At 42.6% G+C, this 217,819-nt stretch overlaps 3 protein-coding genes across 3 annotated transcripts; all 3 read right to left on the minus strand.

The window, feature by feature from the left end:
* Positions 1–29,915: 29,915 nt before the first annotated feature.
* On the minus strand, positions 29,916–115,274 carry LOC129323399 (cytosolic phospholipase A2 epsilon-like). The gene is made up of 18 exons (XM_054969932.1): positions 115,212–115,274; positions 100,390–100,462; positions 97,546–97,682; positions 93,475–93,606; positions 83,420–83,477; positions 81,963–82,132; positions 81,759–81,845; positions 78,100–78,137; positions 75,969–76,104; positions 71,839–71,975; positions 63,004–63,226; positions 55,772–55,886; positions 54,627–54,764; positions 43,631–43,738; positions 43,242–43,433; positions 34,360–34,529; positions 33,025–33,211; positions 29,916–31,208 (listed from the first exon to the last, which is right to left on the minus strand). Exons 1-18 carry the CDS (start codon positions 115,239–115,241, stop codon positions 30,988–30,990), a joined length of 2,352 nt encoding a protein of 783 aa, XP_054825907.1. The 5' UTR covers positions 115,242–115,274; the 3' UTR covers positions 29,916–30,987.
* Positions 115,275–121,817: 6,543 nt separating this feature from the next.
* On the minus strand, positions 121,818–136,509 carry LOC129323400 (cytosolic phospholipase A2 epsilon-like). Its single transcript, XM_054969933.1, has 7 exons — positions 136,428–136,509; positions 129,749–129,886; positions 127,341–127,448; positions 126,348–126,539; positions 125,490–125,656; positions 124,624–124,810; positions 121,818–122,023 (listed from the first exon to the last, which is right to left on the minus strand). The coding sequence occupies exons 1-7, from the start codon at positions 136,507–136,509 to the stop codon at positions 121,818–121,820; spliced, it is 1,080 nt and encodes a 359-aa protein (XP_054825908.1).
* A 1,724-nt stretch (positions 136,510–138,233) lies between these two features.
* On the minus strand, positions 138,234–187,498 carry LOC129323401 (cytosolic phospholipase A2 epsilon-like). Its single transcript, XM_054969934.1, has 20 exons — positions 187,433–187,498; positions 178,150–178,225; positions 166,455–166,591; positions 165,057–165,188; positions 163,695–163,735; positions 162,174–162,229; positions 159,281–159,484; positions 156,442–156,611; positions 156,256–156,342; positions 154,487–154,524; positions 152,646–152,793; positions 151,402–151,538; positions 150,281–150,503; positions 148,115–148,229; positions 146,174–146,311; positions 143,766–143,873; positions 142,763–142,954; positions 141,905–142,071; positions 141,039–141,225; positions 138,234–138,439 (listed from the first exon to the last, which is right to left on the minus strand). Exons 1-20 carry the CDS (start codon positions 187,469–187,471, stop codon positions 138,234–138,236), a joined length of 2,601 nt encoding a protein of 866 aa, XP_054825909.1. The 5' UTR covers positions 187,472–187,498.
* Positions 187,499–217,819: the final 30,321 nt, after the last annotated feature.

Here is a 217,819-nt window from a genome sequence, read left to right on the forward strand (position 1 = left end):
CATTGCCTTCTGCTCTGTGCCTGATTATGGCTAGGTGAAGGGGGGTGGGCATTGCCACCTGCTCCACTCCTAATACCAGCTGGGTTAATGCAGAGAGTGGGCAGAGCCACCTGCTCCACTCCTGATCCTAGCTGGGTGAAGGGGGAGTATGCCCCCCTGCTCCACTCCTGATCCCAGCTGGGTTAAGTTGGGAGTTGGACATTGCCACCTGCTCCGCTCCTAATACCCGCTACTTAGACAGAGGCATTTGAAATATTCTTGAAACTGTACATGAGTGGGGTATGAATTGATATGACAATTTGAAGCATATGAGCACTTTGAATTATATTTATTGGGTATTTGTGTAAATTGTGCATTGATTTCTCCTGTGAGTGTTTACTCTGTCTAAGTAGCAGCTTGTGGCGGGAGAAGCCATTGTTGTGTTGATATACTTGGTTTACCGCTCCTAATACTGGCTGGGTTAAGGTGGAGAGTGGGCATAATTACCTGCTCTGCTCCTGATCCCAGCTGTGTAAAAGGGGGCATTGCCACCTTCTCCGTTCCTAATATCAGCTGTTGGGGGGCAGCACTGCCACCTGCTCTGCTCCTAATAACAGCTGGGTTAAGGCAGGGAGTGGGCATTGCCACCTGCTCCGCTCCTAATACCAGCTGGGTTAATGTATGGGATGGGCATTGCTCCCTGCTCCGCTCCTAATACCAGCTGATATTAGGCGGGCATTGCCACCTGCTCCGCTCCTAATACCAGCTGGATTAAGGTGGGGTGGGCATTGCCACCTGCTCCACTCCTAGTAACAGCTGCCTGAATGGGGTGGGCATTGCCACCTGCTATAGTACTAATACCAAACAACAAGAAACCCACACCAGGGAAAGATTAAGTGAATAATATTTCTTAAATGCACTTAATGCAAATATTTCTCAATTGCTATACTTGATACAAAAATAATGATCAACTCTCATACAATATTTTCAAAAGACTTATCATAATACACCCTTCAAGGTGATATTCAATGTCCCATTGTCCAGAGGGGTGCACTTTGTAAGCCCCCCAGAGTCTTTAACGATGATTCTCCGTGTTGCAGACAGAAATCCGTCTGGTGTAGCAGACAGAAATCTGTCTGTGTCTCCAATGCAATTAGATTGATATCTTTTTTGTAGTTGTAGTTTCTTCTTTTTCAGGTTGGTGGAGCAGTGAAGCTGGAAGGGGCCCCAAAGGGGTCCCCCCACCCTACAAGCTGCCAGCAAAGTTAGCTTGTTTCGTGTGATGTTCACTTCCTCAGGGGCCAATCAAAAGACCACCACACAAGCAATATTCAAAGAATCACCGGAGAAACTCTCACGTGCATACAATTCAGCGCACTGACGAGTGCGCTGAATTGTTTGTTTGTTTTCTGTTCATGCCCATCTCTACTCAGAACAGACAGCAAAGGCTCTGTGTTGCTGTCTTAAAGAGTAACTATTAGACATGTGTACCAAAAAAAAATCAATATTATTCAGATCTAAGTATGCGGAGTACCATATATATTTGGTATTCCTGATATCTGGGTCCAAAAATACCAGTATAGTATTTGGATCTAGGTTTTATTTGGGAATCCAAATATATTCAGCTCCATTATTCCTATGGAAGAAATTATCTGGGGGCTTGGAGAGAGGTTCTGCAAATATCTCCAAAATTACAGGGAACCTAGTCCTTCTTGTTCACTACAGACACCACCACCCTCAATTTCAAGAAGATTAGGCTAATTCTATGGGCCCTGAACAAGGTGCCCCAAGCCACTCTCCATTGTTTCCTAAGGGGGGAAATTCCAAGGCTTTCCAGGGCAAAGCAGTCTTAACGAAACATACAGGGGCAATCCCTGCAAAAAGCCATTTGCCAATGCAAGCTGAATCAAACAAAGCCCAACATGTGTGGTCTGGGTTCGGTAAAAAGTTGGGTGAGTGTAGTAAAGAAATTGCCAGGAATGTAGCAAATGAGATGTTATTCAAGTCTAATTTGAGAAATCTATATTGACTAGCTGCAGAGTGCCTGTACTTTTGTTGTGCTGAAAATGGTGTACTTTTCCTCATATCTGTAGTTGCAGATGCCCCAATTTCTTTCTCTACACACAACTTCTATAAGTACAGGAAAGCTCACCTGTTGCCTCCTTTGCATTGTCATCTTTAATGCTGGGATTTTCAGAGCAAGTCAGAATAGATATGTGTAGCAAGCAGTTTAGGAACAAGATTTTGATATAATCTTTATTGCTGTCTTGTGATGCTGTAAAGACTAACAAAATTTTATTCCAGCATAAGATTGCATCTGAAGAAGTAGGCTCTAAGTCACAAAAATTTATACTGGAATAAATTTTTCAATGTCTTTAAGGTACTGCAAATTTACTATTCATATATTATTATTAAATACTTTTATTTGACTATTTTTTCCAAACGTATTAAGCTTTCAAAACAGAATTTCTTCAGTAAAGATAAGTTACTATAACATGACAATTTTGTTTTAAACAAATGTTAATTGATCACAACATAACAATACATTATTAATTAGTATTTGTAATGGAAACTGTGTGGAAGAATGTCCTGTTAAAATGAATGGAAGTTGTTTAGGACTAGGATATTAATTACCAAAATATGCTCTGAACCTAAGTATTTATTTAGCATTAGTATATACAACCAGCATACTAGTTTTGTAAATAAACAATAAATAAAACTAGGGATGGACTACCATGTGAGCAATGTTTCTCATGGCTAGAGATGGGCACGAACAGCAATACGAACAAAAAAAAGCCACGAACAGCCCAATCTGCTGTTCGCGAGCAAGCTGTTCGTGAGGCCCCATTCCGAATGAACATGTGTTCGTTCCAAGCCCTGTTTGTTGCATTTGTCAGCCCTTTGTTAAGCCAGACAGTCTGGCACCTTCAATCAATTCCCTTGGCAACATAGGCCTGCTGTTGCCCTGGAAACTCCAATCTAAGCCCAATTTAGCTTGATAGGCTGGTCTTCCTTCCAAGTGTGGAGCTCCAAATTTGTTACATAGGAACAAAGAGCAGGGGGAGGGGGTCTTCTGTAGCCATGGGAACACCAATCTCATCCCTCCAAACCCTGTTAGGCAGTTCTGACTACCAATCACAGACCTCCTCTTTTACTCTGTGGGAACTCTGGTTATAAAAGGTACCATACTCCCAGCTCTGGCTTTCATTTTCAGCAGACAGCGGAGTGGGAGAGAGCTGTTCCTAGCATTTTGAGAGAGAGAGACAGGGAGAGTGCATTGGAGCTTGAATTTTGTGTGTGTGTGTGTGTGTGGTGGGATAGGGATCTACCCCTCTCAGGTTCCAGGGTTGCTGCCAGGCTCTGGGGCCAAGCTCAGTGGGCACCTTGGCTGAGGGCTCACAGTGATTGTTAGTGCCTGTCCTGCCTGATCTGGTCAGGTTTCTAGGAGTGTTGGGCTGGGGCTCCACCCCCTCCCTCTGGTTCCAGGGCTGCTGTAGGCTTTGGGGCCAAGATATTATTTATTATTGGTACTGTGCATCCAAACCCCCTGCCCCCTAGAAAGGAAGGCAGCCCGCCACTGCCTCTCCGAGCCCACCAGGGGTCTGTGGTCCACCTCTTGAAACGGGGCCAAAGTCAACTGATGGCTCCTATTGTATCGCGCTCCGTACTGCAATCTTGACCAAACTTGGATGAGGGCTGGAGGAGAGCCTTCTGAATACTCCCTGCGAATATGGGCTCTCTATGTCCCAAGGGGGCTGTTCTGGCCCTAACGAACCTCCAACCACAAACATGTTCATGAACAGGGCCATTTTCACACTACCTCAATTTCCCGCTTTGTTCCCGCCTTTACCAATTCCGCATCTTCAAAATAATTCCACACTCCCATGGAAAACACGTTCGTATCCCGCCATCGATTGTCCCAATCAACCTCGATAAGAGCGGATTTTTTCCCAACGTCATGTCATGTGACTGTTCATGTGATCTTTCAAACGCGCAATAATTTTTTTTGCGCATTTATGGATAACAGCGTTATACCGTTTTATCTAGATTCAAAATCCACACTCCTCCCATCTTCGAAATGATTGGTTCCTGGCTTAGCCACAAAGTTTGGGTTTATTTAATTGGTGTTTTAAATAGGCGGGCAATTTCAAAACGGAGTGTGGTGTGGTTTGGCACTTGGAGTGTATGCGGCTGTGTAGGTTCGTTCTGTGTACGGAGTACCAGCAATGGCACCAAATACAGCTTTTTTTTCTTCAGTTGGCGAGATTTGTTTTGATCCTAATTCAGTCAACCATGCATCTGCATGCAGCATATCTAAGACGTGTACTGCGGAGGCGAAAGCACTATGTCATGTTCAGAGAGGAAATGTCTCACCGGCAGAAGCGGCGGCAAGCGCTCGCCAGTCGAAGACACAGATTTCAGAGAGAGCAGTGGCTAGCTTTGGCTGAGGAGCATGTGGCCAGGAAGTGTTGGGTCACCGCGAAAAGTCAGGACTGGTGGGATCACATTGTCCTCTGCACCTGGGACGATGAGGAATGGGTTGAGTGTTTCAGAATGACCAGAGCGACCTTTGAGTACCTCGTACGGATTCTCAGACCACGTCTTGAACGGCAGAGGACAAAATTCCGTGATCCTATCACTGTCAAGTAACGGGTTGCAGTGGCAATCTGGTGCCTGGCCACCGGCAGCTGCTACAGACAAGCCAAAGATCAATTTGGCATTGGTGTTTCCACTGCGGGGACTGCTTTTCTGGAGGTGTGCTATGCACTGGAGGCAGAGCTTCTCTGCAAGACCGTGTGCTTGGGAACAGTGGTTGGAAAAGTGAGTTTTTTAAAAAAAAAATATTTGCATCAGCGATATAACGTTATCTGACAGTGTACCAGTGTTCAGATGCTGAGTTCATGAGTCCCTTTCCTCGCTTGACAACAACTTCTTTTATTTTCTTGTGGTAGGTGATGGATGGATTTTCCGCCCTCGGATTCCCCCACTGCGTTGGAGCTATAGATGGTTCCCATATTCCCATTTGCGCTCCAGGTGGAAGTCCCGAACAATATGGAAACCGGAAAAATTTTTCATCTATACTTCTTCAGGGTACAGTAGACCACAGAGGGAGATTCATTGACACCGAAATTGGTTGGAGCGGCAAAAACCACGACGCGTTCGTGTTCAGGAATTCCGCTATATGTGCTGTGATGGATGCCGGGACATTTGTTCCTTGCCTGCATCTGGACGGTGTGACGGTGCCATTTCTGACGGTGCTTATCCAATTAGGAGGTGGCTTATGAAGCCTTATGGCACTCATGCTGAAACTGAGGCACATAGGAACTTTGATCGTGCGCTGTCTCGCGCTTGCAGTGTGGTGGAACGCAGTTTGGGGCATTTGAAATCAAGATTTCATTGTTTAGCTACACGGCTAAACTGTAGAGAGGAGAATGTGGTGACGGTGGTTTCTGCCTGTGTCATACTCCACAATATCTGTGAGGAATGTGGTCACCAATTGCTTGGTGATCGCGGAGATCCAAGGCCAGTTATGGTGCCTCCAGAGGAGGATGCTGTCCTGGAACAGGACTGGTCTCACCTTGAGGAGGGGAAAATTGTCCGAGATGCTTTGTCAAAATTCATGTATAATAATAATTCAAGTAACTAAATCTCTGTTTATATCAGTATGAGCTTATGTCCACGTTGCAAAAACTTACTGTTGACAATTCAAAGTGTTTCTAACTGGTTTTGCTGTTCTGCTGCTGTTGAATAAATTTTGTATTATTATGAAATGAGCCCACCCCCCTTTTCTCATAATGGTTTTTCCAATGGCGAGCATGGTTTGGTTACTCAGAGATTTGGGGCTGTCAAGGCTAGTTAACGGATCTTTAGGGGCCAACATGAAAACGTGCTATGATGAATTGTCACTGTTGGACTGATGGGACTGATAGACTAAAGGTGTGATCAGAGATGGGTTTGTTGCATGTGTGTTCAAATTAAAGAACTCTTCACATGATGCAAATTAGTCCTCTGAAAAGTGGAGGCAACCGTATTGTGCAGCCCCTCTTAACAGCCCCTTGGAATACATCCCTTAAATCAAAAAAAAAAAATTGCACCGCACACCACTTTTCCCTGTGGGAGACTGAAAACCACTGTCACATTATGGTTGTGGAACATCAGACACAATGACACAGTCCAAACATCAACACACCACAATGACCACACACGGCAAATCACAGAACATAGGGAAATAGGCTTCGACAATCCAGGATAGGATGGGCCAAGAAAGAGGGATCATAGCAGCCACATGAACATTGAATGGCGCATGCTCACTAACATTTTATCTGTTGATCGGTATACCATTATTTGGGCAGACAAAATGGCGGGCCATAGACGAGGTGCATTTTGGAAGGACGAGGAGGTAGAGACTCTCCTCTCCCTTCTTCTGCAGTCTGGAAGAGCAGAAAGACTGGTGAGCAGCACCTATCTGCCTACAAGGGCCACCTTTGCCGCTGTTGCTCGAAAATTGACCGAGCGCGGTTTTCAGCGAACAGGGGAGCAATGCCACTCCAAGTTCAAGAGGGTGAAGTCATCCTTTTTTGACGCCCTAGAAGCCTGGCAAGGCATTCCCAGGCAAAGCAGCAAGCCCCCTTATTTTGCATCGATGATGCGGCTGTGGGAGCGTTCGGGGCGCCCGAGTTGGCGGGACCGCAGACATGCTTGTAAGTTTGAATGACATTGATAACAAGGTTTAAATTTTACTCCTCTCAAAACAATGTTTATTGAAGACCTGGGGGGGGGGAAATTGGCAATGCTAATCTTTGTCTTCAATTCAACCACACAGAAAATAGATTCAGTTGACTGATAAATTTAACACTGGGCAAAATTTATGATCACCAAATTGGATGCATTGGGTTCAGACAGACCTTGCAAGTCTATGTCTTATGAGTGTTCCCACGTTAAGGCATTGTGCATGAACAATGCTTGAGTATTTGATAAAATTACACTATACCATGAGATAATAGATCATAAAAAATTATTTGTGCTTTTGCTATTTTGCAAAGACTTTCCTCTCAGTCTGACATGAACGATTTTTCCTTGCAGCTCTCCTGCGAGGAAGGAAGAGGAGCGGTGAGGCAAGGGAGGATGAACAGCTTCCCATGGTTGAGCAACAGCAGCAGGCGCAGGTCCGAGAGCATGTTACAGGGCAGGAGGAGCAGGATCCCTCAGCATCCGTCTCTGAAACTGGTAAGGGTTAATTGCACTCTGCCACTGAGTGTAGCATTAGTGTTTAGCTTGAATCACCAATACATTTAAAAAGATCAGCTGAGACTGAGAGAATCACAAATAAGGGTTGAGTAAAACTAGAAGACCTTATTGTCATCAGTTCTTGATGCATGTGCACAGCTGGTATCGCCAGCTGCTCTGTGATGATTTGTTCATCTGGAAAACAACAGTTATGTCATCAAGAATAAACACAGCTCTCACTATGACCCACACTCCAACACCTGTGTTATTAATGACTTTCCAGTGCCGGAAGAAAACATCTCCGGGGTAGGTGTATCCCAAGAATCAGCCCCTTCCACCTCAAGCGGAGAAAAGACAACTTTAAAGAAGCCCACCACCCTTGAGGACATTGGAGCAACCATTGCATCCTTGGAGACAAGGGTGATTCAAAGTAGTGAGTATTGAGACCTCAGTAACCAATGCATGATGCCTGTCTGGTCTTTTCCGAAGGATGCAATCATACTATTTAGGGATTAGTGATGTGTTTACCTCTGGTATCTGCTATACCAACGAGAACACAGTAACTGTGATGACCAAGCATCAATGCATGTTATTTTTTACAGATTTAAAAGCATGGTTGACAGCTGTGGATTTTTGGTGGCAGCATTAAATCAGCAAGTAACAATCATGTTCAAAGACGAGTAACTCACAGCTTAATTCTTTTATTAACAGTGGCAAAGTTTGAGAAACGGATGGGTCGAGTCGAGAAACGGTTGGCCGTACAAGGACATTATATCTGAAAATTACAGGCAGTAGATCGGGAGAGACACAGTCAGAGTGCAACTACAGCAATCAGTGCAGCCGAACAGTGATTTTTTTCCCCACATGCCAATCTAATTCTTCTTAGGTTTGAGGTTTGAGTTGAGGATACATGTTTGCATCTCTGATGTTCATTAACAAAAAATTATTCAGTTTTAAGGTGAATGTTACATGGTGTGTATTTGTTTGTTTGGTTAATAAAACTTTTTTCGCCCTCAAATCATCTTCTCATTGGAATAACAAAGGTTTTTTAAAAAGGGGACAATGATGGTGGAACAACAGGTAACAGATGTTGTCTGGTGAAAATGTTGAAAATGATTAAAGTGTGAGCCGTTCCCTCGCTCTCCCCACACAAGAACGTCTGGGATGGGCTGCCCTCTCAGGTTGACTGTTGCATGGAGACCGAGTGGCTGTCGGATCACCACTGGTGCATCCTTTTTCCTGCCCCAGAAGAGCGGTACCTATGTTGCTTAGTGCATTAACAGTATCTTTCAAAATGTCAAAGTTCTTGGTGAATGCATCCTGGAATAGAAGCCTCTCCTGTCTGTTCTCAGTCATGAAATCCTGGTGCCATTCTCTGGCCTCCCGATGTTCCCTACGCCTCTCCTCCATTTCGCTTTTGTGCTGCTCTTTGCTGTGGAACATCAATTTGTCCGCCACAGAGTAGAGTGCAGATTTTTTTTGTTTCTTTGTTCTCAAGTTTGACAAACGAGTGTCAGGTGAGAGCTCGGCGACAGGTCTAGATGTGGTTCCTGAAAGCCAACGTTAAAGAAAAAATTTTGTTTTTGGGTGTTGATACAGCAGGCATGACACACACTACACACACTTCAGCTCATGCTTCTGGACAGTTGCTGTTGATGGTTGCAAAAACTCAGAAGCAGGAGCGGAGAACGCACAGAACTGCAGTTTTCGCCACTGCCCCATTCTGGTTTAGAAAAATTTGCCACACACCTTTTGCACTGCCTGGGAATGGCAATGAGGTCCTGACAAAGAACCCCCAAATTGTTGCTGCAATGTCCAAAATTAGAGAGATTACCCTCTTGCTGAGAACGATATGGTGAATGCACGGGCGATTCATTCTCCTGGTCCAATCGTGGGATCTCCTGTTCTGCTATGTCATTGATGTTCAATGTATCTGAAAAGAAGTAGATGCTGCCAATGAAGTCATCTCACACAGTGAAAAAAAATCTCCTTTTTGTCTTCAAAGGAAGCCAATGTAAACCAATTCATTCACACAATGCACCAACAATATAACATGGACGGGACATCTCTGTCTCGTGTTTCAACATTCTTGCCTTGGAAATATCAATTTATGAATTGTCAAAGAATCATTCAATGGTGGATATCCCCCTTGTAACCAAATAATCGCATAATATTGATTTGAACTGTCCCAGAGAAAAATTTATTTCATTGTTCGACGAAAAGGTACAAAGAGTCTAGGTCTCTCTAACAGATGAACATTAAAAGGCACATTTGTTTTAATGGCAGAGATTACAGTCAGGGCCAGATGTGGTCGACAGGGATGCATGCATAAAGCCCCAAGCACCTGAATGACAAGGCACAGCCATAGTGACTTCTGCACATGATAGGGGAAGCTCATATCAAAATGTAGACACGTTTTGAGAACACCATGCAGAATAGAGAATACCCAATCATGGTGTTGATGCACGTTGGCAACACAAATGATCACAATCTAAAAAGAGGGTTGTTAAGTTCTCATCTCTGTAATCCTAACCCCACCCCCCTCTTTAAGGTTTTTCTATAACGATGAGCTGACTTACCAATATGGATTGAACGATCCTCCAAGCCATCAATTGTTGCATCCAGTTCCTGAGAGTCTTGGCTACTCTCTCTCTCTCATTCTCAATTTCTGCAAAAAGAAAAAACAATAATTGGTTATTCCCCCCCACACACACACACACACGCCACCAGAGATGGCATGGGTGGATTGTAGCCGGAAAGGCTTCATCCACAAAAGATCCCAACGCAAAAAAACCTACCATAAATGACAGGAGTTGATGTGGCGAATGCCTCAGGGAGCATTAATTCGAAGTCGTGGGAGAAGAGCTCCTCCGAACCTGGCTGTATCTCAGCAACATTCCTCCTTGGCTCCTCTATGACCTGCAAAACAGTACTGCGGGACAACCTCTTTGGCCTGACGCTTGCATCGCCTCGGAAAATGTTATCCAGCTCTCTATAATAAGGGCAAGTTGCGGGAGCGTTTCCAGAACGATTGTTGTGAGCGACTACCTACTTATATTCCAAACGCATAGTATTTGTCTTGGTATGGCACTCTAAGGCTGACCGTTTATGCCCCCTGAGTGCCATCTGTTCCGCCACCTTCACAAAGCAGTCGAGGTTCCTGTGAGAAGTTCTTAGTGCTGCCTGGATCTTCTCCTCTCCCCAGCAGCTTAGGAGGTCCAGTATTTCCTTTTCTTTCCATGTGGCACTCCTGACTCCCACTGCCTTACCGTGCTCTGTCATCTTGTAATTAATCTCCCACTCCTTTCGTCCGCAATGCACAACTTCCCTTTTTTATCACCCCCAAAATTAATTCTTTCAGATTTTCACGCCAAACGATTAGGAGCAGATGCACACCTTCCGCCGTTGGATTCCCACGCGCATGCTCAATCTGCATAATGGGCCATTAGTTTCCCGCTCCAACACCCCCCCCCCAAATTTTCATTCGTATAATGAAAGAAAAATTCCTGTCTCTTGTCCTTGATGTCAGGACGAGAAACAGGACAATCAACAGACATTATATTAGACCGAAGCAAGAAAATCACCCATTAAACAAATAAATCGAAATGATGCAATAATCGGTAAACTGTTCCATTGGTCAGTAAACATTTTTCTATTACTCAATCACGCTAAACCGAAATAACGCTATAAAGTATAAATTTTTATTTTTAAAAATGGGAATGTTGGACATGGCAATCGGGCCGCGCCACCAACGGCGTGGGAATGAAAGTGAAATCAAAATTGGATGACAGTTGAAATAAAACCTATTTTGTGGCGACACATGAAAAAAACGCTACAATTGTGTTCACATTTTCGGGGAAAAGAGCGGAAGAAAGCCGTCCTACACCGGAAGAAGCGATATAGTTTTAAAGCGGAATAAGAGGTGGGATTTTGCGGGGCGTTCACGAGATGATCGCGAAGAGGTGGGAAAAACCAGCAACTGATGAGACACAAACGGAAGCATAACGCGACAATGAGGTAGTGTGAAAATGGCCCAGGTCATGTTTGTCAATGTTCGTGAATCACTGTTCGTGGATGACAACGAACAATGAACATTGTGTTCAGTTTTTTTCCCTATTCGTGCCCATCTCTAATCATGGCTGATGGTTAGTATCACTAAACAGGAATTTCATATCCTCAACTTTGCCTGCCAATATTCTTTTAGTCTTTATTTGTTTACTCATATATATTCAGAAAACAGCTATGAAACTGACTGCAACAGAGACAGAGACACCAAAACCACTCATTTAGTGGCATGGTTACAATTTTCCTGAACAGTGCTAGTGGAACCATCATACTGGGTCACCACTAGGAGAAGAGATGGGAATGTTGTGGGACCTAGAAACCTCAATATGTTAGCCTCTATGGAAGCCAGGGAGGTAGTGATGACACTTGACACTGTTCAAGCAATGGTACAGAGCTAGACTGAATATTATTTGGTGAAGGTGGATGGGAACCCCGAATTAATTAATAGAGAACAGGAAAAAATGGGCTTAGAGGAAATGCATTTCCATAGTCCAATTCTTCTCTTCAGCCAGCCATAGTCTCAGCTTTGACTATTTGGGGGAGGACAGATTTCTCACCAGTTTGTTTAAAAATAGACACTCCTACTTTATATGAGAACAACTGGGGGACCTGTAAGGACTTGCAAGGGGCATTTTATTTCCCCTTCCCCCACTATTTGCTCTCTCCCTTCCTGAAAGTCCCCATAGCCTCTCCCATTTTCCTACTTCCTTCTCTCCTTCCCACCCACATTCCAACCTACATTTATCTGTCCTTTTCTTCAGCTTTCCCTCCTTTCCTCCCCCTGTATCATCTCCTCAGGAAAACACTGGCTCAGTTATGCAGTGCCAGCTGATCCAGGCTTAGTTGCTTGGCAGGGACCCTGCAAAGACTGGCAGGAGATTCCTCAATTTCCCCTCCTCACACTATTTCCTCTTTCCATCCTCCTGGCAACCTCCAAATCCTCACCTTTCCATGCTTCCTTGTGTCTTTTCCACACACAAGCTAATCTGTCATTTGTTCCCACCTTCACCTATATTTATTTACTTCATTTATATCCCACCTTTCTCTACAATTGGGATCTAAAGCAGCTTACAGCAATCTCCTCTCCTCCATCTTGTTTTCACAACAACCCTGTGAGGTAGGTTAAATAGAGAGTCTGTTACTGGCTTAAAGTCACACAGGAAGCTTCAAAAGCAGAGTGGAAATTCAAACCTGGGTCTCCCAGATCCTAATGTGATACTCTGAACACCACCTCACACTGGCATTTCTAAAGTGGTTGCTGTTGAACAGTAGCAAATAGCCAGGCCTGGGTGAGTCATGCTGCTCAGGTGGTAAGTCATCTGGCACCAATGAGACCTCCTCAATGCCCAATCAGCCTTGGAAAGGGCTATGGCCCTCCCCCTACCTTTTACTGACAGAAACCAAGATTTGACAATACTGTTGTAGTTGCCTAACAATGGCCACTGAGGTCCTCCATTTCTTAAAGCTACCAGACTCTCCTTTTATCATTGTGGCATGTGTGTGTGTGTGTGTGTGTGTGTGTGTTACCCCATGCATTTTTTAAGATACCAGATTTTTCTGCAAATCTGGGGCTTTTCTCAGGTTTGTAGAAAGATCTGCCTTGTTTGTTCATGGGTCCAATATCTGGATTTAAGTATACTCAGATTTGGCTGACATGAGAACTAGATATATTGATACATTGATGATAACTGGAATACCTTGAAGTATTCAATATTTGGTCCCCTGATTGCTGCAGTGCTTTTAAATAACAAAAAGATGCTTTAGACACCTCAAAGAGACACCTCGAAGAGACAATTTTATCCTTTGTCATTATTGATCTGGCTCAGTTTTCCAAAATGTATCATATGTTTTCTTTGTATTATTATGGAAGTCTCTATTTTAAATATATATTTATGCTCTGCTTTTATTCTCAATGGGGACTCAAAAAAGCTTACAATAGCATTCATTCCTAGCTCATTTTATCCTCACAGCAACAATCCTTTCAGCTAGGTTAGGCTGAGAGAGTGTGAACAGACCAGGGTCTCCCAGCAAGCATCCATGACAAAGTGAATTTTGAACATGAGTCTCTCAGATCCTATTCCTACCACTATACAAGTTCAACCCTAGGTCTATTGTTCATTAACCCTCATGAGCTGGAATTGGAAACTAATTGTTTAGATAATGGCCAGGACAAGCCAGGACCACAATGAGGGAAGACCAGAAAGCTTAAGGGACATCTAACACCATTCAACCTTCTCCAGACCCAAAGCATCGTCCAGACCTAGAGCTGTTGGATCCCAAGGCCTCTTTCAAAGGACCTGCCCTGAAAGCTTAGCTCCAAGAGATGCTGCCAACATTCCAGTCCCCTGCCTTGTCCTCCAAGTTCTCCCTCCACTCTGTGGGAGCAACAAAGATGGTGTGCCAATGAAGAGGTACCAGAACCACCAGACTGGCAGCTCACTTCCAGTTACTGAGCCAGATAACTGTCTAACTGCATATAGTTCTTTGCAGGATTGGGGCATAATTAAGCTCTGGCCAGATGAAGCCCAAGAACATTAGTAGCTTCTCCTGCTCTCCTGGATTTTTAAGTAGGGTTGCCAGGTGTCCAGGTTTGGCCTGAACAATATGGTATTTTGAGGGACTGTCTGGGTAAACAAATACCACATACCTGGCCTGGGCCCAGTCCCTCCCCCTCCTCCATCAGTTGCCTGGCCCAGCTGCCCAGCCTTCTGTGGTTGTGCAGCGTTGCTTCCAGGCCAGAAAAGTGGCCTGCCACCTTGGGCACTTGGGCAGCCTCCTGCAGTGGCATAGCACTGCAATAATCTTCCTGGTACAAACAGTTTTATGGCTAGCTTGCTTGTATGCTACCTGTGAGATTGGACCTAGCACCTAGCTACTGAGTCTCCTTCAAGCCCTTGCTATTGGAGCTAGATCACAGTCCCTAGGCAGAAGCCCAAGGCACTTTGGGGCACCCAACTTCCATGACCACCCAACTTCATCAACCAACCCAGGCCTGGCTGCTTGCTACCCCCATGAAAGCCAATGTGATGGTTGGAGATGCAGGTTAGGTTCGGAAAGACCCAGGTTTGAATCCCCACTCTGCCACAGGAATGTCCTGGGTGACCTTGGGCCAGTCACACACTCTCAGCCTAATATACCTCACAAGGTTGTTGTGAGGATAAAATGAAGGAGAGGGAAAGTTTCTGCTTTTATTCCTCCAATTTCTGCAACTCAGTTTGCTTACTAGTATGTGCAAGCAATGGCTTTGCCTCTGTAGGGCAGGCAAGCTGGCTAGTTGCATTGTTTGTGTGGGAGAGAGAGACAGAGAGACCTTAAGATACCATACCTCTGCCTTTCTTTCTGCATCTGACTGTGGGTACAAGCAAAGTTTTGTAATGTAGGCATTCATGGAGAGAGCAGCTAACCAATATTTAAAGTAAATAAATAAAATTGAATGTCTCTAGTAAGCACACCTCAGAGACTAAAGTGAAAACAATGTGCAAAGAAATGCCATTTAAGATGGTCCTGTTTGTTGGGAACATTGGCTAACTATTTTGGATGGACAACAGTCAACACGTACCTGCTCAACTACCCTCCCCTACCACTGTGCTGCCTTCTGTCCAAGAAAACAAAACCAGACATTGAGGCACCAGAGTAGCTATCAGATCAGACTACTCCCAGATGTTGGACACCAACATCCTTATTTACACATTTCCCTTGTAAAAGTGAATGAAATAGATTCACATGATAATATGTCCTCTATAGTGTAGATGAGGAGGGAACGTAGCATGGTAAAGCTTGATCTCGTCAGATCTCAGACGCTAAGCAAGGTAAATCCTTGGATGGGAGACCACCAAAGTAGACTCTGCAGAGGAAGGCAATGGCAAACCACTTCTGCTTCTCACTTGCTTTGAAAGCCCCAGCAGGGGTCACCATAAGTCAGTTGTAACTTGACGGCATTTTACATACATAAATGGCTGAAAGTGAACCAACTGAAACCAAACCCAGACAAGATGGAAGTGATGCTGGTTGGGAAAAGTGGAGATCTTGGAGGACATTGTTCTTTCCACTTTTGATGGGGTTCAATTGACTCTGGCAGACTCCGTTAAGAGCATTGGGGTTATAAGGGATCCAGCACAGCTGCTAGAGAAGCAAGTAAATGCAGGTGCAAAAAGGCTTTCTCTCAAATTAGAGTAGCCTGAATGAGTAGCCATGTGTAGCCATAGTAACATCAAGGCTAGACTACTGTAATGAACTCTATGTTGGTCTCCCTTTAAAGTCAACTCATAGTCTTCAGTTGATGCAGAATGCCCTTGTTCCATTATTGTGAGGAACTAGATGGAACATGCATAGTGTTCCTATTCTGCAATCACGCCATTGATTACACATCATTAACCAGGCTCAGTTCAAAGTTTTGGCCACCACATACAAAGCCCTTCATTGCCTTGGCCCCTTATATCTGCAGGTCCATCTCTCCCCTTACGCTCTGCCACAGCAGCTTCACTCAGTCATGAGTGGAAGAGGGAGAAGGAAGGAGCAGAAGTAACAAATATCCTCCGTGTGCAAGACCCAATTAGAAGGGAGAAATGTGGCTAGTTGCCCAGGAAATCAGAACAGAAAAACAAAGTGCCTGCCTGACCTCCATGTTACCAGCCTAGAGCTGTCATGATTGGCTTAGCACAACTCTATGCTCATTGATCTGATTTGAAGGGTCAAATGCAGTTGGATGCCTGTGAAATCAGAACAGGAAAACAAGGTGTGCCTTGCCTTCCATACCCACCCAAGGCTATGGTGATTGGCTGGCATAGTTCTGTGCTGATTTCTGTGACTGGAAAAAATGAATGTAGCCAGTTGCCTGGAAAAAATCATAGAAAAACAAGTTGCTTTCCATTTGCTCTCTAGAAGGTATTGGTATTTGGCTGGGACAGCTCTGTGCTCTGTTATCACATTGGAAGAAATAAATGTGGTTGGTTGCCTGGGGGAAAAGTTAGAACCCTCCCTTGCAATAACCAAAAAAATCTACCACACTGCTGTAATGAAACAGCAGTCGAAAGCACTCAAAAAAAACCATAATGTGTTTGGGGAGGAGTTTCCATAACTACCAAACAGTCAGGACCAGCATTTCTGTTCCAGAGAGTCTAGGTAGAGATGGGCACGAACAGCAATATGAACAAAAAAAAAAGCCATGAACAACCCAATCTGCTGTTTGCGAACAAGCTGTTCATGAGGCCCCATTCTAAATGAACAAGTGGTCGTTGCAAGCTTCGTTCATTGCATTTGTCAGCCGTTTGTCAAGCCAAACAGTCTGGTGCCTTTCAATCAATTTCCCTGGCAACATAGGCAAGGACACTCTGAACTCTGAACTCCTTCTGGCTTTCCTTCTGGCTTGTAAGTTAACCCCTCAAAGTCGCTTCCAGCGGACAGTCCAATTTTTTCCACTGTGAAAAGAAAATGACAGGAAAGGGAGATTCTCCCCATCGCTCTCGCACCTGGCTGCAGCAGCCCGGCTCTCCCAGTGCAAGAGGGATATAGAGAATCTCCCCACCCCTCTCACACTGGGCAGCAGCACTGTCTGTGGATGTAGATATGATCTTACTGGTTAGTTTCTGTGTTGTTTAATAGAGCATGTCAAATTATTTTTTTCAGCAATGTTTCATTGGTGTATTCCTGTATTTGAATTATATGCTTCTTAAATATCCAACGTGCATACCCTATTATATTGTTTATTGGTTGTACCAGGTGTTGATCTCACGGACTTACTCTCTGTAATCCTCCTTGGGTCTCAGTGAGAAAAGCAAACTATAAATATTAAACAAACAAATAAATAACTCCAAAATTGCTCCAAATGGGTGGGGCCATAACCAAAAAGGCTGTGACTGTACAGTGACATATTTAATTAGCTTTGAAGAGGGATCAATAGAATGAATGTTGAGGTGAATGCATAGGTTTGTACAGGAGAGAAAGAGAGATGGTAATTTACTGTATTATATGACCTACTATGCAATATGCAGAATTCTATGATAAGTGCGAGAATTTGCAGTGGCATGTGTAGGATGTTATTACTGCTGCCTTCATAGAATGGTAGATGTTGACAATTTCAAGATCACACAATGGTTGCTCAGCGTATTTATGTTCTGTCAGGAATCAAATAATACAGAATTACGGGGAAGCTTTTCTGCTTAACCAATGCTACAAACAAGGAAAAGGCAGCAGTGCAATAAATAAACAAGATATCCAATATATTTACAATTTCACAAAATATGTCAAACACTGTCATAAGAATCAGGAATCAAATAATGGCAGCAGTAGATTGTTCAGAATTAATCTGCATCAGCAAAAACAAACATCGTGCACACAACGTACTCCTATTGAAGCACACTATTAAAAAGAAATGAATCAGTAAACATCTGGTCTTCTCTACATGCCAGACTTTCACACATCTTGTATTAATGCCAGTTTGAGTGAATTGAAAACCTGTAGGAAGAGTAAGGATATTGAAAGTTAACAAGAGTAGCTTTCTTCCTTGGTAAGAACCTGAAGTTCTACATGAAGGGTGAAGTGTAGGAAATTGCATTAGGCCTTCAAATGGAATCCTACCTTCCTTCAGGTTCATGAAAGCTCCATGGAAAGTTGCAGAGGATGAAACATTTTCTCAAAACTGGGATAGGAAATACTCTGTTCCTGGAATGGGGGGTGGGGGTGGGACTCTTAAACCTTGTGTTTTTCTTAGAAATATTTAAGGCATTTGGAAATTATAGGACAAACTTAGGTTGGTACAATCAAATAATAGAACATTTATTCCTTTTTGTCTTTGGGGACCAAGTTCTTACTATGTCCTTCAGACGAAAAGAGTAACAGCTACCACTTGCAAGCAATGTTTGTATTGTAGAATGACCATGTCGTACAAGTGTTCTAAAGCTGCTTAGAGTCAGTAGTGCTAGTATAAAGGAGACTTCCATAAAGCACACTGTACAGAAGATACAATATCCTAACTGGAAAGTTTACATGGACCTGTTTACATGCTGTTTATTGCTAATCATTTTTATTGCTGATCATTTTTCAAAATAAAAAAACATGTACCAACCCTTATTTATCACATTTTTATTCCACCTTTCCTCTAAGGAGCTCAGGGAAGTGCACATAGTTATCCTTTCCGGTTTGATTCTACAGTAAACATGTGAGGTAGGTTACGCTGCAGGAAGGCGACCAGCCAAAGGATTCACAACAATACTCTTGATGGCTGAATAGGGATTTGAATATGGATTGCACAATTTCTAATCCAGCACTCAGACCAGTGCAACAAACTGACTCCATCAAACCCAAATTTAGAAGGCTAGATATTAGGGCAAATAAGAAAGACCTAGGAACTGTCTGCAATATGATGCTCTTGCATAATAGGTGGTATTATTCAAAGAAGCATTATAGCATTATCTAGTGCTTTTTTTCCTGAGAGAACGCAGGGGTACGCATACCCCTAAACATTTGTGAATCTAACAGGAGAAAGTAAAATTTTTAAAATGTTGGAATTCCCGCTAAACCAACTCCAAACGTATTATGGATATTTATGTGATTTGTTAAGTTTTATGTAGCATATGTTGGCAACAAAGATGTTTAGTTATATTTAAACTCTCTAGGAGCGCTGTTCGTCTTACAAAAAATGGAACGTCTTTGAGCATTGAACACGCCACCAAGATCGCTGGCTTAATCGGTGATCGTTAGGGTGCAGACAAATACAAACAAATCTTCTCTAAGCCACTTGGAGCTCTGGTAGTTGGAATCTAGCACGGTGATTGGTCAGTCTTGTTGCTACCCCCAATGGCGGTAACCAATTTGTGTATTTGTGTACGTTTTGCACAAAGAGTGCCAAAACTTGTCTATACTGAAACTCTTTGGTTGTGTGCAAGTGTCACTATAGAGGGGCTTGGTTGGCAATACCCATAATTCTCATCACCGACAGTCTTCTGACATCATTTCCTTTCAAGGTGTTTCCTGAGTCTCAGATGGAAGCGAGTGTTTAATCTGTGAAGTAGTGTAGTGTTTTACTGATGAAAGTTTGGCCTATAACCTCATTGAGTGACAGTATTTCAATATGAGTAGGAAAATTACTATTTTACATCATCACAGCCAGCAAAGAAGTGTAAAATGAATGATGACTCTGTAAAAACAAAAGATGCGACAATGGTGTTGTGTGATACAGTGTCTGCTGTAGACCACGTGGAGAGTGGGAACACAGCCCCATCTTCTGTTGACCACGTGAAGAGTGAGCATGTTCTTAGTAATTTTGTCCATTGACTGCATTTATTTTTTCCGATTTGAACTATAAAATGGTGATTTTCTTGAGTCAAATTGAGAGTACCCCTAAACATATTTTTTTTAGAAAAAAAGCACTGGCATTATCTATGCCATTTCATTTTGCTTGGCAATGATTAGACAATGCCCACAATAACTTTATTATTGCAAGTGATTCAGGAAGAAAACTAAAGTTGATGATTTAATTAAAAAGTGCTAGAGGACAGAAGGAACACTTTTTACACGTGGAAAGGATATAAAGAAAGGAATTTTCTGAGGGAACAAAAACATTGTTTGTGCTCCTGAAAGATACCTACACTAGTGCAGGTAATTGGAACAATGTCCTCCTGATTCCTAACTGTAAAAACTGTTAAGACATGAAAACCAAGTTTCAAAGTAATTTGTAGGCTAACTCTGTAGAGATGGGCAAACTGGATAGAAATGTGAGTATGTGTGGGGAATAAGGATTATGCCACTAGCCCTGTCTTCAGCCGCAATGCGGCTATCCCAGCAGCAGTGTAGCTGCTTGACCTGGGAGCTGTTCATTGCAGCCCCGCCCGAAGGAAAGGAGACAGGCTCCCTTCCCGGGCATCCAGGGCTTTGGCCCGGGGCGGAGCCACAAGCCTTTTGCGGGCGGCTCCATTCCCCCCCCCCCGGCCACAGTTGGTAAACGCACTCGGCCCACCGACCTCTCCCTGTTTTTAGTGCAGGATTAGCTGGCTGCTGGGGCAGAGCCAGGTAGGAATTTTTTACCTTTTTTCCCTGATTGGCTATGGGGAAATGTTTTTTTTTTGCCTACCTTGCACTAACGGCAGTGTTGAGGCGTTTGAGTGGTGGTGCTGTTTGGTTACGTCACTGGCAGGAGAGTTTTGGGAATAGGGTACAGGCCAGTGAGCACCCAGTGGCGCTTCCCCAGGGGTGGGGAACAGGATCTGCCATTAGTGCGGTATGCTGGTGGCGGCTACCATAGCACAGGCAGGTGCCTGCGGGGATCCCCAGGCACAAGGCCTTCCCTCATGCTGTACGGCTGGGGCGTTAGGTGCTTGATGGGGGAATCCCTTGCCTGGCTGGCTGGGTTGCAGCCATTCAAGGGATGGCCTACACCCGGGGCTTTGGGGCTCGCCCGGGCAGGTCAAGGCGGAGGTCCGGAGTTGACCCCGTGGCTTGACCTGTACTGCTTAGTTGGCCCTTGCCTTGTTTATGTTAATGGTCATTTTAAAAAAACGGCCCTTTAATTCCAAGCCTGTGTCTGTCTCTTCATTCCGGCTGGGGCTGCAATGTTTTTTGCACAGCATTCTATGCAATGGCATGGATCATGTGTCCAGTGCCTATATACAAAATTATGTATGAAGTTATGTAGAAGTTATAATTAGGCACGCTTGAGCAACTGAACAACTGAGCCCGCTGAAGCGGGGAGGGTGGAATATAAATGTAATAAATTAAATTAAATTAAATTAACTCCTAGTTTGATTGTATTATGATCACATGTGGTGAATAATGGAGGTCATTTATTGATGGGTAGTTCAGAATCCTTGCCAAGTGACTGAGCATGTTTGCCAGGTTACATATGCATGTGGCGTCCGTGGGATGTATTTGTGAAGTGAATCCCAACTGCCTCTGCTGCATACCATTACCAGTTGTTAAAAGGAATGATACAATCACATAGATAAAGAAAAAAAATAAGTTAAGGAAACAAATTGGAAATGCAAAGAGTTTAAAGTGATTGGTTCATTTCCTTTTGAATTGATTGGTTTGTTGTTATTCAGACTTCATAATTTATAACTTTGTAAGTTGTAAATTCATAAGTTCATAACTGTGTAGTTGCCAATAGCAGGCAGTAAGCACACCATTTAAATTATGCTTCTTACTGTGCAGGTGCAACAGGCTGCAAACTGAATGATCTATGCACTTTAATGACTTTTATAGCAAATATGATATGCAGGGCATTTGTCCTTTTGTACATTGTCCAGATTAAGTTTGTTTGGTAGGCAACATATTCTTGACTTGACATTAAAGTAGTCTATGCTTGATGGTTTTTTTTTGTTAAATGAGACATGTGGCAATACACTGCACTGATTAACATCAGCATTTTCAGATTTATAAACAGATAAAATTGGTTTATCTCATTAGTACTGTACTAGGTTAGACTTAACATCTCACTAATGTTGTTGTTATAGTTCTATAGGGGTCAGGAAGGATTTTTTTTCCAGGCCACATTGACCAGGGATCCTGGAGGCTTTATGCCTTCCTCTGAGCATAAAGCAGGGATTACTGAAGAGTGGGGTAGCTGTGAATTTCCTGCATTGTGCATGGGGTTGGACTACTTGACCCTTTAGGTCACCTCCAGCTCTATGTTTCTATGTACTTCAGAAATATTTGCATTCATAAAACACGTCTTTCTATTGCTTTCTCTGGGTATGTGAAATACAAAATTGGCTTGATTGTCAATCCAGGAACAGGGATGGGGAGGAAGAGAATGGAGAGAGTTGGGTTGCTAGATGAAAGAACACAAAAGGAGATAGAATGTCGATGAATGTCATTACTGTGGGGACAACTTACCGTCTTGGAGAGAAGTGCAAAAAGCAGTAAAATGTGGGAAACAAAGGGTCCAGCAAATATGGAATGGAAGAGTAGCAGAGAGCCATGGGAATAATGGGATTGAGATGCAAGGAAGATTGGGGTGGGTGAGAGATGACGGGCTGAAGAGGTAAGGTGTGCTGGTAACTGAAACTATTAACAGACCATGAGCCTAACAGTACAATCTCTCAGTGCTCAGGAAACTAACCATCCACTACACTACAGAGATATACCCATGTAGTGCTGTGCTGCCACCAGGAGTTGGTGAGGCAATGCCGTGGATCCTGCCAGAACACTACCAGTGCAATCCTTAGTGCCAGTAGGGAGAAAGGCAGGTCCAGGGGCATGGTAGGATTTAGCAGCTTCCCTAAGCCACCCTAGCCTGGGAATGCCCCTCCCCCTCCCTGAACTGGTGTAAAGTTACACCAGCAAAAACTAGAATGTAGCCCATAGGTGCCATGCAACTGAAAGTAAAAATGTCCAGCCCCAGGTGTGGGTCCCATCCACAAGGCCCAGCATAGCACAGAATGCTGACCATGGCTGCAGCCAATCGCACCCCTCCCTGGTGATAGCCAAACCTTCTCCCTTACAACCAATCACAACAGCCCCAACACAACGTTTGCTCAGATGATAGGGTGATTAGCACAGGACTCTGTCCTTGAGGCTTCTGCTGTGCACACTTGGAATGCACAGTGGTTCACTCTGGGGGTAGAAAATACATAGAGAAGGAACTTAGCATCAAGAGGCACTTAGCACTTACACCCTGATGGCAAGACTCTTGCATCTGTCTACTTGGCCCAGTGGTTAGATTGTTAGTCTTGGGTATATGGACTATAGGCTTGAACCTGGCTTCTGTCTTTTCTTTCTTTCAGGGAAGTGGCTTGAAGCAGGGATATTTGTGTGTGGGCATCACTTTGGCTGCCAGTCAGACCCTTATAAGTGGGATAAGTGGGCTTCCTGTCCAACGTGTGGGTCCCCTTCTTGGTGCATTATGAAGGGACACTCAGGCCACGTGCCTATTGTTGCTGACTCCTCCCTGTCCTCTGGCAATTTCATGGTGGGTGGCATCAACAGGCAATGGCCACATCCACAGGTGGTGCTTGGCTGTGCCTGTATATGCCATTTAGAGGAATGTCATTGGGCACTGTTGCCTGATTAGTGGGGTTGCTGGGGTTGCTGTGAACTCTGGTGTGCTCAGTATGTGGTCTGAGCTTTGCAGAGGGGCTTGGGTTGTCCCACCCCTGCAGAATGTCCATAGGGATCTGACAATTGGCACTGCTATTACATCAGTAGCTCATTGATGTCACCTTTATACGGATGAAAGCCAGCTCTACCTTTCTTTCAGAATACTGTAGCTAGAGTGCTGGTTGGGGCCAGCTATCGGGAGAATGTGACTCTGATATTGAAATTGACTGTACTAAAAGGAAGCTTGACAACTCACCGGCAGGCTGGGTTGGCACCGGGTGCAAGACGTAGTGGAGGCGGGACTAACCTGGAAGAGGTGGAGCATACATCCCTGCTCTGGGCCAGCCTCGTGGTCAGAGCCATTCCACCCGAGCATCTGCAGGAGCAAGTCACCCTCCCACCCTCTGCTATTCTGCACTGATTGGGGGGGGGCACTGTCACAACTTTATGGGTTTGGCGTGTTTTGTGGCATTGGGCTGGATCCCAAAAGGTTGAGTGGACCTTCGGGATGGTCACCCCAACGGATCTGGAAGCAAGGGTCACCAGGCAGGGCCGGCGATGGAACAATGTGTGCCAAGGTGTGCCAGCGGGAGGCTGGAGGAAGATGCATTGGTTGGCAGCCAGGCCCCCGATGGCAACGGGGATCTGTGCCCAGATGCCAGGCCAATGCTCCATCCAGCTGTAATCAATAAAAGTTGTGGCCATTTCTAACCCAAACAAGTGTCTGGTGTGATTCTTCAGCCGGAATGCAGTCTGACATAGCACATAAGTGACAACTTACACTGTATAATTCACTGTGAATCTCAATGAGAAAGGCTGACTATAAATGATGTAAATATATAAACAAATAAAACATATTACAGCAATTACATTGGCTACCAATCTGCTCCCCAGTAGAAGTCAGGATGTTGCTTTTGGCCTTTAAAGCCCTACATGGATTGGGACTAGGGGTATCTGAAGGATTGTCTTCTCCCATATGTTCCTACCCAGGAATCAAGATCACAGGGAGAGGCCATACTGACTGTCCCATAAGCTAAAGTAGCTTATCCGGTGGGTACACAAAAGATGGCCTTTTTGGTGAAAGACCCATGAACAACATTCCCAGCAGGGAGGAACCCCTCACTACTGATCTTAAGGCTGCCAGGTCCTTGGTGGGGGCATGGGATCCCCTGCTCCCACCCTGCCACCCCTGCCACCACTCACCTAGCCAGTGGGGGTGGGGGGAAGGTGCAGAACAGGCCTCCCGGGCACGCTCCTGGTTGGGCGTGACAACATCACTCCCAGAAGTGATGTCATTGCACTGCACCAGGAGCACATGCATACTTTGCACACGTGCACGGGGAAAAAAGTAAGTGCCAGGTCCCTTATCCCCCACCCCCCGCCCCCTGCTGGGAGGGTAAGGGGACCTGGCAACCTTAGCTGATCTTCAGGAGGCAGCTAAAGGCATTTTTATTTAGGACTGTTTTTAATTAACTTTGTTTTTGTGTTTTTTGGCAGTCCTAAACTGTGTTGTTTTAAAACTTTGTTTTATTCATTTTATGATTATGTTATTTATATTATATGCCACTTTGAGTTCCTGCAAGGTAGAAAAGCTGCTAATAATTTATTTTAATAACAATAACCACAACAATTGCTACCACTGCAGCAACCCTTAGGTTTGGGCTGCCCTAATTCTTATGGTGTCAGAGAATGCGTTGAAGTAAAAGCTTTAAACAGGTTCAAGGGATAGAAGGTAGGGCTCTGAGAAGAAAGGCTGCAAAAAGCTGAGGAGGGCTGACTTTCTGGTGTGCTTTATAAGATTGCTTTCATTGCCTCTGGGCAGGGCCGGCATGCCCATTGAGGCCAGGTAGGCGGTTGCCTCAGGGTGTGGGGTGCCGGAGGGGGTGCTGGAGGAGGCGCTGGGGGCAGGAGCGCGTGCCACGGAGCTGCAGCCTCCCAGCCCTCCTGCCCTGCGCTGCCACCACCACCAGCACATGCCCGCAGCCAGGTGCAGCAGCCACGGGCAGGCAACCGAGCGGGAGAGCTGGGAGGCCACCCACGCACCGTCCCAGCCACCCACCGCAGCAATTGGGCTGGCGGCGCATGCGCGCCCGTGTTGTAGTGGTTAGTGTTGCACTAGGATCTGAGAGAACTGGGTTTGAATCCCCATTCTGCCGTGAAAACTTGCTGGGTGACTTTGGGCCAGTCATACACACTCAGCTTAACCTACCTTACAGGGTTATTATGAGGATAAAATGGAGCAGAGGAGAATGATGTAAGCCACCTTGGGTCCCCATTGGGGAGTAAGGGGGTAGATAAATAAATAAACAAGGAAAAGTATTAGGATAAAAAGTTTAAAAAATCTTTTCACAAACATGAGCAGAACTATATGTTATGTCAGCCATTTGGCTGCTACCAAAATTTTTTCACCAGTAACAGCTAAAGCAATACTGGGAGAGCTTGACGCAGAGAGACCATTTTGGCTGACAGTTGAGACTCTTCTTTAACTAGGGCCACCATGCTGCAGCCAGAAAGCCCCAGGAGTCTTTTGGGGGCAGAAATTGTTTTGCTTTTGTTGCACTGGCATAATTCTGTCAAAAATGGAAGTGAAGTCATAACATTGGGGGGTGCTCTAGGATTTGTAACATGGCTTCACACACCCACATTTTTAATCAGTTTCCTCCAATGGATTGAGGTGGTGGAAGATCTCCCGCTATGAGCAAGAAGCTGGTGAGCCTATCCTTAACCTGTAGTTCTGCCCTAACTGTGCTCTTAATACACTGTAAAAGAGCATCCAACTATATTTTTCTCAACGTATTCCTTAATTCATGAATAAGACATTAATTTCAGAAAAAGAGACAGGGACTTAAAGAATGTTATTAAATTAAGAAAACACTTTTTATTTTACTTATACGAATAACATGAGCAGGCACTCATATTTACTTTTTACTGTAATAAAAATAATGTATAATCAGCAAATCTATACAGCAGCAGTCAAAGCAACACTAGCGCACAGGCTGCTGTTAATAATTTAGTATTTTTAAAAAATCTACTCATAGTGGTTTTGCACACACAGTTTTACTGCTTTAGAAGTCACAAGAAGAACCATTTCAGCAGTGTGAGTTTTAGAATGTTACCAGAATTCATTCACTGGGCTTTCTATGTACATTTGTATGTGTGGACCAACTCCCATGCTTCTCTTCAAATCCACTTCTTGTGGGGTGAATACAAACTATAAACTCCCTTTCATTAGCCTCTTATGAAGTGACTACAGTAAACAGTCATAGACTGCAAAGTTTTTTTCAGTTTGGCATCTGAATTAATTGTGTTGTACCGCTGTCTAGATTTTGTGGGGAAGGCCAGGGGTGTCATCTTTGACCTTCAAGGGGTGGTAGTGCTGAAGCAGCTAAGCAACCAAACCAATAATGTGACTGAGGAAGAAATAAAGTCACACTCGGAGGAGGTGGCAAGGTGAACTAGCATCCAACCTGTGTTTGTTTATGTCATTTATAGTCTACCTTTCTCACTGAGACTCAAGGCAGATTACACAGTGTGAGATTAGTACAGTCAATGTCAAGGATATTTCCATAAACAATGCCATAGGGCAAAGAAACCATAAAGTTTACAAAGACATAGTTTTAGCAAGAATCCAATACAGAGTTGATGAAATGCTGAAACAAAACATAAGCAATTCTAGGGCTGACATTAGACAACATGAAGCACAGGTAGCTCATAAAAGCACATAGGAGCACTTATGTAGTTTTCCTGCTATGGCAAATAACCATGGCGGCAAGGCAGGTCATCAGACTAATCATTTCAGCAACAGCATTTGAGCTGTAATGGTGTATATTTGTCCTTGTGTAGCAATGCAAACCTGGGTGGGGGTTAAAGTGCCCTGGAAGCCAACTAGGAATTATGCCAGTGTATCCTGAACTTATCCTGGTGCAACCCCCCACACCGACATCTGTAGCTGGATTCTTTGCATGATAGAAATTATTTTTGGACCTGTGCCTCTATGGTCTTGAGAAAGTTCATGATGAAATGCGTGGTTTAAATTGCTGATCCACCACTGAGCAGGGACCTGGGGTTCAGTGGTTGCGCCCCCCATTGAGAAGGTCCTCCTCAAGAGAACATATCCATATTTGACTGAGTTCTTCTTCATCGGAGACCTTGTGGAAATGCTTCCTTTGTACCTGAAATAGGATTCTGAAGGTTTTTATTTAAAGATAAGAAGATTAATACTTGTGATGTGAAGTAAGGACTTAATAACATGTATGATAAGACTTTACAGAATGGCTTTTGTATATTTATGGGAAAGTTTGTCATTTGTATAATTATTGTATATTTATTACTTTTGTATTGGCTTGGGTGATAAGTCTTGATTCATTGATATTATATACATACACTATGTCACTTTAAATGAGAAATATTGAATGAGACTTGCTTTGTATTTATGAGGAGTGAGATATTGATTTTTTCCTTAGCCCAGGCTGTGGTTTCCCTTTCAGGATGTGGCAGACCTGGCTGTGGCCTGTGCAAGGCCTGGCTCCTCACCATAAGTGTCTGTTTTCCTTTCAGGCAGGTCACAACCTGGCAGGGAGGCCAAGGAGCATGGCTGCTCCAGCCCCTGGTGATCCTTCCTTGCTGCCATCCAAGCACTGCCCACAGAGACATTCCCCGGACAGCTGCGACTCGACCCCGCTTCTAAGAAGGCAGCATGAATAATGGCTCTTGTAGCTTTGACTGCTGCCCGAACAGGTGCAACTCCTGTCTTTTCTGAGGGAAGATGGCAACATGTGGCCAGATAGCCTCTTGACTGTTAGGAGTTTAATAAAGTCTGTGTCAAACAACCAGTTCCTCCCTACCTCTTTGTTCACTGGCAGCTGATAGCAGCTCTCCCATTCCCCACTCCCTCCTGGGCAGCCCCACGCACATTGAGGATGGTCCCCGGCCCTGGGATTCCAAGGAAGTGGTGGCCCTGAGGATTCACCAGCTGCCTCTTCCCCTGTTGGGTGGCTTGGTCTCTGAATGGAGTGGAGGGCCATTGATCCCATGAGGGCTACTGGCAATCTGCCCCCATCCTGCCTGCTCCCCCCTCACATGGCTGTGAGGCAAATGGAATGCGGGGTCTTGCCCATGTACTGGGGGAGACCCATCAGCCCCCTTAGCACCACTGGAGTCTGAGATGCCAGAAATATGGCCATGGCAGCCTGGAGGGTGAGGATGATCCACAGGAGGGGGGAGGTGGGCCAGTCCTCACACCACATGCACACACCCTCAAGGAGGGAGCCTCTGCCCCTATGGGGGGGTCTTCTCTTCACCAGTAAAAGTGGGGGTCTGGACAGGTGGCTGCCCATCATTCCCCCGTTCTGACATAGACCATTAACCCAGGGAGTACCTAAGAAGAAAAAATGTCAGGAGGGCTGTGGCCTCCTCTGGGACAGTGCTTCCACATGGAATACCGGTCCGGGGAGGTGGGAGCATGCAAGTGGGGGTGCAGGCGTGTGCCAACTCTCTAGTGATTCTCACAGGGTTAACTGTCCCAAATTGATGGACACACATACCCTGAGGGCTGCTCAAATGGATGAGCCTCCCATCCCCCGTCTCCCTGTCTGCCTTCTCTGGAGGGTCATTTTGGATGTGGAGAGTGGCCCACATACCCCAGTGTAGTGAAGCCGGCAAGCAGTTGTGGGGGAACATGGGATAGCTGCAGCAACCACTGTAGCAGGACCCCAGTGGCACCTCCCTGGCAGCAACCGCTACCAAGAGTGGTTATTGCCAGGATGCCTCCCTCACCCACATATGGAGATCCTTTGTAGCAGCTGGGGCACAGTCCCTCCCTGTGGCACAGGTCCAGGTTACATGGGGGGGCCAGGCACCCTGGCAGCGCCAGGAGGCTGTGGATCTGTGATTGACCCCCCCCCCAGATGACTTTCCCCCAGCAAGGCACCCCAATGCAGGTGCTGTGACCATGTGGTCCCTGGCTGCCTGTTCTCTGGGGTGAGGGATGGAGGTGCCAACAGGCAGCAGAGATTGCAGCCCATGAATTGACTGTGCCTTTGCTTGCTGCTTATGCACCTGTCATAGGGGCGGAAGGGCCATTGGGGGCTGCTGGTGGGGTTGTCAGGGGAACGGCAGGGCATGAGCTCTTGGAATCGGCCTCACCACGCCTTGCAGGTTTGGCTGCCAGCATAACTCTCCTCTGAAAATACTTATGGAGCAGATGAGTGGCGCCATAGGTACATGGACATGCAGGTGCTGATGTCACGATTGGCCTCTGGATTGTACTGTAGGTTTGTCAGATTTTCTGATGTCTTCTAATAGTATGGCCTGCTTTTTTCCATGTTTGGTGTGTCTTGTATATTTGGTCATTCGTTCTCCCTTTACTGCTCTGTCCATAACTTATGATGTTATTATAATGATTAATGAAGTCTTGTGTTTGGATTATTTAAGAAAAATACTACACAAATACAAACAATATTTTTTATATTTATCTGAACAGACCAGGACTTTAAACATAACTGATCATTTTGTAAAATTTCATGAGGTAGCATTATGATGAAATCTACTGTCTCCCCACTCTGCAATTTTGAAATGCAAATCAAAGCAGAACATAAAATTATTTAGTGGTGAACAGTCTGGAACATCATAAAAAGCTTCAATGTAATTTTTCTCTCACTATAGTCCATCAACAGTCTTCATTCACCCATTGTATATATAACTATGTACTCTAATAACCTTGATCACTATTTGATATTTCCAAAATTATTTGCTCCAATTATAGAGTTAATTCATAGAGAGCACACAACAGAGTGCATGGTTTCTTTCCCTATAATAACAGCTGCAAACCTACAATAGATATAATAACAACAACAATATTTGATTTATATACCACCCTTCAGGACAACTTAACACACACACAGAGTGATTTACAATGTTATTATTATCCCCACAACAATCACTCTGTGAAGTGTGTGGAGCTGAGAGAGTTCTGGAAGAGCTGTGACTGACCCAAGGTCAGCCAGCTAGCTTCAAGTGGAGGAGTGGGGAAATCAAACTTGGTTCTCCAGATTAGAGTCCTGCCACTCTTAACCACCACATCAAACTGAATCTCTGTTATTCCAGGGGTATGAAGTTACATTCAGAGGCAGAGAGACACTGGGAATTTTCATGGCAGGCTGCTGCCCTGTAGGACTAGTTGTAGCCAGGAGCAAATGATGCCAAGCCTCAGCAACATTAGCAGTACTGCAGGGGACACTCAGCTAATCTCGGAGATGATAAAAGTATGCCTCTCCTCCTGTACACCAGTCAAATGTTCCTTAACCACTGCAGAGACTGCTTGGTTAAGCTTACTCCTGGATTCTTTTAACATTCGAATCTGCCTCACCTACATACTGGTTTTGAATTAGGATTACTGTTTTCCATGAATTAATTCTGCTAGTACAGGGAACAGCAATGAACAAAATGGGGAAATCATTACAGCTGATGCTTAGGTCTCAAGTGTCTGACATACTGACAGAAACCATTTGTTCACAAAAACACTACAAGTTTGGGAAGAAGCTGATCTGACAGTGTCTTAATATGGACTGCTTGGCTTAATCAGTTATACTTTGTTGTTTGGACTGAAGTGGAATTCAGTTAGCCTTATGAACAATCATAAGAGAAATCTGACCCAAATTCCAGCCTCTCATTCTATGCATCAAGATCTCAGCAAATGGCATTATTTCTTGTACATTTTTTCCGTCTTACTGCTGAGCGCAAGGCTTGAAGGATTAGATGTTGGTTATTCAAAATATTGTATTCGCTCAGTTGCACCAGTTGATCATACTCTTCATCACTAAATGTCAGTGAATATGTAGAATAGGGAGTTGAGTTACTAGAGACGTCAACTATGCCATCTTTCAGTTCTGAATCTGAGCGTTTTACACCTAGGAAAACATTATAAGATGTAAGAATGGGATTTGAAGAACTCAAGGTCATTTTTAAAGATTCTACAGCCCACCAAATACATACATACAAAATATTTGGGGAGGGGATCTTTTGTGAAAATATCTTGCTTAACTGAGGACATGCTTAATGCTGAAATTCTAAATGCTCTTAGGTCTAGTGACCATTGATAGTGGTACTGCTATGTTCAGTGACAGCCCATCCACCACGCAGCCCTAAGCAATTGCCTTAGGTGTACCAACCACTCCGATCACCCCCTGCACCTCCCTACAGTGTCTGAGGCACCCCCCAGCCTCAGTGGACGGCCATTGGGAGCCTGCTGTTTTCCTCCCTCCCTCTCTCCACATGGCCTGGTCCTCTTCCTCTTTCCCTGGCAGCTACACTTGAGGGTGAGGAGGGCAGGCAGTGGCTTCCTGGCCTTCCTTGGTGCAGGGAGAGTGGGCACTGCCTCGCCTCAATGCAGCTGTACATGGTGGCATGAGGAGTATGAGCACTGCTGTACCTCACCACCTTGCCTTGGTGTAGTCGGGGGGAGGAGAAGGGATGAGAGCAAGTGGGGGGAGAGGACAGCAAGCAGGTAGGCGACTGCTGCCTAGGGCCTCCAAAGTCCATGGGCCACCCCTGGCTATATTGCTTCTATGCATAAATGTTAGAAAATTAAGGTCCTTAAAATATTGTATTAGAGACATGTGGCTACTACTCCACTGTGGGTAGGGGAGAGGCTATCTTAGGTTCCCAGCATCAGAGTAAGGAAATGAGTTTTTCCTTTGAACCACTGCTACTCTGCAGAAAGTGGAGCTGCAGGAGTCCTGTTCTGCCCCTTGGCCTGTGGCATTCTACAAGGTTCAGTCTTCTCCTCCATGCTATTGAATATAAAGCCACTGAGAAAGATCATTAGGAGGTTTGGGCTGCAGTATCACCAATTTTCAGCTGATACCTAGCTCTACCTTTCCTGTCCACCTAATTTCAGGAATGCTTTTTATATTTTGAACCAGTGCTTGGAGTCAGTAATGGGCGAGATGAGGACAAACCAGCTGAAACTGAATCCCGACAAGACAGAGGTTCTCTGGGTTAGTAGAAAGGCAGACCAGGAACTTGAGATCTCTTCTGTCTTGGATGAGGTTATACGTCCCATGAAAAGTAAGGTTCAGCTTGGTGCTGCTTGATGCAGCAATCAGCTTAGAAAACCAGGTGGCTGCTGTGGTTCAGAGTGCTTTTGCCTACTTTTGGCTGGTGCACCAGCTGCACCTGTTCCTGGCTCAGATTTAGCCACAATGATTCATGCTTTAGTAGTAGTTGTGGCTATTCCAAAAAGATCAAATTTTATCATCTACCAATCACCTGACTGTGGAAGGGCTGTGCCAGCACCACACAAGGGCTTGTCAGATTCCACCTCCCCTTCACCATGCAAGTACTGAGCAAGCCATGCAAGGGATGGGTGGGTGATGCCTCTCCCTCACTGTACAAGGTGCAGGTGCAGCCCTTCTTCCACTGGGCTTGCCCAGACCAGGAGTGGGGGCATCAACCCACCAGGTGTCCTGGTAGGAATAATGGCCAGTCCAGCCTATGACAGCAGTGGCACTGACTCACTGTTCTTAAAATCCCAAAAGTACTCATAGGGTCAGCAAGATTGGGGACTCCTGGTTTAAAATGGAAGCTTCTCAAGCAGATACCTGTCTTTTTGTTAAGTCATTTTGTAAATTGCACCACTGCACCATCTACTGTGATGGTGCAATGACAATGTAGTAGTAGTAGTAGTAGTAGTAGTAGTAGTAGTAGTAGTAGTTGACCGCATACCAGGTGCTTTATAATGGCGAAAGGTATCATTCACTTGTGGAAAAAACAGTAATATGGGTGCTTCTGGATTGTCTGCATCTTCAAATAGATAGCATTCTTTAAGATTTTTTTTGTCATCTTCACTTAGAACAGCTTTGGGAAATGGGATTCCTTGCTCTGCATAATACTTGCATGATTGCTCCAGGGGCTAGATGAACAAATACAATGCAGATTAGAATATGAGGATGAGATTGCCAGATCCAATAGCAAAGGACTTCAGGTAGGACAGCATGACGTGAAAAGAAAATTGAACACTCACACTGATTAAAATTTAGGTTGCAAGTGAGAGAGTTGTAAGGGAATGCTAACTTAGAATGAAGCATTTTCAAACTAGTCTTTAAAACAAGAACAAATGGAAGTCTGCAAAACTTTGAAGAGAAGTTTATTTTAAATTAATTTTTCCTTCCTTCTCTGTACACTCTCCCACCAAGACAGCATGTGTTCATGTTTACACAGTGGCTCAGGTGGACATCACATGAAACCATGGCTTATTTAGTTTTTTAAATCAGAATTCTGCTCAAGGATAATCACTCATAGCCTAGTTCTGCCCCTTGGTGACAAATGCTGGTTTCATTGCCTTCTCTCTGTAGCTTGGGAGGTTATCACAGGAGGAAAAGGCAGGATCAGACCCGGATTAAGCTAGGCTGTCTGTACATCATGGAAAAACATAGTTAAGATTAACTGTGGTTAATAAATCATATCTTCAGATCCTAGCTTCAGATCCTGCTTTGATGTAACCAAAATAACCACAATTAGCGGAATGTATGGAGTCAGGCAATCATGCTAACCATAGTTAGTATAATAAAATCATGGTTTCATGTGACCTTTGAACTGTGTTTGGTTTTCCTCTATCAAAACTAACTATTCAGTGATGCAGAAGTCTTCTAGGACATTCCCTTTATCTTTGTGCAGTCCTTTGGTCTAAGCTCTTTGTAAGTTTTTCCCCACCAGAAGATTCTGTGACATCATGGCAATTCAGTCAATGTCAAAAGAAGATTCATAGCCAGAATATTTGTCTCCAATTCAGATTCTTTCTTCTCAGACCTGATTGTTCTCACACCATTTCCTCCATCCATTTAATCCTTGTCTATCAGTTTCCTCCTTAGACTCACAGTATTCTATTCCTTTTCTTTTCTTCCCTCAGGTTTAATACTTGCTATTGTTTCATATATGGGAATGGAAGGAAATGGATATAGAGACACATTCAAGGGGATAGAAGTATACATAATGGCTGCCATGTAAGTGTTAAATGACCATACAGAGGATGAACAGTGAAGAAAAAAGCAAATTTCTCACCAGTGTTTGTGATCCTGAACTGTAATTTAAATGTAGGATAATGTCCACCTTCCTTTCTGGTCTCAGCAGAGGTGCGGAACTACTATTGATGAAGAATCCTGTATCTTCTAGAGACAAGTAGTCTTCTGTTTGGGTCAGCTGGTTAGGTGAAGAAGAATCTAGTATAGTATCTAAAATGCAGACCAAAGTAAGTGGAACAAAGTATGTAAGAGTTGCTTGAAATAGCTGTGCTTTGGTTATGTGCATCTAACTTCATCCACTTGGTAAGTTTTTTGCTCTGCCACTTGAGAAAATCTATCTATCTATCTATCTATCTATCTATCTATCTATCTATCTATCTATCTATCTATCTATCTATCTATCTATCTATCTATCTAGACAAATATATATATATATATAAAGACAAGTGTCCTGGCTGACTCATTAACACCTAGGCAAAACCCCTGGACCTAGAAACATGAAATTTGGGGAGAATGTTCCTTTCAGGATGTAGAGGCTCACTAAGAAGGGATTTTAAGAAATTTGTCCCCTAAATGGGTAAAAAGGGGTAAAATGTGTTTTCCCATAGGGATACAGCTTCCCTGTGTGGCTGGCAGGCTGCAGCCTGCTCCCCTCCCCCATTCCCAACTGCCAGCTCGGCCACTCTTCCCTGATTGGGCTGGCCTTTCAAGGTCATTTGCATATGTGGCCTGATTGGGGCTCAGCTCAACTTTCTAAACAGTTGCTAAGGGAGTCATTGAATGTGTCCTGAGGTAAAATGCACCTCCCAGTCTTCCCCTAAAAGTTCACTAGGGTTGCCAATCTCCCTGCGGTGTAAGGTTGCCAGCCTCCAGGGGGGTAGCTGGAGGTCTCTCAGAATTACAACTGATCTCCAGGTGACCAAGATCAGTTCCCCTGGAGAAAATGGCTGCTTTGGAGAGTGGACTCTATGGTACCATTCTGAGTCCCCTCCCCAAACCTCACTCTATCCAGGCTCCAACCCCAAGATCTACAGTTATTTCCCAACCTGGACCTGGCAACCCTACTGTGTGGCCTGCCTGCTTGCACCCCCGTCTCTCTGACTGGTCAGCTGTGGAACTCTGTGTTCTGAGGTAAAAATCCAGTCAAGGAAACTGCAGACAGTTGAAGAAAGACAGTACAAGACTCCTGAATAGGGACTTTACATAAAAATTGGTATGGCAACTGAGTTTTTAAATGTTCATGGGGAAATGGTGCACAACCTTTCTAGGGGCCATTTCAATGCGAGTCTCTCACATGAACCTTCCAAAGTGCCCACCACATAGGGTTGCCAGCCTCCAGGTGGTAGTTTAAGATCTCCCAGAATTGCAACTGATCTCCAGGCAACCAAGACCAGTTCCCCTGCAGAAAATGGCTGCTCTGAAGTTTGAACTCTATGGCATCATACCCCACTGAGGCCCCTCCCCTTCCTCAAACCACACCCTTTCCAGGCTCCACCCACCAAATCTTCAGGAATTTCCCAATTTGGATCTGGCAACCCTACTACCACACCACCCATCCCTCAGTCTAACTCCACCTCACACCTCTCACAGCCATCATCTCTTACCACCCCCAAGAAGCCTCCTGGCAGATGTTGTACAAAATATACTGATACTAAAAGGAGGAAGAAACTTAGAGATGTGGCAAAGAGTAGTTCTGGAATTGCAGCAGTGTGCTTCAGCTGAGTCTGGGGAGAGCTGACCTGCCCTGTCTGGGGGGCTCCAGTTGTTACTGGGCTCTAAGGGGGCTCTTGGAGGGCGCCCCTGATGCTTGGGATTGCCTTTTGGAGGGGCTCCCCTTGGTATCAGCCAAAGGGAAACCCTTAAAAGAAGACCCTTTGCATGGACAGAGAGACAGGAGCCAGCAATGGCAAATAGCTGCCAGCCTCTGGGATTTCAGCATTTCTAACTAGAAGGACTTTCTGCTTATAACCTCTTCTGCTTTGAACCATGAGTGTAAATTAGCCATGAGTTGTTTGAAGGACAGACTTTATGGCTTAATTAGTAGATAACTTTATTACTCAGAGAGAGATAAAAGGGAGGGGGAAGATGTGGAGATCACTCCCCCCCCCAAGAGTGGAGCGGCTGTTAATTGAAGGCTAAGAGCTGAAACTTCTTCATTAAAGTGGAACTTATTGATTGGACTAACCGGCTTTTGGGGGAAATAGAATAGAACAGTGGATTGAAGACTCTTTCCCCCTGCTTTGCTATTTTTCTCTTTCCCTTTTTTTTTTATATGGAATATGAACGTTTTTGTTGCTAGAGGTTTATTGGTAGCAGTAGATTAAGTTTATTTGAGACATTTGTGCAATGATAGCAAATTTTAAAGATTATTTTTGGAAGGGAATACTGTGAAAAGAAAAGAAATCTTTCTGACGGCGTTCTGGGTTTTTCTACCACATTTTGATGTTGGATTACAACTTCTACTGGCAATTTTTGTTTTGTCTGTGACAGAATGGAGAATAGATAAAGAAGCTTTTTAACAGCTGGAAGTTTGCCCTGTAATAACCTTTGTATTCTTTTTATTTGTGAACATCTACTGCTATCTATTGGAGGTTGATATATAGACATTTAACACTGGTTTTCCTACACTGTATATATATATATATGAATTACTTAGAGGAAAAGAAGATAGGAGGGGGGAAGTGATTTATAAGATTATGATTTGAATGTGATAATTTGTCATTTTTAAATTTTTTATATAGTTTTTCTCATCTGGTGATTTACTTGTAAAGTTTGAGTGAATAGAATAACAGTATCTGGTGGTTTGTTTTGAATAATTATTGGTTTATGTAAATGGATAGAAATTGATAAAAATAAGAGAAGATGAGTAAATTAGACAAAAAGCCGATGCCCCCTTCATCTTCAAATGCATCCCCAGTACATAAATCAGAGGCAATGATTATGCCACAGGATATGATGGTAGAAATTCAGAATAATTTGCAATCTATGCTACAAAAAAACATGAGTCCAATGCAAAATATTTTAGGTCAAGTGGTGGACCAAATTAAGAACTTGAATACAGAAGTTGTGGAGCTGAAGGGTAAAATGAATGACTTTCAATCCCAGCTTGTTGAAAATAAACAGGCAACACAGGACATGATTGAACAAATTGAAGTAGTAGATTTGAAAGCAGAAGCTGCCACACAAAGATTAGATGCAACAGACACATAGCAAAGGGTTACTTGGAGCTCTGTTAGTATACTTGAGATGGAAAGATCAGTATATATATTAAGATTAAAAAATAAATTGGAAAAATGAGGAGAGGACTTGAAGAGGGTGATGGCAGAGCTTATGATGCAAGTGATGGAAGATGAATCTGAAGAAATTATGAAAGAAATTGACCTGATATATAGAGTCAATTCAGAATATGCAAAGAAGAATAATTTGACAAGGGAAGTCCATATTAAATTCACAAGACACTCAATGAGGGACCACATTTTAAAAATAACACACGAAAAGCCAATTAAGATGCAGGGAAGAGAGATTAGAATATTGAAAGACATCCTGTGGAAGATAAGACAAAGAAGGAGAGAGTATGCATCCTTATCTCAAAGCCTCAATTCTCTTTAGATGGTTAATTCCAGAAGGTGCCTTTTTTACCTTTGAAGGCCAGAGATACAAGATGGATCCAGTATTCAAAGCAGAAGACTTCATGGAAAGATATGGATAAAAACTGAATGAGATGGCCTACAAGAAAAAGAAATCCAAAATAGATTCTAAATTGGAAAAAGAACCAGAAACCTCTACTCAGGATTATTCCACAGCATTGGAAGAAGAACAGGAAAGTGAATTGATGAAAGCATCAACTAGTGGACTGAAAACACAGAGAATGCCGAGAAAGAATAAAGAAGGTAGTAAGAAGGGACATGTATAATGGAGGGAAAGACTATAAAAAAATTTCTAACCAATATCAATGGTTTAAATTCGACCGAGAAGAGGAGGAAAACTTTTAAACAATTAAAAACTTTAAATGCAGCTACTATTTGTCTATAAGAAACACACATAAGAAGGAAGGATCAGCAATACTTGATATGTAAAAAATTAGGTCAGATGTTTGCATCAATGGATTTGGTCAAGAAAAGGGGTATAGTAGCTTATATAAAAACAGAATTGAAACCAAACTTAGTTTATTCAGCTGATGGTGGCATACTTATTGGTAGAGATTTCTACAGGAAGAAAGAAAATTTTATTAGTAATGATTTATGTACCAAATGACCAACAAGAAAAAAATTATAATTCATTAAATGGCGTTTTGGCATCCTTTGATTACACAGATATTTGTTTGATTGGAGATTTTAATGCTGTTTTTGATCAAGACTTAGACAGAAAGTCCAGCAAAAAAGAGAAAAATTCAAGAGGCCTTCTAACAAGATCCTTTCTTAAACTGGCAGAAGAATTTAAACTCATTGATGTTTGGAGACTGAGGAATCCCACGGGAAGGGACTATACATTTTACTCTGATAGCCATAAGTCTTGGTCCAAAACATTCTAAATAGTATGCTGTTGCTATTGGGAGTCATTGAATGTGTCCTGAAGTAAAAGGCACCTCCCAGTCTTCCCTTCAAAGTTCACTAGGTTTGCCAACTCAACCACCCCCCCTAAAATTGTTACATACCCATAAGTATTATAACTGGTTTTAAAGTAGTTAAATCCTTTTGGCGGGCCTGTAAGACAGATGCTCCACCAGACGTATGGTTGAGGCCAGTCTTTGATCGTTTAGGAGCCTCCCTACTGGTCTCCCACCAGGGGGGCAAGATTATCATCTGCCTCCCTAAAACTGCAGTCACTGGATTATTATAAACTGCCACCTAGTGTATTGAAACAGATGTTGATATGGAAAATCCCATAGCAGTATCTAGCTCACAAACGGTGTTAGTCTGCATGGAACCACACTCCCCCTGCCCATGTGGAGATAAACCTGATAAATTCTGGGCTGTAAATAAGGGTTTCCAGGAGGTGTAAGTGCACCCTCAGGATGAGCAACAGGAGCATAAAATTCATCATAAAAATTCAACTTTCAACTTCATTTATATATTTTAAAAAATTCCCAAATGTAAAGATTATGAACTACTACTGACTCTGGGCAGGTGGAGCTGGGTAGAGCTGAGGTGAATAATGGAGAGTGAGTTGAAAAGCTGAGCTCAATTTCAATTTCACTTTTAGCAAGTCCTAGAAGACAAGATGTAGCTAAGATCAGATGGCCTACTGCTAAATCAGGTGGATCCATTATTTGTTGGGTGTCCATCTGTTCCTCCCATTACTTCATTGCCAGTATGATGTAGTCTCACACTGGCATGGGGACACCCAATTTAAATACTGAACCATGATGGGTGATCTTGAGCCAGCCACTAGCTCTCAGCCCAATGTTCTTCATAGGGCTGTTGGTGTAATAAAGTAAACGGAATGCCATGTATACCTGCTTGAAATCCTTGGAGGCAAAGGGTGTAGTCAAAAGCACAATTTTGCCATCTTATATACTAATAGTCAAGTGGCCCTGATCTGTGGATCCTTAAATCTGGAAAGTGGAACCATGAACAGACAAGACAGATCTTCCTATACACATGGAAAATGCCCCAAATTTGCAGAAAAACCTGAAATCTAAAAAACCCTAAAAACATGGTGTGTGTGTGTATGTGTGTGAAAAAAGCCCCAAATGATAAAAGGAGTACCTGTAGCTTTAGCTGGATGCCCTCAGTAGCTGTTGCTAGGCAACCATAACAGTTGGTATTCCAGGTTTGGTTTTTGTCAATAAAAGGCAGGGAGGGGGGCAGGGCTCTTTCCTGGGCTGTTTTGGCCTTTGAGAGAGGACTCGTTGGGGCCAGGCCTGGAAACAACTACCAGACAACTAAATGTTAGGGAATTTGAGGACGCTGCCTGTATACCAGTTAAAATCCACTGATCTAGATTACTTAATGCTTGTGAATGAACCCTTTTTGCACCCTTTCTGTTTAACATTCTTCCTACAATGTAAAGGCCTCGAAAAGCACAGCAAGCACTCCATGTTAATTTTCATTACACACCAAAGGTTATAATTGTTTATGTGCATAACTTTTAGTCTCGGCCTTGGGCATGTTCTTTCCTTTATTATGTTATGAAACTGTTGGTGCCATGCAGAATGTTTTTATTACAGTGACCTTTCTAAATGCTAGTAATCATGTCAATCCATCATATTAAGTCATGTAACTTGATTTAATTATTTGAAGAGCTGTTTGTTCATAGAACTGTATGAGATCTTCTGTACTATAGACAATATTGTCTTATATTGCTGGGAACGTATAAATGCTGATGCTGACAACTTGTTGTTATGCACCCTGCAGTAATAGTGTGTACATCAGACTTATTTGAGAACTTTTCATAATAACCCTTTTTTGCTTATAAGATCACCAAGTTTGAAGCCTTGATTTATTATTCAGACAAGAAGAGAAGGGGGACCTCGTAATTGGCAACAGAGGTAATACAAGATTCCCCCGACACTTACTACATGACTTGCATGACTCATCCAGGCCTGGCTGGATGTAGGGAAAGGTGAGTGTATGGAGGCTGGCAGGAGGAGGGGAAAAGGAAATCAAGTAGGGAATGTGATACAGGGAAAAGTAAAGTACCCCCCCCCCCGAATGTGCTTGAAGGTTCCTCCCACGTAGGGTTGCCAGGTCTACGCAGGGAAATTCCTGGAGATTTGGGGGGTGGAGCCTGCAGAGGGTGGGGTTTGGGGAGGGAAGGGGCCTCAGTGAGGTATAATGCCATAGAGTTCACCCTTCAGAGCAGCCATTTTCTCCAGGGGAACTGGTCTCTGTTGCAACAGGAGCAACAGGACCAGTTGTAATTCCAGGAGATCTCCAGCTGCCATCTGGAGGCTGGCAACCCTAGGCCCCCATGCAACTGGGCCCACTCAATCGGCATCACACAACTGGGTCATAAGGAAGAAATTACCATGGAGGGAGGGAGGAGGAAAAGCAAAGGGGACAGAAAAAGAAGGGTGGGAAGGAGAGAAGGAGGACAAAGGGGAGAGGCTATGGGGGGCAGAGAAGGGAAATAGGACATGATAGAAGGGAAAATAAGATGCCCCCCACAAATCTTTGCAAGTCTGCCACCTGTACAATTCTAATTCTCTTTTACTTTAATATATAAAGAAAATAAAAAGTAAAATGCTCCTTTCAGAAGCCTAACTTTACAAGAGATCTGTCTCCTTTAATTGGGGAGGTGCACTACAAACACAGACATGTTTTGCTGCTCCCCACCATTTCTCTAAAGATTTATGATTTTTGTAAAGGATAGATGGATAGATGGATCTCAAACTGGGAAAAATTGTTCTTTTTACTGAACAGTGGGCTGGTGGAATTTGCTGTTGTTATCCTTGTTCTTGTCCTAGCTAAAGCTGATGGGTTGATGTTATAAAACTTAAACTTTCTGGTCTTTGTCAGTGGGACAAAAAACAGCTTTTGCACCCAGCTTTTGCACCCAGTAATTCAAATACGCCTCTGGGAACACCTCTGTATTTTTTACCATGCCCAGAAGATGGCAAAACACCTCCAGGATCCCTAACCAAATTGGCCTGGGGAGAATTGCTTCCTGACCCCAAGGTGGCAACTGGCCTTACCCTGGGCATGTGAGAAGGGGCCACGAGAACTAAGCACTGATTTAACCCTTCCTGCCCTCCCTCTCATGATCTACCTAGATTCACAGAATCTGCATTGCTGTCAAATGGCTATCTAGCCTCTGCTTATAAACCTCCAAAGAAGGAGAGCTCACCACCTTCCGAGGAAGCCTGTTCCACTGAGGGACTGCTCTAACTGTCAGAAAGTTCTTCCTAATCTTCAGCCAAAAAGTGTTTTGATTAATTTAGCCCCTTGGTTCTGGTCTGACCTTCTGGGGCAACTGAAAACAATTCTGCGCCATCCTCTATATGACAGCCCTTCAAGTACTTGAAGATGGTTATCATAGGTTATCTCAGCCTATCTCATAAAAATTACAAAAGCAGAACATACATAGAATCATACTATTAGCAGATGTGTTCATTCATCGATTTGAACTAGACATAAAAGCTATCTATTTTAATGCTGGATCAGCCTACAAGATTGTCATGACCATACCAGTGACATAGATCCAGAGGAGTTAGCCGTGTTAGTCTGTAGTAGCAAAATCAAAAAGAGTCCAGTAGCACCTTTAAGACTAACCAATTTTATTATAGCATAAGCTTTCGAGAATCAAGTTCTCTTCATCAGATGCCTGATCAAAAAAAAAAGTTTTGATCAGGCATCTGATGAAGAGAACTTGATTCTCGAAAGCTTATGCTATAATAAAATTGGTTAGTCTTAAAGGTGCTACTGGACTCTTTTTGATTATACCAGTGACATCTGTATCATGTACAAGAAGCTTCAGTAAACTGAAAGACTTTCAGTCATATTTGCATTCAACAACATCTCAGGCCTAACAGTCATCACAGGCTTTTACTAGGAACTGAAAGAAACCTCCTAGAATCCCCAAACATCAGTTAGGTAATCTATGTATTTGCAATCATGAAAGCTCAGAGAAGCTGGGAAAGGCATTCTAGCTTACAATTTAATATGGAAATGGCTAGACTACATTTTTGCCAAAATACCAATATTTCTATCTTTAAAATTTACTTTGTAAAAACTTGACTCTTGCCTGTTATTTTTTGTTTGAAAAAATAATAAAAGATCTACAGTGAGGTGGGGGTGTAGAGTGAAGGGGGAGATAATTTTAGTGCTCTGCATCCAGCAGGAAAAAAATGTTATTTATGGCCCTGGTTGACTGGCTATTCTGTTGGAAAGGATCAGTGAGGAGTCTTGGAAGGTGTTATGCAACCTGATTCTACACTACCTATCCCTACAAAACATTCACTTAAAAAACAACTGAAAATACCTTTCCATCTCTGAAAATTGCTTTGCTCGAGATAGCTGTTATCCAGTTGTAGACCTCTGAGAAAATTGTGGTACTGGGCAACTGATAGGCGATCAGTGAGCACGTCTCTGAAAGCACTGGAGAGGGGTCCAGCAGGAGTGTACAAATATATCTTTTGCTCATGTGTCCTTGTAGTTAGATGAGGCTCTTCCTCTACAAATGCAAAAGTAGCAACAATGAAACACTTGGTTAAGTCTAGTCTATTTTTTTTTTGTCAGCAGTCAAAGACTGTAATACATCTTTTAAAAAATGGACAACTATTTTCACAAAAACCATAATGTTCTCAAGTAGTCATATATCAGTTTAGAATATGAATAATGAGAAAACAGCCAAGAATGAGAACAACTAACCAATGTCAACTATTTGATCTTGAGTCCACTTGTGCCAGAAATCCTCTGAACTATGAGACTTATTCCATATATACAGGAGATTCAGGGAAAATACACTACTCCACATGCCTATAAAGTAAAAGAGAATTAAATAGTTAATAGGGATGTGCGTTTCGGGTTTCTGAAACCCGAAAGAAACCCGAAACAAACTGTTTCGGGTTTCTTTCGGGTTATCCGAAATGTTTCAGGAAACCCGAAACGTTTCGGGTTATCCGAAAGAAAACAACCCGAAACGTTTCGGGTTGTTTCGGGTTTCTTTCGGGTTTCAAGAATCGCCATTTTGTTTTTGCTAGGCGCTTGCCTTTGCAAGCGTCTAGCAAAATCCTGCTGGAAGCTAAGGCTTCCTGCAGGCTCTAAGAAGAGGGGAGGGGGGGAGAAGGAGTGAATCACTCACTCCTTCTGTCACCCCCCACCCCTCTTGCAAAGGAGGGAAGGGAATCCTGTGCTTTGCCTTGCAAATGCAAGGTGCATTGCTAGCATTGCACTTTGCATTTGCAAAGCAGTGGAAGCAGAGATTCCCGCCAAAATTAACAGGTAGGGGAGGGGGAGCAGGAGGAGGGTGACTGTTGGAGTGTGGGTGGGGAAAGGCAGGGGAGGGGGGACTTTAGGAGTCACCAGTCCTACTGCTGCATTCTTATGCCAGCCAATAGATTTAAATCTTTGGCTGAGGCTGCAGCAGGGGATTTAAATTTGGAGCAAGACTGGTCTGGAACACTTCTTTTGCTGCTGCTGACCAAGAGAGGAGAAGAGAGACTGCACCTGGAGGACATCTGCCTGGAGGATCAACTGTGCTGGACATCCTGAGAGGACACCTGGTAGGCCTTTTTAAAATTTTTGTAAGTTTTTTGATGCTGGGCAATGTGCTGCTGTGGCCTGCCTCTGCAAAAAGGTGTTTCAGTTCAGTCTTGGCATGGCCTGGGGGAACAGGTTGAGCAGACAATGTTTGGGGGTGGGGGGGTTCAGCATTGGTTGTTGTGCTTGCCTTCTTTAATGTTTACTTTCTCATGCTTGAGTGTGGGGTGGGCTTGATCTACTGTTTCACAGGAATTTAAAATGAGTGTGCCAGCTTTGGGCCTACAGAAGCCAGAAGCTCTGCAGGGTGGCTTTGGTGCCTTTCTTCTGGCTGGCTCTCACAATTATGCTTCACAAACTGGATTGGTGAGGGTTTGCTTTGCTGTGTCTGGCCCCTCTTGAACAAGTGTGCCAGCCACTGGCCCACACACAGGCCTGCTGCTCTGGCTTTGGTCACCCTCTCTGCTAGCTGGCCTGGCACTCACAGTTATGCTCCACAAATTGGATTGGATGTGGGGTTGCTTTGCTGTGTCTGGCACCCTTCTCCCAAAGGTTTCCCACCAGGCTCTTGAACAAGTGTGCCAGCCTCTGGCCCACGCACAGGCCTGCTGCTCTGGCTTTGGTGCCTCTCTCTGCTAGCTGGCCTGGCACTCACAGTTATGCTCCACAAATTGGATTGGTGTGGGGTTGCTTAGCTGTGTCTGGTCCCCTTCTTACAAGGCTTCCCACCAGGCTCTCAAACAAGTGTGCCAGCCTCTGACCTACACACAGGCCTGCTGCTCTGGCTTTGGTGCCTCTCTCTGCTAGCTGGCATGGCACTCACAGTTATGTTCCACAAATTGGATTGGATGTGGGGTTGCTTAGCTGTGTCTGGTCCCCTTCTTACAAGGCTTCCCACCAGGCTCTCAAACAAGTGTGCCAGCCTCTGGCCCACACACAGGCCTGCTGCTCTGGCTTTGGTGCCTCTCTCTGCTAGCTGGCCTGGCACTCACAGTTATGCTCCACAAATTGGATTGGATGTGGGGTTGCTTAGCTGTGTCTGGTCCCCTTCTTACAAGGCTTCCCACCAGGCTCTCAAACAAGTGTGCCAGCCTCTGGCCCACACACAGGCCTGCTGCTCTGGCTTTGGTGCCTCTCTCTGCTAGCTGGCCTTGGCATTCACAGTTATGCTTCACAAACAGGTTGCTGACCGTTCGTGGACCTCTTCTGGACTGGACTGCACTTGGAGGACATCTGCCTGGAGACCTCTGCGTGTGGAGGATCAACTTTGCTACTGGGCATCTGGAGAGGAGGACTGGTAGGGTTGTTAAAAAAATTGTTTTTTGAACTTATTGCTGCTGCTGTGGCAATCTGCTAGCATATGCTTTAGTTTGGTCTTTATAGCTTGGGCTAGGGGGGACATTTTATAGTTGGGCAAGAGGACATTGTTTGGGGGTTGGGGGGTTCAATATTGATTGCCGTGCTTGCTTGCTTTGATGTTTCCTTTGTTATGCTTGAGTGTGGGGTGGGCTTGATCTACTGTTTCCCAGGCCTAAAAAATGAGTGTGCCAGCTTCGGGCCTGCACACAGGCCCACTCTGCAGGGTGGATGTGTTGTGTTTTACCACTGGTTGGCCCTAGCCTTTGGGGGGGGTGCCTTGACTTGACTTGTAGATCGGGGGTGTTGGGGGGTTGCATGTGCGGCATGTGTTATTGACTCTGTTAACATTCCAACTTTCTTGACAGCATCGCGGAAGAGAGGAGGACCAGCTGCAAGACCACCTGAACATCACTGGACTGCAGGAGTGGTGGTGGTGAGCGAGTCCGGGTTCATATTTGGGTGGGTTTAGGGGTGGGTTCTTGCTAGCTTGGGAGGGGGGAGGCTCATCTTCAGACCACCACATCCACACCCCACACCGACACACCACAGATACATTGTTCCTGCTAAATAGTGTCTTAGGTAGGTAGGCCAGTTGCTAGGTATTCAGTGGCTAATTGCCCTCAACATAATCATTAGGGAAACCAAGCCTAGTTTTTTTAAAAAAACTAAATAGGGACTCAGCAGGAAAAGCATTAGTGAGTGAGCGTTAGGTTTGAATTCTATATATATATATAAATTTGGAATAGCTGTCAATAGGCTTCCCATTAGTGCCCCCAGAACTAGGGTTCCACTGTCCATCTCTGGCACCCGTGGTGGTGCCAGGCTGGCCCGGGCATACTAGTATGTGAGTGTCTAAGGCTGTCTGTCACCTACTGGGGTTTAGGGCCAGCTCAATTCCGGAGGAATTCAGCTGTTTGGCAGGTTCAGGTTCCCCGACATAAATAGGGTCGCTTAAAAGGGCACTTGATTGTTCATCTCCAAGTCACAGAGCCACTAGAAGCACAGATTTAGAGCAGATAAGTTAGGTCTCGAAAACAAAGTTGACCTTTGTTTTCCCAAGGTTTTCTGATTAGTTAGTGCATGAGGCAGGGGCTGGCACTGGGCAGGGGCCTGCTGCTGAGGCTCCTCCTCCTCCAGTGGTTGCGAGCCAGCTGCTGGAGGAGGGCCAGCATGTGGTGTCTCCTGGGATGGACGTGGGGCATGTGACTTTTCCATCCCTCACGATCACCCCAGGCACCCAGAGGATGTTGGAGGAACTGCCCGTGAGACCCCCCTGGGGTGGTCCACCCCAGTTTCCTCTGAGGCCAGCAGCAGGCCTCTCACGGCTGTGCAGGAGGGGAGGATGCAGGAGGAAGAGGCAGAGACTGTGGTGGAAGAGCCCACATCTCTGCCCCTTCAGCCTTGTCCATCCCCACCTGCCCGGCTGAGAGTGGGACACGGTGTGTCCGGCCAGAGAACCTCACAGGAGGTGCCTCAGGGTGGGCCCGAAAGCGCTTCTTCTTTGAAGTGTGGACCGTCCTGCACTCCGAAATCTGGAAGCACTTCCAGACAACGGAGGATCCCCGAGCAGCCCAGTGCCTGCATTGTAGGCAGCGCGTCAGCCGTGGCAGAGATGTGCTGCATCTCTTCTCGTCCGGGATGAGGTACCATATGAAGAGCCTCCACCAGGCAGTGCTTCTTCGGGAGGAGAGTCCAAGTGGTGCCGCACGGCCGCCAGCTAGCCAGAAGGTGGCAGGCTCCTCTGGTGCTCTCCCCCCAAGGGTACCTGCAGGGAAGGGACGCCAAGCCTCTCTCCCGGAGATGCTTGGTATGCAGGGCCCTAGTGTGCCCAGAGAGGGGATCCGGAGGGCGAGCCGGCGCCTCACGCGCCACATCGTCAACATGGTAGCGGTGGATGGGAGACCGTTTTCCATAGTAGAAGACTTCGGCTTCTCAGGGCTGCTCCACGATTGCTTTCCCTGGTACGCCGTCCCTGCTCGCACAACGTTGAGCAGATCGGTGGTGCCCTCGGTTTACAGGGCTGCCAGGGATCATGTGAAGGCACAGCTGTCCCGGGTTGCCGGGAGAACTGTGCACTTCACATCCGACATCTGGACCTGCCCAAGTGTGCAGCAAGCGTACCTGTCGCTTACTGCTCACTGGTGGGAACCTGAGGCGGTTCTGGGTGGGGGCCGGGGGGGAGGTGCCTAGTACAGCTAGCCAGGGAAGGATGGGAGACTGCCAGGCCGGCTACTGCAAGGCCTTGCTTCACGCCGAGGTGCTTGCTGTGTCCCACACGGCGGAGAACATCGCTGCCAACTTAAGGAGACAGTTGGAAGAGTGGGTAGGCCGGGGACCCGCCACCGTGGGATGCATGGTGACGGACGGTGGCAAGAACATGAGGGCAGCGGCGCATCTAGTGAGCCGAGAGTGCATCTACTGTGCGGCTCACAAGCTTCACCTAGTGGTGAGAGATGCGATGGGGTTGGGCTCCTCGAAGGAACCCTTTGATTCCCGGACTTGTGAACTACAGTTACTGATCCAGAAATGTCGGAGGCTCATGGGTCACTTCTCGCGCAGCGTGAAGGCCACGCACGAACTGCGCCAGACACAGGTCAGGACAGGTGTGCCAGAGCACGCTCTGATCACTGACGTTAGCACTCGCTGGAACTCCACCTGCGCCATGCTTGAGCGCTTGGTGGAGCAGCAGGCCGCACTCCACGCGTGGCTCTCCGAGAACTGTGGTGCGAGTCAGGTGGGTGAGTTCAGCCAGGAGGATTGGCTCACCGTCACCCAGACAGTGGAGGTCCTGAAGCCCTTCAAGGACTTCACTGTGGCGGTCTCGTCAGACACGGCGACCCTCGGTCTGGTCATTCCCCTGGTGCACACGCTCCAGAGGAATCTGGCCACCCTTGCAGACTGGGTCGTGCGCCGTGCTGACCTTGTTCCAGTGGTGCGCGCACGAGTGAGAAGGCTGCAGCAGGGCATAGCTGCCAGGCTAACTCCTCTCACTAAGGACAAGTCATACATGTTGGCGACCATGTGTGACCCGCGCATAAAGGGCACTTTCGCCGAGCGGGACGGGAACTTCACCCAAGCCAGAGACGGGCTCTGCTCTTGGGTGAGGCGCAGGCACACCGAGAGGGGACGCCTGTCGACAGGGGGGACGCAAGAGGGGCCCTGCCGTGCGGGTCCCTCTGACGCCCCCTCTGCGCAGGCCGCCCCCCGCAGCCACCACCGGAGTACCGATGGAGATGGAGCTGCTCCAGTGGGCCCTCGTCCCCTCTGGGGTCGTGAGGACCGTGAGAGAGGATCCGGCGGAGGCAATGGTCAGGGACTACCTCGCGGAGCCCTGCGAGTCGCTCTCCACCGATCCGCTCAGCTACTGGGCCAAGAAGGAGTCGGTCTGGCCGGACCTCTCCCTCGAGGCGCAGCGGCTGCTCTCATGCCCTCCGACGAGCGTGGAGAGCGAGCGCGTCTTTTCACATGCGGGCGACATTGTCGGCCCACATCGCACTCGCCTTCTCCCATGGAGAGTCGAGCAGTTGACCTTCCTGAAGGTCAACTCTCGCCTCTTCGATTTCTCAGGACTGGACTTCCAGAGTGACTGAGGTGAGCCCAACTTGTGGCCTGCATCCTCTGCGAGTCCAATCCTTTGGAATCGCGCTCTCCCCTGCATAAAACCCTGTATATGCAGTTAAAACCGGCCAGTAGAGGGAGGGTGGTTAGGAACCAGTGGCAAAGGGAATCCACCCAGCAATTTGAAAGCCCCCCCCCAAGGGAATTCAAAACCTCTCCCAGCACTGAGACAGACCCTGTGGGACCAAATTTATTCAGAAAAATAATGCCCCAGAAACATGGATTGCCACTGGAGGGAGAAATAGGTTAGATAGGGATTGCTTAGGTGGGGATTAGGGAATTGTAAAATATCAGATCCTGCTGTGAATGTTTAAAATATTTTTCACCATTGAAATCTTTGTAAAAAAAAAAAAACCAAAAAAAGTTGTGATTTTTTTTCAAAGTTGATGAAATGTTCGTTTAAAAAAAAAAAACCAAAAAAAAAGTTGTGATTATGTTTTTTCAAAGTTGATGTAATGTTCGTTTAAAAAAAACAAACCAAAAAAAAGAGTTGTGATTATGTTTTTTCAAAGTTGATGTAATGTTCATGTTAAAAAAAAAAAACCAAAAAAAAGTTGTGATTATGTTTTTCAAAATTGATGTAATGTTCATGTTAAAAAAACAAACAAACAAAAAATTGTTGTAATGTTAATGTTTGGTTTGCTGGGGCGGGGGATGCGGGAAGAGTTGTGGATGGGCACCAGCCAATGATGATCTCTCGCAGATGTTTCCAGGTAAATGCTGAGGCTGGTGTGGGGGTGGGGGGAAACCTCTGCAACACTGCTCCAGAAATACCAGTGTCCAGTGCCTTGGCAGTGCCCAGTCCAGCTTTTTGTGCCTGAACTGAAAGGCGCCAGAGAATGCACGGCCGCCTTTCTTCGGGTCAACTGTTTGCCAATTTGTATTATGAAAATGTACCTCTGATGTGATGTGAAACACGCTCCTGATGAAGTGGGCACGAAATCTGATGTTTGTAGCCGGCCCCAGATTTGAGCGTGAGGAAGGGCTTGTTCCTTACCTGCACATCTATTTTCATCTGAAGGAAGAGGATGATACACTGAAGATATGCTATCTGAGAAATTGGAGAAATATACTTTCTGAGAAATTGGAGAAATATATTTAAAAGAACTGTCGCGTCTTCATGATTTTCGGTTGTACCTGACATAGTCTGTCGTTGTAGTACCTATTGTGATTGTAGAGTTTAATGTATTGTATTGTATATTAAGTGTTGGTTTGTAGTTGGATGAGAATGAATTGTAAAGTATTTATTGAATGGTTATAGTAGCACTTGCACTTGCACTTTAAAGAATTTCTCACTTGATTAAATAATTGGTGTGAACCGTAAGTTTTGTTAGTTACCCGTGGGGTTTTCCCTCCCAGTGCATTTTGAACTGAAAGCATAGCCGCAGGAAATGACATAGGTTCTGCTGGACCCTGTTGCAGTGGTTTCTCCCCATCAAGTTGGGTTATGGAGGGAGAGTGGTTTTGAGCTGGTAGTTATGATAATCTTGTCTAGTGTGGGCTTCTTTTTCCATGCTCTGTTGTGTCCTCCTACTATGTAACCTGAATATGTTCTAAAATTTAGAGTTTGTCCTTTTCAAAAAAGAAATATATTTTTTAAAGATTCTCTGATGTGTAGTTAATTGTGTAGTGCTTTTGAGTGGGGGACAATTAGTGTGATATGTTGTGATTTGTTGACCTATTGTAACTTGAAAGTGATAAAATAAAGTTTTTTTAAGCTTGAATCATTGTGTGTGTGTTCCCTTCTTTGATGTGAGGTTGGTTCCCATCATTGGGAACAATGGGGCAGGCTGGCCAGCCTTCTCTGTAGGTGGTGGTGGGGGGTCAGGGGGTGGTTGTCTGTGTGCCAGGTCAGGTGCTCTTTCCCAGGGATGAGTTGGCACTCAGGACAGGAGTGTTCCCATTGTGGCACCCCTGGGCTATGCGGATTTGCCCTGGGAACGAGAGTTAGGAACTTCCCAAAGGGGGAGGGCTGTCCAGCCTGTTCCTGGGGTTATGGTGGGTGCTGGGGGTGCTGGGGCTGCTGGGGGTGGATTTGGGTCTGTGAGGGGCTAATGTTGGGATTTGGGCCTGTGTGTGGCAGCTGGGGGGGAATTGGGTTTGTATGGGGCAGTAGGGGGTGGACTTTGGGGGCTGAGAGCACCTACTTGGGGAGGCCATGAAATGCCCCCCCAAGTGGGAGCAGGCTGAGCCTTGGTGGGGGGTGGGAGGAAGGGTGGGAGAAGGGCCCCAGAGGGTTGGGGGGCATTTTGCATGCAAAATGCCACCCCTGGCAAACGAAGCCTGCCTCTTCATTTTTTCCCCATAGGAAATAATGAAGAAGAAGATGAGCAGCAGCAGGCTAACAATATGCTCACCCTTCACTTTCTTATGAGAGGATAGGGGGACCTGGTTTGGGGGGCCATAACATGGCCCCCCAAAGTCCAATCGGTCTGAAAATTGGAGGGTAGTTAGAGAGGAGTTAGAGGAAGGTCCCCACCAATTTTGGGTTGATTCGGTGGAAAAATGCCTCCCCCAGGCGTCCTAGAAGACGGAAGCATTTTCCCATTGAAGAAACCCGAAAGAAACCTGAAACAACCCGAAACAAACCCGAAACGCAAAACCCGAAATGGCTAGCCGTTTCGGGTTTTGCCTGTATACGAAAGAGATTCTTGTTTTGGGTAAACCCGAAACAAGAAACACGAAACAGTGTGCCTTTGCACACCCCTAATAGTTAACAATACAACCAAGACAGTTAAATTATTTTCTTTTATACATTGGTTGGGAATCAAAGAACTACACCCCTAGTCTCATGTGCCCAAGGAGGGTTTAGGCTCATGTATCTCAGATAGTTTCCCTCCATCTTGGGTATCTCAGATAGTTTCCCTCCAACTCGTGTATCTCAGATAGTTTCCCTCCATCTTTTATCCCTTTTAAAACTAAGGACAGTTGCAAAAGCAGTTTTTGATGCAACATGAGGGTCTGCTGTAAAAAGTAAAATCACACTAGAAATGTTCAAGTGTTTGGGCTTACCTAAAATTTCGACTGGAAGGAAAGGCAGCATGATATAGATCAGTCTTGTCAGATCTTGGAAGCTAAGCAGGGTTGGAAAGTGGATGGGGGACTGCAAAGGAAACCTCTGCAGAGGAAGGCAATGGCAAACCACCTCTGCTTTGCACTTGCTTTGAATGCCTCTTGCTGGGGTTACCATAAGTCAGTTCCAACTTGAAGGCACATGTGTGTGTTAAGTGCCATCAAGCATATGGTCCCTGGCTGTCTGCTCTGGGGGGCAGAGGGGAATGGAGAATGAAAAACCTCTAAAACATCCTATCCTTAACAGCCTTGCTCAGGTCTTGCATACTGGAGGCTCTGGCTTCCTTTACTGAGTCAAGCCATCTCATTTTGATGGCACACGTGTACATATGAAATTAAGGCTGCCAACTGCCTGGAGCAAAAGAGGCTTTAATAGAGGCTTACTGGGAGGTTATTTGCCAGGCAATGCTGTCATGTCATGAAAAGTTTCAACTGATCATTTCCACACATTTAGCCACTATTAAAAGGATAGGACATTTTCCTACCTAAAATAGCTCTTTGGATTCCAGCTAGGGTTGCCAGCTCCAGGTTGGGAAATTCCTGGACATTTGGGGGCAGAACCTGGGGAAGGCAAAGTTTGGGGAGTGGAGAAAACTCAGTGAGCATGTGATGCCATAGGATCCATGCTTGAAGCACCCATTTTCTCCAGGGGAACTAATCTCTGCAGTCTGGAGATCAGTTGCAATACTGGGAGATCTCCATATCTCACCTGGAGGTTAGCAACCCTAATCCCAGCCATTGTAGACCATGTGCCCTAGTCCAGCAAGTGTTCACTGTGCCTGTAAAGAAGAGCATGCTCAGAAGGATGCTCTGCAACTGGCTCCTTCCCTTTCTATGACAATGCCAGCACATGGTGCTGACCAGAATTCTTACAGCACATGGCTCTGACCAAATACAATTCTTACATCTGGTGAAGTGGGCTCTATTCGCAAATACTTGGTAAGTAAATTAATAAGAAATCTATTTCAGTTTACCCCTGTTCCTTTACCTACAACAAAAGCAGGGGCAAAATGGGTTTTACAGTGGTGCTGGATTGGAAGTACTGGGATCACTGGTGCAGATTTTGATGACTTAAAAAAATTGTCATTTTTTCATATAACATAAAGCTTAATACCTACTGTAGCAAAGTAGTATTTATGAAGGAGCATTAGATATCCCACCAATCTTACTATATAAAAAGTAAGCCGTATTGGCAATGACTTGCAGGCACATTGCTGATGACTCTAGCCTCAAGGCTGTTGTGAAGCACCTGCTTGCCCTCGAGGGGGCCTGCCAAATCAATGGCCTAAGTACTCCTCCCCACGCCTCCCCTTAGCGCCCTCCTGCTCTGGCCTCCAGGCCACCTGGAAGCACCTGCTTGCCACCAGGATGAGGCCCACCAAATCAGTTTTCTAGAGCCTGTTGTATTTTTTCACACAACAGGCATTGCTTCTAGTACAACAACAACAACAACAACAACAACAATAACCTACTACTTCAATGTTTCCCAACTTTTTTCTATGGAGGAATCCCTTAATTAATTTTTAAATCCCAAGGAATCTCCACCTATGAAAATGTTTACAGGTCAGAAAAAGGTGATGGCAGGGAGTGCAATTCAATTACTGCTAAATTATTGCCAAGAAATGTATTAGTTAAAAGTTTATATATAAAAACATTACATTATCATGCATGTGAGGAATATCCATTTCTCTTCCTCTTTTCCAAACTTCTCCCCTCCTCAATCTGCAGTTTTAAACCTGCCATCGTTGTCCGCTTCATTAAATATTGTTGTTAAATTCAGTTATAGCTTGACTTGGTCACTGCAAGAACTGAGGCAGTCGGGGAGACAGGGAAGATAGTTTCATGAAGGGGGCATATAAGAAAAGCATCATGTCCCATTTGTTTCCCTGCACTTGTAATCCAACATATGCTATGAGTCCATGAGTAAATACAGCACATTGGTTAACATCATAAGTTACATGATGGAAAGACACAGGTTTACATTTGAGCTCAGCCTTGCACTCATAAGCCACTGTCTATTTGACAGTAATCAATGGTAACTATCCCACTTGGGTTTGATTGATGAAATCATTTACACTGTTGCCAGTCTAATATCAAAAGACCAAAAGAACATAACCTTGCAAGTAACAGATCTGAGTTTCTGGAAGCTTCTTCATCAGGCGACCCATAAAGAATTCACTTCCAAAATCTTCAGCACGAACGTAAACTCCATATTTTGGTATACCAACTTCATAGGGTGTGAACTCAACCCATTCTGTAGTTAGGAAGAATCACATTACATGTACAGTGCAACATTTACACCACGGAGCTTCAAATCAAGATACATTTACTCCCTTTCAATTGATAGGTAATCTACTTATTTCAGAAATTCATAGAACACTCTATTATAAAAGTTATACATATCAAGCAATTGTAATTACTAGGTAGGTCCTTGGTATATTGCCTAAACTAGCACTGTAGTTAAAGCCTGCTAGAGTTGTTCAACGCAAGATGAGTGGCTCTGATTAAAAGAATGATCGATTTCTCCTAAATTTTGAAATTGGTTGAAACATATTATCTTGCCACTTTACAGGTGGAATCTTTCATGCTATTCACCCTCTTGGATGTACACTGCTGCACAACTCTGAAACAGAGCATAGCTGAGGGATTTAAATTGGGGCTAGAGTAATTCTTTGCCTAATTGTGGCCCCTGGGTCTGCACATCTGTAGGGGCAGCATCATCTATATATGTGCATGTGATAAAGCTTATCATTGCACCTGATTGTGCCTGCAGCATAGTACGCTGAGGCACTTTTGTCCACCCCCCCCATGCCTTTTCAAGTGTTGCAAGGGGCTGTGCAAGGGGAAGCAGCTGTTTCAGCACTTTAAAAAGTGTATGAATGAGAACAAGATGCCTCAACCCACTGTACAGCAGCATGATCAGGACTGGACTGTAGCAGCATTTTTAAAATCCCTTTAAAATGGTTGGACCTGTTGCTGCATCTAGTTTGGTCCAGATATGGAGGTGGCTTTTAAAGTAAATGCAATCACATGCCAGATATCTGTACCCTCTTCCTGCCAAATAAAAGCACCAAGATGTGAGGATGCCCACATGTAGATGCATCTGACGAAGAGAGCTGTGGTTCTCGAAAGCTTATGCCTCAATAAAGTTGGTTAGTTTTAAAGGTGCTACTGGACTTTTTACTGTTTTACCACTACAGACTAGCATGGCTAACACCTCTGGATCTATGTAGATGTAGAAATTTATTCATATACTGCTACCGTTGAAATCCATAGTACTGTACTTTTCTTTCACATTGATTGCAGTGTAGATTGGTAAAGGATTCTGACCCTCATTCACTGCTTGCTGTTGATCAGATAGCTTATGTTTGTCTTTCTGTTTTTTTTAAAAAAATAAGAGATTCATCAAATACAAATCAAATATATGAAAGATAATTCTAAGAATACTTGAGCACAGGATATTTTATGCTAGAAAACAAGCATAACCTATTCTGGAATTGTAAAAAATGCTTATCTCCAAATGCTTAATGAGCTTTCATTATTTCAATACAGCTTATACAGCATAGGAAAAATACACAGGATGTGTGCTCTAGCCCCCATTTCTTAGCCTGGATTTGTAAGAGACATTATTCGATCCAAAGGAAACCAGAGATTTGTAGTAACCTATTTCTGTGTAAGACATCTAATCAAATAATCTTAGGATTCAAACACTATATCCAAAAGGAGTTTCCCAAAAACCAATCATTAATTTTGTGCATATGGTCACATAATCAGTACAACAGGAGTGTAAAATGCTAGAGATTTCAAACCATGGGCAGTAAAGACTCAGACGTCTCTGTACTACCATGCAACATTGCCAGATTGCCTGATTTCTGCTTCTGCTGTGCTTCACAGTGAACACTTTATATGAGGAAGGCCCATTGCATAGACTTGAGTAGAATTCTAAGTAGACTTGCTCAAGATTTCCCCTTCAATTACAGAAGCACAGACTGCAGTTCCTGGCAGCTATTAACTTAGAATGCATAAGAAGATGAAAAATCAGGAGTAAAAATTTCTCTGGTGTCAGAGAATCCTCAAGACCTGTGGGGGAAAGACTTTGGAGGAAGAAGTCCTGTTAAAACATTTGCTATTTCAATAACAATGTGTGGTTCATAATGCTTCATGGGCCAATCTTAAGAACACTATCCTGAGAGTAAGCCCCATTGAACATCTCTGAGTAAGATTCTGAACAGACTGTCTTAGGATTCCTTTGTCACAATCACTGATGAACAGAAAGAAATAATTATTTAAAATATTTATATACCACACTCTCAAAGGAAGCTTGCACACTCAGCATGGGCTGTGTAACTATGAGGGCGAGGCTGAGGTGGAGGCAAGGTTCAGTGACAGAAGAGGAGGAGTGGCAGGAAGCCTCTTCCGAGAGTGACAATGTGGTTGGCGCCATTGCAGAAGCACACCGGCAGAAACAGGACACTTTCCCACCCACCCACTGTTCTTCCTGGGCGGCCTGTGGTCCTGTCACAACTTTATGGGTTTGGCGGTTTTGAGGCATGCGGGCGGCTCATCCCTGCAGAAAAAGGGCTTGCCAGCAATGCTGATGACAGAACACCACTTGCTGTCCTGTGGGCCAGCATTGGGCTGGGGTGTTATGCATCAAACAGCAAGGGGCCTTCCGACACCAAAGGTTCCACTGCCCATATGCCTGGCCAATACTCCAATCTGGCTGTAATCAATACAATTGTGGCCATTCCAACCAAACAGAGATGTTTGTCTATCATTTGCCAGAACCTAGCCAGAAAATAGCACATAGGTAGCAAAATAATTCTTGAGGCAGCTTCCAACATCAATACAGTCCAGTGCAATTGCAAAAAATTAATACAATCAAGTAATAAAACTGGGTTTGTAAGGAAATGGTTCAGAGAGATGCACTGGAATGTATGTACAGTACTATGCGCTATCTGTTGTTGTAAGTATGCATATGTGTAATATGTCATTATTCTATCAGATTTCTGCTTGTTTTCAAATTTCTGCAATCCTCACCCTATTGTATTCTTTATGTCAGGGCTTGCCACAGCTGCCACTGGGCGTGGCACTGGGCAGTCTGCCCCTGACGTCACAGGGGGGCCAGGGATTCTGCAGGACCCTGCTCTGTGGAAGGAGGGGCGGTATACCTCACCCTGACTCCCTCTCAATCCACTCGCTGGCCTGCTCAACCTGGCCTGCTTACCCCCTGCATCTTCCACCATCTCTTCCTCCCAAGACTCTCCTTCAAGCCTCCACTCTCCTTCTTGCCTTTTCCTTGGCTTCTCTCCACTCCAACTCTGCTCCATCACTCCTACTCAAAACCCACCACCCCAGAACTCTTCCCAGCCACCCTTTATAGGGTTTCCTTTCTCCACCCCACCCTCCTTCCAGGCTTGTTCCCTCTCCTGACTGGGCCCAGCTGTGCATTCCTCCAGGTGTTTTCCTCCAACCACTAATCCTTCCTGGGCTCTTTTGCCTTGCTGGCAGGGTGGGGTTGAGTGTGAGCCATCCCCAGCTGAGGGCTCCTTGGCCTTGCTCACGAGGAGCTGCCCCAGCCAGCCTCTGTGCTATTGGGCTTGCCTGGCCTTGCTCACGAGGAGCTGCCCCAGCCAGCCTCTGAGCTACTGAGCTCGCCTGGCCCTGCTCACGAGGAGCTGCCTTAGCCAGCCTCTGAGCTACTGAGCTTGCCTGGCCCTGCTCACGAGGAGCTGCCTTAGCCAGCTTCTGCGCTGCCTGCTCAGCAATGCTGGGCGGGGCTACCCATCCCCTCCCCCAGAATGCCTGTGGCAGCCCCCCCTGGAGAGGCTTGGCTTCTAGCAACTCCTGAGCCAGGCTGCTGTCTTCTAGCCATGGTGTGGCTCTGGGCTGCAGCGGCGTCCTCTCCCTGCCAGGTAAGGGCTCTGCTTGGGCTGCTGCTGCTGGACCCACCTTCCCCCTGCTATGGCCCTTTTCCTCCAGCCTGCTTAGCCCCCTCTCTTTCCCCTGGAAGGTGGGGCTGGCTGGTCTCTCCTTGCCCCCTCCACCCCTCTGAGGTCCTGGCCTTTTGCCCCTTCCCCCTGGAGTAGGTAGGTTCTGGCCCTGGTTGCCGGCTTGGGGGGTGGAGTTGCTGCCACCCTTTTGTCCCCTGCTGTTCCCTCTTGTCAAGTCTGGGGGCTGGGGCTCAGACCCCGGACACTTTATTGAATGTCTATTGAATTTCCCAGCTGCTCATTGTACTGCCCTGCCCTGTGTAATCTGCCTTCAGTCTCTGTGAGAAAGGTGGATGATAGATAGATAATTAACATTAGACTAAAAATTACTACAGCTAAATATGTAGTCTAACTACCCAGCACCCAGAAACTTAAAATATTTGTTAAAAAAAAATTGACAGCATTTATAAGACTGCAATCAGAAAATCTGAAGATATAGAGACTCCCATCATGACAAAACATGTTAAATAAAAGTATAATCAAGAATTCATAAATGCTTGAGCAAATAAAAAAAGCTGTGGCCTGGTGATGGGGAGGGCATTCTACAAGATAAGCGCCACTTATCTTTACAGCCAATCACCTGGAGACAGCAATATGTGAACCAGGGCCTGAAGAAATTCAACTGCTGAGAAGGCTAATGTGTGAGTAGGATTGTTTAGGTCTTTAAAGTAGAGCTAGTTCAACATCCCAAGCAACCTAAGTAGCCACTTGTAGTACCAAACTGGCAGAGGCTGATGTGCAGGAGGAATCGACTGATGTAGCTTTGGCTAGTCATCATCATCTGAACTCATACCACTGCCATCTCTGTCCCAGACCAGCTGTAGAGATGCTGCAACCTTCCTTAGCAGTGGTAAGGGCATCCTCCATGTGTCACTACAAGATTCCAAGACAGGCTGCAGAACCCACTGGAGCATCACTGGAGGAGGTGCATGCTCCCTCCACCCATCATTGGTGTTTGGCTTCAAGATGGCTTGCAAAGCATCTCTGCTGGAGCCAGTGGAGGGAGCATGGAATGAGGATTCTCTGTTTTAAGCCAGCCCTGAAAGTAAGGATTCATTCAGGATTGAGTCTTGAAATAAATTGGCAATTGGGGGAATATTATTGTGGTAAACCAATGAAGCAGTATTGCAGCTACCAGTTCAGCAGGTTACATTATGGGTTTGACTTTGCCTTATCAAGCTGTTGTACTGGCTTGGCACCTCAGTTTAGGTAAACTCAGGTATAGACGAACCTGTTCAAGTTCCCTTCCTGCTTCCTGCCAACACTGATTTCCCTGGGTCTGCTAGGAAATTTTTCAGCCTTATCAGAAACCTGGACCAGTTCTCAGCCTCATCCTATTAAAAACATCTTTGCCACAGTAAACAGAAGAGTAGGTTAGCTTGTAAAAAGCAAAATGTTAAATCCAGTCAGAAACTGTCATACATTTAAAAGAATCATTTACTATTTGATGATTTAAAAGAACGTGATTCTACAATGCTGAAATAATAATTAAAAACTACCCAAACGTTCCTAACTTCTATGTATGTGGTCTCTATATTTATCAGGCTAAAGTAGATGAGCTTATTTAAATTCCAGATTTCAGAAATCCCTATTGGATTCTGTTCCAACTTGCCTCCCGCTGACATGTCAGTTTGCATGATTCAAACTTATCCCAACAAAATATAGAAACAATGGGGAGAGACAATTCTGTCTTCAGAGGAAAAGTTAAAACAATACATACTTTTGAAATATAGATACTTCAAAATCAAGATTTTTTTAAAAGGAAAAAAATAAAAAATGCAAAAAATTGGTTCAGAAGGGCAACTTCCAAAGAGAACCAAATATTTAACTTGAGTTTTACTCCAAACATCCTCCACTTTTGCTCCCTTTTGCTCTCCAAAATCAGCACATATACAAGGTGCTATAACACTTCAAAATGTACTTCTTTTGTAGTTCAGCATGTGTTCAGCAACTGCAAGAAAAATTGTCTGGATATTGCAATCCATTATATTTTCATAGCATTTTTAGGTGAACCACACCTATAACTGGATCTACTTTTCCACAGGAGATAATGCGCATGGAAATGCTTGAAAATTTAGAAATTTCCTATAAATGGTTGGCTATCAGTGTTGGCACACTGCACTCCATATTTTAGAAAGAGATTTTGAGCATTGAAATGAGGCCTTCATGACTGTTTTAAGTAGAATATATCTCATTCTATGACAACAAGAATTAGCACACATTTTTTAGGAAACATGATTGTGATGGACTGGTTTTTTTAAAAAGCCTGAAAGTGCTATACACACAGCTGAAGGACTGTTAAGGGTTAATCCCTCACAGAAACAGTGAATGACAGGCTACTCCAAGGCATCTGATTGGGTAGCATGAGCTGGAAAGAGGAGGGTTTGTTTTCAGCCCTAGCTGAGAGGAATTCAGTGTGGAGAGTTGGGAGACAGAGAGCTAAGTTACAAGAGACAAATTATATGAGGAGGAGCACATGAAGGGAGTCACAATGTTAGCCGGGAGGCTGAGTTTTAAAAGAGATTGGAAAGCTCTGTCAAATTCCCCCCTCTACAGAGCCAGGGATATTGCTGCTCAGAGGGTTTGTTAATTTCCTCTTTGCCTCCCAAAGGCTCTATCAGTTTCACCTCCCCTTCTAACAGGGGAAGAGGATATAAACAAATCCTCTGAGCAGCATCTCTCTGGCTCTGTAGAGAGGGGAAATTGACAGAGCTTTCAGATCTCTTTTAAAACTCAGCTTCCCAGATAACACTGAGACTCTTTTCACATGCTCCTCCTCGTGTAATTTGTTTCTTGTAGCTTGGCATAGAGTTCTAACAGATAGCAGCTTAACACTGACAGGAGATCTGGGGGGAAGTTGGCAAGGAAGTTTGGAAAGCAGGTGCAGACTCAAAGTTTGGACCAAAAAAGGGCACTAGATCTTCTAAGGAGAGGAGAGTTTTCCTACCCAGTCAAACAGAGGATAACTTTCAAGAGTGAAGAGATCCCTGGTTGGGTATGGTTGGAAACTGCCTGTAGAGACCTTCAGATTCAGTTAACAACTGAAGGAAAGCACTGGTGTGTGAAGAGAAGGGGTTGGGGTACTAGGAAGTGGGTACCAGCCTTCTTACACCCCAAAGAGACAGAGAATACACAGGATAAAAGCCTTTGAACATGAGAATTTAAGTATCTATGAAGATCATAAGAACTAAAGTCTGTGCATGTACTGATTTTACCTCAGCGATATCTATGTTGAATTACCGCCAAAATTTTCAACCCCTGATTTCACCTGACCTTTCCCCTCTAAAATAAATAAAATAGTTATTTTTGAATTTTAAAAATGCCTATGGTGCCATTTCCACTGTTTAAGAGTAAAGAAGAGGGAAAGGGGAGGAGGTAACGTCATAATGACCTTGAACAAATTTTGGAGGGCTGTGGGCCTTCCTTCAGCCATAGATATTTATTTTTAAAATGCTATAAATAAGTTTCAAAAAGTATAACTCTGCAAAAAGTGAACAAAATCCATGAAATTCATTTGCTAAATATTTTCTTTTGGTATGGAATGAGTCCATTGCTTCCCCAGCTCGCAGCCATCAAAAGTAGTATTGTGCCATCCATTACTTATTAACTTTTCTAGAGGAAACTGATTTGTTTCAAATTTGTGTCTATCCATCCCCAAAAAGGCTTATGAACTTTGAAGGAAAAAGCTAAATATTTAAAAAAGACAAAACTCTTCCTAAACTATAAAACATTATATTTTTATCCCATCCTTCCTCCAAAGTTCTCTTACTGGTACATATATTTCTCATCTGCTCTGCTTTGTCTTCATGACAACCCTATGGATTAGACTAGGCTGAGATGGAATGACTAGCCCAAGATCATCTAGCAAGCATCATGCTTGAGTAGGATTTGACCCAAAGTTTCCTTCCTCCTAGTCAGATACTCTGACCACTATTAGCACACTGACTTTTCAGTGTGATATAATGTAAATCTGGCTAATTATTATCTGGAGGCTGGCAGCCCTCTAGCTACCTGAAGCCTCCATGTTCAAAATGAGGTTTTTCTATTAGCCAGTATAATTGTTAGCCATTGGAATACAGAAGAATTTGTTCATTCTCTTTTGACACTGCCACAGGAGACAGATGACATTTTTTTCAGAAACCCATGGGCAGTCTGAAATAGCGATTGCTGCTTGTGGTGTATACTCCTATCCCACATTCATATCTGGTAAACAGACATATTTTGGAAACCTCAAAAACTGTTTCACCTGCAGTAACTGTTTTCCTTATATACCCCAAGAAATTATGTCTCTCAAAATTCTTTAAAGTTCAATGTTCTTATACAAGTATCCAGCTTATGCAGACCAGTAATAACTCCTTTCCCTGCCTGGGCCTGAGTTTTTAAATGCATAAATGCCCCTCTTGTATGGATGACCATTCTTACGCATAATTATAGAACTCACAAATGTGTGTCATTTAACCAAATGCTAAGTGAACACAGGAAATAGTGAAGATAACATACCCCATCATTTAAGAAATATTCAATAAGAAGCCCCCATAGATCTATACAGGATGTTTTTTGTCCTTCTTGTTTCCGTTGAAGCAGCTGCCTGTTGTAATATTTCAGACGCTCCATGGAAAAGCAATCTGTCTTGCTTTTGGTCACGTGTCTTTTCGTTTCACTGATTTGCTCATCCAGATCCTTCTGTGACCAATAAGCATCTTTGTATAAATTTGCCATGGTCCTGAAAATATAAAAATGAAATGAAAATGAAAAAGAGAAGCATAAGAACACAAGAAGAGCCAAGCAGCCATGCTGCATCAGACCAAGGGTCTAGTCTAGTACTGTTTTCAGGATAATAAGGAGCCTTCATGAAGTCTGCAAGCAGGGCATAAAGGCAATCCCCTTATATTTGCCTCAGCATTTGGTATTGGAAAAAAAATCATTTGGCTATCATGCTAGTAGTTGTTAATAATGCATGAAAATTCCCCATCCGAGCCAGGGGCCATCACCACACCTTGTGGAAGTGAATTAATTCTTCCTTTAGTATACCTATACATTTCACTGGAAAAATCCAACATTATACAACTAAATATGTTCAGTCCAAACTATGTGTGACAATGTTAATAAACCTCTGTCATGTCCTTCTTGAGTAATCTTTTTTTCTCATTTAAACAGTCTCAAAAACTTTAACCTTTGCCATAGGAAATGTTTTCAAATACCTTCATAATTTCCAGAGTTTTTTTCTGTACCTTTCCAGCTATCATGTATCCTTTTTGCGATCGGTGATCACAACTCTACCTAATCATCCAAATGCAACCATATAATGATATATATGTGTTAAAATGTGTATATTTTCTGCCGATGCTGTGCTCAAGGTAATTTACAAATGCAATTAACATAATAACTATATCTGTAGCAACTTGGAAATGAAAGGAACTGTTGCCAATGAACTGGTACAAATGTATCTGGAATGTGTCAATTTAAAATGATTGATTATAAAAAGTAAAAGGAAAGATCTTTATCAAATGTGTGTTATGTGTCATCAAGTTGCTTCTAACTTACGGCAATCCTATGAATTAATGACATTCAAAATGTCCTATCATAGGCTGAATCCACACTTACCCGGCACAGCGATAAGAAGGCAGAGTGAGAGCGTCTTTCTGCCGCGACTTATGATGTCATCGCACCATGATGCCGCTCTCGTGGCGTGATGACATCATAACATGCGCCAGAAAGACGCTTTCACTCCGCCTGCTTATCGCTGTGCCGGGTAAGTGTGAATTCAGCCATTGAGAACCTTGCTCCGGTCTTGAATTCTGAAGGCTTGGCTTCCATTATCAAGTCAATCCATTTCATGTTAGGTCTTTTCCTACTGCCTTTAATTTTTCTTTTGTCAAAAAGGTTTGTTAAAACTGGGCTTTATTTATAGAACATTGGGATACAACATTCTATTGCTGTATAAGTCCACTTGCTCTTTGATATAAAATTTAATTAAAATATTAAAATAATAAATATTTGATATTGAAAAACCTTTCCTAATAATTTCTAATTGGATACGCCTAAACAAACATTAGAAGGTGGACTGTCTCTTTATCAAACTTTTAAAAATCCATCATTTCCATCCACATTCTATTTGTTTTATTCCTCAAATCCTTAAAATAAAATTCCTCAGACTGAGAAGCTTTAATCACATTGCAGCAGAAATGACTTCGGATCAATCTCAAACATGGGTTCCTAGTGTGGTGCCCACCAACACCTTTCTTGGTGCCCAACAAGTGATTTTAGAAAGTGTGTACAGTTCTTGCCCAGCAAGATTTCTGATTGGTCACTTGAGATCTGATTAAAATAATGGTGTCTCAGCAGCAGCTGCCACCACAGTATTGGTTTTATTCTTCCTCATTCCTTTTTCTCAATTTATTTTTTTAAATCACCCATCCTCTCTCCTCTGTGTGGTTGGCTCCACCCTGTGGCAGCAATTTGTGGTTAACTTCACCTCCTGGTTGGCGCCACCTCCTGGCAGCCATTTTGTGGTAGTGCCCATCACTCTGTGCCAGAATTCCAAAAGTGCTACACCTCTGAAGACGCCAGTCACAGCTGCTGTTGAAATGTCAGGAACTACAATGCCAAGACCACGGCAATACAGCCTGGAAAATCCACAACAACCATCATTCTCTGGCCATGAAAGCCTTCGACAATATATCGAATTCCAAAAGTGTCAACAAGATAAAAAATTTGGAGACTCTTGATCTAAAAGTTCCAGTAGCTGATCTATATGCTTTTAACTAATCTTGAGAGGTCTTCTCTTCTTACAAACTGCATGATTTACATGTGAGGTCCTCTTTTAACACAGAGAAATGCCTTTTTGCCTGTCATGAGACATATAAAATGACACAGACATTTCTTATTTGAATATGGTTTTAAAATTAAAAGATGTAGTGGGTGAGTAGATGTAGTACTTGATAAATAGTTGCCATTCGTAACCTTTTCTACATATACTGTAACAACTAGGCTCTTTCTCTGAGCCTTCTCCCATACCAGGAAGTTTTTCATGTCCCAGTCTCCATATTTTCAGAGCGAAGAGTCAGGAAACTGGAACATGTCTATGAAGAGTGCCATGTATCATAATGAGAATTTAGAAAGATCCTTCCAAGTTCCACAGAGAACTGTTCCCAGCCACTAGTCAAGGAAGTGAACAGGTTTTATTTACTTATATGCAACTTGGAGCTAGAGGCCCCCTGACTGCAAAAACTACCGCAACCTGTTTAAAAACTACAACCCAGCTTCCACTTTCCACTTGGATTGCTAACTCAAGGTTAGGAAATTCCTGGAGAGGACAGGGTTTGGAGAGGGACTTCAGTGGGATATAATGCATAGAGTCCATCCTCCAAAGTAACTTTCTCCTAGACAATTGATGTCTGTCATCTGGAGATTAATTGTAATTTAGGGAGCTCTGAAGACTGCACCTGGAGGTTGGCAAGCCTACTTCTCATGCTACCAGGAGGCAAATGGCCTCTTCGCTGGTGGCCAATCTCCAGGTGGGACTTTGACTTCTCCCAGAATAACATGATCTACAGACTACAAAGATCAGTTTCCTCAAAGAAAATGGCAGCTTCAGAGGGCAGACCCTACGGCATGCTATAGATTCTAGGTTAAAATCTTCCCCAAATTTTCCCCGCCACCACTCCATCCCTGGATCTCTAGGAATTTTCCAGGCCAAAGTTGGCAACCCTTCCCGTCACGCACACATTAACTCTTCCAAAATTGTATAATTCTTTGTAACTGTTTACACAAAGACGGTAAGAGACAATTTATCAATTTATTTTGAATGTGAGGTCATATTTATACTAGCAGTCCTTCAATGTAAACAACGATAATAAAATGTTTTACACATTTATGTTTTGATTGCAAGTTGATTTTTACAACTTTCATATTTTTAAAAGTTATATATAAAAACTGATGGATTACATCACTTTTTAACTCCTTTTACTTTTTTCATTGCAGCTTTCTGAGATTGCACATGTGGGTGGACTATATTTATCTTGGAAAATTGTGCTATTATAAATTATGCTGACTTTTTTTGTCCATTTGGCTCAAAATACACATTGGATATGTGAATAGGTTAGTTGCACACCCAGACAGCTAGACACTTGTAAGTTGCTGTGTGGAAAAAAAACTTCAAGGTTGTTTTGTTGCTATGATACACATTTATATAACCAGTTATTAAATGGTGATGTGAGTCTGGTTGATGTGGACTGTGTGTTTGAGAGAAGTGATCTGAGGACCAAATATTAGCCCAGAACTTCTGTTGTGCCTTTTGGTGTTGTTATGAATCCTGAGGGAGACTTCCACCAGATAGGGTTCCTTGAGCCATAACTACATCTGCAGTCTTGCAGCTATTTAATCATACATACCCTACTCTTGCAACTATGATAACAACTAAGCCTTTTCAATTTGAAGACTGGAAAATCAGGTCAAGCGCCTATCTAGTCTAAGACTCTCCTGGATAGATTCCTTTCTGGACAAAATTCAGTCATCCTGGGCACTGGCAACAGCCACTCAAGCCAGTGGCCACTCTTTGCCTCCTCGGAAGGAGGAAGGCAGAAGGCGTACCCTGGCATCTGGGGCTTTAGCATGGGGGCAGAGTCTGTAGCCTTATCCGGCTTCTCCGCCCCCGTTGCTCTCAGTTGCACCTCATGCTTGGCCTGAGCAGAGCCATCTCAAGCTCTCTCAGCTGAGCTCCTCTGAGGCTGGTTTTACTGAAGGCCCTCAGGGCTATGCGGCGACAGGTGTATGCAGCTGGAAGAACTGCAGGTTTGGCCATGAATGGCCAATCTGCAGGGGACCGTACTCATTCACTGCCTGCAAATGACAGAAGTCATTTGCCAAGAGAGGTGGTGGACCTGTGGAGCAGCAGGGTCCTGGAAAAGGGCCCCAGCCCAATATAAGTGAGGGTACTTGAAGCTATGTTGGCTGACTACCCTAGGTGGGCTGACGCCCAGTTTTTGTTGCAACGTTTCCAGTTTGGTTTTTGGATCCCATTTCAGGGACCTAGAAATGCCTTCATGTCACCCAACCTATGTTCATTGGTTGGCATGGAGGAAATTGCTAGGGCCAAGATAGCGAAGGAATGTGTCAAGGGTAGGGTTTGGGGCCCTTTCCCCTCCTCTCCTGTTGCCGGTGAGTACCAGCTGATTCACCATTTGCCTTATCCCAGGGGTGGTTCTGTAAATGACGCTATACCTGAGCACTTGTGCTCGGTGCGTTATACCTTCTTTGACCAGGCGGTCAAAGTGGTTAGGAGGTGCGGCCTGGAAGTGGAGATAGTGAAATGCAACATTAAGTTGGCGTTTCGCCTCCTCCCAGTCCACCCTGAAGACTTTGAACTTCTTGGGCTTGCCTTTGAGAGTCAATTTCAACAGGGACCTCCCAATGGGGTGTTCCATCTCATGTGCAGTTTTTGAGCATTTTAGTATGTTCCTGGAATGGGCCTTGCATTGTAGGCAGTGATGCCTATGCGACACAGCTCATTATTTAGATTATTACTTTCTGGTGGGGCCCTTGCAGTCTGGGCAATGTGCTCATCTTTTGGATGACTTTATCCATCTTGCAGATGAACTGGGGGTCCCCCTTGCACATGAAAAGGAGGGCCCAGCGACTGTCCTGACCTTCCTAGGTATAGAATTGGACATAGAACTACAAACCTCTAGACTGCCAGCTGAAAAGCTTCAAGAATTGAGGGCCCACCTGCAGACCCTTATAGGGAGTGGTAAGTTGTCTTTATTGGAGGTGCAACAGGTTGTAGGTCACCTTAATTTTGCATGCAGGGTGGAAGTGCCAGGTAGAGCTTTTTTAAGGTGCCTCTGTGACACAATGGGGACTCTTAGGCTCCCCCAGCATAGGATGCGTATCTCTGCTGATATGAGGGAGGATCTTGAGGTTTGGCACCAGTTTTTGGGTGGCTTTAATGGGGTTTCCTTTTGGAGATGGGACATGTTGTTAGAGGGGGACCTACCAGTTTCCTCTGATGCATCTGGTTCCACCAGATTTGGAGTTTATTTCAGGGGGCATTGGGGTGCTGCTCGCTGGTCTGCCGATTGGGTGGACGCAGGTCAGAGTAGAGACCTAATTTTCCTTGAATTTTTCCCAATCTTAGTGGCAGTTTACTTCTGGGGGTAGGAGCTAGCTAACCACTCAGTGCACTTTTGGTGCAATAATATGGCAGTGGTTCAGGTAGTGAACTCCCCCTCTTCAAAATCGACCCACTATTTCAGGATAGGCGCTGCATCTATGGCCACAGCAATGGGCTTCTCAGGGCCAGAAATTCAGAGGGTGGGCCGATGGCATTCTGCTTATAAAACATACGTGCGGCCTTTGAACAGTGGTCAATTGTTTTGACATTGTTTCTTTTTTAGGTGCTGTGGTTTGACAGGAGAGGCTGTGAATCCTCATCTGTGGCCACAGCATGGTCTTTTGGGCAGCGCACCAAGCAAAGAGAACAGGTCCCAGATTGGACTCAGCCAATGGGCCACTGTTGAATGGCAGGGCAGAAGAGGCCTGCGCTGGTCTGGGTTGCTGCTACTCTTGTTCGAGGGCAGGAGTACCCCTCCGCCTCATATCCTGGTCATTCACCTGAGAAGTAATGACCTTGGTCATGACCCTGTCATGGCAGGCATGGGACGACTTGCTGGAGATTAGCAAGCATTGGCCCGGCATCCTGATTTTTTGGTCTGCAATGTTTCTGCACCAGCTGTGGCAGGATGCATTGGACCACAAGGCTGTAGGATGGGCTAGGTGGAAGGCCAACAGAGCCCTATTCAAGGCAATGACAGGGGAGTTGGGGATTTATTTGCCCCATCCACAAATTTGGGCTGAGTTTGCAGACCTCTACTGAGGGGATGGTGTGCACCTCTCTATGAGAGGCAATAGTATATTTTTGAATGACCTGTGGCAAGGGCTTAGGTCGGCCTTAAGCCGTGGGGCATGGAGGCTTGGCCTCTGCAGTGGCAGGATTTAAGTTAGGGGAAAATTTGAGTGGGCTGGTGAGAACCCTTGGCACCTCCCCATTGGTGGGGAATAGGGGTCTGTCAGGAGTGGCTGGCTGCTCAATGGTCGAATTGCAAGGACAGACACCCTGGTGGGGAATCCCTGGACAAGCCAATCTCCCCCCACTGCTTTACGGCCAGGTGGGGGCACTTTCATGGGGTGAACTACTTCGCCTGGCCAGGCCAGGTCCCAGCCATACAATGGATGGCTCACACCCGGGGCAGCGGGTGTCTCGCCCAGACAGGTCAGGGCAGAGGTCCAGGAGTGACCCCAGGGCCTGACCTGTACCTCTAGTTAGGCCTTTGCTGTAGTTGATGTTTGCATATTGAAACTTTAATAAAGTGGCCCATTTTAGAATCCAAATGTTGTGTCTGCCTTTCATTCCGACTGAGGTGGTAATGGACCAGTTTACTATGTCAGCCTTCTGTTCCCACAGTGAAACTCCCAAGACTGTATATGTTTTTGTACCTCAACTGAGGTTATCCTGAGACGCTCTGTGAGCCCTGGGATCACAAGCTCTCTCATATTCTATGTATTGTCAAAGGCTTTCACGGCTGGAGAACGATGGTTGTTGTGGGTTTTCCGGGCTGTATTGCCGTGGTCTTGGCATTGTAGTTCCTGACGTTTCACCAGCAGCTGTGGCTGGCATCTTCAGAGGTGTAGCACCAAAAGACAGAGATCTCTCAGTGTCACAGTGTGGAAAAGATGTGGGCAGGTCATTTGTATCTACTCTTACAGGATGACTCAGCTCAACCCCACCCCTCCTGAGTAGATACAAATGACCTGCCCACATCTTTTCCACACTGTGACACTGGGAGATCTCTGTCTTTTGGTGCTACACCTCTGAAGATGCCAGCCACAGCTGCTGGCGAAACGTCAGGAACTACAATGCCAAGACCACGGCAATACAGCCCGGAAAACCCACAACAACCATCTCTCATATTCTGCCTGAGTGACTCTTACACAAAGCTGCCTTTTTAAATATCTGTTTAAGATCTGCATCTAACTGTTCTTTTAATCTTGCAGTTCTTTTACATTTTGATGTTTTTAAGATACTGAGGTTTGAGGTCTTCTACTGCTGTTTTAACTTCTTTGGTGTTCTCTTATTCTATTGTTGTTGCTGTTTTCCTTTGTATTGTGTTTTTAAAGCTTGATTAATGTATGGATTTTATTTTTGTAAGCTACCTTGTAAATGCCCTGACCTGGATAGCCCAGGTGAGCCTGATCTTGTCAGATCTCAGAAGCTAAGCAGGGTCGGCCTTGGTTAGGGTTGCAGAGGTAGGCAATGGCAAACCACCTCTGTTAGTCACTTGCCATGAAAACCCCTCCAGGGGTCGCCATAAGTCAGTTATGGCTTGAGGGCACTCTCCTCCTCCACCACCACCATCTTGTAAATACTTGTATGGAGAGGCAGAATTGAAATATTTTTAATAAATACGTTTCCAAAAAAAATGGGAAGTCTTCAGCCCATTAAATAATGCTGGGGAATATGTGCAAGAATCATACATCAGTGTAGCTTTGTCACTTTAAGCACAGCCAAGTTTACTTCCAAGTTGCTACTTTTATAAAATAGTTTCAATAAAAAGCCACATCTGATGGGAAGATTTTACATTTGTTTTTCCATATGTACATTAAGATCTGAAGTTGGTTAATTGGAATATCAGAAAGGCTATTCCAGTTCATAGAAAAATGCATCTGGGCAATTTTTTCTAGTCACAGAAGTAGCTGGTACAGTCTTTGATGTGTCCTCCCTTCAGATGTTACACTACTCATGCAAGAATACTGCTTATGAGCAGAAGGGCCAGTGGGCTTCAATAATGTCTTCATACTCTAAATTCCACTGAACATTGTATGAATGGAGATTTCATCTCCACTTACACATGGAAGAAATGAATTCAAAGGAGAAAAAGTGATGGCTAAGGGCCAAGCTACAAGTGACAAATGACACTTGAATGGCAAGTGAACAGACTCACATGTATTCCTCCCTGTTCACTTGTGCTCCATTTGTGCTTCACTCGATCACGTAGGGCAAGTAAACAGGGAGGAATACACGTGACTCTGTTCACTTGCCATTCAAGTGTCATTCATCACTTGTAGCTTGGCCCTAAGAGAGATAATTTAAACCCAGATCTCCTGGGCACACCTGTACACTGAACTACACCAGTTCTTGTTTGTTAATTCAAATTAAGTTAGAAGGACTTCAAAACTAGACCTTATATAGGATTTTTTTTTTCATTTTAAGCTGCTCAGCAGCATTCAGAATGGCCAAATATAACCTCTACAACTCTAACTTACTATCCATGAGCTTACCATGTTGTGCCTGAAAAACCAGTCAAATATGTAGTACAATCTATTAAATTTAACTTCTTAAGAGCTTGTAGGCTTCCATACAATGCCGTCAATGATCTTGTACTGTTTCCTGTTGTCATGATTGCCACAACTGGAATCTAAAATACAGAAACAAGGCAAGAGCACAGAGAGATAACACAAGTTTGGGAGGAAGGTAAACATTTAAGTGAAGCCTTGTCCATTCTTCATGTTACTAATATTGGCACAAAAAAGGTCAAGGAGAACAAAATATTTCGTAATTTAAAAACATGTGATGATGGGTATGCCACAAGGACGCCATTATACTCCCTGTTCATATGGCACGTACGATGAAGGCTCTAGCTGACTGCTGTGGTATGATGAGATCTAGAAAAGTCATTGTGAAGCCAATCCATTTTTGGGACAAAAATACCATCAGTATTTTTGGTACCTCCTACCTGGTGGAACGCTCTGTCTACCAAGACCAGGGCCCAGCAGGATCTACTATCTTTCCGCCGGGCTTGTAAGACAGTGTTGTTCTGCCAGGCTTATGACTGGCAGGAGGATACAACATCTACCCCCCTCCCATGTGAGAGCTGCCCACCACTGTTCTTAAGCTGCTGCTATATTCAATTGTACTGTTGTATTATTTGTTATTGATTGTATTGCCACCATGAGGAAAAAGAGTGCTATTTTTTTAATGATATTTTTGTATGATGCTTTTAAATGTTTTAATATGGAATGTTTTAAATGTTCTTAATGTTGTTATCTACCCTGAGCCTGCTTGCAGGGAGGGCAGAATACAAATATGATATGAATAAATAAATAATAAATAAATAAATAGTATGGAAACATGCTTACAAGTTGTTAGCAAGAAAGGAACAAGTAACTGATAAAGGAGTGGCAAAGTATGGGAACATCATGTTGATTTGTTGTTATAAGAGTTCAAGAAGATGAAGAATTATCATGGGCTACATTCTGCATGATAATTTACAGTGGAGTCAGATATTACTTAATTACTTTATGTACAGTCCACCTTTCTCATTAAGTCTCAAAGTGGACTACAGGATCTAGACAACACAATCAGACTGCACAAGACAACCAGTGAACAATGCAATAGGACTAAGATTACAGAATAAGAGAACAATGTGAACAACAAACCATCTAAGGCAAGTATAAACAATACTGGTGGTGGAATTATAAGGTAAAAACAATGCCGTGAAAGCAGGTAATACCTGCAATGAACATTGCAGTAGTCTACCAACCAACTCCATCATAAATGTACCCTCTGGGGCTGTTCATCCTACTACAGGTCTACTATCTTTTTAAAAATGACCTTTTGAACATTACCATTTTGCACATTCTATGGAAGGACAAAAGTTTGGGAACCTTCCTGGCCTCCTCAGGCATGTACTCTCTTCTTTAGCTGGACAGTACTCTCTTCTTCCATGGTGCAATATCTATAAATGGTTTCCTTTCCTTGCCTACAGACAGCCCCCCAACCTTAAACGACTTCTCACCCACAATCATGAATCGGCCAGCAGAGTCACCAGCACAGGTACCAGGCCCTGCAACAAACCCAGATGCCAGCTCTGCCCCTATATCTACCCAGGGAATACAATTACAGGACCCAATGGCATCAACCACACTGTCTCTGGCTCTTACAGCTGCTCATCCTCCAATCTGATATATGCCCTCATGTGCCAACAATGTCCTTCTGCTCTGTACATTGGACAAACCAGCCAACCTCTACGCAAAAGAATAAATGGACACAAATCTGACATTAGAAATGGCAACATCTAGAAACCAGTGGGAGAACACTTCAATCTACCAGGACATTCCATCAAAGACTTAAAGGTCGCTGTAGTTCAACAGAAACCTTTCAAAAACAAAATCCAACGGGAGGCTGCTGAACTGGAATTCATATGCAAATTTGACTCTGTCAAGCTGGGGCTGAATAGGGACTATGAATGGTTATCACATTATCACAGGTAACAGATTTCCTTTACAGAGGCGGGGTCTGGGGGAGCCCAGTGGCACCTGGTGTGGGCTTCCAGGGACCACAGTTCTCTTTGTCAGATGCATCTGACGGGGATAGCTGTGGTTATCGAAGGCTTATACTACATTGGAATTGGATGGTCTGGTTGTTTTGTTGCTACAAACCAACACAAACTCCTTTGAAGCCTCACACAAGCCAATTAATCTCCACTCCAAAAGGAGATGTTTACATTTACTGGCAAAGGAATGTTTTGGTTGAACCCTCCCTCTCCCCCCCTAACTGCATCTTCTCTCTCCTCCTCTCCTCCCCCCTCCTCTTCTATATTTGACCAGTTTCTGTTCCATGCATCTGACGAAGAGAACTTGATTCTCGAAAGCTTATGCTACAATAAAATTGGTTAGTCTTAAAGGTGCTACTGTACTCTTTTTGATTTTGCTACTACAGACTAACACGGCTAACTCCTCTGGATCTATAAATGGTTGCCTCAGTCCTAATTGCACAGCTGCCTTAATTTTTGAGGCATCATCACACATTGCTACAGGGCATCCATTAGGAGGTCACTTATGTACTAACAAGTTCTCTCTGTCTTGGCCCTACAGTCACTACAGCCCATCTCCTTTTGTGACACTTATATCTTTTGTATCTCTCACGCATTCTCGCCCAACACTAACGAACTTTTAATGTATTATAACTGCCCTTGCATCCCAAACTGAAAACATGATACTCAGAAAATTTGTTAAACTAAGTTTTATTAATAGACGATATCACTATTATCTTAGCCCTTTTATGATAGGGTTTTCCTAACCTGGGCTAAAAGCAAGCAGGCAAACCCAGCCTGTCTCAGACTTCACTTCTGTAATACTGTTGTGCCTCATTTCTGATCTTTGGCACCTTGTTCTTATTTTTTATAATTATTATTGGTATATTATATTCCTGGATCTGTGTCTTTGCATAATATTACATTGACCACGGAGGAAGGCCTTTAAGGGCCAAAATGTGTTCGGTCCATCTGTTATTTGATAGTCCATCCATTGTCTATGAGATAGTATAAATTTGAATGTATTTGTTATTGGTCATTGGGTATTCCATCATTGTGTATGAAATATTATAATATTGTATGTATCTGTTATGCAGTCTGATATTCAGACTTTCTGCTTTTTAAATATTTAGTTGTTATTTATGTGTACATTCTATAATAAATATATGTAATTTTGTAACACTTTTGTAAAGTTAGCTTGACCTTCCTATTCCGCACACAAAAACATATATGCCAAAAGAGGGGCCTGGCAGTTGGCAATAGGGTTCAGGTAAAGCCCACGGGAACTTTAACCAGTTCTGTAACTGGTTAGTTATGAGAAGTTGGCTTGGGCAACTATCCTTAAAGTGCTTGCTATTTTTCAAATGCTTTTGTGCCAACAACTTGCATTGCTTCTGTACCCTCTACTTAGGACCCAACCAGTCATGGATTCAATATCTCCCCTCCCAGCAACGTAAAACAGGAATGCATGAACACATGAAGTTGTCTCATACCAAGCTAAATCCATGGGGTAGCACTATCACTATTGTCTGCTGTGACTGGCAGCCTCTAACCAGAGTCTCAGACAGAGGTTTTTCACATTAATTTCTACTTCATCCATCCTGCTGGAGTTTCTGGGGACTGAACCTCAGATTTTCTGTGCGCAAAGTACATTCTGTAGCTGAGCCATAAGGAGTCATCCCTTTAAACCAATCTGAGATGTCACCAAATCTCTATAAACAATCTGACAAAACAACAACAACAAAACCCTGCTTGCCCCCCCCCCAGCAACTGGCAACTCCCACATTGCCATGCAAAGAGGAGGATGGGTGGGTTGATGCAGTTAACAATGACGACTAAACATGCCTCCAACCACTTCTCCCATTAAGCTAAGGAACATGAGGTACCCAACCAGGTTACGATCCTCCAAGGAGTTTCATCCTCCATTTCAAAGTTGGGTGGGGGCAAAAACACCCTTCATGCTTTTCCAATTGTATGCTTAGTCAATTACTTGGCTCTAAAGCCTCTGAAGCACCATCTCTGTGTTATAAAAGTAATTGCTGCTGCTGGCATTGTGATGGAAATGCACAGGGATATTCAGAATTCTGTACCACATACCTCATGGTCCTGCAGGTCCCTTTCTAGTCCGAGAACTTTTTTCAGTGCCCCAGCAACAATGTTCTTTCTTTTGCCAAGGAAATCTTGCTCTTGTGGACACAGGTCATACCCCAAGCGCACATCTAGGACATTCTGACTGGAATACCAACAAAGACAAACAGGCTTGTGCATTGTATCTGGTCATTTAGAAGACATTTTACAACTTGAAAGTGTAACTGATCCAGGTATTTCTCTAAGACTGGAATTTGGAGACATGTTCCCAACAATACTGCAATAAACAATTACTGTAAAGTATGACAGAATAAGAATTACAGGGTTCTAGATCAAGACAAGATTCTCTAGAAAAGTCAATAATACTAGGGAAAGCGGAAGCCAGCAGGAAAAGAGGAAAACCTAAAACAATATGGCTTTACTTAATAAAAGAAGCCAAGTCCTCCAGTTTGCAAGATATAAGCAAGTCTGTTAAGATGTTCTAAAGGTCTTTCATTCATAGGGTCTCCATAGGCTGGAGGCAACTTGACGGCCCATACAGACACAATTCTTAGTGAGAGAGTTGGTGCACCTAACAGCTTGAGAACTGTTTGTAATCACACTTCTGTGGTGTTGTTCTGTTTAATGCCGGCTATATTCAGGAGTACTATGGAAAAGGTTGCACAATGTTTGTCCACTGCCTTGTTAAAAGCAATTACAATTTGCTACCCTGTAATTTTTATTCTGTCATATTTGTCTTTTTGGCTGTCCATGGTATCCGCAAAACTTTCTTCCAGCATCACATTTCAAATGAATCAATTTTCTTTCTGTCAGCTTTATCCTTAAGGATCTTTTCTAGTTATTTTTATTTATTTATTTATATTTATTTCAAATTTCTATTCCATGCTCCCCATGAGCAGACTGAGGGCAGATAACATATTAAAATACAAAATACAATAAAAACAACATATTAAAATACCATAAAAATCCATACACATTTAAAACAGGATGGTGGACAGCCTTCACAGGGAGGGTTAAGATTTTATACACCCCCCTTTTTTTTCAGACTGGTGGAGGCCCAGCCTCAGCCATATGCCTGGTGGAACAACTCTGTCTTCAACCAACTCTGCTTCAACCAACCAGTCACAGCTGCAAAAGCATGTTCCAGGACATCTGGGGCTGAGCCGGGCCGTCTGTCCATCATCAGATACAATTAAGTGTCATCTGCATATTGATGACACCGAAGTCCGAAACCGCACCAACTGGGCAAGGGGGCGCATGTAGATGTTAAACAATAATGAGGAGAGTATTGCTCCCTGTGGGACCCTGCACACCAAAGGGTGGAGGGATGACAATTTCTTCCCAAGCGCCACTCTCTGTCCCCAACCATGGAGAAAAGAGACAAGCCACTGTAAGACAGTCCCTCGTATCCCCACATCGGCGAGGCAGTGAGTCAGAAGATCGTAATTGACTGTATCAAACACTGCCGAAAGATCCAATAATATCAGCAGCGCTGAACTGCCTTGATCCAGATGTCTACGAAGATTGTCTGTGAGGGCGACCAGTGATGTCTTCGTCCCATGTCCCAGATGGAACCTGGACTGGAAGGGGTCTAGGGCCAAGACATCCTTCAGGAAGCCCTGAAGCTGTTCCACCACCGCCTGCTCAATCACCTTTCCCAGAAACGGGAGGTTCAAAACCGGGCGGTAATTCACTAGGTTGGTGGGGTCCAGCAATGGTTTCTTTAAAAGAGGCCTCACCACATTGTTCCCTCACAGCTGCTCTTCCAAGTCTCAATCATTTTCTGAATTCTTGGTTGCAGTCTCCCTTTTGGTTGATGATTGAGCCAAGGAATAAAAAATCTTGAACAATTTCAATTTCCTCATTTTCAGTTTTAAAATTGTATAATTCCTCAGTAGTCATGACTAAATTCTTGTTAAATTGATAGAAACATTTAAAATATTTAGTGACCATCACTGATTATAGGTATAGTATCCATAGCGCATTCAACAGATTATTAGCTTCCATTTTCAATAGAATAAATATCCTGCTTTTAATGGATGAACACACTGCTAACTACTAGGAATAATTTCCCAATAGATAAGGAGAGAAAATAGTTCATATTATAGTGATAATCATCTAAAAATGGTGGATCTCTTACCAGTCTTCTGTCTTTACATGCAAAGCAAATTCATTGTTCTGAGAATATAGAAAACAGATAAAACTTACATAATGCTATTGGAGTTTTTTATTCCCAGTAATCCCTTTTAACAGGGATTCTCTACCTTGTTGAGCCTGTGGACTCTTGGATTTTTGAGAAAACGCAATGGGTGCCACCACAAAATGGTTACCATGATAGGTAGAATTAGTCACAAAATGTCTGCCATTAGTAGGGCATTTACCAAATTTTCAGTTTTCAAGGCAAGCATCCTCCAACAATGCATCAATACAGATTATATTGCTTTGAATGGGCTAAGTTTGAGTTAGTACAGAATGCTGCAGCCAGAATGTTGACTTGAGTGGTCACAGGGACCATATCACTACAGTCTTGTTTAGAGACATAAAGGCCCAGGGGAAAGGGAAAATTCAGAAAAAACAATTTTTTTATTTTTTCCCCCAAGCACCCTCCTCCTCATTTTCTTTCTTTTTTTTAAACCTTATTTAAAAGAGCGGGAAAAGGCATTTGAAAGTGCATAAAGAATCTTGAACAGAATAATAGATTTAAGCTATAAGAAAAAATATAAGCAATATATATATATATATGACACAACAGGATTTCATATTACTCCTCTCCCTCTCCTTAATTACTTATACCCAAAATTGTATACTCAACATTCTGTATTCAGTTATATATATCACATTTTATATTCAACATTTTATTATCTTATTTTTATAATTGATCTATATTCATGTTAACTATTCCTGATTTTTCTTAATTTCCAGCTACATATTTAAAGAAATCTCTCCATTTTTCCTGGAATTCCTGTGTTGGTCTGTTGTGCATATAAGAAGTTAATTTATCCATAGAGGCAAATTCATACAATTTATTCATCCAGTCAATCACATCTGGAAAAATTCTGTCTTCCATTTTGCTGCATATACAACTCTTGCAGCTGTTACCAGATACTTAAAAAGTTCACCATGTGTTTTGGTAATATTACTCGATAAGATATTTAATAGCATATTTTTCGGATTCAACTCAAAGTGAAACTTTAATCTTTTACATCTCTTCACGTACTTTTATCCAATATCTTCTCATCCTCTTACATGCCTACCACATATGATAAAATGTTGCATCTCTGCATTGACATTTCCAACACTGCCCACTACAGTCTTTATTGGTTCTTGCAATGTATTTAGGGGTGGTATACCATCTGAAGAATATTCTCTCTCAGCAGTTAACAGTCTGTAAATTTGAGTTCTTTGGTCCATAAATCCTCCCATTGGCTCATATAGATGTTTGCCCCAAAATTTTGCATCCATTTTATCATACAATTTTTAACTTGCTCCATTTCTGTGGTGTATTGCAATAGAATTTTGTATATTTTTTCCTAGTAAATGCTTTGAATCTCCACTGATTAGTTGTTCAAACTCTGTTTTCTCTCTTAATCTGCCATCTTCTTTGGATGTTTTTTAAGTTGTTTTTTAAGTTTGGACACTATCTGATAATAAATCAACCATGGAATATTTTCCCCTTGTGCTTGAATTTCCTGCCATGTTTTTATATTTCATTGTTTGTCCATCATAAATTCATAGTTTACATAATCAGTTCTGTTTCTTGTGATTACATCATAATAGGCATCTAATGGTGATGCCAGTGGCAAAGTTGGCAGGCTTAATCTACTTCTACATTGAAACCATATTTTAAGTAGCCCATCTCTCAAAATATGAGTACTATCTCCCCATCATTTTCTGATGGAAAAATTGGAAATACTGAAAAAAACTCCTATGAAATACTTTATCTTTTAGAACAAATGAACTGAATTTAAATACAAGATTTGCAAGATGTAGACATGTACAGCTCTTAAATCCAAGATGCATTTCTGCACCTAGCAGGCGTGAAAGAGCAGAGAAACTTTTTTCAGTTTATGCAAACCTCAAGATTTCTGAGCTTCATGAGGATAAAAAAATGAAGGCTCAGAACCAGAAGTTTCAGAAACTGATTCTGATTGCTAAGGTACAGTGCAGCTTGATTGGGCAGGAAGGATGTTGCAAGGAATGGCATCAGGATGGAAAAATACCATTGCATTTTCTTTGCAACACCCTGCCTACCTAATTTGGTTAGTGGTTAAGAGTGGCAGGACTCTAATCTGGAAAACCATGTTTGATTCTCCACTCCTACGCTTGAAGCCAGCTGGGTGACCTTGGGTCAGTCACAGATATTCCAGAGCTCTCAGCCCCACTTACTTGCAGGGTGATTGTACTTTGTAAACTGCTCTGAATGGGTGTTAAGTTGTCCTGAAGGGTGGTATATAAATTTAATGTTGTTGTTGTTGTTAATACATGGCACTGTACCTTTGCACTGTGACACCCTTCCTTGCAACATCCCTCCTACTTTCTGGTTGATATATAAATTTCCATTCCTACTTGCATATGACTAAGAGAGCTTTGACTTTCAAAAACATATATCCTGAAAATCTTTTCAGTTGTCAAGGTGCTACTGGACTAGAATCTTGCTGTCCTGCTGCAGGCCAACATGGCTATCCACCAGAAACTGATTCTGATTAGAGACTAGAGGTGCTAATACTTGTATTTTTAAATATGACTAATTTTATGCATGCCCTGATCTAGGTAGCTCAGGAAAGCCCAATCTTGTCATATCTTGGAAGCTAAGCAGGGTCGGCCTTGGTTAGTAATTTGATGGGAGACCTCCAAGGAAGACCAGGGTCTTTATGCAGAGGCTGACAATGGCAAACCTCCTCTGTTGGTCTCTTGCCTTGAAAACCTCAGCAGATGCCACCATAAGACAGCTATGACTTGAAGGCACTCTCCACTACCAATTCTGTGCATAATGAAAATGCTATAATGTATATGCTGCTAATATACTACTGAAAAGTTCAAAGCTTTAATGTTATAGTTTAACTACATATCAAAATATGTTATTAGTTTTATTGTGTGTCCTTTCCTGACCAAACAATACATTTTATGTTATTTACTACAAAGTTTGCGGTTTCTGTGTTTTTCCCCATACTTTTCAGATAAAAAAGATTAAAGTACGTCAGCTTGCAGTTCTATCTCAAGTATTGGGTATATTTGCAATTTTGCTTGTAGAAAACTAAGGCATTTGTAACTCTTAAATTCCATAACTATATCAAATATTGTAATTTTATATGCCAAGTAAGTTATAAAGGGTTATTTTATGTTGTCAAAGCAGTAAAATTAGTTTAGGTTTCATAGGACAGTATTGTTTAAATAGCCTGCTCCAGGACTATTTTAATGACTTTTTAAAAATTATTATTGATTTTATGTTTTTATGACTTTTAATGTATTTTTTTAATGTTGTTAGCCTCCCTGAGCCCATCTGTGGGGAGGGCGGGGTATAAATCAAATCCAATGAATAAATAAATAAATATTGCATATATTTCAATTTCCTCCCAAATGTCTTCTTTTTTCCAGAAAAATAAAACCAGAAGAAATCTGGGGGTTTCTCGATGACTTCAAAATTTTGGGAAATTTTACATCTCTTATATTTTACCATCTACACTGGCTCCTAATTTGCTTCCAGGCCCAATTTAAAGTGCTGGTATCTAGCCTATTCTAAAGGAATCAATTAGAAGGCAATATACAAGTTGACAACTTATTCTTGCCATATACTCTCACCTCTGCTAGCATAATCTTTTTCTTTGTAGGAAGTGAATTGATCTGCACTTTCAGGGATCCTTCTTCTCCATTACCGGCATATTGGCCCTGGAAAAAAATAAATATGGTTTTCTGCCAGGAAGATTGAAATTGCATATCCATGCATCTGTGAAGATGCAGGGATTGTTTTATGGTTAATGCTAAGCAAGCTGTTAAACAACGTACAAAGGCATAATCTAGATCCTTTTTTGGTAGTCTAACATCCAGTGTTGGCTGTTTATATTTCACATAATGGAATGCAGACTGCCATGTAGGACTAATACAAAAATCAGAGCCAAGACTACGTTTCTGGTGTCCTTCATGTGATCCTTTTACCGTAAGGGATAGTTCTTGCTCTGAAAAAGAGAAAAGATTTGTAAGAATTTTCTGTGCTAAACTCAAAAGTCTTTACAAAACCAAATCTGCTCCTTAAAATCATGCATGCAATTTATTTACATAAATATTCACTGAATTTTTAAATTCCACCATGCCAAAGCATATGGCAGTATTTACATTTATAAAATGATCTAGAATATTAACCAATGGAATACTCCAAGGCTCTTGCCATTCATAACTTGTCTTGCACAATAACCTGTATGCCCTGCCTTTAACAACACATCCAGCCTGTTCAATTGATCCAGCTGATCTCTACATTATGAATACAAATGTATATTCAGAAGTACACCTGCATGTGTTGCATATATATAGTCCTTCATAGATGGATGTTGGAACACACGCACATACATTCACGATGATGGACTTCATGAGAAGCTAATTTAAAAAACCCTTCATTACTGTAAAATTGTAAATAAATATCCAGTAAATTGAAATGTAAACTCAAAAGAATTAGATTTTTCCCTCTCTCACTATTTCTTCTAGCTTAGCTTTATTAATTTATACTCCACCTTTCTCCACAATGGTGACCCAAAGCAGCTCACATCTCCTTTTCTTTATTTCATCTTCCCAGCAACCCTGTCAGGTAGGTAGGCTAAGCACGTGCCACTAGCCTAAGGTCACCAGTGAGCTTCCATGGCAGAGTGGGCATACAGGTAGTCTGAAACTCTGATCACTACACTACATTTGTTTTCATGGGGGAGGGGCTGCTGTTGAACAGTAGCAAGCAACCAGTCCTAGGTAAGTCATGCAAGTTGCAGGGTAGCAGGTTGCCCTTGATTGCTGCTAGCCCTGGCTCTGATAAAGCCAAAACAAACCTGGAAAGCACCCTCCTCCTGCCCTTTACTGACAGAAACAAAGGCTTGAAGGCTGCAATATTGTTGTGGTTGCCTAGCAACAGCCACTGAGGGCTCTGTTTATTATTTTGGCATGCTTTAATACCCACTTTTTTTAGATTTCAGATTTTTCTGTAAACCTGGGGGTTTTCTCAGGTTTGTAGAACAATCTGGCTTGTCTGTCCATGTCCTCAGTCTCCAGATGTAAATATCCACAGATGGAGCCATGTTGAGAATGAGATACATTGATGATGTTATGCAGTTTAACTGGTTCTTAATTTATTTAAAATTATTATGTCCCTTTATCTGAAATATTCTTTACAAAGACCATGGCTGTATTAAAACAGTATAATTTAGTAAATTATATAATTATAAATTATAATTTAGTAAATTATAATGAAATTACAATCTTACTTGTTTTTTGTGCCTTTTTTTCCTGCACTTCACATTCCAAACAGCAAACTTGGCGAGACTGGAAATCCAACAAGAAAATTCAAAGTTCAGAATCTAATTTCCATTTTATCGGTATCACCACTACCACATTAGTAGGACAACACAAGGACAATTCCTGTTTGGGCAGGAATTATTCTCTATAAAAACTGTAAATTCATGCAATGATATTTTTGCCTAATGAGTACTGAAGGGTAAATGTATTATAAGGAGCTATTACAGTTTCTGGTTGTAATAACTACTTAAGTTGGATTTCTAAAAAAAATAGATAGGAAAAAAATTTGAAATAGGTTAACCACTGGTTTATACTTTTTAGGGATTGTTTACATTTTAGAACATATGTTGTTAAGTAGAATGGGTGGAATTTGCTCATTTTTTCATTGTAATGAGTTCTTGTAAGAAACAACGGAAAACAATTCATTGACATGGATGGTAAATCACAGTTAACGTATTGTCCATTTCTATTGAATTCTTCTCTCTATATTGCCGCCTTAGGGAGCTCTTTCTAATTTTCATATTTTATAATTAAAATTATATAACTAAAGAATTACATTTTAAGAGTCTGCCCCTGCTTTTGTACACTTGCTTGGAGGCAAATCCCATTGAGTTCCACAAGACAAGCTACTATAGACTTTATTAATTTTGTAGAAAATTTGGAGATTCCTCAGGGGGCATATCTCATGGCCATGGATGTACCAGGTGATTGAATCTACTCTTGATTTGAGACAAAAAAATCCCCACCCACCCATTTTCTTTTGGATCTTCTAGATCTTATTCTAGAATGTAACTATTTCAGATTTGACACTCAATTCTTCTTTCAAGTAAAGGGGGTTGTGATGGGATGTTCGGTAGCCCCCAGTGTAGCCATCCTTTTTATGGCTGAACTAGAAAAGAGACATGTTCTCAACAGTACTATCAATCCTTTCTATGATCAATTAATTTGCCTGAAATGATTTATTGATGATATCTTTGTAATTCTAAAAAATGGGAAGTGTGCAGACAGATTTATTAACTGGATGAACACCATTAACCAGATTATCAGATTTACCCATTCGGGCAGTTTGCAGTGCATTACATTTTTGGATGTAGTGGTCTTTAAACAAATACCTACGAAATTGGGTGTCAGACTCTTCCGGAAGATGACAGATAGATTTATAAAATACTTTTGAAGTGGTATACAGAGGATGAGACGGTCAAAGTACAGATGGTGAAGTGGGCAATTAATTGTCATAAAGAAATAACAATGGAATCATGGGAATATTTATGGAAAACTACACTGAAGATTTCAACTTGTACCAGTATTAAAGAGAATGTTTATAAAATGATCTATAGATGGTATTTAACGCCAAAGAAGATTGCGCTTGGAAATGCTAACATGTCAGATAAAGGGAGAAGCCGCCTGTGGAGCGGAGGCACTCGGCCACATGGCTTTGGGGTAGCCGCTAGGAAGGGATTAGCAATGCCTGGTCGACGGCTTCGGCTCCACTGAGGGAGGATACAGTGAAGCCTCCCGCCATTAGCATTCCACACCCTGGGAAACTCTTACAGGATGACTCAGCTCAACCCCACCCCTCCTGAGTAGATATAAATGACCTGCCAACTTCTTTTCCACACTGTGACACTGAGAGATCTCTGTCTTTTGGTGCTACACCTCTGAAGATGCCAGCCACAGCTGCTGGCGAAACGTCAGGAACTACAATGCCAAGACCACGGCAATACAGCCCAGAAAACCCACAACAACCAATGTCAGATAAATGCTGGAAATGTAAAAAGCATGAAGGATCATTGTATCATATGTGGTGGACATGTGAAATAGCCAGACAGTTCTGGGGAGATACTATAGAAGTAATAAATGAGATATTGCAGATTCAAATAAAGAAGAACCCAGAACTATTGCTATTGAACTTAAGCATGGAAGATGTTCCTACTCAAAACCAAACATTACTATTTTATATGACGACGGCAGCAAGACTTTTATATGCGCAAAAATGGAAGGTGCAAGAAATACCAACTATTGAAGATTGGATGCATAAATTGCTGTACATGGCGGAAATGGATAAAATGACAAGGAAACTGAGAGATCAGAATCCAGCGGAATTTTTTACGGACTGGGGAAGATTGAAAACATATTTAGAAAAGAAGTGGGACGTAAAGGGGGAATTATGGCAATTTGAAAATTATTAGAATGGATTTGTTATTAGAAGAGATAGAGTCTTTACCATATGAAGTGAAGTATTAGCTAATTGTTAGCCCAAATGTAAGTGGACTGAGTTAATAGATATTGTTAGAATTACTAAAGTAGATATTTTATCCGACTGTTAGTTAGTTTAAATTTAAATATATGTGGAGCTAATATAAAGTAATAGATCATAGATTTTAAGTTTATAACAATATTTTTGAAGTTAATAGACAGGGCTTAGTTGAATAAAAGAGTAAGTAAACATGAGACAAGGAGTTACAGAAAAAGGGGACAGATTAGGAATAGATTAGGCTATAGGGTTGGAAAGCTGTTGGAAGTCTTGGAAAAGGGGGGGAGGGAAAGAGTGGGGGAAAGGATAATGAGATGCTGTTTGAAAGTTGTATATTAATATCCTCACCTAATAAAAATTTTCTAAGTAAGGAAGATGACAGATAGATCAGCTACTCTTCGCACCATAGAACAAACTTAAACAGAAACATATCATATAGCCAATTTCTTCGAATCAAGAGAAATGCATCTTTCCAAGGGGATTATAACAAAGAAGCTAGACAAATGAGCCAAGCATTTGTAGCATGCGGCTACCCTGGAACAGTGGTCCAACAGGCTAGAGAAAGGGCAGATAGAATCCTCAGACATTCTCTGTTGCAATATAAAGAGCAAAGCCCGACTAATGCAAATCAGGTTTCTTGGGCTTTAGACTTTTCACTGCTCTCAGGAAAAATATCAGAGATAGTAAAAAGAAATATTATTCAAGACGTTCCGGGATGCAGAAACCCACTTAAAATTGGGTATAGAAGGACTAAGAGTCTAAAGGATTTACTAGAAAACTCTGATATTAATTTACCAGATAGAGGAACACATTTGCCATGGGGTCATTTCCCCTGTGGACACTGTAACATCTGCTCCTTAAGCATAGATCTGAAGTCACTTAAACATCCTCGCACAGGTTTGGCTATGTACTCAAAAGACTTTTCCACTTGCTCTACACCAAACGTAGTTTATATCATCATATGCACATGCACTTTAATGTATATAGGAAGTACAACTCGTCCGATTTGCACATGTTTACAGGAGCACCTCTCAAAAATAAGAACCCTAAATAAAGAGGCTCCCTTGACTCAACACTTTGAGTCTCATCATAAACATGAAAGAGAATTACAATTTTCTGTGTTAGAAGTGATTAATCAACCTAAGAATCGGGATAAGAGTCAGGCTTTATTACAATCAGAAGCAAGATGGATCTTTAGAATGAACACTCTAACCCCAAATGGGCTCAGTAATGAAATTGATTTTTCTGCTTTTTTATAATGACATTGACCTTAATAATGAAATTGAGCTTTATAATGAAATTGAAAATGAAATTGACGTTTCTATAGGATGTGGTTTTAGGTAAATTTTCCATGATACACAGCAATTATAGTAACTATTTATGTCTGTTATTTATTCATCTTAATAATTTTACACCAACTACATGAATTGGAATGTGTATACATTGGATTTTAATATAGATTAGGTCTTTTACTAATTTGCCACAGTAGTAGTAGGTATTTATTAGGATCTTTTATAAAGGTTAATTATCATATAATCTTGAATCTCATCAGGGTATGTGTACTGTTTTAAATACAAATTTGTATAGTAAGGTATATTACTTTAAGAACGAACACAGACTAATGAGCAGGAGCATATATATTATGTAACAATTGTTGTTGTCCCACCCCACCGATAATGATCACACCGGAGAAGGTCGTTTGAAAACTGTTTACTACAAGGAATTGTAAGTCAAGTTCATCATTTCTGTATTGTATATATAAGGAAGCCTTGGAGTAATGAAATACTGTTAATTATAGAGATATTGGCCGGAAGAAGATTGCTTTTGAAACGAGCAGAAAGAAATGGGGCCGGCAAAGCTTGTAGCCTACTTCTTGAGAATGCCACCTCTACTTTAACACACTGGAACAAGTGGCTGTGCCAGGTGGCATGCCGAAGGACTTGCTTTGCTCCACACAAGGTGTCCGGGATAACAAGAGTATTAACTAATTTAATCTGTGAATCAAATTTGTGAATGGACTGTTGTAAAAATTTCTTGTGAATGGGACTTTTCACGTTATTGGTATTGGATATGATGTGTTCGTAATAAACTGGAAGAATAATTGAATTAGTGAACCATTGTGAAGATAATAGGTGCTTCATTGTAACCTTGTTTGTGCCTCCTTGAGCTTAGGCTCTACACATTGATCTTGGAGGATTCCCCCGCATTTTTGCTTCCACAAGATATTGCCAAGTAAGTATGAATAGAACTTCAGCCTTACTCAGCTTGTTCCACTAACCCTAGATATTTTATGCAGACCGCACTAAGTGCTTATAAAAACTTGTTAAGAACTGGTTGAAAAGTATCTATAATACAATGATTCTCAAAAGACAGCTCTAGACTCAATGTTTTCAGATGTTACCACTAGCTCAGGTCAAATATGCTTTGTAAACTGACTAGTTACTGTAACTATGAAAAGTCAAATTGTTTATATTATTTTAAAATCAAAGCGAACAAGAAATGACTATGGATAGTCTTAGTTTTTCTAATCTCATCATTATTTGGCAAGAAATTGTACTGAAATTACGTGAACTAGCATTGTGCCTGGAAGTCAGCATTGTCAGACATGCTGGCCCTACTCTCAACTAGACATGGGCACAAACAGGAAAAAAACCCGAACATGGTGTTCGTTGCCATCCACGAACAAAGAACAACGAACATTGACAAACATGACCTGTTCATTAACATGTTCATTGTTTGTTGTTCGTGGGGACCAGCAGGCTCTCCTCCAGCCATCAATATCCCTACCACACCACTCCCAGAAACCCTACCTGAGCAGGCAGCAGGAAATGTACCAATAATATATAATAGCTTGGCCCAGAGCCTGGCAGCAGCCCTGGAACTTAAAGAGGTAGATGGCTATCCCATCATACACAAAGAAAATTCAAGCTCCAATGCACTCTCCCTGTCTCTCTCTCAAAATGCCAACAACAACTGTCTCTCCCTCTCCACTGTCTGCAAAACCAGAGCTGGCAGCCCCCCTCCCCCTGCTCTTTGCTTCCTTGTAACAGAGTTGGAGCTGCACGCTTGAAAGGAAGACCTGCCTATCAAGCTAAATTGGGCTTAGATTGGGGTTTCCAGGTCAACAGCAGGAGTTCAGACAGAGTTCAGGAAGTCCCTGCCTCCGGTTGCCAAGGGAATTGATTGCAGGTGCCAGATTGTCTGGCTTGACGAACAGCAACCAACGAGGCTTGCAACGACCACCTGTTCGTTTAGAATGGGGCCTCACCAACAGCTTGTTCACAAACAGCTGATTGGGCTGTTTGCGGCTTTTTAAAGTTCATATTGCTGTTCGTGCCCATCTCTACCCTCAACCTACTTACATTTGTCCTATCTTGGGCTCTGTTCTGATGACTGATGATATATTTTTTTTTTAAAAAAAACAGCATTCTTGACCATATGAACATACCTGTTCTGTTTATACACATTAAAAAACTGTGCCTGTGTGTGAGGAATACACATAAATGTAGGATGGGTCCAGCTGTATAATAACATTAGATATATATATATCGGCCTTCAGGACAACTTAATGCCCACTCAGAGTGGTTTACAAAGTATGTCATTGTTATCCCCACAACAAAACACCCTGTGAGGTGGGTGGGGCTGAGAGAGCTCCAGAGAGCTGTGACTAGCCCAAGGTCACCCAGCTGGCTTCAAGTGGAGGAGTGGGGAATCAAACCCAGTTCTCCAGATTAGAGTCCCACGCTCTTAACCACTACACCAAACTGGATCCCATTCCTGTTTCAACATACATTGAAACTGTACACAAATATGATATTTGTACAGGGCTATAGTCTTGGTATCATCCAGTGTTTAAAGCAGGATGGAAGATTAGTTGTGAAGGTTATAAAGTTTATCCACCTGTATTTTTTCATCAAGTCATCAAAAATGTTTGAGAACGCCATTTCTTCAGACCATCAGGCATCCTCTGTAGGAGATGGTACATGGTAGCTCAAGAGGAAAGTCACACTCAGTTTCATTCCAATCATATCTCACAAGAAATCTGAGACATTCCATTGTTGGCTTGCATATAGATTTAAAGCTCTTAATGTTGCATGTATTAGATATTTACAGAGCAAGAAAACACAGAGAAATAAATGTTACCAGGAGAACTCCATTTGTAATGACAGCTTCAACAGCAATTGAACTAAAAGAAAATGAAACATATTTTATGATATATTAATATGGTATGGCATGAGAGTGTGTTTTTATGCTTCTAAGAACAACAGGATTGGAGCAATGTTCCTTAAATTCTAATAATTCATTTCACAGATAGGTATTCTGGGTATAAAAGTGTGAGAAATGTTGCTTTATTGATGTGCCTCAATATACTTGCCTAGAAACTTACTTTGTTTCTTGTTGTTCAGATCAATTATTTTGAATTAGGCTTTTTGGCTGGTATACATTTGTTTATGGCCTTAACTTTTATGCCCCCCCTCCCCACCCCTGCCACCCATATTAGAGAAAGACAACTTTTCCTTTTGAAGACTGAGGCTGAATGGTACTGTTGGCTCTCAGACTGATAAGAGCCTGTCTCTGGAAGTGTGAAAATTCTCAAGGCTGGCACTTTGGGGAGTCCAGCTCTGATATCCTGGCTAATTAGCACAAATTCTCCTGGAATTAAAAATAAATGAGTTTCTTCCTTTTATCTGTGAGCCTAGTATCTGCAGAACTAATCTCACAGATTAGTCATTAGATTTGCTAATTTGTTCTGACTCGCTGCAAGTCAGTATGTCTTTAAAAAGGTATCTTTTGGCTTTAGTCACTGTTCCTCTGAGTTCTTCCTTGGTAAGGTATCTTTTGGCTTTAGTCACTGTTCCTCTGAGTTCTTCCTTGGTTCCCTTTATGGTCCCTTCTTGTCTCGTTCTTTGACTGTCCTTGCTAGAAGGATTGAAGCTCATGCTATAAGTGGGAATCTATAGTTGGTCTCCCTATGGACTTTTGGACTTGTCATCTGGAAATCTTGATGAACTCTGCTATTTGCTTAAAGGTAAGATCTGGAATAAACTTAGGGATCCTTAGTGTATGCTAGCCTAGATAAAAAGTCTGTTAAATTTGCTTCTTCTGCTATATCCTTCTATGCTTTTTGGTAATTGGTATTTTGCACTTCTTTAATAAACTTATTAATTATATCTTGTGTGGAATTATTTGAGTGTTGCTTCTATCTGAATCCAGTTGCTTGGCCAATTTGCCTCATGCTAACCTGCTAATTTGTTTCTGGACTCAACTTGCTGAATGCCAGTGTCACAGAGCTGACTTCAGTTAGTTTAATGCTCTCAGGGCTGGAGGCTTGTTTCTTGGTCTCTAGCTGTGGGATAGCCAGAGGCTGGTGGTAGCCACCACCAGGTCATAGTCTTTTGTTCTTTTCACTGCCGAGAACCAGGGCTGTCCTTTTGGGGGAAATCATGGCCTGCACAATAATGTCATCGCACAGGCCAGGAACATGCATGCACAAAGCACGTGTGTGAGGAGGCCTCCTCCAGTAAGTGCCAGGTCTTCAACCTCCTGCAACACTAGCTGTACCTTGGTTAGTGGAGGGTAGGGGGACCTGCCAAGCCTCCCTTCTTTTTCAATACTCACCTATTATGTAATAGGAACTCCACCTCTAGCTCTTCATGATCCTGAAGTAAGAGAAAAGTTAATGAGCTAAGCACCTCTACAAATTGCTTTCTAATAGTAACCCCTATTGTTGCTCTGCAAAATGTATAGCTGCAGTCCATTAAAGCTTGGTCTACACATGCTGCAGAATGCATTTTAGAATCCTAAGTAGGTGGACTAGACTATATCATTTCAGGAGGAAGGTAGTGAATTATGGTTGTTGTGGATTTTCCAGGCTGTACAGCTGTGGTCTTGGCATTGTAGTTCCTGACAGGGTGTGTCCCAGGGTGTGGAATGCTAATGGCGGGAGGCTTCACTGTATCCTGAGGAGGTTCTTTTGCATATGGATTGGTGCTTGATATGCTAATCTTCTCTGCAGGGCTATAGAATATAGAGTCGGGTATAGAGTATTTTGTTAGCCTGGTGTTTTTCAGGACTGGAAAACATGCTCTATTTACTCTTAAGGTCTCTTCTTTCCTGTTGAAATTGTGCTTATGCTTATAAATTTCAATGGCTTCCCTGAGCAATCTGACGAAGTAGTTGGAAGTGTTGTCCAGTATTTTAGTGTCCTGGAATAGGATACTGTGTCCTGTTTGAGTTAGGCTATGTTCAGCCACTGCTGATTTTTCTGGATGGCCAAGTCTGCAGTGTCTTTCATGTTATTTTATTCTTGTCTGGATGCTATGCTGTGTGGTCCCGATGTAAACTTGTCCACAGCTGCAGGGTATGCAGTATACTCCTGCAGAGGTTAGGGGGTCTCTACTGTCTTTTGCTGATCGTAGCATCTGTTGTACTTTTCTGGTGGGTCTGAATACTGCTTGAAGGTTGTGCTTTTTCATAAGCTTTCCCATCTGATCAGTGATTCCTTTGATATATGGTAAAACACTTTTCCTGTGGGAGACTGTTTTTCCTTGGTTGTTTGATTTATCCTTGGTTTAATTGCTCTTATCATTTCATTTCTGGAGTAGCCATTTGCTTGAAGTGCGTGGTTTAGATGATTAGTTTCCTCATTGAGAAAGTGCGGTTCACATATCCGTCTTGCAAGGTCTACTAATGTTTTTATTATGCCTCTTTTCTGTCGAGGTGGTGATTGGAGTTTTTGTGTAAGTACCAATCTGTGTGAGTTGGTTTCCTGTAGACCTTGTGGGAAGACCCTGGGAAACTCTTACAGGATGACTCAGCCCAACCCTACCTTCCTGAGTAGATATAAATTACCTGCCAACTTCTTTTCCACACTATGACACTGAGAGATCTCTGTCTTTTGGTGCGACACCTCTGAAGATGCCAGTCACAGCTGCTCGTGAAATGTCAGAAACTACAATGCCAAGACCACGGCCATACAGCCCATAAAATCCACAACAACCATAGTTCTCCGGCTGTAAAAGCCTTCGACAGTAGTGAATTATATTTCCAAATGCTCTTCCAAATAAAAAACTCCCTACAAATAAGTCATTATCACATCACTGATAAACGTTTTTGCCCAGCACTCCCATTGCTGTGCTAATTTTCTGCTTGGAGAGGAATGTTCAAAGCTACACTCCCATCTGCAGTCTATGTTGGTTCAGTCCTGTGTATCCCCACAGAATTTCCATATAATTTCCCCTTATTCTGCTGCTTGTGTAAAAGATGCCTGTTCGATCCTCTTTCTTGCCATCAGCAAGTTCTCATAGGAAAAAGAGCTAGAATGGATAAGTAGGGAAAATGATCAAAGGAGGAAATGGTGAAATAACACAGATAAGGATTATAAGGATATTTTTTCTCTGTCTAAATTTCTTCCTACTACAGGTTATGTTTATGAGCCAATAAAATCATAACACCTATAACACAAATGATGTAGGTGTACAGAGCTGCTGTAGCATAATGGTTAAGTGGTTGGACTGCAAACCAGCACTTCACAGGTTTGAAACCAACTACTACCATGAACTCAGTAGGTTGCCTTGGGTAAGCCGTTTCCCCTCAGCCCCAGCTCCCCAGCTGTATTGTGGGGATAATAATAACATTGATGTTGTTCATTGCTCTGAGTGGGGCACTAATCTGTCTAGAAGATGTGCAGTTGTTGCTGTTATTGCTAAATTGTACATCAGAGTGATGAACTGTGAGATGAAGATACTTTAAGCAAAAAGTAATACTCACTTTTGGATTGGACTTGAAGTGCATGAGAACTTTTTCATTTAGTGGAAGTCCAGATATATCAAAGCGCACAGTGAAAAGGTGGTCATCATTGGAAATGTTATCCTCATCATAGATACTGAGCTCCAACATGTTCTGACAGATAAAAAATCAAGATATATAGATAAATAATGCCCTCCCACCACAAGAACCATGTAAAATTATCCCATTTTATTAAAAAATTATATGAAATATTTGCAGTGCAAGAAGGCTTAAAATGTTAAGTATCTTCAATTTAGAAAAGTATAGTAGTAGCATACATGAAGGTGGCATTGAACCCTGCCTAACATGCCTTTATTCCTTCCTCCCTCTATTCTTACAAAAATAGAAACCTGATTACATCAACATATGAATGAACCATTTCTATGAAGACACTTTACAGATACACTCCCTCCCCACTTCCACAAAATACATTCCTATGATGATGAACTCCTCACACACAAACCATCCACATCCCCTTTGCCACCCAGGCAGGTAAAGGCCAGGGGTCCTCCACATGCTACCTGTCCAGCCTCCAGTACAGCAGGTGGAGAGCCCTGACCCAAAGCCTCACAGAGTCCTTCTCTCTCATCTTCCAGAGGCTCCACTAGACAGGCAGCCAGTCCCCTGTATGTATCTACGCTAACCAAGGTACAGCTAGGGTTGCCAGGTCCCCTTACCCTCCTAGCAGGAGGTTGGAGACCTGGCACTTACTGGAGGAGGTCTCCGCATGTGCGTGCATGCTCCTGGCCTGTGCAATGACATCACTTCTGGGAAGTGACATTATTGTGCATGCTACATGTCGCCCCTGGGAGCGCTCCTGCACTCCTCAGGGGGCTGAATCGGGTTGCTGTGGAGCACAGGAGCACTGCTGCACTCCACAGTGGCCTGATTCAGCCCCCATCTGGCCCCAATCAAGCTGCCGTGGTGTGCAGGAGTGTGCTGCATGGCCTGGGAGCGTGTCCCAGGTGGCACATCCCCCCCACTGGCCAGATAAATGGGGTCAGGGGTGGAGGGTGGGAGCAGGGGATCTCCCACCCCCAACAGGGGATTGACAACCCTAGGTACAGCTCAGGGCTATTGGGGAAAGGTTAATTTAGAAGGTTATTTCCCCTATATATATGCTGCCACCATTTAAACCAGGCTCATTTAACATGACCAGAGTGTGTGCCTGTGCGTGTGTGCATGTTATTCCCTTTCCCTCAGCCAACAATTTCCAGCCATCCAGGGTTAAACAAAACAAAAATAAACTTTATTTACAAGATGGAACATAGGAGTGAATGGCTCTTAAACTAATAAACAGAGAATGTTTCAAAGTATCAGAACAGGTTTGTGATCAGCTGTCTCTGTTACCTTCCCTCAGCAGCGTCAAAACCCTTTTCCCTCAGCAGCTCCCAAGAGCCTGGATAGGAAGAATTTCTACAATCAAAATGAATATTTTACCAAAAATTATTTTTAAATTTCAAATGTTACCAATCAGCATAAAAAATAAGAAACAGAAAAGTTGGCAAAGACAGATAAATCATTTAATCAGGAATGGCAAAAAAACAAGAATAAGGTTTAAGGTACTAAGATGAAAAAGAAGAGGAGGTCTGATGGTACCAAATATTATATTATCAAGCAGCTGATCTGGTGTGGATTACAGATTGGATTAAAAACCCAAAGGATAGACTAATAAGATTAGAAGTGGCTGATCTGACCGAAGGGTTGTATAACTATCTCTGGTTGAAGAGAGGAACAAAGATACGACATAAAAGTCATGTGATAAAAGACAGTTTGATACAAATTTGGGACTTGGTAAGAATGAGGATGTCCTTCGACATCACTGATAATGTCATCAATTGATGCCTTTTGTGATAAGAACCTGAGAAAAACCAATGACTTTATAATTTATCAAGATATGATAAACTTTCAAGGGAAGATAAAATTGTGGCAAGTAATTATTGACAAAGGTATCAAAATACAATGGCTGATATATCTTCAGGCGGTCTCTTGATTAAATGAAGCCTTTAAGGAATACAGATGCTAATTGGGGATCTGACTGATTTTAAGAAGATAATTACTCAGTGGAAGAATTATATCTTAGGCTAAACATATAAACTTTTACTCCAATATGATACAGAAACAGAACAAGTTAAAACATGTATGCTAAAACGGATGCAAAATCTGAGTGAAGAGATAACATTCCAACAGTGGGAAAATTTATGGATTAAGGGCATAAAATTCACAGCAATTCAAACATTGAGAGAAAATTGGTATACAATTTTTTCCAATGGTATATCACCCCAAAATATTTTTAAAATGGTTAAGAAGTATATAGGGGTGTGCTGGAAGTGGAAGGAAGTAGATGGTTCTTTTTTCATATGTGGTGTACATGCAAAAAAAATTTTAAAATGGGAAAGATATACATGCTGAGATTCAGAAGATTTTAAAAATTGACTTTGCTATAAAACCTGAGACTATGTTGCTGGGAAGAATACCAGAAAATGTTGACTGAACACTACATGAATTACTTAGACACCTGCTGACAGCAGCTAGAGTAGTAATCACAAGCAAATGGAAAGAAGAAGAATGCCCAACCAGAGAAATCTGGAAACATAAAATGTCAGAATATGTGGTAATGGCAAAGTTGACGAAACATATAATCAGAAGACCAATTGAAGAATTTGAAGAGAAATGAGAAAATTATTTTGCTTATAATAGATAAAATCTGGAAAGAAATATATCAATAAGACATATCAGTCCTGTAAATTTGATTATGATTCTGAGTTTTGATTAGTAGAGGTCACCGAGATGTTGTTTGTTTTAAGCTTTAAATTTTGGAGTTGGAGGATGGATAAATTTGCTATGTAGTGAAAAGATATATATACTATATACATATAGATATGTCTTTCAATCTGAATCCAGTAGATTACACTGTATTATAGATAGTATTGAAATATTGTTAAGAAGTCAGTACTGAAATATTGCTAAGAAATATATAAATATGAGGATAATAAGGGTAATAATGAGGGTTTTTTTCTGTTTTCCTAAGATGAGAAGTAGAAGTAGGTTTGAATTCTGTACATGCTGTTTATTTGAAAATATATATCTCAAACCTTCTCAAATATTATCCCAACACTCTCAAATGTTCTAAGATTTTTGTACTCTGATAACCCTGGTAACACATCGTTCTGATGGCTGATCATTTCTGGTGTATCCTTATCATTTCTGGCCTAGTTGTGGCTACTTCTAGTCAAGCCTGCTAGAGAATGAAGACAATCCATGGCACCCCATATAAACACTGGAGATAATAATCACTATGTGCATTTTTCTTACTTTTATGATTCATAGAAAGTATTGCAAAAAAAACCCTGTCACACTAAAATACTTGGGCTCACAAAGTAGTTTGAATAATAGGTAGATTTTTGCTACTCTTTCGATTAGGGTTGCTAGGTCCCCCTACCCTCCTGGTGGGAGGGGGGACCAAGCACTTAGCTTCCTGGCGCTGTCAGGATGCTCCTCGCGCAAGCATGGGCCTGCACCAGTGCAATGATGTCATTTCCAGGAAGTGATGTCATCACGCAAGTCTGGGGAGTGTGCACACACTTCACATCAGGCTGATTTGAGCCCAAAATGGACCTGATTTGATCCGTATGGGGCCCAAACTGGCCCACTGTGAATCATGTGCACTCTTGGGGCAACTCGATGAAGTCAGTGACATTGTCGCGCCGGCCCCAGAAGCGTGCCCAGGAGGCCTGTTCCCAAACCTTTTCCCTCACCAGCCATGTAAGTGGTGGCAGGGCATGAAAGGTGGGAGCGAGGGATCCCCCACCCCCACCGGGAGAATGGGATGCCTACTTTCAATATATGCATATGAGCTTGTGGGAGGAAACTGTGAAGTATATTAAGATATTTCAAAAGGATTTTCAGAAAGAAAATGAAAAGATTTCAGTCAAAATACAATATCATTTTCAAACGTTTTCCTACGTCAAATTCTTGAAAAATCAGTTTCTGCATAGATTGCAGCGGGATGATAGGAATTTACTAAGTAAGAAGGAAGTATTGGTTTCTTACTTTCACTTTACTGTGGACCATGAAATTGAAGGTTTCATTCCATACAGGGTCTTTGGAATTTTCAACAGACTTTGTTCGGAATTGTATGGAAGAAGCTGTCGGAAGCCATAGAATCAAGTAGCAATCAGTGTGGCTAACTGTTGGGGGGGAAAATCCACAAATGATGTGATAGCAGACACAATATAGTGGATATATATACTGGATACAACATTAAAGCTGGAGAAACAAGTTGTTGCTTCTGTAAGAAAATGCTTCCTTCCAATTCATTCTAGATTGGAAGATGAACCTTACCTTAATACATCTGATCTGGCCACTTAGATCCACACCACAGTAACATCAAGACTAGACTATTGTAATGTACTTTACATTGGTCTCTCTGCAAAATTAACTTAGAGACTCCAGTTGGTGCAGAACACCACAGCTTGGCTATTATATGGAACTTGACAGAAATTACATATTTTTCCCATTCTGCAGTCACTCCATAGGCTGCTCATTAATTACTGAGCTCAGTTCAAGGTATTGGTTATCATATACAAAACCCTTCATTGCCTTGAGCCCTCATATCTGTGGGACTGCCTCTCTCCTTATGTTCCCCCATGTCAACTTTGTTCATCTGAACAGGGCCACCTGCAAGTGCCAGCCTGCAAATGGGCAAAATCAATAACTACCCATACATGTGCCTTCTCCATTGTGGCCACCACCTTATGGAACAGCCTGCCTGCTCTCACTCTCTTGGCTTTCTGGAAACTATGTGAAGCTGAATTATTCAAGAGGGCTTTTCTACCCAGGAAATAGGGCTGTAATATGTAATAGGGTTTTCTGATGGTTCAGAAAGATACTTTAGTAAAGGTTCAGGGGCTGTGGTCTATGTGTGTGCGTTATGTGCCATTAAGTCTCTTCTGATTTTTGGTGACCTTGTAAATGAAAGACCTCCAAAACATCCTATCATTAACAAAGTTGTGCAGATCTTGCAAACTGGAAGACATGGTTTCCTTTATTGAGTCAATCCATCTTTCCTATTCCCTTTAACTTTTCCTAGCACCATTGACTTTTCCAGGAAGTCTTGTGTTCTCATGATGAGACCAAACTACAATAGCCTCAGTTTTATCATTTTAGCTTCTAGAGAGAATTCAGGCTTGATTTGAAATAAACCCCACTTATTTCTCTTTTGGCTCTTCTTAGTCACCTTTTTGACAGCAATTGTGTTTGAGTGATTCTCTGATGTGATGTGAGTTGTGTTATTTTTGTGTAGTAGACTGCTTTTACGCCCTGTTGTGCCTTCCTACTGTGTAACCTAAAGCAGTTAAAGAAATAAAGTGCTTTTGAAAGCAATTGTGTTTTCGGGTGATTCTTTAATGTGAAGTGAGTTGTGTTATTTTTGTGTAAGATACTTCAGCCATGCCCTTTGGTGTGCCCCCCTGCTGTGTAACCTAAAGCTGTTCAAGAAATAAAGTGTTTTTGACAGGAATTGTGTTTTTGTGATTCTCTGATGTTAAGTGAGTTGTGTTATTTTTCTGTGTGGGGGACTGCTGGTGTAATGTGTCATAATGCTTTGCCTACTTGTACTTTGAAAGTGAGAAATGTTTTTTAAAAAACTTTGTGTTATTCGTGTTTTATTCTTTGTTGTCCAGTTGGGTCCCATCATAGAGAACAATGGGGCTGGCTGGCCAGCCATCTCTGTAGGTGGTGGGGGAATTTGAGGGAGGGTGTCTGTGGTTCAGGTGCTCTTTCACAGGGACAAGCTGGCACTCAGAAGTGTGTCCACCATTGTGGCATCCCTGGGCTGTGCACATTTGCTCTGGAAAACAGTGTTATAGTTCACAGTATAGGAAACAAAGGGAGAAGGCTGGCCAGCCTGTTCCTGGGATTGTGTGGGGCTGCTGGGGCTGGATTTGGGCCTGTGAGGAGCTACTGTGGGGATTTGGATCTGTGTGTGGCAGCTGGGGGAGAATTGGGTATGTGAGGGGCTGTAGGGGGTGGACTTTGGGGGCTGAGAGCACCTACTTTGGGAGGCCATGAAATGCCCCCCCCCAAGTGGGAACAGGCTGAGCCTTGGGGCTGAGCCTTGGTGGGGGGTGGGAGGAAAGGTAGGAGAAGGGCCCCTGAGGGTTAGGGGCGTTTTGCATGCAAAATGCCACCCCTAGCAAGACAAACCTCTGTTATTTCCCAGCTGGTAATAGTGCAGAAAGGGGGGGGGAGAGCACCTACTTTGGGAGGCCATGAAATGCCCCCCTCCCAAGTGGGAGCAGGCTAAGCTTTGGTGGGGGGTGGGAGGAAAGGTAGGAGAAGGGCCCCTGAGGGTTGGGGGCATTTTGCATGCAAAATGCCCCCCCCCTAGAAAGACAAGCTCTTCATTCCCCCCCATAGGAAACATGGAGATCAGCAGCAGCATCCACAACGTAAGAGATCAGCAGCAGCAAGCAAAAACCTTTCCCTTTTAGGCGAGGATAGGGGGACCTGTTTTGGGTGGCCATAACTTGGCTCCCCAAAGTCCAATCTTTCTGAAACTTGGGAGGTTGTTAGAGGGGAGTTAGAGGAAGGTCCCCACCAATTTTGGCTTGTTTCGGTGGGAACATGCCTCCCCCAGGTATCCGGGAAGCCTGGGGGAGGCTTTTTCCCATTGAAAAGAAACCCGAAACAACCCGAAACGTTTCGGAAATCGCTGTTTCGGATTACCCGAAACGTTTCGGGTTTTCTGAAACATTTCAGGAAAATCCGAAACAACCCGAAACAGGTTGTTTCGGGTTTTTTTCGGGTATCATATACCCGAATTGCACACCCCTACTCTCCATGCATTTTCTTGCTTGTTCCTAGTTTGTGAGTGAGAATAATAAAAATACTTACAGGTATCTGTTCGTCGGAGATTCCTTGCTCTTATCACTCGTACTGTGAGCATGTAACAAGGTGATGTCTCTACCTGCATAATAATGACATGCAAGAACTTTGTGAATATGTATGTAGGAAATGGAAATGGCAAGAAGAGAGAAATACGCAGTGTGGAAAGACCATTACTAGCTCAAAGGGGGCTAAGAAGCTTTACAAGGGCTCTTTAATGAAAAACTCTTCCAATGCACTTGTGAGGAAATGGTATACCAACATGAGGAAAGGTGTTCATGGGATGGTTATTGTCTTGTAAACACCTAGAAGTATTTTCATATCAGTAATTCAGCAAATATATGTCGGTGCTACTATTTACAAAGCTTAGGATCTCCAAGGTGGCAAACAATCAAAATAATTAAAACAAGCTTTACATATTATAAAAACAATTTAAAACAACATAAACAAACAACCCCAGAAACAGGAAGGGAATACAAACTGAAACTGATATGTCTTCTCTCTGGGGAGGTTCCACCATTTTGATGCTACAACCAAGAAGGCTCTTTCTCTGTTTGTTACCCATCTAGCCTCACAAAGCAAGGGCACCCAAAGAAAGGCCCTGCACGTTGGTCAGGTAGGTCCATATGAGAGTAGGCAGTCCTTAAGATGTGTTGTTCCCAAGCTATGTAAAGGGCTTTGAAGTTCAACATCAGCAGCTTCATTTGAGCCAAGAAGCTGCTTAGAAGCCAGTATAGATTAAACATGATTGGAGTGATATGGTCCCCAATCCACTCCAGTCAGCATTCTAGCTGTAGTATCCTGAACCAGCTGTAGCTTTCAATCATTTTTCAAGGGCAGTCCCACAGAGCACATTGCAATTGTCTCATGTAAATTGTACACTGAGATAATGCCATATAACCCATCTACCCCTGTTATCTGACTCTTCATATATCCAAAATAGTTATCCAAATTGTTTGTATATATTGCCTATAATATACAGTGGAACAATCCCTGAATATAATTCTGTTTACACATGTAGGTTATGCACATGGTGGGACATGGGAATGAGCCTCGAGGTCAACCACTGTTCCCAATAACTTTGAATGTGAAGTGATGCTTCCTCATGGAAATGCTCATTCCAGTTGTCCTGTTATCCTTTCTCAGCCACGAAAAAGTGTGCACACTGCATGCTCTCATCTTCATTAAACAACCACCCAAACTTATTTTTTGTGCTAGATAATATAAAAATAAGTAGCACTTGTAGCCAATAAGGGTTTGTAAAGATTTGTTCAATAGATGATGTGTATGTTCTTTTCAGATTACCCTTTTTATGAGATGTATGCAAATACAATATCGATGTTAATTCAAGACTGCATCCAAAACAAAAAGATTACTAATAGCTGTGCTATGGCAAAACTAAGGCATATTCTCCAGGAATACAGTAACTTTTCAGTTCTTTTGGGGCATCTTTAATAATTTGAATAGCTCTGTTTCTTTCCTTGTTATTTTTTCAAAAAGATGAATGAAGAGAATCCTTTAACATCAATATGTTTCGTTTATACTTGATTTCTACCATCTTAAAAAAAATCTGGCTCAATTAGGATGTTCTTTTATCTATTAAAACAAGTGGGTGATCCACAATGACTTGCAGGGAGTAACTCATTTCCCCCTCCCTCACTATTTCCCTTCCCTGAAAACCTGCATAGCGGTCCCCTTTTCCTGCTTCCTTCTCTACTTGACACCCATCAGCCAGCCTACCCTAGTTTGCCCCCAACTTTAGCTTTTCCTCCTTTCCTCCCCATGGCAGCCTCTCCCCAGAAAAACTGTGACCAAGTTGTGTGGTGCCAGTCACCAGACTGGGCTGAGTCCAGTTGCATGGGGGGAGGGGGCCTTTGAGAATTGGCTCCACACAAAGAGCAGGAGTACTCCTGTGGCCAGCATGATGATGTCACTTCTGGAAGTGATGTTGTTGAGTTGGTGCTGGGACATTCCAGTGAGTACCAGGTCCCCTCTACTGGGAGACTATAGGGATCTGGCAACCCTATTTAGTAGGCCTGGCTGAGAGAAACACACTGAAAAAAATGCAATGCAAAGAGGTAAATAATAGGCAGTGTCAGGGCACAGCTCCATTACCATGTTCTTTGATTTTTTGGGCTTTGCAGTTGTTGGGTGATATTTTACTTCTGACATGGCAGGCACCGTTAGGGATTTCAGGTCCCCTGATGGGGGTGGAGGATCACCCACTCCCACCCTCCACCCCCACCTCCACATCTGGCCAGTGGGGGGAAAGGTGCAGAAACAGGCCTCCTGGGCATGTTCCTGGGGCAGCGCGATGACATCACTCTCAGGAGCATCATCATCGTGCCGCCCTGAGAGCATTCCCGCACATTGCAGTGAGCCAGTTTGGGCCCAAACAGGCTGCTCATTTGGGGCCCAAGTTGGCCCACTGTGAAGAGTACAGGCAATGACATCACCTGGAAGTGACATCCCTGGAAATAAAAAAAAAAGGTTTCTTCCTGGTCCTCAGGCAGGAAGTGGCTCAAAAGGATAAAAGAGGATCCTTCTTTGAAGAAGGAGTTCATACTTGAACTCTAACATGGCTAATGGTTATTTTTCCACCTAACATTTTTCCACCCAAAGCATTCTGCCATTTGTCCAGGGTTGTCTGGGGAAATTTGCCAGTATTTCCACTGAGGAAAACACCTCAAATAGCTGCATTTTGAAAGTTTAAATGCTTCTATTGGCACCATTCTCTGATATGACACACTGCCAGTTCATTCAGCTAGACCTCTCCTTCCCAGTTAATTTGCATTACCACTCTTGGAATGCAACGAGCATTTAAAAGAATGTTGGCAGGGGGCAGAGCAATATTATAATTTGTTCTAGGCTATCTGGACATGTCTCCAGCATTTTTTCTTCAGGCAGATATTTCAGGTTGAATAATAATTTTTCAAAAAGTTTTAAGTGTGCTGAGAGAAGTTTAACTTACCATGAGGTGCATAATGCTGTTGTTCTAGTATTGCCTATACTATTGTAGGTTTTCTGACTAATGCAAAAGCCTATCAAACCTGTTCATCAGAAACAGAAGTGAAATGATTGAATATACCTGGAATAACATTTCCCACTTTCAAATATTCTTTAGTTCTCTGAACAGCTGTAGTTACAGTTGTAGGGTTGCCAGCTCCAGGCTGGGAAATTCCTGGAGATCTGGGGGTTGAAACCTGGAGAAACCTGGAGAAATAGGGGTTTGGGGAGGGAAAGGACCTTGGCATGGCATAATTCCATAGAGCCCAGCCCCAAAGTAGCCATTTTCTCCAGGTGAACTGATCTCTGTGGCCTGGAGACCAGTTGTAATTCCGGGAGATCTCCAGCCACTACCTGGAGGCTGGCAACCCTATATAGTCACCATCTGGCCTGGAAAAAACAAACTATTCTTTTAATAGAAGCTTGATGTTTGGAAATGGTTTCAAGTGGGTACTCATGTTGGTCTGCACTGCAGTAGAAGAGTAAGATTCAGGTCCAGTAGCACCTTAAAGGCCAACTAGATAGTGAGAGCTTTTCATGGCATGGATGTAAATAACAATCCCCTGGAAAATAACATTCCAATGAATCTAAAGAGTCAGGACATTTTTCTCAAGGTTTGTTAGCTTCCCTAGTTAACTCCAGCCTCAGGTTTTAATTACCTTCCTGATCACTAACAACATAGAAGCAGCCTTAATTTGCACCCATTTCTCCTCTGAATGCCTAGAGAGCATTTTCACCATAGAGGGAAGGTTCATTGTATTGTCGAAGGCTTTCACAGCCAGAGAACGATGGTTGTTGTGGGTTTTCTGGGCTGTATTGCCATGGTCTTGGCATTGTAGTTCCTGACGTTTTGCCAGCAGCTGTGGCTGGCATCTTCAGAGGTGTAGCACCAAAAGACAGAGATCTCTCAGTGTCACAGTGTCATAAATTAACAGTGCAATCCTATAGAGAGTTACGCCAGTCTAAGCCAATTGAAGTCAATGACCTTAGACTGGAGTAACTCTCCATAGGATTGTATTGTAAATGAATCAGGAGAACTTTTTTTAGGCCACTTACTAATTTTGAAGAAATTTTTCATATGGAGGGGAAGAAACATAAAAACATAAATCATTATGTGATCTAGACCATCCTGCTGCCCCATCCTATCAAAAGAGATGGGAAAAAGAATTGGGGGAAATTATTTCTCCAGAGGAATGGACCAGAATTCGGAACTCACTGTTTAAAATATATAATATCTGGTTTCAGCTTTTCAAACTGACTCACTATAGCTGCTAGATGGAAATCACACACACACACACCCTTCTTGCTGTAGCAAGAGAAACTTTGGGTAGAATTATTATTATGGGTAGAATTACCATTTTTTTTGAGACTAAGATAAATTTCTCCCCTCAAGGGTATGAAGATATATGGGCTCCTGTGATATGTTATTTAAATTACCAAGAAGTTATATCTTCAAGTTGGGAATGGCTTCAGATAAGGGGGACTTTGGTTATTTGGATGTTAGGATGTTACTTATTAGGATATCACATAAGAAATTTTAAAATTTTTATTGCATGTGTCTATTTTTGTATTTGTTATATTTTATGTGATAAAAATTTTTAAATAAAAAAAAGTAAGAGCATTCATAAAGGACTACATTGACAGCCTGCATAATCAAGCATCATATTCAAATCAGTTGGCCCCAAGATGCCTACAACAACAACAATAACTGCATTTACATACTGTCCTTCTAGACAGATTAGTGCCCCACTCAGAGCAGTGAACAAAGTCAGTGTTACTGTTATTCTCACAATACAGCTGGGGCTGAAAAGAGTGGCTTACCCAAGGACATCTGCTGACCTCACAGCAGTAATAATAATAATAACAACTGCACTTATATACCACTCTTCTAGACAGATTAGTGCCCCACCCAGAGTGGTGAACATGTTAGTGTTATTATTAGCCCCACAATACAGCTGGGGAGCTGAGAGGAGTGGCTTACCCAAGGCCACCTACTGAGATCATGGCAGTAGTGGGAGTTGAACCATCAGAGTGCTAATTTGCATCCCACCACTTAACCGCTGTGCTACAGCATCTCTCACAAATCAAACAGATCACAGAGGCCAAAGTCCATTCTTTTTTTATAGCTAACTAAATTACTGGCTATCACAACATTTTGTGGCAGTGAATGTGGAAGACCCACATTCAAATCTCCACTCCACTTTGTCAACTTTTGGGGGCAACCTTGGGGCAACCTAAAGCACCTCACAGTATTGTTATGAGAATAAAATGGAGGAGAGAAGAGTCATAAAAGCTGCTTTTGATCCCCTGTAGGAAGAAAAGTAGGTTATAAATTAAGCAAATAAATACATTCCACAAGTAAATTAGTCTCTGAGTGAAAAAAATACTTCCTTTGGCTGTCTTGAATTTACTGAGTATAAAACTCATTGCAGGCTTGCAAATTTTGGTATGAAGTTCTTTCTATCAGTTTTATCTATGAGCTCTTCTAAATGCAGCATGTGATATGAGTCAGGTTGGGGGTTCTCTGACCTGACATGCAGTCACACATACCTTTGGGAAGTTTCACCTTGGAAAAAGGTCTATTACTCACTGAGACTTGGGAATGCTGTGCAAGGGAAAGGAGGCTTCTGCCTTCCCTCCTACACCATTTTCCATAGTCTTGACGGCTGTAGGGGGCCTGTTTATCCTATCTCAGACTCCATGTGCCATCAACCACACGATCCCAGGATATGTGGAGCGTGGGAAAGGAGTAAACAGGCCACTAGCAGCCATTGCCACTCTGGAAAACAGAACAGGCAGAAAATCAGAACCCTCCTTTCCCTCACAGAGCACTCCTGGGTTGCCAGTTTCCTGGTAGTGTAAATCCAAGAGGGGGTGGTCCCAAACAAAATGAAACAAAGCCGAAGAACAGGACCACGTACAAAAGAGTTTAATTTTCTTGCTATCAAAACTCAAATATAAGGCACAACGAAAAGCCAAAATCAATTTTCTTGCTTTCAGAACACAATTGTAAGGCACTACCAATTCCTGGTAGTGGCTAGAGATCTCCTGGATTTACAACTTATCTCCATGTCCCACATATCAGTTCCCCTGCAGAAAATGGCTGCTGGGGTGGGGTGGGGGAGGTGGACTGTCTAGTATTATACCCTACTGAGGTTCCTCCCCTCCCCAAACCTTGACCTCTCCAGGCTCTGCCTCCCAAATCTCCAGAAATTTCCCAACCTGGAGCAGGTAACCCTCAGAACTCCCAACCAGCATCAAGTAACGGAGCACTTTTTAAGGTGAGTCTCCTGATGGTACATGTGATTTTAAGTTGCATCACACATCTTGCATAGATGAGCTCTATGCTATGCCACTTTTATAAATTTCTACCTTCCCCCCATGGTCTTTTCTTTACAATAAAAAGTTCCAATTCCTTACATTTTCCTCATAGGGAAGACACTCTTACTCCTTGGTCATTTTGGTTACCCTTTTCCACACTACAATAACTCATTTGGACCCATGGGAAGGAAGCTCTTGAGAGATTTCATCAGGACTTCAATAACTTTCACCCTACTATCAACCTAAGCCTGGACCACTCTACACAACAGGTACACTTCCTGGACACCACTGTACAACTACATAATGGACGAATAAATACCACCTTATACCGGAAACCAACAGACCAATACTCATATCTACATGCCTCCAGCTACCACCCTAAACATACCACTCGGTCTATTGTCTACAGCCAAGCCTTACGTTACAACCGTATCTGCTCCAATGCTCTCGACTGAGACTCACACTTAAAAGATTTACAACAAGCATTTTTGAGACTACAGTACCCACCAAATGAAGTGAAGAAACAAATCAACAGGGCCAGACTAGTACCCAGAAACAGTCTGCTCCAGGACAAACCTAAAGGAACTAACAACAGAACACCACTGGTTGTCACCTATAGCTCAAACCCATCCAACGTATCATCAGTGAGCTACAACCCATCCTGGAAAATGATACCTCTCTCTCAGAAGCCCTGGGTGGAAGACCTTTCCTTGTCTACAGACAGCCCCCCAACCTTAAACGACTTCTCACTCACAACCATGAATCGGCCAGCAGAGTCACCAGCACAGGTACCAGGCCCTGCAACAGACCCAGATGCCAGCTCTGCCCCTATATCTACCCAGGGAATACAATTACAGGACCCAATGGTATCAACTACACTATCTCTGGCTCTTACAGTTGCTCATCCTCCAATCTGATATATGCCCTCATGTGCCAACAATGTCCTTCTGCTCTGTACATTGGCCAAACCAGCCAACCTCTACGCAAAAGAATAAATGGACACAGATCTGACATTATAAATGGAAACGTCCAGAAACCAGTGGGAGAACACTTCAATCTACCAGGACATTCCATCAAAGACTTAAAGGTCGCTGTAGTTCAACAGAAACCTTTCAAAAACAAAATCCAACGGGAGGCTGCTGAACTGGAATTCATATGCAAATTTGACTCTGTCAAGCTGGGACTGAATAGGGACTATGAATGGTTATCACATTATCACAGGTAACAGATTTCCTTTACAGAGGCGGGGTCTGGGGGAGCTCAGTGGCACCTGGCGTGGGCTTTCGGGGACCAGAGATCTCTTTGTCAGATGCATCTGGCAAGGAGAGCTGTGGTTATCGAAGGCTCATACTGCATTGGAATTGGATGGTCTAGCTGTTTGGCTGCTACAAACTAACAGGGCAAACTCCTTTGAAGCCAACTGATCCACACACCAAAAGGAGATGTTTACATATACTAGCAAAGGAATGTTTTGGTTGCACCCTCCCCTTCCCCCCCCCAATTGCCTCTAATCTCTCCTCCCCTTCTCTCCCTCTTCTTCTATATTTGACCAGTCTCTGTATCATGCATCTGACAAAGAGAACTTAATTCTCGAAAGCTTATGCTACAATAAAATTGGTTAGTCTTCAAGGTGCTACTGGACTCTTTTTGTATTTTGAGATATAGTGGCCTGAATTCTGCCAAGTGTTTCCAGTGCATCTGCACAGTAGATTTGGACATTACAATAACAATAACAACAATAATAGCAATAACAACATTTGATTTATATACTGCCCTTCAGGACAACTTAATGCCCACTCAGAGCAGTTTAGAAATTACTATTATCCCCACAACAAACACCCTGTGAGGTTGGTGAGGCTGAAAGAGCTCCTAGAAGCTGTGACTGACCCAAGGTGACCCAGCTGGCTTCAAGTGGAGGTGTGGGGAATCAAACCCGGTTCTCTAGATTAAAGTCTCGTGTTCTTAATCACTGAACCACACTGGCCATATTATTCTCTATCCTTTCCTAATAATCCTTAGCATAGAATTTGTCAATTTCACTGCTGCAGCACAGTCAACAGTTTCAAACTATCCATTGTGACTCCTAGTTCCTAGTCAGTTTCCACCGATTTCTGTGGAACGGATAACCTAACAACTTTCTGGTTCTTTTGTGAATGTTTGGAAATTATTGAACCTTTTAAAAAAATCCCTGTAGTTGGTTTCTGGTGCCCTAATTATTATTATGCTTTGTATTTTCACAAGAAAAGGTGGGATGTAAAATAGCAATGAACCTTCAGTAATTGCCTATAACACCCTGAACTACTTTAGGGTCCCAGATTATGAAAAAATTTACTGAATTACAATTTTTGGTAACATTATGGGGCCTCTTGACAATAGCTTTGTGATGATGCCCGCTGTGAGTGCCTTGAGGGTCCGTTGCGGCCCTGGCAGCAGTACACAGCGGTTGGTGGGTACAGGGCGGGGGGTCCCTCCAAGGCCATGCCCGAAGCCCATGTGCTGGCAAGGGCTCCTAGCTTCCTTTAATTGGTGTCAGATAGCCAGAGGCTGTTAGGGCAGTTGTAGGGCCCAGTTTCACAGCACCCTGCCACAGGGAGCTGCCCTTACAGCAGTGCCAGCCTCCCTGGTCTCCTCCCCAGCCAGGAAGTCTTGAGCCTTTTATCCCCTCCCCCTAAGGGAAGCCCCACCCCACTCCCCAATCACCAGGCCCCAAGGTGAGGCCATTTACTTGGGCTAGTGCCAGCCCTATCACCTGGCCCCACCACCACCCTAGGCAAGTCCTGTGGGCATCCCTATACCTGGCATCCCCTGCTAAGCCCTCCCCCTTATCCCCTGGTTGGCCCTCCCTGGAGGCCGGCTTGACTGGCAGGCCTGTGGGCCTATCTTTTGTCAGCATCCCTATCGGCCTCTGCCCCCCTTGAGACTGGTTGTGCCGCAGCCCATCGGGCCCTGCCCTGTGGCAGGCCAAGGGCCTGTGGCCACGGTGCCATCTCTGCTCCACCTCAGCAGCCCAGCTTGTTTGGCATGGCGTCCCGTGCCGCCGTTCCTCTGGGTGTCCTTTCCTTTGGGCCTCCAGCTCCTCCCTGCCGTGGAGCGAAGGCGCCGGCACCGGCTCTTCAGCCAGGGCAGCCACTCGGGCTCCGGGCTGAGCGTCCCGGGCTGCGTTTCCCCCTCTCCCATCTCTGATTAACCGGCAGCTCTTCCCAGCCTTCAGGTGAGTTGGGGGTCCCATGGGGTGGCTTGGGGTGCCCATTTCAAGGGAGGGGAGGCCTGTCCCCGGACACACACACCCCTTGAGCCTCCGGCCGGTGGGCCATCATCCTCATGCATTCTGGACAGGAAGTCAGCATTCTGGTTGAGTCGCCCCAGTCAGTGCTGTGTCACAAAACTGAAAGGTAAGAGAGAAGTACCATCTGAGTACCCGGGTGTTGTGGTCCTTCATGCGTGACATGCACAGAAGAGGGATGTAGTCCGTCACTAGCATGAACAGATTGTTGGTGAGATAATATTGAAGGGCCCTACAGCCCACTTAACGGCCAAAGCCTCTTTCTCCTTGGTGGCATATTGTTACTCCGTGTTTTGGAGCTTCCGGCTAAGGAACAGAACAGGTCTTTCCACTCCAACGATATTTTTGGAGAACACCGCCCTGAGCCCTGTGTCCGAGGTGTCTGTGTAGACGATGAAAGGTTTATCAAAATCGGGATTGTTCATGACTGGGCCCCCCGACAAGGCAGTGCAGAGGGTATGGAGGGCTTTTTCCGTAGCTGGAGACCAGTTGAGCTTGGTGGGCTGGCCCTTCCGCAAGAGGTCTGTCAGAGGGCTGGCCAGGGTGGCAAAGTCCCTTATGTATTTGCTGTAGTATCCAACCAACCCTTGGAAACGTCGCAGCTGTTTCTTGTTGCCTGGGCGGGGGCAGTCTTCCAAGTTGGTCACCTTCTCCAGCAAGGGCCACAACAGGACGTGGTCCACGAAGAAGCCCAGGTATTTCACCTCCTGAAAGCCCACTTGACTTTTCTGGGGGTTTACTCGGAGGCCAGCCATGTCCAGGGCCTGCAAGACCTGGCGCAGATGTTGAAGGTGTGAGGCCCAGTCTGGGCTGAAAATGAGGATGTCTTCAATATAAGCAGCTGTGAAGCCCTGGCACTGGGCCAGGGCCATGTCGACTAACCGTTGGAAGGTGGCCGCCACCCTGTGCAGGCCAGAATGCATCATTCGGAACTGGAACAATCCCTGGGGGTTGGTGAAGGCAGTCTTTGTTGGCTGTCACCATTGGTACCTGCCAGTGCCCCTTTGTAAGATCGAGGGCTATCAGGTAACGGGCTGTACCCAGCTGGTCAATGAGGGTCTCTGCCCGAGGCATGGGGTATGCGTCGAATTGGGCAATGCGGTTGACCTCTCAGAAATTTATGCGAAAGCGGATGGCGCCATCGGGTTTCGGGACCAATACCACCAGGCTCTGCCAGGTGCTGTGGGACGACTCTATAACCCCAAGCTGGAGCATATCAGCTACTTCCCTGGCCACGGTGTCCCACTGCTTCTGAGGTTATGGATGCCAGGGGGGCCTTACAACTTGGCCGGCCGGGGTCGCGATGATGTGGGCTACCAGGGACATGCGGCTGGGCACTCGGGAGAAGCTGTGGCGAAAGTCCCAGAGCAACTTCCTCACTTGCTCCCTTTGGTCAGGTTGTAACGCAGCATCCAGTAGCAGCTCCTCTGCCTCACCCTCTCATGGAGTCCACGGCAGGTGCCCATCAGGGAGCTCCAGGGGGTCTGCCGCAAGCTGGCAACCCTGGGCCTCATGCTCTTGTCACTCCTTGAGGTCATTAACGTGCAATTGCTTGGTCTGCTGTCTGTTGGGGCCCCATTGGACGAGATACGATAAAGGCCCCAATGCTCGGATGATCGTGAAGGGTTCTCTCCAGGGGTTCCCTGTCTGTTGGGGCCTGAAAACCTGGCGGTTGACCAGGAACTTATCACCCTCTCAGAAGGTCCGGAGCCTAGTTTCCCAGTCGTAGCGTTCTATCTGGGCTACCTGGGCACCAGCTAGATTCCGTTGGGCTGTTTCCTGAGCGGTCCATAGGTTCAAGGGCCACCTGGTCCATGATGGCTTTCTCTCCCTCTGTTTCAGGCTTAAGCCACCTGTAAGCCAAATCCCGGAGGGTGGTCATGAGCCCTCAGGGCTGGTCACTCTTCTTGTACCCCAGGGCCCGAAACTTCTGCCCATAAGTGCCTGGGGTAACAGCATAGCTTCCTTCAATTTTTGGTAGTTGACCACCTCCTCCTTGGGCAAGGCCTTGAGTGCTGCCTGGGCCTCCCCGGTCAAGTACAGCCCCAATATGAATGCCCACTGGACAGGGGGCCACTGCGCCACCTTGGCGGTCCACTCAAATGTCTCCAAGAATGCATTGATGTCATCCTCGGGCTCCAGCTTGGTGAGCTGGAAGGGAGCATGTCTGTTGGGTCCTCCAATGCTGGTTTCCATGCTTGTGCCTCTCCGGGTGTTGCTCAGGGCATGGCACACGTCATGGAGTAGGGCCGCCTGGACATCATGCTGTTGGGCTGCGATGTTGTGTAGGACTCGGCCTTGCTGCCCGGTATGCTGGGTCATTATATCTCGTAACAGTCGGCTTTGTTGTTCCACCATCCATTGTCCAAACTGAGCCAGGTCAAAAGCTGGCACTGGGTTAGCCCATGCCCTGGTCCGGCACCTCCTGATCCCTATTCCATACTTGTTGTGCAGGGAAGCATAGGGGAAGCTGGGCTGAGCGCTGGCCCTGGGAAGGTTTGGGGGCCTGAGGAAGGTCCGGCTACTAGTTCACCCAGCCGGGGTGGGCAGGTATGGGAGAGGCTTCACCAGCGTCCGACTGCCCACATTCTCCACCACATTGTGATGATACCTGCTGTCATGGTGAGTGCCTTGAGGGTCCGTTGTGGCCCTGGCAGCAGTACATGGCGGTCGGCGGGTCCAGGGCGGCGGGTCCCTCCAAAGCCGTGCCTACGGCCCATGTGCTATCAAGGGCTCCTAGCTTCCTTTAATTGGCATCAGATGGCCAGAGGCTGTTAGGGCAGTTGTAAGGCCGGGTTTCACAGCACCCTGCCATGGGGAGCCGCCCTTACAGCAGTGCCAGCCTTCCTGGTCTCCTCCCCAGCCAGGAAGTCTCAATCCCCTTTTATCCCCTCCCCCTAAGGGAAGCCCCGCCCCACTCCCCAATCACCAGCCCCCAAGGTGAGGCCAATTACTTGGGCTAGTGCCGGCCCTATTACCTGGCGCCGCTGCCCAGGCTAAGTGTCTTGGGCTGCGTTTTCCCATCTCTGCTTCACTGGTGGCTCTTCCCAGCCTCCAGGTGAGTCGGGGGTCTCACGGGGTAGCTTGGGGTGCCCGTTTTGAGGGAGGGGAGGGCCATCCCTGGATAAGTTTAGATCCTCATTATGTCTAAATTCAGTCTACATCCACCCCTGCCACTCATGGAAGCTGGTTTAGATTACGTAACTAAGCCTATCCATGAGTCCATTAGGCCCTTCATAGTGTGGTAGTGACTCTAGACAACTATCCAGAAGCTGCTAATGGCCTTTAAATTTTAGTCTTAATAGAAGTTCCCAAGTTATGAACCTGTTTCTTCAGGGGCGAACCACCCTCTAAGACAGGCTGACTCCTCAATCCTCAGGTGGATTTTTCGTTGTCCAACAATACCTCAGTTTTGTCTGAACTGTACTTCAGCTTATTGGCTCTCTTCCTTCCCATTACCTTTTCCATGCACTGGTTCAGGACTTCCAAAGACCTATTAATTTCAGATTATAATGAAATATAGAGCTGAGTGCTATCTGCTCATTGATGTCATTGCACTCCAAAACCCCTGGATAATCTCTCCCAGTTATTTCAGGAAGACGTTAAATAGTATGGAGGACAAGATGGATCCCGCAGGATATATATAGCATAAATGCCATAAAGCCAAGCAGCAGTCCTACAGCACCACTTTCTGAAACTGGTTTGCCATGTAAGAGTAGAACCAGTGAAGCATAGTGCCCCCCCATCAATCCAGTCAGCCTCTCTAGAAGAATACCATAGCTAATGGTCTTGAAAGCCACTGAGACATGCAGAAGAACCAACAACTATTGCACACACATCCATCACTCTCCCAGCAAAGATCATCAGTCAAGGTGATCAAGGCCATTTCCATCCTAAACCCAGGCCTGAATTCTAGATTACAATGTGTTCAGATAATCAGCCTGCTCCAAGCTATCCAGGATATTCTGACCGACTGCTCAAAATCTATTTAATTACAATATTAATTGTTGCTGAAATGCAGGATAAATGGCCCATAGTTAAATATCATGTTCATTTACCTAAGAACACAGTATTTTATTTTCTAATCATTACATTGGAATAATGAATAATAAGAGCTGCTGTGTAGTATAATGGTTAAGTGGTTGAGCTGTGAGTCAGCATGCTGCTGTTTTGAATCCTTCTACTGCCTGGAGCTTAGCAGGTGGCCTTGGGTAGGCATATCCTCTTAGCTCCAGCTTCCCAGCTGTATTGTTGTAAAAATAATGACTCTAACTTTGTTCACTGCTCTTAATGTGCCACTAATCTGTCTAGAAGAGTGGTATATAAGCACCCTGTCATTATTAATGGTACAGGGGTGACAAAACAATAAATACTCTTTTCTTTTATGAAGAGTATGACTTTGCTTAACAGAATAGCAGAGACTTTCCTTCTAAACTCAATCAATTTAGTGATTGGCAATATTTTTGAGTAGGAAGAGTTTAAAGTGTACTTGATAGTTAAGTGTTATATAGCAATTTTTGTACTGTACATTTTAGAATTATTATTGCTATTATTTCAATTTTGTGTTGTGACAGTTAACATAGTAAAAACACTGAAAGAATTGAAAGTGTAAAACCTTTACAACATTCAGCAGTAAACCAGTAATCCAGCCCTCATAATCTATTTCTAGAAACACTTTCCCTAGTATCCATTTTAATTCTGTCCAGCTATCCTGGCCCAAACCATTTAGAACAATAATAGTTTTACTTAAAACCAGAATTTGCAATTGGCCTTGATAATTAAATGGAAGCCTGAGTAGTTTGACTGAAATTTAAATTTTCTCTCTATCCACATTGTCATGAGGGAACTTTAATTTTCAATGTGAATATCTCAGGACTGAGGACTTACGTGCCCTATAAATTTCAACTGATTTTACAAGCATATCCCTGTCATCCCGTGAAACTTTCTGATCTATGATCTGGGGGACAGGGAAGGAATCTCCAATAAAATTCTCAGCTTTCTGGCCAAACTTCAGTTCCCAGACTTTTTTGAAGGAAGCTGTAACAGTTACATACAATAAAACCATTAAATTTGCAGTATAGACATAACTTGTCCCTGTCACCATTTCTGGAAGAATGACAAAGCAGCAACAAATATAATAAAATTATACAACTGTTGAAAAGGGACACTAGATCAGCTTTATGCTCCATTTATCGGAACAGGAATATTCATGATTGCTTACCAGATGTGATAAACTTTCATGTGCATCCATTATGTTTTCTGTTCAAGTATGTGCTGATGTTCCTGATGGCAGCCAAGGACAAAACCCCACGGTTGCTGGTGAGGTGACTCTTTAAATACATGAAACACCTTTACTGTGTAAACCGGCAGAGGAGGATGCACAACCATTTCCAAAGTGATTCAGAGCCACATCCCTTCTTGTTAAAAAAAATAGTTCCACCCACTTCTTTACATTGTTATTTGGAGCCTGTGTCAGAATAGTGAAACATCTTTGAAGGTATGAGTGATGACAGACTGAAGATATCGGGAATAGATGCACCTTTTTCTTCCAAATGATGGCATTACATTTCTACTCCATTGTTCTGGAATAAAATGAGATGGTTAGCTTTCAGAATTGGGTCAGGAATGGATTGAGACTTCCTCTTTTCCAGATTAAATTGACTGGATTTATGTGTTCAGGAGGCACCTTCCTGCAGTGACACACCAAGACAGATTAGCTAGGCATGGATAAGCATTGTAATGTCGATGCACCCACATGTAACCTAGTACTGTGCAGTGCACACACAGAGATCTTCCTTGCTGGATTTGTCAAAGTATTAATTTGTGGGGAAATTATGATCACATTATCAAATGTTGTCTCTGTTCTATTTTTATTTGGTGTTTATGACATAGATATACTATCAGAATAATACTTAAAAAAATAGCTATAGCATACTAAACTTTTGTGGTATGTGTATGCCATTAAGTCGCAGGCAACTTATGGTGACCCTGTAGGGTCTTTAAGGCAAGAAACATTTAGAGGGTTTTTTCCCACTTCCTTCCTCTTCATAGCAATGCTGGCCTTCCTTGTGGTCTCCCATCCAAATACTGACCAGGAACAGCCTTGCTTAGACTCCAAAATCTGACAAGATCAACCTACCTGGACCTACCAGGTTAGGTACCAACGTCAAAAGTGTACCATTTAGCTCCTGAAGAGAGGTCATAAATAATCAAGACACATGCTTTAGAGCACTGCGTGGTACCTTCCCCTCAGATCTGGAGCAGCATATAAAAGAAATGGACTTTGTTCTTGCATTCAGTACTACGAGACAAATCCCAAGAGCTTAGTTTGTGAGCAATAGCCAGATATAAGTTTGACTGGAAGCCTCTTTTTCATTAATTAGTTGTTACTTGAAAAGTGGAGGCGTAATCTAATTAAGAACCATCTGGCAACAATACCTGTGTTTCAAGTTTCTGGAACCACAAAGCCTGCTTTTCTAACACAAATCTTCGTATCTATATATGTATATTATAATTAGTACCACACCTTAGTTGCACCACTATAAACAGAATGTCTCTATGTCTCCTGACATGTAAGTACTTGTAATTAAGGCTTGAGTTAAAAAACTAATTTACAGAGATGGACTATCATCAGGGTACCTTAAGGTACAGGAATTGGTGGGGTGAGTTAGGTGAGGAATAGAGAAGGAATGTACTGTTCCAGCTAGTATGTGAAGGCCACCTTTTTCTCTAGTTATTTCATTCAGTTATTTCTGGATGGACAGATTGCTGTCCAAAGGAATGCTTTGAGATTTTGATGATACATTTTGCCATTTAGCCCTGCAATAAAAAATCTAAGCATGAAAATGCAAGATAGTTTAAAGCACAAAGCTCCATGAAATATCACCACCATTGTTCTTGTTTCAAAGGCTATTCAAGGTCATTTCTACACAGACATGAAACCCTTTGAATTTACCTCATGATTGCTGTTTTAAGTAAATGCAGGGCCTTTTTTAGGGGGGATGTGGGGGAACAGAGTTCCAGCACCTCTTGAAAATAGTGCTTGAAAATAATATGATTTCAAAGAATCCCATGTGTTTCTTCCTCATTTCCCTCTTGAGAGTTCCGCCACCTCTTTTCCCAGAAAAAAACCCTAAATGTTATGTTTACTAGTAAGAGGGTTACGTTTATTTATAAGTGGTCAGTATAGATAATTACTAAATACAAGTAAGACCTTAATGGGGTAATATAACATGGGAACAGACAAAAACTAGCCATGGCATTAAACTAATTTATTCTAGGATACAAATATATATAGCTCCCATTTTTGGATCATTGAGTCCACTAAACAGCTACAGTTTAAAAATCCAAATTCCAAAAATGTAAATATAAAAATATTGAATAACTGCTTTGCAAAACAAAAGATAAAACAGAAGCCAACACCTAAAATTAGGAATTGTCTCTAAGCTGCGCAGCACAACTCCACCTCAGGTCAGGAGCCTTCACAGCAGGCTGACCCCTTTTAGAGTTCCACTTCATATTTATCTTGGAGTGCAGTGTTGGTAACATTGCTATGGAACCCTAACACCAGTCGGGTGCCAGATTGTTTTCTAAACTGCCAACCACTCCATGCAACCATCTGGTTTGCAGGATCTTAGGATGCTGTACCCATATGGACCTCGCTTGAACTAATTTTAGAGTAATGTGTCTCTTGTAATAAGGAAAAGAGAAAATTACATCATTCAGTATCTCAGATGCAGAACTCCAGAATGATTACTCACACTGAGCCTAGTCTGGTTGGGCAGCCATTGCTGAAACTGTAAATTCCCATATTGCATTGCTAATGAGTGCCTTACGCAACTGGAGTACATAAGACATGACTTCCAAGTAAAGTCCCAAAATAAAATCTATTTCCAAATCCATTTTATTGCCTCCGAGAGCAAAGCTATACGGCCATGTCATAATTCTGCATGTGGGAACAGGAAAATGCCATTTTGCATCATTAGCTTCCTCAGATATTTCAACTTCCTGCAAGCAGAGAGGGCCTCTGAGTAAGAAATTCTGGAAAAGAGTAGTAGATTTTTATGGGAGAATGGTAACCTTGGGAAAAGTGACTGCTGCTGATAACACCTGCCTTCCCTCCCACTATAACTCCAGTGGGGCAATTGGTGTTATAGGGACTAAGAACTGGTTGGACATAGTATCAAGACATTACTGGGCTTTTTGTAAGACTGGGCTCAAGAGCCAGTGTGGTGTGGTGGCTGGAGTGTTGGACTAACATGACCTATTTTACAAACCTGGAATCAGTCAAAGTTCATTTCCTCTCTGAGCCTGTGAAGTCAGGGTTTATCCTTTAGATTATACAGAGGATTTTGTTTGATGTTTTGCACCTGTCCTGTCAGCAGCACATATTAGGATGTGACCACAAGAACTGATTGAACAATTATTAATTACTTATGTTCATGGGTAAATGCTGAAGGTAAACAGAGTCATCTAAGTAGAAAGTCTCAACTCAAAATTCTCCAGTGGAATTATTTAAAAAGTCACTTTTAACAATTCTAGGTGGCAGAGGTGGCAGAAGGCAGGGGAGTGGCAGCTGTAAAAAAGCAGGATAGTAGACACATCCAAATCCATTTGTCTACATCCCAACATGTTGTTGAACAGTCTGTTCCTTGATTGTGACCAGTGAGGAAGATTAGAACCCAAGTGGCAGGTGATGAAAAATCCATAATAAATGTGCAATCAACACATACAAAATAATGCAAAGATAATTTCTATATATTTATTTATTAAAATGTTTATACTGTACCTTTCCTCTTGTCTCAAGACATTTTGTAAATAATAATAAAAACAATACAGATTAAAACCAACCTCCTCCCCACCTCCCTTAAAAGACACCTGCCATTCATACCCCCTGAAAAGCCTTGGTAACCAAGCAAGCCTTGCAGCACCTCCTGAAAATCTACAGCATGGGGTGTCCCTGCAGGTAACACTAGTGTGGCCCTAAAACTTTCTCTTAGCATCCTAAGGCAAGAACAATCTGAATCTATCCATAAGAACAGGACAAGCAGGTGTTTCTGATGCCTCAAGTACTAGATCTACTCTCAACATGGCCTTCAAGTTAGAACAAATGAGATTTTATCAGCAAAGAACCTTGCAAAAACATCACAGCTGGGGGTCAAATTAACACCACAATTGGATTTAGATATTATCAAGTCATGAGCAACTTTAAACAATTAAGCCTGATAAGATTCTGCTGATGCAATGGTGGCAGAGAAGAAGCCCTTCTTTATTGCCATGACCACCACTTCATAGGCTTGCAAACAGGCTCTGTGGCAGAGAGTTGCCAGGTCCAGCTTGGGAAATTCTGGGAGATTTTGGAGATGGAGCCTGGAGAGGGTAGGGTTTGGGGAGGGAGAGGCGTCAGTGGGGTATAATTAGGGTTGCCAGTCCCCTGCTGGGGGCGGGGATCCCCCACTCCCACTCTCCACCCCTGCCCCTGCTTACCTGGCTGGTGGGGTAGGAATGCAGCTCCTGGGGGCGAGCTCCTGGAAGGTGCTGCATGCTCCCATGGGCCTGAATCAGGCCACTGCAGAGCACGGTAGCACTCCCACGCTCCGCAGCAGCCTGATCTTGCCTGATTGGGCCTGATTTGGACTGATTTGGGCCTGATTTAGCCCCCTGCGGAGTGCAGGAGTGCTCCTTGGGGACTGTGGCCTGCGTGATGATGTCACTTCCCAGAAGTGACATCATTGGACACTCGCAAGGAAGCGGGGGGAAGTGTCAGGTCCCATACCTCCCACTGGGAGGATAGGGGACCTGGCGACTCTAGGTATAATGACATAGGGTCGCCAGTGCACTCTTCAGAACAGCCATTTTCTCCAGGGAAGTGGTCTCTGTTGCCTGGAGATCAGTTATAATTCTGGGAGATCTCCAGCTACCACCTGGAGGCTGGCAGCTCTAGGCATGATCTATCTGATATATCCTGAGTCTTCCACCAACATTGTTGTAGTCATCTTCCAAACTGCTTCATATCTCTCACCTCCCTGGTAAATCACAGAGTCGGGGCTAGGGGTGTTAACACTTGGTCTTCTCTGAAATGTCCTCTTGTGGTACCTTTGCATTGTGTAGGTAGGAAGATCAGAACAGGGAAAACAGGGCTGTACTAAGCACTGTGGAAGTCTTCTTTTTGAAGCACTGTACGTGCACTTGGACTAGAGTGGGACCTATATTACAAGCCTATCAAACTACCTATAGAACAAAATCTCACAAATGCCAACAAGATTTAAATCCTTAATCTTATACCACCTATTTTTCTGCTATCCACTCATAGGATCCCAGAGGACCTGAGTTGGTATCCCCACTAACCAAACCAAATCTTCTCCTGTGACTAAACTTTTTTAAAGGAGGGAAATGTGGTCCTTTTCATTGGGATTATCTTTTGGAACCAACAAAGTAGTTTTTTACAATTGATACTAGAACTGGACACTCCACAAGCATACCTTTCAGACACATTCTGTAATCAATCTTTTATGAAAAAGAGGTGGTGAAATGGCACAAAGGTTGTTTTTAAGAAGGTTACAACATGCAAAGTTTAATAGCTGTTGATGTAGAAATGGCAGTCAACTGTCTTCTTCTGGAATATAATTGATGAATTCAGTATATTCCTGTTCATAGAATTACTTGAATATGTAACATAATTTTATTTAACCTGTCCAAAGTTACCTAATGAGACTGATTGACTCAATAAAGAAAACCATGGCAATCAGTTTGCAAGATGTGAGCAAGGCAATTATAGGACATTTTGGAGGTCATTAATTCAAAGGGTTGCCATAAGCTGGATGCAACTTGATGGCACATAACACACACCAATTTACTATGCATTACTAATGCTACAACAAGCTCCACTGCTTTGTCACTAACTTAGGGCATTTATTACCCGGCTTGAGTAAAACATGTTTCAGTGTCACTGACTTCAGTGGCAGGGGCTTAAGCATGTGCTGTGTTTTGTCTCTGATAAGCAATGAGAATTAGAAGTGGTTAACTTCAATAGATAGTTTTCAGAGTTTCCCCCATATATTTATCTATTGAGTTTCATTTTAATAGGAGAATATGAGAATTATTCCAGGTGTGAAACCAGAATGGGTATTTTTTTTCATTCTTATTTTAAAGATACTAGCTGGAACACAGCTTCTTCCTGTCCAATGCTTATGTCCACATATACTATTATGTCAGATACGATGTGCACACACAAGGTGTAAATGTTCACTGTGGTCACAGGAGGCTTACAATACACAGCCATGTAAGCTGTGGGGAGACCTTCCCTACCACTTATATCTCTTGCCAATGCAAGATAACAACAGTTAAACAATCTGTGTGACTAGCTAGCTTAGGCTGAAATCTTTTGCTATAGTCATTCTGAGGTATAAAAAGTAACTACAACACTTGCTGTTAACATTACTGTTAACATTGCTTTTTTTGTAATATGCAGTACAATACTATTCATGTTTACTCAGAAGTAAGCCCTACTTGCTCAATTGGACTTACTCTTTAGTAAGCATGGAATATGCTTTTGAATATATCTGACAGAGACTTTGCATCTTATTGTGAATTTGGTCTCTCATGTCCATTAGAATCTCTCCCCTCATTCCTAAAATATGAGATGAGGTCCCTTAACAATAGATGAAGGAACCAAACTTTTTAAAAAATACTGTTACCATTGAGGCCTTCGAAATATTAATAGCAGCCAATAGAGCAATCTATATACTGTCTGCCTCATGTGTTCTGGGTTAGATAAAAAACAAACAAGCCATTCCACCTATTAGTTCATAGGGATTAATTAATTGCTTTAGTAATGTTGCCTTTTCCGTGTCACAACAGCATGTAAAGCCTGCAGAATCATGTGCTGGTTATTCAAAATGTTGTATTCGCTCAGATTCACCAGTTTGTCAAAATTGTCATCAGAGTACGTGAGGAGGTGAGTACCATATGGGCTGTTGATACTGGAAACATCAACTTTTCCTGCGTCAATTTCATCATTATTCCGTTTTTCACCTAGGCCAAAGAGACAGAAGTTTCTTATTGCTTTGATATTCATATGTATTTTTCTAATAATTAAGTTCTTAGAACCGCTCAATCATAGATTTTTAAAAACAAATTGAGACCACATACTAATTTTCTCTTGAATATGTTGGCATTGGCAATGTAATGACATAATATATCACTCAAGGTATTTGTGTAAGTATTTTCCTTTGGGGGGGGGGAGTGAAAGTTGGGTTAAGTTCAAACTGCCCTTCCAGGTAGTCTGGTCAAAAGAAGAGCCAGTGGCTTTTTCTTTCTAAATTCCAAGTGCAGAGGTTAGCCGTTCTTGTGGTAATGAAAAGCAAGATTACATAAGCAATAAGGACTGCCCAATCCTTCAAAGTTATGAGAATTTTCTAGTCTTTTCTCTTCTGCACCTGGTTATTTTTCAGGGAGAGGGCTTTGGGGATTTTGGAGGGAAGAAAATGCTCTCTCCTTTAAGAAGGTGGCCATCTTGGAGATTTTCATGGGTCGAATCCACATTCACCCATTACCTGCATGTTTATCGGATATCTTCCGTTTGCCTCCAATCCGCGATTTTTCCCTCTTCGTTCACATTCCTGCTTCCAATCCGTCTTTCTCGCGCGTCCCTCCGGTCACACGGCCACTCGAAAACCGCTTTTTTGGGCGGGACCTTTTTTCCCCGCCCATTTTTTAATTTTTTTTAGCGCACTTTTCCGTTATTTCGATCTTGCCTTATAAAGAAACATCATTGAAGATAATGATGCCTCTCTTTCCCCCACTGACAGCACTGATGGCTCTCTCCTGTTTCTTTTTTGGAAATTTGGAAGCATGTGGGAAGCTTTCGTGGGCATTTCCTATGCAGGACAGTTCAGTGCCTGAATTTTACTGAAGCTTCACTTCCTTGGAGTGTCATTATGTTCCCAATAGTCACTGGCCGAATCCGCATTCACCCCACACCCGCATTTTCCGCTTTTGAGGGAGGGAACAAATCTTCCCGCCTTTATTTTTTTTTTAAATTACTTTTCCGTTATTTCGATCTTGCCTTATAAGGATATTGTATTTCCTTATAAGGATATTGTAATTTCGATATTACAGTAATATAAAATAAAAAAATAAAAAACAGTTAAAAAGGGAGTTTCGCGAGTCCATTCTGAGGATGGATTCACCCCAAAATGATTTTTCAAACTACCAGATTTGATTCAGAAACAGCATAATCAATAAATCCAATGCTATGAAGTCAAAAACAGTCTTTTGCAGACTATGGAGCACTTGCAAGTTGAATCAGCCAATAGGAACTCTCGGAATGGCTGGAGAGACAGGAAGGGGGGTGGTTTTTAAAAAAACCCGCGTAAATTGCACATTGGCCCATTCACGGCCACCGTGAAACTCCCGTTGAAAACCTATGACCACATATTCGGGAGAAATGCGAATGAAATGCGTCTGTTTAATGAGGTAATGTGACCAGCACTCGGGATTGCGTGGGGAATGCGGGGAACATGCGACTTAGAATGAGTAATGTGGATTCGCCCATGGAAAGAAACACAGCCATGTGGTCTGAAGAAACCTGACCAGCAAGATGGAGAAGGAAGATGAGACTGATATGAATAGAACCTGATTAACAAATATGGCACTATTAAGATATTCCCGCCTCTCTTTAATATTACAGGGATACGTTCATACCTACTTGATTTTTCCTGCACTCAGATGATGTAGGATTTACTGTCCAACTGCTTTATTCGCTTAAAGAAAAATATTTCTTTTTCCGAAACTGGGATTATTTGGTCTTTGGAACTACAGACAAACTTTAAGCTTGGCTCATACCTACCTACAGTTCAAAGGAAAGGCAAGCAGAGCTGGCTTATTTCTGATAATATCTCTGGTGTGTTATTCCTAAGAACTCTCTATTTCCAGACTGGACTTGGAACAGGAGAGATTTTTGATAACATAGAGTCTGACTGAAGGCCATCAGACTGCAATGTTTCTGTTGCTCTGCTGGTGGCAAGGGACAGTAAATTCTAATTGTGCAAGGGAATGTTTGGTATAGAACTGGAGAGGTGAACTTCTGAAAGGGCCAGCTGAGTAAATTCCTTCTTTGTTTTACCCAAAGACGACCCAAATTTGTTCAAATTAAGATGAACAAGATACACAGGGTATATCCAAATGTCACATCAAGACAACAGTATTTCTGGATTTGCCTGAATCTGTTTTGTTGACAGACTCACATGCATACCTTCCTCCTTTCTACTCTTTCCTCCTGTCTCATGCAAGAATGATGGATAAATCCTGGTTTAAAACTGACATTAGTTTCCTGAGACATACAAATGTGGGTGCTTGTCTTAATCAGAATTAGTTTTTCCCTCCCACTACAAATTGGGACTCTAAACCTGGATTAAATCCTGGTTAAGAATCCCAGTTGAGGGGGGAGGGGAGGGAAAACAGCTCTGGCTAAGTCAGGTACCTGCATTTCATATGTTAGGGTAAACAGAGTTAGTTTTCAACCTGGATTACTTCAGCAAGCAGTAGAATGAAAAATAGATGTCAAATGAAAAAATAAATATCTAGGCTTCAGGAAGGCTCTGCCAACTGCTTGGCTCATACAGATAACTTACCAGGTGCTCTGTAATGTTGGAAGGTGTCATTCACTAATGGGAAGAAAAGCAGATCTGGACACTCAGGGGTACCTGTTTGATTGAAGTAGTAACATTCCTTTGGGTTTTTCTTATCTTCTTCGGTAAGGACAACGTTTGGGAAGGGGATACCTTGCTCTGAGTAAAACTTGCAAGCTTCTTCCAGAGGCTGTATTAGTAGGGCAGTTAAAATTAAAGATTTCATGAGCAAACCATTTAGAAGCTCAATCGTTGATGCTGCATTGCCTTAAAATACTAATCAAATTGTACTACAAAGCCTATGGAAAAGCCAGTGGTTAAGATCCAGGGATCAGAGGAGATTGCATGTGGGACTCAGTGCTAAACAAAGTGAAGTATATTGAGGGATACTTTTAAAAACAAAAACATAAGAATTAATTAATAAATGAGAAATAGTTTTGTTTTGTATGTCATCTACTTAAATTAGTAGTATTGTATGGAAACGCATGACTTTAAACAGGATAAAAAGTTATTAAAGCAGAACTACACCAAGTCAGAGAAGGAGATGCGGTCCAGCGACCAGAGCACTTGCTTTGCATATAGAATGTCCCAGATTTCAACCTCTGGCATTTCCCATCAAAGATGCATCAGATGGTGGGTTCTTGAAAGCTTAAACGACAACAAAGCTGTTAGATTTAGCTGTAGTAGACTAACATAGCTAGTTATGCATCTGGAAATAGTTTAAATATCTCCCACTGAAATCAAGGAGTATCCAAATTATTTAACTTTGGATGAATTGTACCATTTTAAAAAAAGAACTCTTAGGAAAACCAAAACCAAAGACCAATAGTTAGAAAACAATAACAACAGTATGATACAAAATTCATTACCAGGGTTTGTGAGCCTCCACTGTAACTCAAATGCAGAATGATATCTACTTTTCTCTCTTTTCTTAAAAGCGGAGGACAGCTCGTATTGATGAAAAATCCAGCATCCACCAGTCCCACATGGTCTTCATGTTCTGTTAGTTGGTTGGGACAGCAATCTAACACAGTAGCTGGGAAGAGAATTTTTATTTTGTCTTAAAAAAAACAATATCATCACCTAATTTGCAAACTTGTTAAACTGAATTGTGTGAAACCACTACGCAATACATTAATGCTGCAATAGTATGCATATTTATTTGGAAGTAAGTTCCAATGATTTATATTTAGCTTACTTCTGTATAAATAAGTATAGGAATTAAGTTTTCCATTCTTCTGCATCTATGATGTGGACATGAAACAAACATTGCTGGGAAGCATGCTCCATTTAAATTGGTTCTATTTCTGTCTTGCATTAATAACATTCATACATGGCCATGCATAGTTTTAGTGAAGTTCAAAGGCATTTTTAATTATATTTGCAAATTTCATCTCAGTTAAATTATTTATTAATCCTTGGATGAGAAAATAGCCTATGGCTATCTTTTAAAAAAAATTCTCACAACAACAATCCAAATGAAAACTGTACTAGAATGTATATTTGGTTCTTAGAATGGTTCCTGTATGCTTATCCCCCATTGTTAAGCGATATGTTCCTAAAAGCTGTCCTAAAGCCTCCTTATCCATTAGGTATCATCTAGAGAACTGTGAGTAGAGCTCTGACTGCAAAATGGATCTTTCCTCCCTCCCCCTTCCTACTATAGTTACCTATATGCCCCCCGAATCCACTTTGGCCCCAATAAACAAACACATGCACCTTTTTACCTTTCCATCTCTGAAACTGTTCATTTTCTAAGTAATTACTATGGAGCTGTAAACCCTTAAGAAAATTGTAATATTGGGCAACAGAAAGGCGATCTGTCAAGACTCCTCGAAATGCACTGGAAAGATTTCCAGCGGGGACATACATGTGGCTCTTTAACTCATATGGCCTTGTAGGTAGATTAGGATCTTCCTCTGAAATAGGACATAAAAGGTGACAGTGATTTGGTTTTATGCATATAAACTTGCATTAACTTTCTTATCATTTAGTGTTGGTTAAGAAAGGATTCACAAACATCCAGCAAAAATAGCACCATTTGTAAGACTGAGAAACATGTGTATATGTTGACTGGAGGTAAGTCTACTTAGATGAATAGGCCTTGTTTATTAAGGAGTATGCATATGCATTAGAGAGTATGCTGGGGAAAACCTGTGACTATCTGCATAACAATCTAGAAATGTCACCATCAATGTGGAACTGGATAGTTGAGGACCAGATTCAACTATAAATTGCTAGCTGAAAACCTCAAAATGATTAAGCCATCATGACACAGCAGCAACCTTTTATCTGGAGTATATCTGTACTTTGGTTATGAGTACACACAGTCTTTTAGCCAAGGAGGAGCCCAGCTCTGCTTGTTGCAGATGAACTAAAAAGGAAAGGCATGTTCCCCGAAGGCATAAGCACAACGACTCAGTTCAAGGCTGGTTGTATTTGCTTTTCAGCTTCATCAGTGCTGAACACATGGTCAATTGTACACCTGAACGTATTATGAGAGCTTTGCCATGCTTCTGCTCATCCACTTAAGGAAGCTTTACAATGAACACCAAACAGTAGGTTGTGCTCTTAATAAACCATTGATAAGACCTTCACACACTGGAAGTAGTCATGCAAATAGACTGTGGAGGGTAACTTTTAACAAGAACTGTATGCTAAGCAACATGGCAATTTAAAAATAGAAAAAAGTATAAAACAGAAATATGAAAATCACTCGCCAAGATCTATAATTTTGTCTCGAGTCCATCTATGCCAGAATTCCTCTAAATCGCTAATTGTGTTCCAGAGATATAACAGGTTCACTGAAAATATGCTACTCCACATTCCTGAGAAAGGAGAGAGAGGTGTTTAGAGTTAGGGTGAGTTCTCAAAGAATAGATTTAATAAAGATCTGAAAGCAAATATGTTAAGAACCAATGACCCTTTCATCTTGCTCAACCACCCTCAACCATGCTGCAATTTAGAGCAGAGTTGCACCATACTAAGCCCACTCGTTTCAACTGATTTCGAAGGGTGTAACTCTGTTTAAGACTGGAGCATATGAGAACATTCAGTTTAAATATGTTCTAGAGTCTGTGTCTACTGACTATTATTTATTTATTTGGAAAATTTCTATCTTGCCCCTCTGGTCTGAAAGCCCTTATGCAATGCAATGCAATGCAAAATGCACTCATCCAGCTGACAGGTACAGAACCCTCTGGAAGACCAAGAGAGTCTCCAGTGACATGCTGACATCACTTTGGGTGCGTGGAGAGCGATATCACTGCATCAGTACACTGCCTGTTACCCCCTATTTTCCTGCCATTTTCCTCCTGGATCCCCTGCCACAGCTGGGGACATGGAAACCCTGCCAGGTGATCAAGTGATGGGGAGGGCATTCTATAACTGGGATGCTTCAAACTGAAAAGGCCTTGCGTTTTGTAATCATCTACCTCTGTTATTGGTGGCAGCCAAAGTAATGTCTGTAATGCTATCATTAACTGACAGGCAGGAATGTATGGAATAAAGAGGTCCTACAAATATTTTGTTCTTAGGCTGGTTGGCTTTAAAGTTCAAAACCAGCATCTTGAATTGGGCATAGAATCAAACGGGCTGCATGCCATTGCAACTGTTTTAAGAGTGTTTCTCTGTAACAACCACTAGTCAGCATTCTGGAAATGGGCACGCATGAAAGTAGCTCACTGGATCCATGGAGCACAATCAATCAGTGGTCTCAGGCTCCAACATAAAACCTCTGGCTTGGAGCAACAGTACTTTGTTGAACCTGACTGCATCATGAAGCCTATATATAACACTCCCTCACAAACAACAATGGTTCATATATGAAACAACCATGAATTTAGGGTTCCCCGGTGCCCTCTGGAGGTGGGAACTCCTGTGGTTTGCCCCAGTGCTGCCAGTTGCCAGTGATTGGCAGGAGATGGCAAGCCACCCAGTGATTACTTTCCACTGGCAGGCAAACTGGGCAAGTGCATGGCAGGTGTGCTCCCAGCAGGGCATGATGACGTGACTTCCTGATGTCATCATGCTGGCTACAGGAATGCTCCTGTGCTTTGCAGGGGCCAATTTTGGCCTCAAACAGGCAGATTCTATAAGAATTGGCCCTGTGAGACGCATAAGAGCTCTAGATCCAGAGGAGTTAGCCGTGTTAGTCTGTAGTAGCAAAATCAAAAAGAGTCCAGTAGCACCTTTAAGACTAACCAATTTTATTCTCGAAAGCTTATGCTACAATAAAATTGGTTAGTCTTAAAGGTGCTACTGGACTCTTTTTGATAAGAGCTCTAGAGTTTCCAAGTGTCCAGTTTTTACCTGGTAAGTCCAGTATTTGGGAGGACTGTCCAGGGGAAATGTTCCCTAAATACTGGATACCTGGCCCCTCCCCTCCCCCTTGCAGCTCCATCACCTAATGTGGGTGCCCTGGCTGGCCTCCTTAGGCTGTGATGCACCACTGCCAGCATGGCCAGCCAGTCTAGGCTGGGCACCTGGCCTACTAAACCTATGCAGAGCCACCCAGGAGTGGCCAACCAGACCAGGCGCTTGGCGTTCTGTGTGGCGCCAGCATGAGTGGGCCACCTGGCCTCCTGTGGCTGCACTGCACCGTTCAAGAGTAGCCTGCTAGCCCAGGTGCCCAGATGTGGAATCAGTGCGATCTCGTCACTTCCAGTAGTAACGTCATCGCTTCAGGACGGGAGTGTGCACACACTGCATGTGCTCAAATTTTAAGGAAAAGGGTTAGTGCTACACCCCCCCCCGGGGGTCCAGTATTATTCCAGACCCCATCTGGCAACCCTAGGGAGTGCTCCTGTGGTGAGCACATGACATCACTTCCAGAAGTGAAGTCGCTGTACTGAGGTTGGGACTGTACCTACAGTAAGTACCCCTCTCTCTAGGAGCCTGTGGGGGCCTGGCAACCCTAGATGAGTTATACCCATCCCCTAGGCCTTGCTAAACTCTTGATACATTTAAGCATTCATCAGCAGAAAGGGAAGTTTCTTTGGCTCCTTTCTCCACCCCCCAGCTCTGGAAGGGAAGCATTTTCTGATGCAAGGCCCGGGAAACAGGATAGGGATTCTACAGCAGGGAGCACTCCTGCTAGTTCATTCCATAGGACAATTCAATACATCACCATGAAGGTAACTTATCCGAGACTCTGGGAGCTTCTTGATCATGCGACCCATGAAGAACTCACTTCCAAAATTCTCTGGACACACAAATGTTCCATATTTCAGGAACCCAACCTCATAGGGAGTAAATTCCACCCATTCTAGAAACAGAGACAGTAAGAGATTTCAATGAGATTTTTAGTGATAATTTTAACCGAAACTCAGCAATTCAAGTAACTTGCCTCATGCAGAAAGGAAGAGTGTGATCATTCTTCCCATTTCCTGTGAACTGGGCTGGTCAGCACACAGCGAGGTGGGGCAGCTGCCAGGGGCTGTGGCTTCTGGTGGGGCCCATTGCTGCTGACTCTCTCTTCATGCATCTCCTCTGATGCCTGCTCTCAAACCCTTCCTCTGCCAGCGTGTGAGTATCACCTCTGCTCCCAGCTGCATATGCTGCCTAGCGCTGTTTGGAGAAGGGCATGTGGGCGGTGCACACAGTATCAGCGTTTCCAGGGACAATGGCAGTGGCACTCCTAGTTGTACCGCTTTTTTGGGCGGGACCTTTTTTCCTGCCTTCCCTCCCACTATAACTCCAGTGGGGCAATTGGTGTTATAGGGACTAAGAACTGGTTGGACATAGTATCAAGACATTACTGGGCTTTTTGTAAGACTGGGCTCAAGAGCCAGTGTGGTGTGGTGGCTGGAGTGTTGGACTAAGAGCTGGGAGACTTAGGTTCAAATCCCCATTCTGCTGGGTGATCTTGGGCGAATTGCACACTCTCAGCCTAACCTACCTCATAGGGTTGTTGTGAGGATAAAGTGGAGGACAGGAGAATGATATAAGCTCCTTTTGGGTCTCTATTAGAGAGAAAGGTGGGATATAAATGAAATAATTAAATTAGTAATATATGTGCTGGAGAAAGTATATCTTGGATAATGTTTCATACATCTGTTGGGTGTAGGGTTGCCAGCTCCAAGTTGGGAAATTCCTAGAAATCTAGGGGGTGAAATCTGGAGAAACCTGGAGAAAATGGAGTTTGAGGAGGGAAAGGAACTTGGCATGGCTTAATTCCATAGAGTCCACCCCCCCAAAGTAGCCATTTTCTCCAGGTGAACTGATCTCTGTGGCCTGGAGAACAGTTGTAATTCCAGGAAATGTCCAGCCACTACCTGGAGGCTGGCAACCCTAGTTGGGTGCCTGCTATACCAAAGGATATGCCATTCTTACTCTTCTCAAAGTCATTTCCTGGCAAGCTAATTCTAGTCAAATGCTTCTACAAGACTGAGGGATACAGTCTTTAATTTTGTTATATGTTCCTTTTGTATCCAAGCTGTAATACTGGTAGTACAACTTACCTTGCAGATACTACTCTTGATCTTAGCCAAAAGGCTGAGAAGCCTATCTGTTGCAGACACTTTCTGAAATCATTAGATTTCCCACATTTTTTTAAAAAGGCCTCATTAGCCAGGTGCAAATAATCATCAGGAAGAATTTTAAAATTTGAAAATATTTATTTATTTATTTAAAAGATTTATATCCCACACTCACCATAAACTGCCTGAGATACCTAAAAGCACAACAGTCACCTTGAAAGAGCTGCTCCCCTCAGGTTTCTCAGTCCTTCATCAGTCCCGGACAGATGGTCAGAGGTGGGGGGTGGGATCCACTGCCTGGATCATGTCTGCATTCCACACATTCATCAGGGCTTCTACAGTAGTGCTGCCAACCTTGTTAGTTGGAAAAGCTCTCAGAGATATCAGGAAACTTTGATTCATCAGCCCCGAGGACAATCTACCTAAATTGGTACTCCACTCTTGTGGTGTTTCCAAGTGTCCGTAAGTCTAAACTTCACCAAATAATGGCTGGTCTGAGATAAATACAATAGACAATTCTGAGATTGCCTCCATCAGCTCAGGTAGGGGAAACTATTGGGCAGTGGAGTAAACAGTACTCGTACAGAATTCCTGTTTTATTCTGAGTTTCCAGTATCAGACATATTCATAGAAAGTTGGCATTCTCACCTCACAGAGTGTTTTGTTGTGGGGATAATAATAACATACTTCATAAACTGCTTTGAGTGGGCATTAACTTGTCCTGAAGGGTGGTATATAAATCAAATGTTGTTATTGTTGTTATTCTGGCTGACAAACCACCTGGAGAGCACTGTTGAAGTTCTGTAGACCATTCCTGACCATTTATTGTTGCTCACTGTAGATTTGAGTGAATTGATCTATGAAGGGTTTGTAGTTTGACTATAATTTCATGAACTAGATGGCCTTTTGAATCCTTGCTAATGTCTATATCTATTCAGATGTCACAACAAGCTAAAATTAACCTGAGACAGGTATGAGCACAGTTTGTTCCCATGTTCACCTGTCACGCATCTCATCACTCCATTTCTTTTGTTCATGGAGCTTCGTTGATGAAATACCAATTTGCCAGGATGTCTGAATGTAGGTACTATGGGTGGGCATGAACCAAAATACGAACCAAATATGGTTTGTGATTCACTAACCAGCGGTTCGTCAGAGCCCATTTCTGATTAACCATCACGGACTTTAGGCTGGTTCATTTGGTTCATTCTTTGGTTCATCACTGCAGACAGCCTGGTGCTGATCAACCAGTTTCCTAGGCAATGGGGGGGATGGGCTTTCTGCGGCCCCGGAAGGGACCTTTTGCTGTCCCAGAAGTGCCTTTTTCATGAACCAAACAAACTGGTTCACAAACCAGGGCAAGTTCGTGGTTCATGAAATATGACGAACCATGAACTGCACAGTTCAGTATTTTCCCAGTTTGTGCCTACCTCTATTAGGTACATTAGGAAATTGCAGTTTTTTAAAATTCTCCATAGCCTGGTATTCTACTTGGGATTCATCTGAAGTTGACAATCCCAGCTTGGTTGGGGCAGGGGGAGGTCAGACTCCAACGTTCTGAGGTACCTACATTCAGCGATCCAGATTGTAGGTGTTCAGTCAAGTTCTACACACAAGACGGGTTAGGAGAAATGAGAGGGATGCAAAAGCATGACAGTAAGCTGTATTTGTGCCAAATGTAGTCCTAATTACAGTATTGTGAAGAAGTAGGATCACCACACAGCACCCTGAAGAAGCTAGAAGAGGAGGTCATAGGACCAACTCCCCTGGAACAGCCCCATCAGAGTTGGGCCAAGTGACTGCCAGAGGCTGCTGCTTGGCATCTAGTTTCCAAAGCCTTCTGGCTGAGTAGTACCCAGCACAACTGTTAAGAGATGCTGGGCTCACACTGGGCATAACAACAAAGTTGTGCTAGGTACTACTCTGGCTGAGTAATACCTAGCACAACTGTTAAGAGATGCTGGGCATAACAACAAAGAGGAAGAGAATAGGGAAGGGCAAGATGAGAAAAGGAGGCAAACCCAGGTAGATAGGGATGGAGCTGGTAAAGGAGGGAGAGCAGCCGGAAAGGCTGTTGAAAGGCAGAGGCAAGGGAAATGGAGTGGAAGGAGAAGCAACTCTGAGTAGCACAGTGAAAAAGGAAAGGAGAGGTGGTAACCCTGGTGCAGAAAGGTCTCCTGGAGAGTGGCTGGGCAGAAAGGGGAGCAAAGCAGGGCTTTACTGTCCTAATCAGATCCAGCTGTTCATAATGACAAAGCCTCAGTAAACGATTTACAAAGAAAAGCCAGCCTCTTTGTTGCAACAAAGACTAAGGGTGGGGATTCAACATGCCCCTGCCCCCAAAACCTGATGGCAGCATATTGCAATGTGTAATGAATCTATGAGAGAAAGACACAAGTCTTTGTCCAAAGGAGCTTACATTCTGAATTTAGCCCACAGCAGGGGAGAGAAACAAGAAGGACAGAGGGAAAGATGGGTGGGAAGAGATGAAAGTGAAAAAATGCTGTCATGGAATTAAGTTTCATTTCAGTTAAGGATGAAAAGGCAAAAGATTCAAAGAAGCGGTAGTTTTAAGGGGAGAGTTTGTAAAGAGGTAGCAGCTCACTGTCGGTCTGTGAGTTGGCTCCATTACAACTATTGAAAGGTTGGCAGCACTTAATTTCCTTCTCTAAGGATGAACCAACCCCTTTTTCTTTAGCCAATCCATATGGATTCTTGATTATCTGTGCATGTCGCCTTTGTATAATTTTCTACTTTTCTATATTTTGGTGCCAAGAACTGCGGATTGATTCCAAAATTATATTTTCGCACCAAATCCATGTGTAAAAGTTGCAGCTAACTTTTTAACACAGTGAAAACAATCTACATGGGTGTTTTTCATGAACCTGATTCTACACTTAAAATAATTAATGATCAGTGTACACATTCAGGCAAGTCATGTGGTAGAGTCCTTCCTAGAGTCCTTCCTTTTTCAGACTTCAGGTGGGAAATTGCATTTTGAAAATACAGCCCAGCTCTACATAGCAAACATAAACAACTATATGTGTTGAGAAAAGCCTGATCTCCCAGCATTGACATATGATCATTTTAAAATGCACAAGATATTGAGGATTCTGATCATTAGACATCTATGTGATTGCCAAGAGAACTTAGCCTTGACTGGATTCCCTCAAGTATATGCGAGTAAGATCCTGATCATATTGCCTTGATGCTTTCTTTTGAAATTCATCTTGGTCAGCTTTGTGTCAGCAAAGGATCTATTTGTGCTGTAGGACCAGGTTATTCCTTGGTAATAACAATACATTTCTATTAGAGTTTGTGGCTGCTTTTTTCACTTGCACAATCTGAACAAAATTGTTTTGATAACTGTAAAAGAGCCATATATCCTAGGGAGAAATATTTTCTTGCAGCTGCTGCTCCCTCACTCCCACTCCTTCTGCTACTGCCACTTCTAATTGTTAACAGACACTTTAAAAAAAGCCACCAGATTTTTTAAAGACAGATTTACTGCTTAAGTGTGTCTGTGTTCTCACATAGGCCTCAGGGTAATGGATAGTTCACTAACATGACCTATTTTACAAACCTGGAATCAGTCAAAGTTCATTTCCTCTCTGAGCCTGTGAAGTCAGGGTTTATCCTTTAGATTATACAGAGGATTTTGTTTGATGTTTTGCACCTGTCCTGTCAGCAGCACATATTAGGATGTGACCACAAGAACTGATTGAACAATTATTAATTACTTATGTTCATGGGTAAATGCTGAAGGTAAACAGAGTCATCTAAGTAGAAAGTCTCAACTCAAAATTCTCCAGTGGAATTATTTAAAAAGTCACTTTTAACAATTCTAGGTGGCAGAGGTGGCAGAAGGCAGGGGAGTGGCAGCTGTAAAAAAGCAGGATAGTAGACACATCCAAATCCATTTGTCTACATCCCAACATGTTGTTGAACAGTCTGTTCCTTGATTGTGACCAGTGAGGAAGATTAGAACCCAAGTGGCAGGTGATGAAAAATCCATAATAAATGTGCAATCAACACATACAAAATAATGCAAAGATAATTTCTATATATTTATTTATTAAAATGTTTATACTGTACCTTTCCTCTTGTCTCAAGACATTTTGTAAATAATAATAAAAACAATACAGATTAAAACCAACCTCCTCCCCACCTCCCTTAAAAGACACCTGCCATTCATACCCCCTGAAAAGCCTTGGTAACCAAGCAAGCCTTGCAGCACCTCCTGAAAATCTACAGCATGGGGTGTCCCTGCAGGTAACACTAGTGTGGCCCTAAAACTTTCTCTTAGCATCCTAAGGCAAGAACAATCTGAATCTATCCATAAGAACAGGACAAGCAGGTGTTTCTGATGCCTCAAGTACTAGATCTACTCTCAACATGGCCTTCAAGTTAGAACAAATGAGATTTTATCAGCAAAGAACCTTGCAAAAACATCACAGCTGGGGGTCAAATTAACACCACAATTGGATTTAGATATTATCAAGTCATGAGCAACTTTAAACAATTAAGCCTGATAAGATTCTGCTGATGCAATGGTGGCAGAGAAGAAGCCCTTCTTTATTGCCATGACCACCACTTCATAGGCTTGCAAACAGGCTCTGTGGCAGAGAGTTGCCAGGTCCAGCTTGGGAAATTCTGGGAGATTTTGGAGATGGAGCCTGGAGAGGGTAGGGTTTGGGGAGGGAGAGGCGTCAGTGGGGTATAATTAGGGTTGCCAGTCCCCTGCTGGGGGCGGGGATCCCCCACTCCCACTCTCCACCCCTGCCCCTGCTTACCTGGCTGGTGGGGTAGGAATGCAGCTCCTGGGGGCGAGCTCCTGGAAGGTGCTGCATGCTCCCATGGGCCTGAATCAGGCCACTGCAGAGCACGGTAGCACTCCCACGCTCCGCAGCAGCCTGATCTTGCCTGATTGGGCCTGATTTGGACTGATTTGGGCCTGATTTAGCCCCCTGCGGAGTGCAGGAGTGCTCCTTGGGGACTGTGGCCTGCGTGATGATGTCACTTCCCAGAAGTGACATCATTGGACACTCGCAAGGAAGCGGGGGGAAGTGTCAGGTCCCATACCTCCCACTGGGAGGATAGGGGACCTGGCGACTCTAGGTATAATGACATAGGGTCGCCAGTGCACTCTTCAGAACAGCCATTTTCTCCAGGGAAGTGGTCTCTGTTGCCTGGAGATCAGTTATAATTCTGGGAGATCTCCAGCTACCACCTGGAGGCTGGCAGCTCTAGGCATGATCTATCTGATATATCCTGAGTCTTCCACCAACATTGTTGTAGTCATCTTCCAAACTGCTTCATATCTCTCACCTCCCTGGTAAATCACAGAGTCGGGGCTAGGGGTGTTAACACTTGGTCTTCTCTGAAATGTCCTCTTGTGGTACCTTTGCATTGTGTAGGTAGGAAGATCAGAACAGGGAAAACAGGGCTGTACTAAGCACTGTGGAAGTCTTCTTTTTGAAGCACTGTACGTGCACTTGGACTAGAGTGGGACCTATATTACAAGCCTATCAAACTACCTATAGAACAAAATCTCACAAATGCCAACAAGATTTAAATCCTTAATCTTATACCACCTATTTTTCTGCTATCCACTCATAGGATCCCAGAGGACCTGAGTTGGTATCCCCACTAACCAAACCAAATCTTCTCCTGTGACTAAACTTTTTTAAAGGAGGGAAATGTGGTCCTTTTCATTGGGATTATCTTTTGGAACCAACAAAGTAGTTTTTTACAATTGATACTAGAACTGGACACTCCACAAGCATACCTTTCAGACACATTCTGTAATCAATCTTTTATGAAAAAGAGGTGGTGAAATGGCACAAAGGTTGTTTTTAAGAAGGTTACAACATGCAAAGTTTAATAGCTGTTGATGTAGAAATGGCAGTCAACTGTCTTCTTCTGGAATATAATTGATGAATTCAGTATATTCCTGTTCATAGAATTACTTGAATATGTAACATAATTTTATTTAACCTGTCCAAAGTTACCTAATGAGACTGATTGACTCAATAAAGAAAACCATGGCAATCAGTTTGCAAGATGTGAGCAAGGCAATTATAGGACATTTTGGAGGTCATTAATTCAAAGGGTTGCCATAAGCTGGATGCAACTTGATGGCACATAACACACACCAATTTACTATGCATTACTAATGCTACAACAAGCTCCACTGCTTTGTCACTAACTTAGGGCATTTATTACCCGGCTTGAGTAAAACATGTTTCAGTGTCACTGACTTCAGTGGCAGGGGCTTAAGCATGTGCTGTGTTTTGTCTCTGATAAGCAATGAGAATTAGAAGTGGTTAACTTCAATAGATAGTTTTCAGAGTTTCCCCCATATATTTATCTATTGAGTTTCATTTTAAGAGGAGAATATGAGAATTATTCCAGGTGTGAAACCAGAATGGGTATTTTTTTTCATTCTTATTTTAAAGATACTAGCTGGAACACAGCTTCTTCCTGTCCAATGCTTATGTCCACATATACTATTATGTCAGATACGATGTGCACACACAAGGTGTAAATGTTCACTGTGGTCACAGGAGGCTTACAATACACAGCCATGTAAGCTGTGGGGAGACCTTCCCTACCACTTATATCTCTTGCCAATGCAAGATAACAACAGTTAAACAATCTGTGTGACTAGCTAGCTTAGGCTGAAATCTTTTGCTATAGTCATTCTGAGGTATAAAAAGTAACTACAACACTTGCTGTTAACATTACTGTTAACATTGCTTTTTTTGTAATATGCAGTACAATACTATTCATGTTTACTCAGAAGTAAGCCCTACTTGCTCAATTGGACTTACTCTTTAGTAAGCATGGAATATGCTTTTGAATATATCTGACAGAGACTTTGCATCTTATTGTGAATTTGGTCTCTCATGTCCATTAGAATCTCTCCCCTCATTCCTAAAATATGAGATGAGGTCCCTTAACAATAGATGAAGGAACCAAACTTTTTAAAAAATACTGTTACCATTGAGGCCTTCGAAATATTAATAGCAGCCAATAGAGCAATCTATATACTGTCTGCCTCATGTGTTCTGGGTTAGATAAAAAACAAACAAGCCATTCCACCTATTAGTTCATAGGGATTAATTAATTGCTTTAGTAATGTTGCCTTTTCCGTGTCACAACAGCATGTAAAGCCTGCAGAATCATGTGCTGGTTATTCAAAATGTTGTATTCGCTCAGATTCACCAGTTTGTCAAAATTGTCATCAGAGTACGTGAGGAGGTGAGTACCATATGGGCTGTTGATACTGGAAACATCAACTTTTCCTGCGTCAATTTCATCATTATTCCGTTTTTCACCTAGGCCAAAGAGACAGAAGTTTCTTATTGCTTTGATATTCATATGTATTTTTCTAATAATTAAGTTCTTAGAACCGCTCAATCATAGATTTTTAAAAACAAATTGAGACCACATACTAATTTTCTCTTGAATATGTTGGCATTGGCAATGTAATGACATAATATATCACTCAAGGTATTTGTGTAAGTATTTTCCTTTGGGGGGGGGAGTGAAAGTTGGGTTAAGTTCAAACTGCCCTTCCAGGTAGTCTGGTCAAAAGAAGAGCCAGTGGCTTTTTCTTTCTAAATTCCAAGTGCAGAGGTTAGCCGTTCTTGTGGTAATGAAAAGCAAGATTACATAAGCAATAAGGACTGCCCAATCCTTCAAAGTTATGAGAATTTTCTAGTCTTTTCTCTTCTGCACCTGGTTATTTTTCAGGGAGAGGGCTTTGGGGATTTTGGAGGGAAGAAAATGCTCTCTCCTTTAAGAAGGTGGCCATCTTGGAGATTTTCATGGGTCGAATCCACATTCACCCATTACCTGCATGTTTATCGGATATCTTCCGTTTGCCTCCAATCCGCGATTTTTTCCTCTTCGTTCACATTCCTGCTTCCAATCCGTCTTTCTCGCGCGTCCCTCCGGTCACACGGCCACTCGAAAACCGCTTTTTTGGGCGGGACCTTTTTTCCCCGCCCATTTTTAAATTTTTTTTAGCGCACTTTTCCGTTATTTCGATCTTGCCTTATAAAGAAACATCATTGAAGATAATGATGCCTCTCTTTCCCCCACTGACAGCACTGATGGCTCTCTCCTGTTTCTTTTTTGGAAATTTGGAAGCATGTGGGAAGCTTTCGTGGGCATTTCCTATGCAGGACAGTTCAGTGCCTGAATTTTACTGAAGCTTCACTTCCTTGGAGTGTCATTATGTTCCCAATAGTCACTGGCCGAATCCGCATTCACCCCACACCCGCATTTTCCGCTTTTGAGGGAGGGAACAAATCTTCCCGCCTTTATTTTTTTTTTAAATTACTTTTCCGTTATTTCGATCTTGCCTTATAAGGATATTGTATTTCCTTATAAGGATATTGTAATTTCGATATTACAGTAATATAAAATAAAAAAATAAAAAACAGTTAAAAAGGGAGTTTCGCGAGTCCATTCTGAGGATGGATTCACCCCAAAATGATTTTTCAAACTACCAGATTTGATTCAGAAACAGCATAATCAATAAATCCAATGCTATGAAGTCAAAAACAGTCTTTTGCAGACTATGGAGCACTTGCAAGTTGAATCAGCCAATAGGAACTCTCGGAATGGCTGGAGAGACAGGAAGGGGGGTGGTTTTTAAAAAAACCCGCGTAAATTGCACATTGGCCCATTCACGGCCACCGTGAAACTCCCGTTGAAAACCTATGACCACATATTCGGGAGAAATGCGAATGAAATGCGTCTGTTTAATGAGGTAATGTGACCAGCACTCGGGATTGCGTGGGGAATGCGGGGAACATGCGACTTAGAATGAGTAATGTGGATTCGCCCATGGAAAGAAACACAGCCATGTGGTCTGAAGAAACCTGACCAGCAAGATGGAGAAGGAAGATGAGACTGATATGAATAGAACCTGATTAACAAATATGGCACTATTAAGATATTCCCACCTCTCTTTAATATTACAGGGATACGTTCATACCTACTTGATTTTTCCTGCACTCAGATGATGTAGGATTTACTGTCCAACTGCTTTATTCGCTTAAAGAAAAATATTTCTTTTTCCGAAACTGGGATTATTTGGTCTTTGGAACTACAGACAAACTTTAAGCTTGGCTCATACCTACCTACAGTTCAAAGGAAAGGCAAGCAGAGCTGGCTTATTTCTGATAATATCTCTGGTGTGTTATTCCTAAGAACTCTCTATTTCCAGACTGGACTTGGAACAGGAGAGATTTTTGATAACATAGAGTCTGACTGAAGGCCATCAGACTGCAATGTTTCTGTTGCTCTGCTGGTGGCAAGGGACAGTAAATTCTAATTGTGCAAGGGAATGTTTGGTATAGAACTGGAGAGGTGAACTTCTGAAAGGGCCAGCTGAGTAAATTCCTTCTTTGTTTTACCCAAAGACGACCCAAATTTGTTCAAATTAAGATGAACAAGATACACAGGGTATATCCAAATGTCACATCAAGACAACAGTATTTCTGGATTTGCCTGAATCTGTTTTGTTGACAGACTCACATGCATACCTTCCTCCTTTCTACTCTTTCCTCCTGTCTCATGAAAGAATGATGGATAAATCCTGGTTTAAAACTGACATTAGTTTCCTGAGACATACAAATGTGGGTGCTTGTCTTAATCAGAATTAGTTTTTCCCTCCCACTACAAATTGGGACTCTAAACCTGGATTAAATCCTGGTTAAGAATCCCAGTTGAGGGGGGAGGGGAGGGAAAACAGCTCTGGCTAAGTCAGGTACCTGCATTTCATATGTTAGGGTAAACAGAGTTAGTTTTCAACCTGGATTACTTCAGCAAGCAGTAGAATGAAAAATAGATGTCAAATGAAAAAATAAATATCTAGGCTTCAGGAAGGCTCTGCCAACTGCTTGGCTCATACAGATAACTTACCAGGTGCTCTGTAATGTTGGAAGGTGTCATTCACTAATGGGAAGAAAAGCAGATCTGGACACTCAGGGGTACCTGTTTGATTGAAGTAGTAACATTCCTTTGGGTTTTTCTTATCTTCTTCGGTAAGGACAACGTTTGGGAAGGGGATACCTTGCTCTGAGTAAAACTTGCAAGCTTCTTCCAGAGGCTGTATTAGTAGGGCAGTTAAAATTAAAGATTTCATGAGCAAACCATTTAGAAGCTCAATCGTTGATGCTGCATTGCCTTAAAATACTAATCAAATTGTACTACAAAGCCTATGGAAAAGCCAGTGGTTAAGATCCAGGGATCAGAGGAGATTGCATGTGGGACTCAGTGCTAAACAAAGTGAAGTATATTGAGGGATACTTTTAAAAACAAAAACATAAGAATTAATTAATAAATGAGAAATAGTTTTGTTTTGTATGTCATCTACTTAAATTAGTAGTATTGTATGGAAACGCATGACTTTAAACAGGATAAAAAGTTATTAAAGCAGAACTACACCAAGTCAGAGAAGGAGATGCGGTCCAGCGACCAGAGCACTTGCTTTGCATATAGAATGTCCCAGATTTCAACCTCTGGCATTTCCCATCAAAGATGCATCAGATGGTGGGTTCTTGAAAGCTTAAACGACAACAAAGCTGTTAGATTTAGCTGTAGTAGACTAACATAGCTAGTTATGCATCTGGAAATAGTTTAAATATCTCCCACTGAAATCAAGGAGTATCCAAATTATTTAACTTTGGATGAATTGTACCATTTTAAAAAAAGAACTCTTAGGAAAACCAAAACCAAAGACCAATAGTTAGAAAACAATAACAACAGTATGATACAAAATTCATTACCAGGGTTTGTGAGCCTCCACTGTAACTCAAATGCAGAATGATATCTACTTTTCTCTCTTTTCTTAAAAGCGGAGGACAGCTCGTATTGATGAAAAATCCAGCATCCACCAGTCCCACATGGTCTTCATGTTCTGTTAGTTGATTGGGACAGCAATCTAACACAGTAGCTGGGAAGAGAATTTTTATTTTGTCTTAAAAAAAACAATATCATCACCTAATTTGCAAACTTGTTAAACTGAATTGTGTGAAACCACTACGCAATACATTAATGCTGCAATAGTATGCATATTTATTTGGAAGTAAGTTCCAATGATTTATATTGAGCTTACTTCTGTATAAATAAGTATAGGAATTAAGTTTTCCATTCTTCTGCATCTATGATGTGGACATGAAACAAACATTGCTGGGAAGCATGCTCCATTTAAATTGGTTCTATTTCTGTCTTGCATTAATAACATTCATACATGGCCATGCATAGTTTTAGTGAAGTTCAAAGGCATTTTTAATTATATTTGCAAATTTCATCTCAGTTAAATTATTTATTAATCCTTGGATGAGAAAATAGCCTATGGCTATCTTTTAAAAAAAATTCTCACAACAACAATCCAAATGAAAACTGTACTAGAATGTATATTTGGTTCTTAGAATGGTTCCTGTATGCTTATCCCCCATTGTTAAGCGATATGTTCCTAAAAGCTGTCCTAAAGCCTCCTTATCCATTAGGTATCATCTAGAGAACTGTGAGTAGAGCTCTGACTGCAAAATGGATCTTTCCTCCCTCCCCCTTCCTACTATAGTTACCTATATGCCCCCCGAATCCACTTTGGCCCCAATAAACAAACACATGCACCTTTTTACCTTTCCATCTCTGAAACTGTTCATTTTCTAAGTAATTACTATGGAGCTGTAAACCCTTAAGAAAATTGTAATATTGGGCAACAGAAAGGCGATCTGTCAAGACTCCTCGAAATGCACTGGAAAGATTTCCAGCGGGGACATACATGTGGCTCTTTAACTCATATGGCCTTGTAGGTAGATTAGGATCTTCCTCTGAAATAGGACATAAAAGGTGACAGTGATTTGGTTTTATGCATATAAACTTGCATTAACTTTCTTATCATTTAGTGTTGGTTAAGAAAGGATTCACAAACATCCAGCAAAAATAGCACCATTTGTAAGACTGAGAAACACGTGTATATGTTGACTGGAGGTAAGTCTACTTAGATGAATAGGCCTTGTTTATTAAGGAGTATGCATATGCATTAGAGAGTATGCTGGGGAAAACCTGTGACTATCTGCATAACAATCTAGAAATGTCACCATCAATGTGGAACTGGATAGTTGAGGACCAGATTCAACTATAAATTGCTAGCTGAAAACCTCAAAATGATTAAGCCATCATGACACAGCAGCAACCTTTTATCTGGAGTATATCTGTACTTTGGTTATGAGTACACACAGTCTTTTAGCCAAGGAGGAGCCCAGCTCTGCTTGTTGCAGATGAACTAAAAAGGAAAGGCATGTTCCCCGAAGGCATAAGCACAACGACTCAGTTCAAGGCTGGTTGTATTTGCTTTTCAGCTTCATCAGTGCTGAACACATGGTCAATTGTACACCTGAACGTATTATGAGAGCTTTGCCATGCTTCTGCTCATCCACTTAAGGAAGCTTTACGATGAACACCAAACAGTAGGTTGTGCTCTTAATAAACCATTGATAAGACCTTCACACACTGGAAGTAGTCATGCAAATAGACTGTGGAGGGTAACTTTTAACAAGAACTGTATGCTAAGCAACATGGCACACATCACCAATTTAAAAATAGAAAAAAGTATAAAACAGAAATATGAAAATCACTCGCCAAGATCTATAATTTTGTCTCGAGTCCATCTATGCCAGAATTCCTCTGAATCGCTAATTGTGTTCCAGAGATATAACAGGTTCACTGAAAATATGCTACTCCACATTCCTGAGAAAGGAGAGAGAGGTGTTTAGAGTTAGGGTGAGTTCTCAAAGAATAGATTTAATAAAGATCTGAAAGCAAATATGTTAAGAACCAATGACCCTTTCATCTTGCTCAACCACCCTCAACCATGCTGCAATTTAGAGCAGAGTTGCACCATACTAAGCCCACTCGTTTCAACTGATTTCGAAGGGTGTAACTCTGTTTAAGACTGGAGCATATGAGAACATTCAGTTTAAATATGCTCTAGAGTCTGTGTCTACTGACTATTATTTATTTATTTGGAAAATTTCTATCTTGCCCCTCTGGTCTGAAAGCCCTTATGCAATGCAATGCAATGCAAAATGCACTCATCCAGCTGACAGGTACAGAACCCTCTGGAAGACCAAGAGAGTCTCCAGTGACATGCTGACATCACTTTGGGTGCGTGGAGAGCGATATCACTGCATCAGTACACTGCCTGTTACCCCCTATTTTCCTGCCATTTTCCTCCTGGATCCCCTGCCACAGCTGGGGACATGGAAACCCTGCCAGGTGATCAAGTGATGGGGAGGGCATTCTATAACTGGGATGCTTCAAACTGAAAAGGCCTTGCGTTTTGTAATCATCTACCTCTGTTATTGGTGGCAGCCAAAGTAATGTCTGTAATGCTATCATTAACTGACAGGCAGGAATGTATGGAATAAAGAGGTCCTACAAATATTTTGTTCTTAGGCTGGTTGGCTTTAAAGTTCAAAACCAGCATCTTGAATTGGGCATAGAATCAAACGGGCTGCATGCCATTGCAACTGTTTTAAGAGTGTTTCTCTGTAACAACCACTAGTCAGCATTCTGGAAATGGGCACGCATGAAAGTAGCTCACTGGATCCATGGAGCACAATCAATCAGTGGTCTCAGGCTCCAACATAAAACCTCTGGCTTGGAGCAACAGTACTTTGTTGAACCTGACTGCATCATGAAGCCTATATATAACACTCCCTCACAAACAACAATGGTTCATATATGAAACAACCATGAATTTAGGGTTCCCCGGTGCCCTCTGGAGGTGGGAACTCCTGTGGTTTGCCCCAGTGCTGCCAGTTGCCAGTGATTGGCAGGAGATGGCAAGCCACCCAGTGATTACTTTCCACTGGCAGGCAAACTGGGCAAGTGCATGGCAGGTGTGCTCCCAGCAGGGCATGATGACGTGACTTCCTGATGTCATCATGCTGGCTACAGGAATGCTCCTGTGCTTTGCAGGGGCCAATTTTGGCCTCAAACAGGCAGATTCTATAAGAATTGGCCCTGTGAGACGCATAAGAGCTCTAGATCCAGAGGAGTTAGCCGTGTTAGTCTGTAGTAGCAAAATCAAAAAGAGTCCAGTAGCACCTTTAAGACTAACCAATTTTATTCTCGAAAGCTTATGCTACAATAAAATTGGTTAGTCTTAAAGGTGCTACTGGACTCTTTTTGATAAGAGCTCTAGAGTTTCCAAGTGTCCAGTTTTTACCTGGTAAGTCCAGTATTTGGGAGGACTGTCCAGGGGAAATGTTCCCTAAATACTGGATACCTGGCCCCTCCCCTCCCCCTTGCAGCTCCATCACCTAATGTGGGTGCCCTGGCTGGCCTCCTTAGGCTGTGATGCACCACTGCCAGCATGGCCAGCCAGTCTAGGCTGGGCACCTGGCCTACTAAACCTATGCAGAGCCACCCAGGAGTGGCCAACCAGACCAGGCGCTTGGCGTTCTGTGTGGCGCCAGCATGAGTGGGCCACCTGGCCTCCTGTGGCTGCACTGCACCGTTCAAGAGTAGCCTGCTAGCCCAGGTGCCCAGATGTGGAATCAGTGCGATCTCGTCACTTCCAGTAGTAACGTCATCGCTTCAGGACGGGAGTGTGCACACACTGCATGTGCTCAAATTTTAAGGAAAAGGGTTAGTGCTACACCCCCCCCCGGGGGTCCAGTATTATTCCAGACCCCATCTGGCAACCCTAGGGAGTGCTCCTGTGGTGAGCACATGACATCACTTCCAGAAGTGAAGTCGCTGTACTGAGGTTGGGACTGTACCTACATTAAGTACCCCTCTCTCTAGGAGCCTGTGGGGGCCTGGCAACCCTAGATGAGTTATACCCATCCCCTAGGCCTTGCTAAACTCTTGATACATTTAAGCATTCATCAGCAGAAAGGGAAGTTTCTTTGGCTCCTTTCTCCACCCCCCAGCTCTGGAAGGGAAGCATTTTCTGATGCAAGGCCTGGGAAACAGGATAGGGATTCTACAGCAGGGAGCACTCCTGCTAGTTCATTCCATAGGACAATTCAATACATCACCATGAAGGTAACTTATCCGAGACTCTGGGAGCTTCTTGATCATGCGACCCATGAAGAACTCACTTCCAAAATTCTCTGGACACACAAATGTTCCATATTTCAGGAACCCAACCTCATAGGGAGTAAATTCCACCCATTCTAGAAACAGAGACAGTAAGAGATTTCAATGAGATTTTTAGTGATAATTTTAACCGAAACTCAGCAATTCAAGTAACTTGCCTCATGCAGAAAGGAAGAGTGTGATCATTCTTCCCATTTCCTGTGAACTGGGCTGGTCAGCACACAGCGAGGTGGGGCAGCTGCCAGGGGCTGTGGCTTCTGGTGGGGCCCATTGCTGCTGACTCTCTCTTCATGCATCTCCTCTGATGCCTGCTCTCAAACCCTTCCTCTGCCAGCGTGTGAGTATCACCTCTGCTCCCAGCTGCATATGCTGCCTAGCGCTGTTTGGAGAAGGGCATGTGGGCGGTGCACACAGTATCAGCGTTTCCAGGGACAATGGCAGTGGCACTCCTAGTTGTACCCACCACCATCTGGGAAAGGAAGTTCAGGCAGTGTGGGTACCTACACACAGGTAGGTAGGGGCACATGGATGGGAGAGTCAGAAGGGGAGCCTAGTAGTGGGTATGGGAGGGGCTGAGCACTTTCTGCCTAACCCCCACCCCAAACGTGGAACTGGCCCTGCTTGCAAACCCTGCTGTGCTGACTCTGACTACATGCCCACAGCACTAGGGTGGGGGCAGGGTTTCACAGAGGCAAGTGGGCCTGATTCTCCCTGTCTGTGCTTGGAACAAATCATCCAATTTCCTTATCCTTCCTCCAGGAGGCTCAGGACATCATACATGGTTCTTCCCTCCTCTATTCTGGGATGCTGTGCATTGAGTACAGTTCCCAAAGAATTGTGCTGTAACTTAATTCCAGCAACAAAATGAAGCTAATTGCCCACTTGCATTTCACAGAGGATGCCTGAAAGATCAGGCCCTAACCTTGTGATCTGAAAAATCTGCTTTTCACCTTTTCTCTTTTTAAAATATTGTGACATCCAGCCTAGTGTAGAGGTCAAAAGCTTGCACAAAATTTTGTGTCAATTTGGCTAGTCCTAAAAAGGATATTAACATGGATTTTTGTTCTTGTTTATGGATTTTGTTGCAGTTCCTAGGAAGAGCCAGGAATTGGGCAAGAGTAACATCTACTGTCTGTTTCTCCTTGGTTAGGCATGGGAAGAGTGATGTTCAATCTAGATATTACATGTGACATGAATTGGGTCGGGGCATCTGACCCAACTTGTAGTCACATTTATAAACAGGAGAAATCACCTTAAACATATTTCTTTGACCATCCAGTGGGGGAGCACTGTGAGATGGAAGGAGGGGCTTCAGGCTTCCCTCCTGCATAATTTCTGCTAACAAAAATGGCATAACAGGGGAGCCTAAAGGCCTTCATCCCACCCCACAATGCTTCAAAGCTGGATGGAGCAAGAAGCACATTTAAATTGAATTTTCCCAGTTATAAATTCAAAAAGTGAGTTCTCCTGACCCAACTCATGTCACATGTAATATCCAATTTTATCCCGAGAGAAGGCCCAGTAAGAGAGAGCTCTGTAAATAAGATATTCAGTTAAAGTTGTATGTTTACTCAAAGACAAAGAGTGTTTTTATGAAGTCAGAAAAAACACAGTTTGAAACATAGTCCCACAAAAGCTTATACTCCTGTCAAATCATGTTCATATTTGAGATGCCATAAAGAGCAAGATTCAAGTCCAGTAGCACCTTAAAGACCAACAAGATTTCCAGGGTATAACCTTTCAAAGACCCCTATTTTATTAATATAACTTTGTGATAATCATAATGGATTCCTAAAGAAGAATTCTGCTATAGCAGAATTATTTTCATTGTTATGAAAGATAAATATTTGTATTCTCTTTCCCTATGAACTTTCCTTTACCTTTGAAATCCTGAGTGCTGTACTTTTCCTTGATATTAAGAGCTACATAGATCGGCAGTGGGTTCTGACCTTCTGTTAAAGCTTCTCTCTGATCTGAGAGCTTGTGGGTATCTTTCTGGATGTCAAAAAAAAGAGAGAGAACAAAAAGAATGTTACTGGGAAAGACACAGAATGGATCTATAAGCAAACAATAGTAAAATCCCTTGAGTGTATAAACTTATCTGTGTGATATTCCATTGCTTCAAGACAAGCATTATACAAGTATACATAGTTGAATACACCACAAGTACTTTTGAACTTTAATTAAAAAGACTAACATTATTTATTTCAGTATGAGCATTCATAATGAGTCACACCACTCACTTCAGTTTTGTATGGAAATCAAACTGAGAATCCTTCTCATGTATATGCAAGGACAAATGGGCGACCTGCAAGGACTTGAGGCTGGCATCTAATTTCCCCCTAGGTTTATCATTTGCCTGCTCAGGTAAAAGATCTCCTGTCTCAGCTCTTGTTCCTCACTGGCACTACATTGGCCAATGGGAGGAAAACATTTAAATCATAGTTAGGCGACAGCATCATGTCATTTCTGGAGAAAACCTGAACCTAACTGAAACACTAAAATGTTAATAATCTACTGCTACCAATAAGGAAAGAGAAATAATTATATGCAAGACCCAGCTTTTCTGTTCTCTTCTTTTTCTGCAAAAAAAAGCACACAGGTGCTTTTTTCTGCAAAAAACCCCACAGGTGTCAGAATGGTACAGCCTGTGGCAATTCTCCTTATGGCAGGCTTGCTATTCAGCTTTATAGGATCATCGCTGTATAGATGAGCATAGGCAGCAGCTTCGCTCAGTGCAGCAATATCTGTTGGCTGTTCTGCCCTTCTGCTATGGTCCATATACAGACTTTTTCAGAGGCTGTCTTGACTAGAGGTGGGCACAAACAGCAAAACGAACAAAAAAAAAAGCTACGAACAGCCCAATCTGCTATTTGTGAACAAGCTGTTCATGAGGCCCCATTCTAAATGAACAGGTGGTTGTTGCAAGCCTTGTTCATTGCTGTTCGTCAAGCCAGACAGTCTGGCACCTGCAATCAATTCCCTTGGCAACATAGGCAGGGATTGTCTGAACTCTGTCTGAACTCCTGTTGTTGCCGTGGAAACCCCAATCTAAGCCTAATTTAGCTTGATTGGCAGATCTCCCTTCCAAGTGTGAAGCTCCAAATTTGTTACAAGAGAGCAAAGACCATGTTGGGGGGGGGGGGCTCCCAGCACTGGCTACTCTTTGCAGACAGTGGAGAGGGAGAGAGAGCTGCTGTTGGCATTTTGATAGAGAGACAGGGAGAGTGCATTGGTGCTTGAATTTTCTTTGTGTGTGGTGGGATAGGGATCCACCCTTTCAGGTTCCAGGGCTGCTGCCAGGCTCTGGGGCCAAGCTATTATTTATTATTGGTACCTTTCCTGCTGCCTGCTCAGGTAGGGTTTCTGGGAGTGGTGCGGTAGGGATCTACCCACTCTCAGGTTCCAGGGCTGCTGCCAGGCTCTGGGGCCAAGCTATTATTTATTATTGGTACCTTTCCTGGTGCCTGCTCAGGTCAGGTTTCTGGGAGTGGTGCAGTAGGGATCTTGACCAAACTTGGATGATGGCTAGAGGAGAGCCTGCTGGCCCCTACGAACAGCCAACCACAAACATGTTTGTGAACAGGGTCATGTTTGTGGTTGTGTGTGAGTCCCTGTTCATGGATGGCAATGAACAACGAACATCATGTTCAGATTTTTTTCTGTTCGTGTCCATCTCTAGTCTTGACCTTTTGGAATGAACTTTTGGAAGATTTTAAGAATGTAAAATGGGACTTTTAAAAAAATGCCCTGTGAAGCTTCTTGATACTAGATAATATTAAAGGATTTATAATCTGTTGAGATTTTTGGCAAGGGTCTTTTAAAAGGGTTGTTAATCTATTGCATTTCTACTGGCAGTTTTGATAGGTGTTTTAATGTTTTATTGTTCTTATTTATCAGTTGTTTTGAACTGTTTTATTTTTGTTGCATACCTTAGATCCCAATTTCCTTGCAGAAAGGTCAGAGATATAAATATTTTAAATAAATAAATATATACATAAAGGTACTATCTGTAGTTCTTTGGAATAAAATATTTGATACTGTACCCCATCGTTTAACACATATTCTATGATGAGTCCCCAGAGATCTATAAAACTTGTTTTGTATCCTTCTTGTTTCCGTTGATTCAGTTGCTTGTGATAATATTTTAAACGATCAATGGAAAAAATGCCCAGCTTGCTTTTGGTTACATGTTTCTTAGCCTCACTTATGAGCTCATCTACATTCCTCTGGGACCAGTAAGCATGTTTGTACATGTGTGACATGGCCCTGAAAGAACAGAGTACATTAATGAAAAAGTAAGCTTAAAAACAAAGATAAGTAATACCTGATAGCCCTGTTCTTGCCATTTTGAGTTCAGTAGTACAAAAGATGCATGCATGCCTCAAGATTTTCCCCACAGTGTGTTCTTACAGAAGATCTCAAATCATGCATACAAAAGACAAAGCATCCAAAAAAGTTATAGATCCATGTCTCTTTAGCATATTATGCACCAATCTCATACAAAATACCAATAGGTCCATGTGCATCTCGTACATGTAGAATGAACTTGACAGGGAGCTAGGGTGGAGTCAATGGGCATAATTCCTATTTCCCCGACCCATTCAAGATATTTTCTAAGAGTCTTTATGCATACAAAGGGTACTTGTGGACAACATGGACCAGGATCACATTTTCAGAGCATGCGTGCCAATAATTCATACACAGGTAGGTTGAACTTGTATAGGACGGGAAATGAGGTCGTCAAGGATGATCCTATTCCCCTTATTCACCAGACACATGTGAAACTTATTTGCATTCCTACTAACACAGCACATTACCCAGACTTTGCAAAATCATTCTCTTTGATCTCCAATTATATTTTTTTAAAATGCTTTCAGATAAATGTGATTTTACAATTCAGGACTGCTTCACAAGTTGGCAAGTGTGTGTCCTACACAACTGGAAAAACACATATCTATGAACTGAGACATATAAAGTATTGTGAGTGTATCTTTTTTTAAAAAATGTGTGGACCATTCCTCACTGAGGAGCTAAAATGACTGAAAGTTGTGTGCAACTTTCAAATTTATAGGAGTATTCTTTATCATTAAAGAGATATTGTTAGCATGCTGTTACCCCCTATAATAGCATTCTTCACTAAAATCCCACATTAAGCACCACTTACCAGCATGTGCCAGACAAACCAGATATGTATGTAACGCAATCTAGGAGATTTAATTTTTGCAGACCCCTCATACTGCCAAATGTTGTTGTGAGCGATCTTGTCCCACCTCCTGTTGTCATGAGTGCCACCACTGGAACCTGCATTAAGATGCTAGTATAAGAAATCGCCCAATATTGTCATAGTCCAATATTCCAATGGTAGTGGTTACTATTGTGCCAGTGGAGAAGTGTGCGTGGAAGTAAATGTTCCTCCCCTACTCCTGCTAAAGCAACTATCTATAGTCCAGCTCCATCTCTAAGTGAGCCTAATCAGAACACATGGTTATACAGAAGGGGGCGGGATTTCCAAATCATGGAGATGCTGCAGTGATTCTGTTCAGCAGAAATTGTTCTGGATAAACAACATCCATGTCACACAAATACCTGTTGCTTATTTCCTTTGATACCCCAGCCCCTCCTGTTGCTTGGGAAATGAAACCATAACTCTCAGATCTAAAGGTGTCTGGCCAATCTTTAATAACCAAAATAATTTGGTTAGATTAGGAACATTTACCATATGGTCCAGTAGGCAATTGGCATACAATATGCCAATTTCCTTACATACTACAGATGACTGGAATAAGCCCAGCCTGTAGGAATGAATGGGGATGCAGGTGAATAGGGAAAGCAGGAGGGATTGCAGCAGCAGCACTCTTTCATCTCCTTTTCTCGCTGCTGAGGGGAGTGGGGCTGGGTGCCTCTCCTCCCAACTCAAGCATTTAAACCTTGTGACCTAACTCTGAAAGAGTTGCAACCCACTGTTAGGTCACAGTCTGCAGTCTGAGAACTATCGCATTAAGGTGGTCATAGTAACTGAAGCCCTTGATACCACACATCACCTTTGATGACAGCAGGGTATTATCACTTTGGGGTCAGGTAGCAATTTTCCCCAGGCCCATTTGGCTAGGGATCCTGATGGTGTTTTGCCATCTTCTGGGCATGGAACAGGGGTCATTGGGGGTGTGGGGAGAGGAGATAGTTGTGAATTTTCTGCATTGTGTAGGGGGTTGGTCTAGATGACCCTAGATGTACCTTCCAGCCCTATGATTCTATGTGGTGAACTTTGCACTCAGATGTTCCTTGGTGAAGGTATTCCTGCATGAGCCCTAAAGAGCTACTTTCTCAGAGAAAGCCCCCCCCCTCCAAAGATGCCACATGTTTTTCTTACAGTAACGAACAGGCCATTCACTCTGTTATGTCACGTACCTCATGCTCTTTCAAATCATAGTCTAGATGTAGAACTTGCTTCAGAGCTTGAGCCACATGCCTCTTTCGCTTAGATAAGAAATCTTGTTCCTGTGGACACAGATCATATCCCAAGCGCACGTCTAGGTCCCCCGGGCAGGAACAATGACTTAAGGGATCACACACACATTTTAATTATTATCATCACAAGGAAGAATGGGACTTTATTGTGCAGAAAATCAGTAGGAAATATTACGGAGTATGAACATTCAATGCTCTGACCTGAAAGGCCCAGGCTAGCCCAGTGTCATCAGATCTCAGAAACAAAGTGGGGCTGGCCCTGGTTACTACCTGGATGACAGACCACTAAAGAAGTCCAGGGTAGCAACGCAGAGGTAGGCAATGGCAATCCACTTCTGTTCATCTCTTGCCTTGAAAACCCTTTGGGTTTGCCATAAGTTAGATGTGACTTGACAACACTGTACACACACATGAACATTGGATATGGTGGAATAACTGGAGAATATTTGTATAGTGGCTAAGAAAGTATTTTTTAAAATGCATTGTTGACATTGGTAATCTGTAAATTCAGCTGAAGGTACTAATTGGGCTTTGAGGAACAGCCTCCTCTACTGAAGAATGTTTTTCACCATTCTGAGAGCAGAACTACAAGTGACAAAAGGCACAGATTGGACACTTGTCAGCTTCCCTCAAGTTTTGATGGGAAATGTAGGCAGCTTGGCGGAATGTTGGACAAGTGACAGTTGAAAAGTCCATTGGACAGCAGTCAGAGAGCCAAGCTGCAAGACCAGGATGCCTACATTTCCCATCAAAACTTGAGGGAAGCTGACAGGTGTCCAACCTGTGCCTTTTGTCACTTGTAGTTCCGCTCTTAGTAGAAATGGGGCCAGGACCATTTTCAGATGCGCGCGTAACCCTCCGGAAAATTGCTTAAAATTCATGGCATGAAGCATCCTCCTAGCGCGATTTGCCAGCACGATCCCCTTTAATGGCGCGATGACGAAAATGCATCATTAAATGGGATTGTGCTGGAAAATCATGCTAGGAAGACGCTTTTATGCCATGAGTTTTGTGCAATTTTCTGGAGAGTTAGGGCGTGTGAAAACAGCCCTGATATAGAGAGTTATTTTTTATGAGGCTCCAACACACAAACATTTGTGAATAATTATTTTCATGTATGTCATGTTCCAAATTGTGGCCCTATGTTACCTTTAGGGGCACTATGTGACCTCAAATTTTCTCTGCCCCCCACTCCTGCCACACACACCCCTCTTCCTTTATTTTTGCAAACTTATCTGGAAGTGACGGGGAAAGAACCAGCAACAGGTACCCTAGAATGACCTTTGTTAAGCCTTGATGTTGCTGAGATCATGCCTGTTTAAACCACTAGGTAGAATTGTTATCCAGGCAGATGATGTTACTGTCCCCTGGATGTTGTTTTAAAAATATATTAAAATTATTTTATATGATCTTCTGTTTTTGGCTTTCAGAACAGGAAGGATGTAAATTATAATATAAATAAAATAAATTAAATGTTCAAAGCCTGTGGTAAATGACAATATGATGTTTAAAAGATGTGGTCAAAAATTTACCACAATTCACAAAAGCCAGGGAAAGATCAATTATGCGGCAGATGCTGACTTTCTCCATGCAGAATGCAAAAAAAGTCTGCGAAGCAGTTTGGAGACTTAATTGGGGTATTTTAACCATGCATGCCGAGAGAAATCAATGTCATATGGGGCCAGAACCAATGAAAAAGCCCCGCGTGGAAAAGAACATTGTCACTAACAAAATAACAACAAAAATAAAAATAAAAAAGATGAAATATTAAAGACTCTTACCAGTCATTCACTATCACATGCAAATTGTACTTTTTCTCCTAAAAATAGGACGAAAGTATCATATAAGGCAATCAGAACATAAGACTTTCCCACTCATTCAAACATGGAGGGGGACTGCCTCTTTTTCTCCAAATACCCGCCTCTGTACATTAAACCCTTAAAGACAAGAGGAAACTAATATATGACACCTCCATCCTACACGTTTATTTAAAACTCTGTCCCAACCGGATGTACATTCCAGTTTAGACTCAGTTGCAAATCTATTAATGCTGAATGACTCACTAGTTGTAAAGTTGGGGAGTAAGTGTAGAAATGTGGAGGAACAAGGAGAAGTATGGAGTCAAGAGGATGGAATGAAGAATTTCATCTTATCCATTCCACTTTTCTGAGGCTTAGGGTATACGTTAAAGATACCACAAGTGTTACTTTGCATTGCTGCACATAGTAGCAGCTATTGTGCTAAACCAATTATCTTGAATAACTCCATACAAAGCAGTTCTTAGCTTATAGGCAAACTTTTCTTTTTGGATGTCTGCACAGGTGTGAAGAAAACTGGTCCAGATACATGGTGAACAATTCCACAGGAAAAAACTCACATAAAAACAGCCACCTTGTAGAGTACTACAGTGGCCAATTGTCCGTAGCATGTAAGCAGCCCCTTTCTTCTTTATAAGATAATATCACTATTTTAAAAACCATTTCCAGCTCAATTGTACTATTTTGGCAACATAAAATGTGCTATGCCCTGAGCATATTAAAGTGCTACTAGCATTCAGTATTTTCCATTTTATATTATCTAACACAAATATTCCTGTGTGTAGAAAAATGGGGTCTACTTAGAGATGAATGCTGTTTGCAGATATGAATGAAAAAGAAGAAGCAGACTTCAAATAGCTCTCCTATAGCTCTCATGGAAGTTTACTATAATAACCATATAAATAGTAATCTGTAACAACCTTAGTGATTTAGCTGGAGTAACTACTCTGGCTTGTGAAATTACTAGAGTTTTAGGGAAAGTGCCTCAGGAGGGCAGAGTTTGGGGAAGAAACTCAGCAGGGATGTCTTGTGAGGTCACATTCAGATCAAATAATAACATTCATAATAATAACATTCAATTTATATACCTCCCTTCAGGACAACTTAATGCCAACTCAGAGCGGTTTACAAAGTATGTTATATCCCCACAACAAAGCACTCTGTGAGGTGGATACGGCTGAGAGAGCTCCAGAGAGCTGTGACTAGCCCAAGGTCACCCAGCTGGCTTCAAGTGGAGGAGTGGGGAATCAAACCCTGCTCTCCAGATTAAAGCTAAACTCCTCCTCTTTTTGTGAGTTCACTTCCTCCCACCAAAATACAAATTTTAAATTTGAATTTCCCACATCCAATCATTTATCCTACCTTTTCATTTTAAATAATGTATACCTTCAGTCTGTATATGTTCTGTCTGTCATACCAACCCTTTAATCCTAATTATTTGTGCTAATGTAACAGACTGCAATCCAGTTATGTTCCACTCATGTTAAAAATAAACCTTGCTAGGATCTCCTCAGTATTGAGGAGAAAAATCCACTCTGAAAAATCCACTCTTGCCAGTATACCAGGATGTAACTGGATTTTGTGTTTGCTGTTCACAAAGATCTCACTTGACATTTTTCCAGGGAACAGCTGCTTCTACCACATGAGCATGCTCAGTCTGACACAAATAAATCTGTCTCCTGGGCACTAGGTGGCAGCAAACTCATATTGAAGCTAGACAATGGGGTACTCACCTCCACTATTGGCACTCTCTCTCCCTTTGGCAGTGAATTCAACATCACAGCTGGAACACCTGGTTTGATTTTATAAGAACAGGTACACTGGGGAGAAGAAATAATTTCAGTTAAGAAAAGGAGCATCCTGTTTCACAAAAAAGGCTAGGCTATACTGTTTTTATGATTATTAAACTGTTAACATACAGGATTATAACGTGGTTTCTTCTTTGGTAGCATAACATCCAAGGATGGTTCATTGTACTTGACAAAATGGAATGTAGTGGGACACGGGGGCATGAAGATGGCATCGGAGCCCAGCTTAAAGCAATGAGTGCCTTCACAGGATCCTTTGACTGTAAGTGAAAGGTCTCTCTCTAAAGACAGAAAGCAAAGCATAGACAGAAACATAACCATTCCTTGTATGCGTGTTCATAAAAAGCAATTCGTTATTTTAAAATCTTGCAGGGGGAAAAAAGCCTCAAATCACTCAGTAAATCAAGAAGAATATAACCCTCTCAGAGGGGGGAAGCCTATTACACTAAAGTAATTTCCTAGCCACAAGTTAACTTCCCATTAACCAAATCTGAATAGAGTTAAATGAGCATCTGGCAGTAGGGTGGCTATAATGATGCCTGGTATTCCTCTGCTGGAAAGCTAATTCTGGCGGAGAAGAAAGGTGTCATATTCAGACTTAACATACTAAAAGAGTACCAAGTACTATTCAGACTTAGGTGCACGTTCCATTGAAACAAACAAACAAGCAAACTTAAATACTGCTATTGCAAAGGCTCTCAGACTAATGTTTTGGAGATAGGCTTGCCATGTCCCCCCCCCCACCACCACTGAGCCTCCACTAGCTCCCCTTTTGCCACCACTCACTTGGCTGGCGGGGAGGGGAAGGAATTGGGAAATGGGGAACGCAGGCCTAGGCCACATGTGTGAATCATGTGTGTACCCACCCGTGGCATCAGAAAATGACATCATTTCCAGTGCAATGCAGAAGCACTGGGTCATGCCAGGGGCTGATTCTCCAAAAATCAGCTCCAAACTCTAGATTTTGGGCTGATTTTTAGAGAACCAGTCCCCAGTGCAACCCATTGCTTCCATGTTGCCCCTAAGGGGCTGTAGCAGGCCTCAAGGAAAATGTTTTATATTATATTGATTATTAACTAATAAGTGCTATAATACTGTTCTGATTAACTAACATTTAAGAAAGATTAAATAAAATCCTTCTTCAGAGTAAAATATAGTTGTCAAGTCAGCTAGATACTGTTGGAACAGGAAACCAGTAGCCTAAGAAAAGAGAAAGTATATTGCATTGTGTATCTTAGAATAGACTGCTTGAAAGCTAATGAAACTGCTGAATTAAGAGAAATGTCTGATTTATGCTGTGTAAAGAAAAGGTCATGTCTGGGGCAATGATCTTGATGATGAGGCTGAAATATTGTAAACTTGTAATCAACTATGTACCACATGCTATGTGATGTAAGCAAGCTTGACTATTTCAGCATCTGAACTCTCTCTATTTGGGGCTCAGAATTTTAGTGATTCCTTATATCACAGCTGAGCCAGCCGGCTAATAAAATCTTTCCTTCTTAAGATTCTGTTTGGTTTCAAGTCCTTGGGCAAATCCCTAGTCCTGCTACAGGGCAACCCCTAGAGGAACAGGCAACCTTGTTTGGGGTAGGCCAATAGGTTTCAAATACTTTGAAGTTTGTCAGATAAATATTTTGAAGTTTGTCAGATAAAGCCCTATGCAGATTGGAACCGGCGTATCTTCGGAACCGCCTCTCCCCATATGTGCCCCAGAGGATACTTCAATCCAGTGAAAAACAGCTATTAATGGGCCCACCGGCCTAGCATCGACCAGAGCCAGGGCCTTTTCCAACCTGGTGGAAAGCTCTGTCTAATGAGACCAGGGCCCAGCAGGATCTGTTATCATTCCCCCGGGCCTGTAAGATGGAGGTGTTCCACCAGGCGTATGGTTGATGCTGGGTCGGGTAAAATGGAGCCCTCCTTATCAGAACATCCACCTCCAAAGAAACTTTTAAATGCTTAATTATCTTTAGTGACGGTGGAAATGGTTTAACTGAATTATTTTAGTGTATTTATTGTATTTTAACTGTAAATTTTAATGTGCATAAATGTAATCCGCCCTGAGCCTGCCAATGTGGGGAGGGCAGAATAAAAATCAAAATAAATAAACAAATAAATACCATTTGAGGACAGAAAAGTTAATTAAATGCAAGAGGAATCCAATAAACTGGATGACTTTGATTCCTGCCACAAAGATCTTAATCAGCCATTCTTGCCAGCTTGGCATTGGCCTCATTCATGCCACTGTCTTTCAACCTTAGTAATCCTCCGTCATCTCTGAATGTTAATAATATACTGCCCTGATTGGCTCATAACCACATTAAATTTGCAGGATAATGTCTGGTAACAGTAAGATAATGACAAGATTAATACTGTAATGACTGGGGAAAACCCCGGGAAGTAATGATAAGTTCCAGTGTGTTTTAGCTTGGCACTGGTTCACAAAACAAAAAGTACAGGAAACCTTCCACAATACTAGATCATGCTAGACTCATGCACCCTTTGTCTGTGGTACTGAGAACACAATCAGTTGCCATAATTAAGTGCCTTTAGGTACAGCATGGTTGTGGCCCAGTTCCTAGATCTATTTTACTTCCAAGCAAGTTCAGTGAAGTCAATGGGATTTGCTTCCTCATGAATCAGTAAAGCAGTGTTCTTGTAACACCTTCAAGACTAACAGATTTGTTGTGGCGTAATGACTTGCAATTACTCCCAAACTGAGGACTGATCTCCCAGATGTGATTTGTTATGAACAAATAGAATAAATTAATGATGATCATAACCGTTCTCAACAAAATAATTTATATTTTATTAATTCAACTAGCAGGTAGCGTTGTGCATGTTCAACGTATGGGCTATAATGTTGGTAAGAACCTGAGTGTGTGGGTGGGTTAACAACTCCTGTTTCCTTCCTGACTGTCTTGGCCTAACCCTTCTTTTTCTTTACCCAGGTCTCTCCTTCTTTCTGTCTTTTTGGATCCTTGTATCTCTATCAGCTTCATCTTTACCTTTTCCCTATCACTTCTGTTGTTCAACCACGTGGCCATGTTAGCAATACCTCCACCAAAAGGTTGGGGTGAATTGGGACTGCCAGCCTCCAGGTGATGCCTGGAGATGTCCCTGAGGTGTCCAATGATGCCTGGAGATGTCCCTGAGTACAGGTATCAGTTGTCTTAAGAACATGGCTGCTTTGGTATTATAGCCCACTGAGCTCCTTCCACTCCCAAACTCTTTTGTTCCCCAGGCTCCACCCCCAAATTTCTATTAGTTTTTGAACTCAGAGCTGGAAATCCTAGAATGAATATTGAATGAATGAATATTTCTGTGACCATAAATACTATAGCTATGTGAATGGGTGATTCTTAGAACTTCTTAGAAGGCTGAGCCCCAGCTTTCTTTTCCTTGTTTCCTGTTTGCCTTAGTTTTTCATCTTGTTTGAGTCTTGTAAGTAGGGAGGGGGAGAGGGAAATGCTCAGTCCACTTGGCTTGTGATGCTGCATTTAATCGGCATGGAAGACCCTCCTCCCTTTACTGTTGTATGTAGGGAGATGTAGCATTGGGTGGTTTCTCTGCCAGGAGACAGATCCCTAACACAAGCTATTAGGTGCATTCCCCTATCAGCTTTCTGACAATACGTTTCCTGTTTTTTCCAGTGATGCCACTGAGGGGGAGTAATGTTGACAGTTTGTATGCACTCAGCCACATGAACATCATTATAAAAGGTTGTCAAGTCTGGTTTATCTTGTATGGTTCATATAAGAGGTTTAAAACGCCCCACCTCTGCCACATCACTAAGCATCTCAAGTAGGAAGGAGGTGGCAAAATTACTGCTTTCTATTATCTACCCCCACCCCACAGCAGTTCTCAGTCAGTGGGAGGGGGAGAATGCGGAACAACACACTGTGGGAATGGTACCTCTGTCCTGTCCCAGGGCTGCTGCTATCTCTCCCCTCATTTCCCTTCCACACTGTTTCTAATTGCAAAGTTTTAATGTTTTGTATGTTTTAACATAATAGAATACAAACTTGTGTGTGTGTGTGTGTGTGTGTGTGTGTGTGTGTGTGTGAGAGAGAGAGAGAGAGAGAGAGAGAGACTACCTTCCACTCATACCCTCAGGTCTTCAAATATCATTTAAGTTCCCACACATGCAGGAATTTACTGAGAGGGCTAGAGTCATTTCAAGGTCTTTGGTTCAATAGCACAATTCCAAAAGGATTCAAAAATTAGAGTCAGGTCTCTGTGTGATAGTCTGAACCATTTCTTCTGATGCATTGGTCTACATCACCTCTGCTACACTGATAAGTAATTGACACACCCTATCCTAAATATTTGGTTTGAGGTTTTTAATTCTGTATGTTCTATAGCCAATGTCCTTAACAGTATAAGCCACATATTTTATCCCAGCTGTTATAGGATAGCTTTTTAAAATGCCATTTCATTTTCCACTGTAATGTAACCATTCAAAATTATCCATAAACTAACTTGACTTGTGTGGCTTTGACTGATCCACCGCAGCGTCCAGTTTGCAAACCTCACGACACTGCAACAGACATAGCAAGAGACAAAATCAGCAGCAATAATAAATTTAGGCAGCATTTTCCAGATTACTTTTAACATATATAGTCAGGGAAGTCTGTCACTGGAAGAACTAATTACCCATGTATATGTTGTAGGACACTTAGATACTAATAGCAGAAACCGTTGGGGGGTTGGGGCTCAAAGCCTATGACTATAATATATAGAACAAACCAGAAATGCATTCTCTCAAGCCTCAAAGGGAGGTGATGGGATGCACTCAACTCTATTATAAAAAGGAATTAGAAGATTACATAAGAATTGTAGCTGAAGAGTTATGGGGCGGGCGGTACCTGGGATATCATATAACACTATCCATATGGAATAAGCTTTCTCTTGATCCCTAGTGCAAATATTCTGCTAGAGGTCAAGACCTTAGCACCAGCTAGAATCAGTCCTTATGGAGTTGTGGTGTATAGCAACCATTGCAAGCTTTCCGTGCTCTGTCTAGTTGAACCCACTGGTCTTTAAAGTCTCACTGATTTCCATGACAGAGGATAAGCTTGCTTGCCAATCTTCAGGTGTGACCTAGAGATCTCCCAGAATTACAACGGCTTTCAACTGATCTCTGCTTTGGAGGGTGGATTTTATGGCATTATGTCCTGCTGAAGTACCTCCCTCTCTGAACCCTGCCCTCCCTAGGCTCCACCCTCAAATCTCCAAGGATTTCCTAACCCAGAGCTGGCAACCTTAGCAGTGAATTAAGTATCCTTGAAGTCAACATGGACTTAAAAATGGCTAACTATATTTGGAAGATAAAACTCAAGGCAACCCTTAGGACCGGTTGATTTATTTTCTTTAATCACAATTCAAACTGAGATTGGGATTCTAATTCTAATTTGTTGAGAACTTTTGCTTCAGATACAGATCCCAATGCCAATGTTAGAAACTTCATCCAATTACTGACCTCAGATAGGAATGCCAAGAAATGGTAGATAAACCCCTTCAGCACAGCTTGATTTACACTCACTTTTTGCAGTCTCACTAAAAGACCCCTCAACTTTTGCAAGAACTTGCATTCAAGCTAGCAAGAAGCATCTGTGATTCTGCTGCACTTCAACCTGCCCCCCCCCACTACTCCCAGCATCTTATTTTGTGGCAGGATAGAGACAAATCTTACCTCCTCTTCCTCTGGGTTCAGGGGGCATTGAAAAAGCACTGTAAGAGCATCATCCCAGTTCCCCAGGGTGCCTGAGTCCCAATATGAACTCAGTTTCCTAGATCACACAAGTACTACCAGCAGTAATAAAAAGCAGAAATATTACATAAAATAATTACCACTAGAATGCCATTAGTAATGATGGTTTCAGGAGGACCTGGGCTAAAAAGAAAAGGGAAACATGTATTCATATATACGCCTCTGTGTTTTATACATCTTTGGACACAACTATAATTAATTTATTTTGTAATTATGAGGATCATAAATGTATTTCTTAATAAAATGGAAATTGGACCTCCTCCATCAAGAGATCAGCTCTCAGAGCACCAATTATTTTTCCACTAACACATGGGGCACCACTCTTTCTTGAGTATGTATAGAGGGGGACAGTTCACAAGGATTAGTTACGTACAGGTCTGACCTGGATAGCCCAGATGAGCCTGATCTTGTCAGATCTCAGAAGCTAAGCAAAGTTGGCCTTGGTTAGTAATTGGGTGAGAGACCTCCAACAAATACCAGGGTTGTAGAGGTAGGCAATGGCAAGATACGTCGGTTATGCTCTTGCCATGAAAACCCTGCCAGAGGTTGCAGAAGTCAGCTATGACTTGAAGGCACCCTCCACCACCACTAGTCACATACAGAAACATATTTCAATAATATTGTGACTAGAACTAAAATCAAATAGAGTCCAGTAGCACCTATAAGACTAACAAAATTAGTGGTAGGGTATTAGCTTTCTGAAGGTATCTGAAGAAGTGAGCTGTGGTTCACGAAAGCTCATACCCTACCACTACTTTTGTTAGTATTGTCGCTGCTACTGGACACTTGCTCTTTTCCAATTTATATTGTTTTTTAAAACTTTTCCAGTTAAAAGCTTGCATCCCACTGAATTTTTCCATAGGCTGAAGGGTTTCTGCTGCAGTACATTAAGGCACGAGTCCTGCTGTAGCCTGAAATGCCACCTGAAATACTGCTCATGGGGGACTGAGGAACTCCAGGAACAACATTTCAGGGGCATTTGGGGCTGCTGCAGAAGGAGGAAGGCCAAAAAGTTGCACTGAATCCAACCTGTGTCTGGATCCAAGCCCAGGGTCACAAGTGGACGCTATAAAGTACTGAGCATGGCCATAGATCCAGAGGAGATAGCCGTGTTAGGCTGTAGTCACAAAATAGTAGAGTCCTTTAAGACTAACCAACTTTATTGTAGCATAAGCTTTCAAGAACCACAGTTCTCTTCATCAGATGCTTATGCTACAAGAAAGTTGGTTAGTCCTAAAGATGCTACTGAACTCTTTACTATTTTGAGCATGACCAGTTACTACTCAACACTGTCACCTCAGAATGTATCAGTCAAGGACAATTTTTGGTATGTGTGTTGATCAAGTAATTCAAAACAGGAAACACTGAAATATTGTTAAAAACAAAAAAAGGTTCTGCTTTGAAAATCTAAATAAATTGTGCAAAGTTTTTTTCATTTCTTTGATTAAGATGGAATGTATTGATTTCAGGAAACAAAAGATACTGACAGGTTCTTTATTCCTTTAGAAGCCAAAAAAATATGATTCTTATTCCTTATGTGCTATTCTGTTAATTTTGCATCTTATAATTAGATTTGTAATTTACTTACGCAGGTTCCACTAAAAATTCAACATCCAGTTCTTCATGTGCCTATCCCCAAGAATATAAAGCAAAGAAAAAATAAAATTGAGATGAAATAAAAGTCTTATCAAAGTTGCTAGAGGGCACGTGTTAATAAAATGGGCTGGGCATAAAGATTAGTTGTTTTGACGGCAAATCTCTGAGTAATATGAATTAAACAAAACTATTTGTTTTCCTACCCAACACTTGTAATGCATCAACAATCACTAAAAATAAGACAGTTTTATGGCTGACATAAGAACAGTAAAGAACAAAGGTAATTATAGCAATTTCCTTCATTATTTTTTGGCCCAGTTTTCCAAATGGAAAATACTGTAGTGATTTTGCAAATTTCTTATTTGTATGTTTTTAAATTACTGATAAGAAACTGATTCATAGTGAGGTCTATAAGATGTAAAACAGCCATGTTCAAAGATGTACAAAGAGTGCACAACTATCAGCTGTTTCTGTCAATAAAATGCAAGAACTGGAAAAATAATGTGTTAAGGAGAAATATCCTAGAAATTCCAAGTTATTTGGTAGCCTTCTTAGTACTCAAAGCAACATGACATTTCCCCAACATTGACAAATTGTCTCTACTGTTACACTATTTCTCCCAATTTCTTTGAGTTCAACTATCACTTCACTTTCTAAGATTTCAGGTTCTTCATCAAAACATTCTGCTTTGAAGGAATCTGTCATACGTTCCATCTCTTCTGTGTATCTCTTCAATGCATTGTTTCCATCTTTCCCTTCTTTTGTCCTGATCCATGTGGATCTTTCAGCATCCCTAGCCATGGTTTGAATTTCCCTTTGATTTCCTGGATTTTGAGGAACAGATCTCTTGTTCTTCCTTTTTTGTTGTTCTGTTCTATTTCTTTGTACAGGTTATTATAATAGATAATACATTTTATATATATAATATATATTATTATATATTATCTGTTTCTGCATGCAAGTCACTGAAAACCTTCATTCAGAATTCTGATTTTCTTTCTGTTACCTTTTACTTTTACTTCTCATCTATCTTTAGAAATTTTAAGAGTGTCATTCATCTAAGTGACATCTGTCTAGGTGACTGATGACACTCTTAAAAATACTCTCAAAATTGCTAAAGATAGATGAGAAGCAAAAGTAAAAGATGACAGGCAAGGTATACGGGCAAGGTAATACTTAAGGAGCTGATTGCCCAGCCCCTGATTTTTGCAAGATTGGACAGGCAGCAAATATAGAAAGTTTAACTAAGCCCGCTTTTGACCATCAGATACGATTGGTGGACTGTATTTGACTCAGTTGTCACTGAAATAAATCATTCTTACAAGTTTTCTTGACATCCTATTTCAGATCTTACCTCGGGATCAGACTTAAAGGTCATGAAAACACTTTCACCATCTGTAAGCCTAGAAATGTCAAAGCGTACAGTGAAGAGGTGGTCATCCGGGGTGACAACATCTTCATCACAGACCTTCAGCTCCAGCACATTCTGCAAGGATCAGAGAAGTATATTAGATCACATGCCATTGCCAACTAGACTGTATCTACAAAGATATGGAATCCTTGCAATCATCTCTATGCAAAAAAGACAGGAAAAAGAAGAAAAAATGTACAACTATTGGATAGAGAAGTGCAGCCATATGAGTCTGCTGAAGAAAAAGGAATTAGGAGTCTTATGACAAATAAAGATATTATTGCATGAGGTTTCTGGTGAAGTTGGCTTTTGCCTGAGACGGCTCATGCCACCATAAATGTGTTCATATCTAATTACATACCACAAGACTCATTGATGTTAATGACTGCAACATTTAGATTATATTTATTTTGTTCCTTGTCCCATTGGTTTAGATGGCTTTTATTGGGTTGAAATCCATAATGATAATATAGAAGTTATAGTTTTAAAGGTTGGGTGCAATTTTGCAACAGTTCATTTGGTGTGAGCCACAAACTTAATTATACCTGCTTTCCTCATATCTGGGGACAGAGGGCTCCCAGGACTTACCAGATACTAGAAGAGAATTTGCCACCCGCACATTTGATTGCTGGCATCTCTGGGAGGCCCTGAAGGAAGCAGGAGTGGTTTGCAAAGCTCCTGATCTCACAGGAGGGCCAGCCATTGTGAGGAGCCAGAAGCAGCAATGGTGCATGCATGACACACCACACAGTCATCATAAGGGCCCGGGTGCAGCCAATGAGGAGTGCCTGGTATCACTCCAGGCTGCAGGGGAGAAGGAAATAGCTAGTGGCAATCCCCTTCTCTTTCAGCACAAAGGATGCTCCAGGGCCCAGCAGTGGATGGCAACCACCAGGCAGGATGACAGAGGGGCAGGGCATGGTGCCCCCTTCCGTATTAATTTGATTTATAGTGAAAGACTGTGTGGGTCTGTGTTCCCTTAGGGTTCATCTGACTACACTCTCAAAAAGCAGTAGCTTACTCAAGTAATAACTTCAGAAGTAAAGTACTTAACTCAGTGATAAAATTGGTTGTCCATGAACAAATACAGAAGTAGAGTACTTTGCCATCAGTGACTGCTCAAGTAAACCACTCTTGCAAACATATGTGTAGATAAGCAGTAAAGAAAGGTCTAGGAAGGCTAAAGGCAAGCAAACCTTAACCACATGCAAGCAGTTACACTGGTATGCACATTAGATACTGGAGCACAGATATTGTCCCTTTAAGAAGCCAGGTTTTAAAAGCCTATGATAAAGAAGTGCCAAGCAATAGCAGTTAAAGGAAGATCTTTCAGTTTCTCACCTTGACTTGTTTTTGAATCCTGTAATAGAAATTTTCATTCCAAACAGGGTCCTTGCAGTTGTTAATTGTTTTGGTCCGTTGCTTTTCACATGTAGCAGTTGGTAACCAGAGAACCACGTAACAGTCAGATTGGCTTACTGTGTAAAGAAGGATAAAATAACTAGCAGTGCCTTCTTTGAACAAGCTCTTGCAGTTTTCCCTTTAAAGAACAGTTGGATCTGAAATAAGCAGCAGGTAATAAGGAATATCTTCTCCAGGCCATTAAAAAAAATCACCTGCTGATTTTTAAAGCACAAGATCAGGCCAGGTGAAGGGTTTTTTTGTGTGACCAGTTGGCTCCCTGAAGTGTAATTATAGATATGAATGGCACATGAATGTAAATTGCTAAGCTGAACTGAAGCAGAAACAAATACCCTATATTAATTATAATATATTTATTATAAGTGAGTGCTGTCTTTGATCATTTTTGCTGCAAACTTGCATTTGATTATTTTTCACTCCCCTTTGAGAATGAATACAAAATGTTGTCAAAAAAGCATTGCTTTCAGTTGAATGGACCTTAATACAGTCATACACATGAGCAGTATTGCATCAGGACAAAATCTCACTCGGTCTCACTTGGTCTCTACTCTCTACTTCTCTCTCTGTAATTTTCCTTATAAAATTTGCAAAATGATTCCCTCTACCATAATTATTTCCCCACATAGCATCTGAAGAAGTGAGCTCTGACTTGCAAACACTCATGCTGAAATAAATGTTGTTAGTCTTGAAGGTGCTGTGGACTTTTGTTTTATTTTGCTACAGCAGACTAACACAGCTATCTCTCAACAACTGCATTTTCTGAACATTCTTGGAGAAATCTTAGAGAAAACCTCCACAGGTTCTCATTAAGTGCCTTTCTCCAAGTAGCAAGCCATACATTTGCAGCAGCTCAGAGGATTTTTTACCCCATGTCATCAAAAATAAATCTTTGTTTTGTCAATTTCTGGGGGCATCGAAGGACCCTTCTAACTCCCATGGCAACTGTATCATGAATATCTTTCTACTGAAAGTTGCCACAGACAGAATTTAAAGCAGTTACAGCCACCTTATGTGTAACAATCTGTGATGGACTGCATGTTCTAAAAAGCCTTGAAGTGCTGTACACACACAGCTGTAGGACTGTTAAGAGTTAATCCCCCACAGAATCAGAGTTTTGAGTGGCAGACTACTCCAAGGGATCTGATTGGGTAGCATGAGCTGGAAAGAGGTGGGTCTATTTTTCAGTCCTAGCAGAGAGAAATCCAGTATAGAGAATTGGAAGACAGAGTCCTAATGGGGAGCAGTTTAACACCGGCAAGAGAACCAGGGAAATTTGGCAAGGAGATTTAGGAAGTAGGTGCAGTCTCCCAAATGGACCAAAAGAAAGGGCTAAATCTTCTAAGGAGAGAAGACTTTCCTATCTCAGTTAAACAGAGAGGTAGCTCTGAAGAGCAAAGAGATCCCTGATCAGATGTGGTTGGATATTGCCTATGGAGACCATCAGATTCAGTTAATGACTGAAGGAAAGCACTGATGTGTGAAGAGAAAGGGACTAGGATACTAGAAAGTGGGTACCAGCATTCCATCCTGATTCCATAAGAGAAAGAGAATGCTGAAAGTATACTAGAATGCTAGGGGGGAAACAAGGGAACTGAAGCCTCAAAAATCTTTTAAGTATCTGCAAAGAGCATAAGAACTGAAGTCTGTGCATGTTCTGATTTTACCTCATATGTTGAATTACCTCAGAAATTTTCAACTCCTGATTTCACCTGGCCTTTCCCCTCTAAAATAAATAACTAGTTAATTGTTTTTGGAATTTTTATAAATGCCTCTGGTGCCATTTTTGTTGTTTAAGGACAAGGGAATGTCATACAACCCTTAAACTTGGATCTCTACCAGCAAGAAATGTTTGGCTATTTGAATTGGTATGTTTCATATTATGGTGGTAGAGGAACAGATCACATAAAGGTGAAACTAACAAAATTTCAGATATTAGACATTGTTGTCAGTGGCATGTAACTTGCCCCTTCATTCATTCAAGTTTGAAGTCTTCTTCCAGACTAAGAAGCATTCCTCCACCTTAAATTGGAAGAAGGCTCCTTAGATTGAAAGAAATGTTGCTGAGTGGAGTGGTAGGATATATGTCAATAGCTTTTGCAAATTTATTTTATCAGTGTTGAATTGACTGAGATCATCTAGGGTCAGTGGTTATTCCAAGATACCAAAAAATTAGACAGGCATATTAGAATGCCATTGGATCCACCCTAAAATGAGTACAGAAGTGTTTGAACAGACAATTACAGGAGATGCTCCATTAACTTTGAAACCTCAAATTAAGAGTTGTTAAACCAACTGGATCTGCAACTTCTGCTTCATATGATGTCTTCTGATGTGCTGACAGATGCATTTGATAACAATCTTTGCCGAACAGCCATTTATTAGTGAACATTACTGCAGATTCAGACAGCTGGAATTGTATTTCTTACATATTTGTTTGCATTGCCTTTTCTATTGCTTTCCTTTAGCATTCTTTGGCACCACTGCATAAGAAAATCTGATGGTTGCATGCCATAATGATGTCATCCCATTTGGTGTAACATCCCTTGTTGAGTGGGACCAAGTGCATGTGATTAATACTTATTTAATTAATGGTTTCTAGACAACTTTTAAATTTACAAAATAGTCACAAAAGCTTTAAAAAAGATATAAATGATCACATTAAATCCATGAACAAATTGTTTTAAAACATCCAGGAAACATAGCCCTTACTCAGTTGAATTCCGTTGCCCATAAGAGATGGCAAAACTTCATGCCATTGTGATTATTATGGCTCATCAATAAAGGCTGGAAAAAGATGACGTATTGTGGAGCAATATTTTCCATGAAATCTTTATGTTTGCCCTAAAAACCAAAGAGATGACAACCCCCACCCCTCAGCTGAAGGGAGGAAGCAATTGTATGGGTAGGTGTGAAAAGAAAGCACAGCAGTGAGATTCTGGCAAGGTACAGCTGGAGCAGACTGGAGCAGTTGGGAGTGCAGGATCTTTCTCTCTGAGGATCTAATGAATGGTAGTAGTTCTGCCCTACAGTACTGCCTCTTATCTCCAGCTGTGCTCTACCTGTACGTTCGAAAAGAAAACAAACTAATACAAAGAGGGCATAAGTCCCCAGTGCTGTCTCCTTTGAGGGGAACCAACCCAATAGCTCTTAGAACTTCTTATAACCTCTGCCCTCAAGAATTTTATATCACTTGGAGAAGTGGAGTGCAATAACAATATATGTAACATCACTCAAGATTAGAGATGCAAAGGCCAGGTGGGAAAGATGGCAAAATTCATCCCAGTCCCTGACTTCCTCCCAATTTTTCCAACAAAAAGTTTAAAATTTTGGGAAACTCTTACAAAAACCCACAATATTTACTGGAATGGACAAAATGCTATTTTAGACTAGGTGTTACTCAAAATGTGTGGTAGGAAGGTTTTTATGTAGGACAATCTGCAGCATTGTATAATAATTATTCCTCTGCACACTGTAGACATATACACGGATTGGATCCTACCCAGAATTTTTGTGGGTGCAGAATTTTTGCAGATTCCTCCCTCCTGTGTGAGTGTTTTTAGGATTGCATGGTTCTGGGCTTCCTGCTGCTCTAGCTCCTTCTGCATTGCTGCATGCAATACTCATCCACCTTCTATCTCCTCCTGGAGGCAGTTCCCACCTTTTGTTTACTCCCTTCCTGCTGCCAGAGCTCAAATACTCCTCCCTAGAACCCATTTTTTGTGATACTCAAAATTTCTATGGGTTTTTTTGCTAGAAATAATGCCCTTCTCTACACAGTGGCTATGCTTTTCCTAAGAAGTATGGAGATGTTGGCAAACGTGCAAATCTTCCTCAACACTTCTGCACAACCTGTTTCCGCAACCACAACCATTTTATTTGTGATAAAATCATACTCTCTGATTCTGTTAGGATCTATTTCCTAATCCTAAAGGAAACTAGTGGTGAAGATAATTTTTCTTTAAACTAACCTATCCTGTTTACCTCCTCAGATTTGCATCCTCCTACACACATAATGTATGACATCCTTATAATTTAGGTTACAACTTTTGTTATGATCATTTAACAAAACATGGCCATGGCTAGGAATGTCAATATCACATGCAATAATTTATTAAAAGTAAAGATTTAGTAAACTTTGTAGACATATACAGCTAAATATTATAACTCTCACAAAAGATCACCCAAATCTGCTTCCACAAGATTGATGCTCTTCTGCAAATGCAGTCTCATTTGCAGACCTGCCTAGATTGCAGGGAGTTATCATTCTAGTAGGAACGGACAGAACTAGGATTTCCTAAACACTGATCAGTTCAGTCTACCTTCTCCAACAGTGACCAAGGAGCTGATTTTTATCAGAGAAGAGACACTGGCTTACAGTTGATCAATCCTTTCCCCCAGCTTCTCTCTGTGCCCCTCCCTTGCAGGATACAACAAGACATTTGGGGTTGGGAAACCACAAATGAATTGCTCATGTTCTCCCCCCTCCCATAGGGGAAGAGATCATGAGCAATAACTTTCTCACTGCAATGACTGGGTGGACATAGGAGACTTCCGGCTTGGGAATCATGGTGGTCTGATGCAGTTCGGGGAGCTGAGCTGTCCAAGTTGCTGTTTGTCAGGGCTGCTGGGGTGCTAGATCACGACCCCCTGCTCTCAGGCGGAGAGCAGGCAAGAACGCTTGAGACCCTGAGGGCATGTAGATCTCAGCTGAGGGGGGGTTCTGCGGAAAGGATTCCCTCCCAGCCTTGAGGTCCCGCTGTAAGAAGGGTGGCAGGAATCTCTGCAGCAGCTTTGGAGTCATTGAGTTGGCATAGGATCACCATACCCAAGCTTCAGTAACTAATTTGGACTAATCTGAACATCTGAAACAGTGATTACAACCCAGAAAAGACCTGGCAAGGTAAAGATTGTTTTCTCTTCTACAAGTTTGAAATTGGACTAGAGGATTTAAATTCAAGCAGAAAGTTTAAGTAGAAAGTTTAAAAGGACTAATTAAGTTCACCCCGGTAAAAGAATTGTATGAAAAGAAGCTTTTAGAAAAGAATTAGAGGCAAAGAAAGGATTATTATTTACATACCTGTGGTTTAAAGAGATAGCAAACTGTGGGAACGGAGAAACATCGCGAGAGAAAGTAGCGGTGCAACGATGGGGAAGGAACAGGAAGTGCATCATAAACATCGAGATGCGAGGCTAGAGCGGCTGTGAAGGAAAAGGTGGAAGCGGAAGTGCACCATTTTGAAAGAGGGCAAGGGCAAGCCCTCATTGCAACCGGAAGTGGGCCATCTTGGAGAAGGGTAAGGGCAAAGCTTCGATTTAAAACCATAGAGAAAAGACGCCCACCATTTTGGACAGTTAAAGTGCTAACTTTTGGACAAAATACTAGTAAAACAAGAAATTTAATTTGGGAACTTAAATATTTAAGCCATGGAATTGTGAAAGAGAGCAGACTCATGAGAGCAGAGCAAATCGAGCCCCACGATGTCAAAAAAGGACTGGCAGTCGGCATTTGATAATTTGGATAAGAAAGTGGCTGAAGGCAACAAAGAACTAAAAGATGTAATACAAGAGATGATGAAGGATCTCAAGGAGACAATTAAATCTGAAGTGGCGGAGTTAACAAAGAGTATCGATGAGGTCAAGAAGGAATTACAGACGACGCAGCAAAAAGTTAATGAGGTGGAAGAAAAGACGGAGAAGCTAACCACTACATTTAAAGTAGAAACCACAGGCTTGAATGAAAGAGTGGCGGTGATGGAATGTAAATATATGGAGAGACAACTTAGATTTTGTGGTGTTCCGGAGAAGGAGGGGAAGGTAGCCCAAGAACAGATATCGGAAATATTAGCAGAATTCTTAAATAAAACCATGGAAGAGATCATAAGACATGTGGACATGGCGTACAGAATTAATTCAAGATATGCAGCTCAAAAAAATCTGCCTAGAGATATGATTGTGCAGTTTACTACCAAAAAAATGAAGGAAGACATTGTGAGCAAGCAATTTCAAAACCCACTGGTAATGGAAGGAAAAAAGGTGAGGATAATGAAGGAGTTACCTAAAAAAATCCTAATAGAAAGGAAAAAATATAGAGATCTGACTCATCTTTTGAAAGAGTTGAATATAAGATATAGATGGGAGATTCCAGAGGGTCTGAGTTTTGAATTTCAAGCAATTAGGAGAACTATTAGATCGCGGCATGAGATGGAGATGTTCTTGTTGGACAATGATAAAGACTTACCTAAAAAACCCAGAATTTGATTATGGAGTGTAAAGTAATATCATGGAATGTAAACGGACTTAACTCATCTTCCAAGCGTAAAACTATTTTTCATTGGCTATCCAAGCAACGTTGTAATATAATTTGTTTACAAGAGACCCATGTTAAAAAACAAGATCAAAAGTACTTAAAAAATTACAAATTAGGAAAAGAATTTGTCGCCGCAGCAAAACAGAAAAAAAGAGGATTTGTGTTATAGATCAAGGAGGAGCTGCAACCTAAAATGATATTTAGTGACTCTGAAGCCAGATATCTTGTGGTGGAAATTATTTGGAACTCCCAAAAGACACTAATAGTAGGGATTTATGCACCAAATGGAGCTAAAGACAATTTTTTTAAAGAATTGCAGAAGCAATTAGACAGAGTGACTTATTCACAAATAATCCTGGCAGGGGATTTGAATGGAGTGGTAAACTTACAGGAAGACAAGAAAACAAAGGGAACTCAAAAGAAATGGGGATTATTGCCAAAATCTTTTTTTGAAATACAAAAACAAGAAAATTTGGAGGATGTGTGGAGAAGAAATAACTCCAAAGCCAAGCAATTGACCTATTATTCAGCAAGGCACTCGTCGCTATCGAGAATTGATATGATCTGGGCCTTTAAGGAATTGGCAATATGGACTAAAGAGGTTAAAATTATGCCCAAAGTAAGCTCAGATCACAATCCAGTTATGTGGAGATTTGGGAAATGTATTAAAAAAATTAGATGGAGAATTAACCAAGATTTACTGCAACAGGAGGGCAATCTAGATTTGTTACAGAAAGAAACCAGATTTTGTATACAATATAATTTGGATAAATCTGTACCAACGTATAAAGTATGGGATACATACAAAGCTGTAATGAGGAGTGTCTTAATGGACTTAAATGCAAGAGACAAAAAAAGAAAAGAAGAAAAAAGGAAAGAAATTCAGGAAAAGATAAAAATCAAAGAGACTCAATTAAAGAAAAGACCGGGGAAAAAGAAACTACACCTGGAGATAAAGATTCTGCAAGAACAATTAAAAGCAATGGACAACAAAGAATTGGAATGGGAACTGAAGAAACTAAAACAAAAAACATTTGAGGGTGCCAACAAGCCGGGGAAATATTTAGCTTGGCAATTAAAGAAGAGGAGGGAAAAAAGAGTGATAACTAAGATTATAGAAGAAGATAAGACGTTAATGGATCAATCAGCCATAAGTAGAGCATTTTATAAATTTTATGCCAAATTATATCAGAGTAAAGTGGTAAAGGAGGATAGTATTGATCAATTTTTGAGCAAAATTGACTTACCAAAGTTATCTGAGAAGTGGAAGTGAAAACTAAATGCTGAAATAACAGAAACAGAAATTATGGATGCAATACAGTCGACTAAACTGGGGAAGGCACCAGGACCTGATGGAATAATGGCTAAATTTTATAAAGTAATGGCAAAAGAGGTGGTGCCTTTCCTGAAAAAAGTGATGAATGGGATCTTAAAGGGACAAAAGATTCCGGAAACCTGGAATGAGGCTAATATATCACTGATTCCAAAAGAAGAACAGGACCTATGTAATGTAAAAAATTATTGACCTATATCACTGTTAAATAATGACTACAAGATTTTTGCGAAAATATTGGCGGAAAGGCTGAAGGAATGGCTGGCTGAATTTATTGCAGAAGAGCAAGCAGGATTTTTACCAAACAGACAGATTAAAGACAATCTAAGGACTGTAATAAATGCAATAGAATACTATGACAGACACTGTGAAAAGGAAGTTGGTTTCTTTTTTGTGGATGCAGAGAAGGCTTTTGACAATTTAAATTGGAATTTTATGTTCGCCACAATGGAGAAGTTACAGATGGGAAAAGAGTTCATCCAAGTGGTAAGAACTATATATAAAGACCAGTGTGCAGCAATCGTAGTAAATGACAAATTAACTAAGAGACTGGAAATACGGAAGGGTACAAGACAAGGTTGCCCATTGTCTCCACTGTTGTTTGTCTTGATATTGGAAATTTTATTGATGCAAATACGAGAAGACGACACCATAAGAGGTTTGAAGATTAAGGGATTTACATACAAAGTCAGAGCTTTTGCGGATGATGTGATGGTTATTGTAGAGGATCCAATCCAAAATATGCCAAGATTGTTGGATAAGATAAAAGAATTTGGTGATTTGGCTGGATTTTATGTTAACAAAAGAAAATCTAAGATATTATGTAAGAATATGGTGAAACAAAGACAACAAGAATTAATGGAAATTACCAACTGTGAGGTAACACATAAAGTAAAATATTTAGGAATAGAGCTTACTGCTAAAAATATTGACTTATTCAAGAACAATTATGAAAAGCTGTGGCAACAAATTGATAGAGACTTAATCAAATGGAATAAGTTGAATTAGTCGTGGCTAAGAAGAATAGCAGTAATTAAAATGAATGTACTTCCACAAATTATGTTTTTACTGCAAACAATACCAATAATAAAAGACAACAAGCAATTTGGCAAGTGGCAAAGGAAAATATCGGACTTTGTATGGGCAGGGAAGAAGCCTCGAGTGAAGATGAAAGTTTTATGTGATGCCAAAGAAAGAGGGGGATTACAATTACCAAATATAAGACTATACCATGAAGCAATATGTTTGGTGTGGCTTAAAGAATGGATGTCGTTAGAGAATCTTAAACTCTTTACTCTCGAAGGATATAAAATTTTTTTTGGTTGGCATGCGTACTTATGGTACGATAAAATTAAAGTGGACTCTATGTTTTTGCATCATTATATTAGGCGAAGTCTCTTCACGGTCTGGCAAAAATATAAAAAATATTTGGATGAAGGTATCCCGACGTGGGTGGTTCCAATGGACGCCATTGACCCAAGGATAATTTATAATAGGGAACAATGTGTGTCATATAAAGAGGTGCTGAAAATGGAGCAGAATATGATTAAGTTTAAAACAGAAGATGGATGGTTCCAATATAGGCAGATTAAAGACCTATATGACTCGGATCGTATAAAATCAGGATTTAAATGGAAAAACTCGGAATTGGAAAAATGTATACTACAAGAAGGCAAGAAAAAGATTTCTAAAGTTTATAAGATCTTCTTAAAATGGTATACAGAAGACGAAACTGTTAAAGTCCAGATGGTGAAGTGGGCTATAAACTGCAATAGAGACATAACAATGGAGGCATGGGAACACTTATGGAAAAATACATTGAGATATCGACTTGTACTAATATTAAAGAAAATGTTTACAAGATGATATATAGATGGTACTTAACGCCGAAGAAAATAGCATATGGGAATAACAAAATGTCAGATAATTGCTGGAAATGTAAAAACCATGAAGGTTCATTATATCATATGTGGTGGACCTGTGAGGTAGCAAAGCAGTTCTGGGGAGATATTACAGAAGCAATGGCTGAAATTTTACATATCCAAATAAGAACCCAGAACTACTATTGTTAAATTTGAATTTGGAAGAGACTCCCAGGCAACATAGAACATTATTATTTTATATGACAACAGCGGCAAGAATTTTATATGCTCAGAAGTGGAAGACAAAAGAAGTACCATCTATTGAAAACTGGATACAAAAATTGCTGTACATGGCAGAAATGGACAAAATGACAAGAAAGTTGAGAGAACAGAATCCAGAAGAATTTTTTAATGACTGGGGGAAATTAAAACAGTATTTGGAAAAGAAGTGGGACGTAAAGGGAGAATTATGGTTGTTAGATAACTATTAATTTTACTGAAGGGAGGAGATACTGATCTTTACAAGAAGAGAAGAGAAAAGTTAGAAACATAATGCAATTGATAATTTGATGTTAGACTTTTTTAGTTTAATATACATTATATATTCTAGTGGCATATGAAGATAGTTAAGAATAGAAAAAGAGATATAAGTAGTAGATTTAGACAGCGGGTTGGAAAACTGTTGGAAGTCTTAGATAAAGGGGGGAGGGGAAAGGGTGGGGGAATATGGAAAGGAGGGTTTTAATTAAAAATTTGTAATATTGAAATTTTACTCACCAAATAAAAATTTTTACAAAAAAAAATGACTGGGTGGACATAGGAGAAGTTCATTGCTTCTGTTCCCTCCTCCAAGATGGGTGTGTGTGAGGAGGAAACAAGGGGTCAGTGTATCATTTTCCTTTTCCAACTGAGGAGATATGAAGCTAATTACTTATCTCCTCCCGTTGTGCTTATCACCCTTGCAGGGATGCGGTGATTTTTTTTCCAGGGTGGGGGGAGTGCAGTGATTTTCCAGACCACATGCCCAAGAATTGCTGGGTCCCAGCATGGCTAGGAACATCAAAACTAGAGGCCAAAAGAACAGCTCCTGATCTCAGCTTTGCTGTGTGGAAGTTTTTTATTGGGAAGTGGTAGTGTCAGAAGTCCATCTTCCAGCTGATCTCCTAATGGGTTAGGGGTCAGATTTTGAGTCCCCCTGAAACTTTGCTGTATTTCAGCAAGGCTGGGACACTGGGGAGTACAGAACTAAACTCCCAGCTGGCTCCTCCTGATTAGCAGAGAGTTGGCTTCTGACCAACCAAAAACTTCAAACCTCTTCAGTATTCAGTTGTTTGGTACAGGCTGAACATATCCCTGATTGGCTCATGATCTGATGGAGTGAGTTGATTGGGGAGGTTTGGTTCCCAAAGAAGTTCACTGCAGAACTCACAGCATTTCTATGTAGAACTAGAGTGGATCTGTCCATGAGATAGGACTGGTGCAAGTAAAGACACATTAGCAAAAAACACATGAATGCCTCTGTGCATGTGCAGAGTGCTTTCTTTGTCATATTGCTAAGCTCCTTATAGACCCCAGCTTAGCTGCATCTTCAAAGCCCCCATTTGGGAAAGAGGTTCCTGATTGTTTCTTGGGCAATCTCAAAAGATAGGATTTGCAAGCCTCTCTTTAAAGAGTCTCTTTTTTGGACTTTTGTGTAAATCTCCATCTTCCATGAGGAAGTCTTATTATTTGAAGCTTTTGCTAATAATAATGAGGAAGGAAGCTTCTGGGGGTTTCAGCATGGTATATATGTAAATAATGCCTCCTTAATTTCTTTGATTCTAATATATTAGATTTAAGGTTCTTAGCACCTTACATTTTTTCTGTTCCTCCACAATTTGCTGCCATTTTAATCCCTTTTTGCACCTATAAACAATACAAATCATTGCTCTTATTCAGATCATGAGTTTACGAGTCACCAAACTGTAAGCCATACTTCATCTATGGAATAAAGTTTGTCATGAAATAATTGAGTCAATGACAAAGTTCTGAAGTGCCAGTTACGTTAGCAACATTTGTGATTGTGATTTGTAGCTTAAAACAGTGTGCACTATGTATGGAAAGGGCACTTACAGACATCAGCCTTGCGGAGATTTCTCATTCGTATTATTCGCACAGTAAGCAAGTTGCAAGGAAATGTGTCCATTGCCTGCAAAAATAAGGTTTAGAAGACAAAGGTAAACGTTAAATTTTCCAGAAGACTAACTGAGAGTCCTGTCAAAAGGAGTATAAACCATTAGTCACTTTGCATAATGACATCTAAGTATTTGTCTAGGCTAAAAAATGAAAATATAAATTTCTCAAGTCACTACTCAGACCATACCAGCCTGTTCCAGACATCTGGAGGATGTAAAATGAGCAGCGTTGTGGAAGGAAGCTCCACCATTAACCTGTATGCGTTGATTAGAATTATAGAGCCCAAACTAAATTTTCCCATGACCAAATGGAATTTTCCTGGCTCCTCCATCCTACTGCAGCCCATTGATTCCCGCAAAATGCTACTCCTGCGGGATAGGGGAATAACATGAGGGAGATTTGCAGTGGAGGGGGGAGGGTGGTCAATGGAAACTGCCAATTTAGTCTGGAACCTGGGCAATTTTTGCATGCCTATAAAGACCTTCATCATTCATGGATTTGCAGCTCTCAGTTTCACAGTCTGCAACCAGACCATGTGATGCAACTATGCCTTACTGCAGGACTCCTCTGCCTTTTGGGGTTGGGAGAGTGGTCACAACAAGTATACTGATGCCTCCTCTTGCCTCTGCCTGATCTTTGGCTTGTCAGCACTGTGCATACACATAGAGGAAGTATGCTTTATGGCAGTCACCTTGCCTGCCTGGCTGGGTGATAACATGGTGGTCACTGCACTCTCCTGCCAGCCATTGCACCTCTGAGCCAGGAGACTAACATGGTGGCAGCCATCATGCTTGCCCAGTCAGGCAACTCACCTGGTGGTCACCTTCCCTGCTTAGCCAGCAGCAGTGCTCAGCTACAGCATTTCCATGTGTCTTGCCCAGATTGGGCAGGTGAGATGGCCACCATTGTGTGACTTGCTTAGCAATGTTACTGCCAAACAGGTCACCATGTGCAGTTTACCTGGACTGAGCCTTCCTTTGTGAGTTATGGGGGAGTGCGGGGGGAGTGCCGCTCCACAGATGTTTTGGTCTCTCAGTCTACCCCACAGACTTCCAGAATTTGCAGATTTTGCCATTCACAGCGATCCCAGGAATGGAACCACCATGAATGGTGAGAGTCTACTGTACAGTTCTGTGTTTTTAGGTTCCCTAGTTCTGTGGAGAGCACCCTGAGCACATGTATTTAGACATATTTAGACTTTATGAATACTCTCCTGTAAATGTGTGCTGATTGAGGGCATTCCTGATCATGGGAACAGAGACTATAAGCATATAGTTTGTAGCCACTGCACTCATGTTGAACTGAACATGTTGACTGGACCCCATGTATGTCATTTTTACAGGTCAACTAAATGCTAATGAAATCTTGTAATGGAAGACAATATTGAAACTCATTTTTTCCAGGTTAATTTCGAGAGAGCACCCACTATTTGGACAACCTCCTTCCACATAGTTTAAACAAATGTACTGTGAAATTAAATCAGACAAAGTGGATTCAACTATGTGGACTTTTATATCATTCCTTTCAAATTTGGAATTTGATCTCATTGCATTCATTTGATTAATCTAGGGTTGCTATTCACTTCTGAGATGGCGTTTATGAAACACTCCCTCTCTGCATCATTCATTCAACGTTTCCTGTACTTAGTGGTTTAGGAACACCATTAGCCTCCATTCCTTGGTGGACAGGAATCAATGAATTCCGTAAGTATGTCCAACTTTTTTTAACTTAATTGGACGTCAAAAATCATAAATGTCACGTTTGTTAGGGTGTATAATTTGAGGAGTCGAGATGTTTATTGTCTCCATTCACATCTAAACATCATATCTTTTTTCATGTTTCAAGTGCAACTTAATTGACAATGTTACTAAACTCCATGTGAAACAATATGACTCATCAATGTACAAAGAAGTTGTCGTTGCTGATACCTGACCTTTTAAAAAAATACTGCAGATTCTCTAGTCATGCTGGTGAAATGCGATGGCAATCATAATTTCCTGTGATCAAGATAGTTAGTCATCATGCCCATTAGCAGAATGAAGCACCTCTATGTTCTTTGTACACTTCTTTCCCTTGTGGGTGGGGTTCTAACTGCATGGAAGATAATAGATATGTTCCCATTATCTAATTGTTATTTATCATTTAACTGCTAACGGGGAAAATGCTTTACAGTTTGTTTGTCCTGGTATCTGTGATGTAGGTCACTCATTTACATATGAGGAACTGAAGCTTACAGACAAAACTTTGCATACAGCTAATTGATACCTTGGGTCAATCTGTCTTGAGTTCCAACAAGAAAGGCAGGATATAAATAATAAAAAATAAAAATACCCCAGTGGGTATTTTATTTACTTATTTAGTTTTAATATTTATATCCTGCATTATTTTCTTACATTCAAGTTGTCTAACAAAGCACACAAAAACACAAGATAAAAACACAGCCAAAACTGCTGAAACAAATTGCCTTCTATTGAACACCCTCTAAAATAAAAGTTTTACACATCTCTGTGGTGAAAATTTTATTGGGGGCTGAGTGCTAGTTTTCCCACCCCTGCTCACTGGATCAGGGGAGGTGTTAACATCCCCCTCCCCTGGTCGGTTGCTGCTGTCATAGGTTCGTTATATGGTTCCCCAGCTAAGGTGCCCCTCGGACAGGTGCAGCTTTTACTGCCCTTCCCTTAAGAAAGTTGAGACTACACACTTAATATAATGTTTAATAAAGGATAGAGTTTTATTCACTACAGGGTATATAAGCACAAAGCAACTATATGCAAGAAAGAATACTTAACACTATACTTTAAGGCAAAATACAACTTAACACTTTAAACCTATGAATACAAAGCACACTTAAGGCAATAATACTTAACCTAAGTCATGACATAGCAAGGGTCCCCTTGGACTGAGCTTAGCCGGGCTTGGAGGCTTTCTAGTGGGAAACCTCTTCCACCATTCAGCCAGGGCATCAGCGGGGTGCCAGTAGCCAGCACCCACTTTTATAGATGTTTGTTAGGGGGAGTGGCTAAGCGTTCCCCTTCTCCAAGGACTCCATGAATCCTACCTTCTTGCTTGTCTTTTTCCCTTAGTGGGGCAGAAGCCTTTGGCACTCATTCTTGTGGGCTCAGCAGAAAGCAAGAGACCTTAAGCAAAAGGAACCTGATGTACTATAAGGGGTATTAATTAAAGGACCTTGGGTATCACGAGGTCTCAGTCATCTGAATTCTTTCTCTTGCTTGCTTGTGGGGGAGTTGGATGGAAATGAAAGTTAAAGAAGGGAAGGCAGAGGTGAAAGGCCTCTGTTTTAAGTGTTTAAGAGCCTTTTCTCATAGGCCTGGATTGAACGTTGTTAATGGCCTGGGATTTTCAGAGCCAAACCCCAAAATTCCCACAACAATCTCGAATACAGAAAGTGAAGGCACTTTCTGAACCCACTTTGCTAAGCCAATCCAAATGACTGGACCTGCCTCAGGATGCCAGGCCCACTGCTAAGGTACGAGACACCCTGCGATCACCTCTCATTTGTCCACCAGTTCCTCAAAAACCGACAAGGGAAAACATAAAGCGTAATAAGGTATGCCAGCTTGTGATTTCTCTCCCAGCTTAACCAGAGAGTTTTGATGAATCCTAGAGCCTCACCCCTTTTATCTTGATATTTCTGGTTCAACCATAGAGTTCTGGTAGATCATAGTGTCACCTCTGACTTACGGATGTATTTATTACTTATCTAGAAAAATTGTATACCACCCCTCCAGAACTCCTTGAGACAGCTCACAATTAAAAAAATGAAACAAAACCAAAGCAACCAAGACATGGGCAAAACAAATAAATAAAACAGCCAACTCTACACTAAAGATTCTGCATTCCCAAGAGATTACTGGATTAGATCAATATTAAGAGGGGTATCAAAGAAAAGAGCCCAATTTGGATGTTGCTTTTATGTCCTTTTAAAACTGTGAATGTAATAACAGAATTAAAGCTAGCTATGTAAGGAAATCAGTTTGATACTCATTTTTATTGAGTTCAATGAGTAATATACCCCATCCCCTTACACGCACTCCAAGATCATATACTCATCCCAAGAGATCCTTCTCCCCAAATTTCTGACAGATAGGAGAAAGCATTCCAGTTCTACCGACAGTTAAAATTTTCACTTGCAAAGCAGGAATAAGGAGTCAGGAATTGGCAGATAAGTGAGTTTCATCTTCCTTTCCCAGGATCCTCAAGCAGAGGTGTGCGTGTGTGGGGGGTGTATTATATATACACACACATACACACACATACAAAATTACCATACTCGGCCCATTTTGCACCCTGTCTTTCTGCATTCCGTTTCTTCCAGCATTTTTCTCCAGCTGATTTCATATACTGGAGCCTGTCTGGAGAAAATATACTTCAAACTGCAGAGCACAGCAAGCTTAGCTGAGGAGGGAGTGGAGCATAGTTAACTCTTCTCACCTGTGCATTCTGTTTTTTATTAAAATAGTTTGTACATGCTGCTTTAGACAGGAGTGGGCAGACCCAGGACAATGCCACGTGTTCAGTCGTATGTAGGTCCACCATGGGGACTCACAGCCATTGGAACTTCATTTAAAAGTGGAACTTCATTTAAAAGTGGTGCAGGAGCCTTATTTGGATCAGACCACAGCATGGGGAGGAATAGAGTCATCCTGCTCCCACCGTGCCATTTTCCGAAGCCGAAATAGCACTGGGAGCACTATTTACCCAATTGCTCTGATGTAGTTTTTGGCCTTCACATACACTGGATCCCCACTGACTTGAAATACATTAAAGATATCTGATCACAAATCAGTAAGTCTCTCACACACAGAGATGATCTGATCTTTTGTTATTAAAGATCTTTCTTGTGCCTAAGTGTTCATGTATATTTGCTCATCACTGTCATATAACACATTAGCTGTGTTAATCTGCAGTAGAAGAGCAAGATTATTGTTCAGTAGTAAGTTAAAGACCAACAGAATTTCCAGGTATAAACTTTGAGAGTCTAAACTCCCTTCACCAGATATCTTTAAAGTACTACACGTGAATGGGTATCTTTTTGTCTCAACCTTTATCTTCCCAGTCTACAGGCCAGGCTGCTGGTTGCCTGAAGGCAGCCCTGAAGGACAGGAAGACAGATATCACCTGTGTGTGAGGAGGCAACCCATACCCTCGGTATCCCTCCTAAAAGAACATCTGCCTCTACCTCTCCCTTACTCTGCCTACAAAACAGAGAGGTACCTGGGGGAGGGCCATCAGGAGGAAGTTGTAGCCTCTATCTCTCCCCACACTCCTGTCTGCCTGCATGTATACCAGTATGCATAAACAAAGCCTTGGCCATTGCTTAGCTGCTACAGTTCCAGATAATGAAACAGCTCATGCAAACACAGGACATAAAGTTGTACAGAATCCGAATAAAAAATCTGCCCCAAATCAGTGAGATGATGCAATCATTGCAGAAAGTAGCAACACTCAGGACAGATACATCCTGAGAACATAAGAGGATGCCTGCTGGATCATATTAATGGTTCATTTAACCCACCATTCTGTTTCACAGTTGCCAAACAGTTTCCCTAGAGGGCCACAAACACGGTAAAGACCAAGGCTTTCTCCTTGCACTGGTATATGGAGGTTCCATTTAGTCACCCTGGCTAGTAGCCATTGATGGATCTATCCTCCACAAATCTCTCTAATTCCATTTTAAAGCCATCTGCACTCCTGCCATTACTACACCCATCAGCAATCATTTTCATAATGTAATTACTTGTTGGGTAAAGTGGTATTTCCTTTTGTCTGTTGCTCATCAATTCATTAAGTGTCCTCTCCAGTTCTAGTATTATGGAAAAGGGAGAAAAAGCTCTCCCTATTAACTTTCTCCTCTCCATGCCTGATTTTATAGACCTCAGTCATATACCTTCTCAGATGTCCCAGAGCCTGTCCCTCATCAAAAGATATAAGACTTTTGAGTAAGCCTTTTGGAAGTCCAAATATGTAAATATGTATTAGATCACCCTTATTCATATGCATGTAACCTTTTCAAAGAACTCCAAAGTTTTGGTAAGGCAGGACTTCTCTTTGCAGGAGCCATGCTACTTTTCCTTCAGCGTGTTTGTTCCCTTTATATGCTTAATAATTCTTTAATAAAATGTCCTAGTAACATGAAATAGATGTTAGGCTAAGTCACCACCAGTAATTCTCTGCATTCCCTGTCAGGTCATTATGATCATTGTGTGGTCAGTGGGACCAGCATACCTTAAGGACCACCTTCTGCTATATGAGCAACACTCTGTTCACTCTGGACATTCTCAGAGGCCTTGCTTTGGGTGCCCCTGCCATCTGAGGCTAGATGGGTGTCACCCCAAGAAAGGGCCTTCTTGGCCATGGCACCAAAGCTTTGGAACTCCCTCCCCAGGGAATTTCATCTGTCTCCCTCTGTCATGGTCTTCTGTCAGCAGGTAAAGACTTTTCTGTTTCATTTGGCATATCCCCAGTAAACTCTTATTGGCCCCCCTTCCCTGACTGTGTCTGTATGCCTGTATGTTAGTATTTTATTGTTACACACACACACACGCACACACACACACACACATGTTTTAAATACTGTTTTAATGTTTTAATGTCTGTTGTTTGCTGCCCTGGGTGGAAAGGCGGCAGGTGGCATATAAATATTTTCAATAATAAATAATAAATAAATAATATTCACTACTTTCCAATCCTCTGGCATGGAAGTGGATTTTAGTGACTGATAAGCTATGTATGCTGGTTAGTAGCTCGACAGTTTCATAACTGCATAAAAATGGTGTTTAAATCATATATAATCAGGGCTCATTTTGAGGGGAAACGTGCAGGAACGCAGTTCCGGCAGTTCCCCAAAGAAGTCACATGTCAGGTGGCCCCGCCCATCTGACTCTCTGCCATTTTGGGCCCGTTTCAGCCTGGATTGGGACTAAAACAGCCTGGATCGGGCCTCTGACGGGTGGTAGATCACTCTCCCACTCAGCAGCAGCCCAATCCTGACCATTTTGGGCCGCTTTTTGGGCATTTTCAACCCCTTTTTGCCATTTTGGGCCCAATTTTGGCCCTGAATGGCCAGGATTGGGTCCAAAACAGCCAGGATAGGTGATGTCAGGGGGCGTGGCATATGCAAATCAGTCATGCTAATGACACACTGCCAGTGATGTCAAGGGGTGTGGCATTTGCTAATGAGTTATGCTAATGAGTTATGTTAATGAGTTCCTCCAGCTCTTTTTCTACGAAATGACCCCTGTATATAATGTTATATAAATGGTACATAAGTGGTGTAAAAATTCCATAAAACAAAACATTGAAAACATGGGTAAAATGTAGTCTCCCAATAAAGATATATAAAAAGGGGCATATTTATACCTCCTTTGTTGTTATTTTAAAAAATCTATGCTAACTTTCAAACCAATTCAGGATCCCCAAGGCAGAGAACATTAAAATAAGTCATTAAATCATTTCAAACCTTAGAAATAGCTTTTAAAATATATAGATAAAATTTTTAAAACAATTAAACACAGTCCATAAACCCAAGTACACACACCAACAGGTAGGAGGGCTAATAAGAGTTTTGTGAAGGAATGTCAAAAAAAAAAAGGCTTCACCCACTGGCAGAAGACAACAATAGAGGGAGACATATGAGAAGTAGGGTTGCCAGGCCAAGCCTGACAATCAATGAAAGAGTTTATTTATTTACTTCACTTATACTCCACCTTTCTCCCTCATGGGAACTCAAAATGGCTTGCATCACTCGCATGTCTTCTGCTTTATCCTCACAACAATTCTGTGAGCTAACTAAGGCTGAATGTGTGTGACTGGCCCAAGGTCACCCAGTGAGCTTCCATCCTAGTCCAACTATCCTTGGAAATCCACACCACCCTCCTTTCTCCACCTCCCAGATGTCTGGATTCCTGCAAGGGTGCAGGAAAGAGGAAGGGGAGATGGGGTGGGGGCAGGGACATGGAGGCAGTGTTGCAAATGTGATGATGTCACTTCCTGGGAAAACCTGGAAGCAATGGCAGTAGCTCTAGGAACCACCAGAAGCTCCATGGTAAAATCAAAGCTTCTGGAAATTCCTACAGCTACCACCAGCACCTCTGGGTTTTCAACAGAAGTGATATCATCCTGCTTATGACATCAGTGAGGTTTTTTTTTTAAGTATTGCTGCTTGGAGTGGCAGCAGGCAGTGGCAGTTCAGGGTGGGGAATTCCTCCACCCCAACCAGGGACCTGACAGCCCTACCAAGAAGGCCCTTTCTCAGATTGCCACCCATCTAGCATCAGATGGGAGAGGTACCCAAAGCAGAGCTGCTGAAGATGACTGGAGAGGTAGTATAGGTTCATATGGGAGTAGGCTGTCTTAAAGCTGATATATATAACTGAGAAATTACTTTTCCTTCAGTCTATCACCTCTCCCCATTTACTCCTTCAACCAACAGGCCACTGCCCCAGCATCCTTAAGCATCCTTATTGACCAGAAAACTCCCTTTATATTTGCCCCTTTATTGGAAACTTTAAGTTGAACATTTTGCCTATCGGCAGTTCTATCTAGCTTTCAGGGGCTGAATTTACAGTTTGTATCTTACCTAGTTATAACAATGAACCCTATAGAATACATTAAAAAAAACAGGGGAGATACTTTAGCCGACCCAAATGCCACCAGTCTTTGCTGGTCTAGTATGGGTGTTCCAAATATTCAAACAGTACCTGGAAAAAATATTCACCACCAATAATGCAAAATATTTTTAATGAGAATAGGGGGGGGGGCATTTATTTTCCTTTTTCTATTGAAGTCCATACTTCACTCATGAGCCTATACTGAATTATTTATCAGTCTTTCACATCTTTAGCCACCTAAATTATATATACACAGCACATGCCCAAAGCAAGTCTATGGACTTGTTTTGACACCTTTGATTTCTGGGATAGGTGCCAAGACATTCTGGGACAATGAATGAAAATGAAAGACAGCTCACAACAAAAGGAAAAGAAATCAAATGCAACCAAAGTGCTCTGCTACAGACTGAGCCTCAAGATTTTTGGCAACTGATATTTGCAAACAAAGGAAATGCATTTACAACATTCTTGGTCATGAGTGATTTAGCTACTGTTATCACTAATAATTATCCATATATTTTTGACAAACAGCAAAATCTGTCTCACAGTTCTCCTTTTCCAGTGAACTAGTTTCATTATGAACGTGATACCTTGTGTTGACCATTGCACTGTGCTTCATCCAAGTTCATTGGATGAATGTTTTCCACTGGAAGTATGTTTATGCCATGGTTCTGGGGGAGGGGGAGAAGGAAAAAGAGAAAAAATGTATTATTATTATTAAAATGTAAATCAATATTATTACCATGATGTAATCATTTGCTACATACAAACTCCAAGTAGAACAGTTAAATTCTACCTCACATTTATTTATACCCTATCTTCCCACATGGTTCAAGCACAGCAGCCACTGAGGAAACATTTTTGTACCAAAAGAAGAAACTTCCCTCTCATGAGTCAATCTCCTGTTTCATTTCTGCCCCATTACACATTTCTGGCTGTTTCACACCTTTATGGTGGTACCTGTTCTTAATTTAAAATTGAATTTTAAAAAGGCACTGATGACAAATTTATCTTGTTATGAGTCTGTTTCCCCTACCTTAGAATTTGGCTGTTTCACAGATTTGTAAGTTCTCGACAGCTGAGATTCACAGTCACTTTCTTTCCTGCCATTATTTATCTCTGCTGTCTTTTGAGTGCCCAATAAGAGCATAGCCTGGGAAATAGCTAATAATAAAACAGAATAACACTGCCAAGCTAGATCTGTTCACAGCTAAAAAGAAAAAAACCACACACATTCCTTTCTTATAAAGCCATTCTTCTTACCCGGCACAAACTGGAACATGATGATGCTTTAACTTCATGCAAAGCGTGTGTTTTCACAAAAGGCAATTGAATTGGCAGATGGTCCTGAAACATGCTTGCAACTCCTTTGCCGGCAGCAGTCATTATGAAGATGTCTTAAAAACTATACTCAAGGCCCGCCCTCTTGCATTGCAAGTAATCCCAGGGAAAAGGATCCCGGCCCATGCCTTTCCTACTACTGTATAGTTCTTGCTACGGCAGGCAAGGAAGTCGTGTGAGATTGCAAAAGGATGAGACACATTGCTTTGAGGGTTGCCTTTGTATGGGTCTACAGTGGGGCAGCAGATCCAAGAAACTTTGGACCCATGATAAAAAATTAGAACAAATAGTTACTTTTTCATCTGAATGAAAACAATCACTTTTATTTGTTTATTTAAAACCTTTTACTTTACCACATGACTCAACAGAACACTCAAGGCAACTTCCAAAATTAATATAGGTATGGCAAACCTACCCAACAATGCATTCCTAAATAGAGTTATGCCCTAGGCGTAGAAAGGTATAACTCTATTCATGATTGCCTGGAATTGTATTGAAATTAGAGGGAATCTAATCTAATCTTTTAAAAGACAGATATGTAGAAAAATGAATATTTGTATAATACTGGAATAAGATAAATATTCAGCCATTTTTGTTTGTTTTCCTTCTATAAAATTTGGCTGTCATTTAATTGTGACCTGCGCTTAAAAATACAAACGAAAATATTAAAATCAATAAAGACACACAGACAATATAAAATCATCAATACCAGTTAAAGTATAATTTAAAATAATTAGCAGGGTCGTCTTTGGTTAGCAATGGGATGGGAGACCTTCAATGAAGATGAGAATGGCAGAGACAGGCAATGGTAAACAGGCCTCTGTTAGTCTCTTGCCTTGAAACCCCCAGCAGGGGTCGCCATAAGCCAGCTATGACTTGATGGCACTTTCCACCACTACCATGATGAACATTACCTGGGAGTAGGGTTGCCAACTCTGAGTTTGGAAATTCTTAGAGATTTGGGGGTTGTACCTTAGGAGGGTTTGGAGAAGGGAGGAACCTCAGCAGGATAAACATCAAGGACTCCACCTTCCAAAACAGCCATTTTCTACAGGGAAACTGATCTTTGTTGTTTGAATATCAGTTGTAATTCCAGGAGATCCCGAGGCCCCACCTCAAGATGGCAACTATACTTGGGAGGAAGTTCCTCTAAGGCACTACTATCAAAAGCCCTTGCTTCTTCTATTTTTCAGCTAGATCTCAGATGAATGACAATGCTGAGGCAGTAAACCTATATCTCAAGTGTACCTTTTGAAACTTCAAGCAAGTATTCAGAAGACTGAATATTCCCCTGTACAAAAAAAATTCATAAATATAGAAAACGTATGTCACAATGAAAGTTATGATTGTGAAACTCTTTTAGTCCTAGGACTAAAGTGGGGAAAACCAGCACTAACTCCTACTTAGAGACTCAAGAGATCTGGGAATTATAGATGGCCAAGGAAGTGGGTAGAGGAGCCTCCCCTTCAGTGCCAGGAACAGGGTTATAGCTCATAACTATAATGCCTGCACAGTATCTAGGAAGGGTTTGTCTCAGTGGAGCACCCTTAAGGTCTGGAGAGGAGGGAAAGTCGTGCTGTGTTTGTGTTTGAGTATATAAAGTATAACATCTGTGAAGCAGTGTCAACCTCTGAACAGGGCTAGATGGGCAGGGGGGCAGTCTGCCCCCAGCACCGCCAAAGAGGGGGCACCGAGTGCAGCTGCCACCCTGGGAGCGCACGAGCGGCAAGACAGGGCGTGCGCTTGTCGCGCGCCCCCTGTCCTGCGGAGCTGGCAGCGGCAGCGCGGGTGGCTGGAAGGCTGCCCGCGCCATTCGCTTGTCCCGCAGGACAAGGGGCGGCTGGCTTGCCACGCACCTCTTGTTCTGCTGGACAAGCAAAAGGCAGCGTGAGTGGCTGGGAGGCCGCCCGTGTCATTCGCCTGCCCCGCAGGACAAGGGGCATGTGGCAAGCTGGCTACCCCTTGTCCTGCGGGGCAGGTGAATGGCATGGGCAGCCTCCCAGCCACTCGTGCTGCTGCTGCCAGCTCCATGGCACGCTGGGACAGCTGGCTTGCCATGGGGCAGCACACGCCGCCTGCATGATGAAGTCATGGAACAACATCATCACGCAGCTCTAGGAGTGCGCGCGTGCTGTGCACACGTGCGCGGGGCCGGACTTCGGTTGCACCTGCCTCTGGCCCTGCCTCTGAAATCAGCCTGCAACTTAGAGTTATACCAAGTGTTTAGTGCCTCACACCAGTGAAGTTTTGGTATAAAAACCTTTCTGTTACTTCAGTTCAAAAATCTGCCTACCTGCCTTCTGACTTTAACCTTCTGTAAATAAACCTTCAGTTATGTTTTGAACCTCAAAAAAATAAAGTTATGATTGAATCTTTCACATTGAAATCTAATTTTCTATGTAGAAGGATATTTTTTTTTTTGCATTGAAGAGTGCCATTCACTTACAGGATTCCCAAGTACAACCCAGAACCAGTTTAACACCTATGACTGCTAACCTCCAGGTGATGCCTGGAGTTCGCCTAGAATTACAACTGATCTCCAGAATACAAATATTGTTTCCTTGGAGAAAATGGCAGCTTTGATGGCATCATATCTGTGACATTACATAAGCTCTCTTCATTCCCCAAATTCTGCTGTACCCCCAAACACTGCTCCTAAATCTTCTTAAGCTGAAACCGGCAACTGTATATAACACCTCAGCAAGAAGAACTAAACCAAAAGCAGCATCCAGTATACAACCTTGCTTCAATTATTGCATACAAATTATTTGAGTTTTTAGTAGCTAAAAAGCAAGAAGTTTTCTTGTAACAGACAATATATCTTTTCCTTTGCCTACTTAAGAAAGCTTAGTGCTATTCATCATACAACATTCTGGTGACCAAAGCAGCAGATAGGTTTTGTTTGTGTTTTTCCTGCAGTTATTATGACAGTAGAATGTCATCCACAGGAGGTTCTTCAGACTCCTATCTTGGAAACTTTTTCCATTGTTTCTAGTTAAAATTAGCTGACAGATTGTGCTTTGGTGGCATGAGTCATCAATGTATGTCCTTTTAAAGAAAGTAATTGCTATTCTTTCTAAAAGGACCATCAGGAAGTGATGTGCATCTGTGTTTTGGGGAACAGTGTAAGCTTCTCAGGCATTCCTGTTGCCAAGAAGATGGGGTAGACATGTGTAGGCCTCCTCTACATGTGTGTACATTCTGACCTGGGTCTTTGGGATCATATGGCCTGTATATACATTGACGAGTTAGGCATGCCTTTTCCCCAATGGCAAAGGAAAGGAGGATACGTCTAATAAACCAAGGAAAACTTTGGTGATGGCATGAATTCATAGCTGACTTTTGGCGACTTATGAGGTTGTCAAGGCAAGAGACTAACAGAGGTGGTTTGCCATTGCCTTCCTCTGCATAGCAACCTGGTCTTCCTTGGTGGTCTCCCATCTAATTACTATTCAAGACCAACACTGCTTAGCTTCCAAGATCTAATGAGATCTGGCTTGACTGGGCTATCCAAGATAGAGCAGGAAAATAATCAATGTATTACAATACACTGGCCAGGGGTAGAATGGAGTGTCCCTTTATTTCAGAATGGTTCAATTAAATTTGGAAAATCAACTTTCTGATCAAATTAATGTATTTTAATACAAGTTAGAGACATGTAAAGTCCTGCGTAGACAAATGTATTGAAAGATAGACTACATTTATTATGTTTTGGAAAGATAACTACCAAGGATTTTTCTGTATAGTTGTCTTATTCCTGATTTTTTTAGCAGTCGATCCCCAAGCATTGGAATCTATTTAGATATGGTTATAGTTAGGATTAGGGTTATTCTGTACATCTGCCTCGGACCTTAGCATTTTTATAGTTTTGAAGTCAGTTTATTTTGTTCTGCATGTGCCTTAAATAGTCAGGATTTTAAAGTGAGGATGCTATTGTCAGTGGTAGCATCATCAGTGACATCACAGCAGCCCTCCCTCCTTTTTTTCTTTATTTTTTGCACATGCTTGGACTGACAGATTGAAAACTGATATACGGGCTGATTTTTTTTAAAAAAAAATTGAAATGAACACATGGGAAAGTCTATACATGGGGAAGCCTAAAAAGGGAGCAGCTTCACCATCCATACCTAAGCTTCCCCTCCACACACAGTCCAAATCAGAGACCCCTGTTCAGGCTGACCTAGAGCCAGGAATTAGAAGCCAGCACTGGCAGGACAAACCAACATCTGTTGGGGTGGAACCCAGAGCAGCAGCAGCTATGTGCTTTTTAAACCACACTGCTTTTTCTGGCACCAGAAGTGGCCATCCCCCTTCTTTGGGGCCACCAGGGCTTTTGCATTTTTTTAAAAAAATGTCTATTGCATATTGATAGATCGACCTAACATTGTAATTAGAAGTGGGCACAGACTGGGAAAAATCCACGGGCTGTGGGTCCGTGGTCCGTGGTGTTTCATGGACCACAAACTTTTCACAGTCCAGTGCCAGATTGTGGACTGACTGGTTCGTCGGTCCAGGCCGGCACCAGGAGCACTTCAACCCCCCTTGCTCGAGCTGACTTGCAGGCCCGCCAGTCAGCTGGAGCAAGTGGGAATTTAAATATTAAAGTGCTCATGGCACCACTTGTGAGAGGTGCCAGGAGCACTCTAACCCCTCCCTTGCTCCAGCTGACTGGTGAGGTCCGTGGAAAACAGGAGTCCCATGACCCACCAGTTCACGAACGCCAAACCGACCCAGTCCATGTTACATTTTGATCCATTTTCTGGTCCATGCCCACCTCTAATTGCAGTAAAAGATGCCCCAGGTTCTGTATATCTCCAGCTTTCATTTTTTTTAAAAAAAGGAAGTCTCCAGTCCCTTCCATTGCAGAGAGATGTCATTTATTTTGTATCTCCATAAGGGAAGGGACTAGCGACTTCCTTTTTTAATATTAAAGCTGGGAATTCAGAGAACATGCTGCATCTTTTATTGCAATGTTAACGTTGCTGTGTCAATATGAAATTGCTGATTTTTAAAAAAAGTAATTATCAAGCCCCTCCATTGTAGAGATATGTCTTTTCTCTTATATCTCTGCAGGGGAAAGGACTAGAGCAGGAGTGACAAACACATTTATTGCAAGGGCTGGATCTGACATAAATGTCACTTTGTCAGGCCAGGCCATGTATGCCATAAAATGTAATGCCAGATACCAGAGATATAAACTTTATAAAGGACACAGGCAAACCCAATTAATGATATTTTTTACTCAAAACACAAACATTCTTAAAGCATTAACAGTCTCACAGTTTTTCCTTAATGCTTTGATAACTGATGCCTCTTGCTCTGAACTATTGCATCAAAATCTGGAGTTAATATTTCCATGTCATGCAGTTAAGATTTCAATTTCTCCTATAAATGCCGCCTTTCCTGCAACACTTACAAATATGCCAATGCATTTAAATTCCCACACATACATTACTAAACAGTTGTGTACCACTCACCTCTAGGTTGGAAATCCCTATAGTTACCTACACCCCCGTTGCTTCAGCAGCCTTCCTGAAACCCAGAAAACTAGCAGCTGCAGAACATTCAGTTGCAATTGAGAAGAACTTTCTCATGGAAGGGCCATTCATCATCTGGCTGCCTGCAGCATATGCAATGGTGGAACTGCCATCCCTACCCCTCTAGGCCACGGACACTCCCTGGTGGTGCAGAAGACCTGGCTTTGGCTGGAATAGGGGTAAGGTCATCACCCTCCCCACACATGTCTCTTCTTCCTCTTCAGGCAAATCACAGCCCATCTGGGACGCTCAGGAACAGGGCCATCTCTTCCCTCAGCAACTCCTCATGACTGGCTATCCTGCCCGGCTCATTGGATGAGTCTCCTGTTGGTGCAAGACTCAGCAGAGCTGCTGGGATAGCAGCATGCGGACTGGCTATCCCAGCTCTGACTGACGCATGCACAGGCACAGTCATCATTCCAGGCATCTTGTCCAGACATCCTCCTCTTTTTCAGCAGTTCAGTAAAGTCTGTGTTGACCAACAATCCTGTCCCTATCTGTTTGCTTGCCTGTGGTTGAACCAAGCCCCCCCCCCCATCTTTCAGTCCCCCATAGAGCTGCCCTGTTGCACAACTTGGAGGATGGTATCTGGTTCTGGGCTGGAATGGACAGGGTGGAGATGTCCCAGCACCTCTGCACCTTTGCATGGCTCCAATACCCTAAAGAGCAGGGAGCCAGAGGCACCTTGGACACCATGTCCCCATTTAGCTTGCCTCTGCCTGCTAACTCACATCCGAGAGCAGGGTGGACCCTGGAGCAAGGCCTTTGTGCTCAGGGATGGGGGGGGTTAGGCCTCTCTATTCCTTACAACTCTGCTGGAGTCTCAGAAGCCACACATATACCTGGAGATTATAGAGGGTTAGGATGATGCCCAGAGAAGTTGAAGTGCCAAGTAGGGCATGGAAGCCCAGAGGGAACAGAGAGAATGGAGCCCATTGGTTTTGATGGCAGGCACAGTCATACATTGATGTGCCCTGGCTGCCTTGGGATACAGTGCACCACTGAGAAGACGGCCAAGAGGATGTGGGTTTGACCTTGAGTCCCTTGCTCTGGATCTGGACTGGTGGCCACCAGAGTGGGGTCTGCGCCCCTAGAGCAGTTGTCCATGCCCAGGGTATGGCAGTCCTTGCGAGCCATGGCCAGTCCTGATGCCACATGCACATGTGCACAGATGGGGGAGGTCAGATCTTTATTATTGTGGGGACAGCAGTGAGGGGACAGCCTCCATTGAATCCTTCTCTTTATCAGTGGAAGTGGGAGACAGGAAGATGGCTGGCAGCTAGTCCCCCATTCCAACTGAAACTGTTAACCCATAGAATATTGAAGAAGAAGAAAAGGAGAGGCAGTGGCTCCCCTAGACTGGTCCTTCCATATGGAATACTAATCTGAGGAGATCGGCGTGCATGAGTGTGGGTAAGCAAACCCACGGCCGCTCTCTGTCAATCCACGCTTGGTTAACAGTCTCAATTAGACTGGCCAAAATTGCTCAAGACTGACCTGGGCAGGGTGAGCCTCCCACTCCCACTCCCACTCCCACTCCCACTCCCACTCCCACTCCCACTCCCACTCCCACTCCCACTCCCACTCCCACTCCCACTCCCACTCCCACTCCCACTCCCACCCACCATTTCCACCCCACCACCCCAGTGCAGATAAGCTGGCCAGCAGCAGCAGGAGGTTTCAGAGTGGCTGTGGCATCTGTGAACCTGAGAGGCCTGCAAATACCTCCTCAGCAGAGTCGCCTTAATGGAGTTTTTTGGCTGGAGATCCCTCTCATTTGCATAAAGAGACCCTTTGCCTCAGCCAGGGGGTCAGGGCAGGGCATGGCCTACCATCCTCACACCATGTGTGCAGGGGAAATGGGGGAGTTTCCACATGAGTGGTGCAATGGCTGCCGCCTGACCCTTGCTAAATTGGGGGGGGGGGCTTGGTGTGTGCCCTGACTGTCACTTGAGTGAGCAACTCCCCCCACCGGTGCACAGAGCCTCTCTCAGGCCAGGTGCCTCTGTGGGGCCATGGGGAGTATGATTGTGAGGGGGTTTTGCACCCTGAGTGCCCACTTTCTACAGAGGAGGGGAACAATATCAACAGGCAATGCCAAGGAGGGCCATCTGTGTGGGAGTGGAACTTCAATGACCCATCTGGCCCTGGAGGGAAAAGAAGGGGCTTGCCAGAACCCAGGCTGCCTCCCCACAGATGGTTTCCCCTGAGCCAGGCACTTCAGTATGGGTGCTGTGATAGTGGGGGCCTATGGTCCCCAGCAGCCTGGTCTCTGGAGTGAGGGTACTGGCATTGACAGGCGGCAGAGATCGCGGCCTGCACATTGGCTGCACCTTTGCTTGCCACTTGCAGGCCTGTCAAGGGGGGGCAGTGTGGCCTTTGGGGGATGCTGGTGAGGTTGTTGGGGGAACAGGAGATGTGCACTCCCTGCTGCGGCCTTGCCACACCTTTCCAGGCTCAGCAGCTGGTGCAGCTCTCCCACAGAAGTCCTTAGGAGGGGACGAGCAGTGCCACAGATCTGCAGGTAAGGGAGCCCCAGTGGGAAGGCAAGCCTTAGAATTGCACTGTAATTCTACTAGACTGCCTTTCCATCCCCAAGGCAGCAAACCTCAAACATTAGAACATTAAACATGAAGTGTGTGTGTACACACACACATATACACAAAGATCTGACACACACACACACATGTATGTATGTATGTATGTATGTAAAAGTTCAGTAAAAAACATATAAGCACACATAATACCAGAAACCCTGGAGAAAGAGTTATTGGCTATATGCCACACAGAACAAAAATGTCTTCACCAACTGACGGAAGGCAACCATAGAGGGAGACGGTTGGATTTTCCTGAGGAAGGAGTTCCAAGGTTTTGGGGACCATGACCAAGAAGTCCCTTTTTTAGGTTGCCACCCATCTAGCCTTAAATACCAAGGCAACCAAAGAAGGTCTCTGAAGATGATCCAAGAGGACTAATAGGTTCATATGAGAGAAGGAGATCCTTAATATTTTCTCTTCTCATCACAGATTCCAAATTTGCCCTTCGTATTGTCTTTGTGGGCCCTATGTCTCCTGGGAGCTGCATTTGAGGATCTCAGTGGGCTGCAGCAAGAGAGGAAAAGGTAGGAAATTTCCTTTCCTTTGGCTCCAGTCCAGAGATATTAAGCAGAAAACAGTAAACACGAAAGCATAGGTTCTGGCATGTCCTTAAATCATGAAATATCAAAACTTGGATATTTAAAACAAATGGAGTATACTAGTATACCATATTCCCCAAGCCATCATATCCAGCCAGTGTTGGGACACAGTAAGATACTTGTCTAAGAACCTGATCTCACCCACTGAAGCTCTCCTTTCTCATTTATCTCTCTTTCATCTGTGCCTCTCCCAGTTTCTCATCCATCACTTTTGGCATTCATTGCAACATCTTGTGATGCAGTCTTGTTTCATGAAATGCAGTCCCAAACATCCTCCATTCTACCTGGATTCAATAAAACAGTATAAAAGGTCAGAGGATATTCTTTTAAAATATGCTCAGTTTCCTAGAATTCCCTTTCCTTTGTTAGACATCTTTTTGCTAACGCATTTCTGTTTTTCTGTTCTCTCACCTTCTGAACACCTGTTTTGTATCTGCAGTTATTTCTTCAAATGTTTGTTTATCTGTGAGACCCCCAGAAAGAGACTGGGAAATGATGCAGAGGGTATACTATTGGTAGATGGGTGACACATGTAACACAGGAAAATCAAGTACGCAGCTATTTCTGTGCAAAACTACATCTAAAGGAAACCTGAACTGTCAAATGTATGTCAAGGAACCAAGAAGAGCATAAGAACATAAGAAGAGCCCTGCTGGATCAGACCAGTGGTCCATCTAGTCCAGCATCCTGTCTCACACAGTGGCCAACCAGACACTCCGGAGGCCTCAAAACTGGGCATAGAGGCTGAGGCCTTCCCCTGATGTAGCCGCCTGGCACTGGTATTCAGAATTTTATTGCCCCAAATGTGGTGATTCCCTTTAGTCACTATGGCTAACTCTTGACAGACTCATCCACTGTTAAGCTCTAATCCTTTTAAAACCAATTATGCCTGTGGCCGTCATTACATTCTCTGGCAGCAAATTACACATCTTAATCATTCATTGAGTAAAGAAGCATTTCCTTTTTCCCATCCTGAATCTACTGCCATCAACTTCACTGGATGCCCTTGAGTTCAAGTATCTGGAGAGAAGACAAAGAAGTTCTCTCAGTCCAGGTATCTGATGAAGCTTGACTCTCAGAAGCTTATACTCCAGAAATCTTGTTGGTCTTTAAGGTGCAACTGGATCTCACTGTTCTACTGCAGACTGAGTGGCTGCCCACCTGAAATCCTTTCTGTCCACTGTCTCTACCCCATCCATAATTTTATAAACCTCTATTTTATCAACTTTGTCTCTTTTCTAAACTGAGGGGTCCAAGAATCTTCATCCTTTTCTCATAGGAACGGTGCTCTAACCCCTTAATTATCTTGAGCCAAGTTTTCACAAGTCAATTTTGCCAGTTCAGTTCTCATACTGCAGCAATTTTTTCGTGACCATCTGCACCCGATTTGCCACCATGAGTAGGTCACTCAGGCCACTATGTGACATTTCCATGGCTTTGCTGGGTAGAAAGAAGGGACAAAGCCTCTCCTGCCTTTGTGCTAGCACACAGAGGTACTTTTTCCCTCCCTCAAACCATTTTGAAGGTGAGTGCATTCACATGTTAAACTCAGGTAGAGCTGGGGTTTTCCCTGAGAGCCAAGATACAAGTGACGCCTGACGCAGGTTGGACACTTGTCAGCTTCCCTCAAGTTTTGATGGGAAATGTAGGCATCCTGGTCTTGTAGCTTGGCTCTCTATTTAATTGAAGTTTACAGAGTGGCAGTCTGTGGGAGGGAGAACATGCGGTTGGGAGGGGAGTGCAGCCGTCGGGCTCTTGCCAGGCGCCCCCTTCCCCTCTGCTGGGTGTGTGTGGGGGGGGGGGGGTTCTGTAAACTTCAATTAAATGGAGAGCCAAGCTGTAAGACCCGGACACCTACATTTCCCATCAAAACTTGAGGGAAACTGACAAGTGTCCAACCTGTGTCAGGCATCACTTGTAGCTTGGCTCTCAGTCACACATGAGTTTAGAGAACATGTAATCAGGTCCTCAGTTTCACCAAGTTCAGACTCCATTAGCATATACTTGAAGGTTCCTTTGTTCCTTGTACTCTCCTGCCTTGAATTCCATTTGCCACTAGACAGGGTTTGGGGAGGGGAGAAACTTCAGCAAGGTATAATGCCATAGAGTCCACCCTCCACACAGCCATTTTCCCCAGGAGAATTGATCTCTGTGGCTCAGAGATAAATTATAATTCTGAAAGATATCCAGCCACCACCTGAAGGTTGGCGTCTAGGTTTGCCAGCTCTCCCTGGCAACCAGTGGAAGATTGGGAGGGTGGGAGGGGCACTGGGGATGCAGGACTCTTCTTGGTAATTTTCTTGTGCACCTCCGTGCCCCATCTCTGTGCCCCACCATGATCTGGAAGTGATGTTGTTGGGGAAGAGGAAGCACTTAGTGCCAGAGCCACTTCCTTAAGAAACGGCCCCAAATGCTATGCTTTAGGTTGATTCTTAAGGAATTAGCCGTGTCCTGAAGCATGCATGTGCTTCTCCCCCCACCCCTCATGCAACAATGTCACTCCTGGAAGTGATATCTCAGTGAGGCATGGAGGTGTGCATGCCCATTTTCTCAGGCTGCCTGCCATGGTGGGTGATCATTGGGTGGCTTGCCTCCTCTTGCTGATCGCCTGTGATTGACGGGCAATGGGGCAAAACATTGGGAGTTTGCCCACTGCTGGCAGACATCTGACAACTCTAGTGGCAACCCTATTTGTGACATTGTTGCCCCCTTACCAATTTTGAGGAGATCCTCCTAGAGCTTCCACCATCTGCTTTTGTTTTCACAATTCGGAATAGTTTTGTGTCATCTGCAAACTTGGCCACTACGCTGCTTTCCTCCAGTTTCAGGTCACTGCTTACTTCCCTCCATTGAGACTATTGTTCATTTATCCCTACTCCCCGCTTTTCATTGTTTAAGTGATTTTTAATCCACGAGAGTGTAACTAAAGCAGCCCTGCACTTCTTTCATTAACATTTTGGACTTGCTGTTCTCTTTGTGTTACTGAACACCATTTATTAAAGGTTGTCTTTGTTCAGAGTGCCCTTTCTGAAGGGCACCGAAGATCCTGCACCTGCAAATGCTGCTGTGTTCATAGCAATTATGATTCAGTTATACCTGTATTTGTAAAGTTGTTGCATTTATGATAAATGGTTGTTACCTTGCAATAGAGATGCCAGAGGCTCCAGGGACCAAAGTGGGGGTGGAGCAGCGGGGTCATTTTCCAGTGCAACAGAGGAGCCGTGGGTCACTCTGAAGCCCAGTTCAATAAAAAGTACTCGTTATGAGGTGATTTTTACTGAACTGGGCTTCAGTGCACCATCTGGCTCTTCTGTGCTGGCATGGCAGGGGAGTATGCACACATTCCTCTTTCTCCCTCTGTGCCTTTCCCACCACTGGCTGGATGAGAGAGACCAGGGGCAGCAGGTCTACCCAGATAACTAAAATACCTTGAATATTCTCAGAGAACTCTGAAAGATTTGTGAGGCAAGTCTCCCTTTGCAGAGGCCATGCTGATTTTTCCTCAGCAGGCTTTGTATCTCTGTGTGTCTTACAATTATATTTTTTATTACAGTTTTCACTATTTTGCCTGGAACAGGCATTAGGATAATGCCTTGTAATTTCCTGATTCTCCTCTGGACCTATGGTTGCCAGTTGCCCATTTTTGAGATTATGATTATAACTGAGTTATCTTAGTTTTGAACTGGATAGCCCAGTTTTTGCACATTCGATCTAGGGGGGGGGCGGGGGGAGTGAGAAAAGACTATACATATAAATGTCCTGTATTTTCTAGTTAAGTCCCTACTGGAAGAAAAGCAACGAAACAAGTTCTAGCAACTTTGCCTTCAGTTAAGGCTCCAGCTAAGGCTCCTTTTGGTCCTTTGGGAGGCTGAAACCACAAACAAGTGCAAGCATGGTGGCTTTTGCTTCAGGCTATTGTGAAGTGGCATGGAAATCTTGGCTGCCAACATCCAGAAGGAAGCTGGGCTGGCAGCGAAAGGATGTGAAAAGCAAGGTAGCTGCTATTCCTGCTCCAGGCAGGCCTGGCATCCCTCTGCAGCATTTTCTTCTCATCTGGTTTGGCTGCTGTCAGCTTCGGTAAGCCCTTGTAAGCTGGCCAGGAGGGCTCCAAAGGCTGCAAGGTGGGGTGGAGAAGCAGAAGAAAAAGGAGATGGAAGGAGGAGGATTGAAGAAACTTTCTCCAAAATTCCCTCAGGAAAACCCCACTTTGGTGCCTCCTCCTTCAGCTCTTCCCATGAGTCAGGCTGAGGGGGCACTCTCTTCATAATGTGGGGGCCATTTATCCATACTGATCTTACATATCTAGACTGCTTCATATTTTCCCCTTCAGGTATCTGAAGAAGTGAGCTGTGGCTCATGAAAGCTCTTACCCTACCACAAATTTTTTGTTAGTCTTATAGGTGCTACTGGACTCTTGCTCTTTTCTACTGCTACAGACAGACTAACACGGCTACTCATCTTGATCTATCTCCATGGAAGACACCACATTTAGCCATACAGAATGGAAATCCATCAACCTTGTGAAGAAACTTGCACAGGTACAGACAGACCTCATCTGTATCTGAAGAAGCGAGCTGTGGCTCACGAAAGCTCATACCCTACCACAAATTTTGTTAGTCTTATAGGTGCTACTATATACCCATGAACAGGAAATCTAACTTATTTACTGTACAGTTTTCCCCCCTAAGGAATTTATGGCTGCATGCATAAAGATTTTTAAAATATAAAATACTTAAAACAATGGTGAGAACTAGGTTAAACTGAAAAGGCAGGAGAGACTGGTCCAATGCTGCTAAAATTGCCACCTGTTTTCAGACCAGACTCCTTTTCTTTCTTGAGCAAGCAATTTTAACAGGAAGAAAAATGTCAGTGTTAAATTCTACCTGCTATATTTGTATATCAGGCTGCTGTTAAGATTGCTGTCCATATTCTTAAGTCAATGTCTCAGACTCTACATGAGACATCTGACACATGAAGAATACATGTCGGAAGATACAATGGTAACCAAGAAGGGTAGTTTAAAAAGACAGAGCTGGCAGCAGGGCAAAGGCTTCACACTGGAGCTGTGTGGAGGGGCTGTGAAATGCCAGAAGGGAAACTTCAGCCCATTATAACCTCTCCAAGTCCAAGCCCAGCTCCTGGCTGCCCTCTGGTTGAGATCCCACACAGTTTTAGACTGGAGAGGTGAAACTGACAGAACCTTCAGGGAGGTGACGGTGAAATGAACAAACTCTCTGAAGAGCAATCTTCACCAGCTTTGTCTTTTTAAACTACACTTCCTGGCTAACATTGCATCTCCCTATACTTGACAAACACACACTGAGGTGTCTTGTGTAGAGAGATTCAGAGAAAGGCAAGGAAGAATCATAATAAAGATATGGGAGCTAGGCTCTTGGAAAAGGTGGCAGTTGTAAAGGCATGTAGTGAAATTCCTTGCTGAGCAGGGCATGTGCTGCATTGGAGTCCAATGCTTCATCTCTTTAACCCAGGGACTCATTTTTCTGTCTTAGGAACACTTACACATTTTCCACCCTAGCCCTTTCTGAAATGTTTTCAAATGATTTATTTACTTGCTTCATTTTCTCACTGAGACTTAAGGTAGATTACCAGAAAAATAACTGTACTTGACAGAAAAAATAAACTGTACATGACAGAAAACAGACACCAAAAAGACAACTGTACATGACAGAAAACATACACAAACCCAAACTCTTCTATAATACATACAATAAATTGTTTAAATTTTCTCTTTGATGTTAAAACTATGACCTCATCCTTTTTATAAAAATGCCCTCCTGAACAGTCAGAAGAACTGAATGCTCACAAAGGCCTCAAATATCTAGAGAAGCGGTTTCTTTTTGAAAATTCACCATATCATGCTCTGAGTGCTTTGAATTTGACTAATTGTGAGAAATCTCCTTCTTTTGGTGAAATAATTCAAATCTGGGTGTTATTGACTTAGAAAAAAGAACTCCCTCTAAATTGTCTTTATGAGGAAGTTGGTTCCTTGGACATAATGTTGACTTCTTTTGACGCAACGTTTCTTGATAATTGGAAATACTATTTTTAGCAAAGACTCTGCTGCTCCAAATTTGTTAAAACTGGTTCAATATTCTGATCCAATTCCTGTATCAAATGACAGTATGGAAAGAATTTTTAGTATCATGAGTAACCTATGGACTGAGGAACTCCTGGAGACTTATTGTTCTAGAACTCCCTCATCACAATTTGACTCAGTTTTTCAGTCTCCCTTCCTAAAAATAGTGGCTGTGGCTTGGGTACATACCTCACAGTTTCCACAGTGAGCACAGATGCAAAGCATTCATTTAGCTTCTCTGCCATCTCCCCCTCTTCCTTTAGCAATCCTTTTATTCCTTGGTCATCCAAAATTCTAACTGCTTCTCTGGCTGGATTACTGTTCTGAATATATTTAAAGAAATGCTAATTATTTGTCTTGATGCTTTTAGCAATCTACCTAAAACAAACATCTACCCATTCTTATTTTTCTTTGACACATATCCACAGATTTATATTAAGATTTGATAATAAAAGATACCTTTCTATCTTGCATCAAACATTGGTGTCTATCTCCCTCGGATAGTTCCTCAAAACATAAAGTGAAAATTAAAGCTGAGTTAGATAGGACTGGGGTACTGTCAGGTGTGGATAATAAAAGAAGATACTGCTCTATGTTTGCAATAGAGAATCCACTTCCATTTGAAGAGGATAAACCTCTGTTTGAAGAGAATCTCAAAACAAGTAGCTGTCATTCAAGAAATTTGTCTGTGCTTTGTAATCTTTTTAAAAACATCTATCAGAAGACTTGGAAACTTGTATCAGTTTATCAGATACTGATAACTGATACTAGCAGACTTATCCAATGGTTGCAGATATCCTGCAACTACTCATCTCTGTCATGAGCAAGCAGTTCATGGGCCAGGAGGCATGCACTTTGCCGTCTTGCCTGTAGCTTTCTTCTTAGCCTCTGCCTGTGGCACGGTAAGGGTGTGGGTGATACTGGAGGGCTGGGAATGGCCAACTGAGGTTCACCTGCTAAACCAGGGCTGGAAGGTCTTGGTGGCTCTACATCTGCTGTTGGTTGTGATTCCTGACAAGCCTGCAGTTCATTTTACTGCTGTTTGGCTTCTGTAAACTCAGGGCTGGCTACATGGGGCTCCTCTTCTCCTGATCACTGAGTTAATTAATGATCACTGAGTTAATTAGAGATGGACTCCTAAGAATATGATTTAAACATTTAAACATTAGAACTCATTGAATCCTCCAAATTCTCTGCTCATGTTCCTGATAGAAACTTATTATGACAAGAATACGAGAAATAAAAGTGGTTTCTTAACATATGGCAATATAATAAATGCTCACAGGAAACTCAAGTACTGGCAAGATATTAAAGATGAAGGAATTAACAGTCACTGGTTACCATATTACTAATCAGTTTCAAGATTAAAGAAAATCAACATGGAAGGTGAAACACTAAGAGAGATGACTGAGTTCAAACAGCTGATTATAAATCAAAAAGATCATCTATTATGATGAATATATAAATTATTACTTCAGTTGGAAACAGAAGAAGAACAAGTGAAAAAAATGTATGGATGCAGAACCTAAGAGAGCAAATACCTATGTAACAATGGGAACAGTTATGGGGGAAAGGAATTAAGTTCACAGCCATTCAGGCGTTAAGAGAGAATTGGTGTAAATGTTTTTCAGATGGAATATTACTCCCAAGGATATTGAGAAAGTAGACAAAAACTACAAAGGAAAATGTAAAAAAGCCATCTTTGGACCCCACTGACCCATCCAGTTACTGCCCAGTATCAAACCTCCCATTCCTGGGAAAGGTGATTGAGTGGCTGGTGCTCGAGCAGCTGCAGGTTTTCCTGGAAGAAACTTCTGTCCTGAACCCATACCAGTCCAGCTTCCATCTAGGCCACAGGACAGAGAAAGTGTTGGTTGCCCTCATGGACAATCTCCACAGAGACCTGGATCAAGGTGGGTCAGCACTACTGATATTGCTAGATCTCTCAGCAGCGTTCGACATGGTTGACCATGAATTGTTGGCCCACCACCTTGCCGATGTGGAGATTCGATGGACGGCCTTGAAGTGGCTTGTCTCCTTTCTCCACGGTCAGGGACAGAAGGTAGCACTGGGGGAGAGAGTGTCCACGTGCCAGTCATTTGTGTGTGGCATCCCCCTGTTGTTCAACCTTTATATGCCCCCTCACCTAGTTGGTGTGGAGTTTCGGACTGGGTTGTTAAAAGTATGTGGATGACACCCTATCTGTTCATGGGCAGCTGACCTGAATCAGTCCCGGACGTCCTGTTGAGAGCTTTGGAGGCGGTATCTCATTGGGTGAAGCAGAGCAGACTGAAGCTGAACCCTGCGAAGACGGAGGTCCTGTATTTGGGCCATGGGCTGCAGGATACGGGAATTTGTCTTCCGGCCTTTGAGGGGGTCCCGTTGGTGCCTGTCTCGTCAGTCAGGAGTCTTGGCATGATCCTGGATTCCTCCTTATCTATGGAGACTCAGATCACATCTGCGGCCTGGACTGCTTTTTTCCAACTACAGCAGTCTAGGCAACTTGCCCCCTATCTTTCAGTCCAGGACCTAACCACAGTGAGCCATGTAATGGTCACCTCTAGGCTAGATTATCGTAACTCCCTCTATGCAGGGCTACCTTTGGGTCTGACCCAGAAACTACAGCAGGTCCAGAATGTTGTTGCTTGGGCCCTGATGGACATTCCATTCAGGTCACATATTACACCAGTTTTGCAGCAGTTTTCACTGGCTTCCCATGGAGTTCTGGGACCGTTTCAAGGTGTTGGTGTTGACCTTTAAAGCCCTAAATGGACTGGGACCAGCATACCTGAGGGATCGTCTCTCCCCATATGTACCCCGGAGAACATTTTGTTCAGCAGATAAGAACTTGCTGGTGATCCCTGGCCCCAGGCAGGGTCGTTTGGCCTCAACCAGCACCAGGGCTTTTTCGGTCCTGGCCCCAATCTGGTGGAACTCTCTGTCTGAAGACACTTGGGCTCGCCAAGATCTGGTATCATTTCAGCAGGCCTGCAAGACGGAGATGTCCTGCCAGGCTTATGATTGAGGCCAGTATTAGGACCATCATTGAGCCTCCCGTTGCCTTCTCCTATCCAATGACATCCCATCCATCCAGGTGTCTCCCTCTTTGTTTTTGAGGGCAGGAATGTGCAATAGGCCATCTAAGTTATGATTTTATGATATGATTTTAATTGTATTTATATAATTATGTGTTTTATGAAAGTGTACCCCGTCCTGAGCCCACTTACAGGGAGGGAGGGTTAAATACCAAATAAAGTAAAGTAAAGTAAATGTCAAGATATAATTGGAACTTTTTTCCATATGTGGTTGACTTGCAAAAAAATATATATTGGAAGGAAATATGTGGGAAAATGCCGAATATATTAAAATTTAGATTATCTATGGAAGCTAAGAATATGTTATTAGGAATATTGCCTAATAAACTACCAAAAGTTTTGGAAGAGATATTTGAATATATGGTGACAGTGCCCAGAATCATCTATGCAGCAAAATGGAAATTGGACATTTGTCCAAGCTTACAAGAATGGGAAGATAAACTTGCCAAATATGCAGCAATGGCAAAATTAACAATATCTGAGAAACAGATCAGTCACAAAATTTGAAGAGAGAAGGAATGTGTATTAGGTAAGCAGGAGATAAATTTGGAATGAGAAACAGTTTCAAAAAATCGTACATATATGTTGCAATGTAGAAGCTGAAATGTGTTTTAAATGTAATATCTTGAATATAAACGGATAAAGTAGTAGATTCTGAGCAGAATCATCCTCTACTTTCTTACTATGAGATATATAATAGACTTTCCTTTTGTACTTTGATATATTATTTATTTGTTTCAAGTTATAGTGGGTATGTAGAATGGGGCAAAAGTAAGTAATATTGAATATGTAGTAATGACAAAAGCAATAATGTAGTTGTAAAACAGATTAGTTTGAAAATATGAAACCTAAAATGTCAAATATAACTGTACTGCTACAAGAAAAAAATCTCCCACAGTTTGTATGTTATCAACTCTTATTTAACAGTGTGGAAAGTGCTATATGCATCTAGTAAATAGTACAAAATGTATATAATAAATCAATAAAATAAATATCTATAACAATCATACAATTCTGCTGTTACGTCAAGGGCATAACAGCAAAAAAATTAGTAGTACAATCCGTGTGTATTTCAAAAGTCGCTCCTCGCTGTTTCTTCCCATGGCTCCATGTCTATTTCAAAGAATGAAATCCTTCAATGACAGGATAGTCTTTCAAAAATCCATGACTGTATTATGCTTTCTTATATTGTCAGGTATTTATAGTGAATATCACGCCATGGAATGCCCCCGGTGAAGACGCTGCCCAACAAACTGCTAGCCACGTTTGTTTCGTTCTTCTGAGCTTTTTCAAGGGCAATTATCTACAAATAGAATCCAGACTGACCAAATTACAATATTGTGTCTAATGAATAAATACATTTAATTATACTCTCAGCTTTATTCACAATATTATTATGTTCGTTCAAGCACTGGATGTACCTCCTATTTCCTCTGACATATGCCTGTTTCCGCAACATGAAAAACACCTACTGTTCTATATACAAATTGGCTTAAAAGGACCATACATATAAAAAGGATGCGTAAACATTCATTTAAATAAAACATATAATTATTTTGGATTTATACAACTATATTATATAATCCTTTCCCCCCTTTTTGTATCCCCCTGTTCTATCACTTTGTTTTTCAAAATAAAAAACACATACTAAAAAGAAAGAAATTTGTCTGTGCTACATTGACAAAGTATTTAAAGATTGTTCTACCCCCAGCAAATGTGGGATGTTGACAACACCAGCAAATGTGGTTGCCATCAATCATGGACACAATTATTACAGTGCTTTCAGATTATGTTGGTAGCAATCTAAAGTATACCTGCAAATTCTCTACTATACCCGTGATTTTTCAAGCAGCCAAATAATTTCCCCTATTTTTGTGGCATAAAAGTAATTTCCATGGTGTAGGTGGTCTTTTCACTACTATTCTGGTTATTCTTTCCTGCTCATCACACCTTCCTGCTCTTATACCTGTTATACCTGAGGAATATAGCAACAGCTACAATTTTCTTTAAAAAACACCCACTAGCATGACAACACCATTCAGGGTTGCTCCGTTCCTTGCTTTCCCATACAACAGCAGTCTCTTTTAACCTTCTAGAGTATTAGCCATAATACTAACCCACTGACAGAAGAAGCAGGCGTTTTCAATCCCTTCCTCCTCCTCACTACAGCCCACCAATCGAATGGTTATTATTTCATGTAAGTCTTACAAAACCAGGGAACAACAGTCTCAGGACCAGAAGGGACTGATGTGGTGAGGTGAAAATGAGGAAGATCCATGATTTTCAGAGCCTTCCACCAACAGATCACTGATCCAACCCATGATCAAAACAGAACCATCCCATATTGGTGGGAAACTGTAGAAGGTGAATAATTTCAATAGCACAATATCCATCAGTGTGTGGGTCCTAATTAGGGTTGTCAACATCCAGGTGGGGCCTGGAAATCTCCCAAAATTACAGCTAATCTCCTAGCAACAAAGATCAGTTCCCTTGGAGAAAATGGCTGCTTTTGAGGGTGAACTCTATGGCATTATACCCTGCTGTGATTCCTCCCAACCCCAAATCCTGTCCTCCCCAGATTTCACCTCAATTCTCCAGGAATTTCCCAACCTGGCACTGGCAACTGTAGACCTAATCCGTAATGCTGCTAAAACAGCACTGATCAGTTTGTGAATAACTGCCTCAGCGTGGAATCAAACTATGATGTAATTTTCTCCGATTTATTTCTTATGGAAATTTGTATCTGATTCTCTGCAGGCCTAGCACTACTTTCTCCATCCTATACCACTCACGGTACCTACTATGCCACTTGCTATTGAGATATACCATATACCACTCAATTGCGAGTGCAGCTGCCTGATCACAATTTCTAATGTATTGCTCTCAACAGGTCTGAGTCATTCTAAGTAGTTGATAGAGATTCTATAATAGGTTGTTAATTTCAAATATGCACTAATTAGCATACCAAGCATGACTCTCCTGCAAGTCATAGAATAACTGAACTCATGAAGATGAGACCTGCATCTCATGCAGATGCCAACATTACAGCATGGTATCTTACACCCAAACATTCCTGATGGTTAAGCCCATATCATCCGGGTCACAGTATGTCACAATTGCAAAGCAGGAGTTTCAAGATAATTTGCAAGCAGGAAGTCTGCAGTTTACTGCAGGACAACAACAAAAAGACGGAGCAATAGCTTTTGTAATCGTCATCATTTGACTAAAGGGGAGGGAATAAGAAAAGAAGACATGCAGACAAAAAGTTGAAGTCGACATATGTTTCAGCATAGATCAAGATGGGTAGCCATGTTAGTCTGTCTGTAGCAGTAGAAAAGAGCAAGAGTCCAGTAGCACCTATAAGACTAATAAAATTTGTAGTAGGGTATGAGCTTTCATGAGTCACACAGCTCACTTAAAAAATGAAGAAGTGGGATCTGAAGAAGTGAGCTCATGAAAGCAGCCATTTTAGCAGCTAGCAATGCCTTGCATTGCAGATGGTGAGGTCAAGGTTGTCCTTAGGCTATGCTGGTAAGTGAATAAAATCTTAGGTGGGAGACTGAATGGGTGGGACATCTACATGCCTACCCATCGCCACAGAAACTCATCAAGTTGGGCACCAACCTTGGTTTGCCACCTAGGGGCTATGTCGGACTGCGTTGCAGCTAAGTAAACACACCGGACACTTGTGTGGGTTATAAATGGCCACAACTTTATTGATTACAGCTATATGGAGCATTGGCCTGGCATCTAGGCTGGATCCCCATTGGCATCGTAGGCCTCACTGCCGAACCGATGCATCACCCGCCAGCCTCCCGCTGGCCACCACGGCACCTGCTGTTCCGTTGCCGGCCCCGCCTGGCGACCCGTGCCTCCAGATCCATCGGGGTGAGCAGCTCGCAGGCCCGCTCACCCTGTTGGGATCCAGCCCAATGCCTCAAAAACCGCCAACCCCTAAAGTTGTGACAGAGCCCCCTCAACGCTCTGAAAATGCGGAGGGTGGGAGGGTGCAAGCTGATCCTGCAGATGCTCAAACCGCAATGGCGCTGACCATGCGGTTGGATCCTCGTGGGATGGACGCTCCGCCTCCACTCTTCGTCCCGCCTCCACTCCGTCCGTCCCCAGGTGGCAACCCAGCTTGCTGGTGAGTCAGCCGCTTCCTTTTATCATTGTAATTTCATCAGGAAATGCAAGTGTTTCTGAGTGCAAAAGTAGAGAAATTTGAATTCCCTCTCATTGAGATGACATTGGGAAAAGAAGAACACCAAAGGGGCATCCTTGATCTTATTCCTGATCCTAGACATGTGCTCTAATATCCTTTGCCTGATGGTGCATGTGGTACTTCCAATATACAGTAACCTGCTGGTATATTCAATAAGGCAACTGCCTCACAGTACTACATGTCAAGAAGGACCTTAAAGAAATACTCTTATTGTTCCTACCAGATATAAATACCTGTCCTTCAGCCACAAAAGTGCACACCTTGCAATGTCAAGAAAAGAAACTGAGAATTTATCATATTGCCAGGAAAAGTTTATGTTGGCATCTGCTGAATTAATCCTTTAGCAAAAATTCTTTTATTGTGCTGACATTCTTATACAGGATATACACATTGTCAATGAAGTGCTTAAAAAAGAGGATCTCTTCATAGAAGGGGCTCAGATTACTGTTCAAAAACATCTCTCTCTCAGGTTTGCACATGAAGAGATTTGCAATGCTAAGAGCTGCTGCACAGGCCATAGCAACTCCCTTAACCTGAAAATAAAATTGGTCATTAAAGCAAAAATAATTGTTCTCCAGCACAATCTCCAGTAGAGACAACAAAAAGTAGGTAGGGGGCAATTGAGAAGCTCTCAAGAGCAACACCTCTTCTACCACCATTTTAGCATTCTCATGAGAGATGCAGGTCTACAGAGAGAACACATCCATAGTGAGAAAAACAGCTTGTTCGGGTATATGCTGACCCTCTACTTTTTGAATGATGTCTCTAGTTTTCTTTAAGTATGTTTCAGAGGCACTAACAAAAGGTAGCAAAAAAGGTCCAGATATTGTGATAATGGTTCTAGCACATACTTGCCTTTATTAAGAACTGTATATTTACTATCCGATATTGTATTGTGACTTGTATTCATAGTCAGACAGTTACAAGAGGTTTCTCTGATCACTTTTGTTGATTTAAAACAAAATCAGGGCATAGAGACAAAGGGAGCTAAACCCTTGATAACATTTATTTATTTTAAACATTTATAAGCCCACCTTTCCCCCACAGAATTGGGATCCAAGTAAGAACAATCAAATCCGCATCATAAACCTAAATTACAAGCCAGCATGGTACAGTGGCAAAATGGCAGACTAGGACTGGGGAAACCCAGGTTCAAATATCCACTTTGCCACAGAAGCTTGCTAGGTGACTTTGGGCCAGTCACACTCTCTCTGTCAGGCTAGTTGTGAAGACAACATGAAGGGAGAATGGTGTTACACCACCTTGAGCTCCTTGGAGGAAGAGCAGGATAAACATGTACTAAATGAATAAATAAATCTACGAACAGAATTAAGACAACAATCAGAAAAGCTTTAAAATAAAGTTTAACAGAGACTAATGTCTTTCAGGACAACCAAAGAGGAATCAAAGACTATTATAAAGAATTCTGTTTTACAAGATCTCCAAAACAAGGAGCTATATACCATCTAATTTCCTCCAGGAGGATATCCCATAACACCTGAGAGCCAAGCTACAAGTGACGCCTGACACAGGTTGGACAATTGTCAGCTTCCCTCAAGTACTGATGGGAAATGTAGGCATCCTGGTCTGGCAGCTGTAATGGAGAGCCGAGCTGTAAAACCAGGATGTCTACATTTCCCATCAAAACTTGAGGTAAGCTGACAAGTGTCCAACCTGTGTCAGGCGTCACTTGTAGCTTTGCTCTGAGTAGCCAAAAAAAAAAAAAAGCCTGCAAGCAGGCAACTATAGAATGGGTCCAGACAGGGGTAGAATGACCAAAAGTCATTGCTGCACTGAGCAAAACTGCTGCATAGTCTCATACCAGGAGAGATGGTCCTTCTTCTGATTAAGAGGGGCTTTAAAAGATAAGCACCAACACCTTGAACTGCACTCAAAAACCAATTGGTAACCAATGCAAAGATTGCAGAATAGCTGTGATACGATCTCTGTCACAGTTTTGCTCAGTAGTTTGTGGATTTATTTACTTGGATCTGGTCTGATCCATCCATCCATCAATGCATCCATTCAGATATATACCCTGCCCTCCCCATGAACGGGCTCAGGGTGGCTGAGCCCTGAGACGGAATCTATAGCAGAGGGGTCTAGAATTGATTAAATGTTATTCAGTTTCATTGGATGAGTTTCAGAGCACCAAGGACACAAACATGATGGTTGAAGTTTGCCCCCAAGTGTGCCTGACTGCCTGTCATCCATCTTGGCTGGAGGGGGCTTGTTGAGACTGTGTGGCTTCAAGCAGGCCGCCTCTTGCACTACTGTCTTCTTGCAAAACTTTTGAGCTGATCAGCATTTTCTCTCATACATTTGGCTCTGCCTCATTGCTGGCTGAAAAGTGACCCCACTTTTGCTCAGACTCTTGGGCACATCATTTTTGGCTGCCCTACCCCATAACACTTTGAATGTATGAATTTAGTGGTCACACATGGAGACCACTAAATTCAATCACAGTTCTTGTGAGCGAATCATTCCGGGAGAGAATAATGCCATCTACCCTCAAGGATGCTAATGTAAGTTTGCTTCTACAACCTCCCGTTCTAGTCCTCTTTGAGAGATAGGGGAGAGATTTGAACTCTGCTCTTCTCAAGTGGGTATTGGCATAGTATTGGTGGTCCTGGTTGGGCAGAAAGGTGTGATATAAACAACCAAACAAACAAAAATCAGTTCCAAACAATCCAAGGTAAAACGTATCCTCTAGATCTAGTGCAGTGTGGCTTTTCTCAGGGGTTCAGGACAAATACTGCTTTGGTCAACCTGAGAGATGACTTGTTCCAGGAAAGTGATGGGCAATATGTCCCTGACAGATCTTTTTGTGGTTCTGATACTGTTGTCCATGGTGTCCTAATAGGTTCTTTGTGGCAGCTGGAAGTCGAGGCTCTGCTTTGAGATTATTTTCCTTTCTTGCAGGACATTTCCAGTAGATGGCGCTGGGAGACTATTGCTCCAGTCTATAGGCATAGATGCAGAGAAGTCTCTGTATCAGGCATCTGACGAAGAGAACTTGATTCTCGAAAGCTTATGCTAAAATAAAATTGGTTAGTCTTAAAGGTGCTACTGGACTCTTTTTGATAGTCTATAGGCATTATCTCATAGAGTTCTGCCAAGTCACCATCTACATGAAAGTGCTGCATGAGATCATGGGATGGGGGGAGGGGGCAGGTTTCAAATACTGTTTTATTAATGTGTTCATTCTGCTTCATGTAACCTTTTTGTATTTTCCATTACGTACTGAGCTGTGGTAGCAGTTCCTTCATGAATGACTATTTGAGGTCAATTAAGAGAAAATGAATAAGAGCCCCGTGGCACAGAGTGGTAAACTGTAGTACTGCAGCTCAAGCTCTGCTCACGACCTGAGTTTGATCCTGGCAGAAGCTGGGGTCAGGTAGCCGGCTCAAGGTTGACTCAGCCTTCCATCCTTCCAAAGTTGGTAAAATGAGTACCCAGGTTCCTGGGGGTAAAGGGTAGATGACTGGGGAAGGCAATGGCAAACCACCTTATAAAAAGTCTGCCAAGAAAACGTCATGATGTCACGTCCCCCCATGGGTCGGTAATGACTCGGTGCTTCCACAGGGGACTACCTTTACCTTTAAGAGACTATAACTAAATTGAAACTCAACCCAGGTAAGACAGAGATGACAACAGTAAGTGTGGGCCTATGTATCTGCATAACATAACTCCAAAGGGTCTTGCGTAGCATAAAGGTTATAAATGTTCTTTTTACTGCCTCTTCAAGAATAAGTTCACAGTTTGAGAGTATTCCTTATCGTAAATTTCTTTAGGAAGTTCAGGTGACATTGGTGCCAAGGAAACATGCTGCTGGGCACTACCTTGCATGCATAAGCTTTTGGTTTAAGCACCGTAACATGCTGCAATGGGGCTGCTCTTGCAAACAGTTCAGAAATTTCAATTACTCCATAATGTGGGAGTTTGATTTTTCTTTGGAACTGACAATGGGGAGTGTTTCATACTGATTCTAACTGAGCTGGGTTGATTACAATTTTGAATGCATACCCAAATCAAAGTGCTGGTCTTGACCTTTAAAGCCATGAAATGGAGTTTTATTCATTAGCGACTAATCTGAGCCTTTTCATGAGTGTGGGTACCCTGCCTTAGAGGCTGCCAGAGGCATATCAGCATTAAGGGCAATCCCATCCTGGCTCCAAGGGCAAGGAGGCCTGAAACCACCCTTCACTTATTCTAGTCTGCATGTATCACCATATGCATACCTCCACCCCATTCTAGAAAACTTTAGGGATCAAATTAAAAATAAGAACATAAAAAGAAGAGATCTGCCATGTTACCTGAATTGGTCTCCTTGCTAGTAAATAGAATTTGTGGGGGGAATTAGCAAGCAAGGAAGACAGCTATGTGAGCGATCAGTAAACGCGGGATCTTATCACCAATAAATTACAGAGGAGTTAGCCGTGTTAGTCTGTAGTAGCAAAATCAAAAAGAGTCCAGTAGCACCTTTAAGACTAACCAATTTTATTGTAGCATAAGCTTTCGAGAATCACAGTTTGCTTCGTCAGATGCATGGAGGGCAAAAAGAGAAACTGGTCAGATATAGAGGAGGAGGGGGGGCGAGGTAGATGCAAACATCTCCTTCTGATATGCAGATGCAAACAGCTCCTTCTGATGTGGAGATCAGTTTGCTTCTGTAAAGGTTCAGAGGATTTAGCCGTGTTAGTCTGTACGAGCAAAATCAAAAAGAGTCCAGCAGCACCTCCAAGACCAACCAATTCCACTGCAGCACAAGCCTTCGAGAACCACAGCTCTCCCCGCCAGATGCATCTGACAAAGAGAACTGTGATCCCCGAAAGCCCACGTCAGGTGCCACTGGACTCTCCCTGACCCCGCCTATGTAAAGGAAATCAGTTACCTGTGATAATGAGATAACCATTCATAGTCCCTATTCAGTCCCAGCTTGACAGAGTCAAATTTACATATGAATTCCAATTCAGCAGCTTCCCGTTGGATTTTGTTTTTGAAAGGTTTCTGTTGAACTACAGCGACCTTTAAGTCTTTGATGGAATGTCCTGGTAGATTGAAGTGTTCTCCCACTGGTTTCTGGACGTTGCCATTTCTAATGTCAGATTTGTGTCCATTTATTCTTTTGCGTAGAGGTTGGCTGGTTTGTCCAATGTACAGAGTAGAAGGACATTGTTGGCACATGAGGGCATATATCAGATTGGAGGATGAGTAGCTGTAAGAGCCAGAGACAGTGTAGTTGATGCCATTGGGTCCTGTAATTGTATTCCCTGGGTAGATATAGGGGCAGAGCTGGCATCTGGGTCTGTTGCAGGGCCTGGTAAATTACAGAGTCCTTTCCCAAGGATATACACACATGAAGCCAGTGCTCTCAATTAAAGGGTGATCTTTATTCAAGGGGCAAATGCAAACACACACGAACACACAAGAGGCTTAAGAAAAGCAGTGGTGAAGGTGGAATAGATTTGAGGGATTGCAAGGTGATAATTACCTATCCGAAGAGCAGGGAAGTCCGTGGAGGGAGAGCTTCAAACGCCAGCATTCTTGGCTAAGGGTGCAAGAGGCTTAGGGCAAACCTCAAGGGAACAGTGCTTTTGGATCCAGTAAGTGTGTATGGAGAGAGGGTTAGGGGAGTGACCCTAAGGGAACAGCCAGGAAGCTTGCACACTTTGAATGGGCCAAGGGACTACTCTTATAGAGTAAGATGTGCCCTGAGGTGGGAGAATCCACCTAGCCATTACAACAAAGACTCCCATGGTTAGTTCCCAGGATTGACAAAAGGTTTGATTACCTTGATTGGTAGCTGCTGGGGCACGTGAAGGCAAATGCAAAATTTGTTCTAGCACTGCGCAAAGGGACAGTTTGTTAATGAAGTCCACTGGAGCTAAGTTGATGAATTTAGTTGGGGGAATGTACCTTCCCAGGAACACTGTAAATACTTATGAATGTTATTTGATTAGCTCCTCAATCAAGGACAGGAGATCTCATCATGGAAGGAGGGAAAGGAATGTGTTAAGTGAGGATGACTCTGCGAGATCTTTTTTGCTTTGGATTCCTGAGGGGCTGGAGAGACTGCAAATCCAATCACCTCTAATCACTCCATATTCCTATGAGGCATTCCATTCATGCCTGGAACTCCCGGGCGGGATTCAGCAACTGTTAGGCAGAGGTCCTCTGGCTGCAACAAGCTGCCATTTTAAATCCAGAGGCCTGGTGCCATTTAATATCACTTGCAGTTAAAATGGCTATTAAAGATGGCGGAGGCCGGGCTGACTGCTTACAGCCAGATCAGAAAAACCCTGCTGGTCCATCTAGTCACCATCCTGTCTTACACAGGGAAAAACCACTTACTCTGGAGGGCCAATAACAGGGTACAGAGGATGAGACCTCTCCTCATGTGGCCTCCTGGCATTGGTATTCAAATGGTTATTGCCTGAAACCTCCTTGATTAACCAGATTCTCCAGACCTCAATCAAACTCTTATAATAGGTATAATCCAAATCTTAGCTACTAGTTCTAATTTATGCTGTGTGGATCCTTTATCCTGAATTGTTTTTACATGCATATTTTATTGGCCCCAGCCTAAGCAAGTCCAACAAGCGACTTTGTTTTATGTAAAAACTGTAAATTGCATTTATTGAGTATTGTGTGCTGCCAGTAGATTATGATATCATGTATAATATTTATTGCCATCATATTTATTAGTGAATATTGACTTTTTGAATATTTATTATTGTACTTATGAGTACATTCTGTATGAAATTCACATTAGAGCACTTGGCACTTTATAAATTATAGATTGTCTACTCTATAAAAACTGCTTATATTCTATTAACTGTTTATCCACAGGGGATTATTATCCCATTAGTCTACACCTCTAAACCTCTTGTTGTGATGAGCTTTCGGGAGAACATGGCTGCTATGGAGAATGGAATCTATGACATCATATTCTGCTGGGATCCCTCCACTTCCCAAACCCCACCCTCCCCAGGCCCCCCCCCCCCTGCTAAATCTCCAGGAATTTCCCAACCCAGAGCTGGTAACCCTACGAGTTAATCAGTTCACAGCCAGAGTAATCTCTTATTTCAGCTGTTGTCAAATTCTAGGATGTGGCCTCCAAATGAGACTTAAGTGTAGCAGAAGCCAGAAGGGCCACTTAAACAATTTCTTCTGATAAAAGATCTACCTCCTAATGAGGACTTAGCAGTAATTAGAGGTGTACAATTTGGGTTTCGGATTTGGGTAAAGTACCCGAATTGTACAGGATTCGCAATGATTCAGGATTTACTAATTAGGCCCGATTCGGAAACCCCAAATCAAAGCTTCCCGAAGCAATTCGGGTCAATGGGTTTAAATGCCCTTTCCGTGCCTTTGCTCCCCCTCACTTCAGTATGCTCCAAATCTTTACGGAGCATACCGAAGTGAGCTAAATACCAGAATCCCGAAGCGGCTTAATTCCAGATTTTTTTCCCGCTTTAGGTAAACC

The sequence above is a fragment of the Eublepharis macularius genome, chromosome 2 (assembly GCF_028583425.1).
Source record: "Eublepharis macularius isolate TG4126 chromosome 2, MPM_Emac_v1.0, whole genome shotgun sequence".
Taxonomy (NCBI): Eukaryota; Metazoa; Chordata; class Lepidosauria; order Squamata; family Eublepharidae; genus Eublepharis; species Eublepharis macularius.

Bases quoted from the DNA above. Each gene is read 5' to 3' on its own strand.
- LOC129323399 (XM_054969932.1), bottom strand. From the start codon at position 115,241: ATGGATGCACATGAAAGTTTATCACATCTG. The intron at 78,138-81,758 runs GTGAGAGTATAT...CTATATTCTCAG, and splicing joins AAAAGATTATGCTAGCAGAG to AACAATGAATTTGCTTTGCA. The intron at 63,227-71,838 runs GTAAGCTCATGG...TTATATTTTCAG, and splicing joins GGTTTTTCAGGCACAACATG to GACCATGGCAAATTTATACA.
- LOC129323401 (XM_054969934.1), bottom strand. From the start codon at position 187,471: ATGAACTTGGATGAAGCACAGTGCAATGGTCAACACAAG. The intron at 142,072-142,762 runs GTAAAAAGGTGC...TTCTCTTCCCAG, and splicing joins ACAGTTTCAGAGATGGAAAG to CTACTGTGTTAGATTGCTGT. The intron at 141,226-141,904 runs GTAATGAATTTT...CTACTAATACAG, and splicing joins GTGGAGGCTCACAAACCCTG to CCTCTGGAAGAAGCTTGCAA.
- LOC129323400 (XM_054969933.1), bottom strand. From the start codon at position 136,509: ATGCAAAGGTACCACAAGAGGACATTTCAGAGAAGACCAAGTGTTAAC. The intron at 125,657-126,347 runs GTAAAAAGGTGC...TTCTCTTCCCAG, and splicing joins ACAGTTTCAGAGATGGAAAG to CTACTGTGTTAGATTGCTGT. The intron at 122,024-124,623 runs GTAAGTTATCTG...TCTTTGGCCTAG, and splicing joins CCAACATTACAGAGCACCTG to GTGAAAAACGGAATAATGAT.